The sequence below is a fragment of the Rhinatrema bivittatum genome, chromosome 1, assembly GCF_901001135.1.
Source record: "Rhinatrema bivittatum chromosome 1, aRhiBiv1.1, whole genome shotgun sequence".
Classification (NCBI taxonomy): domain Eukaryota; kingdom Metazoa; phylum Chordata; class Amphibia; order Gymnophiona; family Rhinatrematidae; genus Rhinatrema; species Rhinatrema bivittatum.
Window position 1 is genome coordinate 429633858 of NC_042615.1, and position 277584 is coordinate 429911441.

Here is a 277584-nt window from a genome sequence, read left to right on the forward strand (position 1 = left end):
CTAATACATAAATCCATCCATCACCAACTCCATCTCAGCCTTGAAATACCCTTCAAACTTCATTCCTCCAATAGGCCAATTAGAGATAATCATAAAGGTACTTTGAACTACCCCCCAACTAAAGCCTCACGCCTTTCCTCGACCAAAGACCGAGCTTTTTCAATAGCAGGTCCATCTATTTGGAACAACATTCCTTCAAGCCTCCGACTAGAACCCTGTCTCATTACATTCAGAAAAAAACTTAAGACGTGGCTATTCCTCCAAGCCTTCGATGATCCTCCAGACAACCCTTAGTCTTCTTTATCCACACTTGGACGTAGAAGATTAAAGTCTGACAACCATTCAAACGAAGAACTCTGGCACTTACTGATTAAAGCATCTTGCTTTAATCCAAATTCCTTTTGGACTATGCTTCTTTAATTATTTTTTGGCATTTAACTTCCTTCCAGCTTTTAAGCTTCCCAAGTTTTTACTCCTTGTTAAATGTAACTTTATCTTATTCTCTTCTCTTGTTAATTACTTTTATTTATTGCTTCTGTTATACCCTTGTTTTATGTAAACCGATCCGATATGGTTTATTTACTATGAAGGTCGGTATAAAAAAGTGTTAAATAAATAAATAAAATAAATAAATAAGTGCCAGCACACTCAAATCAACAAGTCTGTTCCCCTTCTAGACACAAAACAAGTGTAGGACAGAGCAGTATCCCAAATTGTGCATTATAACGTGAAGATCCTGGGATGTTCATTCATAATGATAAACTGGAAACATTATCTTTTGTATCTCTTAACCACGATACCATCCAGATAGATTAGATTATTCAATCCACTGTTGCTCCCAACAGTTCCCACTCCGGGTCAGCGCTCACATCATTGCCTCTACCTGCTTGACAAATGCTCCAGTTTCGGAAACTGAGGAGAACCATTTGATCTTTCTGCTGTAATGGACACGTAGCCAAGCTGGATACGAGAGCATTCTCTGCACCTTTAATACATGGAGAGAAGAGCACAGTGGCAAGAATTCTCTCTGTGTGTCGTTGTGCACATCTAAGAGCTGTTGCTCCATGTCGGATACCCTTTTTCCAAAGTTCTCAATAGTCTGGTTAAATTCATTCTTCCTATTTCCCATAAAGTTTATCAAATTTGAAATCCAATGCTTGCTTGACCAGTGCCATCAAGTCTGCTGTACTTACTGTGGTTTGGCTGAGTCAAATTGAGAGGTGAAGGGACTTTTGCAGCCACCATATTAAGATCCAGTTGGTGAGATTTTTTCTTATATTTTCTGGCGTCCCTGGTACTCATAGCCTTAGACAGATCAGATAAACAGTGTTGGCAACTTCAGATTGCCCATCATTGGGTCAGTTGGTTGGAAAAACGTATAGGTAGGGATGGATTAGGTAGAATAGTTCCTGGAGCCTATTAGACTCACATTCTGCCTAGCCCACAGCATTACATGATCTCTTCATGCGTTAATCTTTTTGTGAATGTTGTACCAGAAAGGTCATTCTTACTAAACGCGCCATTTAATCATGTAAAATCATATGATCCTAGGTAAATATTATTACAGCTAAAGAATCTGAGGCTAATTTTTCAGTCAGTACTGATCTCAGTGATGCATGCCACAGCCAGCTGGAGAAAAGAGACACTGCCTCCCTTACAAAAGCTTTAAAGCATGTAACTTATGAGTTAAATATAGCAGCAGTTTACAGTCCTTCAGAAAAACAACAGTCCTTCATACCCCCCCCCCCCAAAAAAAAAACCCAGTCCTGATCCAACACAACTGAAATATGGTGGAAGAAAATTTTGTGACTCAACCACTGCAATTCCCTGTTGTTCAAATGCACCAGTTTTGTCAAACTATAAGAGAAAAAAGTTTTGCATCAAATACAAACTTACCATTTTCAGATTATATGGACTTTACACATCTCTTCTTTATATAACAAATAATTTGAATAAATGCCAGCCATCAGAGCACTCCTTTCCTACAATCCTCTAAAAGATCTTTTCAAGTCCAGATGCCACAACACAAATGTTTCTGTAAGTAGGAATTATTTTGCAGGGGTGTACTAGTTTCCACTTAACTTAATACTTTTCAGGAGCAGCAGAATGCCTTTTTGGTTGGGGGGGGAAGGTAACCAAACTCTGCTCTCAGTTCCACCGCCAATTTCTTGCTTTACATGTACATTTAGTCATTCTTTCTTCACATTCTTTGCATATATCATAGAGTATGATTATTCATGCTAAAACAGCATCACTAAAAGAAGTGTCAGTACTAAGTGACCATTCTGTATTATGTATGAGGATAGAGAAGATCATCAAGAACCAAGAGATATAATCAGAGACCAAGAAAGTGTAGATATAAAGATAAAGAAAGAGTCCTATTTTTTTGGCATCACCTCAACCACCCTTGATTTCCTCCTACAGCCACCTAACCATCCCCTCCCCAGCCAGTCTCCAGCCTTGTCCCCCCTCCCTCCTTCTCACCAGCCAGCCTCAGACTCCCTCCCTCCCCCTCCCTCCCCCTGCCCAACCAGTCTCCAGCATTGGACCCTTCCTCCCTGCCCATCTCCCAGCACAAACATGCAGAGGAATGGGTCATTGCCCGGGTGTCCCATCCTGTACCAACACCTATGATACATTTCATATCTTCACAAGTGGTTTCCTGTGTCAGTCACAAGTCTTATTATTAGCAGTGGTTTGTAGGGATGTGAATCGTTTTAGGACGATTAAAATTATCGTCCGATAATTTTAATATCGTCTTAAACCGTTATGGAACACAATACAATACAGATTCTAACGATTTATCGTTATAAATCGTTAGAATCGTGAGCCGGCACACTAAAACCCCCTAAAACCCACCCCCGACCCTTTAAATTAAATCCCCCACCCTCCCGAACCCCCCCCCACATAACTTAAATAACCTGCGGGTCCAGCGGCGGTCCGGAACGGCAGCGGTCCGGAACGGGCTCCTGCTCCTGCATCTTGTTGTCTTCGGCCGGCGCCATTTTCCAAAATGGCGCCGAAAAATGGCGGCGGCCATAGACGAAAAAGATTGGACGGCAGGAGGTCCTTCCGGACCCCCGCTGGACTTTTGGCAAGTCTCGTGGGGGTCAGGAGGCCCCCCACAAGCTGGCCAAAAGTTCCTGGAGGTCCAGCGGGGGTCAGGGAGCGATTTCCCCGCCGCGAATCGTTTTCGTACGGAAAATGGCGCCGGCAGGAGATCGACTGCAGGAGGTCGTTCAGCGAGGGTTCTGGCGCCTCGCTGAACGACCTCCTGCAGTCGATCTCCTGCCGGCGCCATTTTCCGTACGAAAACGATTCGCGGCGGGAAATCGCTCCCTGACCCCCGCTGGACCTCCAGGAACTTTTGGCCAGCTTGTGGGGGGCCTCCTGACCCCCACGAGACTTGCCAAAAGTCCAGCGGGGGTCCGGAAGGACCTCCTGCCGTCCAATCTTTTTCGTCTATGGCCGCCGCCATTTTTCGGCGCCATTTTGGAAAATGGCGCCGGCCGAAGACGACAAGATGCAGGAGCAGGAGCCCGTTCCGGACCGCTGCCGTTCCGGACCGCCGCTGGACCCGCAGGTTATTTAAGTTATTTGGGGGTGGGGGATTTAATTTAAAGGGTTGGGGGTGGGTTTTAGGGGGTTTTAATGTGCCGGTTTTTTCGATTTTTTCGATTTTTTCGATTTTTTTAACGATTTTTTCACGATTTTTCACGATATTTTACCCCCCCAAACGGCAACAATACGATTCCCTCCCCCTCCTAGCCGAAATCGATCGTTAAGACGATCGAGGACACGATTCACATCCCTAGGTTTGTAATGAAAGTGCATGCTGTTGACACTTCCTATATAGGAGTGCTCCTGCAGGTACATTTGGCTTGCTAAATTGTTCCCTTTGCAATCATTGTGACAACTTGGGGGCACAGAAACACTCAATACAATGAGAGGCACTGACAACAGCTTGAATTAATTTATCTCCAAAAATAAAGTAGAGCTGGAAAGCTATATAAAGTCAACACAATAGAGACACAAAAATCCCACTGTCCAAGTTGCTTGGGAAAAAGCTTGAAAAATGAAATAAGGCATCCTTTTTCATTCTTGTCCTTCAGTAAAAACAAAAGGCACTCTGGTTGAAGGTAACTATGAAACTAGAACACGCTGTATGATCTGACCAGTCTCAGAAATATTATGTTTTTGGTAAACCAATATTCACTGTTATTTTTGTATATAATGGGAATTTCTGAATTTTTACCACTTTATATGAGAGTGAATTTATACCATCAGAGTTCATCATCCATTTGGTGCGTACATTTTTGACAAACCTGTGAACATAAGAAAAAAAATTACACATTTCTCTCTTTCATGGAGGAACTTCTTAACTTTTCAATAAAGGGTTACACTGTATTCTAACCCAGCATCGACAACTGAATATGTAAATTAAGCTACAGAGTATCTTAAGGAGGTTCTCTTACCTCTGTGGATTGGGTTCATTTTTTACATCTCTGTTATGGCGAATCATACGGTATTTTCCTATTATTGCATCTGGGCGAGATAAGGACATATGCCTAGAAATTATCCTGTGAAAATGAACGAATTTAACTTTTTATTAGTGCTAACAAAGTATTATAATTTCTTTATTCAGTGTTATATACTGCCTCCCCCAAAAATAATGCTCAAAGTGGTTTAGAAAAGCAGTAAAACAAATCTAAAAATCAAAATATTAAATAATACAATGAGGAAAAACCAAAAAACTAACTAAAACATATCATACAATTCAGCAAAACATATAGACTAAATCAAAGAGTAAACGACCTTACAGTAATTGCTACTTATTAAAAAAAAAGCCATTTTTAAAAATCTAACTTTAATTTTCTTTCTAAAGGCTAGATAATTATCCTCCTAATGAAAACCTTCTGCTTTCAAACTTAATTTAGACAAAAGAAATTTCTTAAACAAAAGACCCCACCAGCACCTTCCAAACCTGTAAGAACTAAAAAGGTTAGCTTGTGGTAACACTTCCAGGAAAAAGTAATAAGACAACTTAGTGATAATGATAAATGCTTGAGCACTAGGCATGTGCATTTGTTGCTTCATTCGTTTTGGTGGTACATGTGTATCTGATGAATGGATAGTAGGCACGCCAAAACAAATGGTGTGCACATATGTAGTCGGCATTTACATACATGCACACCATTCATTTTAGCATGCTTTCTATCCATTCATTAGAAACGCATATACCGCCAAATCAAATGAAACGAATGGAGCACGTGAATGCATATTCTATGTACCAAATCTTTCATTTGGTCATAAAAAACTTTCAGCCCTTAAGTCGTGATTTTCAAGTATTCAGAAGTGGAATAATTCAGGATCATATTCAGCAGAATAAGACTTATAAAAATTCCATTTTCAGATAGGGACAATTTCCTGGCAGCAGGCATCATCATGAGAAACTGCCCTTCTTGCTAGTAAATATCCCACCTGGAGAGGATTATTACTGATGTAGATCTAAAGGTAAAGTTAGGAAATCTCTAGTCTTAGAAAGGAAGATTTAAAATATTGCAAATCCAGCTGATGTAATATACGTGTTATGCTCAGGCTTGTGAACCCTTGGGCCGACGGGAGGATAGTATCCCTTGTGGAAGATCCGTAGGTTCTCTCGTCGGGTGGCGAGGCAGAGCAGAAGAGGAGACCAGCTGACCCTCGGCACTGGAGACTGAAGTGACTGCGGAAGCAGATGAAGAGACGAGAAGAGGAGCTGTGGCTTCACCCCTGGATGTCTGCGGTCCCCCCAGGAGGAGCCCTTAGGGACCCAGACCGCTGGGACTTAGGTGGCCTTAGAGAGGTCAAGGTATCGGTGCAAGGGCTGACTGGAGCTTCACCCTGGAAGTCCATAGTCCCCCCAGGAGGAGCCCGTAGGGACCCGGACCGCTGGGACTTAGAGACGGTAGTCCAGAAGAAGTCCAAGGTCAAGTGCCAGAGGATCGTCACTTACCAGTCCGAGGTCAGGGATCACCACTTGCCAGTCCGAAGTCGCACACCAGAGAATCACCGCATGCCAATCCGAAGTCACACACCAGAGAATCACCGTAAGCCAATCTGAAGTCAGGAACCGGGAACACCAAGACGTAACAGGAACAAGGATCCAAAGTTCAAGGAACTCACCGAAGCAAGAAGACTAGACAGTGCTGGAGGATGTTACCAAGTCAAGGAATGGTCAGAGGAAGTCTCCTTTTATACTTCCTCTGGCCCTGTGGATAGGAATCAGCTGAGACCACTTAAAGGGACAAGGTCCCTTTAAATCTAGTGAGGAGGCGCGGCCTCGTGCCGAAGATGGCGGCGGCCATCTTGGATCCCGGACCGTGGAGGAAAGCAGCAGCTGCCGCGTAGAAGGAGCAGAGAGGGTTCCAGACCCAGCGGCTAGCCCCGAGGCCTGCGCCCGGACGCAGGGCAGTCTGCCCTGACGCTGCCGCCGGCGACCCGGTCATGAGGACGAGGTAGGGGACCGTGCTCGCGGACGGCCGCAAGCACGGGACACAACAATACGTAAGCAATGCAGTAAATGCTATGAAAGAAACTAGCAACAAAACTAGAATCATGTGAAGAGGACTGCTATCTGCTGATTTTCATTAAGAATATGACTGCATTCTGCTATCGAAACTGTGATTTTGGAAACCATGTCCCTTTAAAATAAAAATTAGTCTTCCGTTTTATTTTTCCAATTAGGTTCTTGAGAGATCATATGAGTCATCAAAGATGACTATCATATATGCACATTTGCCTTCCTAAACTGTACCCAGTTTCATAGACTGACTTTTTCCAGTTCATTTTATTTTTCATTTAATTCGGCAAAATGTTTATTGTACACCACATAGAAATTTGGATCTGTGGTACATACATGTTATATATATAAATATATAAATAAATAAATAAATACACAGTATTAATAGGCTATTTTGCTTAAACTTAATACTGGAAACTAACAAAGTGCTGAACCAATGTCCTTCACTCTGTGAGTCAAGTCTTAAAAAGACACATTGAAATGATAGATTGTTTAAACTCCAAATTTTAAGTATTAACCTTATCACATTCTATGGATGTTATACACCAACAAAAACATCAAATGCAACAGAGTAATAGCTTTTAACACCAGAAATAACAGAGAGAGAGAGAGCGAGAACTTCTGTAGAGGCTAACATGTAAGTTTACTATTTATCCCACAATAAAGCTTTCTCTCATACCAATATAAACAAACTAAATGATGCCATCATAATAGACATTACCAGTACAGATACCTACATTGTCTTATAAATAATCATCTGGCATAATTTTGAGCATTTCTTTTGAAACTTTTTTTGTTGCATATAAAAACATATCTTTGTTGGTGTCCGTACCAGCAGTATCTATTATGATGGCATTATTCAGTTTGTTTATATTGGTATGAGGGAAATCTTTATTTATTTATTTATTTCGTGATTTTTTTATATACCGCGGCACGTTAATAACATCACCTCGGTTTACAATAAACAATAAATCAGCAACAAGCTTTACAGTCAATAAGAATTCAGGTGTACATAAAAAATATCAATTAAGTTATTGTGGAGTATTGTTTCTTAGTTCCACTTGCTTTTCATGCTAGCACCTAGTGAACGAGTTTACTATTTATACCACTGTAAGAGGGGGCACTATTAACTCCGGGTGAGGTTTAGGGGATGGGGTAGATTTTGGGGGGCAGTTTTACATACACAGTCAGAGGTATAAACAGGAAAATTGATATCAGTGAGGATTTTCTCTTATTTGGAGAGATGAAAAGTAAAAGAGGAGTTGATTTGTACAATGTACTCTCTACCTAGATTCACACACAACCAAAAGACCTACCTAAGAAACACTAAAGGGAAGAAAATAGATTGGGGGACTCGTTGATTGATTTCTTGGATTCAAAAGGATCCAAGGGAAGCAGGAGGCTGAAGATCTCTGACTGGTGAGCTCCAAAGAAAAGATGAGGCTGAAGGAGCCCCTGCACTGGATGCATGTTAGGGATGTGCAGAAGGAAAAAATGTGTTGCAATTCAGAATTCATTTCACCGGGACCCAAATCCATTGCATTCATTTCATAGGGGGGAAAACCAATTCGTTGATTAGTTTTATTTGTTTTCCCGATTTCCCATTAAAGTCAATGGGGGAAGTATTTGCAGAACTGGAGTTTTCTTATCAATTCTGATGAAACTTCTGGGGAGCAATCATCAGAATGAGAAAAGAACTCCAAGGTACTTAGACTGTGGCAAAATGGCACCAAAGTGGCATGAATAGCCTAAGGCACTGTAAAGGGGCAAAGGGGTAGCAGGAGTGGCAAGAGTGTTTTAACAGAGGTGCAAAGCAGCAGCGAGAGTGTCAAAAACACACCACAGCTTCAAAAGAGAGCACCGATAACAGATGCATGAACCCTCGAAGGCAGCATGACAGGCAAAGCGGCAAGACAAGTGGCAACAACATCCTACAGCACAATGGGGAAACATAGCAAGCAGAAAGACTAGCACCAACACACTGAGGAACCATGATAGTGGCAAGAACACCACAAGGAGTTGAGTGAGTCATTTGGTATATGGCAGCAAGGCAGAGAGGCAGAATGTTGATATGGGAAAGACAGGTTGGCAGAGCGGAGGTAGTCTGGTCCCTGTGGTTTTGATAGGGCCAAGACAGGCTGGCAGAGCTGAGGTAATCAGGTCAAGCCCTTGTAGGGACATAAGGCCTGGATGGACAGACACAGCATTAGAAGTCAAACACTTGAAGAGACATAAAGCCTGGACAGGCACAGCGTTAATGGTCAAGCCCTTGTAAATACCCAGAAACTATTAACTGTATGCACTTCAGCTGATGACAAAGGAACAGGAAGAGCTCTCAGAAATAAGAAAACCGCTACTCAAATCTACAATATCAACCTATGTTGTCTTTGTAGTTTACACAGTGCCTCTGTAAACTATGGAAACACAGAGGATGAACTAGAGTGCAACTACCACCAGTTTTCTATAGTACTAGAAACATTACTGTTAGCACCTAAGAAAGATTTCGGGAACAAGGCCCATATTATGAAGGTCAGGAAAACTATTAGGCAAGCTCCAAACATCTGAAGTCAACTTTTTATGTTATTACATTCCCTTTTAGGGACATAAGGCCTGGACGGAAAGGCACAGCATTTGAGGTCAAACACTTGTAGGGACGTACGGCATGGACAGTGGATGGACAGGCACAGCGTTTGAGGTCAGGCCCTTGTAGGGACATACGGCCTGGACAGTGGACAGACTGGCACAGCATTTCAGGTCAGGTACATGTGCTGCAGTGCTGATATTATCTGGAGCATAGGAGGCAGTTGGAGCTGCTGCAAGGCTTTCAATTGCTTTTATTCATCTTGCCATTCACAGGGAAAATCTGGAAACCCAAGCAAAGGCATGTTCATTTTCAAAAATACTAGCATTTCCATCAACTCTGGTGCCAGCCTTGAGGGCTCATGATATCCCCTGTCATTGAAATACACGTTCACTGGGCATGGACATGACAGATATCGCTGAGCCACTTTGGCTAGGTGTGGCCAGACAGTGGACTTGTGTGCCCAATATGCCAATGGATCTGTCTGCATGTCCTCTGTGGGCTCTGAGAGATACCGTGTCACTGACAGGTGTGCTGGTGTCTCCCTTGCATGAGGTGGGCTGAGAGTTACTCATGCCAGCTGCTTTCTCTCTCGCCCATCACCCAACAGATTCATCTTTATGAGCAACATGTCTTTGGCGTACTGAAGTGGAGGAGGAGGAGGTAGTAGCTGTCGCTGACAGAGTGCTGCTCCTGCTTGGGCTAGCACTACTCTCTGAAGTGCCTGCTGTTTCCTCCTCTGCTTCATGCCTAATCTGTCTCTGCCTATGGAGCTCCTGTTCACAGACTTTTACTAACAGCAGGTCCTTCACAAATGAGAGACAACTGGACTGTAGGGCGAGTTTCCCTTTCACACGGGGATCACAGACTGTGGCGAGCATGTATGTGTGGTCTTCTGTTAAAGCTCTTAATCTCTCTTGCACATGCTTCTGCAAAAAGTCCAGACAATGCAGCACTTCTGCTGTCATTCCCTCTTCCTGTTTAAAGCCCTCCAAATTTTCTTCCAGAAAATTAATTATAGGGATGATGTCAGCCAAGGTGGCACTTCTGGAACTCCAAAACTACAGGGTCAGAAACAGGTGGTGGCGATGCATCATCTTTAGATTTCACTTTTTTCCGGATGGAACTGCCTGCCCCTCTAGAGATTTTAGATTGGAACAGATCCCTTTTTAAGTCTAATGGGGGACTGTCACTTCATTTTGAGGTGCCTCCTCTCCCAGTCCCAATCACTCGACCACGTCTAGCTTTCCCTGGCATTATGGATTTAATGTCAGTGCCTACTAGGGAATTCAATTAAAAGAATTCTTTCCAAAAGAGGTCCACTGGGGATTTGCCTTCAGAGACCACCGCTATCCCAATATGCGTGAGTCTGCAAAACTACCCAGTACCCATTGTTACTGATGCCCAGTGCGCTGCCTTCTTGGATTAAAAGAGCACAGAGAGACAGTGAGTTCAATAAAAAAAACCCAACTGCAGTTTATTTATTTAATTCTTTTCAATACCAGTATTAGTGGTTATATCATACTGGTTTACATCCGAACTGAAAGTAGGAAGTACATAAAACAGGGACAGGGGATGGGACTACAAGAACAGGATAGAAGGGTAGCCGGAAGCTGGCAAACAAGAAATCAAAATAAAGAAATAACATGTTAAACAATGTAACATAACTTAACAAATGAGTTCAAATAACGTACTGATGCAGCAAGTTAAAAATTTGTAACCTATCATTAAAATCATCCATTGTACCTGAAGACTGGAGGGTGGCCAATGTAACCCAAATATTTAAAAAAGGCTCCAGGGGCGATCCAGGTAACTATAGACCAGTGAGCCTGACTTCAGTGCCGGGGAAAATAGTGGAAACTATTCTCAAGAACAAAATTGTAAAGAATATAGAAAGACATGATTTAATGGAACATAGTCAACATGGATTTACCCAAGGGAAGTCTTGCCTAACAAATCTGCTTCATTTTTTTGAAGGGGTTAATAAACATGTGGATAAAGGTGAACCGATAGATGTAGTGTATTTGGATTTTCAGAAGGTGTTTGACAAAGTCCCTCATGAGAGGCTTCTACGAAAACTAAAAAGTCATGGGATAGGAGGCGATGTCCTTTCGTGGATTACAAGCTGGTTAAAAGACAGGAAACAGAGAGTAGGATTAAATGGTCAATTTCTCAGTGGAAAAGGGTAAACAGTGGAGTGCCTCAGGGATCTGTACTTGGACCGGTGCTTTTCAATATATATATAAATGATCTGGAAAGGAATACGACGAGTGAGGTTATCAAATTTGCAGATGATACAAAATTATTCAGAGTAGTTAAATCACAAGCAGACAGTGATACATTGCAGGAGGACCTTGCAAGACTTGAAGATTGGGCATCCAAATGGCAGATGAAATTTAATGTGGACAAGTGCAAGGTGTTGCATATAGGGAAAAATAACCGTTGCTGTAGTTACACGATGTTAGATTCCATATTAGGAGCTACCACCCAGGAAAAAGATCTAGGCATCATAGTGGATAATACTTTAAAATCGTCAGCTCAGTGTGCTGCAGCAGTCAAAAAAGCAAATAGAATGTTAGGAATTTTTAGGAAGGGAAATTTTAATAGAATGGAAAATGTCATAATGCCTCTATATCGCTCCATGGTGAGACCACACCTTGAATACTGTATACAATTCTGGTCGCCGCATCTCAAAAAAGATATAGTTGCGATGGAGAAGGTACAGAGAAGGGCAACCAAAATGATAAAGGGGATGGAACAGCTTCCCTATGAGGAAAGGCTGAAGAGATTAGTGCTGTTCAGCTTGGAGAAGAGACGGCTGAGGGGGGATATGATAGAGGTCTTTAAGATCATGAGAGGTCAGGAACGAGTAGATGTGACTCGGTTTTTTTCACTTTCGAATAATAGAAGGACTAGGGGGCATTCCATGAAGTTAGCAAGTAGCACATTTAAGACTAATCGGAGAAAATTCTTTTTCACTCAACGCACAATAAAGCTCTGGAATTTGTTGCCAGAGGATGTGGTTAGTGCAGTTAGTGTAGCTGGGTTCAAAAAAGGTTTGGATACGTTTTTCGAGGAGAAGTCCATTAATGGCTATTAATCAATTTTACTTAGGGAATAGCCACTGCTATTAATTGCATCAGTACTCCAACATGAACATGTAAGGGAATAATTGCTTGGTGGTAATCTTGTACGGAGGTGGTCCTGTGAGGGTAACCGATTTGCAGTTATCCTCTCGTGGACCTCCGTCTATTATTCTTTTATTAATTTGACCGACATCTTTTTTTATTTTTTTGGAATTTTCAATTAAAAATCCCTTCTCCCCTGCTGCTTTTCCGCCCCACTGGTATTTTATTTCATACTTATCAGGACGTCACCTCTGAAATGTCTCATGGGTATGGAGCTGCTTGTCCGACACGGGCCATGTTTCGGCACGGCCATGTTTCGGCACCTCCATACAAGATTACCACCAATAATAATAGACGGAGGTCCACGAGAGGATAACTGCAAATCGGTTACCCTCACAGGACCACCTCCGTACAAGATTACCACCAAGCAATTATTCCCTTACATGTTCATGTTGGAGTATTTTTGAAAAGGGAAAGAGGTTGGTTAGTGACTATTAATTGCATCAGTAGCATGGGATCTTCTTAGTGTTTGGGTAATTGCCAGGTTCTTGTGGCCTGGGTTTGGCCTCTGTTGGAAACAGGATGCAGGGCTTGATGGACCCTTGGTCTGACCCAGCATGGCAATTTCTTATGTTCTCATGTTCTTAATGTTACGATCCCGGGTCGGCCCCGGGACCGTTGTTCACCTCGGCGCCGAGCCCGGACCGTGCGCACCTCTCCCCGGGCCGTACAGGCCTCCGACACGGCTCCTCTGCCTCCTCGCACCAGCCGGCGTTCTCCCGCGGCTGGCCCCGCCCCCTAGCCACGCGCGCGCTAGGCCCCGAGATTTAAAGCGGCCAGCGTGGGAGAGTTCCCTGCCTCCTCCTGATGACGTCAGACGCGCTGGGGCTATTTAGCCCTGCAGCCTGGACCGTCCCCTGCCTTGCAACGAGGTTCCACAGGGCTTCCTGTTCCCAAGTTGCTGCGTTCCTGCTCCGGACTGCTTCCTGCCTTCGACTGCTTCCTGCTGACCCGGTTTGGTTCCTGACTCTTCTTCTGCCTTATCCTCTGGCTACGACGTCATCCTCTGACTCCTGGTTTGACCTGTCTCCGTCCTCGACTCCGCACTTGCCTTCTCCCTGGTTCTGGTTGCCTTCCATCTCCTGGTTCTGACTCAGCCCGCTTCACGACTCTGCCTTGCCTCTTCCTTGGATTCGACTCACTTGGACTACGGGACTCTGCCTTGGATCTCCGTTGTTCTTCTGTTCCTGCTCGGCTGGCCCCGAAGACTCTCCTAAGTCCCAGCGGCCGGGCCCCTACGGGTGCCTCCTGGGGGGGGCTCCGGCTTCCAGGGTGAATCTCCAAAAGTCCCAGCAGCCGGACTCCTACGAGCTCCTCTCGGGGGAGTACCGGCTTCCAGGGCGAAGATCTCCGAACTACCGGGCCAACGCCGTCTTCTCTCCATTCCTCTTCTGAGCCCTTGGTCGCATAGGGCTCCTCCGTGGTTCTTCATCCCTCCGTCCACGACTCCGGTTAACCGCCTTCCGGTCGGGCCATCAGCTGTGACCCTTCTCAGCGTTCCATCTTTGGTCCTGACCGGCCCAAGGGTCCACGAAGCTAACACTTAAGACACAGGTGATCTAATCTGGGTAAGCCGTTTTGAAAAGCCAGGTCTTTAATTTATTTTTGAATTTGATGGTGCAAGGCTCAAGTCAGAGGTTTGTGGGTAGTGAGTTCCAGCGGGTGGGACCGGCAATGGAGAAGGCTCGGTCCCTCGTGGAGGTGAGGTGTGCCTTCTTGAGGGATGGGATAAGGAGAGTTCCTGTATTGTTTGCTCTGGTTGGGCGGTCTGAGAGTGTGAGATGGAACGGCTCATCAAGCCAGTTGGAGTTGTGTCTGTAGATGGATTTGTGAATAATAGTAAGGGTTTTATAGAGGATACTCAAAGGGATCGGGAGCCAATGCAAGTCTTTAAGGATAGGGATAATGTGGTCAAATTTACGGGTATTTATGATAGTTCTCGCGACCTAATTCTGGAGCATTTGAAGCGGTTTTATGGTGGAATAGGGGAGGCCTAGGAGTAGGGAGTTGCAGTAGTCCATCTTGGATGAGAGGGTGGCTTGAATAACGGTGTGGAAATCATAGGTATGGAGTAAAGGTTTATTTTTTTCAGGACATTAAGTTTATAGAAACCTTCCTTGAGGATAGAATTGATATATTTTTTCAGGTTCAATTGTTGGTCAATCAGGACATCAAGATCTCTTACGAAGGGCTGAGAGGAGATGGAGCTATAAGCTGGGTCGCTTGCAAGGGAGGGTTTGGGGATATAGTGTTGGGAGATGAAGTTATGCCAGTTAACAAAAAAGCCTGGCTTGGCACAGCAGCAAAATCGATGAAATATCTGTTTCAATGGAAATTCTATCAAACTAGCTAGAAATTGAATATATCTCTCACCCACAACACCCAAATGCTGCTTGCAACCTACCCCAGGGGGTAAAATAAGAAGCAAAATGCCACTGCTAGTGCTAGCAGCTTCTCTCAGTGGCACTGGCAGAGAGACTGTCTCAGATCAATTTAAAAAAGTGCGGTAAAAAAAAACCAAGGCTAGTTGGCACTGCAGCCAAATCGAACAAATATCTTTTTCTATGGAAATAGCTAGCAATTGAATACAGATTTGATACACTCAGACCAGCTCTGAGTTCAGCCACCTCTCAGACCACCTCCCCAGACCATCCCTGCCAAGAAAGTGCGTGGCACGCTGCGTGCTTCACATACAAATAGTGCTGCATCATCAGGAACAACGTCACAGAGCACTGAGTGAGAGCGGCGATTGGCTGCATTACAAAAAATGCTTAGCTCTGATAGGTTGCATTCTGGTCTCCTTGCCAACCTGTCTTACCCACTCTATGACAGGGCTGTGAGCTCACTTATGACTCACAGGAAAGGGCTGGTTTTTGCTATCTTCTATTTCAAATGGCCGCTAAGAAATCACTGCGAGCCAAAAGAATGAAACTAATGATATGTTTGTATTCGTAGGGGATTGCGATCCGTTTCGCGAACCCATGAATACAATGGATAGGGATGTAAGAACATAAGAACATAAGAAATTGCCATGCTGGGTCAGACCAAGGGTCCATCAAGCCCAGCATCCTGTTTCCAACAGAGGCCAAACCAGGCCACAAGAACCTGGCAATTACCCAAACACCTAGAAGATCCCATGCTACTGATGCAATTAATAGCAGTGACTATTCCCTAAGTAAACTTGATTAATAGCAGTTAATGGACTTCTCTTCCAAGAACTTATCCAAACCTTTTTTGAACCCAGCTACACTAACTGCACTAACCACATCCTCTGGCAACAAATTCCAGAGATTTATTGTGCGTTGAGTGAAAAAGAATTTTCTCCGATTAGTCTTAAATGTGCTACTTGCTAACTTCATGGAATGCCCCCTAGTCCTTCTATTATTCGAAAGTGTAAATAACCGAGTCACATCTACTCGTTCAAGACCTCTCATGATCTTAAAGACCTCTATGATATCCCCCCTCAGCCGTCTCTTCTCCAAGCTGAACAGCCCTAACCTCTTCAGCCTTTCCTCATAGGGGAGCTGTTCCATCCCCTTTATCATTTTGGTTGCCCTTCTCTGTACCTTCTCCATTGCAACTATATCTTTTTTGAGATACGGCGACCAGAATTGTACACAGTATTCAAGGTGTGGTCTCACCATGGAGCGATATAGAGGCATTATGACATTTTCCGTTTTATTAACCATTCCCTTCCTAATAATTCCTAACATTTTATTTGCTTTTTTGACTGCTGCAGCACACTGAGCTGACGATTTCAATGTATTATCTACTATGACGCCTAGATCTCTTTCTTGGGTGGTAGCCCCTAATATGGAACCTAACATCGTGTAACTACAGCTAGGGTTATTTTTCCCTATATGCAACACCTTGCACTTGTCCACATTAAATTTCATCTGCCATTTGGATGCCCAATCTTCCAGTCTTGCAAGGTCCTCCTGTAATGTATCACAGTCTGCTTGTGATTTAACTACTCTGAATAATTTTGTATCATCTGCAAATTTGATAACGTCACTCATCGTATTCCTTTCCAGATCATTGATATATATATTGAAAAGCACCGGTCCAAGTACAGATCCCTGAGGCACTCCACTGTTTACCCTTTTCCACTGAGAAAATTGACCATTTATTCCTACTCTCTGTTTCCTGTCTTTTAACCAGTTTGTAATCCACGAAAGGACATCGCCTCCTATCCCATGACTTTTTAGTTTTCGTAGAAGCCTCTCATGAGGGACTTTGTCAAACGCCTTCTGAAAATCCAAATACACTACATCTACCGGTTCACCTTTATCCACATGTTTATTAACCCCTTCAAAAAAATGAAGCAGGTTTGTTAGGCAAGACTTCCCTTGGGTAAATCCATGTTGACTGTGTCCCATTAAATCATGTCTTTCTATATGCTCTACAATTTTGATCTTGAGGATAGTTTCCACTATTTTTCCCGGCACTGAAGTTAGGCTCACTGGTCTATAGTTACCCGGATCACCCCTGGAGCCTTTTTTAAATATTGGGGTTACATTGGCCACCCTCCAGTCTTCAGGTACAATGGATGATTTTAATGATAGGTTACAAATTTTAACTAATAGGTCAGAAATTTCATTTTTGAGTTCCTTTAGTACCCTGGGATGCATACCATCCGGTCCAGGTGACTTGCTACTCTTTAGTTTGTCAATCTGGCCTACTACATCTTCCAGGTTGACAGTGATTTCGTTCAGTTCGTCTGACTCATCACCCCTGAAAACCAACTCCGGAACTGGTATACGTTGCAGATTGCCAATATGTTGCAAACGAATACACATCCCTAATGCATGTCATCATGGCATGCTCTCCCTGCCCAGCAGGGCATAGTCAAAGTTCTAGGCAGGCTAAGAGAGAATTTGAAATGAAGTTGGCCATAGAGGCAAAAACTCATAATAAAAACGTTTTAAAAATGTTCGAAGAAAGAAACCCATGAGGGAATCGGTTAGACTGTTAGATGACTGAGGGATTAAAGGGGCTTTTAGGAAAGATAAGGTCATTGCAGAAAGACTAAATGAATTATTTGCTTCTGTGTTTACCAATGAGGATGTTAGGGAGATCTAGAGATGGTTTTCAAGGGTCATGAGTCAGATGAACTGAACCAAGTCACTGTGACTCTGGAATATGTAGTAGGCCAATTGACAAACTATAGAGTAGCAAATCACCTGGTCAAGTCCTCAGTCTGCTTTGATCTTCAAGGAGACAGCTATAACTACAGTTTCTTGGGGAGAGCCAAGGAATAAGTTTAATTTATCCTTAATTTAGAGGGCTTTTTGGTTATATTTTTCTGTTTTTTTGTGTAGTGCTAGCCTTATCTCTATATTTTCCTAGATATTGATATTGCTGCATTAAATTGCTGTGTGTTTGTTTTAGCAAAAAAAAAAAAAAAAAAAAGAACAACCCAAAAAAGGGAATGGGCTATTCAGCTTTGAACAGGTAACTCAGAGTGCATTGCAGGGGGCAATCAAGTCCTCAGTCTGCTTTGAACTTCAAGGAGACAGCTATAACTACAGATTCTAGGGGAGAGCTAAGGAAAAAGCTTAACTTAGCTAGGCAATCTGGGGGAGGGTCTGTTAAAAATTAATAGCAGATACAGTATCCAGTGAACAGCCCTGGCCAAGGGTTAACTGTTTAACTTCCTCCCACTTTGGCCCTCTACCCACCCACCCCTGGGTTTTTTTTTTCTGATATACTCTGCCTAAATACATAATTGGCAACAAGATAAATTGGAAATTTGCTAATTCCTTAGGTGTTTTCCATCAAATAAATATTCCAAAATGAGGACTATCCAATGTGACTATTGTGGAGCCTTTATTCTGAGGGAAATCATCTGGAAACTTAGGGCTTACCCCATTTGTTCAGAACTCTCTTCCTTGAAAAAGGAGCTGGCTGAAGTTAAAGCTGAATTAGCTGCAATAAAGTGTTACCCACTTTACAGTATTCAGGAATTAATTCCCCATTACCACAGAAAAACCATAAGTCAAAGAAAAAGTGGGCTCAGGTAGGATAAGACCTGAGACCCACAGACACCCATTCTTTACAACTGTGCAGCCCACATGTCTACCCCCCCCCCCCCCCCCCCATTCACACAGGGCATTAAGGAACCCAAAAAACAATGGGATTACAGTGGGCTCTGGTAGAGTAAGACCTGTGATGTGGAAACACACGCTGTTTCATGTGACACAAGTACAAAACGCCTTCTCGGTATTAGGTAATGAAGAAGCTCTTGTGAAAGAGATTGAAGTGGTATCTGAAAAGAAAGAAGAAACCCAATGCATACAGAAATTCCATAATACAATCAGTAACCAAAGAAAAAAGCTCATTGTGCTGTCATCAGAGGCATTCATTTAGGAACACGTTTTGAGGGAAATACTACAGTTAAAAGCCTCCCAGGATCATCGGCTGGCAGAAATGCTATTCAGATAGTCAAAGCGATCAAAGAAGAAAGCAAAGACTCTAAAGTTGATATTATCATCCATCTGAGAACCAACGACCTTGCTAGAAACAGCATCCAAGTGGTATAGAGAGATTTCCAGTCTCTAGCAAAGCAGATTAGTCACATGGCGACAACCATTGTCTTTTCAGAAGTGTTACTTGTTCATGGAAAGGGGAAGGAAAGGCTAAGCCATATTGATAAATTCAATGTATGGCTCAAATCCTGGTGTAAGGAACAAAGTTTTGGATATATTGGGGGCTGGGGCCATATATGGAACAGTAAAAAGCTCTTTGTCAAAGATGGTTTACATCTGTCTGTATACACAACCCTAGAATTGTGGTTCAACTGGTCAATATAAATTTAACACAATCATATAGCCAACCTCAATTTTTTGTGTGTAGGCCCCTTACTCCAAGGGTCTGTAATTAACCACAGACTCTAATATGGTATAGGGTCACCTTACTTTTAATTTAAACAACTTTTGTGTTTTGTTTTTTTTAAATTTTTTTATCGGTTTAATAAAATTAATGTCCCAAACGTGCTGATGAAACTCCAAATTTTTTACGCCAACTTTGGCTCTCAGTTTGCTATATTTCAAAAATTCAGATACAAGAAGAACTTGAATACTCATCCATTAAGAGTCCCAATCCCGACACGATCGTGTTTCGGACAAAGTCCTGCCTCAGGGGATTCACTTCTGTATCAACATAGCAACCGTCCAAGACCATCCTCTTTCGTTCAGCACTTCACATGTCTGGCTTCTGTTTTCTTTTTAATTGTCCGCGTTCTATCTCAAGACACGCTCACGCTCTGAGGCAGGAAAAAGGATCCTAAGAGATAAATTCAAATCCTATGTCATAAGGCATTTAAACTAGATGCAGGGGTAGCAGAAGGAAATTAGAATGTCACCCCCCAAATAGAAATTCAAAGGTAAAGGGTGAAGTGGATAATGAAAGTCAGCTAAATAAGTCACAAAAGGAGTCCAAAAAAAGCAGTAACCTAAACAAGAAAAGCTGGAAAGCTATGAGCACAAATGCTCATAGTTTGGGCAATAAAATCCCAGATCTGTAAGCCCTAGTGGTGGAGGAGGACTTGGACACTGTTGCTGTCATGGAGACATGGTTCACGGAATCTCATGATTGGGATATGGCCATACCACGCTATAACTTGTTAAGGAAGGACAGAGAGGACAGAAAAGGGGGAGGAGTGGCTCTTTATATCAAAAACAATTTCTAAGCTTCTGAGCTGTAAGGAAGATGGGTCAAAGAAGAAACATTATGGGCCACCCTAAAACAAGATGATGGGGCATCCATTTTTATTGGAGTGGTTCACAGGCCTCCAGATCAAATGGAAGAACGTGACACCTGGAGGAAGAGCTAGAAGGCTGGGAGAAAATGAGAAATGTGGAACAACAGTGGGCCAAACTAAAAGGAGCAATTACCAAGGCAACTAATCTATATGTTAGAAAAGTAAAGAAAAGTAAGAGAAAAATGAAACCTATCTGGTTCTCAAAGGAGGTGGCTGATAAAATAAAAGCTAAAAGAACAGCATTTAAGAAATATAAAGGATCCCAAAGGGAGGATCACAAGGAAGAATATCTGGTGGAACTGAGGGAGATGAAGAAAGTAATCAAGAAAGCAAAAAGTCAAGCGGAAGAAAGGATTGCTAAAGAGTAAAGCAAGGTGACAAAACATTTTTCAGATACATCAGAGAAAGGAGAAAAGTCCAAAGTGGTATAGTGAAATTGAAAGTTGAAAAGGATCAATGTGTGGAGAGAGACGAAGAAATGGCAGAAATATTAAACGAATACTTCAGTTCGGTGTTCACTAAAGAGGACCCTGGAGAAGGACCGTCGCTAGTTAGCCAATTGCGGTCTCTCTGCCCTAACAGCATGATAAATTCGGGCATGGAAACAATAAGTTGCTGACAGCTTCATGTGAAATAATGCATGGACAACTTTCCAGATAAGTTAACATTTAATTTATGAACTGTAATGAACTGTAATGAAAAGGAAAATTGATGATAATTTTAATCTCACGGGTGAAGTATTCACGGAGCACACAAAAAATAATTTAAAAAATTTTTTGGGACTGACCGATGATTAAACGTAAGGCAGAGTGATAAAAAAAGCTGTATAGCAGTACACAGTGATGCCTATTATGATGGTCAATTAGTAAGCGTCAATATATTGATCTGATGACTGGGAAATTAGTGGTTGGTTTTTGAGTATTTAGTTGACTCACAAATTCCATAAGTATTGCCGTGCTGTGCTTTTTTGAGTTGTTAATATCAGGACGTAAAACATCAGGAAGCCTGGACTAGGAACCTCAAGACATGAAGACATGGAACATCAGGAAGCCACGAACACAGGAAGCAGACAAGACATGGAGCTCCAACGAAGAATGAAGACCTGACAGAGCGCTGGAAGACGAGACTTCCAGGAGCAAGTAAGTCCAGTGCAAGGCAAGGCAGAAGTGTTGGAGAAGCCCTTTTATAGGGCTGAGACAGGAAACAGTCATCAGGTCGGGCCCAGTGCATATCCGGTTTTGGGCCCTTTAAATCTTGTGAAGAGACGCGGCCCACGCCTTAGGAACAGGAAGCAGGAAGTTGTACAGGACCATGGCCAGCAGCCATGCTGCTGCTAATGCCGAAGAGCAGGGCGGGGCCGAGGAACAGACCCAGCATTGTCGGCAGCTCTCAAGCCGCAGAGAGCAGCCTGAGGAGTGGCTCCAGCCGCAAGAAAGACCGGGGACTGCGGCCTCCAGGCCACGGGGCAGGCAGAGAGAAGATAAGAGGCTGCCCAGAGGGCAGAATCACAACACTAGGTAAAAAATAGCTAGGATGATCAGGTAGAATTGGTCCTTAATGTCCCTTGTATCATATCTTAACTTGGAAGGAAATTAGATTTGCATGTAACATGAGTTTGCAAGAAAAAACAGTGTCCGTCCATATTATTGACTAGGGAAGAGCAACAAAAAATGATTATGGGAAATAAAGTAATGGGAAATTATAAGTGTGGACATTGCTCCTGTTGTGAGAATATGATTGTGACCAAAGTGTGTGTGAATCCAGGAGACAGAAGAAGAAGACAGTATGATCTGAAATATTTTTAAAACTGTGCTAGTATTCATGTCTATCTTTTGATATATCTATGTCAAAAAGTGTATGTCAGGAAGACTACGAGAGCCTTGTATACATGCCTAGTAGAACATTGGAGTTGTATGCACCTTAAGAATATCATGGCAACTATTGTTCCTCACTAACTACAGTACCAGCAAGATTTTAAGGCAATAAAGTGACTAGTTATAGATCATGTTCTCCCACATCCATGAAGATGAGTATGTCTATTGAGCCAGAAAAAAATAAAGAAGCATTTTTTGGCTTTAAACCATGGAACTGATGGGTCTAAATGCAAATATAGACTGGAACTTATTCCTTTGAAATTTTGTCTTTCATATTTGAGTTGATACATGTTTATTGAATAAGAACATTTGACTATAATCAGCACACAATACATCAATAGCATTTAAAAACACATGGGCTCTTTTCTGGTTTTTATTGCACTGTGTTTTAAAATATAGGAGTAAGTGCTGGGTCACTATTTAAGCTCTAAAAATAGCTACATGGTAATAAGTAAATTATTTGGGTATCTTTCATTTTAAACTGCTCAGAAAATTCTATATATTAATGTCTTAAGTTCTCCAGGATTGTAGTAATAGATTTTGGGGTAGATTGTCAAACCTACACGCGGGCGTAAATGTGCGCGTGCTACCCGGTGCACACACATGGATGCCCGCTTTTATAACATGCGTGCGCAGGCATGCACATGTTATAAAATTGGGGGTTGGCGCATGTAAGGGGATGCACACTAGTGCATCTTGCGCGCGCCAACGCCCATGGCCTTCCCCTGTTCCCTTCCCCCTAATCTAACCTTCCCACCCCTTCCCCTAACCTTTCCACCCCCTAGCCCTATTCTAACTCCCCCGATCTCTATTTTACCGTTTGCGCCTGCCCAGAGGCTCTGCCCCTGGACTAACCTGCCCCACACCTGCCCTGCCCTGCCTTTTTTAAAGCCCCGGGACTTAGATGCGTACCAGGGCTTTATGTGCGTTGCTGGGCCTTTAGAAAATAGGCCCAGCGCGCATAACCCCTCTACCAGCATAAAGCTTTTAAAATTCGGCCCTTTGTGCTACCATCTGAAGTAATGATAGCTGTTTGTCATCTCTAACTCATTAGCTTGTTGACAAAATTTACAAACCTTTCAGCGAAACATGTGCATGATGATGATCTTGATACAAAACATGAGAAAGATGTACAGGAAAAGCACAATATATAAGGACAGTGTGATTGATAGCTATTACAAAACTAAAATCGCCATTTGATGGGACCTCACCATTATTTCATGGAGATAAGATAAGAACATAAGAACATTATTATTATTATTATTATTATTATTAATAATAATAATAAAGATGGGATCACATGATGTGGTGTAGCTGAACAGACGTGTGCTTGTTCAGCTCCGGGCACCATCCAACCAACTAAATTGAAATTAGCTCTCAATGGATGAGAAAAAGCCTCTCTACCAAGTAGTCAATAAGGTACATGTCTATTGACAAATACATGCTAAAATCGCAAATGAATATGCACTTGAGAGGGGGTAAAAAAGAGAAGGAAAAAAGCAAGGAAGGCTCTGAGAAAATGGCGCTGCAGGCCGGCCACAATACTCCGTCACTCTTAACAAGTGAGTCTCCTAGCTCACCATCGAAAGATATCCCGGAAGATCTCACGACCCAAGTTACAGAGACTGTAGTGAAAGCTTTGGACTCTCGTTTCACAGAATTAGCATCTCAATTCCAAGAACTTAAAAATACTATTGCTGATCTTCCCCCGTGAATGGAACAAGTAGAGATGCGGATTGCCACGTTGGAGGAAGAAAACTCTTCCCTGGTCAAGAAAATTTCTGCCCTTGCAAAAGCAGCCCTGGATAGCGCTGACAAATTAGAGGATTTAGAAAATAGAGCACGATGTAACAACATCCGTATTATGGGATTACCAGAATCTATTGAAGAGCAAAATCTAGGGACCATGCTGGAAAAATGGCTACCAGAAGTTCTAACACTCCCCGACATGGAGGGGAAGTTATGTATTGAGTGAGCTCACCAGTTAGGCAGATGGCAGGATGAAGAGCAGAGACCTCATCTAGTCATAGCCCGTTTGATGAACTGGTCTCAGAAGCAGAAAATACTGCAAGCCTTTCGAACACATAAAGATATCACTTACCAAACAGTGCCGGTACGGATGTTTAATGATTTCTCGGCGCAACTTTCTCAGAAACGGAGAGCGTTCAGCCCGCTTTGTACTGAACTCTATCGTCAAAACATAAAATTCCAACTCCTATACCCGGCCAAACTCAGAATCTGGCATGCAGGGAAAATCCATTCCTTTACTAACTTTACAGAGGCAAAATCTTTTATGGCGGGGCTAAAGGGTGAGTGAGTTCAAATTACCAACCTTTTTTTAAAATTTTTTTATGGCTCCTGAACATATTTGTATACTCTGCTGTCAGTTGCAAATCTCATATTAGTCGGCGTACCGACACGTATTTATGTTAAAATTCAGAGTTTGTTTGTTTAGAGTTCTCCACAAACCAATGTTATCAAAATTTGTTACTTCCCATCTTGAGGTGGATTATAAAGTTTTTTCTAATTTCAATGGAAATGTAATGACGTTAGCAAATTGCAGCGGACACCACAGCCTGAAAGTGACGTCATATGCGGGGTTAGTGCGGACACCAGGACACATGTCTGGCAAGCCACGGGTGGAGGACTGGATCTACTACACCACGGAAAAATAGATGGATCGCTGTGCTCAAAACTAAAGATTGACTGCTTTTGGACTCTCCAATACCTTTCTGAAATTAAGGGTGAGTGTATTTTACATACTAACCTGTCGTTACGTACAACCACTACCAGGCTATTCCGTATGCTGCCGCTAGCTGGAAATCCTCTATTTCAAGTTCACTGGAGATAGACTGTGTTTATTTTATCCCTGCAGGTTGGCAGGTGTGAAGCTGATCACACAGATTCTTAAAAAAAATGTATTCTCTTGCCCAATGGAGGATTTTAAGCTCTTTAATTGGCAACGTTATGACATCTCAGAGGGGCAACACAACAGTACATAATGCCAGGTTGCGGCAATGGGCTCGGGGGTATATGACTTCAAATGAATCTTCTCGAATACTTATAAGCAGTGAACAAATTTACTGGTTTTGAGAGAGATGAGAGGACGCACCAAAACTCTGCTTGATAAATTTGTGCTTCTATGGTACCCTTCGGGACTAAACAATACCTGCATACCTCATGGAGTATTGGTCAGAAACTTCCTAACGGACTATAAGCTCTGGACTAAACAGACTGAGCACTATACGTAGTCATGAAACTTGGGTTGGATGGTGCCTCGGCACATCTTTTGGTAATTCTCAACAACCTCTTTGATTGTTTTGAGAGGTATTTTGTTAATGTAAGTTGGAGGTAATAGAAGGGGAGGGAAGGGAGAGGGAGGAGGGGAGAATTTTCACTCTAGCTCCCTTAGCATTTTCTTCAATTAGAATATCTATTTTCTTGGTCACAATTTCACTCTTGTGTTGTCTCAAATGTAGAGGGGTGCAAGGGACCCAAAGGCTGGGGAGCCTAAGCTGGGGGGCTCCTGGGCCAGGTATACGGAGATATTAACTAAACATCACAAAAACAGTGGGCACATGATTCCCTCTACAGTAAGATTGGCTAGTTTGAATGTAAATGGATTGGGAAACCCTATTAAAAGAGAAAAAGTACTTCAACATTTAAGGTGAACTAAAGTATATATCGCATGCATACAGGAGACTCATTTAACGGCTGTTGAATGTAAAAAACTATGTCGAGACTGGGTAGGACAAGTATACTACACACCAGCCAATGGAAAGAAGACAGGGGTGGCGACCCTAATTCACAAGTCCCTGAACTTTCAATTAACTTCAGAGATAGTTGATCCTGAAGGCAGATATTTCATCATTGTTGGAAGGATCAACAGTAGAGAGGTCACATTGTGCAACATTTATGGCCCAAATGTGCCATCACCAAATTTTTTCCATCAGTTAATTGGTCAACTCATGCAATACTCTCAGGGGTGGCTCATTATTGCTGGTGATTTTAATACAATTATGGACCCGTCCTTGGAAAAATCCACCAAAACACCCACTCGTCTACTGACTTCTCCTCTTATTTATTTAGCTAAGTTTTGTAAAAATTCAACTTTCTGATTTTTGGTGGAATTTACATCCCGAGGAAAAAGATTATACTCACGTCTCTAAGGCCCATAAAACTTTATCGCGCATTGATTACATTCTTGGGTCCCAAACTATATTCCCATTTGTTAAGGAGGCACACATTGGACATGCTAGTGTTTCTGATCATGTGATCATTTGGGTGGATATTCAGTTTGGGGGGCAGAATACACAAATGAAATGGTGGCGTTTCCCCTCATACATGAGAAATAACTCTGAATTTCAACGATTCTTACAAGATAAGTGGTCTCTCTTTAGTGAAGCTAATGCCCAACATATTGACAACCCTTCTCTTTTTTGGGAAACAAGTAAGGTGGTAATGTGAGGGGAGATAATTTCCTACCTACGTTCTAGAAATAAGCAGATGAATTCCAAAATTTTACAATTAGAAACTGAGCTAAGTCAGATCAAACAACAAATGATCTGTGGCCCATCCCCTTCCAATATGATGAGATATCATGCTACACTTGGAGAACTACAAACATATTTGCAGCAAAGGGCTATGAAATGTTTCCAATTTGTGGAACATAATTTTTTCAGACATGGGAATAAGACGGGAAAACTCCTAGCAAATTTGATAAGAGAAAAAAGAAGTAGAACGTACACAGAAAAACTTAAAACGCCACAAGGCACTTGGGCCACCAAAGAAGCAGAAATTGGGGAGATACTGCGTTCATTCTACACACATTTATATACTGAGGTTCGCATAGGGGGACATCTAGAAGAAGAAAAATTTTTCCAAAACTTGCGACTACCACAACTATCCACGCAACAATTAGAAATGTTAAATGAGCCCATTACTCCTAATGAGTTACTTAAGGTCATTAAGGCTAATAAAATGGGTAAAGCCCCTGGACCAGATGGACTGTCCTATGACTACTTTAAAATTTTACATCTGCAGATCGCTGGTCCTTTATGTAATTTTTCCCAAATCGGTTTAACCAAGGATGGGTTCCCATCTGATGTTGTAGCTCAGGACTGGGAAGTGGACCCTTGGGCCGGCCCGGTGGAGCAGCCGCTCCAACAAGGAGATGAAGGCTGGGAGGCGGCACACAGCTGGACGGACGAGCTGGAATTCACCCTGGAGATCCGAGATCCCCTCAGGAGGAGCCTGTAGGGATCCGGACCGCTGTGACTTAGGAGCGTGGCAATGGAGGCATCTGAACAGTCAGGTAGTCGAGGCAGGCAGCAGACACGGAGAGTCAAGGCAAGCCGGAGTCAGGAACCGGGAATCAGTTGAAGAAGCAGGAACAGGGACCGCAGGAGCGGATCAGGAACCACAGGAGCGGATCAGGAACCACAGGAACAAGAGCAGGAACAGCAACTAGCACTCCGGTAGGGAGAGACCTCGTTGCAAGGCAAGGTATCAGTGGCAGACGCCGGCTTAAGTATCCTGCCGGTGTCTGACGTCAGTGGGGGGGGGCAGTCCAGCACTTCCGGGTGCTGGACCTTTAAAACCCCGGGCTTCGCGCGCGCGCGTTGCCTAGCGGGGGCGGAGTTTGGATCGGGCCTCGGCGGTGTCTCCCTTGTGGAGACGCTGCTGCCATGCGGCCAGGCAGGCCTCAGCATTCGCGGATCCCGGCGCGGTCTGGACGGCCAGGAAAAAGGTAAAGACCCGGTCGCTAGCCTAGCGACCGGGACTGCAACATCTGACTTCAACAAGTCATATATATCGGTTTTGCCCAAACTGGGTAAGGATATGTCACAGGCGGCCTCGTACCAACCAATTTCATTATTAAATTGCAATCTTAAATTGTTGGCTAATGTGCTGGCCAATCGCATTAGCATAGTACTCCCTGCTTTAATCTCATCCAATCAAGTAGGCTTTGTAAAGGGCAGATCAGCTAACTCCCACATAGTGAATTTAACAGCAGCTATGGCTTACTGTACATCGCATCAGCTAGCCTCACTGGTGATGAGTTTTGACTCGGAAAAGGCCTTTGATTGGGTAGCCTGGCCTTATTTATTTTCAGTTTTGAACCGTTATGGTTTCACAGGTAACATGCTCCAATATATTTCACTTCTTTATACAAATCCTACTTCACATCTACTTGTTAATGGCTCCATTTCCAATCCATTCACCCCTCAAAGGGGAGTTAGACAAGAGTGTCCCATGTCACCTTTGTTATATGTCCTCTCACTGGATCCACTTCTGTGAACCATAGCGGAGGATGGTGCAGTTAGAGGATTAGAAGTAAACAATACTTCCTTTAAAATAGCCACATTTGCTGACGATTTACTCATTTTCCTAACGGATCTACCTCAATCCTTCCCATGGATATTAAATCACCAGGCTGAGTTTGGAGCCTTTTCTGGGTTAAAAATTAATAGAGAAAAATCCGAGGCTATGTCCATCTTTGGGCATTTATAGCAAAACTGGGGTTCTGAGTTTTCTCTTAGATGGTCTGAAAACACCTTAAATATTTAGGGTCCTGATACGACCTGACATAACTAAGATTTACCACTGTAACATTCAACCTATGCTGAAAAATCTTAAAGAACGTCTGAATTGTTGGTCCCACCTACCCCTTTCACTTACTGGAAAGATACACCTTTTCAAAATGAATGAATTACCTAGGTGGCTATATTTATTACAAATGCTACCATGTGGCTACAAAAATCAGACCATCAGGAGATTTTAACAGCATTCCGTAAATTTATATGGCAAGGCTGGAAGGCTAGAATAGTACTCAGATATTTAAATGAACCAGTTCATAAAAGGGGCCTAGCTTGTCCAGACTTTAGGAAATATAACCTGATATGTATGCTGTGTCATTTTAAAGACTGGTTTACGGGAACATCTCATCATTCCTCCCAACCCCATCTGCAAGCGTGGTTTCAAGGGTTCGCTCTTACAGCCCTAATACAGTTGCCTAAGAGTATGCTCCTGTCTAAAGTTAAACATTTTAGATACCGGACGAAAAGCATGGGCGTGCTTACAAAATTATGGGGGTGTTAGACATGGGGTGTCTCCACTGATATCAATTCGGAGTAACCCGCAATTTGAACCTGGATTACATAATCCTATATTTCGAAACTGGGAGGATAATGTCTTAAAATATGTAGGGTAAATTACTAATACTTCTCAAAACCATATCCATAGTTTCATAGAAACGCAAACTAAATATGAGCTGCACAATGCGGACTTTTATGCTTACTTACAAATTTGACATTATATAAGCTCGTTAGATATGCACAAATATCCAAATGACAATTTTAATTTTCTAGAAACTATTCTATTAGGTCCATCTTTGGGGAAGATGAAATGTTCTCATTTTGCAAAAATATTATTGAGGCACAATCCAATAGATCTCTCGTCGGCTATATTAAGGAAATGGGAGAAATGCCCCACTTTGGACATATCAGCCTTAGATATAAAAAATTATCTGACAAAAATACCTAAAATATCCGAAAATTCCAATTTACAAGAATTCCAATTTAAATTTATTTGGCAATATTACTACTCCAAGAACACAACCGCCCAAATGAAGCTTTGTCCATCACCATTCTGTTTGAAATGCGAGAACTCGGAAGGTGATTATTTACATTGCTTCTTGTCCTGCTCAAAAGTTCACTGTTTTTGGTTGGCAGTTAGGGCCCTGTGCTCTACACTGGTGGGGCAAGACTTATCTGACGACCCACACCTATGGTTATTTGGGAAAATAAACCTTGATCAGTTGAGGCTCAAAAAAGGTCAATGTCGGTTTATAGATATTGCAGCATTATTGGCAAAACAGACAATATTAGTCGTTTGGCTTTCAACAGAGGCACCAATACACCAATGTTGGCTAAATAAGATGCTTAAACTTGCTATCTTTGACTTCATTTCCGCAAAAAAAGAATCAGACACTAAAAAGGCAAGGATAAAGGAGATCTGGGAGCCCTTTCTCGCGACACAGTCCGATGAAATCAGGAAGAGAATATTTGATTCCTCCTCTGCATGCTAGATAAATTTAGTCCAATAGGGGATTTCATCGGTTAGCCTTCATGGCTGGAAGAGATCCAAACAGATACCCATCACCAAGCAAATAACTTGTTCACAGAAAATGTATAAATAACAACCACCTGACATGAGAGGGGGAGGGCTGGGAGGGGGGGGGAGATGGTCAAAGTACATTTTCTTAGAGTTTTACTTATTACTGTTTAAGCAGTAAGCACCCCATAGATGCAGAGACAATTGATCTTTAAATGAATGCTCACTACTTGTGGGGTGTTGTTCGGTTGACATCTGTTGAAATCAGTTGCGATATGTTCAGTCGACATATGTTGAAATATGTTACAATATGTTGAAAATGTTACTTTTGACACTTGGAACTATTGGGCCAGATTTTATAACATGCGTGCTGGCGTAGATTTGTTCGCGCAACCCGACGCAAACAAAACTACGCCCAGTGGCGCACATGTTATAAAATCCAGGGTCGGCGTGCGCAAGGGGGTGCACAATTGTGCAACTTGCGTGCGCCGAGCCAATTTGTCTTCCTCCATTCCCTCCAAGGCCGCTCCGAAATCCATGCCTCCATGCCTTTGGAATGTGAGCATAGGGAACTCGACACCATTGGGAGAAAAATCTTCCAAGGCATCATGCTAGGCACCCGCATTGCGGCTTACCAACTTTACATGACTCAATATAACCGCAATCTCTGTAAGAGTCCAGGATTTTGCGGAGGGCCTTCCCCAGCGGCAACAGGAAGCGCTTGCCACCATTACCTCGCTGGGTCTGGAAGCAGGGAAACACAAGGTGTACTTCACCTACGATGTTTTTAAAACTGCAGCCCGCTTTGCCACCATGGGCATCAGCTCCAGACAGATGGCTTGGCTCAGGATCTTGGACCTCCAGCTGGAGGTCCAGGATAGGCTCGCTTATCTTTCCTGTACAGGTGAGAAGCTGTTCAGGGAAAAGGTCCGGGTTATAATGGCACAGCTGAAGAACCATCATAATACCCTCCAGCAGCTGACCGCTAGTCCCTCAGAAGGTCCATCCTCAGCCAGGAAATCCTCCAGGCAAGGCTCTCGCAAGCCTTTCTACCAGCAGAGGAAGCATTACCCTCCAGCTGCTCAAACTCGCATGCCCCGGACCAGTGCAAGGATTTGCTCCCACCAGCAGCGAGCCCCCAGACCCCAACAAGTGCCCCAGAAAACCCCAGGCATGGGCTTTTGACTGGTAGTGAGGGAGCTTAAGTCAGCTGGCAGCTCCCCTGGTACCCGATCTTCCAGTTGGCGACAGGCTCCTCAGCTTCGCCTGGCACTGGGAAGGGATCAAGTTGAACTGCTGGGTCCTCTCCATCGTCCACCAGGAGTATCATCGGTGCTTCAGCCAGCTCCCAGAGACCTTTTCCACATGTCCATCATGGGGTTCATCTGCCCATTTGGTTGTTTTTCAGAAACAACTCTCTGCCCCCTCACAGCGGGTGCAGTGGAACCGGTCCCTCACAAACAACAGGGCCAAGGGTTCTATTCAAGGTATTTCTTCATCCCGAAAAGGAGTGGCAGCTTGCGCCCTCTTTTCAACCTCAGGCGAGAATAGATTTCTCGTAAGAGAAAGTTTCAAGATGGTCTCTCTGGGCATGGTGATCCCCCTCCTCCGAAGAGGAGACTGGCTTTGCTCCCTCGATCTGAAAGAGGCATACGCACACCTTACAATTGTCCCCAATCACAGGAAGTACCTCCGCTTCCTGGTGGGAACTGCACATTTTCAGTACAGAGTGCTACCCTTTGGCCTGGCATCAGCCCCCCGCATCTTTACCAAATGCTTGGTGTTGGTGGCTGCCTACCTCAGGTATTGCTTGGTCCATGTGTTCCCATATCTGGACAACTGGCCGGTCAGGAGCGACTCCCGCTCTGGAGCTGTACAAGCCCTGGCCCTGATGGTTCAGACCCTGCAGACAGTGGGATTCATTATCAACTTCCCAAGGCGCACCTCTGGCTGTCCCTGCAGCTAGATTTCATAGGCACCAGATTGGACACAACACAAGCAAAAGCTTTCTTGCTCAGGGACCAAGCGATTGCCCTTGCCTTGCTGGCTACCCTCATCCACAACAGTAGGAGGGTGCCGACCTGTCTCCTGCTCCATCTACTGGGCCACATGGCGGCCTCTGTCCATGTGTCTCCCTTAGCATGCGGAGCCCTCAGTGGGCCTTGCAGTCCCAGTGGCATCTCAAGATCTGGAGGCTCTGATTATGGGCATAGACCCTCTCAGGCTATCTCTGTCCTAGTGGGATGCCCTCCCCAATCTAGAACGCAGACTTCCTTCCCAGCCCGCACCACCACAAATGACCTTCACCACTGATACTTCTCCTCAGGGGTGGGAAGCCCACATGAACAGCCTACACATTCAAGGCCTTTTGGACCACTACCGAAGCACATTGCCAGATAAACGTTTTGGAGCTTCGGGCAATATGGTACACCTTGTGGGCATTTCAGGATCAACTGTCATCCAAGGAAATTCTGATCCGGACGGACAACCAGGTCGTGATTTGGTACATCAACAAGCAGGGTGGCACGGGGTCGTTTCTTCTCTGCCAAGAGGCAGTGCATGTCTGGAACTGGGCCCTCTCACAAGGGATGTACCTGCGGGCAACCTATCTACTAGGTCACCTCAAAATGCTTGTGGACTATCTCAGCCAGTCCTTCCAGCCGCATGAGTAGTCCCTCAACCCAGCGGTGGCAGACAGCCTCTTCCTCCACTCAGATACACTGTATGTGGACCTGTTTGCATCCTTCTCAACCACAAGGAGAGCAGGTTCTGCTCCCTAGTAGCGGGGAACGGCCATCCAGCCTGTGATGCCTTATCCCTTTACTGAGGCAAGGTATGTATATCCGCCTTTCCCGCTCCTCTCAAAGGTCCTACTGAAGCTTCAGGACGATAGGGGAACCATGATTCTTGTGGCACCCTCCTGGCCCCAGCAGGTTTGGTTCCCACTCCTCCAGGACCTGTCAGTGCATGCCCCCATTCCACTGGGAACAGTGCCCGACCTCATATCACAGAACAAGGGCACCCTGTGCCACCCAAACCTCTGGGCACTGGCCCTCATAGTTTGGATGTTGAGTGCATGATCCTCCAGCCCTTACAGCTCTCGGACTGTGTTTCCCGGGTCTTGATTGAATCCCAGAAACCTTCGACCAGGAAGTCCTACACCTTGAACTGGAAATGTTTTTCCATCTGGTGTGGGGGGCATGTATTGGACCCTTTTTCATGCTCTCTCCCCCAGCTGCTGGACTACCTGTGGCACTTGTCTGAATCTGGGCTCCACACCAGTTCCGTCAGGGAACAACTCAGCGCTGTCAGCGCATACCACCAGGGTGTTGCTGGTATGCCCGTGTCGGTTCAGCCCCTCGTTGGCCGTTTCATGTGGGGTCTCCTCCAACTGAAGCCTCCTCTTCAACCACCACCAGTTTCCTGGGACCTCAATGCTGTCTTCGCAAGACTGATGCGGCCTCCTTTGAGCCTCAACAATCCTGTGCTCTGAAGTTCCTCACCTGGGAAGTCATATTCCTGGTGGCGATCACTTCCGCTCACAGGGTCAGTGAGCTTCAGGCCCTGGTTACGTACGCACCATACACAAAGTTCTTCCATGACCATGTGATCCTGTTTACACATCCTAAGTTCCTGCCCAAGGTGATGACTAATTTTCATATCAATCTGTAGATTGTTTTACCCACCTTCTTTCCGAGACCATATTTATTTATTTATTTATTTATTTAGAATTTTTATATACCGACATTCTTGATAAAAATATCAAATCAAATCGGTTTCCATTGAAACAGAACAGTCGCAGCTATGGCGTTACATTGAAAAAGTCGTCAAAACATTAAATAATAGGTGAATATAGAAAAAAATAATTATAGATAAGCAATTATAAATAAAAACAGTTGATTATAAATAAACAGGTCATCAAAAAACGAATGACAAATATAATGGGGCGGCATAAACAGTGGAAAAAAAGCGATACATAAAGTAAGGTGTCTAATATATATTGCTATGAGGTCTAACATTAGAATGATATTCCCACCCTGGAGAACATGCACTCCACACCCTAGACTGCAAATAGGCACTAGCCTTCTACCTCGATTGTACAGCTAGTCACAGACAGTCCACCCAGCTTTCATGTCATTTGGGTGCAGCAGTGGGTAAGTAAACCCTTTCGAACTGGCTGGTGGATTGCATAGCCTTCTGCTACGCACAAGCAGACCTTCAGCTAGCCAGCAGAGTAAAAGCTCACTCTGTGCGGGCCATGGCAGCATCGGTGGCCCACTTGCGGGCAGTCCCCGTCGCAGACATCTGTCGGGCTGCAACCTGGAGCTGCCTCCACACGTTTGCAGCTCATTACTGCCTTGACAGGGATAGCCGTCAGGGCAGTGCCTTTGATCAGTCTGTCCTGTGCAACCTGTTCCAGACCTGAACCCAACCCTCTCTGTTCGTGCAGCTTGTGGGACCAGACTGCCCCTATTTTTCCCACAGCACTGCAGCTGTGTTGTGCCCATTGGCACCTTGTTCGGCCACTGTTGGTCTTTCTGGTTGAATGGGGCAGTCTAGAGCTCTGTACTCACCCATATGTGAGGACTACCATCCTGCTTGTCCTAGGAGAAAGCACAGTTGCTTACCTGTAACAGGTGTTCTCCTAGAACAGCAGAATGTTAGACCTCAGGAATCCCGCCCGCCTCCCCATGATATTGGGCTCACCTTCGGTTTATTGTTTTATTTTTTCTCCCGTCTGCTTTTGCTATGTTACGAGACTGAAGGGGGACCTCGCATGGAAGCATGGATAGTAGCAGGCTGGGCATGCTCAATCTGCTGGCCAAAGTTTCTGGCCAAAGTTTCTAGAAACTTTGACATAAGTTTTCTGTAATGGGTTCCATCAGATGATGTCACCCACATGTGAGGACTAACATCCTGCTGTCCTAGAACACCAGTTATAAATAAGCAACTGCACTGTTTTTAAGATCAGTAATTTAAGTTTTGTCAGAATGCCATCTTGTTCACCTGTGTTTCTGAAGTCTTTTCTCCTTTTAAAAAATATTTTAAAATATTATTTAAGAGTACTATTTAAAGGGCTAAGAAGATACTCTTCATGTATAGTTTATTCTTGTGAAGATTTCTTGCATTTTTCGGTTGAATTGCCTCACTTGCCTTTTTGTATTTGGTAAATCCTAGTTATCATGAGGTAATTTCTAGGTGTCAAAGCAACATGATGACTGGAATTTGTTCAGCCAATCTTAAGTGGTCTTTATGGTGTCAAGACTACCACAATATACACTTAAAGACACATCGCTTTTACCTAGAGAAAATGCTGCAGGTGAAACTCTAAGTAGGACAAAAGCAGAGAACCAAAAATGGAACTTTTGGCTCCCTGTTATGAAGGAGTATTAAACCAGAAAAGATAACTTGTCAGATCAAACCAAAATGCTGACATAATATTTATGTATGCAAGAAATTTGATGGTACATGTTGACAGGCAGCCAGAAAAATCACTGGCAGTCCTTTTTACTTTTCGCTGACAGCTATTAAGACTAAATTTTATTAAATTATTTCCAAATTCTGAGTTAGCAAATTTCTATATGTTTAACAAAAATAGCAAATACTATGAAGCAACTACCTCTCCTGAATTAAACACAAACCAAGGAGAGAGCAGATTCTACTCGCTTACCAAATCTAAACAACAGATCCCAATAAACTTGATTGTCCAACAATTAAATTCCCGGCAAATGACAATATCATAAAGATTGTTGCTCTAATGTTGTAATCTGCAGCCTCTCACCGCGCAATGGGTCGCAGGCTGGTATCAGCTTACAGAGCTTGATTTAATATAATCATTTATTGTCATTTGTCCACCCCCCAAATTACCTTTATTCAATAACCAATCCTATAAACCTATTATTAATCACTCCAAATATAAACTTTATCTGAACGAAGGCGTTCTTTAAGAATCAAATTCATCACAAATTGGAATACTTAGCCATAAGTTTTCATCGAGCAGCTACATTGCTTTGCTTTTCAATTTCAACATCCCAACATGTTTCGACTGAAATATCAGTCTTCTTCAGGGGAGTTGTAATATCTCGAATCAGGCCAACATATTCACTATATCCTAAAAATTAAAAAAATCATGAATTAAAAACACTCAAAGCAGACCACACAGCCACAATTCTAAGCTGAATCAATAACTAGAATGGACCGTCATTCTTTGTAACAACATATGGAAATGTACTCCACTTACCCGGACCAGATTTGCAGGTCTCTCTAGAGAATCAAAAAATGGCGCCTCAGCGTCCTAGTTGGTCTCTACAGTCGTACTCACTCTGAATTTAAACACATCCCATCCATTCTGACCACCGGAAATCCGGATCCTCTATCCCCAATAAACTACATTACCCATGCTTCTATGCTCTTAAACCACCGTAGTTCCTTTAAAAAACTGACCAGTCGATGTCTTTATTTAATCCTTCTGGGTCGACTGTATTGAAATAATAGATCCATTTTTGCTCTCTTTGGAGCAAATAACCATCAAAGTCCCCTCCACGACTCTTAGGCAAAGGTTTTTCTATTGCAGCAAATGTTAAATCAGCAAACGTATGAAAATGTGAGAGGCAGTGCTGTACTACCGGCGCTTCTACCTTACCACGTGTAATGGCACTCCTGTGTTCAATCATGCGGGTCTTTAAAGAACGTATGGTTTTGCCAATATATAAACGAGGACACGGGCACCATAACCCGTAAATTACACCTTTGGACTCGCAGTTAGTGAGAGAACGCAAATGAAATTTACCATTTGCAAAAAACGGTAAAACACTGCCTGCAAAAGATTGGGTACATACAGTGCAGTTCCCACAAGGGAAATGTCCTTTGATACCGAGATCTCTGTTCTCTCCATCAGCTTTTTCATCTGCGAAATCAGAATGTACAATCATGTCCCTCAGGTTTCTACCTCGCTTAAAGGCAAACCTAGGTGGTTCATTGAACCCTTCATGTAGATGTAAAATGTGCCAGAATTTTTTTATGATGTTCTGAACTTTAAAGACATGTGGGGAAAAGGGCAATACACATACCAGCCTGTTGTCATCTCTTTGAACGTTCTTAGGCAAAAACAATAGATCTCTGTTGATCCAGCGTGCTCGTGTATAAGCGAGGCAAGGTATGTATATCCGCCTTTCCCGCTCCTCTCAAAGGTCCTACTGAAGCTTCAGGACGATAGGGGAACCATGATTCTTGTGGCACCCTCCTGGCCCCAGCAGGTTTGGTTCCCACTCCTCCAGGACCTGTCAGTGCATGCCCCCATTCCACTGGGAACAGTGCCCGACCTCATATCACAGAACAAGGGCACCCTGTGCCACCCAAACCTCTGGGCACTGGCCCTCATAGTTTGGATGTTGAGTGCATGATCCTCTAGCCCTTACAGCTCTCGGACTGTGTTTCCCGGGTCTTGATTGAATCCCAGAAACCTTCGACCAGGAAGTCCTACACCTTGAACTGGAAATGTTTTTCCATCTGGTGTGGGGGGCATGTATTGGACCCTTTTTCATGCTCTCTCCCCCAGCTGCTGGACTACCTGTGGCACTTGTCTGAATCTGGGCTCCACACCAGTTCCGTCAGGGAACAACTCAGCGCTGTCAGCGCATACCACCAGGGTGTTGCTGGTATGCCCGTGTCGGTTCAGCCCCTCGTTGGCCGTTTCATGTGGGGTCTCCTCGTATATAAGCGAGCACATTTTACATCTACATGAAGGGTTCAATGAACCACCTAGGTTTGCCTTTAAGCGAGGTAGAAACCTGAGGGACATGATTGTACATTCTGATTTCGCAGATGAAAAAGCTGATGGAGAGAACAGAGATCTCGGTATCAAAGGACATTTCCCTTGTGGGAACTGCACTGTATGTACCCAATCTTTTGCAGGCAGTGTTTTACCGTTTTTTGCAAATGGTAAATTTCATTTGCTTTCTCTCACTAACTGCGAGTCCAAAGGTGTAATTTACGGGTTATGGTGCCCGTGTCCTCGTTTATATATTGGCAAAACCATACGTTCTTTAAAGACCCGCATGATTGAACACAGGAGTGCCATTACACGTGGTAAGGTAGAAGCGCCGGTAGTACAGCACTGCCTCTCACATTTTCATACGTTTGCTGATTTAACATTTGCTGCAATAGAAAAACCTTTGCCTAAGAGTCGTGGAGGGGACTTTGATGGTTATTTGCTCCAAAGAGAGCAAAAATGGATCTATTATTTCAATACAGTCGACCCAGAAGGATTAAATAAAGACATCGACTGGTCAGTTTTTTAAAGGAACTACGGTGGTTTAAGAGCATAGAAACATGGGTAATGTAGTTTATTGGGGATAGAGGATCCGGATTTCCGGTGGTCAGAATGGATGGGATGTGTTTAAATTCAGAGTGAGTACGACTGTAGAGACCAACTAGGACGCTGAGGCGCCATTTTTTGATTCTCTAGAGAGACCTGCAAATCTGGTCCGGGTAAGTGGAGTACATTTCCATATGTTGTTACAAAGAATGACGGTCCATTCTAGTTATTGATTCAGCTTAGAATTGTGGCTGTGTGGTCTGCTTTGAGTGTTTTTAATTCATGATTTTTTTAATTTTTAGGATATAGTGAATATGTTGGCCTGATTCGAGATATTACAACTCCCCTGAAGAAGACTGATATTTCAGTCGAAACATGTTGGGATGTTGAAATTGAAAAGCAAAGCAATGTAGCTGCTCGATGAAAACTTATGGCTAAGTATTCCAATTTGTGATGAATTTGATTCTTAAAGAACGCCTTCGTTCAGATAAAGTTTATATTTGGAGTGATTAATAATAGGTTTATAGGATTGGTTATTGAATAAAGGTAATTTGGGGGGTGGACAAATGACAATAAATGATTATATTAAATCAAGCTCTGTAAGCTGATACCAGCCTGCGACCCATTGCGCGGTGAGAGGCTGCAGATTACAACATTAGAGCAACAATCTTTATGATATTGTCATTTGCCGGGAATTTAATTGTTGGACAATCAAGTTTATTGGGATCTGTTGTTTAGATTTGGTAAGCGAGTAGAATCTCCTCTCTCCTTGGTTTGTGTTTAACAAAAATAGCATACATAGATTCTTCCACATTTAAACCTGGAAAAATAAAAGCCCTGTTATTGAGCTTGTCCTAGAACCAAGAAATAATAAAAATAAAAAATCCATTGACTTAATTAAAATGAAAAACAAATTAGGGCTCAGCTGCTATAAATTGGCAGCTCAGGAAGGAGTAGTATCCTTACTTGCTGCCAGGACAATCTATGAAAAAGTGAAGAACTGATCTTTCTATCTGAACACCTTAAACAAGAATTAAAACAAAGTAACATGTTTGCAGGTTTACCTCTTATAGATGTCATCATCTTCGCCTCCCCATCCCCAGTAATTATTTGAAAAGCCATTGATTTCTTGGAACTGGTCTTTGCTTAATGCAATCACACCTCCAAAAGACTGCTTGTATGGTAACCTGGATATTCATATATATATATAAAAGAACAAAATAAAATCAAAACATAAACACATAAGAACTGAACACTTGAAAGTTCTGGAGAAAAAGATTTAGAGAATACCAAAGTCAATTATTCTTTGATCAAGGACATGGTCTTGAAGCAATGATGATCAACAATAAACATTTCAGATTTCTTTTATTACTCACCCAGCTGTTTCCTCTTGCTCCTTTGGGTTTCCAGCTCGGTCGGAACCAGGGCTGGGATCTGGTACCAGAAGTCTTCACTTCCAACTATCTGGGGAATTTGTCTCCTATTTTATTTCCTCCTCCAAACTTTAGTCCAGTCATTGCAGCAACAGTCCTTCTGCAATCCTGGACTCTAAACCCAGCCATTAGGTGTCCCCACTGCCCAATGACCATAACCCCTTCCATCCCAAAGGCTGTGACCATTTCCTTCATAGCATCTTTAGGCCTGGCAGACACAGGAAACTGAATCCAAGTTCCTCTGCATGACAAGGCAAAGCACCGTCACTGAACTACCAGGCTGAATCCAAAGCACTGGGCCAGCCTCAAAGATCAGCAAATAAAATGTTGCTTACCTGTCACAGGTGTTCTCCAAGGACAGCAGGATGTAAGTCAGGGCTTCCTAAACCTGTCCTGGGAACCCACAGTGAGCCGAGTTTTCAGAATATCCGCAATGAATATGCATGATATAAAACTGGATATAATCGAGACTCAGTATATGAAAATTTATCTCATGCATATTCATTGCGGATATTCTGAAAACCTGACTGGCTGTGGGGTCCCCAGGACAGGTTTGGGAAGCCATGATGTAAGTCCTCATATGTAGGTGACATCATCTGATAGTTCTTGGTATGAGAGAGGGAGCAATTGTAATTCTTAGTGGAGCACAGGACTTGGTGAGAGAGGTAACGGTGGTGGGGCCGCTTGGCAATAGTGATCATAATATGATCAAATTTGATTTAATGACTGGAAGAGGAACAGTGTGCAAATCCACAGCTCTCGTGCTAAACTTTCAAAAGGGAAACTTTGATAAAATGAGAAAAATTGTTAGAAAAAAACGGAAAGGAGCAGCTACAAAAGTAAAAAATGTCCAAGAGGCATGGTCACTGTTAAAATATACCATCCTAGAAGCACAGTCCAGATGTATTCCGCACATTAAGAAAGGTGGAAAGAAGGCAAAACGATTACCAGCATGGTTAAAAGGGGAGGTGAAAGAAGCTATTTTAGCCAAAAGATCTTCATTCAAAAATTGGAAGAAGGATCCAACAGAAGAAAATAGGATAAAGCATAAACGTTGGCAAGTTAAATGTAAAACATTGATAAGACAGGCTAAGAGAGAATTTGAAAAGAAGTTGGCTGTAGAAGCAAAAACTCACAGTAAAAACTTTTAAAAATATATCCAAAGCAGAAAGCCTGTGAGGGAGTCAGTTGGACCGCTAGATGATCGAGGGGTTAAAGGGGCACTTAGAGAAGATAAGGCCATCGCGGAAAGATTAAATGATTTTTTTGCTTCGATGTTTACTGAAGAGGATGTTGGGGAGGTACCCGTAATGGAGAAGGTTTTCATGGGTAATGATTCAGATGGACTGAATCAAATCACGGTGAACCTAGAAGATGTGGTAGGCCTGATTGACAAACTGAAGAGTAGTAAATCACCCGGACCGGATGGTATACACCCCAGAGTTCTGAAGGAACTAAAAAATGAAATTTCAGACCTATTAGTAAAAATTTCTAACTTATCATTAAAATCATCCATTTTACCTGAAGACTGGAGGATAGCAAATGTAACCCCAATATTTAAAAAGGGCTCCAGGGGTGATCCGGGAAACTACAGACCGGTTAGCCTGACTTCAGTGCCAGGAAAAATAGTGGAAAGTGTTCTAAACATCAAAATCACAGAACATATAGAAAGACATGGTTTAATGGAACAAAGTCAGCATGGCTTTACCCAGGCAAGTCTTGCCTCACAAATCTGCTTCACTTTTTTGAAGGAGTTAATAAACATGTGGATAAAGGTGAACCGGTAGATATAGTATACTTGGATTTTCAGAAGGCGTTTGACAAAGTTCCTCATGAGAGGCTTCTAGGAAAAGTAAAAAGTCATGGGATAGGTGGCGATGTCCTTTCGTGGATTGCAAACTGGCTAAAAGACAGGAAACAGAGAGTAGGATTAAATGGACAATTTTCTCAGTAGAAGGGAGTGGACAGTGGAGTGCCTCAGGGATCTGTATTGGGACCCTTACTTTTCAATATATTTATAAATGATCTGGAAAGAAATACGACGAGTGAGATAATCAAATTTGCAGATGACACAAAATTGTTCAGATAGTTAAATCACAAGCAGATTGTGATAAATTGCAGGAAGACCTTGTGAGACTGGAAAATTGGGCATCCAAATGGCAGATGAAATTTAATGTGGATAAGTGCAAGGTGATGCATATAGGGAAAAATAACCCATGCTATAATTACACAATGTTGGGTTCCATATTGGGTGCTACAACCCAAGAAAGAGATCTAGGTGTCATAGTGGATAACACATTGAAATCGTCGGTTCAGTGTGCTGCGGCAGTCAAAAAAGCAAACAGAATGTTGGGAATTATTAGAAAGGGAATGGTGAATAAAATGGAAAATGTCATAATGCCTCTGTATCACTCCATGGTGAGACCGCACCTTGAATACTGTGTACAATTCTGGTCGTTGCAGCTCAAAAAAGATATAATTGCGATGGAGAAGGTACAGAGAAGGGCTACCAAAATGATAAGGGGAATGGAACAACTTCCCTACGAGGAAAGACTAAAGAGGTTAGGACTTTTCAGCTTGGAGAAGAGACGACTGAGGGGGGATATGATAGAGGTGTTTAAAATCATGAGAGGTCGAGAACGGGTAGATGTGAATCAGTTATTTACTCTTTTGGATAGTAGAAAGACTAGGGGGCACTCCATGAAGTTAGCATGGGGCACATTTAAAACTAATCGGAGAAAGTTCTTTTTTACTCAACGCACAATTAAACTCTGGAATTTGTTACCAGAGGATGTGGTCAGTGCAGTTAGTATAGCTGTGTTTAAAAAAGGATTGGATACGTTCTTGGAGGAGAAGTCCATTACCTGCTATTAAGTTCACTTAGGGGTGGATTTTCAGAGCCCTGCTCGCCTAAATCCGCCCAAAACCGGGTGGATTTAGGCGAGCAGGGCCCTGCGCGCCGGTGAGCCTATTTTACATAGGCCTACCGGCGCGCGCAGAGCCCCGGGACTCGCGTAAGTCCCGGGGTTCTCCGAGGGGGGCGTGTCGGGGGCGTGTCGGGGGCGGGCCCGGTCGTCGCGGCGTTTCGGGGGCGTGTCGGCAGTGTTTTGGGGGCGGGTACGGGGGCGTGGCTACGGCCCGGGGCGGTCCGGGGGCGTGGCCGCGCCCTCCGTACCCGCCCCCAGGTCGCGGCCCGGCGCGCAGGAGGCCCGCTCGCGCGCGGGGATTTACTTCTCCCTCCGGGAGGCGTAAATTCCCGGAGAAAGGTAAGGGGGGGGGTGTAGACAGGGCCGGGCGGGTGGGTTAGGTAGAGGAAGGGAGGGGAAGGTGAGGGGAGGGCGTTAGAGGATTCCCTCCAAGGCCGCTCCGATTTCGGAGCGGCCTTGGAGGGAACGGGGGTAGGCTGCGCGGCTCGGCGCGCGCCGGCTATACAAAATCGATAGCCTTGCGCGCGCTGATCCAGGTTTTTAGCAGATACGCGCGGCTCCGCGCGTATCTACTAAAATCCAGCGTACTTTTGTTTGCGCCTGGAGCGCAAACAAAAGTAGGCCTATTCGCGGAGTCTGAAAATCCACCCCATAGAGAATAGCCACTGACATTAGCAGTGATAACATGGAATAGACTTAGTTTTTGGGTACTTGCCAGGTTCATATGGCCTGGATTGGCCACTGTTGGAAACAGGATGCTGGGCTTGATGGACCCTTGGTCTGACCCAGTATGGCATTTTCTTATGTTCTCATGTTCTTAGAAGCTTTTGCCATGCTCAACTGAACATGAGCAGCAAGACCTGAATCACCATGCCATACAAGGCCCACTCAGTTCTTAACATAGCTGCTAGGGATGTGCAGGAGCAAAAATGTTTCATTTCATCTCAAAATTCATTTCATAGAGACCCCAATTCATTTTTGTAGTTTCCAAACAAAAAAACCCCCCAAACATTTTTTTCATTGGATTTGTTTTTCATTTGCCACTAAAGTCAATGGGGGAAGCATTGCAGCCTATATTGGGCTCCAGAACTGGGGTTTTATAATCAGTTGTATTAGAACTTGTGGGAAGAAATTATCAGAAGGGGGATAGAACTCCAAGGTAACTAGAAAGTCTGTGGAAAGTGGCACTAAAAATGGCATGAATGGCTTGAGGCTCAATAAATTGGCAAGAGGTCTCCAAGTCACTGTGAGAGGAGCAAAAAAGCAACAAAAGTTGGAAAGACACCCCAAGGCTCCAAAAGAGGGCAGCAGCAACAGTGTCCTGAATCCTTGATGGCACCTTGACTGGTTATCTAATAAAATGACTTTTAATTCCATGTATCCAAGTGGACTAACTGGCAACCTCAATTCTTTGTGTAAGGTGGATATTAAGTGACAAGGGCCTGGAGCTCAGGGACCACTAACAAAAATATGATCTTCCAGGTTAGGTACTTCAGCTCACAGCAGTGCAGAGGCTCAAAGGGAGCTTTCGCAGCTGAGTCAGTTCTACATTGAGGTTTCATAACACAGCAGGAGGCCTGATGGAAGGCTTCAACTGAAGGCAGCCCCGCATAAATCAAACAAAAGCTTGCACAGAGATGGGTTTATCTACCAAGTGGTGTTGATAAATGCCAGTTTACACAGACCAGTATTCAAGCAGTTTTTGTGTGAAAAGAGAAAGGGTCTCTCTAGTGCTTTTTCCTCACACCAGTAGGCAAACCACCTCCATTTTAACCTGTAAGATTTCCTCCTCGAATCCTTTCTAGAAATCAGAAGAATGTGAGATACATCCTCAAATAGGTTAAGGGAATGCAATACTATCCTCGCAACATCCTTGTTATGCACCCCGCCCGCGGGTCCCCCCGCGAGCAGGCACCTTGCCTTTTGCTGCTTGCTGCTCCCGATGCGGCCGGACACTGCCGAAGTCGAGCCGAGCCGCGGACTCTGTTACCTTTCGTGGCCCAGAGGCCACCCATCCTGTTCTGCCTTGCCGTGGCCGGAGCCGCTGACTTCTTTGCCTTCATCGTGGCACGGAGCCGCCGCCGACGTCCTGTTCACCTCCGGGGCTGGAGGCCGCAAGCCCCGAGCTGGCTGGAGCCGCTGCTGTCATCGGGACCTGTTTCCTAGGCCCAGCCCTGCTTCTGCACACTGACGTCGGTGCAGTGCTGCTGTCCACGGTCCTGCACAGTCCTACTTCTTCCTCCTAGGCGCGCAGCCGCGCCTCTCTTCCAGATTTAAAGGGCCCACGGCCGGATATGCCCTGGGCCCCTCCTTCAGACTGTTTCCTGTGCCAGCCCTATTTAAAGGCTGTTCCTGCAATTCCTCTTTGCCTTGCATTGCAGTTACTTCAGCCCTGGAGGTACCTGCCTGCCAGCGCTCCGACAGGTCCCTTGTCTTCTTCGTGGAGCTCCTCGTCTCGTCTTCTCCTTGTCATGTCTTCGTTGCCTGAGGTCCCTGTCCAGGTGTCCTGGTGTCTCGTCATTTGATGTCCTGCTTCCTGATGTTCCAGGTCCCTTGGTGTTCTTCGCCTGTGCTCTGGAGCCTTCTGTTCTGCCGGCCTTGGATCTCCGGGTGACGCCTCTCTGTCTTGGGTGTTGCCGGCAGTGGACTTGTGTCATGTGCTCCTGAACCGTCCTGTCCTGCCAGACTTTGTGGTGCTCTGGATGACATCGGCTCCATCATCAAAGTCCCACCTCTACTGGATCCTCTCCTGCGCTTGTCCCACTCTCCGTGTGGTCCGTGACCAGCCTCCTCGGGCTGTGTAGGGCACGCAGTGGGACAGGGTGGTCCACGACCAGCCCATTGGGTCCGCCCCTGAAGGTGGGCTGTGTAGGGCGCCCTGAGAGACAGTGCCAATGTCTACCTTCCCAGCTTCTCGTCTCGTCTGAACTTTGTCAAGTTCCTCGTCAGTGATGCCGTCGCATCAGCCTTGGTGTTAATGATGCCATCGCATCAGCCTTGGTGTCAGTGATGCCGTCGCATCAGCCTTGGTGTCATGTCTTTGCATCAGCCTTGGTGTCATGTCTTCACCTTACTCATAGTTATGTCTTTGTGTCAAGGCCTCCGTCTGCCCTCATCCTCAGGCCGGCCTGCTGCTCCATGCTGATCCAAGCGGCAGGTCCGAAAGGGCTTGTAATGGTCGGAGGACCGTTCACCTTCCAACATCTTCTTGTTGGCCTTGAGAGCTTGCAGGCCCGGCAGAGGGTAAGACCTGTCTCTGCCTTGCTGGGACACGCCGCCAACCCTCGGTTCGGTCCTGGATCCGTCTGGGGTCGGGCTGAGGCCCAAGGGCACATGAAATACCCATGTCACATAACAATCCTGGCTGTGAGGACTAGGGAACTGATACTAGGATGCTGCAGCATTCCCCAATTATGAGTGATAAGAGAAGGGGAATTCCCCATCCTGAATGGACTCCTGATCAATATCTCCTGTTGGAGTGGAAACCAAATCTATCTCAGCTAATAGGGAGCTATGAGAATCATGGTCCCCCTGCTAATTCTAAAACTAAGGGTTCTGGACACCAAAGGAAGTGGAGACTGAGAATACAGAAGACCCTGTGCCCAATCTAAAGAAAAGGCATCTGAGGCTAGTTTGTCTTCTGTCCTTTTTCTGGAGCAGATGTTTGGGACCTTTCTGTTCTGAAGAGATGCAAAGAGATCTACCAAAGTTGTACCTTACTCTTGGAATATCTAGTTCACTACTCCCCTGTCCAGGTACCGTTTATGAGATTCTAGGATCTGACAGTCTGTCTGCCAGAATATTCTCTTTGCCAACTAGTACATGATCCTTAGGATCATTCCTTGAGAAATGGCCCAATCTCACATATGGAGGGTATCTTGATCAGGTGGTTCAAACCTGATGCTCCCTGCTTGTTCCTGTAGAACAATGCTACCTGATTGTCTGAATGAGGAAAATTCTGTCAACCATCTGACCCCTAAAAGCCCTTAGAGTATACCATACTATTTATCTGGTTAAAGTTTTGCCAAGCAAAACATGAGCTGACCATTCCAAATTGGATGCATCTGTGGTTAGGACAATTTACCCAGGAGGATTTTGAAGGTGATTTTTTTGGCCAAATTTTACTGGATTAGCCACCAGGCCAGGTACAAACTTAGGGCCCCATTCACTAAGCCTTGGTAAATAAAAGCAAATTTACCATTACAATTGCATGGTATTAGCTAATGTGTACTATAGCATCCAGAAAGACTAGGGAAGTGTGTTTATGAAAATATTGCACAAAGCAGTATTTTATTGCTTTGCGCAATATTTTCTTGCTGTATAAAAGCCAAATTCCTGTTCCTGCTCCTTTGAGGATTGGATAGGCCTGAAGGAGAGAGGAGTGAGAGGTAAAAGGTTTTTTAGAGAGAAGGCTTTAGATGTTGATTACCTGAGTGCTTTGTCTTGTCTTTTTTTGCTTTCCTAGTGTCATGCCCAAAAATCCTCTTAGATATGAAGCAGTGAATGGTAAATTGGGCAGTCATGGCTGGGGAAACAGCCAGTAGGATAAATGAGCCAAACACTGGCTGTTTCCTTATATACAATTTATTTACAGAGCAAAATCAAAAACAGAAAGAAACTGCTCACCTTGCAGTGTTGGTAACAAATAAAGTCAAACTTAACTGGTTTCAGCATACTTTGGCTTCCTGCTGGGGCCTGTTTAACCCTTCACCCAGTATTCCTTGTGGGTCTGGATTTTAAGCAAGACCAGGTGAGACAGCTGTGTCTGGTCCCTTAAGGTAGTCTGAGGGAGTTTCCTATAGACTCTGGGTTACCTGGGCTGGTGGCTCATGTTACATAGCTGAATTGTCCTCTATTTTTTCTCTGCTGCAATTCACTTAAATGGTAGCATGGTCTTTAACCTCCGTCTCTCTTGGGAGGTGGGTTTCAATTATATCACTATGAAATTGCACTGATTAGACTTGTAAAACTATTCAAGGCTGCAAAAATGGTAAAAAGTATATAAAAGGTCAAAAACTATATTAAGAGGCAGGTTTGAATTTTGTTTCTGCCTTCTGGACTCAATTTACAAGAAATCACATGTTTTACAAGAATCATATCTTATTAACATATATGAGATAAAATTATAATTCCAATTAATTAAGAAATTGTTATGCAAACAAAAAATGAATTCATTGGTTTATAGATTAGAGGTGGTGGCCTATTTAACTTCTTGGATATCCCAATTTCTGAGATTTTCTCTATTAATTGCCAGAGTTAAGCATTTCATTCCAGCTCAGAACAGATGGGCAGTGTCCTCTAACAGAGTGTGGGTGGTAGAGCATTCTCTTCAGATATAAGAATGGAATCTTGCACATCTTCAGGAATCTGCAGAATTTGAACTGGAGGCCAATAAGAAGTGAAAGGTACCAGAGAGCAAATGGGATTTGGAGGTATAGCCTTTGTTTCATTAATTTTATTGATATAAGGGATCTAGTATTTAGTGAAGGTAAAGGTATCATATCCTCTCTGCGCCCGTTAAATTCTTCTGTAAGCTGGCATATAGCTGTGTTGGAATCATTGACACAAAAAACATCTGAAAACATGGCTGTTCCAGAAAGCCTACCAACTAGCGACCTAACTCCTCCCCTCCCACCCTCTCCTCTGTCCTCCCTTACCCCACAAGAAAGCCTCACCTTATATAATAAATAAGACATAAAAAAAAAAAACAAAAAAAAAAAACCCACCACGTATAAAGTTCTCCTCAATTGTTACTATGTACATATACTGTCCCTTTGTTCCACTATGTTTCACTGTTAAACTGTTAACCTATGTTTCATTGTTAAACTGTTAACCTATGTTTCATTGTTAAACTGTTCCTACGCATGTTTTAATGTTACAATGCAAAAATGGTACGACTTCCGTCATGCTATTATCCTGTTATAATGTGAACCGATGTGATGTACCCCAACGAATGTCGGTATATAAAAGCAAATAAATAAATAAATGATTTGGTGGTATATGTGTTGAGGATTAATGTGATTCACAATCCGAGGCTTTAAGCATCAAGTATACTGAAGATTTTTAAGAACATAAGAAAATGCCATACTGGGTCAGACCAAGGGTCCATCAAGCCCAGCATCCTGTTTCCAACAGTGGCCAATCCAGGCCATAAGAACCTGGCAATTACCCAAAAACTAAGTCTATTCCATGTTACCATTTTGTGTCAATGGTGCCGATGTATTGTGAATCAGCAGTAACAATAACAAATATTACAACAGAAAAGGATCAAATGGTCCATCCAGTCTGCCCAGCAACCTTCTCAGGGTAGTAATTGCCACTCTGTACAGGTTATTCCCATGCTTCTCTTAAGGGGAGTAACTGCTGTTCCATGCAGTTATCCCCTTTGTCTTATGATAACCCATAAAAATTGCAGCTTGCAATATTTTTTACTGGGTGATGAGCTTTCTTAAAAATTCACACAGTGCTGCTTAATGTGCTTTACTTATGGACTTGGCTGTAGAAGCAGTCCTATGCTTGTTCCCTTATGTCTACATATCAGTATCCCAGATCATAGAAGTCGGGCCCTTGGTTGTTGTCTGAATCCAATTCCTCTTTCCCCTTTTGCCATCTAAGCGGGGAGCAATATTGCAGTTGTATTAAAAACATCAAGACATATTTGTTAAGGGTGGTAATCTCCATACCTTCTGCTAAGCACAGTAACCAACACACCAGCCACTTACCATCTGTCTGGTATGCTTTTCTTCATTTCCATCCACTAGCCATCTAAGAAGGGAGCAATGTTGCAATTGTATTAAAAACATCAAGGCTTTTTGGTTAAGGGTAGTAATCTCCATGTCTTCTGCTAAGGGTAGTAACTGTTGCACCCTCAAGACATCCCCCTGCACGCTTTTCTCATTTCCATTCTCTAGCATTTAGAGATCCTCAGTATTTATCCCATTTCCCTTTGAATTCTTTGACTGTTTTCATCTTCACCACCTCCTCCAGAAGGGCATCCTAGGCATCCACCACCTTCTCCAAGAAGAAATATTTCCTGAAGTTGGCTTTGAGTCTTTTCATTTCATGACCGCCTAATTCTATTGTTTTCTTTCAAACAGAAAAGAGTTGAAGCTCATGCATCATTAAACTGTTTAGGTATCTAAAGGTCTGAATGATCTCCCCTGCACCTCCTCTCTTCCAGGTATACAAATTCAGATCCTTCAGCCTCTCCTCATAAGTCTTCTGATACAGACCAAATATAATTTTGGTCGCCCTTCTCTGAACCGCCTCCATCCTGTCTCTTCCTTTTTGAGATATAGGCTCCAGAACTGAACACAGTGCTCCAGGTGAGGTCTCACCAAGGACCCGTTCAAGGGCTTTATCACCTCCTGTTTCTTATTGGTTATTCCTCTGGCTTTTGCTATTGCCCTGTCGCATTTCTTGAACATTTTCAGATCACCAGACACTATCACACAAAGATTCCTTTCTTGGTCCGTGCACATCAGCCTTTCACCCTCCCCCCCCCCCCCCATCATATATAAACTCTTGCAGATTACCGCACCCCAGATACATAAGAACATGCCATACTGGGTCACACCAAGGGTCCATCAAGCCCAGCATCCTGTCTCCAACAGTGGCCAATCCAGGCCATAAGAACCTGGCAAGTACACAAAAACTAAGTCTGTTCCATGTTACTGCTGCTAGTAATAGCAGTGGCTATTTTCTAAGTCAACTTAATTAATAGCAAGTAATGGGCTTCTCCTCCAAGAACTTATCCAATCCTTTTTTAAACACAGCTACACTAACTGCACTAACCACGTCCTCTGGCAACAAATTCCAGAGTTTAATTGTGCGTTGAGTGAAAAAGAACTTTCTCCGATTAGTTTTAAATATGCCACAAGCTAACTTCATGGAGTGCCCCCTAGTCTTTCTATTATCCGAAAGAGTAAATAACTGATTCACATTTACCCATTCTAGACCTCTCATGATTTTAAACACCTCTATCATATCACCCCTCAGCCATCTCTTCTCCAAGATGAAAAGTCCTAACCTCTTTAGTCTTTCCTCATAGGGGAGCTGTTCCATTCTCTTTATCATTTTGGTTGCCCTTCTCTGTACCTTCTCCATTGCAACTATATCTTTTTTGAGATGCAGCGACCAGAGTTGTACACAGTATTCAAGGTGCGATCTCACCATGGAGCGATACAGAGGCATTATGACATTTTCTGTTTTATTCACCATTCCCTTTCTAATAATTCCCAACATTCTGTTTGCTTTTTTGACTATCGCAGCACACTGAACTGACAATTTCAATGTGTTATCCACTATGACACCTAGATCTCTTTCTTGGGTGGTAGCTCCTAATAAGGAACCTAACACTGTGTAACTATAGCATGGGTTTGTTGGATGGGTTTCATCAAGTTGTGGCTTTTTGAGGATCGGCTTGATGATGGCGCATTTTAGATTATCTGGGAAAGTGCCTTGATCGAGGGATAGGTTGACTATGCTTGCTATTGGTTTGGCTATGTGGTTAAGTATTTGCTTAAGGAATTTAATAGGAATTGGGTCGATGGGATGAGCAGCAGGCTTGATGTTCTGTATGATTGCCTCAATTTCAGTTGATGTGACGTTTTCAAAGTGTGTCCATTTGACATTGTTTGTGCTTGAGTCTGTTGTGATTTCATTGTTTGCGTTGGGGTTCTTTGCGATTAGGTTTGATATTTTGCTGTTAAAGAATTGGGCTAGCTCTTTGCAGGTGTTTGTCTGATTGGCAGATCTGGGTGAGTTTTGAATTGGTTGGGTGAGGTTATTGACATATGCAAATAGGGTTCTGGGGTTAAATTGGTAGTTATGTATTTTCACGGCGTAGAAGTCACATTTGGCTTTATCAATGTTGGTCTTGTTTATATGATGTATGGTCCTGAAACTGTCTTTCAGCTGGGGGTGGGGTTTCGTCTCCATTTCTTTTCGGCTTGTCTTAAAAGGTGTTTGATATTCTTCAGTTCGGGGGTGTACCATGGTGCTTTTTGTTTGTAAGATAGTTTGAGTTCTTTTTTGATGAGTGGGCATTTGATTTTGGCGACTTCTGTGTTGATGTTGAGCCATGAGTCTATGGCGGAATTTGTGTCAGTTGTGTTTAGGACTTTCAGGGAGTCTGGGAGTATTTCAATTAGTTCTTTGCTGTGCATGCTTTATTGAACTTGATGAATTTATTCAGCTTCTTTGGTTCCAGGATGGGGTTTTCAAGGTGTAACTTGGTTTGTATTACCCTTTGTGGTTTGACCAGGGAGTTGCAGTTGCTGTTGGTGGTGTGTTGTTTGGAATTTTTTTATTGGTGAAGACTGGGTATTTTATTGATGAATTTTTTTATTGGTCAAGTGTGTGTTCTGCTTTGTGGGTGGGGGTTTCTATTATTTATTTGTAGCTGACTGCATTCATGGAGTCAATGAGGAGTTGGCAGGTGGCTGTGGGAGGGGTTCTGTCCATGTGTATGTTGAAGTCGCCGAGTACTATTGCAGGGATGTCCATATTGATATTATTTGCAATGTTTTCTATTAGTGGGGATAGACTGTGTTTAAGGAGTCCTGGTGGTGCGTAGATGAGGAGGATTTGGAGGTTCTTTGATTTAAAGAGACCTATTTCAAATGGGGGAGGAAAGCTGATGGGGTGGATTTTGAATTTGAGTTTCTTTGATGCCATGAATAGCAGGCCGCCTCCTTTTTTTTTTTTGGTCTGGGATGGGAGAATATATTGTAGATTTTTTTGGGAAGTTGATTGATGAGTACTGTGTCAGAGCTTACTAGATACCCACCCCGACTTTTTCTGTATCAATGGTATCTTTTTTGCGATAGATTGTGCATTGATTAAAGTCAGTGTTAGGATGGTTAGGGCTGTGAGGTGTGGGAGGGTGTGGGTTGGGATGGCGGTTAGGGAACGTGGCCTGGTAGGGTTGTGTTTTTCAATTCTTGTGTTGCTCCTGTTGTAGGGGAGGATTGGGATGTTGTAAATCGAACCCATGTTTGGGGTTTTCACTTGCTTTTACTTTTTGTTTGGGTGTGATTGAATTACTCATGGATGATTGCAGGTGTGACAAGTTTCGATTGATGGGTGGACAAGGATGGATTGTAATCATCAATTGTCCGGTTGCGGAGGGTGGTGGCTGGGTGGAAGAGGCCACGTGAAGGGGCATGCGAATGGGGCCTGCCCCTTTGGACACGTTTCTTTGGCACGTGACGCCCGATGCGCAGGCTCCTGGAGTGAGGGAGGATTTAAGTAGCTCACTCAGCGCTTCCTCTGATGTCGGCTGGGGTGGGCCTTGGTGTCAGGGTTGGGTCTAGCGTTCAGGTAGGCCTCAGGTGGTCGCAGTAGTAGGTCGCGGTTGGAGTGGGCTGAAATCGCTGACCCCGGTGGGTCTTGGAGGCGTGGGTGGCTGGAAGCGATCCCGCTCAGCTTAGAGATGTCGCCTGGCGTATTAGGCAGGATGTGGGTAAGGAGAGGCAGCACAATGGTGTCAGCACAGAAGATGCAATGTGCATTAATTTGGAGGGCTGTCATGTCGCCAGACATGGTATAGTAGTCTGCATGCCAGATTGGAGAGTGTGCCGGTCCGATGGGGCCTTTAAACGAGCTGTCCCACGACGTTTCTCTGATGTTCTAGGTGCAGCTCAAAGGGGCACACTAAGGGGTAGGCTCCTTAGTCACGCGGCACCTACGGCTCACTGGTGGGCTTTTAAAATTATGTCCCTCGTCGCATCTGGTGATGTTGTGGGTCCATGGACGGCAGCTTCAGCGGTCGGCAGTCGAAAGAGGGACGATAGGCTCAATCGCAGGCTTGGGGGGGGCTCGCGGGCCTCGGGTCGGTGCCTCGTGGTTGCAGTTAGGAGCAGAGCCAGTCGGGGGCCTTTGGTGGGCTTCGGGCGTTGTTCTTGGCCGAAGACCTCACTCATCGTATTTCTTTCCAGATCATTTATAAATATATTGAAAAGTATGGGTCCCAATACAGACCCCTGAGGCACTCCACTGTCCACTCCTTTCCACTGAGAAAATTGTTCATTTAATCCTACTCTCTGTTTCCTGTCTTTTAGCCAGTTTGTAATCCACAAAAGGACATCACCACCTATCCTGTGACTTTTTACTTTTCCTAGAAGCCTCTCATGAAGAACTTTGTCAAACGCCTTCTGAAAATCCAAATACTCTACATCTACTGGTTCACCTTTATCTACATGTTTATTAACTCCTTCAAAAAAGTGAAGCAGATTTATACTTCTTGGCATTGAATCCTATCTGCCAAATCTTTGATCATTCTTCAAGCTTTCTTAATTAACTTTTCATTCTCTCTACTTCTTCAGGCATGTCCACTCTGCTGCAGATCTTAGTATCATCCGCAAATAGACAGACATTATCTTCTATCTGTTCTGCAATGTCGTTCACAAAGATATTGAACAGAATAGGTCCCAACACCGATCCACAAGGCACTCCACTTAACACTAATCTCTCTTCAGAGTAGGTTCCATTTATCATAATACGGTGTCTCCTATTAACTAGTTTGTAATCCATGCCACCACTTTGGAGATCACTCCCAAACTTTTCATTTTATTCACAAACCTCCTGTGTGGGACTGTACAAAAAGCTTTGAGAAATCCAAGTAGATTATATCGAGTGCTCTTCCTCGATCCAAAACAATCAGATTTGTCTGACAGAACTTTCCCCCAGCTAATCCATGTTGCCTCGTTTCCTGCAACGAACTGGATTGTAGATAGTTCACTATGCTTTCCTTCAGTAGTCTACATTAGATTTCCCACACCGAGGTAAAGCTAACTCACCTGTAGTTTCCAGCCTTCTCTCTGTTACCACTTTTGTGAAGCGTGTCCACTACTGCTCTTCTCCAATCCCATGGCACCACTCCCGTTTCCAGGGATTTATTGAACAGGTCCTTGAGTGGACCTGCCAACCCATCTCTGAGCTCCCTCAGTTTCTTGGGATGTATCTCATCCAGCCCCATGGTCTTGTCCACTTTCAGTTTCTGCTCTTCCCATACATTCTTTTCTGTAAATGGAGTTTTGTCTATCCTATTTCTATCTACGGTCTTGTCAACCAGCAACAGTCCTTCTCCAGGGTCTTCTTAATGAACACTGAACTGAAGCATTTAATCTTTCTGCCATTTCTTCATTTCTCTCCACACATTGCTCCTCATCACCTTTCAGTTTCATTATACCACTTCTGGCCTCCCTTCTTTCTCTGATATATCTGAAAAATGTTTTGTCACCTCGCTTTACCTCTTTGGAAATCCTTTCGTCTGCTAGACCTTTTGCTTTCCTTGTTTCTTTCTTCGTGTTCCTCAGTTTTAATAGATAATTTTTCCAGTGTTCCATTTTTGGGATCGTTTATACTTCTTTAATACTGTACTTTTTGCCTTTATTTTTCAGCTACCTCCTTAGAGAACCAGATTGGTATCTTTTTCTTCTTACTCTTGTTTACTTTTCTAACATTTAGATTTGTTGCCTTTGCAATAACTTATTTTAATTTGGTCCATTGTTGTTCCACCTCACCCATTTCCTCCCAGTCCTCCAGGTACGGCCCCATTTTGACAAAGCCCATATTTGAGAAATTCAAAACTCGGGTCTTCATGTGCTTTCTCTGTATCTTATTTGCAAAATTGAACCATACTGATGATCACTGGTGCTCAGGGGAGCCTCTACCCAAACATTAGAGACATTATCATCATTAGTGAGCACTAGATCGAGTATCACACTGTCTCTCATGGGTTCCATTTCCATTTGGTTGAGTAGAGCTCCATGAAGGACATACACTATCTCTCTACTTCTTGTAGTTTCTATAGAAGGGATATTTCAATCCATATCCAGCAGAATAAAATCTCCAATGAGCAAATGAGCAAAACTTCTCCCTTCTTTCCCACATTTTGAATGTCTTTGATGAGTTCTCAGGCCAGTTCTTCTGTTTGAGTCTGTGGCTTGGAGATCACATCAGTAAAAGTGGAAGCACCTTCTTTTTTTTTTGACAATCCATAATGTTTATTCTCAACCCCTTATCCCTTGCAATTCAGTTCTTGGATATTCTTTTTGACATAAAGAGCTACTTCTCCCCCTTTCTGTCCTCTGTCTTTTCTTAACAAGTTATAGCCTGGGATGGCTGTATCTCAGTCAAAAGAATCAGTGAACCATGCCTCCATAACAGCAACAATGTCCAAGTCCACCTCCACCATTATGGCCTACAAGTCTGGGATATTGTTGTCCAGACTACGAGCATTTGTAATCATAGCTTTCCAGCTGCTTTTCATAGTCACCTTTACTGCTTTTTTGAACTAATAGATTTTGTTAGTTTCTCTTCCCTCTTCCTGTTTTGCTTGAGGGTGACATGACAAATTCATTGGCCACCTCTTGCCACCTGTTGGATTCGTGGACCCTTGAGCTGGCCCACCATGGAGGTTGTAGCCGGGAGGCGGTACAAGCCAGGAGACCAGCCGAATCTTTACCACTGGAAGCCTGAGATCCCCCTGGAGAAGCCCATGAGGACCCGAGCTGCTTGGACTTAGGCGAGGCCTCCTGGACGGAGCGGTCCGGACGAAAAAGAACAGAAGGAAAAAACCAACAGCAGGCAGCTGACAGCAGAAGGTGAAGATGAACCAAAGTCGAGGCAGGCAGCGAGCGGGGAGCCAGGACACTAGCCGAAGTCAAAAGCCAGTGGACGAGCTGAAGTCAGAAGCCAGTGGATGAGCTAAAGTCAGAAGGAAGAGCAAGGCAGGAACAGCAACTAGCACACTCCAAGGAGTCAACCTCGTTGCAAGGCCAGGAGTGTAGCTAGTTGCAGGGTTTTAAACCTGAGGGCGTCTGACGTCATCCTCGGGGCTGGGCCACATTTCCCGCGCTGGCCCCTTTAAATACTGAGCCCCTGCCCGCGCGTGCGTGCTATGGGGGCGGGGCCAGCTGCAGCGCATTGGCAGCATCTCCCTCGAGGAGGGACGCCGCGGGCAGGAGACAGGTAGGCCAGCGTCTCCGACCAGCCCCAAGGTAGAAGGAGAGACTGGGGTATGGCCCGGGCCCATAACACCACCTCCGCTCCCTATTTTAAATTCCTGATAATGTATTATCTGAATTTTTCACTTAGCATCCTCCTTCCTGCAGAGTAGCACTTCTTCTTTGTCCAAGCATAATGCTTACTCATCCCAATGGATTTGACTTGTCCCACTGACAGTGGAGATACTTTTGAGGAACTCCTGCTCAATACAATTTCCGGAGAGTCAGATGAGGCTGTGCCCTAAAATAAGAGGAACAACTATGGCTTCTAAGAGACTTACACAATTTCTCCATTTTCCAGGCCCTGAATTTCAGTAACAATTAGCCTGGTCCAGTCAGAGTTCATGCCTATTAGTAATGGACATTTTCCTGCCACAAAAACAGTTCTTGATTCTACTGACTGTGGATTTTTTTCTTTCCAGACATTGTGAGGAAAACATATGTTTCTAATTTTAATTCCTCTTTATTTATTTATTTTTTTGGTAGCACTGAAAATTACTGCTTGGGGACTGCTGAGGAGGCAGGACAATTTTAAAATGGAAAAATATTAAGTATTTTGTTATGGAGTCTCAGTTTAGTGGACCCTTGGGCCGACCTGCTGAAGACTGGGAAAGGTGGTCAATGTCTTTAGTATGTGGCAGGCTGGGAGGCAGATGTTCAGGCAGGACGTAGAGGTGCTCTTCACCCTGGAAGCTGGTACTTCCCCCGGGAGGAGCCCGTAGGAGCCCAACTGCTGGGACTTAGGCGGCTTCACCCTTGGAAGCCGGAGACCCCCCGGAGGAGCCCGTAGGGGCCCGGCCGCTGGGACTTAGGCGAGTAGTTGGTCAGGACTGGAAACTGGAACCAGACTAGGACAGTAGATCAGTACTGTAACGGGGCTCGGGTTCTGGAACCAGGCAGGAACTGTAGCAGGACTTGGGTACTGGGACCAGGCAGGAACTGTAGTAGGACTTGGGTACTGGGACCAGGCAGGAACTGTAGTAGGACTCGGGTACTGGAACCAGGCAGAAACTGTAGCAGGGCTCGGGTACTGGAACCAGGCAGAAACTGTAGCAGGACTTGGGTACTGGAACAAGGCAGGAACTGTAGCAGGCAAGCAGGAACCAAGCAAGTACTGTAGCATGCAAGCAGGAACCAAGCAGGTGCCGTAGCAGGCAAGCGGGAACCAAGCAGGTACTGTAGCAGGGAAGCAGGAACGAAGCAGGTACTGTAGCAGGTAAGCAGGAACAGAGCGAATAGCAAGGCAGCTCACTCCGGGACACAATGCAACAGGGAACCGGGAGGTAAACCCGTTGGAAGGCAAAGACTGAATGTCCGTGGCCGGCTTATCAAGGCCGCGGTGTCTGATGTCAGGAACTGGGCGGAGTCACCGTTGGCGGGAAACGGTCTAGAAAAGCGTCCAAGTGGCGTGCACGCGCCTAGAAGCAGGGCATCCATGGGAAGCTTCCTGGCGGTGTGGCCCCCACGAGGATGCCACCGAACAGGGCGCAAACCAGGCCTCCAGAAGCGGGAGTAGGTCCAGGAGCACGGAGGTAAGGGTCTGGTCGTGGTGCTCGCAGCCAGAACCGCAACAGTGCCTCCCCTCTTACGCCCCCTCTTAGCCAGTCCGGGTTTACTTGGGTGGTCCAGATGGAACTGCCGTAATAAGTCCTTGTCGAGGATGTTACGGGCCGGTTCCCAAGAATTATCCTCAGGTCCGCAACCCTCCCAGGCAAGCAAGAACTCCCAGTGGCGTTGATGGAACTGGACATCCAAGACCTCATGTACTTCATACGTGACCTCGTCCGGTATTGAAGGGTCTGATGGTTCAGGAGCCCGGGAGTGGTATCTGGATAGAGCAAGAGGCTTCAGCAAAGACACATGGAACACGTCATGTATGCGCATGGAGGAGGGTAGGCGTAATCGGTATGAGACTGCTCCTACTCGTTCGGCAATTCGAAAAGGCCCACAGAATCTAGGAGCTAGCTTTCGAGATGGAATACGTAGCTGTAGATTTTTGGTACTAAGCCAGACGCGGTCTCCTGGGAGGAAGATGGGTGCTGGCTAATGATGCCTATCCGCCCATTTCTTGGTAGACTGGGTGGCTTTACGGATCTTTCCCTGGATAGACGTCCACAAGGAAAGAAGCTGGCGGGCAGAAAGTTGCACTGCCGGGAGTGCACTAGGTTCAGGTAAAGGCAAGAGCGGTCAAAGTTGCTTCCCATAGACGACAAGGAAAGGCGAACTTCCAGTAGCAGCATGCGTGTGATTATTATATGAGAACTCCGCCCACGGGAGTAGCTTGGCCCAATTATCTTGTCATTCATTCACGAACGAACGAAGAAAAGTCTTCAAGGTTCGGTCAGTTCATTCCGTTTGCCCATTACTTTGAGGATGGAACGCAGATGAAAGACTAAGTTGCACATTGAAGCGTTTGCAAAGTGCTTTCCAATATTGAGCAGTAAACTGTGGTCCCCGATCGGAGACTATATCCTGCAGGAGATCGTGAAGTCTAAAGATATGCTGAGCGAAGAGGTTTGCTAGGTCAGGTGCAGATGGCAACTTTGGCAAGGGAACAAAGTGCGCCATCTTGGAGAATCGGTCTACGGTCACCCAAATGACCAAATTACCTCCTGAGATGGGGAGGTCCACGACAAAGTCGGTGGAGATGTGTGTACAAGGCTCCACCGGGATGGGCAATGGTTGCAACAGCCCCCTGGGCGTCCCAATGAGCGGCTTTTGAACGGCGCAGGTATGGCACGAGCCCATAAAAGCTTGGACGTCCTGTCTCACCGTCGGCCACCAGTAGAATCGGTTTAACAAGTCTAAGGTCCCTTTACAGCCAGCATGGCCCCCAGTAAGGGAGTCATGGGCCCAAGCGAGAACTGCTCTCCGGGAGCGACATGGAACGACGGTCTTCCCTTGGGAGGACACCAAGGCTGCGGCAAGACTCACCTTCACAGGATCCAAAATACACTGAGGCATGTCAGGAGTCTCCTCGACCTCAGAGGAGTGCGAGAGCTCATCGGCTCAAACATTCTTAGAGCCGGGTCAATAGTGTAAGGTAGTCGAACCGATCAAAAAACAGCGACCACTGTGGTTGCCTTGGGTTCAGGCGTTGGGCTTACTTCAAGAATGCTAAGTCTTTGTGATCGGTGTAAATCGTAACCAGATGGTTGGCTCCCTCCAACCACTGTCTCCATTCCTCCAGGGCAAGTTTCACGGCTAGCAACTCTTTGTCACCAACACAGTAGTTGCTCTCTGCCGGGGAGAATTTCTTCGAGAAATATGAGCAGGGTAACAATTGTCCAGAATCAGAGTACCGGCTCAGCATGACTCCCACAGCCACATTGGAGGCATCGACTTCCACCACAAAGGGCTGGCTGGGATCCGGATGATGAAGGCAGGTGTCTAACAAGAACGCTTCCTTAAGGGCCTCGAAGGCTTGGCAGGCGGGAACAGGCCAATCCACCGTGTTGGCCCCCTTTCGGGTGAGGGCAGTCAACGGGGCCACAATACGGGAGTAGTTAGGGATAAAGTAACTGTAGAAATTGGAGAAGCCGAGGAAGCATTGCAACGCTTCAAGACCCTTCGGCCGGGGCCAATTCTTAATGGCCGCCACTTTCTCAGGATCCATTTGAAAGCCTGTTGCAGAGACTATGTAGCCCAGAAACGGCAGGGACGTCTTCTCAAAACTACATTTTTCCAGTTTCATGTACAGACCATGCTCCCTAAGTATTTGGAGCACTTGACGGACATGCTGATGGTGTAGAGGCAGATCCTGGGAGTAGACTAGCACATCGTCGAGATAAACGATTACACAGGTGTTCAGAAGGTCCCGTAACACCTCATTCATAAGGTGCTGGAACACCGCCGGAGCATTACATAAGTCCAACTTTGTGAAAATCTTCGCTCCCTGGAGCCTATCGAGGAGCTCCGGGATTAATGGAGGTGGGTAATGGTCTCATTTAGAATTGGAATTTATGCCTCGATAGTCTATACACGGTCTCAGTGAGCCGTCCTTCTTGCTGACAAAAAAGAAGCCTGCCCCTGCAGGCGACTTGGATGGGCGAATGAACCCCTTGGCTAAACTCTCTGAAATATACTCGGACATGGCCCGGGTTTCAGGTAATGACAAGGGATACACCCTTCCTCGGGGGAGCATAGTACCAGGTAACAGGTCTACAGCGCAGTCATACAGACGATGCTGCGGAAGGATCTCCGCCTTGGTCTTGGAAAATACGTCCGTAAAGTCCTCGTAGGGTACAGGAGGACCTAAGGCAGAGTGCATCAACGGAAGTGCAGGAGTCTTAGGAGCTTTCATACAATTAGCTAGGCAGAAAGGGCTCCATTTGACAATCTGTAAAGTATCCCACTGAATCGTGGGCGGGTGCTTCTGAAACCATGGCAACCCTAGCACCACAGGGTGGATAGCCTTATCCAACACCAGGAAGGCTATCTCCTCTGAATGGATCGCCCCGGTGCGGACAGTAATGGGTGCTGTGGACATCAGGACAGATCCAGGAAGGAGCGTCCCCTGGATAGAGGTAATTCGTATCGGGACCTCCTGTCTATGCGTAGGGTTTCGCAACTGGGAGACCAAGTCCTGCAGGATGAAATTACCTCCAGCTCCAGAATCTGGAACGCCATCGTCTCAATGGACCCTCCAGGGTATTCCAGGGTAACAGGCACGGTACATTGAGGAGCTGTAGCACAGCCTAGGAGGAGCTCCTCCCGACCTCCTAGGCTTTGGCGTTTTCCGCACGCTCCTGGCAGTGTGCCAAGAAGTGGCCCTTCTGACCACAATATAAACACAACTTCAAAGAACGGCGACGTAGCCTCTCTTCAGTAGAGAGCGGGGCCCATCCCAGCTGCATGGGTTCGCAGTTGGGGGCATCTGGATGAGAAGTCTTAGGAGAAGGCACCGGTCTCGCCGGCCCAACAGCAGGACTGTGGCGAGGGGAGCGCTGTTTCCTTTGCCCGTTGTTGTAGGAGGCAGTCAATGTGGGCAGCCATCTCTATCAAGGCGTTGAGGTCCTCCGGCAAATCTCGAGCAGCAATCCCATCCTTTATGCGTCCGGAGAGACCCTCGAAGAAGATGGCCTTAAGACTACCATCCTGCCAACCAACTTCTTGGGCTAAAGTCCGGAATTCCATAGCATAATCTGCCAAGGAGAAAGCCCCCTGACGAAGTTGCAGCAGATCAGAGGTAGCCGTGGCTACTCGGGTGGGCTCATCTAAGGCCTGTCGGAAGTTCGAGATGAACTGTTGTAAGTTCGTTAGCGAGGAATCATTTTCCCAAAAGGGAGAAGCCCATATTAAGGCTTTCCCATCAAGCAGGGACAGGATATACACCACTTTCACCGCATCCAAAGGGAACTGTCGGGGCAACAGAGAGAACCGTATAAAACATTGGTTCAAAAAGCCGCAGCAGGTCCTGAAATCACCAGCGTAATGAGAGGGTGCCGGCAGCTGAGTCACTGAAGAGTCTTGGCCCTCGGGTTCTGGTTCTGGGGCAGACAAGGCCCTGGCATCCAATCGGGCCAACAACTCCCCTACTGAACCAATAAGGACCTCGAGGTACTGTTGTTGATACTGCAGCTGCTGGGCCAACCTGGCAGGTCCAAGGGGACAGGCGCATCTGCCGAGTTCATGGCCCTGCAATCTGTTATGGAGTCTCAGTTTAGGGGACCCTTGGGCCGACCTGCTGAAGACTGGGAAAGGTGGTCAATGTCTCTAGTATGTGGCAGGCCGGGAGGCAGATGTTCAGGCAGGACGTAGAGGTGCTCGTCACCCTGGAAGCTGGTACTCCTCCGGGAGGAGCCCGTAGGAGCCCGACCGCTGGGACTTAGGCAGGTAGTTGCTCAGGACTGGAAACTGGAACCAGACTAGGACAGTAGATCAGTACTGTAACGGGGCTCGGGTTCTGGAACCAGGCAGGAACTGTAGCAGGACTCGGGTACTAGAACCAGGCAGGAACTGTAGCAGGCAAGCAGGAACCAAGCAGGTATTGTAGCAGGCAAGCCGGAACCAAGCAGGTACTGTAGCAGGCAAGCAGGAACCAAGCAGGAACGAAGCGAATAGCAAGGCAGCTCACTCTGGGGCACAACGCAGCAGGGAACCGGGAGGTAAACCCGTTGCAAGGCAAAGACTGAATGTCCGCGGCCGGCTTATCAAGGCCGTGGTGTCTGTCGCAGTGCTCGCGGCCAGAACTGCAACAGTTTCTTCACATTTTCAAGCTGTAATGAGAACACAATGTCAAGGCATATCATGAAATCAACATTCAGTTCAACAGATAAACTACTACTGCTTCAGAATGAAAGGAAAGTTTGAGCTTCAAGATTGAAACCTGCTACCAGAAGTATCCTGCAGCACAGAAATTATGTACATCCCCAACATATGTGGCTGATAGTATCACCAATCACAAAATTGTTTGGTGTGACGTCAGAAGTATCCATGATAAAATATCTGCACACATTTTTTTAAAATGAGAGAATAGCATTCCAATTTAGAATTTAAGATCCACTGCTGCTCACAAAATGCAAGTTTATATTGGCATTCTTGTTCTCGTACTGATAATTGAGCTTGGTCAATGACCCACCACTTCAATTCTGTAAATGTATGTGAGAACGCAATACAATGTTGAACCAATGGGGCATTCTGTTTACAGGTTGTCTAACAACTTTTGTGTTCTTTCAGACATGTTCTAATCATATGCTTTCTTCTCCCTATGTACAGGAGCTTACATGGACATTGGATCACATAAATCACATTCTTAGACGTACAATCGATGGAACTGTATATATTGAATGGGACACCAGATCTGGGATCTTCCCATTTTGAAGTGGAAATTGTATTGTTGCACATAGTGCAATTACCACAAGAGTGATGTCCTTTTTCCTTCTCACTTGAGTCCATAATATCATTGAATAACATTGATTGGACCCCCATATCAATGGATATTGCTGTAAGCCCAATACTTTTCCAATGCTGATGCAGTATGTTGACCACTCCCTTGGATAAATGTGAGTGTTTAAGTATATATACTAGCTGATCCTCTGATCTTTTTTGATTATTCAATAAAAGCCAATCCCTCTGGCATTACGTGCTCTTTTATATGCCGGTTTGATTACTCGTATGGGATATCCACATTGCATCAGTGTTGTGCATAATTTGTGGGCATGAAAAATAAATTGTTCTTTTTCTGAGCATGATCTACTTAACCATATAAACTGACAGACTGGTAAAATTAAAGAAGTTAGATGAAAACTATCAAATCTCAAGAGTTGATTGCGATCCATGGTTTTTGTTTTTTTTTGTAGTTGGTAGCCTCCAGCTTGTGATATTTTTGTAAATCAAAATGTCCAAAAAAGGTATCTGTTCTGTCTGGTACTCCATTGTAAATTGGAGATTATGATCCAGTGAATTCAATCATTTAATAAAGAACTGGAGATCTGATAAAGTGGATGTCCACAAGAAGAAAATATCATCGATATACCTCAAATATAATTGAATATGCTGAAACCGAATTGCCTGATATAGATATCATTCCTCAAATATGCTCACATAAAGATTAGCTACACTGGAAGCCATTGTGGCTCCCAGCGCAATGCCATGTTTTTGAAGATAGAAATTCTCTTGGAGTAGAAAATAGTTCCACATCAGATCAATCTTTGCTAAAAGAGTGATGACAAAAAGTCATTATCCTCTATTGTTTTGGTCTATATTCTAATACCAATTCTACAATCTTCAAAGCCTCCAATTTCGGAATGTTTGTGTAAAGAGATTGGATATCTAAAGTGACTAGTAACATTATTTCTGGATTGAATTGAATAGTCAGTTTTAGAAAGCATATGTTTGGTGTTACGAGTACCCTCTCACCTTCTTGTACAGACTCCAGCTCCTGGTTCCTCTTCATTGGTGGCAGTGGGCCGCCAGCTCTGACCTCGGGTTCCTCCGGTGCCTCCAGCTCTGCCATGGTCCCCAGTGTTGTCAGCCAATATGTTCCTGCTCGTTGGGCCTATCTGCGTGGCCCGCGGAGAGACGCCACCATCGGCGCCGAACCGCTCCCTAGGCGCGCACGCATTGCTGATTCTTTTAAAGGGCCCGCAGCAGGAACCTGGCCACGGCCCCGGATACTGACGTCTTCAGCATATATAAGCTCAGGCTTCACTCCATAGCGTTGCCTTTGCAACAAGTCTCCTCGTACTCTGAGTACTAGTTGCTGATAGAGAATCATCTCTACATTGTGTACCTGTTTCCTGTGGTTCCCGGTTCCAGACTTCCTTGTTCCTGCTCTGTCTATGTGTTGGACTGACTCTCTGGATTTTGACTTGGCTTTGTTTGACTACTCTTCAGCTTACCTCCAACCCCGGACCTTTGCTACGTTTGACTACTCTTCAGCCTATCTCCAACCCAGGACCTTTGCTACGTTTGACAACTCTACAGCCTATTTCCAAGCCTGGACCTTTGCTACGTTTGACTACTCTTCAGCCCATCTCCAACCCCGGACCTTTGCTACGTTTGACTACTCTACAGCCTATTTCCAATCCCAGATCTTTGCTACGTTTGACTACTCTACAGCCTTTCTCCAACTCTGGTCCTTTGCTACATTTGATCACGCCTGTCTTCTCTGTGCCCTGACCCTTGCCTTGATTGACTATGCCTGCCTTCTCCATGCTCTGACCATTGCCTTGATCGACTACGCTACAAATTACTCCAAGTCCAGAGTTCTTCATTACTTGCCACGACCTCCGCTTGTCGCCAGCCTTGACTCTATCCTGTCAGTGAGGCCTCCTCCAGCCTGGACGTGGACTTACAAGGCTTCAGCCTTTCTTTGCTCAGGTGCCTCCAGTTACCTCCTGATCCATTGATGCCTGAGTTCCCGTACCGAACCCAGTTCAGGGTAGGACTACGCCACCTATCGACTGCTGTATCTGGGCTGAATCACCTTACTTCATGAATCAACCTCGAGGCCCACCTAAGTCCTGCTGGCCCTGGCACCCAAAGGCTCAATCCGCAAGGAACGAGCGCTGGTATAGGTGAAGCTCCAACAGCCTCTATCTTCAGCCCACTCCACCTGCCGACTGTGGGGACCCGTAGGTCGTTACCTATGGGTTGCGTCAACCCTACCTCGGCCCAAGGATCCACTTCTGATGCAACATTTGGTATCTCTATAATAAGACTTGGATTGTTATACTTCCTGTATAAGGAACAGATCAACAAAAACAGATAGCGGTTCTAACACTGAATGTAGAGCAGCAACTATAGGCTGTCTCGGTGGATGGTCTAATCTTTTATGTATCTTCAGGATGGTATACAGAACCAGTATTTTTGGCTCCTTTTGAATTAAAAATCTCTTTTCTCTTCATGTGAGAAATCCCAATTCCATTGCATTTTCAACCTCTTTCTCAATTAAATGGATAATCATGATGGTGGGATCACAATCTAGAAGCGTATAATATCTAGAATCCGATAGTTGTTGTTGTATCTCATCTATATATTGGGTTCGATGTTGAATCACTATTGCTCCCCCTTTGTCAGCCGGCTTAATAATCAGTTCCTTATCTTTCTTTAATTGATTTAAAGCCTCACGTTCTGAAGATTTTATATTATTGAAACTGTGGTACATTTCTTTCAATCTTAACCAGATCTTTGTTGAGTTGAATGCTGATTTTGCAGTATGCCTTGACATTATGCTTTCTTTTCAGCTTGAAAATGTGAAGAAATTATAAAAAGAAATGACGCAGATCAAAACGCGTGTTGGGTGATTGTTAATGGATGGACTAATATACCAAGATCAGAGGATCTACACAAGCAAATATTAATAATAAGATAAGTGATTCTGAGAAATAATTTATAAACATTTTTACCTGCATCAAAAATTACAAAGAGTGATATATGTGGGACCGATGATTAAATATAAAGCAATGAAGGTATTTTTTGCTTATAGTGCTTATTATGATGGTCCTTTTTTTCTAAACAAAAATATATATGTTTCTATAAGTATCTTTCCTTTTCATTTAGAGTGGTTGGAAACATCCCTATACATGAAACTTTCTCTGAAGGTGATGATTCTGAGCAACTAAAACAAATCTCTGTTATAATGTAGGATGTAATAGATCAAACTGATAAACCAAGTACCCTAATGTTGGTACCCATAATGGTCTATGAAAATCTAAAACTTGAAAAACATAGCAAACCCTATCCAGTGAAACTAAGAGGAGGAATCAGAGAGCCAGGAAACCATTATGTGGAAAACATTGAAAACGTTGAAAAATGTCTCATCTCAAGAGGTAATCTGAAACCAAAGAGCTCCATGGAATACGGAGTCCGTGTGAAATGGGCTGTGCTACATATGCTCAATCAAGCATGTTAAAAGCTTCTGGAAGTTTTTATATAATCTTCCTGCACTGGAATCTGTCAGATGACTTCACCCTCATGTGAAGACTTCACATCCAACTTGTCCTCTGAGAAATGTCATCATCAGGACTGAATGGTGTCTTCTCTAGAGATCTGAAAGAACTCAAACATTAAATTACAAACTTGTTACTAGTAATGTGAAACCACAAAGCCTGAAGGCTGGAGGGTGGCCAAAGAAACACTGATTTTCAAGCAGGGCTCCAGGGGTGATCCTTTTCCCTCTAGGAACTTCTCTAAACATCTTTTAAATTCCACTATGCTAGTTGTCTTGACCACAATCCTCTGGCAACAGATTCCACATCTTGATTATGCACAGAGTGAAAAATTACTTATAATTTGTTTTAAATCTGCTGGTTGTTCATTTCATGGCGTGTCCCCTTGTTTTAGGTTATTTACCTATTCTTGCCCACTCATGATTTTATAACTTCTATTATGTCTCATCTCAGCCATTTCTTTTCCAAACTGAAGAGGCCTACCCTGTGTAGTCTCTCATCATTCTGTCTCTTTTATCATTTCTATTACCCTCCTCTGCACATTTGAGAATTCCACTATGTCTTTTTTGAGATGAAATGACCATAACTGTGCACAATATTCAAGGTGCGGTTACACCATGGCTCAATACAGAGGAAGTATGATATTTTCAATTATATTTTCCATTCCTTTTTGGATCATTCTTAACATTCTATTTGCTTTTTTGATCTCTACTGTACACTAAGCCAAGGAATTCAACATATTGTCCACTAGGGATGTGCAGAGCAAAAGTTTAAGTTCATATGTCCATATGTCCAAAGGGGGTCCCATTTGCGGTCAATATGGACATAAACAGAATTCAATGAGTTGAGTATATGTCCATATGTGCAAATAAAAATTTAAACCCCTCACCCTCCTTAATCCCCCCCCCAAGACTTACCACAACTCCCTAGTGGTCCAGCGGGGTCAGGACGCCATTTCTGACCAACTTTGCAAGGAGCACGTGACGTCGGCGTCACGTCGGAGTGACGCGGCGTCACGTGATTCCCCGCGGGTTCACGCCGGAACGCTCGTTCGGCCCAAAAGGAACTTTTGGCCAGCTTGGGGGGGGCCTCCTGACACCCCCAAGCTGGCCAAAAGTTCCTTTTGGGCCGAACGAGGGTGCCGGAGGGAACTCGCGGGGAATCACGTGACGCCGCGTCACTGCGACGTGGCGCCGACGTCACGTGATTCCCCGCGGGGTCGCTTCCGGGATCCTCGTTCGGCCCAAAAGGAACTTTTGGCCAGCTTGGGGGTGTAAGGAGGCCCCCCCAAGCTGGCCAAAAGTTCCTTTTGGGCCGAACGAGGATCCCGGAAGCGACCCCGCGGGGAATCACGTGACGTCTGCGTGACGCGGCGTCACGTGATTCCCCGTGAGTTCCCTCCGGCACCCTCGTTCGGCCCAAAAGGAACTTTTGGCCAGCTTGGGGGGGCCTCCTGACCCCCCCCAAGCTGGCCAAAAGTTCCTTTTGGGCCGAACGAGCGTTCCGGCGCGAACCCGCGGGGAATCACGTGACGCCGCGTCACTCAGACGTGGCGCCGACGTTACTTGCTCCTCGGAAAGGCTTTCAGAAATGGCGTCCTCACTCCTCGCTGGATCACCAGGGAGTTGTGGTAAGTCTTTGGGGGGGGATTAAGGAAGGTGAGGGGTTTAAATTTTTATTTTGGATCAACAATCGCGATTTCCAACTTATTCAACATAGCTATGTTGAATAAGTTGGAAATCCGATCGTTTATGTCTTATCACTTTTTTAAGTTAAAAAAAAAAAAAAAGTAGCGTTTTACATTTATGTTCAATACGAATGCACACCCCTATTGTCCACAAGGACTCCAAGATCCTTTTCCTATGTGGTGAACCCCAACACAGAACCCAGCATTGTACACCTGCAGTTGGGATTATTTTTACCTTTGTGTGTCACTTTGACCTTTTCCATATTATATTTCATCTGCTATTCAGTTACACAGTCTCTTAGTCTCACAAGATCCCTCTGCATTATCTTAGAATCCGCTGCTATTTGAACAACTGGAATTTAATGTCACCTGGAAATATGATCACCTCACGTGTCGTTCCCTTTTCCAGATCATTTATGAATTTGTTAAAGAGCACAGGTCTGTGGTATTCCATTAATGACCTTTGTCCATTTGGAGAACTGACCAGTTAGTCCTTTCTGCTGTTTACTGTCTTTCAACCAGTCACCAGTCTGCAATAGGACGCTGCATCCTATTCCATGACCTCTTAATTTCCTGAGGCTTTGTCAAATGCCTTCTAAAAATCCAAATTCACTCTAAAGAAACATTCTAGTATAACCAATAAAAATGCTTGAATTGACAAAATTAACATAAACTAGAAGAAAAATTTAAAAAACCAAGTTGTCTCCTCAAGAGCCACTGTGAAGTGGGCAAAAGTATGAAGGGAAGCTCCAAGACAGGAAGGAAAAATTGGATAGTCCTTATAGCTGCAATAGCAGCCGTGGGATAAGATCAACCTTCAATGGGTGGCATATTCTTAGGGGAACAATTATACTTGGTCAGCTATTCAGCGGCTTTGTCCTAAGAACATTAACCTATAGGACTAGGAAGTATCCCACTCATTCTTTTCTGATCGTACTTGTCCAGTTTTAGAATTTCATAGGCAAAAAGTCTTTTAACTTTTTTTTTTTTTCACAAATATAAGGGTTCAGATTTGGAAATAGGTGGTGATTAGGACAAAGAGAAAAGGTTACAGAGAATTTCCAGTACAGGAATGTTATAGACAAATTAGAGTACATTTTTGGTAAACAAACAAACAAACAAAAAAAAGAAATGTATCTACTCCCTTTTTGAGGAGAACAAAAATGACTTATATAAGTATTAAAACTAGTTGGCTATGAGCGTGCAGCACTGGGTATGAACTATTGTTTCTTTATTGAACTTTAAGTTTAGCTCAGTCAATATCTATGCCCACATTTTACTTATACACCCTTGGGCTACTGCTATATGCTAGCATATCACTAAAGATATTTTTGATTATATTAATCTCTTACTTAAATCCAAATTTGTCCGTGGACACAGCGATATGTCTTGGCTGGAGATAGCACTTGTAGATATTTCTATCATCCATAGGAATGAGGTCCACATCACTGAACACAAAGCAGTCATAGTCATAGTCTTTCAAAGCCTCTGCGAAGCCCACATTCATAAGTTTAGCACGGTTGAATGTTTCTTCTCCATCCTGCTTTGAAAAAGTTGAAAAACTTATTAAGTAAATATAAAAAAAACCCAATAGAATTAAACAAAAAACCCTGTAGCATTAGATAGCACTTTCAATAAAATGACACACTAACAGGTCGATGCAATACTCTTGCCACTAATTAAATGTGCACTGATTCTAAGTGCAGTTTTAACTCCAAGATTATTATTTTTTAACTCCTGATGCAGTAAGCTAATGATTCACTAATGCATCGTGAGTTAAAAAAACACATAAAATCTGTTAAATGTGCATTTGGAACAGGTTAAATCCACATTTTAACTAGGGAAGGGGGTGGAGGCATCCCTGACAGGCTATCCGGGTAAGTGGCAGCAACCACCTCTGCCACTTAGCTGGATAAATACTAATTTATCTATCTGGCAGCAGGGAGCAGCCACCAGATAGGCGCATAAATCATACAGCTATCTGCTACTGCTTAACTGGATACGAACTTTATCTGGCTTAGTAGCAGTGAACTGCAGCAGTTAGTCGTATAAGTATTGATTTATGCGTCTATCTGGCGGCTCCTTCCCACTGCCACATAAACTGATAAGTCAGTTATCATCCGGGTAAGTGGTGGCGGCTACCGGCACTTACCCAGAGTGATTTTGACTATTTTTTAAAATTTTTAAAAATCTTTTTAACTTTTTTTGATAGAGATGGAAATTTAACTCTAGCTTGAACTAGGGGTTAAGTTTCCAGAGCTAAAAAAGGCGCGCTGGCCAGATGCAGTCTCTCTGCATCGGGGGTAATGCTCAATGCCCTCATTTGGATGGGATTTCCATGCGAAGGCACTAAGCAAGTCTCCCATTTGGAAACATGTACGGGCAGATTTTAAAAGCCCTGCTCGTGTAAATCCGCCCGGATTTACGCGAGCAGGGCCCTCGCGCGCCGGCGCGCCTATTTTGCATAGGTCACCAGCGCGCGCAGAGCCCCGGGACGCGCGTAAGTCCCGGGGTTTTTTGAAGGGGGCGTGTCGGGGGCGGGGCCGAGTGATGCGGTGTTTCGGGGGCGGGACTGGGGGCGTGGCGCCGGCCCAGGGGCATGGTCGAGGCCTCCGGACCAGCCCCCGGGTCGGAGGACGGCGCGTAGATTTACGTCTGCTTCTCGCAGGCGTAAATCTAGAGACAAAGGTAAGGGGGGGGTTTAGATAGGGCTGGGGGGGGGTGGGTTAGGTAGGGGAAGGGAGGGGAAGGCGAAAGAAAGTTACCTCCGAGGCCGCTCCGATTTCGGAGCGGCCTCGGAGGGAACGGAGGCAGGCTGTGCGGCTCGGCGCGCTCAGGCTGCCCAAAATCGGCAGCCTTGCGCGCGCCGATCCAGGATTTTAGAGGATACGCGCGGCTATGCGCGTATCTTATAAAATCCAGCGTACTTTTTTAAAAAATCTACCCCGCATATTCTGCACACCAAATTCCTTGTGGGCTGAAGTTCAGGCAGCCTTTCTGCATTGGTCTTTGTACTGCTCTGTGCTTCCTGACCATATTAAGAACAGTGACTTGGATGAAGTTTGCCAATTAAATTCTACCTCCTCCCCAGCTCAACTTTTATATCCCATCACCATGCAATAATTAGCAAGTTGATATTACATGCAAGAAACAGCATAGGTTAAGCATCAATTACTCTCACTGTGTAAAAGAGGAGAGGGTAGGGAAAACTTGTGATTAAGCAATTTTGAATCAGGATCACAGCTACATAAAGATTTTATTTATTTATTTATTTAGAACTTTTCTATACCGACTTTCCAATAACAGAATTACTGATCAATTCGGTTTACATTTTGAACAATAACAGTGACAAGAGAATGTCTTACAAAAAACAGGTAGAAATAACTTGGAGATAAATATATGGATAAAGATGAGAGAATTATTGAACTGAAGTAATAAAACTTTTAAGAAATGTTAAGTATTCAGAGAAAAATGTTCATAGAAAATAGAAATCAAAAGAGAGAAAACAAATTCAAACATTTGGCTTGATGTGTTCTTGATGTATACAGAATGTTTGTCAATAAAAGAATAAAGATATCCCAGTTGTTCCTTTTCAGGAAGATAATTCCCCATAATTGGGAATATAGACTGGTTAAAGTGTCTGAGTTGTTACTTAACATTTCTTCCTTTTACATTACATTACGACTAATACAAAAGAGTTTTTTGTTTAGAATTTATTACAATCCCTTTTCTTTTCATTTAAATAAAAAGCCTCACATTTTCACTATTCTTATTTTCCTTGGCTGGAATTCATCACTACACAAAGCATTATCAGATAGTGTGAGAAGCTCCCTTTCCCTTTTCTAAAGCTGCTAGATCACAGGGCATGTCTCCTGCTGCAATTATAGAATTATCTGGAAAGTTAGGTCATAATTGTCTTTGCCACTGAAGGGTGCACACACCTTGCCTGTCATGTCTTGCCCACAACTTTGAGGGAGGTTCAAACAATTTTCTAAGAGAACAGCATCTTCCTTGCTAAGCTAAAATACTGACATGCACATACAATAAGGTGTGTGAAGTTGTTTCATTTGTTTAAAAATACTATAAGAACTTTATTGTTTTATAACAAACTCCTTTCAAAGGAGTCTCTTCGTTATAATGAACAGTAGTCTTAGCCACTCAAAGTAATTCTTATACTAAACCAAGCCTCTTCCATTACTAATCTCAATAACTGTCTTACTGCAGTAACCCAATGGCTCAGAAATCACAAACAAACTAAATCCCTCCAAATAAGAACTCCATTTGTTAACCCACCGAGGACATCCCCTGCTGTCTCTAGCTTCTGTAAGGAACCTCCTTCAAGTCTACAGAATCAGAATGGAGCCTTATTGTTCAACTCGACCAAAATATCACAAAAGAATCCACATCTCAAAAGTGGTAAGACTCTCCTTTATGTATCCATGACATATTCACCAATTAAGCAACTACCATGATCACCAAAATCCAGCTACTGTGATTCATGCTGAAATTAATATTGTAACTGTTATGGAGTCTCAATTTAGTGGACCCTTGGGCCGACCTGCAGGAGACTGGGAAAGGTGTTCAATGTCTCTATTATGTGGCAGGCCGGGAGGCAGATGTTCAGGCAGGACGTAGAGGTGATCTTCACCCTGGAAGCTGGTGCTCCTCCGGGAGAAGCCCGTAGGAGCCCAACAGCTGGGACTTAGGCGACTTCACCCTTGGAAGCCGAAGCCCCCCCCCGAGAGGAGCCCGTAGGGCCCCGGCCGCTGGGACTTAGGTGGGTTTACGATCAGGACTGAGAACTGGAACCAGACTAAAACAGTAGACAGGAACTGTAACAAGACTTGGGTACTGGAACCAGACAGGAACTGTAGCAAGGCAGTAGACAGGAACTGTAGCAGGACTCGAGTACTGGAACCAGGCAGGAACTGTAGCAGGACTCCGGTACTGGAACCCGGCAGGAACTGTAGCAGGCAAGCAGGAACCAGGCAGGTACTGTAGCAGGTAAGCAGGAACCAGGCAGGTACTGTAGCAGGCAAGCAGGAACGGAGCGAGTACCAAGGCAACTCACTCCGGGGCCTGCAACAACAGGGAACCAGGAGGAAAACCCATTGCAAGGCAAAGACTGAGTGGCCGCAGCCGGCTTATCAAGGCCACGGCATCTGACGTCAGGAATTGGGCGGAGTCACCACTGGCGGAAAACGGCCTAGAAAAGCACCCAAGTGGCGCACGCGCGCGCCTAGCAACAGGGCGTCCATGGGAGGCCTCCCGGTGGCGCGACCCCCGTGGGGATGCCGCTGAACAGGCCGCAAACCAGGCCTCCAGGAGCGGGAACAGGTCCAGGAGCACGGAGGTAAGGGTCTGGTCGTGGCGCTCGCGGCCAGAACCGCAACAGTACCTCCCCTCTTACGCCCCCTCTTAGCCGGTCCGGGTTTACTTGGGTGGTCCAGATGGAACTGCCGTAACAAGTCCTTGTCAAGGATGTTATGGGCCGGTTCCCAAGAATTGTCCTCGGGACCGCAACCCTCCCAGGCAAGCAAGTACTCCCAGCGTCGTTGATGGAACCGGACATCCAAGATCTCATGTACTTGATACGTAACTTCGTCCGGTACTGAAGGATCCGATGGTTCAGGAGCCTGGGAGTGATATCTGGACAAAACAAGAGGCTTCAGCAATGACACATGGAACACATCATGTATGCGCATGGTGGAAGGCAGGCGTAGTCAATATGAGACTGCTCCCATTCGTTCGGCAACTCGAAACGGCCCACAGAATCGTGGAGCTAATCTTCGAGAGAGAATTCGTAGCTGTAGATTCTTAATGCTAAGCCAGACGCGGTCTCCTGGGAGGAAGATAGGCGCTGGCTGACGATGCTTATCCACCCATTTCTTGGCGGACTGGGCGGCTTTACGGATCTTTCTTTGGATGGAAGTCCATAAGGAAAGAAGCTGGCGGGCTGAAAGTTGCACTGCCGGGAGTGCACTAGGTTCAGGCGAAGGCAAGGGCGGTCGAATTTGCTTCCCATAGACAGCGAGGAAAGGCGAACTTCCAGTAGCAGCATGCGTGTGATTATTATACGAGAACTCCGCCCATGGGAGTAACTGGGTCCAATTATCTTGTCGTTCATTCATGAACGAACAGAGAAAAGTCTTTAAGGTTCGGTTAGTCCGTTCCGTTTGCCCATTACTCTGGGGATGGAACGCAGATGAAAGACTAAGTTGCACTCTGAAGCGTTTGCAAAGTGCTTTCCAATATCGAGCTGTAAACTGTGGTCCTTGACCAGAGACTATATCCTGCGGAAGGCCGTGAAGTCTAAAGATATGCTGAATGAAGAGATTGGCTAGGTCAGGTGCAGAAGGCAACTTTGGGAAGGGGACAAAGTGCGCCATCTTGGAGAATTGGTCTACGGTCACCCAAATGACCGAATTACCTCCTGAGACGGGAAGGCCTTGGACACACATCTCCACATTGGTGGAGATGTGTGTCCAAGGCTCCACCGGAATGGGTAATGGTTGCAACAGACCCCTGGGCTTTCCGATGAGCGGCTTTTGAATTGCGCAGGTAGGGCAAGAGCCCACAAAGGCTTGGACATCCTGTCTCACCGTCGGCCACCAGTAGAATCGGTTGAGGGAGTCAAGGGCCCAAGTGAGGACTGCTCTCCGGGAGCGACGTGGAATGACGGTCTTTCCTTGGGAGGACACCAAAGTTGCTGCGAGGCTCACTTTCGCGGGATCCAAAATATACTGGGGAATGTCAGGAGTCTCTTCAACCTCAGAGGAGTGCGAGAGCACGTTGGCTCGAACATTCTTCGAGTCGGGTCGGTAGCATAGAGTAAAGTCGAACCGATCAAAAAACAGCGACCATCGGAATTGTCTGGGGTTCAGGCGTTGGGCTTGCTTCAAGAAAACTAAGTTTTTGTGGTCGGTGTAAATCGTAACTGGATGGGTGGCTCCCTCCAACCACTGTCTCCATTCCTCCAGGGCAAGTTTCACGGCTAGCAACTCCTTATCACCAACACAGTAATTGCTCTCTGCCGGGGAGAATTTCTTTGAGAAATAAGAACAGGGTAACAATTGTCCAGAATCAGAGTACTGGCTCAACACGGCCCCCACGGCCACATTGGAGGCATCGACTTCCACCACAAATGGCCGGCTGGGGTCCAGATGGCAAAGGTAGGTATGCAACAAGAACGCTTCCTTAAGGGCCTCGAAGCCTTGGCAGGCGGGAACAGGCCAATCCACCGCGTTGGCCCCCTTTTGGGTGAGGGCCATCAACGGGGCCACAATATGGGAATAGTTAGGAATAAAGTGACGGTAGAAATTGGAAAAGCCGAGGAAGCGTTGCAACGCCTTAAGGCCCCTCGGCTGGGGCCAATTCTTAATGGCCGCTACTTTCCCAGGATCCATTTGAAAGCCTGTTGCAGATATTATGTAGCCCAGGAACGGCAGGGACGTCTTCTCGAAACTACATTTTTTAAGTTTCACATACAGGCCATGCTCCCTAAGTATTTGGAGCACTTGACAGACATGCTGACGGTGTGAAGGCAGGTCCTGGGAGTAGACAAGCACATCTTCGAAATAGACGATTACGCAGGTGTTCAGAAGGTCCCATAACACCTCATTCATAAGGTGCTGGAACACTGCCGGGGCATTACATAAGCCGAAAGGCATCACCAGATATTCGTAATGCCCATCTGGTATTAAAAGCGGTTTTCCACTCGTCTCCGGGACGAATTCTGACTAAGTTGTATGCACCCCATAAGTCCAACTTTGTGAAAATCTTCACTCTCTGGAGCCTATCGAGGAGCTCCGGAATTAGCGGGAGCGGGTAACGATCCCGCTTGGTAATGGAATTTAGGCCTCGATAGTCTATGCACGGTCTCAGCGAGCCATTCTTCTTGCTGACAAAGAAGAAGCCAGCCCCTGCAGGCGACTTGGACGGGTGAATAAACCCCTTGGCCAGGTTCTCTGAGATATACTCGAACATGGCCCGGGTTTCAGGTGATAAGGGATATACCCTTCCTCGGGGTGGGGTGGGGGGGCATGGTTCCCGGTAACAGGTCTATAGAGCAGTCATACGGGTGGTGCTGCGGAAGGATCTCCGCCTTGGTCTTGGAAAAAACATCCATAAAGTCCTCATAAGGTGCAGGAGGACCTAGGGCGGAGTGCATCAACAGGAGTGTGTGAGCCCTAGGCACTTTCATACAGTTAGCTAGGCAGAAAGGGCTCCACTTGACAATCTGTAGAGTATCCCACTGAATCATGGGCGAGTGCTTCTGCAACCATGGCAACCCTAGCACCACAGGGTGGACAGCCTTATCCAATACTAAGAAGGCTATCTCCTCCGAATGGATCGCCCCGGTGTGGACAGTAATGGGTGCCGTGGACATCAGGACAGGTCCTGGAAGGAGAGTTCCCTAGATGGAGGTAATTCGTAATGGACCTCCCGTCTATGCGTAGGGATTCGCAACTGGGAGACTAAGTCCTGCAGGATAAAATTACCTCTGGTTCCAGAATCCAGGAACGCAATCATCTCAATGGACCCTCCAGGGTATTCCAGGGTAACAGGCATGGTACATTGACGACCTGTAGCACAGCCTAGGAGGAGCTCCTCCCGACCTCCTAGGCTTTTGGCATTTTCCGCACGCTCCTGGCAGTGTGCCAAGAAGTGGCCCTTCTGGCCACAATACAAGCACAACTTCAATGAATGGCGACGTTGCCTCTCTTCAACAGAGAGCAGGGCCCGTCCCAGCTGCATAGGTTCGCAGGTGGAAGCATCTGGATGAGGAGTCTTAAGAGAAGACGCGGATCTCGCTGATCCAGAAGCAGGACTCTGGCGAGAGAAGTGCTGCTCCTTGGCCCGTTGTTGTAGGCGGCGGTCAATGCGGGCAGCCATCTCTATCAAGGCATTGAGGTCCTCCGGTAGATCTCGGGGTGCAGTCTCATCCTTTATGCGTCCGGAGAGGCCTTCCAAGAAGATGGCCTTAAGACTACCATCCTGCCAACCTACTTCTTGGGCTAAAGTCCGGAATTCCATAGCATAATCTGCCAAGGAACGAGCCCCCTGACGGAATTGCAGCAGGTCAGATGTAGCCATAGCTACTCGGGCGGGCTCATTAAAGGCCTGTCGGAAGTTCGAGATGAACTGTTGGAAGTTCATTAGCAAGGGATCATTGTTTTCCCAAAGGGGAGAAGCCCATATTAAGGCTTTCCCATCAAGCAGGGACAGGATATACGCCACTTTTACCGCATCCGAGGGAAACTGCCGAGGCAACAGAGAGAACCGCACGAAACATTGGTTCAGAAAGGTCCTTAAATCTCCAGCGAAGCGAGAGGGTGCCATTAGCTGGGTCACAGAGGAGCTGTGTCCCTCGGGGATCCCGCCAGCAGGAGGCAAGGACTCCAGGCAAGAGGACAGCCGTTCCACCTTGGCTGCCAGAGTATCAATGCAATTCTGGTGCTGTAGCACCTGCCGGGCCATGCCAGGCAGGTCCGAGGGAACAGGCGCATCCGCCGAGTCCATGGGCTTGCAATCTGTTATGGAGTCTCAATTTACTGGACATTTGGGCCGACCTGCAGGAGTCTGGGAAAGGTGTTCAATGTCTCTATTATGTGGCAGGCCGGGAGGCAGATGTTCAGGCAGGACGTAGTTGTGATCTTCACCCTGGAAGTTGGTGCTCCCCCGGGAGAAGCCTGTAGGAGCCTAACCACTGGGACTTAGGCGACTTCACCCTTGGAAGCCGAAGCCCCCCCCCCCCCCCCCCCCCCGGGAGGAGCCAGTAGGGGCCCAGCCGCTGGGACTTAGGTGGGTTGACGATCAGGACTGAGAACTGGAACCAGACTAAAACAGTAGACAGGAACTGTAGCAAGACTCGGGTACTAGAACCAGACAGGAACTGTAGCAAGACAGTAGACAGGAACTGTAGCAGGACTCGGGTACTGGAACCAGGCAGGAACTGTAGCAGGACTCGGGTACTGGAACCAGGCAGGAACTGTGGCAGGCAAGCAGGAAGCAAGCAGGTACTGTGGCAGGCAAGCAGGAACCAGGCAAGCACTGTAGCAGGCAAGCAGGAACCAGGCAGGTAGTGTAGCAGGTAAGCAGGAACCAGGCAGGTACTGTAGCAGGCAAGCAGGAACGGAGCGAGTACCAAGGTAACTCACTCCGGGGCTCTCAGCAACAGGGAACCAGGAGGAGAACCCGTTGCAAGGCAAAGACTGAGTGTCCGCGGCCGGCTTATCAAGGCCGCTGTGTCTGATGTCAAGAATTGGGCGGAGTCACCACTGGCAGGAATCGGCCTAGAAAAGCGCCCAAGTGGCACGCGCACCTAGCAATAGGGCATCCACGGGAGGCCTCCGGGCGGTGCAACCCCCGCGGGGACGCTGAACAAGCCAGGAACCAGGCCTCCAGGAGTGGGAACAGGTCCAGGAGCACGGAGGTAAGGGTCTGGTCGCGGCGCTCGCGGCCAGAACCACAACAGTAACTCTTTACTGAATGGCATCTCTCAGTACAGTATGAAACACCTCTATCTATTGTAAAATACAATGGTAGGAATTTTGTAGAAGTCAAAACAATGAACCACATAAGACCTATTTTACATAAACTGCACAGACTCCCAGTAGAAACCAGGATAAAATTCAAAATCCTTTGCTTCATCTTTAAACATGTGAATAAATATGCCCCAAAGTATCTCTCCCTTCTTCTTTCCTCCTACACCAACAAAAGTTTGGGGAAGAGATGAAATAGTGGGGTATATTCTTTAGTGCGTGTGCCTGAAATAAAAAGGTAGCATAAGATAGATAATTGTTTAACGTTTGTGTGTACCAACAATAAAAAGCTAGCATAAGGTAGATAATTCTAATGTCTGTCATTCCCTCTCTCTCACCCCAAGCTCATTCTTTGATTTACAGGCAAGAGATATTTTCCCATTAAAAATCAAACATAGGATAGCCCCCGGCCCTTATTAACAGTTTAATTATCCCCTTACAGGTCACTACCAGATTAACAGTGAGTACACAACATAAATTTAAGGGACTCTAATTTCCTCATCCCTATTCCTTTAGCAACCTAAACTTAACTAAGATCACAACAATATTAAGATGAAGGCAGTAGTCAAGCAGCAAGATGGGGGCCTTCTAGTCTTTTGCACTGGGTGTCACATGTATGATTTTTTACCAGCTGGTAAGAGGTTGAATGTGTGCACCCAGTGCAGAGGGTTCCTGACTCTCAGAGAACAAGTCCATTCTCTGACCGCTAGAGTGGCAGACCTAGAAGAGCCAATTCCAGTCTGGCAACCCTGGCACTGCCTTGGAGGAGGAAGGTCACCTAATCGGACAGCATTACCCTGGTGTAACAGGAAGTGATCCTGTAGCAAGCACCTGTTCTCCAAGGGATATATTATCCTTTTGCACCATAGATATGTCTCCCAGGTCTAGTGCCCAGGAGGGAAAGGTTAAGTCGGCCATCATAGCTGGTTATTCAGTTATTAGGAATGTAGATAGCTGATGGCTGGTGGACATGAGGATTGCTTGATAACTTGCTTTCCTGGTGGATCTCACATGTCACCTAGATAGGAGCTTAGTGCTGGGGAGGAACCGGTTGTTGTGGTACTTGTGGGCACCAACGACATAGGATGGTGTGGGACGGAGGTTCTGGAAGCCAAATTTAGTCTTTTAGATAGAAAGTTGAAATCCAGAACCTTCAGGGTAGCATTCTCTGAAATCCTCCATGTTCCATGTTAGAGGCAGGCATAGCTCCAAGGTCTCAATGTGTGGATGAGACAATGGTGCAGAGAAGAGGGATTCAGTTTTGTAAGGAACTGGGCAACATTATGGGGATTGGGGAGACTCTTTTGAAAGGACACGGTCCACCTTAACCAGGGTGGAAACAGGCTGCAGGCCCTAACCTTTAAAAAGAAGATAGAGCAGCTTTTAAACAAGAATAAGAGAGAAAAGCCGTCATTCGATAAGCAGTGCATGGTTTGGATGAAGGAATCTTCTAAAGATACTAATGAAACAGGAGAAATAGGGTATCACAGCAGAGAGATTCCAATATAAGCAAAATTAGCCCATGTGCCTATAAGTAAAGATCCACCTGAATTAAGATTCCAAATTATCCCTGTCAACTGATAAGCAGGTTGTTAATACAAACCTAAAAACATACTTAGCAATGTATGTATGTATGCCAATGTCAGAAATCTAAAAAGTAAGATGGGAGAGTTAGATTGTATAGCACTGAATGAATTTTTTTACATAATTGGCATCTCAAAGACCTGGTGGAAGGAGGATAACCAATGGGACAGTATATACCAGAGTACAAATTATATCACAGTGATAGAGTGGATCAACTTGGAGGGGGGGGGGGGCGGGCATGTTATACTTGGGATGGCATAGTGTCCAACAGGTTAAAGATCTTGAAGGACACTAAATGCACAGTAGAATCTTTATGGGTAGAAATCCCATGTGTATTGGGGAAGAGTATGGTGATAGGGGTATCTATGTCCATCTGGCCAAAATGATCAAGATGGTTGATGAAATGATATGAGAAATTAGGAAAACTAATATATTTGGCAGCACAGTAATATAGGAGATTTCAATCACTCCAATATTGACTGGGTATATGTAACATCAGGACATGCTAGATAGATAAAGTTCCTGGATGGAATAAATGACTGCTTCATGGAGCAATTTGTTCAGGAACCAACAAGAGAGGGAAATATTTTGGATCTAATTCTGTTGTGAAGATAGCTATAGAGAGGTGTTGTAGACACCTCCTCCTGGAGTAGTGTAAGGCAGCAAGGCTGGAGGCTATGCATGGGCAGTCTGGTGAGGCTGGAATGGAGCTCTGGAGTGAGATGCTGGCTCTTATGGAGCTCGGAAGCAGAGTGCAGGTAACCACAGGAACAGACTGGTACTGAGTGCTGGTAAGCATGGACTGGAACAGCAGCAACAGACTAGATCTGGGTTCAGGTAAGATGGAGTGAATGCAGGTATATGTGAAACTGGAATGCTGGAATAGATAGGATCTGAGTGCAGGTAAGCATGGACTGGAACAGCAGGAACAGACTAGATCTGGGTGGGTAAGAGTGGAGTGGATGCAGGTATATGTGGAACTGGAACACTGGAACAGGCAGGGACTGAATGCAAGCAAGCGTGGAAGTGGAACTTTGGAAGCAGGGACTAGGGCAAGACAGAACAAACCAGAACAAGGACTACACAGAACATGGAACATAGAGTACCTGAAGGCAACGTAGGCAAGAAAGGCCCGAGGTGACAAGACAGCGAGAGGCCTAGAAGCAGGGAGAGACCTGGGAGTCTCGGGGCTAGGCCAAAAGTCAGGAAACAGAGAGGCCTAGTATAATAGAAGAGACCTGGGAGTTTCAGAGCTAGGACAGAGGTCAGGAAACAGGGAGACTAAGGGCAGGCCACTGGGCAAGGAAGGGTCAGAAGGCCTGCGGGCCACAGAGCAAGGCTTGGAACAGAAGACCGGATAGCCACAAGGCAAGCTGGGAACAGAAAGCCCAGCATCCAGGAGATAGAGAAAAGCAAGGCTGGAGTCAGAAGGCCTGGAGGCTACCAGACAAGGCTAGGAATTGCTTGAGAAAGCTGCAAGACAGAGAGGGCTAGATCAGGGAGCCAAGAAGGATTTGATGCCGAAGCATTGAAGCAAGGGAGAGACAGACTTAAGTAGGGATGGAGTCTGGGAGGAGAGAAGGGATTGGTCAGCCAGGGGAATGAGCTTGTGGAGGTCCCCTGCTGGCATGGAGGTTGAAGCACAGACTGAGGACAGGAGCCAGAGAACAGTTCTGAGCCGGGCTTAGTGGGGTCCTCTGGTGGAGGGGAGGCCGCGAAGCGTCCAGAAACGCAACAAATTCTTATGGAACACAAGATTTGGTATGAGAAGTAACGGTAGTGAGGACACTTGGCAAAAGTGACCATAACATGATAAAATTTAACTCAATGACTAGTAGAGGGACAATAAGTATATCTATAGCTCTAGCACTAAACTTTCAAAAGGGAGAATTTGATAAAAGAGAAAAATAGAACAAAACTGAAAGGAGCAGCTACAAAGATTAAGAGTGTACTGTACAACAGGCATGGATGTTGTTTAAAAATACCATTTTAGAAGCACAGTCCAGATGTATTCCATGTATCAAGAAAGGTAGAAGGAAGGCCAAACAATTACTGGCATGGTTAAAAGGTGAAATGAGAGAGGCTATTTGATCCAAAAGAAATTCCTTCAATAATTGGCAGAAAGATCCCTCTAAAGAAAATAAGAAAAAGCATAAGCATTGTCAAGTTAAATGTTAAACATTGATAAGACAGGCTAAGAGAGAATTTGAAAAAAAATTGGCCATAGAGGCAAAAATTCATAATAAAAACTTTAAAAAATATATCTGAAGTAAGAAGTCTGTGAGGGAATCGGTTGGACCATTAGATGATCAAGGGTAAAAAGAGGCATTAAGGGAAAATAAGGCCATTGTGGAAAGACTAAATGAATTCTTTGCTTTGGTGGTTACTAATGAAGATGTTGGAGTGACACTGTTATGCTCAGGCTTATGAACCCTTGGGCCAACGGGAGGATGGTATACCTTGGAGGAAGAGCTGTAGGTTCTCCCGTCGGGTAGCGAGGCAGGAACAGAAGATGTGACCAGCTGACCCTTGGCACTGTAGACAGGCGCAACTGTGAAGGCAGGCGAAGAGTCGTGATGTCGACGAACGGAGGGGTGTCTTTGCCACTGGAAGTCCGCGATCCCCCCAGGAGGAGCCCGTAGGGACCCGGACCGCTGGGACTTAGGTGGACCTTTGAGAGATCAAGGAACAGATGTACGGTGCATGGGCTGACTGGAGCTTCACCCTGGAAGCCCGCGGTCCCCCCGGGAGGAGCCCGTAGGGACCCGGGCCACTGGGACTTAGGTGGGCCCTTGGAGACGATGGTCAGGGAGAAGTCCAAGGTCAAGTGCCAGAGGGTCGCCACTTACCAGTCCAAGGTCACACGCCAAGGGTTCACCACTTGCCAGTCCGAAGTCAATACCAGGAATCACCGCTAGCTGATCCGAAGTCAGGAACCAGGAATACCAAGACGAAGCAGGAACAAGGAATCAAGACACTGGAACTCACCGAAGCAAGCAGACCTGACGAACAACCAAGTTGCCAAGTCAAGGAATGGTCAGAGGAAGTCTCCTTTTATACTTCCTCTGGCCCTGTGGATAGGAATCAGCTGTGAGCGATTAAAGAGACGAGGTCCCTTTAAATCTGGTGAGGAGGCGCGGCCTCGCGTCTAAGATGGCGGTGGCCATCTTGGGTCCCAGACCGCGGAGGAAAGCAGCAGCTGCCACGAGGGAGGAGCAGGGCCGGCTCCAGACCCGGCGGCTAGCCCAGAGGCTCGCACCGACACGCGGGGGCACCGGGCCCAAATGCAGGGCAGTCTGCCCCGATGCTGCCGCTGCCATTCCGGTCAAGCAGACAAGGTAGGGGGCCGAGCCCGCGGACGGCCGCAGGCGCGGAACACAACAGTACCCCCCTCTTTAGGGTGCCTTCCTGGAGGCCTGGGCTTAGCCAGATGGTCTCTGTGAAATTGCTCAAGCAAGCCCCGGTCCAGGATGTTGGCAAACGGCTCCCAGGTGTTTTCCTCAGGGCCGAACCCCTCCCATGCTAGCAGGTACTCCCATTTCTTCCCATGCTTTCTTATGTCCAAGACCTCGCAGACTTGATATGTAAGGTCATCCTCGGAGGCAATAGGTTGGGGAGTCAGAGGCATGCTGGAGGGCCATGATAACACCAAGAGCTTCAAGAGGGACACATGGAATGTGTTGTGTATCTTGAGGGAAGGCGGCAGACGAAGCTGGTACGAAACGGCACCAGCCTGACGAATGATAGAAAAAGGTCCAATAAAACGTGGGGCCAGTCGCATTGATGGCAGTTTCAGGCGGATGAACTGAGTACTTAGCCATACCTTTTGGCCTGGCCTGAACGGAGGATAAGGCCTTCTTCGCTGAACTGCAAACTTTTTAGCGGTTTGACTGGCTTGGACCAGTGCATGTCGTGTGGAGGTCCACATGCGGTGTAACTCGTCTGCTGAGAGTTGGGCTACCGGGGACGTAACTGAGATGGGAACTAGCAGCGGCGGCCGTGGCTGCTTCCCATATACTATCTGAAACGGCGGGGACCCGGTAGCCATGGAGAGGTGGGAGTTAAGCGCAAACTCTGCCCAGGGCAGCAGGCTGGCCCAATCATCCCGTTTTTCGTTGACGTAGAGTCGGAGGAATTGTTTCAGCGTCTGGTTTGTCCTCTCCGCAAGACCATTAGACTGGGGATGGTATGCCGACGTATAGTCTAAGGTAACGTCAAACTTTTGGCAGAGGGCTCTCCAAAACTTGGCAGTAAATTGAGGCCCTCTATCAGAAAGGATTCTTTTAGGTAGGCCATGCAGCCGAAAGATGTGCTGAACGAACAGCTGGGCCAGCTGGGGAGCAGCGGCAACCCTGGGAGTGGCACGAAGTGCGCCATTTTACTAAAGCGGTCGACGACCACCCATATTACCCTGTTGCTACTGGATAGTGGCAGGTCAACCATGAAATCGGTTGCCACATGGGTCCATGGTTCAGAAGGCGCAGGTAATTGCTGCAGTAAACCTGGGGTCGAACCGGAGATCCTCTTGTGGCGAGCGCAGGACTGACAGGACTCCACTTACGCCCGGACATCTGTTAACCTTTGGCCACCAGTAGTACCGGTGCAGGATCTGTAACGTGCGGGACTGTCCTGGGTGACCGGAACAGCAGGAATCGTGAGCCCAGGCCAGGACCTGTTTCCGCAAGTGAGGCAGAACCAGAGTTTTCCTGGGAGGGATGGTCGTGGTAGCAGATAGGAGGATCCGAGATGGCTCGATGATGTACTGTGGTTCATTGGAACCCTCCGTGGATTCAAATACCCGTGAAAGGGCATCGGCCTTGATATTGTTCTCTGCCGGTCTGTAACGAAGAACAAAGTTAAACCGGGTAAAAAACAGAGCCCAGGGGGGGCGCTGTTCTGCCTGCGACGGAGTCGGCCGTGTAGTCCCGGGCTCTCCCTCCCAGATCGCATATTTTTCATTAAAATTGGCCTGCAACGCCGCGATTTCTCTCGGGCTGATACTTACTGCCTTCTGAACTCACCACGATGGCGACGAAACGGAAGACTGCTGATTTAAAGCAGTTTTCCTTCTCAAAAGTGCCGGCGGAGCACGCGGACGTCCCTGCCGACGGGCCTGTGCAGGCCGCATCGGAGAGCCCCGAGGAGCATTTTGATGACGCTTGCAATGCTGCGGACCGCGCGGAACTCGAGGACCCTGCGCTTGTTACCAAGCTCCGAGATGAAATCAGAGGCTGGTTTGTGGAGTTTAGAGCTGACTTGAAATCTCACAAAAAGGAACTCTTGGCATCCATTTCTGATTTGAGGGAGGACTTCGCGGTGCTGGGGAATCGCGTCGATGAGGTGGAACTCCGCACTGAAAATCATTCTGACGCCATTCATACCCTGCACCAGCAACAAACCCGCATGGATACTGCTATTACTACGTTGGAAGATAAAATGGAAGACTTGGAGAATCGCACCAGGAGGTGCAATATTCGTATCAGAGGGGTGCCGGAGACACCAGCCTATACCAACGCTGCTGAGGTGGCTATAAGGCTTTGTAGATTTTTACTCCTGGGAGGTACCGTTCCGGATGGAGATCTTACTGAGCCTACCTTGGACATTAAGCTTGAGAGGGCACACAGGGCACTTGGTGCCAGAGCTGATGGTAAGCCGCGGGATATAGTGCTATGCTTCCACAGTTTCGCACAAAAAACTGCTGTCTTGGATGCTGCAAAGAAGCAGGCTTCCTGGATGTGGGAAGGTCACTCAATCCACATATATCAGGATTTAGCGTCCACTACGCTTAGAAAACGGTTTGAGCTGCGGGAAATCACTGCTTTTCTCCGTAAGGAAAACATCAGGTATAGGTGGACCTTTCCTTTTGGGTTACAGTTTTTAATAAAAGGTACCACATACCGTGTCAAGACACAGAGCGAGGCTGTGACAGCGTTGGAAAAATCGGGCTTTAGCATAAATGTCATCCCTGCTAAACCTCCACCGAAAGCCCAGCGCTTGATGGATCCCCCCCGATGGCAGAGAGTGGGCAAAGGGGGCAAAAGGCTCCGAAGACAGCAAGAGGACTCGCAAGCGGTCCTCTCGGATCAAGGTTGATTATCTGAGGAGTCTGCACGGATTCACTATTGCCAATTGAACCCTTACCAAGGGTTTTGTTTCACACTTCCATTCGCTATGTGCTTTTATTCTGTTGACTGATGTGAGAGTTCCTTTTCTCTGTTTATGTCATTACAATATAGTTGCGGGTTGTTTATCATCTTCTTGATATTTGTTGCACTGATCTGGGGGGGGGGGGGGGGGCACTGTGGTTCGCCTGTTTTTGTTTGCAGGGAGATCTCCCCTGATCATGACAATGACCATCCTGTTTGATGGATGGATGGAGGGTGGGGGAGGGGGTGGGGTGGAGAAAGGGGGGATGTTCTCTTCTGTTTCTATATCTATGTTATGTTTTCTCATGGTATTTACTTACTGGATTTGGTGGAATGTAGGTTTCATTGCGATGATGGCTTTCTCTGCCTATACTCATGGCTGGAGTAATTAAAGTTCTTTCCATTAATGTTAAGGGTCTCAACCACCATCATAAGCGCGCGTTGTTGGAGCGGGAACTCGTCTCTAACGGTGCCTCTATAGGGCTTATTCAAGAAACTCATTTAAAGAAAAAACATGAACGCCTGTTGGCATTTAAACAATTCCCTCATAAGTTCCTGGCAGCCAGCACTAAGGACTTTAAATATGTAGGGGTGGGTATACTCTTATCCAGGGATTTTACATACGAGGTTCTTACCTTTCTGGCCGATCCCCATGGGCGCTATGTCCTACTTAAACTACGCATAGGTGAGGAGGTCTGGACACTGGTTTCTATCTATGCCCCGAACACGGGACAAGGTCCCTTTTTCAAACTGTTAAACAACTTGCTATTACAGCACGCTGCTGGCTTTCTATTGCTGGGAGGGGATTTTAATGTTACCCTTCACCCTCCTCTTGATAATTCTGCTCAAGTGTCCCATGCTTCTAAGAATGCTAGGTCCTCTTTGACCTCCCTGATGTCTGGATGGGATCTACATGATGTTTGGCGTCGGAGGTTTCCAGCTTCCCACTCATACACCTACTACTCTTCTGTTCACTGTTCCTATTCTCGGATTGATTTTTTTCTAGTGGACTCCCAGATGCAGAATAGGGTGGTGGAAGCCGGGATAGATCCAATTACATGGTCTGATCACGCACCTGTCATTATATCCATTAGGGCCCTAACATCTTACTTGGGGAAAAGATTCTGGAGATTGAATGAATCTTTGTTAGCTGATAAGGATTTTTTGAATAGCTTGGAGAATGGCCTGAAGTCTTATTTTCAGCTTAATGCTTCCCAGGATTGCTCTACTCCTGTGGTGTGGGAATGCTCCAAGGCGGTAGCCAGGGGATTGCTTATTTCACAAGCTACCTACTGTAAAAAGCACAAGGGGGAACAGAGAGCTATTCTCCACGCTGCTATTTCCAGCCTTTCCAGTCAGCATCAGGCTACTCCCTGTCCTAAAGTTTACCAACAGTTAGAAAAAGCTAGGGCGGAGCTGCATACCTTAGATGCGGACACTACGGCTTTAGCCTTGGAGATTACCAAACAACAGTTTTACGAGGAAGGCGATAAGGCGGGTCGTCTTTTGGCTAGACGACTTAAGAAAGTCCTAGCCCAAAATAATATTGCTCAAATTAAAGGAGCTAGCGGGAAGGTTTTTACAACCTCTGATGACATTCGCCAATGCTTCACTGAGTTTTACTCAAATTTATATGGGAGGGATGGTACCATAACGGATGCGGACATTGATAATTATTTGTCACAGATAGTACTGCCCACTCTGACGGCGGACCAACAAACCAGATTGGATGCTCCTATAACTGCTATGGAGGTTCAATATGCTATCAAAATGTTGAAAGCGGGGAAGGCGCCGGGCCTTGACGGCCTTACGGGGGCTTACTATAAAAAATTAGTGAACGTCCTCTCAGGACCCTTGACTGAAATGTTTAACTCCCTGAGGGGACCTGTGGGGTTAGCGGCCCATGCTAATGTCGCCGGTATCACCATCTTAGCCAAGCCTGGCCGAGATCCCGAGATTTGTGGCTCCTACCGTCCTATATCTTTGATAAACCTCGACCTCAAGATTCTAGCGAGAGTGCTGGCTGACCGCCTAAAATCTATTCTGCCGGGCTTGATTCATAGTGATCAGGTTGGCTTTGTCCCCTCCAGGATGGCTAGTGATAATATTCGGAAGGTCATTGATATCATTGATTGGGTGCAGAGCGAGCAAATCCCCGCAGTACTGTTGGCTATTGACGCTGAAAAGGCCTTTGATCTTGTTCATTGGCCTTTTCTCTTCCAGGTTCTACACAAAATGGGGTTTGGTATGTATTTCCAGCATTGGGTGCAGGCCCTGTATGATTCCCCGAAGGCTCGGGTGAAGGTGAATGGGGGTTACAGCTCCTGTTTTGATATCCAGAGAGGAACTAGACAGGGCTGCCCCCTCTCACCTATGCTCTTTGCCATTTTTCTGGAGCCCTTTGCATCTAAAGTACGTCAATCTCCTGGAGTCTCTGGAGTGGCACTTAAAGGCATACATTGTAAATTGTCGCTTTTTGCTGATGATGTTCTTTTTACTTTGACCAATCCTTATGATTCTCTAACATCGGTAGTGGGAGAGCTTGAGGCCTTTCATAAGGTGGCAGGGTTTAGCGTTAATCATGACAAGTCTGAACTGTTAAATCTTACCCTGCCCTCACTAGAAGTGGATCGTATTTCTGCGGCCTTTCCTTTCCGCTGGGCAAAACACACTATCAAATATTTAGGGGTACAGATAGGGGCTAAATTATCGCAGCTTTTTGAATATAACTATACCCCCTTATGGCGAAAAATTGATCGTGATTTGCAGAGCTGGGGGCGGGAATTTTTCTCATGGATGGGTCGCATAGCGATTTTGAAAATGAATGTCCTCCCTCGATTATTATATCTGTTTTCCACCTTGCCCATATTAGTCCCAAAAGCAATACTTAAGATATGGCAAAGGAAATTTTTTGATTACATTTGGAGACGGAGGCCACCCAGGATTTCGAGGGCTGTTCTTTTTCTTCCCCGTCAGCGTGGGGGAAGGGGAGTCCCGAACCTATCATGGTATCACGGTGCTGCGCACATGCGGGCGATTCTTGATGCCTACCGCACAGGTGACTTAAAGCAATGGGTGCGTTTAGAGCAGACCATGATTGGAGTAATGCCATTACAAGCTTTATTCTGGCAACCCAAAAATACCTGGCGGTCTCTTGATTTTATGCCTATGGCTCTACGGGCCACTCTCGCCAACTGGGGTCAATGGAAGGTTGCCATGGTGGGCTCCTTCTCCTATCATCAATCCTCCCACCTTTTTCATAATACTAGCTTTCCCACCGGTCTCTCTACCCGCTTATTCCACAAATGGACAATTCAGGGTGCAATCACTGTTTGTCATTTTTGGAAAGAGGGTAAGTTAATGTCCTCTCAGGACCTTCAAGCTAGATTTGGAGGGGATCTCTGTGACTTTTTGGGGCTGGCTCAGGTTAGACATTTCTTGCACCATCTATCCCTTACTCAGGCGGTTCGCCCCACTAACTCTTTGTTTGAGATCTATTGCACACACGCTGATAAGGTTACGGGGGTTATTTCCAAACTGTATACTCTTTTGAATGCGCAATCTCCCTACCCCTTTTCTCATATTCGGGCGTGGGAGAGAGATCTTGGGGATGTATTGACTGAAGACAATTGGGATATTGTGTTTCAACAAACTGCTAAAAGTTCCATTTCTGCTGCCATACAGGAGCATTGCTATAAGTTATTGTATAGATGGCACTTGACACCAGTTCGAATGCATGCTATGTATTCTCATGTTTCTGATCAATGTTGGAGGAATTGCGGGCAGGCAGGTACTTATCTTCACATTTGGTGGACTTGCCCTTTGGTAATTCCTTTTTGGGACACTGTTCACCAGTGGCTAAGGTCTGTTTCTGGAATGGACGTTCCTCTGCATCCGCCCAACGTGCTCCTTCTTCTTCCTATTGAGGAGCTGCCTAAGCCTCTGCAGTCCTTCCTATCACAAGTTTTTATTGCAGCCCGTTGTGAGCTTGCCAAGGCCTGGAAGTCGCCTCACTTACCATCTCTGCCTGCTGTACTTCATAGACTTTATTCTTGCTACCGGATGGCTCATCTTACTGCTATCCGCCGTGACCGGATGGCTGCACACCAGCGTTTATGGGCTCCCTTTATACAGTGGCTCAACACTCAATCTAAGCCAAGGGGGATCTGAGACTATTTTTTTTTTCTTTCCATTTATATTATCCCTCATCCCCTTTTTGTGAGTCTTATTGCTCGATACTGACTTGATTCTAATTTGGACAGGTAAATCATTCACATGAGACTTTTTTGTTTTTCAAGTGCTTTATTACTCACCCTAAATCTCGCATTTAGATTTGGAGCTTTATACCATCACTGTACTGCTTTGAACATCTAACCTACTTTCCACATTATTCTTCCCATATTATTCTTACCATGATGTTTTAGTTCTATGATGTATATGACTGACGAAGAGACGGGAGGGGGAGGGGGGATAACGTGGGGTTTATTTTATAATAATCCAATTGACATATTTGTTTCGCTGGTATACTGCTGTATTGTTCATTATGTCAATAAAACTTTATATTTAAAAAAAAAAAAAAAAACAGAGCCCAACGCGCCTGCCGTGGGTTGAGCCGCTGCGCTCGGTGCAGGTATTCGAGATTCTTATGGTCTGTGTAGACCGTGAATTGGTGCTGTGCCCTCTCTAGCCACGGGCGCCATTCTTCAAGGGCGACCTTGATCGCCAAGAGCTCCTTGTCACCTATGGCGTAGTTTCGCTCCGCCGGGGAGAACTGGCGAGAGAGGAAGGCACACGGGCGTAGTTTATGGCTTTCAGAAGTCTGGCTCAGAATGGCGCCTACACCTTCTGAGGAGGCGTCTACTTCAATGATGAATGGCCGCCATGGGTCCGGGTGCCGAAGGCACGGTTGTTGCAGGAACGCCTCCTTGAGGCAATGAAAGGCGGTCTCCGCTCCCAGAGGCCACTTCTTGGGATCTGCGCCCTTCCGGGTCAGGGCGGTCATCGGGGCCACTATGGACGCATAGTGTGGGATGAATGACCGGTAATAATTTGCGAAACCCAAGAATCACTGGAGTGCCTTTAATCCGGACAGCTGGGGCCATTCGCGAATGGCTTTCAACTTCTGGGGGCCCATACGGAACCCTTCACTGGATATGATGTATCCCAGAAAGGGAAGGGACTCCTTTTCAAAGAGGCACTTTTCCAGTTTCGCATATAACTGATGTTCTCGGAGGCGTTGCAGTGCTTGGATGATGTGCTGACGGTGAGCGGACAGGGTGTCTGAGAATATCAGAATGTCGTCCAAGTATACGACAACGCTTTGATACAGGAGGTCGCGGAGTATCTCATTCATGGTGTTCTGGAACACCGCGGGAGCATTACAGAGCCTGAACGGCATCATTAGATACTCATAGTGGCCGTCTCGAGTATTGAAGGCCGACTTCCATTCATCACCTTGTTTGATACGGATCAAGTTGTAGACCTCTCAGAGATCCAACTTAGTGAAGATCTTTGCACCTTGCAGCCGGTCAAATAGCTCGGAGATGAGGGGCAAGGGTTAACGGTCCTTGACTGTTATAGCGTTCAAGCCCCGATAGTCAATGCAGGGGCGAAGGCTACCGTCCTTCTTAGCGACAAAGAAGAACCCAGCCCCTGCTGGAGACTTTGATTTTTGGATAAAACCTCTCTCCAAGTTTTCCTCAATGTACTCTTTCATGGTCAGCATCTCGGCTGGCGAGAGAGCATAGGTGCATCCTCGGGGAGGCTCAGTACCTGGGAGGAGATTGATAGCACAATCAAAGGATCGATGAGGTGGAAGTATCTCGGCCCGTTGTTTCAAAAAAACATCTGCGTACGAGGCGTAGGGAGCCAGCAGGCCTGGAAGGCTGGTGGAGGCGATAGGGCAGGAAACTGGAATCACAGATTGGAGGCAATTGCTGTGGCAATTCGGCCCCAAGCGAGACAGCTGTAAGGTCTTCCAGTCAAACTGAGGCTTGTGCTCCTGGAGCCAGGGAAGACCTAGGAAGTCCGGATGAATGGACGTCCTAGGTCACCTGTGTGTGTCACCTGTTCTGGAAGGGGCTTCCCTTGGATCGAAGCGATGACCATGGGAACCGGGAGACGAACTTGTGGAATCTTTAAGTGTTCCACCAGGCCTTTCATTATAAAATTGCTGCCGGCGCTGGAGTCCACTAGGGCTAGCGTGTGGAACTCCTCATCCACCAATGTTAACACCACTGGCAGCGTTAATGGAGGTGCGGGTGAAGTGCGGCCCAGGAAGAGACCTCCTTCAGGTCCTAGGCCCGAGAGTTTTCCGGTTGTGCTGGGCAGGCGGCTATTCGATGGCCTGCTGCGCCGCAATAAAAGCAGAGCCCTTCCTTCGTGCGCCACCGACGCTCTTGAGGAGACACTCTCCCACGACCCAACTCCATGGGCTCCTCGGCGGATGCCCGAAGGACTTCAGATGCACTCTTGGAAGGAGGTGAGGGCCTTCTCGCTGCCTTAACTACCAGAAGGCGAAACCTCATCTGACGATCCACTTGATTGGCCAATTCTATCATGCCATTGAGGTCGTCTGGGAGTTCCTTCGCCGTTAGCTCATTCTGAAGGTGCGAGGCTAACCCTTCCAAGAAGATTCCGTGCAGGCAATCTTTTCTCCAATTCAGCTCTGTGGCCAGGGTATGGAATTCCGTTGCGTACTCGGCCACTGTCCGAGTACCCTGTCGCAATCGGAGCAATTCTTGAGACTACAGTGGGTTTGTGGATGGGTTCATCAAAAATCTTCCGGAAAGCAGACAGAAACTGACTCAAGTTTTCGAAGACAGGGTCCCTTCTCTCCCACAGATGAGAGACCCAGATCAGAGGCTTGCCATCGAGCAGGGACATAATGTAGCTGGTTTTGACCAGGTCACTGGGAAACTGCGCAGGCAGCAAGGAAAAACGGACCTGGCACTGGCTGAGGAATCCTCGACACAACTTCGCATCTCCGGCGTATCGAGAGGGCGCCGGGAGTTGAGTGGGAGTTACTTGCCCAGGTCGCCCCTGGAGGCCTGGACGGTGTGTGGCTGAGTAGGGTGGCTTCCTTGAGCCCCAGGCGGAGACGGAAGCGTAGGGTTCATGGGCCCTAATGCCTCGAGGCGTTGGGTCAGACCCTGGACTGCAGAGATCAGGGCATCGAGGATCTGTTGCTGGTCCTTCAGGCCTGGGCCATTCCGGGATGGCCTGGCGGGCAGATACCTCCGTCGGGTCCATGGTCTTGGCAATCTGTTATGCTCAGGCTTGTGAACCCTTGGGCCGACAAGACGATGGTATACCTTGCGGAGGACCCTTGGCACTGTAGACAGGCTCAACTGTGAAGGCAGGTGAAGAGTTGTGACATCGATGAACGGAGGGGTGTCTTCGTCACTGGAAGTCCGCGGTCCCCCCAGGAGGAGCCCGTAGGGACCCGGACCGCTGGGACTTAGGTGGACCTTTGAGAGGTCAAGGAACAGACGTACAGTGCAAGGGCTGACTGGAGCTTCACCCCTGGAAGCCCACGGTCCCCCGGGAGGAGCCCATAGGGACCCAGGCCGCTGGGACTTAGGTGGGCCCTTAGAGGCGATGGTCAGGGAGAAGTCCAAGGTCAAGTGCCAGAGCGTCACCGCTTACCAGTCCGAGGTCACACGCCGAGGGATCACCACTTGCCAGTCCGAAGTCACACACCAGAGAATCACCGCTTGCCAGTCCGAAGTCAATACCAGGAATCACCGCTAGCCGATCCGGTCAATACCAGGAATCACCACTAGCTGATCCGAAGTCAACACCAGGAATCACCGCTAGCCAATCCGAAGTCAGGAACCAGGAATACCAAGACGAAGCAGGAACAAGGAATCAAGACCCTGGAACTCACCGAAGCAAGCAGACCTGATGAACAACGAAGTTGCCAAGTCAAGGAATGGTCAGAGGAAGTCTCCTTTTATACTTCCTCTGGCCCTGTGGATAGGAATCAGTTGTGAGCAATTAAAGGGACGAGGTCCCTTTAAATCTGGTGAGGAGGCACGGCCTCGTGCCTAAGATGGTGGCGGCCATCTTGGGTCCCGGACCGCAGAGGAAAGCAGCAGCTGCCACGAGGGAGGAGCAGGGATGGCTCCAGACCCGGCGGCTAGCCCAGAGGCCCGCGCTGATGCGTGGGGGCACCGGGCCCGAACGCAGGGCAGTCTGCCCCGACGCTGCCGCCTGTGGTCCGGTCTAGCAGACAAGGTAGGGGGCCGTGCCCATGAACAGCCGCGGGCGCGGAACACAACAGACACATTCCGGTAATGGTTTTCATGGGTGATGATTCAGATGAACTGAGCCAAATCATGATAACCCTGGAAGATTTAGTAGGCCAGACTGACATAAGAAGAGTATCAAATTTGCTGGATCAGATGGTATAAATCCCAGGTTTCTGAAAGAACTAAAAAATGAAATTTCAGATGTATTACTAGTAATTTGTAACCTATCATAAAAATCATCCATTGTACCTGAATATTGGAGGCTTACCAATGTGACCCCAATATTAAAAAAGGGCTCCAGGGGTGATCAGGGAAACTACTAACTGGTGAGCCTGACTTCAATGCTGGGAAGAATCATGGAAAATATTCTAAAGATCAAAATCACAGAATATATACATAGACATGTTTTGATAGATTTACCCAAGGGAAGTCTTGCCTCGCAAATCTGTTACATTATTTTAAAGGGATTAATACACATTTGGATAAAGGTGAGCCAGAACATGTAATGTATTTGGATTTTCAGAAGGTGTTTAATAAAGTCCCTCATGAGAAACAACTAAGAAAATTAAAAAGTCATAGGATAGGAGGCAACGGCCTTTTATGGGCTAGAAATGGCTTAAAAGCCAGGAAACAGAGAGTAGGAAATGTTTTCTCAGTGCTGAAAGGTAAACAGTGGAGTGTCTCAGGAATTTGTACTTGGATTTGATCTGGAAAGGGGAATGATGAATGAGGTGATCAAATTTGCAGATGAGCAAACAATTATTGAAAGTTGTTAAATCATAAGCGGATTGTAATAAATTGCAAAGGACCTTGTGATACTAGAAGATTGGGCATCCAAATAGAAAATTAAATTTAATATGGACAAATGCAAAGTGATGCACATAGGGAAAAATAACCCACACTATAATTACACAATGTTAAGTTACATATTCGAAGTTACCACCCAGGAAAATGATCTGGGCGATATAGTGGACAATACATTGAAATTGTCAGCTCAGTGTGGTGTTGCATTAGTCAAAAAAGCAAATAGAATGTTACAAATTAATGGGAAAGGAATGGAGAATAAAATGGAGAATGTCATAATGCCTCTGTATTGCTTCATGTTGAGAAAGTAACTTGAGTACTGTGTGCAATTCTGGTCACCACATCTCAAAAAAGATATAGTTGCACTAGAAAAGGTACAGAGAAGGGCGACCAACATGATAAAGAGGATGAAATGGCTCCCCTATGAGGAAAGGCTAAAGATGTTAGGGCTGATTAGACTGGAGAAGAGATGGCTGAGGGGGGATATGAGAAAGGTTTATAAAATCATGAGAGGACTACAATGGGTAAATGTGAATCGGTTTCAGATAATACAAGGACTAGGGGGCATTCCACGAAGTTAGCAAGTAGTACATTTAAAACAAGTTCGAGAAAATTATTTTTCATTCAATGCACAATTAAGCTCTGGAAATCATTACCAGAAGATTTGATAAAGGCAGTTAGCATTGCTTGGTTTAAGAAAGGTTCAGAAAGTTCCTGGATGAGAGGTCCATAAACTGCTATTAACCAACCTGACTTAAGGAATAGCCACTGCTTATTATCAGCATTAGTAGCTTTGGATCCTTTTAATATTTAGGTACTTGTATCCTGGATTGACCACTGTTGGAAACAGAATGCTGGGGCTAATGGATCCTTAGTCTGACCTAGTATGGCAACTTCTTATGTACTTACCAGAGAAATCCTATCCCTCCAAAAGCCCCTTCTCTCCTCACTCCTGACATTTGTGTAACTGGCCTGCACAAGACTACAGGCTTTCAGCTGCTATGCACCAAAAATCTAGAACAAGGTACCACTACCCTTCAACTCAAATTGTGCTGCCTCAGTTTCTGGAAAAAAGAAACCCAAAAGGCTTGGTTGTTCATCCAGGCCTTCCCCAAGAATGAGGGATGATAATTTTCAAACTGATGTGCTGGCACACATTTGTGCATGTGAGTCGGCCTGCACCCAGGGACGTGGCCATTTTATAACTTGTGCACATATATGCGCACATGTTATAAAATAGCCTGGCTGTGCGCCTAATTTTAAATGGGCACATGCATGGGAGCGTAAATCCCGCTTCTAACATGTAAATCGGAGGATTCTAAAAGGGGCATGCACCCATGCCATTCCCAGTTTACTGTTTCATCCACCAGTTTGCCCAGTTAACAGATAGGTCCTCCAACTCCCCCCCCCCCACACACACATTTTGATAGCCTGCACTCTCCCCAGTTAACCCAGACTCTTTAAACCCCTCAGAAATGCTTTGACCCTTTTATTTTATAACTTACATGTCATCTATAGCAGAAGTAAAGTTACACGGCAGGGGACCTCAGCGTTTACCAGGGGGCGTAATTATTTACACGCAGATCTCTTGGCCAAGCCCTGAAGCTTTTTGAAGCCCCTTTTTGAAGCTTTAGAGATGTGCGCACAGTGGCATTTACGCATGTATATGGGTGCTTTTTAAAATACAGTTGGTGTACACAAGCCTGATTCCTTCTTGCATCCCCTAACTGATGCACATGCTGGGCTTTTAAAATTTACCTTTATGTGAACAAGAAATAGCCACAGCTATGATTCCTGAAGACTGGAAGGTCCAATGTGATACCAGTTTTTAAATTGAGCTCCAAGTGTAATCTGGCAAACTATAGATAATTGAGCTAGATGTCAGTGCTGGGCAAAATGATAGAAGCCATTCTTAAAAACAAAATCACTGGCCATATAGACAGACATGGTTTTATTGGAAACAGTCAACATGTTTTTAAGAAGAGGAAATCTTGCCTTACCAATCTCTTTTTTTTTAAGGTATAAATAAACATGTAAAGGTGAGTCGATTGATATATTGTATTTGTATTTTAAGAAGGCAGTTGACAAAGACCCCCATGAGAGATTCCTTAGGAAATGAAAAAGTCATGGGATAGGAGGCGATGTTCCATTGTGGACTGGTAACTGGTTAAAAGCCAGAAATAGAGGGAAGTACTAACTGGTCAGTTTTCCAAATGGAGAAAGGTTGTTAGTGGAGTACCACAGGGATCTGTACTGGGACCTGTACTGTTTAACATTCATAAATGATCTGGAAAAGGGAACAAGTGAGGTGATCAAGTTTGCAAATGTCGCAAAATTATTCTAATCTACTAAAACAACAGCGGACTACGAGGAGCTGCAGAAGGACCTTGTGAGATTAGGAGACTGGGCAACAGAGTGGTATATGAAATTTAATCTGGAAAATTGCAAAGTGATGTACATAGGAAAAAATAATCCTAACTATAGATACACGATGCTGGGTTTTGAATTGGGAGACACTTCCCAGGAAAAGGACCTTGGAATCTTTGTGGACAATACATTGAAGTCCTTCGATCAGTGCATGGTGGCAATCAAGAAAGCAAATAGAATGTTAGGAATGGATGAAGGAAAAGAAATGGAAAATAAAATGGAAAATATCATGTTGTAATCACATCTTGAGAATTGTGTGCATTTATGTTTGCCATGTCTCAAGAAAGACATAACAGAGCTAGAAAAGGTGCAGAGGAGGACGACAAAAATGATAAAGGGAATATAACATCTCTCCTATGATGAGAGATTACACGGGATAGGGCTCTTCAGCTTGGAAAAGAGATGGCTGAGAGGGGACAAGATAGAAGCTTATAAAACCATGAGTGGGGTAGAATGGGTAAATAAAGAGCGGTTATTTACCCTTTCAAAAATACTAAAACAAGGGGACATTCCATGAAATTAACAACCAGCAGATTCAAAACAAATTGTAAAAAATACTGGTATCTGTTGTCAGAGGACATGGTCAAGGTTACTATCAGAGTGGCATTAAAACAGGTTTGGAAAAGTTCTTGAAGGAAACGTCCATAAGACATTATTAGCCAGGTAGACTACAGAATAGAGATGTGAATCGTGTCATCGATCATCTTAACGATAGATTTTGGCTGGGGGGGGGGGGAGGGAATCTGATCGTCGCGGTTTTGTTTTGTTTTTAAATCGTTTAAATCGTAAATCGGGGGGGGGGGGGGGGGCGGCGGGAAAACCGGCACACTAAAACAACCCTAAAACCCACCCCGACCCTTTCAAATAAATCCCCCACCCTCCCGAACCCCCCCCAAAATGTTTTAAATTACCTGGGGACCAGTGGGGGGGTCCCGGTGTGATCTTCCACTCTCGGGCCACGGCTGCGTTAATAGAAATGGCGCCGGCGCCATTTTGGTTCCTGTCCCCCGACGTCACGAGCGCAGGAGATCGCTCCCGGACCCCCGCTGGACCCCCAGGGACTTTTGGCCAGCTTGGGGGGGGCCTCCTGACCCCCACAAGACTTGCCAAAAGTCCAGCGGGGGTCCGGGAGCGACCTACTGCACTGGGGCCGTATTGCAAAATGGCGCCGGCCGTATGGCCATATTGCCGTATTGCAAAATGGCGCCGGCCATGGCCGTATGGCTGGCACCATTTCTATTAACGCAGCCGTGGCCCGAGAGTGGAAGATCACACCGGGACCCCCCCACTGGACCCCAGATAATTTAAAACATTTTGGGGGGGGGTCGGGAGGGTGGGGGATTTATTTTAAAGGGTCGGGGTGGGTTTTAGGGTTGTTTTAGTGTGCCGGTTTTCCCGCCCTCCCCCTTCCCCTCCCCCTCCCCCGATTTTTGACGATAAATCAGGGGAATTCCTATTGTATCGCGCCTCTAACGATTTTTAATGATTTAAAATATATCGGACGATATTTTAAATCATCAAAAAACGATTCACATCCCTACTACAGAAAGCTATTGCTATCTTGGTAGTGAACAGGAATCAGATCTACTTTATGGGAGATAAGATACTGGGCTCTATGGAACTTGATCTGACCCAGCATGGCAATTCTTATGTTTTTATGCCTGGACATTGATTCAATAATGACTGCACAGGCCTCTTCAACTAATGCTATTGCTAATATACCTGTTAATCTATTCTAATATGATTGTAATCTGCTTTGTGGTCATTCTTGGAACAAGGTGGAATATCTCATGGTGGAAATAAAATAATTAATAACTATTCTTATAGCAATCAAATTCTGCTAAAGCCTACAACAAATGTTTGGTGCCCAATTAATTGTGTTAATAAAAAGGACTAGAGTGTATCTCACAAAAAATTAAATGCAATTTTTCAGAACCCAGTATCAAGAATATGACTGCCCCTTGCTGAATCTGCCTTGGGGTACAGTGGGGAGACTTTCTGATCGAGCCTACCTAAAAATACTGATGGCAACAGTATAGATTCATCATGAGGTTACATATACACAAGCTTTTATTCAGTTCTTCACAGAACGTCTGTTACCTTTCATTTAAAATCTGCATGCATACATGTACCTTTCCGTAATATGTGGGTTAGTCATTACAATGCCAGCAGCTATACTAAGGTGACAGAATTGGCTGAAGCCTTCAGAATGCTATAAGGAATTTTCTTTAAGAATTTGTAGAGGACAGGTGAATTCCAAGAAGACTGGAAACAAGAAAAATCACCTGGTAACCAGACTGGACAAATGGATATTTTATTTTTATGTATTTATTTACTTTTATATACCGTTGTTCGATTTTACATATCACATCGGTTTACATTTAAACAAAATTTGCAGGAACTTATGCGTTACCTTTGTCAAATACATTAAACATTTAAATATGGGGATTGTTAACAAGGGATATAAAAGAACAGGGGGAATGGCTAACACTACGGGATGCACGAAGGAAAGCACAAAGGGGAGTGTCCCTTCAGCGCGTGACGCCTGGTGTTATCGCGTCATTTAACGTCCGTCACAGTCCTCAGTGACATCAGGGGGGGGGGGGGCGGGTCTCCCAATCAAGGATCACACACCGCTCCTCCCCTCTCAGTTCCAGATGGATTCTTTCACCTTTTTTTTTTTTCTTTCTGTCTTTATCATCACTGTTAGTTATTTCAGGGAGCCCGGTGGTGATGGTGTGTGGCATCCCTGTGCGCAGGCACCCGGTGTTCTGGCGCCGTTTAATGTCCGTCACAGTCCTCAGTGACATCAGAGGATATAATGCTACCTGCTATAGGAAGGGAGAAGGAGGATGAGACCAGCACTTTAGAGAAGCTTTTTGACTCCTATTTCTCCTCAGTGCCAATCCAACTGACTTTTACAGCAGCCTTTTTGGGGATCAATTAAATATCCAAAATTAACAGTAATCAAGGATGCTAGGAAGATTGGTACATTCTGGTGTGAGACTAACAGAATAGATTTAAAGGTAAGTTTTATTTATTTATTTAGATTTTTATATTCCACTTTTTGGCACTTCAAAGCTTTTTTTCAAAGTGCTACTTATCCGAATATCTTTTGAAGATATCCAAATAAGTAGCAAGTTATTTGACCATACAAGGCTGGATAACTTTAGGTTAGTATATTCAGCCAACATAGCTTGGGAGACAGGAGGAGAGGCCATGTTTTCCTGGGATTCCAGATGGGTATTGGTGGCTGACACCTGGACCCTCAGAGATTGATGCAATTCCTGAAACTACATGAAGAATGATCTCTCCAGCCCATGGGAATCTATCAGTGGATTCAAGTCTGCCACCAGAATGTCTTCACTTCGAACATTGTGCATCGACAGAGACTGATGTATCTTGGCCTTCATCCAATTCATCTTACTGAAGTTCCACAATGCTGGAACTGAAGAAGTTGAAACCTTCTGCTGAGAGAAGCATATTGTCTGCTCCCCAGTCCTGCCTGGCACTTTATGTTGAAGGGAATCGATGCCCTCCCAATGTTGATACACCATCAGTGGTCAATGCAGCTTCTGGGTTTCTTGATGTCGACCCCTCTGATCAAGATTTGTAAATCTGGCCCATTGGTATCTGCTAATGCTTTTCAAGGTCAAGGTGGGAATGACGCATTCTAGGGGTCATAATCAAGCAGAGGACAGCCCTAGATGTTGTGGTCAGCCCCCAAAGAACATATCTATCATGGGAGTCCATGATAACTATGATCTTTCACACAGCTAGCACTTGTCAAACTGCTAGATTTCTTCTTTCATGGTTATTGGATGAAAAATCAATACTGTGAAATCAAACAACTTGATGTCTACAGCGCTGCTTCAATGCACCTATGTTGGTGTACCATGTGTCTACTGAAAAAGAAACAACCAAACAACCAAATAACCTACCTAAATTAATAAAGAGAGAAGAAAAAAACTGCAGGGCTCTGCAAAAACTGATTTCGCATATTTAGGAAGCAGACTGTTCCCCAATAAGAGGTAAGAAAAAAAATTGCAACCTGTGGACTCTGCAGAAGAGACAAGACTCAAATATCCCCCAAGTAGATGGATGTATAACATGCTACACATGTCCAGTAGGGCATGCTCAAAGTTTCTTTAAACTTTGGCATACAAAATCCTTGCTGTCTCCATCTGATGTGTCACCCCTTTGTGTTTCCCCTTCATGCGTACCATTGTGTCCACTTTGCTTGAGAGTTCTGTTTAACTTTTATCAGACATCTTGGCCTTTATCATGAATATCTCTACCATTACTGGATATGTCCATTATAGCCCCAGTCCACTAAGACATCTGGAGAATCTACAACATTCATGGTCAGCCCTTATTTCTGTGCCCCCTCAGCCTGCCAGAATACTGACATTTACTACTGTCTTGTCAATATTATTCATTAATTCTCAATCCATTTCAAAAAAATCATTAGTAATACGTTTCCATGTTTCTATGACTGGTTTTGTCTGAAACTTGGTTCATTGACAGTGATTTACTGAACCAATACAGTCCCTCAGTCTATCAGTATATCTTTCAGCCTTGTAATCAGTGGAGGGATGCAGATCTACTGGTAATATTTAAGAAATCATTAAAAATTGTACCATCCTCACTCAGTATACCCCCATCTTATGAAGTAATGCTATTAACATCAAAAGTGTTCAACATATAGTATGTTTAGTATATTGTTGCCTGGGACTATTAGCTCATAACTGTTCTCCCCTTTTTGAATTACTCAACTGTACTTGGAGAATTCAATCTCCATGTGGATCAAGTAGCATAATCTTCCGCCTAAACATCTCTTGGGTCCATGCCTACAATAGAGTGGGAACAGATTATCAACCAACCCACCTGTAGAGCAGACATACCTTAGATATGTTATTCCTTAATTTGCTGATATTATTTTTGAATCTGGCAATTTAACAATTTCTAAGGTTCCTTTGTCAGATCACTTTTTAATAAATATCACTATTTGCTTGGTTTCACCGTCTTTTGAGTTAACAACTGATATGCCCTCTGTTTATAAATGAAGTCATATTGATTCAGAACTTTTCAAAGAAAAGCTTGTACTGCTAATGTCAAATTTTCCAGATTTAACACTTGAAGCAATAATTAATACTTGGCACAATGCAGTTCAAGGTGTAGCTGATGAGCCTGCTCCTATAAAATTGAGAACATCACAACAAAGGGCTTCTGCTCCTTGGGATGCTTATTCAGTAAACTTAGTGAACAAATCCTTTATAAATTTGAAGCCAGATGATGAAATCGTACCACCACTGAAAACCTTGAGACCTATTGGTTTACATTATTATGTACTTTAAATCCTATAGCCATCCCTCCACACTATGGGGCAGATTTTCAAAGCCTAAGTGTGTAAATCCAGGCAGTTTTACGCGCATGGGGGGGGGGGGGGGTAGGGGGGGGGTTACGCGTGCCGGGGCCTATTTTCAAAAGGCCCGGCGGCGTGCGCAAAGCCCCGGGACGCGCGTATGTCCTGGGGCTCGAAAAGGGGCGGGGCGGGGCCAGAGCCTGCAGGCACAGCGGGATCGCGGGCCGGCCACAACAATATTCAACACTTATCTGGCTATCTAGCGGGCCACTGAATATCCACTGGAAGGCATTGGGCAGTGCTACTTAGCCAGATATGTTATCTGGCAAAGTAGCAATATTCAGCCTTAGCCAGATAACTTATTCGGCTAAGTAAGACCTGCCAATAAGTAGGTTTAACATAGCTGGATATAACTTATCCGGCTAAGTCCCATCTTGAATGCAGCTATTCAGTAGCATAGCCGTGCTGCTAAATATCCCTTATAACTTAGCCAGATAAATCATATCCAGCTAAGTTACATATCAGGGCAGCTTTGAATATTGGGCCCACTAATCTTTGTTCCTTTTTCTCCACTATTAATCCTACTTCCTTAAATAGTAATATCTCATAATTAATGCTGGGAGATCCCTAATCCCTACCTGCCAAATCCTTCCCCCTTTATATAGTCCACTCTCTAGACCCCACTAATAAGAAAATCCCAAACCTTTAAGGGAACATATCCACTTTCCCCCAAAAGCACATTAAACAAATTTACATCATGACTCATTCTCTCAAAATGCCATCCAATGGTCATTTCATGGTACTACATAACTATTTAATCCATATTTTTATGTCAGAACATGTTAAAGGTAGGATCTTCCCCACCCAAATGGTTTTGTACATTTCAACCCAGAAGAAAAAAGGGATCCTAGGGGATAGCCACACTTGTATTGAAAGTTTTTTCCTTATGGCACAAAAATTACAGTCAGAAGAATAATCTTGAACAACTCTGAGGGTATGAATAGCATATTTGATATCTCTCTATATTATATGTATTTATTTATTTATTAACTTTTATTACCGACATTCGTGAAGCACATCATGCCGGTTTACAATGAACTCAGGTGGGAGATACAGTATAACAATATGACAATAAAACAGTATGATATTACTAACGCAAGAGCAAAAACAAAAACAACAAAATACAACAAAATAACAATAAATGAAACCAAGGAATAGAGATTTGAGGGAGGGTAGGGGAGGGAGGGTAGGCTGAGGGGCAGGGCGAGGGGGGGGAGGGAGGGGGAAGGGATAGGAGGTGGGTGGGAAAAGGGGGGGGGGAAGGGGGGAGAGGTAAAGTTAACAGAGGTAAAGGGAGAGAATAAAGCAGAAAAGAGGGGATACTATGTACAGATGACTAATGTACTGGAATCACTTAACTAAATAGAATTAGGAACAATTGAAACAGGTGGGTATTTACTGGGATAAGTTTCTTCAAAGGTATGCTAGGGGTCTGGTAGAGGGCAAAGGGACAAACGGGGGGGTAGGGTGGTGGCTGGGTGTCGAGGTTAGAGGGAGGTGACCAGGGGAGGAGGGGAGGGGATCAGGGGAGAAATTAAGTTTGGTTTGTGTCAGGGTAGGCCTGTCGGAAAAGCCATGTCTTGACTCCTTTCTTAAAGTTGTGAAAGGATGTCTCTTGGCGTAGGAAGGTGGGGAGGGAGTTCCAGAGGGTAGGGCCAGCGACGGAGAAGGCTCTCCCTCTGCTGTGAGTTGAATGTGCTGCTTTGAGGGTTGGGATGAGGAGAGTGCTTGTATGGGTTGTTCTTGTGGGACGGTTGGAGGAGCGGTAACGAGGCATTTCATCGAGCCAGGTGTGGTTGTGTTTATGTAGGGAGTTTTGAAGGATGGTGAGGGTTTTGTATTGTGAGCGGAAGGAGATGGGCAACCAATGTAGGTCTTTTAGTATGGGGGTGATGTGGTCCCTTTTACGCGTACCGGTGATGATTCTAGCCATGGAGTTTTGTAGAATCTGGAGGGGTTTGATGGTGGTGTTGGGGAGTCCTAGTAGCAGGGAGTTGCAATAGTCTAATTTCGTGAGCATAGTGGTCTGTACGACTGTGCGGAAATCATGGGTGTGGAGGAGGGGTTTGAGTTTTTTTAGGATGTTAAGTTTATAGAAACCCCCCTTAAGAAGAGCTTTGATGTGGGGTTTAAAACTTAGGTGCTGATCTATGAAGACGCCCAGGTCTCTTACAAACTGGGCCTGAGGGAGGGTTGTAGTTGTATTTTGAGGAGTGTTCTGTCACATGGGGAGAGGTGAAGCGTTCTGGTTGATTGGAGATGATGAGTAGTTCTGTTTTTGAGGATTAGAGCTAGATGGAGATCAGATAAAAATGTGCTTATGGTGGCGAGGCTAGATTCCTCAGCGTTGCAAGGGTCGCTTGTGGACCCTTGAAACGGATGAGAATCTGTACGTCATCTGCATAAAGGAAGAAATTCAGGCCTAGGTCGGAGAGGAGGTGGCATAGGGGTAGGAGGTAAATATTAAAGAGGGTGGAGGATAGGGATGAGCCTTGGGGTACACCTTGTGTGATAGGTATGCGTGAGGATTCGTGTTTGTCGATTTTTACTAGGTATTCCCTGTGAGTGAGGTAGGAGGAGAGCCATGAGAGGGCTGTGCCGGCGATGCCTATTTCTGCTAGGCGGGTCATTAGTATTTGATGGTTGACTGTATCGTAGGCAGCTGAGATATCTAATAGGGCGAGTAGGTACGAGTTTCCATGATCCATACCCTTAAGCATGGTGTCAGTCATGGCCAGTGTAAGGTTTCGGTACTTCGGGCTTTTCGAAAGCCAAACTGTTGAGTGTGGAGGACATTGTGGTCTTCTAAAAAGTCCGTCAGTTGTTTGTTAATAACCCTCTCTAGGACTTTGGATAAGAACGGAAGATTGGAAATCGGTCGGTAATTGGCAGGGTCTGAGGGGTCAAGTGTAGGTTTCTTTAGGAGGGGCTTGACTATGGCCAGTTTGAGTGGGTTTGGGACACTGCCTGCGGTAACGGAGCAGTTGATTAGGTCCTTAATAGGTTTGGTGATGGCGGGGGTAATAGAGAGGAGGGTTTTTGAGGGAATGGTGTCTGAGGGGTGTGTGGCGGGTTTCATCTTTTGAAGGATGGCTTCTACTTCTATGTTAGTGGTGAGGTCAAATGCACTAAGGGTGATCTTTTTGTCATTGGGGATAGGGGCGAGGGGGGTGGTGTTGGCACTAGGGGCTCTGGGTAATTATTTCAGCACACCTGCACATGTGTAGGGATCAGCAAATAGTGTGGGAGGGCGGGACTCAGAAGGAAAAAAAATTGGTGTGCAGGAGAAACCATAGAGGCTGTTGAACGGGAGGTAAACGCATGCATAATAATTAGCGAGGGCCCAGCAGAAATGGCAGACCAGAAGCAGGCAAAGAAAACTTTCAAACTCCTACCAGGGCTTTACAAGATCCTTCCAGTAAGTGATAATATGAAATAGGTGAGCAGCAGGCAGAGAAGGAGTCTGCAAACCAACCTTGTGAAATGTGATTCTCAAGCAGCTACTCAGGTGGCCAATCAAGAGAGTAAATGGAGGAAGAAGGGGGGTGGGGAGTGGAGGCAGCAGACAAGTGCAGAGAGCTTGTGCTGGAGGAAGAAGAAAGGGTCAGGAAAGAGAGTAAGAAAGATTAGAAAATGGGGGTGTACAATAAGAAAAGTGACCATACTCCTGGACTTCACCCCTCCACACCCCAAAGTCCTCTCCACAGCCCCAATGTAGGCAAACCACATAGACCTCTGTCCCCACCCAAAACCACTCATCCCCTTACACCACTGACATCATCCACTTGCCACAAAAACATCCCTGAGACACCTCCCCACAAAGCCACACCCACATGCAACCTCCTCACAGCAATTCACACCACTGGAAAGCCACTCAACTCTCATCCCACTGCACCCCACTGACACCCACCCACAACACAGTCCATACCTCCACCCCTATACAACCACCCACACCACTGCAAACCCTGTCACAACAATCTGCTCCCCACAAACCTACTTCCCCACTCTTACAGTTTATCCCCTCACACCATCGCACATATCCCCATCCATACACTAACAACTACAGTCACTTACACCATACATATCATCCCCTTACACAGCCGATCACCCCTTCATATCACTAATCAACACCTCAGACCACACATCATCCCCACACCTCCATCTGCACATCCTGTTGTGACACTCAACCCCTTGCACACTTATTCACCCCTAGCCACTCACTCCCTCACAGCACCATCACCACCATCCACAATGCACCTCACACCTCCAAACTACCAGGTACACCACTGCAAACCCAGTTGCAACATGCTACCCCCCCTCCCCCCCGCCCTGCAGATCTACTTCCCCACCCTGGCAACTCACCCTCCCTCACACCACAAAAACATGATCACACACATCCCTACTCACACCACTAACTATAGTCACCAACATCACGCACACCTATGGAAATCCTGTCACAACACCCTTGCTTTACACATGCACTCACACCACCTGCTCAACTCCTCAGACCACTCACACCACCACTATATATTACCCATTCATGCCCCCTATCCTCCATCTGCACATTCCTGCAAATCCAGTTGCAACACTCAGCCCCCAATCAGCCACTCACCTCCCCTCATAGTACCACACACTACAAAATATATCTTCTCACACACAACTCTCAGTCACATCACTGCAAACCATGTAATACTGATCTTTCACAGATTGACTCACCTCCTCCCAGCAACAGCACATACCATCCATGGGTTCACAGTTGATCTGGATTTCAGCGTGATGTCTTGGAACCCGGAGTGGTGGGGTTGAATACGATGGGCACAGTCACATTGGGATCTGGGCATGGATGGACTGTGTTGGGACTTAGAGTATAATTGGTTGATTTATATGGGGCAATGTAGTGTGTGTGACTGTTGTAGGGCTGGTTGGGTGTATGCTTTTTGCTAGTGGACAGACTCCTAAAATATGCATTGGGTTGTTTTTTTAGGGAAATACACATTGAAATGTGGAGGTTGGTATTTGAGCTGGGGGATTTCACTTTCTCCGTATAGTTGTGGTTTTGCTAAGCTTAATTGTACAATTAGAGATCATAGGTGACTTGTGATTTTGTACCTTCAATATAAATGGTTTGCATTCTCCCATTAAAAAGAGGAAAATGCTTTCTGATCTTCACATGCATAAAATCTCAGTAGTGTTTATTCAAGAAACTCACTTGGAAGACCAAGAGCATAAGAAACCCCAACATGAATGGGTAGCATATAGTTATTTCTCCTCCTTCTTTTCAAGACAACAAGGCTACCATGATCAACAAAAATGTACAATTTGAATGCAAAAAAATTCTAAAGGATGTGAATGGGAGATATATTATAGTTGTGGGTGTGTTACAGGCGGTAAAGGTTATTCTTGCCAATATTTATGCCCCAAATTCTTACTCCCACAGTTTTTTCTTGGTCAAAGTGTCACAATGGGAGGGTTATTCCATCATTCTTGGAGATGATTTCAACTTTGCAGATAATCCATATATAGATTGTAAACCATCTAAAACTCCCCCTAAAAATTAGGCAGAACTGGGAGAAGGCTATCTATGTCATGAGTTGCAGTTAATTGACTCATGGAGGACTTTACATTTGGAGGATAAAGAATTTATTTTCTTTTCCAATATAGACAATGTCTAAACATGTATAGATTATTTGATGATTACTGAAACCTTATTTAGTGAACTCTTTCATAGTTATATCAGTGATGTGCCTTTTTTGTTTTTATCAAAATCATTTTTATTAGCGAGGAGCGGCAGAATAACAACCTCATAATACTCAAGAATAAACTGAGCATCAAAGTCAAGACCAGCAAAGAATATCCAAAGCTACTGGACATTAGTACTCAAGAGTCCTTAAGTTAGACACCTCTTTTCCATTATTGTTCCCCCTGCCCACACACCCTATATCCCATTCACTCTCATTGTCATACATTGCATTCAACTCAACCGTACTCAGACAACTGCTTTCCCCCCCACCCTCCCTAGGAGAGGTCCACCAAAATAAGTACATGGCATATGTGGACCCGGGACACATGATTAAGAAGATACACCCTAACATAACAGTTTGTCCCTCCAAGTGGAATATGTGATGTCAGATACAACAAGTACACTCTGAGCCCCTGAATAGGAACTATTCATTGCCAAGACACTTGATATCCCGCTGCCAGGAGGGCAGACTGAACATCTTGAGGCAGTAAATTAAAACAAGTGGCCCAGCATCTTTGGTATGACTCATCGAGTTAATGTGGGTTAGCAAGAAAGGTGAGGCATTCCACTTGTATAGATAAAGCAAGTCGGTGATACCATGTCCATTGTCCATAGCATGGGTTTTATAGCAGGTGTAATCCAATCAGCCAGTATTGTGCGGCAGGCGAGCAGGAGGGCAGTATGTCCGAATTTGTTCAGAGAAAGGCGATACGTAGAGGTGGAGCCCTGCAGACCAGATAGAAGAAGCTTTCCAGTATGAACTAGGGACGAATCCGTGCACTGTGCGATAACCCTGAGCACTCCATTCCAAAACTCCAGAAGACCGGGACATGTGAACAATCGGTGGGCTAGGGTGCCAAGTGCCTGACAACATTGAATGCAGAGAAGAGACTCCGTTCTACCCATCCAAAACCTACGGACATCATCACAGATGACATGGTGAAGGATTTTAAATTGTAGCTCTTGAAGCGAGATATCCGGCAAACTTTTAGGCATCATTTGAAAACAGGAGAGCAGATATTCACTGAAAAGGTCCGCACCCCAAGCCTCAGTCCAATACTGCGCCATGGAAGTAATATGTGGCTGAGAGCAGTAGCCCTTACACAGGGCACCCCATCCTTTAATAGAATTGTGCATGAGAGACGTGTCAAACATTGTTTGGGCAAATACAGATTCCAACTGATAAGTCTCCGCAGTCCAGTGGAGAGAGTAAAGGTAATGATGCGCCTGCTGATACGCAAAAAAATGTTTGGAAGGCAAATGATAGTCTTGTGTTAAGGATTTAAAGTCCCTCACCTTTGGAGAGTCTCTTGCATAGAGATGGAAAATAAATTGCAGCCCTCTCTGAAGCCAATCATTGAAGATAGCCACATTCTCAAGTCCTGGGAGAAACTGGTGGTTGCCCATGAGTGGCATCAAAAGAGAGAACATGCCAGGAATGTTCCCCTGCATTTGCAGCCAGCACCAGGCCTGACGACAGGGAAGGATTAAACTCCGAGGTATATCCAGGGTACGAAAATCAGCATTTGTAGTTTGTATCAAAAAGAGAGGAGACCACGGTGAAACCATACTTAACATTAGGCCATCATCACAATAAGAATATCTGTCCAGCAGCCATTCGCCAACGAATCTAAGTTGGCAAGCAGCATTATAGAGCCTAAAATCAGGAAGACCCAGTCCCCCCCTAGCTCGCGAATATGTATGAATATGATATCCCGAGCGGGCCTTTTTCCCTGCCCACAAAAATTTCTGGAAAGAGGATTGCAACCATCGTACATCTTTACTCTTTAGGCAGCAAGGCAACATGTGTAATTTGTACAACAGCTTGGGTATAAGAACCATTTTTAATAGAGCGCATCTACCAAAGAGGGTAAGAGGCAGGGACCTCCATTGTTTAAGCTGGGAATAAATGTTTGCTATTGTACTCTTAATATTAAGATCATAGAGCTCCATAGGATTCCGCGGGATCCACACCCCTAAATACTTAATTTTATTCGGAGTCCACTTAAAGGGGAATCCACTCACTCAATTTTGGGGTATGCAAGGATCTAGTGCTAAAGCCTCAGACTTAGTAAAATTAATCATAAGCCCAGCTATTGCCTTGAACTGGGTAAAACAGCTAATAATAATTGAGACACTGTCTTTGGGCTTCCCGATAAAGAGCAAGATGTCGTCAGCAAACATCGCTATCTTCATCAGATGCCTCCCCATATGGAGCCCATAGAATGCGTCATCTCGCCTCAATTTAATAGCCAAAGGCTCTAATGCCAGCACGAACAGAAGAGGGGACGAGGGGCAGCCCTGCCTCACACCACAGTGAATAGAGAAAGGCTCTGAAAGTGCGCCATTGATAAGCAACCGAGCACTGGGGTTAGCATACAAAGCCTGTAACCAGGTGAGAAAGTCGCCCTCAATACCATAGGCTTGCAGGCTCCAAAATAGGTAATCCCATGAAAGGGAATCAAAAGCCTTTTTCGGCGTCAAGACTTAATACCAAGGCATCAACTCTCTGTAAAAAACTGAGAAGGCCAATCAACCTGAGAACATTTTTAACTCCTTGTCTCTCCCCTTGATAAAACTTGTTTGGTCCGAGTGAATCAGGAGGGGGAGTAAGGAACTGAGTCTAGCAGCTAAGATAGCCGCCAAAATCTTTAGGACACAGTTAATAAGGGATATGTGCCGATAAGATCCCACTTCTTGGTGATCTTTTCCAGGCTTGGGAAGTAAAATAATTGTTGACTGATTTTCAGAGGGGTTAAGATGGTGGCCCTTGACATGACTATTGTAGTAAGGCTGCAAAACAGGCAACAGGGGAAACTTTAAAATTTTATAGAATATGGGACCTAACCAATTGGGGCCCCCTGCTTTCCCTCACCACAAACCATGAATTACTGCATGAATTTTTGAGTCCGTAATGGGGCCATTTAAAGACTTCAGTTGGCCTGGAGTCAATTGAGGCCAGGAAAGGGTACAGAAAAACACCGCTGAGATTTCAGGATCACTGGGCTTCGATCTATAAAGACCGCTATAGTATTCATGAAACCGGGACGCAATACTTTCTGTTGTGGTTTGGTATGTCCCGTTAACGTCCCTAATACTAGTGATCAATTATTTGGGGCCCCGAGTCTTAACCAAATTGGTTAAATGTTTGCTGGGTCTATTGCCATATTGGTAGAGCTGGTATCTATAATATCTCATTAATTTGGATGCTTGCTGGTAAAGAAGGGTATTTAAAGCATCCCGAATGCCCTCCACCTCTTGCTTGCTCTGTGCCGACATTATTTGTATACAGCGGAGCTGGGCCTGGTTTAGTTCAGCCATTAAGCGGAGAATATCTTTGTTACGTTTTTTATTTTGAGAAGCAACATATGCGATAACGTGACCTCTCATCATCACTTTCCCGGCCTCTTCCCATTTCATCTGTAAATATATGGTAAATGTGCAGTCGAGTATCAGCCCTGGGGACATACGCCAAGAGAAGAGGGGTTTAGGGACTGACCCAAGAGTAACACTGGCCGACACAGAGGCATGATCAGACAAAGCAATTGTACCTATGGTGGCTGTCGTAATTCTGGGAAATAGGAACTCAGAGACCAATAAATAATCAAGGCGCGAGTAGCATCCATGGGAGTGAGAGTAAAAGGTGTAATCCTGCTCCCCTGGGTGGAGGGCCCTCCATATGTCTAACAAACGGAGCTCTTGGCATAAAACTACTTCTAGCTGCAAAAAAAGGCCTAGGTCTGTCGCTTCAAACCACGAACACCTACTACAACATAGAAGCTGCCTTCTTCCAATCTATTCACCTTCAAATTTGTCTGATATACGCCCCATCCGGAACCATAGAATCCAATCCCTCTCCTATCATTGAACTTATAACTAAACACATCAACGCAGCCAAACCAGCGATAATATTAGGTGATTTTAACCTACATGTAGATGCTCCCCAACGATCTCATACTCTCTTCACTTAACTACCTAGGTTTCATACAAATCGTGAACAGTCCTACTCACAAAGCCGGCCATACCTTAGACCTTATCTTCATCAACAATGGTATCTCTCTCACCTCCAACCCAACAATTACTCCGGTCCCTTGGTCAGACCACCGACTCATCAACTCTAATCTTATGGTGAAAGAACATCCTCCTCTCTCTTTCCCTAAAACCACCATACATTTCAGAAAACCTTGCTTCTCTGACCTCATCAAATCTCACCTTGAAAATGAATTACCTCAACTCAACCTGTCGGATGTAGACACGGCGACCACATCATGGATCAATATCTCCACAAAGGTCGCAGAACAAACTTGTCCAAGTTCCACTAAAGTACTACGCAACCCTCCTCTTAACAGAAAACCTTGGTTCACCCCTGAACTAAAGGTACTAAAACAAAATCTTAGAAAGAAAGAAAACATCTGGAGAAAAACATCATCCTCAGCAACACAAATGGCATACAAAACTCTCCTTTCTGCTTACAGAACTGCATCCTCAAAATGAAGAAAGATTTCTTCTCTAAAAAAATTCATCACTTTTTCTTCGATTCAAAAGCCCTATTCTCATATGTCTCTACTCTTAGCAAACCATCCCCCCACTTCATCCCAGTTGATGCAGCACTCGACAAAGCAATAGAACTTTCAATCTATTTTAAGAAAAAAATCTCAGACCTAACCGCTACTCTCTCTGATCCTCCTATTGCTCATCCTCCCCTCACCATCACACCTCCTCCACAACTAAACTTTTCACTAGAAACATTTGAACCTACATCAACGATGGAAATTGAAAACATCATTAAAAAGCTGAAACCAGCAATGCACCCTATTGACCCAATTCCGACCAATCTTCTTTTCAACATCCCAAACTCCATCTCTAAACCTATCTTGGATATCATTAACCTCTCTTTAGCCCAAGGTCGAGTGCCAGACCAACTAAAGTTTGCTATTCTCAAACCCATATTAAAAAAACTGAATTTGTCCCCCTCGGACCCAGCTAATTTCTGTCCAATAGCCAACCTTCCCATGATCGCTAAAATCATAGAAAAAGTGGTAAACAAACAGCTATCGGAGTACCTTGAGGATCATCATATCCTTTTCCCATCACAACATGGATTTAGGAAGGCGTTCAGCACAGAAACTCTACTGCTATCACTCGCAGACAACATCCTTATCAACATGGAAAGAGATCAAAAGCACTTACTAGTACTACTTGATCTATCCTCAGCATTTGGCACGGTCAACCATTCAACTCTACTGGAACGACTAGCAGAAATAGGCATCAAGGGATTAGCCTTCAGCTGGTTCAAGTCATTCCTTTCCAATAGGTACTATAAAGTCAAGATTAACAACAAAATATCTCCTACCGTCAGCTCCAACATGGGTGTTCCACAGGGATCCTCCCTCTCACCCACACTATTTAACATTTATTTACTCCCACTTTGCCACCTGCTTACGAAGCTAAATCTCTCACATTACCTTTATGCAGATGACGTTCAAATAATTATTCCTATCACCGATTCCTTACAAAATACTATAAATCACTTGAACAACTGTCTGCAAACAATCAACCACCTACTCGCCTCTCTCAACCTTGTGTTAAATTCCAACAAGACAGAAATCCTCATTATCTCTCAAGATGACCCGACCTCTTCCCAACCAACCTTCACCACGATTAAACCTTCTCAATTTGTCAGAGACCTGGGGGTCATCCTCGACAACCAGTTCAACCTTAGGAAGTTCATGAACACCACCACTTAAGATTGCTTTTTCAGACTTCAAGTACTCAGAAATCTCAAGCTACTTCTGCAATTCAAAGATTTCAGACTAGTACTTCAAGCAATCATCTTGACAAAACTGGACTACTGCAACTCTCTGCTACTAGGTCTTCCAGCCATCGTTTTAAAACCGCTTCAGATGGTGCAGAACTCTGCAGCTAGGCTCCTCACCAATACCAAAAAGAGGGAACACATCTCCCCCAGTCTTCAGAACTTACACTGGCTTCCAGTCAAATTCAGGATCTTATTCAAGGTACTCTCGATTATCCATAAAGTTATCCACAACCTCACTGTCCTCAATACCTCCACTCTGCTAAAACTGCATACCTCCTCTAGACCTATTAGGAGTGCCTACCAAGACACCCTATTCGCTCCCCAAGCTAAAACCTCAATCAGAAAATGCGCCATCTCGACAGCTGGCCCACACCACTGGAACGCGCTACCCCACGACCTTAGACGAGAATCCTGCCCAGCTGTCTTCAAAAGAGACTAAAAACATGGCTATTTAGCCAAGCCTTTCAGGACATTTAACTCACCTTCCATGCAACTTTACTTTCTGCTAACTTCCAACCCGGATACCATTTACTGCTCCCAGCTAGAGGGCGGGAGCCTACAAATCTGTACAAGTTTCGCTGCTTACCGACTTTGGGCTTGTTTCCAGCTTCTGCCCAACCCTTCTGCCGCGCGGGCTTAGTCCCGCCCTACCTCCCACGTCATCGGAGGCGTCGGCTTAAGGGCTGCAGCGAGACGCCGGAGCGTCATTTTGAACTTCCAACCCGGATACCATTTACTGCTCCCAGCTAGAGGGCGGGAGCCTACAAATCTGTACAAGTTTCGCTGCTTACCGACTTTGGGCTTGTTTCCAGCTTCTGCCCAACCCTTCTGCCGTGCGGGCTTAGTCCCGCCCTACCTCCCACGTCATCGGAGGCGTTGGCTTAAGGGCTGCAGCGAGACGCCGGAGCGTCATTTTGAACTTCCAACCCGGATACCATTTACTGCTCCCAGCTAGAGGGCGGGAGCCTACAAATCTGTACAAGTTTCGCTGCTTACCGACTTTGGGCTTGTTTCCAGCTTCTGCCCAACCCTTCTGCCGCGCGGGCTTAGTCCCGCCCTACCTCCCACGTCATCGGAGGCGTCGGCTTAAGGGCTGCAGCGAGACGCCGGAGCGTCATTTTGAACTTCCAACCCGGATACCATTTACTGCTCCCAGCTAGAGGGCGGGAGCCTACAAATCTGTACAAGTTTCGCTGCTTACCGACTTTGGGCTTGTTTCCAGCTTCTGCCCAACCCTTCTGCCGCGCGGGCTTAGTCCCGCCCTACCTCCCACGTCATCGGAAGCGTCAGCTTAAGGGCCCCAGCGAAACGCCGGAGGCGCTCGCACCGGAGCGTCGCGCGCCGAAGGGGCGCGCCCCTTTGTCGCACCCCTTCGTGCGAAACTGAGTGCTAACTGAGAGCTAACACGTATCTTCATTTCTCTTACAGCTTCAAATCCATTAAATATGAACATCCCAACCATAATTGGACAAGGAAGACATGGACCTCTTCAACGTAAGCACACAAGCCCTAGACAACGGCAAGTAACACCCATAATGGCTCAGCATACAACATCAAATTTTTGTACTATTACCTTTGCAACTCTATCAATACTGCTAATTAATATTCAATCTATACGAAAAAAAACCCCAATAATTTATGATTTAATTACCACTACAGCTGCTGATATCATTCTTTTTACGGAAACAAGGCTCTATGAACATGATACTGTCACTTTAAATAATTTATGTCCCACTGGTTACATTCCTATATCCCAACCCCGCTCAGATCGTAGAGGCGGTGGTCTACTTGCAATAATTAAAACATCTCTTACCCCAAGTAAAAAATCTATTACCCCCAAAGAATCAAGAATTGAAATGCTATTAGTTACAACATCCCTGTTAAATATCTGCCTCATCTATAGTCCACCTGGTATTATCCTTAATCAATCATCATCATTACTTGAATCCATAGTCACCTTACCTTGTGATTTAACAAATACCATTATTGCTGGAGACTTTAATTTACATTTCAACAAAATGCAACAAAATCATATCATATCTAACTTCTCTGATGCTCTTCAAGGTCTTGGCTTTATTCCACTCATAACAAGTCCCACACACAGACAAGGAAATACCTTAGATCAATTATATTATAACCAATCACACATAGAATTCTCCTCCGATATCACTGCAGTACCTTGGTCAGATCATTATCTCATCAAAGCTATAGGTAAAATAAAAAATCCTCAAAACATTCAATCTCACTCATCTCAAAACAACCCTACTGCCTTACGTAGAAAGAAAGTAAACAATGATCTTTTCATTAACACATTAATACCATTAATCAATCAAAATTCAGACTCTGACATAACTGATTTAGTAAATGACTGGAACAACTCTATCATCGAAACACTAAACCAAATTGCACCACTAAAACCGCAAAAATTAATAAGAAAAAAACCAACCTTATGGTACAACGATTCCTTAAAGAACACCAAACGTAAACTTCGCTACCTTGAGCGAAGATGGTATAAAAACCCAATACCTGCACGAAAACAAGAATACTATGCACTTCTACAAAAATACAAAAAAGAAATAATACAGACCAAAAAATCTTTCTACTCCACCAAAATAAAACAAGCAAACGGTAATCCAAAAACTCTTTTTACAATAGTAAAAAACTTAACAACAATACAATCTAACATACCATCCAATACTTCCGATGACTTTTGTAACAACATTGCTTCATTCTTTAAAAAGAAAACTGATGACATTTCACACGAATTCAATCTGTTACCAATTCCAAAAAATAACACCCCCCAACTCACTTGTGTCTTTTCCGAATTTTCATCTATAAATGATAACACTATAATAAAAATACTTACCAAATCCAAACCATCAAATAGTCCATTTAATCCATGCTCTGGCCATCTACTCAAAGATTTAAAAGATCCTCTTGCACCAATCATTACAAATATAGTAAATGCTTCTTTACAACAAGGTATATTCCCAGATTCCTTAAAACAAACTGCTATTATACCCATTCCAAAAAAGAAAAACCATGACCCAGCCGATGTTACTAATTACCGCCCTATCGCTATATTACCATCTTTAGCAAAAATTATAGAATCAGTAGTTCTACATCAAATATCAGACTACATCGAAGAAAATAATATTTTACATACTAACCAACACGGTTTTAGAAAAGGACACAGTACTGAATCCTTACTCATATCATCCTTTGACACCATAATCCGTGGATTTGATTCCAACACAAATTACTTACTGGTTTTAATTGATATTTCTGCCGCATTTGATACAATAAATCACGACTGTTGCGGTCCCGGTCGCTAGGCTAGCGACCGGGTCCTTACCTTTCTGCTGCCTCTCCCGGTCTCGCCGCGTTCCGTTGCTCTTGGGGCCTGCAGGGCCGCATGGCAGCGTCTCTCTCCACGTGGAGACGCTGCCGAGGGACGACTCAGACTCCTCCCACTGCCAGGCAACGCGCGCGCGCGAGCAGGGGGCTCTTAAAGGTCCAGCACCCGGAAGTGCTGAACCGCCCCGTTCCTGACGTCAGACGCTGGCCGGCTATTTAAACCAGCGTCTGACTTCCTTGCTTTGCCTTTGCAACGAGGTCACTCTACTGTGTGCTTAGTTGCTTCCCAGCGTTGCTTTCAGCCTTGGTTCCTGCTTGTTCCAGCCGTGCCTTGCTTCCAGCCCTGGTTCCTGCTTGTTCCAGCCGTGCCTTGCTTCCAGCTCCGGTTCCAGCTTGTTCCAGCCGTGCCTTGCTTCCAGCCCTGGTTCCTGCTTGTTCTAGCCGTGCCTCGCTTCCAGCTCCGGTTCCAGCTTGTCCCAGCCGTGCCTTGCTTCCAGGTCAGGTTCTGTTTGGTCCTGCTGTGCCTTGGCTCCAGCTCTGGGCTCTACTTGCTGTCTACATATCCTGACTCCAGCTCCGGTTCCTGATTCTCCTTGTCTTCAGCCAGCCACGAACCTTGGTCTTCTTCACGATTCTCCTTTGTCTTCAGCCAGCCACGAACCTTGGTCTTCTTCACGATTCTCCTTGGTCTTCAGCCAGCCACGAACCTTGGTCTTCTTCACGATTCTCCTTTGTCTTCTGCCAGCCTCGAACCTTGGTCTTCTTCACGATTCTCCTTTGTCTTCAGCCAGCCACAGACCTTGGACTCATTCACGATTCTCCTAAGTCCCAGCGACTCGGACCCCTACGGGCTCCTCCTGGGGGGGTCTTGGGTTTCCAGGGTGAAGACGCCATCAGTCCGCTCCAGCTGAGTGCCGCCTCCCGGCTTATTAACTCCTGTGGACGCTGTCCACCTCAGCCGGCCCAAGGGTCCACTATTGACTTTACTCATAACATAACAGTTTGCAAAGGCCATGGACTCGGCGGACTCCGCTCCTATGCAGGCCATCCCTGGCATGGCCCAAAGAATCCAGCAGCAACAGCAATGTCTGGAGGTCTTGGCTGCTACGGTGGATCGCCTAGCCAGTCGCTTGGACGCCAATCCTCCTCCGGTGGCACAACCCCCGCCTCCACCGGCGGTTCTAGCTCCCGCGCAGACTCAGCTTCCAGCGCCTACTCGATACTCCGGGGATGCCAGATCGTGCAGGGCGTTTTTGAATCAGTGTTTCATCCGCTTCACTTTGCTACCAGGGCAGTTCCCGTCTGATGCCGTCAAGGTAGCATATATTTTGTCTCTGCTCGATGGGAGAGCTATGCTATGGGCCTCTCCCATGTGGGAGAAACAGGACGCCATGCTGCACAATTTACAGGATTTCGTGACTCACTTCAAACAGACTTTTGACGAGCCAGCTCGTGCTACCACCGCTACCACTGAAATTCTACAGCTACGACAAGGATCCCGTTCTCTGGCGGAGTACGCTATTGAATTTCGTACTCTGGCGATGGAACTCGGCTGGCAGGATGACTGTTTGCGGGGTATTTTCTTGGAAGGCCTTGCAGGCCGTATCAAGGACGAGCTGATGGCTCGCGACCTGCCCTTCACTCTGAACGGGGTGATAGACTTGGCCGGGAGGATTGACCGGCGATTGCAGCAACGAGCTAAGGAGGGTCGAGTTCCTCGTCGGCCTGTCTCTTTGGCACCCTCCTTCTCCAGGTCTCTGACTTTATCTCACAAGACATCATCAGCCTCCCACAGCCCCTCTGAGGAACCTATGCAGCTTGGTCGGGCGCCCCTAACCGAGGAGGAGAAGACACGTCGCCGCACTCAAGGCCTGTGCTTATACTGCGGCACTAAGGGTCATTTCCTGGGTCAGTGTCCTGCGAGACCGGGAAAAGCTCAAGTCTAGGGAGAGATGAGGAGGTTCCCCTAGGCTATGTTAATGCTACTCCTCAATGTACAGTTCCTATAACGTTGGAGTATCCAGGTGGCTCCTTTCAGACTCTAGCTTTCATTGATTCCGGAGCCGGAGGGAACTTTATCTGGAGAGAACTGGTACACCAATTAGGACTACCTACTAAGCGCCGGATACCTCCATTACGGGTTACCTCTATCCAGGGAACCCCTCTACCTGGATCCATTTCTGAAACTACGATGCCTCTCACTTTACGGACGGGAGTGCTTCACACTGAGACAATCTCCTTTTTGCTACTTGATAAATCGGTGCACCCTGTGGTCCTGGGACTCCCTTGGTTGCAACAACATGCTCCGGTGATCCATTGGGACTCTCTCCAAATTGCGCAATGGAGTCCTTCCTGTTTCCAGAATTGCCTGGATCCCGTTCCTAGACCGGAGATATTACTCTCTCACTCTGCCCTGGACCTTCCTTTGCCGTACCAGAATTACGCTGACGTGTTCTCCAAACAAAAGGCTGAACTGCTTCCATGCCATCGGCCCTTCGACTGTGCCATTGATTTACTACCTGGTTCCACTCCTCCGCGGGGTAGGGTATACCCTCTTTCTCTGCCAGAAACCCATGCAATGTCAGACTACATTACGGAGAATCTTGCCAAAGGGTTCATTCGTCCTTCGCACTCCCCTGCAGGAGCAGGATTCTTTTTTGTGTCCAAAAAAGATGGCTCCCTCCGGCCGTGCATAGACTATCGAGGTCTGAACTCCATCACTAAGAAAGATCGCTATCCCTTGCCTCTGATCCCAGAACTGCTCGATAGACTTCAGGGGGCCAAGATCTTTACAAAATTGGATTTACGTGGAGCATACAATTTGGTTCGTATTCGTCCCGGTGACGAGTGGAAGACAGCGTTCAACACGCGAGATGGACATTACGAATACTTAGTAATGCCTTTCGGCTTATGTAATGCCCCTGCTGTCTTCCAGAATCTGATGAATGAGGTACTCCGGGAGATGCTTCATTCCTTCGTCATAGTGTACCTTGATGACGTCCTGATCTATTCCCAAGATCTTTCTTCCCATCGCCAACACGTCAAACAAGTCTTACAGGCTCTAAGGGACAATCATCTATACGCTAAATTTGAAAAATGTCAGTTTGAGCGCGAGTCGCTTCCGTTCTTGGGATATATTGTTTCCTCGTCCGGTTTCCAGATGGACCCAGAGAAGGTGGCGGCCATTGTCAATTGGCCTCGCCCGTCTGGCCTGAAGGCGCTACAACGATTCCTTGGATTTGCCAATTTTTACAGGCATTTTATACCACATTACTCCCAGAAGGTAGCTCCTCTCACGGCGCTTACTCGCAAAGGGGTTAACGCTCACGATTGGTCCACTACCGCCTCGGCTGCCTTTGAAGACTTAAAACAAGCATTCCTAGCCGCTTCCTGCCTACGACACCCAGATCCACAACGACCCTTCATCTTGGAGGTCGATGCCTCGAATCTGGCTGTTGGAGCGGTGCTCAGTCAACACGATACTTCGGGCAAATTGATGCCATGTTCTTACTTCTCTAAAAAGTTTTCGCCTGCTGAATGTAACTATGGCATCGGAGACAAGGAACTCCTAGCCATTAAGTTAGCCTTCGAGGAGTGGAGGCAATGGCTGGAGGGGGCTAATCATCCGGTGACAGTGTACACTGACCACAAAAATTTATTGTACTTGGCCCGAGCTCAACGACTAAACTCGCGGCAAGCAAGATGGTCACTCTTCTTCAGTCGTTTCAATTTCATCCTCAAGTTTCGACCAGCGGAGAAGAACGTTCGAGCCAATGCTCTATCTCGTACCTGTCAGCCGGAGGAAGAGGACGACTCTCCACGAACCATCCTGGATCCTGCCTGTGTTCAACTAACTACTACTTCCATTTGTTCCTCAAGTAAGACTACGGTTCCTAAAAGGCTTCGGAGGGAAGTCCTGTCTTGGGGCCACGACTCCTTGACCGGGGGGCACGCTGGTAGACTAAGAACTTTGGATCTTATAAATCGTTTCTATTGGTGGCCAGGTCTTCGACGTGATGTTTCCCTTTACGTGAGTTCTTGCCCCACTTGCGCTCTGCAGAAACCGCTTAATGGCCCCCCGAGAGGGTTACTACAACCGTTACCTATACCCACGGAACCCTGGACACATATTGCCACTTACTTTATGGTGGAACTCCCGCCTTCGCAAGGCAAGACTGTGGTATGGGTCACGGTGGACCGCTTCTCTAAAATGGCTCACTTTGTGCCTTTACCCAAATTACCTTCCGCCACTGAACTGGCTTCTCTGTTCACACACCATGTATTCCGTATTCATGGTCTGCCTCAGGACATTGTTTCAGACAGAGGTCCTCAATTCACAGCCAGGTATTGGAAAGCCTTATGCAAAAAATTTAAGATCCAGTTGAGTTTCTCTTCCGCTTTTCACCCGCAAAGTAATGGGCAAACTGAACGCATGAATCGTTCTTTAAAGTTGTTCCTACGAGCGTTCATTAACCACAAACAAGATAATTGGGTGGAGCTTTTGCCTTGGGCTGAATTCGCCTATAATAATCAGATACATACGGCGACGGGGAAATCCCCTTTTCAAATTGTGTACGGTAAACAGCTCAAACCACCGTTACCTCTACCTGTACCAACCTCCTCACCCGCTGCTCAATTGTCCGCGGACCAATTGAGTAAATTGTGGTCCTCAACTCAACACCGTCTTCAGAAGGTCGCACGCACTGCTAAACGCTACTATGATCGACACCGAAAACCTGCATTCACCTTCCTCCCAGGCGATCGAGTGTGGCTTAGTACAAAGAACATTCATTTGAGGCAACCTTCCAAGAAACTCTCTCCCAAGTTCTGTGGTCCCTTCCGCGTATGTGGGGGAGGAGTTTGGCTTTCCAGGCAGCTGGCAAGCCACGTCATGGAAAGAAAAACTCCATTGCCATCTCTAACTGGTTTTTCCTTAACACCTACTCTTAGTATAAAGAAAATGTTTGACCGCAGCATATGAACAGCCCCCAGCTAACAGGAAGTCAGCAGGAAACATCTAGTGCAAGCTTTTCTGCAGCCCCAGAATAGCTCATGACCTACTTGCTTTTCACACCTAGATAGTTTAATACAAATGCCCATGACCAGCTAATGACCTCCCCCCTCCCTGCCTGAAGACTGACCGCTTGCACCTACTGCCCACTTGCACCCACGTAGTAAAAGGTCAGCATAAACACTGATGGTGGAAAACATTGTAGCAGGAAAATATGTGACGTATGTATCATATGAAATGCTATGTGATCATTTTATAATAAAAGAGCAGGCTTCCCAAAAGCCTGGGAGAGCACGCTTCACCCTGAAGACCGTCTGAGGTGTTTTCATTGCGACACGCGTAGCAGAAAGAGTAGGGTTGGTCTCTTACCGTCTACGACTCCCAACCACTTTACGCATTCATGATGTCTTTCACGTCTCTCTCTTAAAACCAGTAATTCTTTCCAGATTCCACCCCAGGCCTCTGGACGACGCTTCTACCACCACGGATGGGGATCCTACGTTTCAGGTATGAGAGGTCCTGGATGCTCGTTTCACCAACAGACGTTGGGAGTATTTGCTGGCCTGGGAAGTTTGTGGAGACGAAGACAATACGTGGGAGCCTGCCCGCAACATCTTGGACAAGACTCTCCTACAGCAATATCATCTGGACCATCCTGACAGGCCTAGTCCTCTGAAGAGGGGGCGTAAAAGGGGGGGTACTGTTGCGGTCCCGGTCGCTAGGCTAGCGACCGGGTCCTTACCTTTCTGCTGCCTCTCCCGGTCTCGCCGCGTTCCGTTGCTCTTGGGGCCTGCAGGGCCGCATGGCAGCGTCTCTCTCCACGTGGAGACGCTGCCGAGGGACGACTCAGACTCCTCCCACTGCCAGGCAACGCGCGCGCGCGAGCAGGGGGCTCTTAAAGGTCCAGCACCCGGAAGTGCTGAACCGCCCCGTTCCTGACGTCAGACGCTGGCCGGCTATTTAAACCAGCGTCTGACTTCCTTGCTTTGCCTTTGCAACAAGGTCACTCTACTGTGTGCTTAGTTGCTTCCCAGCGTTGCTTTCAGCCTTGGTTCCTGCTTGTTCCAGCCGTGCCTTGCTTCCAGCCCTGGTTCCTGCTTGTTCCAGCCGTGCCTTGCTTCCAGCTCCGGTTCCAGCTTGTTCCAGCCGTGCCTTGCTTCCAGCCCTGGTTCCTGCTTGTTCTAGCCGTGCCTCGCTTCCAGCTCCGGTTCCAGCTTGTCCCAGCCGTGCCTTGCTTCCAGGTCAGGTTCTGTTTGGTCCTGCTGTGCCTTGGCTCCAGCTCTGGGCTCTACTTGCTGTCTACATATCCTGACTCCAGCTCCGGTTCCTGATTCTCCTTGTCTTCAGCCAGCCACGAACCTTGGTCTTCTTCACGATTCTCCTTTGTCTTCAGCCAGCCACGAACCTTGGTCTTCTTCACGATTCTCCTTGGTCTTCAGCCAGCCACGAACCTTGGTCTTCTTCACGATTCTCCTTTGTCTTCTGCCAGCCTCGAACCTTGGTCTTCTTCACGATTCTCCTTTGTCTTCAGCCAGCCACAGACCTTGGACTCATTCACGATTCTCCTAAGTCCCAGCGACTCGGACCCCTACGGGCTCCTCCTGGGGGGGTCTTGGGTTTCCAGGGTGAAGACGCCATCAGTCCGCTCCAGCTGAGTGCCGCCTCCCGGCTTATTAACTCCTGTGGACGCTGTCCACCTCAGCCGGCCCAAGGGTCCACTATTGACTTTACTCATAACATAACAACGACATCCTTATTACCAATCTAATTCAAATAGGCATTTCCGGTCTTCCCTTAAAATGGTTCACGTCATTCATATCCAATCGCCAACAAAAAATCATGACAAACAATCAATCATCACAATGGTACACCACTTCTACAGGAGTACCCCAAGGATCAGCTTTATCAGCTCTTCTATTCAATATATACTTGATACCTCTGTGTAAACTTCTTGACGGCCTAAACTTAAATTTTAAAATTTACGCTGATGACATTCAGTTTATCTTACCTTTCACTGACTCCTGGTCTAAAACCTTCTCATTATTGCACTTATATCTGTCTACAATAAAAATCTGGCTCTCTCATAACCGGCTAAAGTTAAACACAAACAAAACAGAGTTAATCTATCTATCCACTGTTCCAGACTCAATTCACAAACCTCCAACAACATTTATCTTTGAAAACCAAACCATTCCCATAAAAACACATGCAAAAAATCTAGGGGTTATCCTAGACTCCAAACTATCGTTGACAAACAATATATCTGAAATAGTAAAAAAATCCTTCTACAAAATTTACATGCTCAAGCAATTAAAACCATTACTTTTACCAAATGATTTCCGCCTGATTACACAAACCCTTATCTTGTCTTCACTGGATTATTGCAATGCGCTTTACCTTGGTTTACCCCAGTCAACTATTCATTCTCTCCAATTAATTCAAAATGCAACTGCTCGTATGTTATATAATATCCGTCGAAACGAACATATCTCTCCAATTTTACAACAATTACATTGGCTTCCAGTATCATACCGCATAACATACAAAATCCTATCTACCATACACAATTTGATTTACAACAATGACTCAATCTGGCTATGTTCATTACTGCGAATTTACAAACCCTCCAGACAACTACGCTCTTTCGACAAATGTTTATTGGAAATTCCTAATGTAAAATCTGTAAGTCTATCTCTAATCCGTAAACGCGCTTTTTCAGTTGCAGGTCCAACAATATGGAACGCTTTGCCTGACTATATCCGACTGACCTCTAACCGTAGAGAATTTAAAAAATCACTGAAAACTTACCTATTTACCCAAGCTTTTCATCTACAATAGTTTGTATAAATTCATGACCCCCAACTAACCTTTTAACAATTGTCTGTATTTTAATTTGTGTATGTTTTTATCTATGTGTAAACCGCCTAGACGGATATATATCTATCCATTGAGCGGTATATAAAAACTTTTAAATAAAATAAATAAATAGATGAGTATTTCAAGTCCTCTTGTTTTGGATGAGCTTAGTATCTGACATGTTTAAATAATTTCCCTTGAACTTACAAGGCTATGCTTAGACCAGAGTGTTACATTTTTTTCCTGTTAAATTTTTTGATTTTCTAACTTAGGGCCTCATTTTCCAAGCACTTTACCGCGTGCGATAAATTCGCAAATCGCGTTAACAGCTGTTAACGCGATTGCAAATTAGTCATTTGGTATTCAGGGGGCGGAGCATATGTAAAGCGGGAACCTGTGTATCGTGTGCGGCGAAACAGCCGCAGTGTTAGCGCGGCTGCTATCGCGGCTAATAACTACAACTCCAACCTCGCGTTATGGACTGCGTTACAGGCCTGAAAAGGATTACCGCCGTCCCAGACAGCCTCCTGGAGAGAGAGAGAGAGAGAGAGAGAGAGAGAGAGAGAGAGAGAGAGAGAGAGAGAGAGAGAGAGAGAGAGAGAGAGAGAGAGAGAGAGAGAGAGAGAGAGAGAGAGAGAGACTTACTATAGTGCCTATGCCCTACATAGGTATTTTAACCCCTATAGGAGGGCCACCTACTAACTCGGGGTGGGGATTAGGTATGAGCGTCGGGGGTTGGGGGCCACTTTCGCATTCCACATGAGACCTACGGACTGAACAGTGGTCTCTAGTGCAGATTTGCTGGCCGTCGGAGTGAGGGACGCTCACTCCAAGCGGAGATTTGGCCAACATTCTCTCCACCTAGCATGTTGTTGCCCAGGTAGTGTGTCCATCAAGCTAGGTAGAGAGAACGTTGCCCAAACCACTTCTTGGAGTGAGCGTCCTCACTCCGACAGCCAGCAAATCTGCACTAGAGACCACTGTTCTGTCCGTAGGTCTCATGTGGAATGCGAAAGTGGCCCCCAACCCCCGACGCTCATACCTAATCCCCACCCCGAGTTAGTAGGTGGCCCTCCTATAGGGGTTAAAATACCTATGTAGGGCATAGGCACTATAGTAAGGCGCTCTCTCTCTCTCTCTCTCTCTCTCTCTCTCTCTCTCTCTCTCTCTCTCTCTCTCTCTCTCTCTCTCTCTCTCTCTCTCTCTCTCTCTCTCTCTCTCTCTCTCTCTGAAACAGGCTGTCTAATGTTTTCGCAAAAACATCGCCGCACACGATGTTTCCCCACTGCACGAAAGAAGCCTCATTTGCATTGGTAACGCCCCCTAATGCGTTACCAATGCGATATTGGAAAATAAGGCCCTTAGTTCTCTGTACCGCTTCATGGCGAAATTGAAGTTAAATGTAAACCAGTATGATTTGTATCTCTACAAGAATGTCGGTATAGAAAAAATAAAAACATAAATAAATAAATAAAACATTTACACCCTGTCGATGTCTGTTGCAGTTCACTGGTCTCGGGGGTTTGCAATCCTCTTGCCTGTTAGCTATTGTATTAAAGTCCCCTCCTAATAGCAATGCATAATCTGAAACTCAGTAAGAATATCTAGCAATCGAGTGAAGAACTCATAGTTATAAACATTGGGTGCATAAATATTACAAAACACTACTTTCTGTTGATTACACATCCCTTTTACATTAACATATCTGCCCTCCCTGTCATGCCACACTCTCTCAGATTGAAAGGTTAACTGTTTGTGTAATAAGATAGCCAAACCTCTCTTCCTGGAGGAGTGGGAAGAAAAAAACCATTGCCCCACCCATTCTCTCTGCAATTTAGCATGCTCTTTTGCCGATAGGTGGGTCTCCTGAAGAAACACCACTTGGGACCCATCCGCTTAAAGGCCATCAATAATTTTTTCTTCTTAAGAGGAGAGTGTATGCCATCCACATTTAGAGACGTAAATGTTATCGTAGCCATAGAGCAGGGCCCATCAGGATTTAGCCTCTATGAGGCATCGTGTAAAGGGTGTCAGTCTCTCAAATTCCTTGGCCCTCCAGCCTAGGCCTCCGGGATCATATGGCACAAACACTACAGCGAACTGTACAGCATCCAGTGTCAACCTGTCCAAAACAAAGAAGGTTATGACCTCCCCTAGCGACCCACCCTTTCCACTCTCCACCCCCACATCCATACACACACATACTCCATACACACCACACATACCATATGTACCAAGCACACCATACACTCGCCCAAACAGTTCACTGCGACATTTCACACTGCTCTAGGAGGCCTGAGATGGCAGCACCCCCTGCACCAGTCAGGGGCGCACCACCATCCCCCTCCATCCCCCCCTCTCCACCCCAATAATACTGAACAGAATATACCCTCAACTTGCAAGTTATGTTAACAATACCAACATAAGTGAGAAAATCTGTTTAACAGAAACAGGTAGACCATTATTTCGGACACCGGCTCCAAACAAACATGGAATCCGCAAGAAGAACAGCCAGGAGGATCCCGCCTGCAGACAATAATAATTCGATCATGCCCTGAGTCCTGGCCCCGACCTATAAAATGGCCACATGGCTCCTGATCGACATGTCCCTCAGGTGTGAACGGATTTAGTGGAATACAACCAGGCCAGAAGCACTTAGAAAGAGAAAGAACATTGGTGTGGCTGTGATCATAACCTCGTTAGGCCAAAGGCGCAGAACCACAGCCTCAGTTCTGTCTCCAGTATACCGCTCTCCTTTTGCGACAAAAACAGGGTCAGTCAACAACTTTTCAGCGACACCATGAATTTGGGTCCCTCAAATTGCTCATGCTGCAAATCAGAATAATGTTAAAGATTCGCCTCCGGAGGCAAGCTAGCCAGGAACTTGGATGCCTCTTCATGGGAAGTAAAAAAGATGGTTCTATTATTGTGCTGGATACGGAGCTTAGCTGAATACATTACTGCAAATGGTGGGAGCCATGGCTTTTCGCTGGGAGGCCACCATTGCCGAGAAATCATTAAAAAGTAACAGATATTCTAGTGCAGGCTGCTTCCGGTATTCCCTCATCAGTTGAACTTTGTGTAGCCAGTTCATTATGCGAGCCATAACCAGTCGTGGACGGGTGCCCCCTTCATGTGTAGGGCCCATCCGGTGCGCCCATTCGCATCGCAACTGTCCCAGCAGGGAGGGGAGGCCTAGAGCATTAGGGAGCCATTCCTGGCAGGACTCTGGCAGGCCCACTACCTTAAGGTTATTGCGGCAGTTTCTATTTTCCTGATCATCCACCTTCTCCACCAGAGCGGCCTGCTGTGCTGTAAAGAGTTGCACTTGCCTTTCTGCCTGTGCTAAGCGGTCATCTTGGTCCCCCACGCGGTGTTCGACTGCATCCAAGCACTTAGTCTGCCCCTCCATCACAGTCTTTATATCTTCCATCGCAGCCTGTAGTTTAATAAGCCGTTTGTCTAAGGCACCCAAGACTCATGAGGATATTTGCAGGAGCACGTCCTCCGAAATAGAGGACAAGTGTTTCACACTGTCAGCATCAGATGCCATTTTGGATATGAGGCCCTTTGTTCTGCGCTGGTCCGGGCACTGCGATGGCGCATCCCATGAACCACGACCTCAAAACATGGCAGTCTTACTCTGGATGGCTTCCCGCTGCTGCCTCAACTATTTGAAGCGGGGTAGGGGAAGATCCCCACGGATGGCAAGGGATGAAAAGGAGGTGGATCACGGAGCTCTCAGTTTATGTTCCCGTGCGGGGTAACGTCATCCCCGGACATCCCAGTGATGTGCCTTTTTATGTTCATTCAATTGTGGTTACTACCTTTGTATTAGCATCTGGAGGGAATAGTTAGAGATACCAGTCAATGCATCCATGCTTATTCTCTGACATTTTTGCCTCTTTTTCTTAGGGCTCATTGGAAGGAATATATTTTTATTTATTTATTTTGGCATTTTATATATAAAATTTAATTTCACTGTTGATACTGACCCAGTCCTGTACTGGTATGCAGCTAAAGCAGGGTTGAAGGGTCATATTTTGGTCTATCAGGCCAGCAAAAGAACAGAACAAAATCTTAAGTTTTTAGATTTGACCAAAAAGATAGCTACGTTAAAATGCATTCTTGAACAACACAAACAATGAGCAGGAACCTTAAATATAAATATCACAAAAAGCACAGGTTCCACAAAATTGTATCAAACTAATATTAAATGATATCAAAATTAACTATCGAAATGAACACATCATCATATATAATTAAAGTGCCAAGATTCAATCTACTGTCTCTTGCCTTGCAATGGGCTGCAAACGATGTCAGACAAATGGCACAACATGCTCTCACTCATCTGCTGGTCCACTGTTAGCAGTTAATGATTCTGAGGATTCATTTCTGTTTACTGTGCCTAGATATAATAAAATTGCTATTGATCTATGCATGTTAAGATGTTGCTCCCCATTCCTCATTTAACTAGATTAGCAGCGCATTGGAGGGAAGACTTGAAGGAGGTCATTAGTGAAGGTATTATGTTACAAGCCTTTGCAATGCTATATATATATGCCTCTTACTTGCTGCCATGAGAGAAATACAATTTAAATTGCTCCATAGATTCTATATTATTAGGCTTTTAGCATACAAAATGAAATGTTGACCTTCAGAGCTATGTTTAAAGTGTAACTATCAAGAGGGTGGATTGAGTCATATATTTACAAGATGTCACAAGTTAAAAGCCTTCTGGGGACAAATTTTTGTCATTCTTGAAAAGGGGATGTCTGTGGAATGGTTGAGCTCTTTTATTTATTTAAAATTTGTTCTTAAAGATCTTCGCTAACCAGCTGGAGGGAAAAAGTTTTGTGAGGTTGTATTTTTGTTGGCCAAAAAGGCAATTCTAGCTACGTGGAAGAATGATGAAATTCTGACACTCCACAGTTGGAAACTTCTAATGAAACAAACTGCTACATTGGAAATTATGCAGAAAAAAATCCAACACCATGAAGCACTGGTTTCTCAAAAAAGCTATTTTTCTTTATGGAAAAATGTGGATAAAATTTTAAATGTGAGTCTACTAGAAATGTCGGGGAACCACTTTTGTATATGGGAGATGATTATATGTTAACATAATGCTCTAATTCCCTATGCAGTACATATTTTTGCTGGAATTCTTTCTGAGGTTACAAAATTTAGGAGGAATTCTGTCCCATTTTATTTTACACTAGCTGTACCCGGCCACGCGTTGCTGTGGTTCAATCTGGTAAAATGGGAAAGAAAGAAAAGAGAAAGCGCACGTTTCTAATATGTTTAATTTCACAATGCTTGTGGGTATACAATATTTTTTGTTGTTCTATTGTCTGTGCAGATATAGAGATTGTCTGGTTTGCCGACTCTAGAACACACAACATATAATTGTCTATGTGAGAAGCAATCCGTGTCTAGATTTAAACCGCATAATTCTAGAAATGAAAAAGAATGAAACAAGAAAAAAAAAAACTATACTCAGTAAATGAACGGTATGTTAAACAACACAGCTCAATTCCAATGCAATGTCACACGAAATAATTAAATCAAAATGAAAATAAATCGAAATCTATGAAAATTCAATTTAACAATGCAATCGGAAACATTGAAATGGAATCGTAAAATATTTAGTACAAGCCATTAAGCCCGTTAAAATGGGCGAGATTTTTGCCCCCTCTTCTCCTACATCTTTGCTCTGCTCCACTCCTCCCCACCAGCACCATGAAGGGCCAGAAGCGGCGGCGGTGGTAGGAGCTGCAGCGGTGGCCGAGGGGGATCTCGCGAGGCGTAATGGTCCTGCCATCCCAACTCCCTCCCCCCTTCCCCGGTGGTAGAGGGACAGGCTCAGACCCCTTTCACTCTATCCTTACAGGCCCCAACTCCTTTGTTCTCCCATTCCCTCTACACTCAACCCCTTCCACTCTAACCTATAAGTGGAGAGCTGGGGGGGGGGGGGGGGTAGAGAATCTCTCGCTCATACAGCCCCTACATAGGCTTCCTCTTTCTCTCTCTCTTGCACATACACTCTCCCTCTGTCCCTCACACACTCACGCCCAATCCCTCTCACACACATACACAATCCCTCACATACTCTCCCTTTCTCACTGGCACTCACACTCGCCTTCAGCACACATTAACACACTTCTCTCTCACACAGTAAAAACGGGTGATATTTTTGTCCCCTCTCCACCTAAGTCTTTGCTCTGCACTCGCAAGAGCTTGCAAAGTTCCCATGCTTGTTGTGTCTGGGAGAGTGAGGAAAACACTCCGTTCCTCCCCCCCCCCCCCCTTGCAAAGGGCAGGTGGCAGGCACTGCATCAGATTTGGGACACGATGCCTAGCTTACTTTGCTCTTTTTGGGAAACCTGTGCCTTTAAGAAATCCGATCGGGGCTTGAGAGGGAGGAGGGAGCAGGGCTCTAGCTTTCACTTTCGTGACGGTGCTTTGCTGGGAGTGGGGGTGGAGTGATGCCCATGTAAACTCTTCTCGTGGTGGCTGAGAAGCACGGGCGGCTCGACAGCACTGCCTTCCCCCTCCCCCCCCCCCCCCGCAGTTGGGGGATATTTACTTGACTTCTCCTTATCTGCGGGACTCAGGGGGCGGGTGAGGAGGGTGAGCTGTTCTCTGTTCAGCTCTTTACGCTTTGGCTGCTGCAGGCTGTAGCTGCTTGTGATCTCTTCACAGCCGCTTTCTACTGCATTTGCTCTGCTCCGGCCATCCCAACTCCCTCCTCCCCTTCCCTGGCGGTGGACAGACTGGCTCGGCGACTCTTCTACCCTTTCTTCCTCCTGTGTGTAACTGTCCGGAAGTCCCTACACCCTCCCCCCTTCCCCAGCGGCGGAGTAATGGGCTGAGCCGTTTCTCGGAGCGGTGACTCGTCTGCCCTTTCCTCCTCCCCTCTGTGACATCCAGCATGTAGTGCAGAGCTCTATGGTCCGCACATGCGCGGTAGAGCTGCTCTCTATTGCACATTTGCGGCTCGTCGGTCAAGTCTCATTTATCTACTTGATAGCGTGTGTTGCTTTTACGTCCAACAGATGGCGCTGTTTTTCCCAAAAAGCATGTTTTTACCTGTCACAGGTGTGACATCTATATGATATAGGTATATAAATACATGCGCATATTGGAATGCAACATTGTGTCAAAATGTCAAAGCAATCGGTGAAGAACTTTCTGAGATTTAAGATTTTGAACAAACGAACATTTACATTTTTATTTATATAGATGATGGATCAATGTGTGTGATTGGTGAGATGTGTATGAGGAGGGCTACATTTTTCATAAGAACATAAGAACATGCCTATACTAGGTCAGACCAAGGGTCCATCAAGCCCAGTATCCTGTTTCCAAGAGTGGCCAATCCAGGACATAAGAACCTGGCAAGCACCCAAAAACTAAGTCTTTTCCATGCTACTGTTGCTTGTAATAGCAGTGGCTATTTTCTAATTCAACTTAATTAATAGCAAGTAATGGACTTCTTCTCCAAGAACTTATCCAATCCTTTTTTAAACACAGCTACACTAACTGCACTAACCACATCCTCTGGCAACAAATTCCAGAGTTTAATTGTGCGTTGAGTGAAAAAGAACTTTCTCCGATTAGTTTTAAATGTGCCCCATGCTAACTTCATGGAGTGCCCCCTAGTCTTTCTATTATCCGAATGAGTAAATAACTGATTCACATCTACCTGTTCTAGACCTCTCATGATTTTAAATACCTCTATCATATCCCCCCTCAGCCGTCTCTTCTCCATGCTGAAAAGTCTTAACCTCTTTAGTCTTTCCTCATAGGGGAACTGTTCCATTCCCTTTATCATTTAAGAATTACTGTAAAAAATTAAGGGTCACTGGAAATGGTGGCATAATAGTCCATGAATGAGGTTATAAGAATATATTGTTTACAATTTTGTTTATGCTTTTGTTAATCTGCAAGGCTAGTTAGACTGTTTTCAGTGGCTCAATAAAGAGAATTAGAAAAAAGAAATGCTTACTGGTTAATTCATTATCACAGAGTTTCACTGTGCACACATTCAACTGTAAAAGCACTATAAAAGATTAGGTGCATGCATTTCATTATAGATATATATATATATATATATACCACCTGGTTGATGACATAGACACCATAATCAAGCTGTTGCCGTTGAAGAATTGGGTGCAGATAATATAGCCAGTACTTGAGGTGCACATCACGGTTCCTGAATGGTATAATAACTGCTACCTTTTGTAGAGCTAGACAGTCCTCAGGAGTATGACGCCCTCCAACCCTTACTGCAGGATTATCCTTTTTAATTTGTTCCAGATCCACATGTTTGGAGAATTCAACATTCATTGAGCCAACTGAAAATATACAAAACAAATTTGAATATGAATGTGAGATAAGATCACCCTTTAAAAGCAAGAAAATATCTGCCTGAATACTGCTAGTTCTGCAAGAAATGGTAAAAGATGGCCTGGATTCGTGGTTTAAGCTTCAGAGCAGGGAAGTATTAATCTTTTGATGAGAGGTCTGCCACTGGATTTGGTGAACCTGTGAAAAACCCTGCTGGCTCATTGAGATTCTCCTAAAAGAAGGGATATCCCGGCAACCCTCAGGGTAAATGCTATGTACTGCCATGTGGAAGGTCCCTGCTTAGCATGTTCAGCTCCCTGGGTAAACCGGGGTTAGGGAGGCTCTGTGGGCTGTATTGATAGTCTCTGGGGGCAGGGTTGGGAGAGAGCCATTGTAAATGTTTAAGGTTGCTACCTAGAGATCCATATTCAGAGACATTTAGTCACCCGGCTAAATGCTGACATGAATATTTTGGGCACTTATCCAGCTAAACTTTAGCTGGATATCTCATTATCCAGCTACAATTTAGCCAGATACCATAGGGGCATTCTGGGTATGTTTCTAGGAGGACTTTAGTTAGCTGGCTAAGTTATCCAGCTAACTCTGGTCATTTTTTAGAGCAGTCCTAAAGTTAGCCAGAATAGCTTAGCCGGCTCTCTTTAAGAGAGCCGTCTAATATTCAACAATTTGGCTGCACCACTGAATATTCCTCCAAAGTTAGCTGGATACATTTATCTGGCTAACTTTGAAATCTGAATACAAAAAGACGTATTTGCCAAAAATAATTTATAATCTTAAAGGCCCTTTAAATTCGCTCTTACCTCCGTTGGATCCGGGCCCGACCACGCGGCTACCTGTGCCGTCCCTGCCGCCCTCCGACCGCACGAACGCCGCGAAGGCCCGCCCCCCACCAGCAGCCAGCCAACCACAAGGGGCCCTGAGGCTCCTTAAAGCCAGCTGCAGCTCCGGGATCCCCCTCTTCACCGGCGATCCTCTGCAACCACGACGACCGGACCGAGCGAAGGCCTGCGCGATCGGCGCCACGGACCCACCGGGGTAAGGCCCTTTAAATTCGCTCTTACCTCCGTTGGATCCGGGCCCGACCACGCGGCTACCTGTGCCGTCCCTGCCGCCCTCCGACCGCACGAACGCCGCGAAGGCCCGCCCCCCACCAGCAGCCAGCCAACCACAAGGGGCCCTGAGGCTCCTTAAAGCCAGCTGCAGCTCCGGGATCCCCCTCTTCACCGGCGATCCTCTGCAACCACAACGACCGGACCGAGCGAAGGCCTGCGCGATCGGCGCCACGGACCCACCGGGGTAAGGCCCTTTAAATTCGCTCTTACCTCCGTTGGATCCGGGCCCGACCACGCGGCTACCTGTGCCGTCCCTGCCGCCCTCCGACCGCACGAACGCCGCGAAGGCCCGCCCCCCCACCAGCAGCCAGCCAACCACAAGGGGCCCTGAGGCTCCTTAAAGCCAGCTGCAGCTCCGGGATCCCCCTCTTCACCGGCGATCCTCTGCAACCACGACGACCGGACCGAGCGAAGGCCTGCGTGATCGGCGCCACGGACCCACCAGGGTAAGGCCCTTTAAATTCGCTCTTACCTCCGTTGGATCCGGGCCCGACCACGCGGCTACCTGTGCCGTCCCTGCCGCCCTCCGACCGCACGAACGCCGCGAAGGCCCGCCCCCCACCAGCAGCCAGCCAACCACAAGGGGCCCTGAGGCTCCTTAAAGCCAGCTGCAACTCCGGTGCCGCGCGCCGTGCGTCGCGCGCCGAAGGAGCGCGACAAAGGGGCCCGCCCCTTTGTGCGCCCCTTCGTGCAGCCCATTCGGACTGCCCTGAAGGACCACGAATCTTGATCCAGACCACCCTCGCTCTCTCAGCAGACCCACTGGACCCGAAGCCCAACTGCCAACCCTCAGCCAAGACCAACCTGGCCTCAGGAACGCCGGAGTGAGTAGGCACCCCCACAGATCCTTTCATCCCCTTGCCCCTACCACGGGACTACTCCCCACCCTAACATCTTAATACGCCCCAAGCCGTATTAACTGCATATTACCTACATGGTCTTGCATTGTTACCTGCATAACCTGCATTGTCTTACCTACATAGCCTTACCATGTCTAAGAACTGCACATTATCTGCATTGTTTTGTATTGTCTAATCAGTACTAACTGTATATTACCTTCATTGTCTAACCTGCAATACCTGCTTTGTTTAACCTGCATGGTGTACTATCGACATTACTCGCACTACTGCACCAGCACTGTACCCTTTCCCTCAGCCAAACTCTCCCTATACCTTAAACCCCGCCCTGTATTGCCCTCCACGCTCTCACTACGGACGCCACCCTGTTTTTATTCTCTGTTAGTCCCCACCACCCAAGTCCCCTCACTTTTCTAGAACCATGTGCCTACTCCCCATCCCAACACGGCACTGCCCACTACTACGCAAACCCCCAACACCCCCCCACCCACCCATACTTCGCAAATCCCTCATACCAATTATGACCCCACCTTTCTCACAACTCCTAGGTTTAACAACAATAGCCATTACTCTCTTCAATGCCCAATCCATACAAAAAAAGGAACTATACTAAATGATCTGCTTACAGACGACAACCCCGACCTTTGTGCCATTACCGAATCCTGGTTAAAAAATACCGACCAGGTTTTCCTAAACCAGCTCCCCACAAAGTCATACGACCTCCTCTCCATACCAAGGCCGAAAAAGAAAGGAGGTGGTCTACTCTTGGCAGCCAAGAAAAGACTCAACCTCAAACTCCAAACCACTCAACCACCACCCAAAATTGAAATTGCACTTTTTTCATCCAGATCCCTACAAATCTGCCTAGTCTACGCCCCCCCCAGGCCTAATTGAAAAAGATCCCTCACCCATCACTGAATACTTCACCGTCAACCTCAAAACAAACCTTCCTACCATTATTCTAGGGGATTTCAACCTCCATGTAGATACCCGCCCCACCACCCCCGCCTGCGAGACTCTACTGGACACCCTCAAAGCCCTAGATTTCAACCAAATCATCGCCGAACCCACACACAAAGCAGGCCACACACTCGATCTAATATTTGTGAATTCTAAAATAACCATAGCCACTCCACCCGTAGTCACCCCAGTACCATGGTCCGACCATTTCCTCATTAATGCAACCCTTGAAACCAAACCCCTCACACCTTCCACACAAAAACACCATAAAACCATCGCCTTCCGTAAACACTGTAGTACGGAAGAGCTCACCCTAGCTTTCAACAAAATAGCTAACAACATCGATCTCACCAATCCAGACACCGCACAACACTCCTGGAACAATCTCACTACAACCATAGCCAATAAATTATGCCCCATTATTCACAAAGAAATACCCTTTACACAACAGGAGAAAAGGAAACCTTGGTTCTCCGCCAAGCTAAAAACCTTGAAACAAGAGCTAAGAGCCAAAGAACGCGCCTGGCGCAAACAACCATCGGCTTCACTTAAAGCCACATATAACAACACTTTACACGCATACCGTCATGCAATTACCCAAGCCAAGCGTGATTTCCACGCGGCAAAGATCCACGACTACCAATTTAATGCAAACGCCTTATTCACATATGTCTCAGAACTCACCAACCCCAATACACCAACACTCAACGATACTGTCTCCAACAAAAAATGCGAAGAACTAGCCCTATACTTCAAGAATAAAATCGACAATATTCTACTCCGCTTCCCAGACAACACTACCCCCCCCCCCCCCCATCCCCAATGACAAAAAGATCACCCTTAAAACATTTGACCTCACCACCAACATAGAAGTAGAAGCAATACTAAAAAAGATGAAACCATCCACACACTCTTCAGACACCATCCCTTCAAAAACCCTCCTCTCCATCATCCCCGCCATCACCAAACATATTAAGGACTTTATCAACTGCTCTATTACTGCAGGCAGTGTCCCAGACCCACTCAAACTGGCTATAGTCAAGCCCCTTCTAAAGAAACCCACCCTCGACCCCACAGACCCAGCCAATTACCGTCCAATCTCCAATCTCCCTTTCTTATCAAAAGTACTAGAGAGGGCTATTAACAAACAACTAACGGAGTTTTTAGAAGACCACAATGTCCTCCACACTCAACAGTTCGGTTTCCGTAAAGACCGAAGCACCGAAACCTTACTACTAGCCATGACAGACACCATACTTAAAGGTATGGACCACGGAAACTCGTACCTACTCGCCCTACTAGACATCTCAGCTGCCTACGATACTGTCAACCATCAGATACTAATGACCCGCCTAACAGAAATAGGTATCACCGACACAGCCCTCTCATGGCTCTCCTCCTACCTCACACACAGAGAGTATCTAGTAAAAATCGACAAGCACGAATCCTCACACATACCTATCACGCAGGGCGTACCCCAGGGATCATCCTTATCCTCCACCCTGTTTAATATTTATCTCATACCCCTATGCCACCTTCTCTCCAAACTGGGCCTGAAATTCTTCCTGTATGCAGATGACGTACAGATTCTCATCCCGTTTCAGGGATCCATAAAAGAACCTCTGCAACGCTGGGAATCCTGCCTTGCCACCATAAGCGCCTCACTATCCGAACTCCATCTAGCTCTAAACTCGTCAAAAACAGAATTACTCGTCATTTCTAAGCAGCCTGAATGTTTCACTCTCCCCATGCGACAGAACACTCCCCAAAATACAACCACAGCCACCCCTCAGACCCAGGTTGTAAGAGATCTGGGCGTCTACATAGACCAACACCTAAGTTTCAAACCCCACATCAAAAACCTATTAAAGGGGGGTTTCTATAAACTTAACATCTTAAAAAAACTCAAACCCCTCCTCCACACCCACGATTTCCGCACAGTCGTACAGACCACAATGCTCACAAAACTAGACTATTGCAATTCCCTATTGCTAGGACTCCCCGCCACCACCATCAAACCCCTCCAAATTCTGCAAAACTCCATGGCTAGAATCATAACAGGCACACAAAAAAGGGAACACATCACCCCCATACTAAAAGACCTACATTGGTTACCCATCTCCTTCCGCTCACAATACAAAACCCTCACCATCCTTCACAATTCCCTACACAAACATAATCACACCTGGCTCGACGAAATGCCTCGTTACCGGTCATCCGACCGACCCACAAGAACAACCCATGCAGGTACTCTACACACCCCATCCCTAAAGGCAGCACATTCTACTCACACCAGAGAGAGAGCCTTCTCCATCGCTGTCCCCACCCTCTGGAACTCCCTCCCCACCCTCCTACGCCAAGAGACATCCCTGCAAATTTTCAAGAAAGGAGTCAAAACATGGCTATTCCGACAGGCCTATCCCGACACAAACCAAACTTAATTTCTCCCCAGCCCCCCCTGTTCGAATTTCCCCCTCCCCATCCTAAGTTTCCCCCCGCCCCTCCCATGGATACCCTAGAAGAAACAACATTCCCCTACGGCTTAATTTAATTTATTTTTTTGATCATGATCGGTTAATGTGTACTTTTGTAAGAAATAGTATGTTGCTCCAAGATTACATTGTTATGGTTTTACTTTATTTTATTCTTTATACATCGTTTTGTTTTAATGTTTTATTGTATCGCCCATCTGAGTTCTTTGTAAACCGGCATGATGTGCTGCACGAATGTCGGTAAATAAAAGTTAATAAATAAATAAATAAATAAATAAATAAAGGACCTTCATACAAACTCCTCACTTTGATATCTTTTAGAGCCTTACGTTGTGCTCTATCGATAAATCAAAGGGGTATTCTTTTAATCATTGGTCCAAATTTTTAACAATTTTTTTGAAACATTTTTGCAAAAATTTTTAAGTATTTAAAAAAGTGCACTACTTCCCCGTTTTTTTGAAGTTTTTCGAAGTTAAATCATGCCCAACTGCTGCTTCAGGGGCTGGAGTCAGCATGTATTCAGTCCAAAATATTCCTTCTTTTCAGTCCCGCTTTACTCTTATTAGCTGAAGGGACTAATCAATTCTCCCATTTGGCAGGTGAAAATACTACATGGAGAATTGACATTCTATCTAAAAACAAAGACAAGGTCAGTTTACATTCCATCTAAGATTATAGAAACATATCTAGAACTAGAACAAGGAAAAGGCCTATTTATTACGCACCCCGTCCGCGCCCGGCCCGCACACAGGCCTGCTCAACTTCATGGTTCCACGGCAGGTCCCGGGTCGGTCTCCCTAGCGGCAGCTGCTAGCGCTTCCAGGCCCTGGCGTCCCGCGGCGACGGTCGCCAGGCCTTCCATGGTGCATCGGCCTCACGCTGGAGCTCGGCATCCTCGGCTGTGTTGGCCATGCCCCTGCGCACGCGCGGACCGCCCGGCCTCTTGTAGGGCCAAAGGCAGGTCCTAGCTCGGCGGTGTGCCTTGATTGATTCCTGGATATAAGGAAGTCTGTGCTTGTACTTCCTTGCCTTGGCAATCGGGTCGGCGTTATGCTAGACTGTCGCTGCGTCTGAATCTTGTTCCAGTCTCGTTCTAAGTCTCGTTCCAAGTCTCATTCCAGGATCATTCTGCCTTGTTCCTGCTTCCTAGTACTCTAGCGTTCTTCTGTTCCTGTTCGTCTGTCTGTTCCCCCAGATAGACTGTCTTATTGGTACTGACCTCGGCTTGCTCCTTGACCTGCCTCCCTGCCTGCTGCCTGCCTCCTGACTCCAGTCTGTTCCTCGACCTGCCTGCCTGCTGCCTGCCTCCTGACCTCGGCCTGCTGCCTGCCTTCTGACCTCGGCCTGCCTGTGACCTCATCTGACCTCCAGTACCTGACCTCTGCTTTGCTGACTACTTCAAGGACTGACTCCTGGACTCTGACCTCTGCCTGCCTGACCACGTCTCCAGATTCTGGCTCTGTTCCTAGCCTTGTCATCACCTACACTCTTCTGGTCCTCCTCGTTCCATCTGATAGACCGTGGACTTTCTGTAAGAGACTGAAACCAGGCCAGCTTTCTGTTTAGTACCAAGTAAACCATTTGGGAAAGCTTCCCAAGAGAGAGACCTTTCACACAATGTCGAGTTCATGCATTTGGTTTGTCATCTAGCCAGCTCCACCATCAAGAGGGACTCCTTCATTTTTTTGATTGTTTTTTCTTCACACAATTTTGTGTTGTAACTGGTGACATTCCTCCCCACCTTTTTGAGTACTCAGGGGTAAAGACAATTTTTAAAGCTGTGTACTTCACTATTTTTTGCCTCAAACTTTCTCTATTAGTGTTCTTTATTTTTTTTACTGTCCATATGAGTATCTTGGTTGCCCGCACTAACAGGTCATACTTAGTGTTATTTTTGCATTGCTTGATTTAAAATAAGAAAACTGCAAGTTTATATTATACTTCACTTCTGTAGTTTTCCTATTTAATGTTCTGGTTTGATTTACTGTCTACTTACATATAATTATTGTTTTGTTCTGGTGTAATGATTTTATCTAGTCTGTGATGGCACAAGTGAGAAGTTTGAAAAGGGCACAGAATTGTGGTATCTTGGTGACTAGGATCCTGTCTCATCCCCCACTCTGGCTATGAACCCAAAGATAAATCATATTAGTAAATATAATTTCTCATGTGGTACTCCCCACCCCAAGCCTAGAGGTAATTCATAGTCTGGAGCAAGGGGGGGGGGGGGGGGTCCACATCCATTTAAGGATGCCATTGCTAAAATTTCACCAAGATTTGTGGGCCCAATCCCTGTTATGCAACTTTCAGGACCAGTGGCTTATAAACTGAAGTTACTCCTGTCTTTATGGGTCCATGATGTATTCCACATATCTCTTCTGAAGCCAGTAAAACCATTAGAGCCCTCCAGGCTGTCCCTCTGGCCTACTGAAGAAGATACTTAGTATGAGGACCAGGAGATCTTGGATTCCCAAAGGATGAGAAATCAAATTAAATATTTAATCTCCTGCAAAACCTTTGGGCCTGAGGAAAGTTCTTGGGACCCAGCCTCCAATTTGCAAGCCTCTTGATTACTCTAAGATTTCCACGAGATTCCACCAAGCCCAGAAGTGTAGGGAGGGGCTTTGGAGGAGGTATATTGTCACAGTCAGCGGCTTGCAAGATGGCCCCTCAAGCCACCTCTTTCACTTCTAACTTAAAAACAGCTCTTCAATGGCCAGGACGCTGCCTCCTGTGACCAGTGCTGCTTTGCGCGTTTCATGCATTGACCTGTGGCTGTACGCTGACATCTTCCAGCTCCTCTGGGCCCTCCCCTTAGGCATGCACCTATCTTTAAATGGCCTTTGGCAGGAAAGGCACCGCGGCACCCAGAGATGACACGACCCATGATCCCTGTCATTGCAATAGGTCTCCTGCATTTCTGCAGTATGTATTGCTCCTGCTTTCCTGGTTCCTGATTGTTCCTGTATTCCTGGTTCCTTTTTGTTCCTGCCTTGTTTCCTCATCCAGCCTTGCCTCATCCAGCCCTGCCTTATCCAGCCTTGTCTCATCCAGCCTTGCTTCATCTAAACTTCCTCATCCAGCCTTGCCTTGTCTAGCCTCGTCTCCACATTCCAATGTTTTCTGTGTGTCTTTGTTCCTCTCTGGCCTGATCTTCTGGTAATTACCTCTTGCCTTGGACACGACCACACTTGCCTATCTCCTGCACCTGACCCTCGCCTTGAATCTGACCATGTTTACCAGAATCCAAAGGCTCAACCTGAGGGGAAGATGGCTGGTATAGGTAAAGCTGCAGCCTGTTCTACTACAGGGCACATTCGCCAGCTGTCGGCATAGACCTTGTAGGTTTGCCTTCGAGCGTGTGTCCACTATGCCACAGCAATAAGAGCTTATTCTCATGCCACTCATCACACTGGGCATGAAGATGCCACAGGAGCTGAAGGAGGGAAAGCAAACATAGAGGAACATCTAGGAGAGCAGCTTGTTTCTCAGGGTGCTGTATATGATCTGGACATATATATATATACAGTATATATATGAAGTAACCCATCTTGACAGGCCTCCAACCAATTGCATGAATGTAAGGGCGACTCCCTAGATATATATATATATATATATATATATATATATATATATATATATATATATAAAACCACAAAATTGGCAATGCCTACCTTGCTAGTGCTTGATATAAACCACAAAAAACCCCTAACCAAAGGGGGAAAAAGGAAAAAGCACCTATAGATACTTATAGGATTTAATACCACAATTTTTTAGAGTGAAAAATTCATATTTATTGAAAACATCTTTTTATAAAAATGATTTGTAAATATATAATATTAAATCCTCACCTAAAAATGTACTATATAGAATGAGCAGTACATGAGCCCACAAACCCCAATACAACTCTGAATACTGGCTATTCGCTAACTTTCACTAGCTGAAATAACCCCACAACTAATCTCTGTATATCAACTGATTTAAACACAGTATGACAATACATATAAAGCACCTTTCCATCTATAAATACATAGGGGCGGATTTTCAGAGCCCTGCTCGCGTAAATCCGCCCAAAACCGGGCGGATTTACGCGAGCAGGGCCCTGCGCGCCGGTGAGCCTATTTTACATAGGCTCACTGGCGCGCGCAGAACCCCGGGACTCGCGTAAGTCCCGGGGTTTTCGGAGTGGGCGTGTCGGGAGGCATGTCGGGGGGCGGGGCCGGAGCGCGCGGTGTTGCGGGGGCGTGTCGGCAGCGTTTTGGGGGCGGGTACGGGGGCGTGGCTACGGCCCGGGGGCGTGGCCGCGCCATCCGTACCCGCCCCCAGGTCGCAGCCCGGCGCGCAGGAGGCCCGCTGGCGCGCGGGGATTTACGCCTCCCTCCGGGAGGCGTAAATCCCCCGACAAAGGTAGGATGGGGGTTTTAGACAGGGCCGGGCGGGTGGGTTAGGGAGGGAAGGGGGGGGAAGGTGAGGGGAGGGCAAAGGAAAGTTCCCTTCTAGGCCGCTCCGATTTCGGAGCGGCCTAGGAGGGAACGGGGGTAGGCTGCGCGGCTCGGCGCGCGCAGGCTATACGAAATCGATAGCCTTGCGCGCGCCGATCCAGGATTTTAGCCAATACACGCGACTACGCGCGTATCTACTAAAATCCAGCGTACTTTTGTTTGCGCCTGGAGCGCAAACAAAAGTAGGCTGTTCGCGCTCGTCTGAAAATCTACCCCATAGTGTAAAATTTACATTTCATGGATTGTTAATCTCTAATATTCCAACATGATAATGAATTTTGAAAAAAGAGAAAAAGAAAGTTGTTATGCCTGACCATAAGATATCAATTTCTAATGACACAAAATGTGATTACAATGGCATAACTCATCACAGATTGATCTCTATCTCTGTATTGAATGATGGTAAGTACACTTGTTTCGCTTATCCCAACAAGGCCTCGTTTCGCCTATATGGCTTCTTCAGGGGAACTTTAATTTTTATGCGATACCATCAATTACACCCAGACCGTTCCGATCCCAGTGTAGAAATTAATCTAGTAAAAACACATTTAAAAATCACTAAATAGTATTAACTTGCACAGTCCAATGTTAACTGTGCTCACAAATTTACATCCAACTATACTAGCTTCATTATTGAATTAACCCAATGCCTCCAACCGCCTCGCTAGCCACTTAAACCCTACCAAACCCCACTTATTTGTTAAAAAAACATATAAAATTCATATACCTTTATAAATATATAATTGTATATTTCAAATTCTCTTCATGTTTAAAAAGCTGTTATTACACAAAAACTTTTTTTTACCTCTATTTCTTCCCTCCTAAATGTGGAACAGGAAAGAGAAAACAATGGGTTCATATTATGCCTAAGGCTCAACCAACTTTTATATCACCATAATTATGGATAATTAGAACCCGTTGGTTATCATTTCATTTAACATTTTATAAAAAGAAACCAATTACCCCACCACTAAATTTTCAAGCTAATTTCACCTTTATTTAGTTACAAACACAGCAGGCTTACATACAGCAGCGCTCTCCAAGCAAAAAAACGTTTGCACAAACTTACTTATGTTCCACTTCCCTTCAGCTTTTAAATATCCGTTACATCCGCATCCATTCGACCTCCTACAATACAATTTAAATATCAAACATACTACCTCAACCTGTTATTACCCCTGTCGTACACTTAGGATATTTATACTTACAACTACTCATCTTAGAACCAAGAGCTAAGAGAAACAGATAAGTATGAGAGAAAAAATGTGTGAAGCTTGCTGGGCAGACTGGATGGGCCGTTTGGTCTTCTTCTGCCGTCATTTCTATGTTTCTATGTTTCTATAGAGTAGTTAAGAAAAACTCCAATAATCTAGGGCGCCAGCCTCAAAGTAACTTGAGAAAGAATCGATAGCCTTGCTCCATAACGACACTCTAAAAAAAAAATTTTATGTGGAAAAACCATTCTCTTAATAAAAAATATCTATAATATTTAGCATTACTCACTACTACATCAAAGCACCAACCACTCTATCAAAAAAACATACACAGTACCTGAAATTACTCTATGCCTACCAAGCGATTTCAAACTTGCAATTCCGTATCAAAGTTATACCGGCCGAACAGCTTCAAACTTCTACTTCCATATTGAGGCTACGTAACGTGGCGTGACTACGCAATAAGGAGTCCCTCCCTCTAATACACCTGATCAACTATATAGGCCAATAGGAGCAGGAATTATATGCCGGTATGCCCATCCTCATATTGCAAGGCATTGGACCTGTCCTTCATTCATATAAATGCTTCACATTTGATCATGGTATTGAGACCGTTTGGAATCAAAGTATACCAAAAGTAAATAAATATTTGCTCTGTTTGCCGTAAGTTCTGAGAGATGGCACCACCTCGCCGAGATTGAAATTGCTGAATGACAAAGAATTTCAATTGATCAACAGTATGATTTTGTTCTAACCAATGTTTTACAAGGGGGGCTTCCTGCTTATGAGTGCAGATGCAACTTCTATGTTGTATAATGCGCGTCCTAATTCTTAACTTAGTATGGCCAATGTATAATTTTGATCACGGACATATAATCACATAAATAACTTTGGCTGTACCACAGTCAAAGTGTCCTTTCAATATATTATGAATTGGTAGTACCGGATGTTGAAAGGATTGTGTGACTAAAACATGTTTACACACTGAGCAACCAGTGCATGTGTATTGCCCCATTCTGTTGTTAAGCTTACTTCCTTTTGAAGTTGTATTAGGGTTTGTAGGTTCATGTATTGCACATTCTATATAGTACATTTTTAGGTGAGGATTTAATATTGTATATTTACAAATCATTTTTATAAAAAGATGTTTTCAATAAATATGAATTTTTCACTCTAAAAAATTGTGGTATTAAATCCTATGAATATATATAGGTGCTTTTTCCTTTTCCCCCCTTTGGTTAGGGGCTTTTTGTGGTATATATATATATATATATATATATATATATATATATATATATATATATATACACATTGGAAGGAGGGCATTAATATATATATATATAGTCATTGGAAGGAACACATTAATTAAAACTAATGCAGTAGTATATAACTTTTAAAAGGGAAACCTTGATAGAATGAGGAAATTATATAAAAGGCACAGTTGCCAAGGTTAAAACTCAACATGAGGCACGGACAGAGATTGTTTAAAAATACCCTCTTGGAAGCCCAGATGAAAGTTATTCCATGCATTAAAAGATCAAAGGAAGAACAAACTTCCAGCATGGTTTAGAGGTGAGGTCAAAGGCAATAAAAACCTTACATTAACACGGTTAGTTAGGGGGCCTCCCAAGATGGGTTACTTCCTCTTTCTCTCCCTCTCTTTTCTGTTATATATATATATATAGGTCTAAAGCAGCTCTCTCTCTCATCCATTCTAGGACACAATCATATATGGCATCTAGAGAAACTTTACGCTTCAATATATCTTGATGAGACCATGACCCAATCAATACAAGCATAATTGAAATCTCCCATTATTATTGTGTTACCAATTTTATTTGCCTTTCTAATTTCTGCTTGTATTTCACAATCTGTTTCTGCATCTTGGCCAGGAAGATGGTAATATACACCCACTGTTATACTCTTACCCATCACACATGGAATTTCTATCCATAATGATTCCACTGTGCATTTGTCACAGTCTGGCAGGCTGGAATCAGGGATCACCCCGCAGAAGTGTCAAGGACTGCAAGACAGAACTAGAGATGGTCTTCTGCCTAATCAGTTCCCTCTCCCACAGGTTGAGCCCATGGATTCTAGGGGATGGTAGGCTATTCCTTCTAGTGAATATCATGGCTGGTGCTGGATTCAAGCACAGGCTGGGAGCTGGCTTCAGGCAGGGTGAAGGCAAGACTGGTTCTGAGGGCAGGCAGGAGCTGGATGCAGGAGGGACTGAAGGTAAGATTGGCTCTGAGGGCAGGAAGGAGCAGGATACAGACAGGCTAAAGGCATGGATTAGAACCAAGGGTAAAGCTGGGGCTGGAGACCATGCCTGGAATTGGAGACAATGCTGGGACAAGACAGGCAAACAAGGACTTGAAGAGAGGGCAAGGCCTGGTCTGAGAACAGGGACTGGGCTGCATAGGACACAGACTGGACTGGGCACGACTAGGGCTGGACAAGGACAGGACAGGACAAGGACCAGAGTAGACAAAGACTAGACAAGTAACAATAACCAAAAAGGCCCAAACAGGGCACAAGTCTGGGCTAGGTGAATTAGAAAGCTGCAAGGCAGGACAGGTAGGCCCAGAAGACCACTGAGCAATGCAGGAGGGCCTAGAAGACTGCAAAGCTAGGCAAGGAGGCCTGGAAGGCCACAAAGCAAGGCAGGAAGCCAAGATAGACCACAGAAAAAGGCAGGAGGCCATGGTAAGCCACAGAGCAAGGCAAGAGGCCAAAATAAGCCAAAAGGCAAGACTGGAAAGCAAAGGAAGGATGGATAGGTCAAGGAGCAGAGGTGACAACATGAAGAGGCACCAAAGAATGGGTTAAGTAGGGCTGGAACTGCCATGGTCATGTGATCAGCGAGGAGGTGGCTAGAGGAGATGTGAACGAGGCTTGCTGATGATCTCTGCTGATGGGGAGGCTGCATAACAGGTGGTACAGGGACAGCATTTTTTTCTTGCAAGCCTTTTATCCTGTTCTACTATATGCCATCCTTTACAAATAATGCCACACCCCATCAATTTGATCCTCCCTTGCGGTATCAATATAATTTATACCCTTGTATCAGTATCCCATTGGTTATCCTTCTACCACATCTCTGAGATGCCTTTTAGGTCTATATTTTATACACCACCATACATTCTAACTCTCCAATATTAGTTTTCTAACTTCTTGCATTCACATACAGACATTTTATAGTATGTTTCTTATTTATATTTCTAGATTTATTTGTCTCTATAATCTGATTATTAGCATATGATACAGAAGTCATCTGGGTGTTCTTTATTTAAATCCTTCCGAGCTATTTCAGACTGTACCACAGTTTCTCTCTTGATATCCTAAATTCCTTGGTTTTTTCAGTACCCTTGGAAGATAACGCTCTCCAACCCATGCACTTTTGAGCAACTTATCAGCTTTTCTTTGTGATCGAGTTTAAATGCTGCAGCAGCAGCAGCCAGGTTTCACCTTGGTTAAGGGTAAGAGGGTCCCTTTTCCCCAGGAAGTTTCCCAGTTCCTAACAAATCTAAAGCCCTCTTCCCTGCATCATCAAATCAACCAGAAATTGAGGCACCAGAGAGTAGCTTGCCCACATAATCCTGTGCGTGGAACAGGAAGTATTTCTGAGGAATCTATCATGGAGAGTTTGGATTTCAAATCTATTATCTAAAAGCCTAAATACACCCTCCAAAACCTCCCTTCTGCACCTTTCCTATGTGATTGATACTCATATGTTCCATGACAGCTGGCTCTTCTCTAAAATTTTATTTGGGTGGCATGTGAGCTCCACCACCTTCAAAACAGGTAGACAAGTTACCAAGTCATGACCACCAGTCACGCAGCTGTCTACATGCCAACTTCAATGGCAGTCCAAACCGTTCCCTCCTGTGCCCATGTCCCTGGAGACACATCATTGGTGTGAGAGGACAAGGCATCAACTGGTAAGTAGGTCCTAGTTATAGGATCACTTCCTGCCATACCAAGGTGAGCATTTGCTCCTCCACATAAGCACAAGCACTGCCACATCGGAGCTACGACTAGGATCACTCTAATATGTCCCTGTAGGTTTTCTTTTTTTTAAATTTTTTATTTAAGAATATTATTTATACAATATTTTCAAGAATTACAACTTGAATTTGCAAGCAGAATAATTATTCAACAAGATAAAAGAAAATAACAATACATATCTAAACTTATACAATACTGCTGCATATCAAGTCCCCTACTTGGGGGTCCAATTATAATCTCAGGAAAAAATTACATCTATACATAGGATATGGCGTCTGAACAGGAGGTATTTATACATACTTCATCGAATAAAGCCACCAACTAATTAACGCTTATCCACATCTACGGGGCAAGAGGTGGTTACAAGCATTTCTTTATTTTCCATGAAATGTTTTAATTGAGAGGGAATATAAAAAGGTCTTCTCTATATGACTGCAACTCTGGCCTCCAGAGTTTGGATTTGTTCTCCAAAAGCCATGAGATGTTTGCACTCAGTGCACAAACAGGCAGAAAATCATACATGTGGCACTGTGCAAAAAAACTGAATAGCCCCCAGCTCATTGCTGGCATTTGTTTGCATCTTAATTTTGTTGAGTTGCTAAAGTTTTTTTTAACGCTGTTTAAGTCCAAAATACACACATATTTTCACTTTCACGTGCACATAAAAGCAAGTAAAAAAAGAGCAGGCTAGGGGAGTTCCTGGGCGGGGCCTACAGTTACGTGCAAAAGTTGCTTTTCTAAAACACATTTGCCTGCATACATTTTCCAAATTACTTCCGTATTTTGCACCTGCTAATTATCTGGTGTAAGTGATATTAAACGTTTCTCCATTCTAAAATCTCGAATACAATTGCTAGCTTGAGAGTTGTGAATCAACCGAATGTAGAGATAGTTAGTATTAGTATTCCTAATATAAAATGAGCAGAATTTGCATATATATCTGAATCTTCTTTGAAAGTAGTGCTAGCCACAATTAATTTAGACCCTTACTCTTTTTTACTAGTTAAAATATTTGCATCGTTTGAAAAACATTTGTTGAGGATTATTAACCTCTCTTTGTCTTCTAGAGAGCAGTGGCATAACCATGTGGACTCAGGCCCAAGCCAACCATGGCTGTCTGACACCGGAAGAGGCCTGTTGGAGTAAGACTGTCAAGAGATCCCATCCCCATTACAGTGAAGAAGTGGGTCTCAGAAGCAAGGTTGTCGCGGGATACCATCCCTGCAGAAGCGAAGAACAGAGCCGGAACTTCAAGGCCATTGCAGGATTCCATCCCTATGGCAGCAAAGAAGAGGGCTGGAGCTGCAAAGCCGTCATGGGATCCCATCCCCATGGCAGCAGAAGTAGGGGTTTGGCTGTGCCTACAGAAGAGGCCCTGTGTGTGGGGGTGAGAATGGGAGCCTGAGAACGTGTGTGTGTGGGTAAGAAAGGGAACGTATGTGTGCATGTGTGAGTGAGAATGGGAGCCTGGGTATATGTATATGTATGAGTGAGAAAGGGAGCCTGGATGTGTGTGTGTGTGGATGAGAATGAGAGCTTGAGCCTATGTGTATGTGGGTGAGAATAGGAGCTTCAGTGTGTGTGATTGAGAATGGAAGCCAGAGAGTGCATATGGGTAAAAATGGGAGCCTGAGTCTGTGTGTGTGAATAAGAATGGGAGCCTGAGGTGGTGTGCCTGGGGGTGAGAATGGGAACCTGGGTGTGTGTGTGTGTATGTGTGTGTGTGTGTGTTGGGGGGTGAGAATGGGAGCCCAGACATGTGTATGTGTGTGTGTGTGTGAATGGGAACCTGTGTGTGTGTGCGCTAGAATGGGAGCCCGGGCGTGTATGTGTGTGTGAGAATGGGAGCTCAGGCATGTGCGAGTGGGAGGGGTGGGTGAGAATGGGAGCTTTGGCGTGTGTGTGTGTGGGTGGGGGGAAGAATGGGAGCCTGGGTGTGCATCTCTATATATATATAAGAATGGAAGCCTGGGTGTGTTACTGTATATTTATTTTATTTTATTCTTTTCTCTACCGACCTTCATGGTCATAACCATATCAGATCGGTTTACATAGAACAAGGGGGTATAACTTTAACAAATCATTTAACAACAAGGAGCAAAAAAGTTACAATCAACGGGGTGGAATAACTTGGAGGCTAGAATAGCCGGAAAATAGGATAGGGGGCAGAGGTTAACAAAGAACAATTGAGAATTAGGAGATTAAACGTATTAGATACTTATTAGTAGGTTCCTGGTTGCATGATTAGCGAGGTATGGCTAAAGGCCATTTGTATGTTTCTGAGGGTTACGGGAAGGCTTGACAGAATAGCCAAGTCTTGAGTTTTTTCCTGAATGTTAGATGGCAGGGCTCCAAACCCAGGCTCCCAATCTTAAATATAAGAATGGGAGCCTGGGTTTGTGTGTGAGAGAGTGTTTGTAGGAGATCATGTGAAAGAGTGAGTGTGTGTGTGTGTGTGTGTGTGTGTGTGTGTGTGTGTGTGTGTGTGTGTGTGTCCCAGTCCTTGGAGGCGCACCTAACCAGACATATTTTCAGGATATCTACAATGAATATTTGCATACACTAGTTTCTCTCTAGCAGTCCAGCTTGTTTGGTTACTCCAGTAGATGGTTTGTATTAATGTTCAAGGACCTGGTGTAGTATTTGCATTTCTGCTTTTTCATGAGGTTGCTGTTGTTTGAGCTCTGAGAGACAGTGCTATGATTGTATGGTTTGGCAAGATTCTACACCTCTTTTATTACAGGGGGTTTGTGTTACTTCACAAAATGTTTAGCTGCGGAGGGATATTTCTTTGCTGAAGTGACAACAGAATCTGAATATTTTTTTTCCATGTTGGTTGCAATGTGAATTGTCCTAGCTCTGCTCTGTATCTGTTTTGTTGATTAATGCTGTTTTATTGTAGTTATGATGATCTCTGACTTTCTGCAAAGAGGATTCACGAAAGAATACAATGATTTTTGTTTATTACATGACTGGATCTGATGTTTGTCTCTTTTGCTTTTTACATGATATCCTTGTGCATTTATAAACTGCAATAAATATAAACAATTAATACGGATTAATATGGAATTTTTTATGCTGGTAAGTGCTTGAAATAATTGAGGTCAAATATTTTAAAGTTCATACATGAGGATAACGACTGTTGCAGACTACTTAGAAACTCATTATAGAGTGCATGCTAAGGCAATTATCAATAGGAGTACAAATGGCTGTGACCTGTATGCCTACAGCCCACCCATGTTAACCTTGAACCCACCCAAAAAATCAGTTCTGGCTACGCCACTGCTGGAGAGGTGCCTGTAGCATTAAAAAAGCTGTATTTAAAATCATTTTTGAAGGATTCAGCAATGTCATCAAATGTATTACCTAATTTCCGTCCTATTTCCAACTTATGATCAACTGCAAATGTTTTAGAAAGATGTGTAATGCAACAGTTGGATGTATTTTTAGATGATAATTGTATCTTGGATGAAAGGCAATTTGGTTTCCATAAGGACAGAGGGACTGAAATGCTTTGCAGTTTAGAGTCAGATTATAAGAAGAGTGGAGTTTTAGTACAATTAGATATAACATCCACCTTTGATACCAAATCCCATTCAAATGTATATGAAAGGTTGTCAGAGATTGGTATTGGTGGCACCATTATAAAAGGATTTGCATCATTCCTTCAGGTTCAATTTGCATCATTGATGCAGGTTCAAATAGGTAATAATTCCAATTTCTATGTTAATGAATGAAAGGTCCCTCAAGGATCTGCTTTATCAGTAGCTCTTTTTAATATTGTGATGCAATCTTTAAGGACAATGTTATTGTCTTTGAACATATTTTGTTATTTATGCCAATGACGTGCAATATTATTTGCCTAGTGATAAACCAGGTCAATTTTTGGATGGTGCTTTTAATCATTGTTTTAAAGTTATAAGTCATTGGTTTAAAGAGAATAATTTTCTTCTTGATTTTGAGAAAATGTCAGTTCTTTGGTTAGGATCTTTGCCCTTACCCATTGTTCCTCAGTTACCTGCTGTAATTACGTTGGTATAAGAAGCATGGAATTTGGATCCTATATTAGATTCCAAGCTCTTACTTTTAGCTCATATTCAGAAAGTTGCTAAGACTGCTTTTTTAAAATTACGATTGCTGAGGCCATTAAAACAATTTCTTCCTGTTGCTGTATTTAGATTGGTAGTACAGGCTCTTGTATTTTCTCATTTCGATTATTGTACTTCTTTGTGTGGTGGATTGCCCCTAATATTTACTGTATGCCTTACAACTCATCCAAAACACTGCAGTGAGGATGATTTTTGATCTACTATGTGTGGTTAGTCTTTCTCCATTTATGAAGAAACTTCATTGGTTACCAGTTGCTCAACAGGTAAAATTTGAATTATTAATTTTAATTCATAAATCATTGTAGTCTGACTGTTTTTGCTTGAGGAATAAGGTTATGATTTATGTTTCCAATTAATCAGTATGTCCAGCTTCTGAGTACCTGTTGACCATTCCTTCTCTTGCTTTTGTCAAATTAATTGGAACAAGAACTAAAACGTTTTCTGTTTTAGATCCACAGCTATGGAATTCTATTCCTGGGGAAAATCCATGAACTGTCAAACTATTTTGAAAGTTGCTAAAGGCTTTTTTGTTTTTAGAGGCCTTTGATAATTGACTTATTGGGGCATGTTTCTTTATTTCTTTGTTTCAAATTTTTTACTAGCATTTCAAGACCAAGAATCTTTGTATTGGTAGACAAGTTCAAAATTGGTGACCCAGGGTACCCGCATCCTCCCATGCTTTAGATATTTATCCAAGTCCACAATACTCAAATGGTATCCTTGCTTAGATGATATATAAAAGTGGTGTAAAAATTTAAATGAGTTTCTCTTAAATTTGTGTTTAGATCTACTCCCAATTCCTGTTTCCATCTTTGTTCAGATATTCTGGTCCTAAAACACCTATTAATTTAATTTAATTTAAAAATTTTTATATACCGCATAAATGGATATGATATATCCGTCTAGGCGGTTTACAAATGTTCAAAACACATACATAATTCTAAAACAACGCAAACACTTTATACAAACAATGTTACAAATAGTATGCATATACAAGTGATTTAGATGTTATTGTAAATGAAAAGCTTGAATGAATGAATTTTTAGTAATTTTTTGAATTCTTTACGATTAGAAGTCAAACGGATACAGTCTGGTAAAGAATTCCACAATATTGGACCAGCAACTGAGAAAACTCGTTTACGGGTTAATGATAGACTAACAGATTTCACAGAAGGAACTTCCAACATGCATTTGTCAATGGAACGTAATTGTCAAGAAGGTTTGTAAATTCTTAACAAGGAACATAGCCAGATCGAATCAGTGTTGTATAGTAAATTGTGTATAGTAGATAGAATTTTATAACTTATACGGTGTGATATATGAAGCCAGTGTAATTGCTGTAAAATAGGAGTGATATGTTCATTTCGGGGGACATTATATAGTAAGCGAGCAGTTGCATTTTGAACTAACTGTAATGGGTGGATTGTTGATTGAGGCAAACCAAGATATAGTGCATTACAGTAATCTAAAGAAGACAGAATTAGTGTTTGTGTAATCATGCAAAAATCATTTGGAAGGTGTACTGGTTTTAATTTCTTTAACATTTGGATTTTGAAGAAGGATTTTTTTTACTGTTTCTGATATGTTATTTGTCATTGCTAATTTGGAGTCAAGAATTACTCCTAGGTTTTTTGCATGTGGTTTTATGGGGATGATTTGATTCTCAATGGTAAAAACTGAAGGAGGTTTTTGGATTGAATCTGGTATGGTAGATAGATAAATTAACTCTGTTTTGTTTGTATTTAGTTTTAATCTGTTATGAGAGAGCCAAGTTTTTATTGTAGAAAGATATAAGTTTAGTAAAGAAAAAGTTTTGGACCAAGAATCGGTAAAAGGTATTGTAAACTGAATATCATTAGCATATATTTTAAAATTCAAATTGAGACTGTCTAACAGACAGCATAGGGGCAATAAATACAAATTGAATAGAAGGGCCGAGAGGGCTGATCCTTGAGGTAACTCCTGTTGAAGTGGAGTACCAGTCTGAATGATGTTTATTTATCATAACCTTTTGTTGACGATTTGTTATAAAGGAGAGAAACCATTGTAAAGGAGGACCAGAGATACCAATTTGAGACAAATTGGTAATGAGGATGTTATGATTTATTGTATCAAATGCAGCAGATATATCAATTAATACAAGTAAGTAGTTTGTGTTAGAATCAAAACCTCGAACTGTAGTATCAAAAGAGGATATGAGTAGTGATTCGGTGCTATGTGTTACGGGCGCATCCACCACGCCGCTGATGGGCCGAGGGTTTGGAGGCCCTCGGGTACTATCGTAGGCGCGAGGAGCACGGCCGCCTCTAGAGCAGGTGGTGTGAGCCCTTGGGCCACGGCAAGACTCAAGGAGGAGCCCCAAGCCACACTGTGGGAGGTGAGCCGGTGCAGGCATGGCGAGCCAGGCGGGTACTGAAGCAGGGGTTAAGGAGCGGAGTCTGACCCTCAGCCGGACCTGCACGCCCATGGCAACCAGCAACGCAATGTTGGTTGATGAACGGTCCTCCGACTGTTCCAAGCCCTTTCGGACCTGCCGCTGGGTAACGGCATAGGGCGGCAGGCCGGACAAAGGACGAGGGCAGACAGAGTCCTTAGTACACGGTAGACATCTTAGATGAGGGCTGGTGCAGACATCATAGACGAGGGCTGGTGTAGAGACATCATAGACGAGGGCTGGTGCAGAGACATCATAGACGAGGGCTGGGAGGAAGACATGGGCACTGTCCCTCAGGGCGCCCTACTCAGCCCACCAGCGGGACTGAGTCGCGGACCACCCCGTCCCATACGCGCCCTACACAGCCTAGGAAGGCTGGTCGCGGACCACACTGAGAGCGGGAGAGTGCAGGGAAGAAGAAGCAGTGGATTACTGCACTCCAGGCAGCAAAGGCAGGTTTGCTGCACTCCTGGCAGCTCAAGACAGATTTGCTGCACTCCTGGCAGCTCAAGGCAGGTTTGCTGCACTCCTGGCAGCTCAAGGCAGGAACATCTGGGACTGGATCAGGAACAGACATCAGGCAACATCAGGAACAGACATCAAGGCAACTTCAGAGACAGGACAGGGAGCCATCAAAGCACAGACGACCACGGAGGACCTGGATCAGCAGACAGGACACAGCAATGTGCAAAGCCAATCCGAAGGCCAGTAGGAAGTGAAGTGAAAGTCCTTTTATACTGCAGGATGCAGGCAACTCCCTGGGAGGAGTTTTCCTGGACCGCCCCTTGCTGGCCCTATAACTAAGACGGAGAGCTGCGGGCCGGCCCCTAGGGAGAAGGGCTTGGCCGAACAGGAAGTCCAAACAGCCAAGCAAGCCACAGGCAGGCCTCAGGAACATCTAGGCCTCCCAGGCCCTGGAGCAAATCCTGGATGGAACACAGGCAAGGCCCTGGCTTCGAAGCGGCCTCCAGTGGAAGGAGAAGGTGAGATACCTCCAGAGTGCAGCAATAGGGGGGATCAATACAGCTATGGCCCTTTCGAAATCCATGTTGATTATTGTGTAAAATGTTATTTTCTTCAATATAGTCAGATATATGGTGTAATACCTACCTCTGTACATATGTTCCTGATTTATGGTTCCCAGTTACATTTAATTGAGTTTATGAAAGTTCTCTTTAATAGTTTTCCTGTATACTTGTGTTAATGTATTCTGCCTTGAGGCGACTGTTTTAATGTATTTCCACCCTGGAGGCGACTGTTCAGTTCCTTGTAAACCGGTGCGATATGTATTCTTTACAGGAACATCGGTATATAAAAATTAAAAATAAATAAATAAATAATAATACTACTGATTCTATAATCTTTGCTAAAGAGGGTAGTAAGGCAATGGGGTGGTAATTAGTTACATCTGAGGGGTCGTGGTTTTTCTTTTTTGGAATCGGATTAATTCTGCATGGACATACTGATATGATTATTGCATTACTGGATGAATATTTGCTGAAATGATTCAGCTGATATTTTTTTTTTGTAATGGGATGTACAAATTCCTTAATGATAAGGGTAACTACACAAGCCTTGCATCTTCCAAACTTGTAGTGCCCCAATATCTTGCCTGTATATTTGTGCTTGTCTGTTGTCATTTAAAAAAGCTGGATATACATTATCTTGCAGGGTTCTTGCCTCTAGTATATGCAATCTGTAGCTCTTTATCTGTGAAATGAGAATGTACTAGTAAATGCTGAAAATATTTTTTCAAAATTTGACGTATGGCACCTAAGCTAAATGTATATTACATTACATATGTACCAACGTTATCAGATGATTGCTTGCCTCATTCCTCCTCATTTAATAAATGTACCTGCAGAGTGTACAAAGTTCTTTTATAAGATTTTTTGATAACAGCCAGAGGGTAGCCATATTCTGCAAAATCAATGCTATCCTTTTGCACTGAATCTTGAATTCTGAGATGGTAGAACAAACTTTTTTAACACGCACAAACTGAAAGAATGATAAATTGTCCTTTAAAGACCTCCGATGAAAACTTTCATAATGAAGATAAGTATTTCTATCCATTGGTTTAACATGTAAGGTAGTGGTCAATGTTGGGAAGCGCTAGGGAGCGGTTCCACTTTCAAGGAGAGTATGTGTTCTTGGGTCATGGCTCGACCCCTGAGGAACTCCAAAGAAGTGTTGAGGCAGGCAAGGTGTGCCTGAGCATGGGCAGGACAGGAACAGGGCTGGACTGAAGACAAGCAATGGAATCCAGAACAGGAACAGGGCTGGACTGAAGATAAGTGAGGGAATCCGGAACAGGAACAAAGCTGGACCTGGCCTCCGCTGGACCTACACGCACCAATGTGACCTAGCAACGCAATGCTGGTCACAAGAGTAGCCCTCCAGCCACTCAAAAGCCCTTTTGGACCCGCCGCTTGGGAACGAGTGCATAAGGCCAGACGGAGGCTGAGGGCAGGAACACGAAGTCTCAGGGGAAGACTCAGGATACTCAGATGAAGACTTGGATATTCAGATGAAGACTTGGATACTCAGATGACTCAGACGAAGACTGGGATACTCAGGAAAGTCAGATAAGGATTCAGGTTATTTAGGAGTCAAGCAAGGATTCAGTTTAATCCGAAGTTTCAAGCAAGGATTCAGGAATCAGGTGAAAGTAGTGGGTGAGAACTGCACCACAGTGTGCCCTACACAGCCGCCCATGGCTGGTTGCGGACCATGCTGAATGCGAAGCAGACTCCAGATGAGGTAATGGAAGTTGAGACTGGAAATATGACGAAGATTCAGTAGAGGCCCGCATTGGGGCGCGCCCTACACAGCTGCCTAAGGCTGGTCACGGACCACGCTGAAGCGGAGCAGGTTCTGGCAGAGTCTTAGGCATGGACAGAAGCAGGCACAAGGGGACTTTGTAGACAGGGAACAAGATACTCGGAAGCAAGGCATTAAAAACAGAAGTCTCCCGGAGGCTTGTGCTGCAGACAAGAGGAAGGCCTAGTACCACCCTCCCCGGGGCTGGTCATGGACCATAACATGGCATGCCAGGAAAGGTGGGCACAAGGAACATTGGGAACTGGTTGCAGAAGTGAAGACAAGGGCATCAGGACTAAGAAATCAGGACCATGGAACATCTAAAACGTCAGGAACATCAGGATGCGGAACATCAGGACTTTCAGGAATGGAACCACAGAACAACAGGACATCTGGAACATCAGGACATGGAACATCAGAATTTTCAAGAACGGAACCAGAGACAAAGACAAAGGAGTTCCAACAAGAAACACAGGACCTTGAAGAAGCAATGGACCTCAGAAGCCTTCTGGATCAGTGGACTGGAACATCCAGGAGCAGACTGGCTCCTTGCGAAGGCCCTGAGGGACAGATGAGGAGCCCTTTTATAGGGCTGAAGCAGAGCAGGTAGATGACATCATCAGCGAGGGCCACAGGGCTTTTCCCACCGCTGGCCCTTTAAATGCAGGAGGGAAGCGCGCGCCTGCGTCTATACTGAAGCAGGAAGCAGGTGAAGACATCAGCATACAGACCGCATGGAAGGCCCGACAAGGGACGGCTCCCTACCACTTGGGAGATGGACACAGGGAGCGGCAGAGGCGGCTTCCCTGCTGCTCAGACAGAGGACCCCGGCAGCAGAACAGCTGTGATGGAGCAGGAGCGGCAGCGGCAGCTTCGGCCGCGAAGGAAAGCTCCCAATGATGGCACCAGGACCACGGGGGAGCCAGGACACAGTGGCACGGCCTGCCGCGAGGGAACGATGTCAGTGGCCCAGCTGGCCGCGGGAGGTAGGTAGGGGACTACCCGTGGCTCGTGGGCAGGATCACAACAGTCAAATGATGCTCCTCGTAAAATTGAACTGAAACATCCAAAAACGAGATTTGAGTATAACTGTATACCATGGAAAATTGAATGTTTTCATTGCAGGTATTAAGCCACTGATGGAAGCATTTTAAATCAGTGATGGAGCCACTCCAAAAGACAAAGATGTCATCTCTATATCTATTCCACATTATCTTTACCTTTAAGCACAGTATTTTGATATAGGGATTGGACAAACACATTGTTCATAACTATCAATGTGTATTTTTGACATCCAATGGGATTAAAGCATGCAAATACCAGCCTCTGCTTTCTGTCCTACCATTTCATTTAAGCAGAGGTAGTAGACAAACGTGTCAAATTTAAATGGTGTTATATGAGCTGTTGAACTTTAAGATATGATTGATATTTATGTGTTCAGCTTGGTTTTAAGAAATCAAAAATGTTGTTTTGAATTTTTCTTTTAAGATCCTAGGTTCAAATCATAACGCTACTTCGCAAATGGGAATCTAAAATCACTCCCTGATGCAGCCTGTCTTTGGCAAATCACTGACCATCATTGCAGATATATGCAGTTTTTTATATGCATGGATATACATTGTACTATACAGCCAGAGCACGGAGACATTTAGGGTCTATAAGCAAAGTTGATTTTTGGCACTTTTCACTTTATTGGTAGACATTTGTTAGTCACATTTGAATGGAGGGTTTTTTTGACTCATGATTAAGAAGCCCAACCACTGAGACAATATATTGCCCTGTTGGTTTTTGAAGTCTTTTTCCTTCACATAACAAATCATTAAAATAAGACGAGAAAGTGGAAGCATTTAAATGTTTTGCACCAATATGTAATTCTTGAACTTCCTTTTTTATTGTGGGTGAGTACTTTTTTGATATTTCATATATAGTAGGTACCTTTGGCTTTTGATTTTTTTGTAAATGCAGATATGCCACTTCAGTAAAAAATATTCCCCAAAAATATTTGGGGCTACTCAGTGGGGTTTGAACGGTTGGGGCTAATAGGTTAAAAGGGAGGAAGGTTAATTAGGGCAGTTAGGAAATCAGGATCCTTTACCTGAGCGAATTGGGAGTGGACTGGGAAAACTGGTAATTGTGTCGGCACACGTATCTAATTAAAATCCCCCTATTTACAAGGTAGAGCTCGCACTTGCGCACACAAGTGCACATCCATACAAAATTATGTGTACATGTACCTCATACAGCTGATTTTATATCATATGCTCATATATTATAAAATGGCCATGTCCTTTCGCGCAAGCCGCCATACGCACGTACATGTACACCTGTATGGCTGTTTAAAGTTACCCTCATATTGTATATGGGTGTGTGCAAAATTATGCCAGTATTTTATAAACTGCACACATCCATGTACACAGATTATAAAATGCAAATATTTAATATAGAAAAATTGGGACGGAAACTTTTTCACCGCCACGCAGGTGCACATGTGCGCCCATTTGTTGGCTCGTGCCCAAGGACATGGCCATTTTATAACATATGCGCATATATGTGCATATATTAAAAAATAGTCTGCTCGCGCACACATGTGCATGCAATTTTAAGTAGACACGTGCCTATGTGTGCAAATGCAACTTCTACTGCGTAACTGGAGGGATTATAAAAAGACACGTGCACTGATGCCATTACCAGTTTTCCCAGTCTGTTCCCAATTCACCCAGGTAAGGAATAGGACTTCCAAACCCCCCTTGTTTACTAACCTCCCTTCTCCCCTGTTAGCCCCAACCTTTAAAACCCCACTGATCTGCCTAGCAATTTTTGTCATTCATAGCAAAAATAAAATTATGCAGCAGGGGACCCCAGCATGCACCTGTGCTGTTAAATATTTACGATCTAATTTCAAATAAAAATCCAGGAACACCCATGCCCTACCCAGTCCATGCCCCGCCTATTTTTGAGCTTTTCATTTGTACGCACAGCAAGTACGCGCGTATCCATGCGGCTTTTAAAATCCACTCAGTGCGCGCTGGCCTGACTTGTGTGCGTATCTCTTGATTTTAGCATGCACCAGACTTTTAGAATTCATCTATATATGCGTATTTTCTGTGTGCAGAATGTACACGTTTAAGTCAAATTATGTGCACGTACATTTGTGAATGTTCACATGTACTTTTTTTCATGTGCACGCAAACGTCTGGTTCTTCCGGGGCGGGCTCATTCTAAGATGGCCCTCCTGGCACATCAGCCAAATTTCACCACTAGGGACGTGTCACAACTGTCATTGCTGGGGGAGAGGAATGAAAATGTGCTTTTTCCAAGCCCGAGGGGGTCCATTGGAATAATAAACAGCTGTGATGGGCCTGGAAGGATCTCCAGGCTAACTACAACAAAGGAGCAAACTACCCTTAAGGAATAATATTGTGGTAACTAAGAAGTTGTATCAGGGTTAAGGGGTGGGGAAGTGTTGGCTATGGGTTGGTGGTTGTGGGGGGTTTTATGGATGGGTGTGTGGGGCAACAGGGAGTGGAGTGGTTGTGAGGGCATGTGGGGGCAATTGGGGCTGTGAGTAGGAGTGGGTTAGAGGGCAGTGGGAGGTGGGGGTATTATGGGGAAATTGGTGGGGCTATTGTGTGTTGTGAATGTTTCTTGAGATCATTTAATCAGCTATAAGTTATTACGATTTCCTAATTACATCACCGTTCCCTGTATTGCCATACCACTCTAAAAAAACCCTGTCTTCAGCTTCCAGAAACACTCATGCACAGTTATTTCGTCTTTGCTATTCTCTAGGTCATGGGCAGCACTGTCATGAAGTAGGTCTTGTTATACACTCACTGGCATAGTATTGATCTCAAGAGGGTGTTACATCCTACTCCTCATACTCTCAACAGGCAAACAATATATCCCATTCAACAAACACTCATAGACTAGTGGCTATATCCTGGTCCTTTAGTCTTGATATCTAGATCTTACCTGAACACAAACCACCCAGACACTGACCTCACCTCAGAGCCCCAATCACTGCCTAGCCACCATGTTTTCAAAGACAGCTTTACAGAAGCTTCTGTATCTCTGAGAACCTATCTATGGACTTGACACCTACTATTTGACATGGGTGTCCCACTTCTAGGTGCACTTGTCATCACTTCCACTAATGCATTGCACTCTAATTACTTGTATGACCATGAATATCACACCCGGGAGCATATGAGACGAAGGCTTGACATGCACTTTTTGCTCTCTTCACAGAGAACAGAGACCTGTCAGAGAAAGAGGAGGAAGAAGACAACGGCGACAAGTCCCTGGCTCTTCCTGCTGGAGCAGCAGTAGCTACCACCATCACCACCAGTGGTGGACCCTGTGGTGGCATAGCAATCACTCCGCTGAAGTGGAGGCCCCGGGTCTATTCCCCAGAAATCCCTTTCCCCTTCATTGAAAGGCACCCTCCCTCTTTAGCCCTGGGATTTCAGAATGCAGGGCCTAATGCAGCTCAGCCATTACAGGGTGAAGCCAGTGGGAACGTCCATGGAGACTTTCACCCCTATTCTCAGCAGTGCCTTTTGGCCTGGACTCTAAATGCCATTAGAGAGCTGTGGAGAGGATGAGGGAGGAACTCTGCTCCCTGTGGGCCAACTTTAGGAGGATAGTGGAGGTTTCGGAGCGGCTTGCCTATGCCCAAGAGAGCAACATAGCAGCTCTTGAGCTGATGCAATTAGGCTGCCCCCCCCCCCCCCACACACACACCAGCACCCTAAGCCTCTCAGGACTGAGTCTTCTGTGGTTACAGGGCCTTTTTGTTGTTTGTAAATAGTTCAGTCCCAAGCTTTCCCTACTCCTTTCCCCATGTTTACAACTGTGTCAAAATGTTATAAAATTTTAAAGTTTTATAAAAGTTAATAGGACCATATTCAAATGCCATTGAGATGGATAACAAAGTTATCCATCTCAATGGCAAGATTTGGGATATTCGGCCCCTTATCCGGCTAAAATCCATAAGTCCACTCAAGTCATTTTGAAAATGACTGTCCCAGTTACCCTCCCAGTATAGCTCAATCTGTCTCAGGTACACTCACTACCAGTCCCCTACCCAGTGTAGCCCAGTCTGTCTCAATTACCCCTCAGTATGTGCCAGTCTATTCCAGGCTGACTCACACCCCCTAGCCTGCTGCCTTGTCCTCTCACCTGGAAAAGTCAGCCCGCCAAACACCAAGTCGAAAAACATTCTGAAAGTTTGAACTTGGCACGTAAATGAGCATGCACAGTGTTTATGACATGCACGCACTCATGCAAACTATGTCCCGACATGCCCCAACACATCCAATTTTATGTGCATACTTTTGCTCATAAAAGTGCATGTACGCATGTATGTGACCCATTTATAAACTATGCAATATGCATTTTTTAAAACACATAACCTCTTTAAAATTCACCCTAAGTATATTGAGCCAGGCAGTCACCATTAGGTAGGAAACCGTATGGCTCAACATACTCAATAGAAAAGAAAAAAAAGATCTAAACCAGAAAGGGCAGTGGTAAGAAATGTTTTATAGGATATCTGAAGTAAATATAGAAGCAGCAAAAGAGAATGTGCAGGGCAAAATCTAAAGCAATTAATTTAAACCCCAAAAAAGTAGGACTCAAGAGAAATGCATGAAAAATGAATAATGGAAAAAATCTGGGATATCACATGTAGTGAACATCTGAAAGATGTGTTTTAACTTCTAACAGCTACAAATGAAATTTGACCTGGGCAGGAGGCAGGGGCAGAAAATCTAATAGAAACCTTGGGTCAAACTTAAAAAAAAAAAAGCATAAAACACCCAACCCTATCTTTGATTGGACACAATTTATTGTAATAGTGTTTTCCCCAGGATTAAAGGGAATCAACTTTCAATTGTGGCAGAATGTCTTTGGTGTGATCAAATATCTTATCTAGGATACTGCCACTTTTTCACAAATCTCTTCACCTTTCTTTTTTTTTTTTTTGTTTAAATACCTATTGTTTTTTGTTCTTCTTGTGGAGGTATTTAAACAGTTATACATGTTCCTGCTGTTTCAGTTAGAAGGTCCTAGTGCTACAAGTACAGTCATCCTTACTGGGAAACCCACTACCACCTCATGGTTTGGGACAGAACCTAAGGGCCCATATAACTCTGACCAGGGGTTACATTCAGAGAAAGGAGCCAGTTCCCCTTCTCAAACATCTTCCTATACACTCCAAGAATGCTCCCAACACCACACAGGCACAGCCTCGCAGAGCCTCAAACTAATTTCTGGGGACAGCCAACAAGAGAGTGTAATCTGCACTCGGGTCTGGATGAGCTTCCCTCAGTGTTTGTGTTCACAAGAAGCAGCAACAGCAGCAGCGACTTTGCAACTCCTGCCCCAAACAAACATGAAAAGAAAATAATGCTTTTTTTTTTTTCAGCCTAAATGACTGACCATCCTTCCAAATGCAGCACATTTGAGCAAACTGAGTAAATCATATAAAGAAAAAAAAAAAATCCAAGCTCTAACGGGAATGGAGCAGAAGTAAAAGCCAATGGAAGGTGCTGCTTCGCCTGTGTGGTGATCGATTGGACACCGCGTTCCCACAGGCATTAATGTTGCTCATTGTGGAGAGTGAGGAAAGAGCCGGGGGGGGGGGGGGGGGGGGGGGGGGGGGGGGGGAAGGGTGGGGAGAGGGGAGAGACAGACGGTCCTTACCCAGCAATGGGGAGGTCTCTGGGCACTCGTACAGCTCGGCCACCATAGAAGTGTTGCCGTTTATCCAGCTGTGCTGTCTTTGCTGCTTTTTAGTGTAGTACTGAAAGATGTCCATCTTCCTGACTGCCAGGTAGTAGTAGACCAGGATCAGGACAAGGTGAACAGTATAGAAAAGCACCAGCAGCCTGCAGGCTTTTGGCAGCGAGACAACTGGCAGCATGCTCCTTTATCTTCTCCCCTCTGACTCCTGCCTGTAAAAGTACTTCAAAAGGAGGTAAATATCTCAGAAAGTGACCAACGTGAAGTCCCAGAGTCAGAGAAGCACGAGTAACACAGCAGAAGGCTTCAGTTCAGCTCCCAGCAGCCGCAGGAGGAGGTTTCGAGGCCGGTCCTTTCTTTGTCTGCTTTTATAATGTTTTCTTGGTAGCAGCCGCTGCCAACCTCAGGGAACAAAGCTTCAAGACCAGTCAAGAGCACAAATGCATGAACCAAAACAAACCCCAAAACTGGAGGACAGACAATGGCACAGCCAAGTCCAGGATTCAAAGGTGATGGCATCTGACATCTGCACTCCAAGATTTGTTTTCAAGAGAAAAGAGAAAAATAATGTAAAAGCAGAATACCAGAGTTCAGAACTGAATCTGCTTTGACAGCTCTGCTAAAGAAAATCAGATTAACCTAGGTAAAGGAAAGGATGTCCTTGTTATATTTTTGGATATGAGCTCGGCTTTTGACACTAAACATCGTCAGCTTCTTGTCAGGTGCCTCAAAGACATAAGCATCCTAGGTATGTCCCCTAACCGGTTTAGTTAATTTCTTAGCAATAAATCTTCCAAGTCAATTGGAATACCACGCTCTCAATGTCACATCATTCAGCATTCTGTGTCCCGCAGGTCTCTGTTTTATCTCCTACTTGATTTAACTTGTACCTGGCACCTTTGACCATGCTGATCCAAAGTTTGGGTTTCAGTTGCTCCTTTTACATGGATGACATCCAGATTGTGGCCAGTTTAGATCTCAAATGCCCTGAATCCTTGACCAAGTCTGAGGAGTGTCTAACAGAGGTTGTCAAGTGGCTCCTTTACCTCCAAACCCAAGGTGAACCCTGATGAGGTCTGAAACAATGTGGGTAGGGAGAATGAGCAGCAACACTGGACTTCCTGCCCCTCCAAGATGGCTGGGACCTCAGTACCTGTCAAAAAGGTGGCTATGGCATTAGGTATCAAGTTAGATTCGGGACATAATTTTTCTCCTCAAATTTGTACCTTAGTTCAACATTCTTATTATTTTCTTTGTTTTATTAGATGCCTTTGACTTTTCCTCGAGCTGCAGGATATGAAAACACTGACTCATTCATTAGGAGTAAGCAGACTTGATTACTGTAGCGCCTCATACCAAGGCTTATCTTCTAGGCTTGTGAATAAGTTACAGATAGTCCAAAATACTGTCACAAAGTAGATTTTTGGGACGAGAGAGCTTGATCAAGCACCCACTTTGTTACAGGATCTCCACTGGTTACCAATTACCTGTCTGATAAGATTTAAGATTCTATGCCTTACCTTCAGAGCTTTACGCAGGGGCATTGCCTCATTTCTTTCAATTCTACTCATCCTTTATCAGCTTGGATGTACTTTATGTTCTTCTCAGCATGAATTAAATAGGTTATCTTCTCCCAAAGAAATGTTTAGAATAGATTAGGGGGTGGGGCTGGGGGGTGGAGGCTAGTTTCTCATTTCTGGCACTCTGCCTATGGAATACTCTGCCACTAGCCACTTGCCTTAAAAAAGGATTATCCTAAATTTAGGAAGTCTACTAAGAAATGGTTATTTACTCAAGCATACAAGGAAAACAAAGTATACTGTATGTATAGTAAAACTGGATTTAATTGCTCCATACCTAATAGTTAAGACTTTACAGATAAACAGACTGTCAGTGTTTAACTTACTATTCATAATTTACTTTGAAAAATTATTAATTTAGTTTTTTATCCTCTTAGATTTCTAAGTGCTTGTTTTTAAGCTTTGGTTATGTGTTTACCTTTTATCATTTGCAATGTTTTATTTCTGTTATTTGATTATTGTACCTCACTTTGATTTACCAATATGAGAAAAGTGATTAAGAGAGGCAAGTAAACTAAACTATAAATAAAGAGTGAACAATTTGTGCCCAGAGGTCTTAAGTCAACAAATGTCCAGCACCGAGCATTCTGCATGGTTGCCATTAGTAACTATGGTGCCTGTGTGCCACGCTAGCTCCATGCCATTACTGGGGGAGGGGGGGGGGGGAAATGGGGGAAGTTAGCTGGCAGGGGTCAGGGGGGGGGGGAACACTTCCATCCATCCTCTGGGTTTTCCCCCATCCTGTCAGGAACATGATCCCATTGGATCAGGGTTCAATGTGGTGAGAGCCAAGGTAGAGGATAAGGGGGTGGTCAGTAGCTAGCCCGGCCCTTTATTTCCTCTGCTCAGGCCATGTGTGGTAAGTAAAGCAGTTCCCCTCTTTGCCTTGCTGAGCTCAGAGCCTCCCTACTCCCACCCAGCTGCCTCATCTCCTCTCCGGAGAATTCTCTCTACTTCTACAGTGCAAGCGCTTGGGCCCCCTGTGGCAGTTATGGCTGCTAACCCCAAGGATCGGGTGGGGCCTGGGAGTTGCAGCTTAAGGGGCAGCAGGCATGCACAGGCGAGTCTTGGGAGAAATGGCCATGGTTCTCCTCTCCATGTGAAAGGACTGGGGGCTTTGTGGTACTCTTGTAGGCTCTGTCTGTCTTGCTGTCACCCAAACCTGATTTGGGCTGTGTTTAACGGGCAGGAGAATGTTGAGGCAAAGCGGAGGATCCTGTGGTGGCAAAGTTGCTAGCGTGAGGAGAACAGGGAGCAGGCTTTGGGAGCAGAGAGTAGCTTTAGTGACTCCCACCTGCCTGCTGCATCCCCAGTGCTTATTTGTTGCTGTGCTATTTATATTTAAAGCAGCAACTTTCTCCTCCTCGTGACATGGTAGGCCCAATGTTCTGGGCTGGAAGCCTCCCTCCTTTCACTTCCAGAGGTGAGCGTGCAGAGAGCTACACGTATTTGTTGACTATTCATGTGACATGATTAGCCTGTAGTACAGGCTGTTTTACTTTGCTTTGTTTAAAATAACTTGCTGGATCCTGGGGCAGTAGGAGAGCTGCAAGATAAGGCAGCACCAGGGAGGTGCACCTCTTATTTCAAACAGAGAACTCACAGAACATCCTAATTGGGGAGTGGTTATCTGCCTGTGGAGTTGAGGGGGGGGGGGGGGTCTGCAGAAAGGGCTGGTTCTTAGGGTTTCTTTCCATGAGTCACAGTTAACCATGAGGTTAGGAAATCTGTCCTGCTTCCACTTTTCCTGGAAAAGAGGAGGGGGGAGGGGGGGGTCATAACCAGGCTTGATCCCTTCAAAGCAAAGGGACTGGAGTGAGCTGCTGCCTCCCAGGAGCCCTATGACAGCTCAGCTATTGTTTGCGAGAGAGATCCTCCCACCCCCCTTTCTTGTGAAATTCAGACATTATGGAAGATGTAGTAGCCTATAGCCCTTGCAGCATTTAGCTGTGTAGGTCTCAGCTTGTTCCCCCTGCCCCACCCTGCAGGACGATTTGTGCTGCCTTCCTGCCCTCCAATCCTGCCCTCTTTTCCCATGCCTTAAGCTCTGTCAAAGTGACAACACCTGTAATAGACAGGGGCATGGAGCATGTCCCTTAGCAAGGTTTTGCAGCAGTTTAAAAAAAAAAAAATCATTAATGCTTGCCATTTCTAAATTGTAGATGGAAGTGGGATTGAGCTCTGTACTCTGCGAGAATAAGAACATATGGGTGCTATGATGGGTCGAGTCCAGAGTCCCTCTCTGATAGTAGCCATAAGTACATAAGATTTGCCATACTGGGTCAGACCAAAGGTCCATCAAGCCCACTATCCTGTTTTCAAAAGTGGCCAATCCAGGTCACAAGTACCTAGCAAGATCCCAAGGGGTAGATAGATTCCAAGCTGCTTATCCCAAGAATAAGACATGGATTTCTGTAAATTCACCTTAATAATGGTTTATGGACCTTTTCCTCCAGGTACTTGTCCAGACCTTTTAAAAACACAGTTATATTAATAGCTTTCACCACATTCTCTGCCAACGAATTCCAGAGATTAATTATTCATTGAGTAACAAAACATTTTCTCTTATTATCTTTAAATATGTCCCCCTAGGGGGTGGAGCCAAGATGGCGACTGACTAAGAGGACGGAGAAGGTCTCGCTATTGCCTGGGATTTAATTTCCCGTGTTTTTCTGGATTTCTTAAATTCTACATGCCACACACAAAACGCAAGGCTAGGCTTCGTGAAAGCCTGGTGGTTGCTGAAAGTTTGGACTCTAAACAGCCCTTGATAGAGACATTATTTGTATCGACACCGAACGAGCCGGGAGCGAGGGCCGCGGTGGAAGGTAGACGAGGAGCGAACTCTCCCCCTCAGGCCGAAGAGATTTCGCTGAGTCCCGGCGCGCCAGAGACACTGTCCCCACCCCAGCAGGACACAGCAGCTAGTGAGACCGAGGCGCCAGCCCTCCTAGTTAGCTCCCCTGGGTCATAGATGCAAGCGAAGGCGCAAAAAGGAAGTTTCCTGGTGAGGAGATTCTTGGATCCCCAGTTGGAGCATATTTGCCCACGCTGACGGAGAACACCAGCCTCTCTGCTTCAATGCTGGGCTATAATTGGGACACTGTGACTGAGGCCACGAGAAAGGGTGAGCTAACATCAGAACTAGGAACTTTTCTTGTTAAACCGGCAAAAATTACAATTGAATCAATCTGGGAAGCATTAGTTTCGATTGAAACCGCCATTGTCAATTTATCTAGATCCTTTTTGGACGTGAGTAAACGTACTGTGAATAATGAAGACAGGATTAATACTCAAGATAAGAAAATACAAGTAATGGAAGAGAAATTAAAGGTGGTTGAAAGAATCCAGCAAAATTCGATGCAACTGGAAAGCATTCAAAATAAAAAGATTGAAAATATAGAAAACTCATTGTGGAGCCTAAATATAAGAGTGTTACATTTTCCTATTATTCCTCGGATCTCTGCTATAGATCTTTTTAAGAGCTATTTGACGGAGAAATTAAAAATTCCAACTGACGCTGTGCCTTAATAACAAAGGTGTATTATTACCCCAGCAGGTGAAGGAGGGCCAAGTATCTGTGGAAAGTCAACCGTTAAATATTACAGATCTGTTGGAATTAACACAGGAAGAGGTCACCAAATGAGGAGTACTTTTAGTGACTTTTGCATTTACTAGTGAGAGGAATAATACATTCAGGATGTTTTTTTGTAATAGATCAGAGTTATATTACGGTCAAAAAGTGTGGATGTACCCAGATATCACCAGGGCTACACAAGATAGAAGAAATACATTTCTTAATTTAAGATCTGAAGCTTTGTTAATATGCTCTAAATTTACCTTGCGTTATCCTTAAATGCTATGTGAAATATCAAGGTTCTAACTATCGGGCCGATACAGTAAGGTGCGGTAGAAAGAGGTGTGTTAGTGCCGGGCGCACCCGCGTTTGCCGCACGCACAGTTTGAAACACATACCGCTCGATACTGTATTTAAATGGCATGCAAATGCAAGCGGCGTCCAACGCGCATCCATGAAGCGCAATCCATTTTACTGTATAGGCGCTATACAGCGCCTATACAGTATCCTGGGTGCGCTGTCATTTGAAATGACAGGTACCAGGAAGTGGATCCCAACTTTAAGCAAAAGAAAATCTAAAAACCTAAAATCCAACTTGCCAGGAAAGCCACTCTTCAGATTGCGAATAATCCCATCCCCCAGCCCCCGCTCACCTGCCCTGGTCGCATCCATGGGTGCTGGTCTCCGGGGCAGCCCCAGTCCTCTCTCCCCTCCTCCCGAAGCAAAAGAAAACCTAAAAAGTTAAAATGCAATAAAAATAAAATTATTAAAAAAAATAGTCTCCTAGACTTTGTACTCTTTAAAAGAATAAACAACCAATTAACGTGTACTCATTCTACTGTACTCATTGGGGTACATTTTTTTAAAAAAGCGCGAGTGCATACTTTTGTTCGCGCACCAGGCGCAAACAAAAGTACGCTGGATTTCAATAGATATGCGCATAGCTGCGTGTATCTTTTAAAATCCGGGGTCAGCGCGCGCAAGGGGGTGCACATTTGTGCACCTTGCACGCGCCGAGCCCTGCGCGCACTGCCCGTTCCCTCCACCTTCCCCACCTTCCCCTCCCTTCCCCTACCTAACCCACCCCCTGCCCTATCTAAAACCCCCTACCTTTCTTGCAAAAGTTACGCCTGCCCGAAGGAGGCGTAACTCGCGTGCAGGTGGCCCGCTGGCACACCATCATCCGACCCGGGGGCTGGTCTGGAGGCCTCAGCCACGCCCCCCGGAACGCCCCCTGAAACGCCCTGAACATTGCATCACCCCCGACACGCCGCCCTAGCAAAGCCCCGGGACTTACGCGCGTCCCGGGACTTGTGCGCGCCGCCGAGCCTATGCAAAATAGTCTCAGCGCGCACAGGGTTTTTTTTTAAGGGTTACGCGCGTAACCTATGTGCATAACCCTTTTAAAATCCGCCCCATTGTTTTTTAGACCTCTATCATATCTCCCCTCAGCAGTCTCTTTTCCAAGCTGAAGACTTCTAATATCTTTAGCCTTTCTTTATAGGGGAATTGTTCCATCCATTCAGGCCCTGTGCTACAGGCTGTGTAAACCATGCAATTACAAAAGGGGGCACACCTGGGAGGGAACTTTCCTTCGGCCTCCTCCCACCTTCCCCTACTTAACCCACCCCCCAGCCCTATCTACACCCCCCTACCTTTATCGCAAAAGTTAAGCTTGCCCTGGCCAGCCGCGATTCCCCGGCCTGGGAGCAATTTCAGAGGCTGTGGCCATGCCCCCGAAATGCCCCGGGCTGGAAGCATGCCCGCGGCTATGCCCCCGGAACACCCCCGAATGACACGCTGCTGCGACACCTCCCCCACGACACACCCCGACACCACCCCCAGGAAAGCCCCGGGACTTATGCGCGTCCCGGGGCTTGCGCGATCTGCCGAGTCTATGCAAAATAGGCTCGGCGCATGCAGGAGGGTTTTGAAAGGGTTACGCACATAACTTATGCGTGTAACTCTTTTAAAATCTACCCCTTTATGTCTGGGAGGGTATAGAGTCCAAAAGGATAAAGATCATACAAGACACTAAATGCTCAGTAGAATCTATAAGGGTAGAAATCCCATGTGTGTGGGTAAGAGTATAGTGATAGGAGTATACTACCTTCCACCTGGACAAAATGGTCAGACAGATAATGAAATGCTAAGAGAAATCAGGGAAGTTAACCAATTTGGCAGTGCAATAATAATGGGAGATTTCAATTTACCACAAACAAACAAAGTGGAAACCAAAAAAGTATTTCAGTCTTAGCCTTAGAAGGTGTCAGCAAGCCTGACATTGTGTAACTTCAAAAGAAATCAACCGGTCTTATAATCATTCACCTTCAAAAAATCTTTTTAATTCAAAAAACTTTTTTGTATTATTTTATATTAATGTAAAAATTATCCTCTGTCCTCAGAGCCTATCAAAAAGACTCTTTAGTGTTATTGACAAACAGCCCTACACGCCCTGTGTTTCACAGCACAGCTTCCTAAGGGGCATGCGAATATCCTTAAACATAGAGTCTTAACCTAAAAACAACAATAGTACCATTATAAGGCGGACTGGGTGACTGACATGGAGTCAGGCTTGTGATTTAAAATATAAGCAGACAATCCTAGTTTCTTTGTGTTGCCTGTCACACATGTTGCAGTAAGGCTAGGAGTGTTCCTGAAGGAGGCTTATCTCCATATTCCAAGGATCCTTAGTACCCATGAAACAGGCAGCAGGGTTGATTCTAGAGAGATTCCGAATGGTGAAAAGTGTTATATCTGTTTCATGGAGTTATGTCAGAAGGTGGGGGAAGGGTCTGAAGACTAGTGACAGTGGTATGTGAGGGGTTAAATGTCTAGGAAATTGGTGGCAGGTGGTATGAAGTGTGAGTCTGTGAGGGTGTCATGATTGCAAGGGTTAGAACCAAGAAGCAATGGGGGAGAGGGGGCAGAAGACACTGGGGAAGTACCTGAAGAATGGTGGCAGTAATGGGATGGCATAGAAAGAGAACCAAGTAAATAGTGGTGGCGAGATCAAGGACAGATTGCAGCAGTAATGGGAGGCAGTTACTAGCTTACAGTGCTTTCTGAAGAACAGTGCAGCTCAGCTCTGAACACTGTCACTGAGATGTATGTCCTGGAATACTTCCTAGGAAAAGTAGAGAAGATGGATGTGAGCATGATGATCCTGCTGCTTAGAAGCTAACTTTAAAAAAAGTCACTTATAAAAAAATCCAATTGTTTGCACATTCTAGTAAGGTCAGGAGCACAATTTGTAAAATTCATGTAAACCTCTTTAACAGGATTCATAGAAATGGAAAAAAGTTGTTCTAATATGTTGAAAGCAGCTTAAGTGGCATGTTGTGAATAGTGGAAGAATGTGAAAGTAAAAATAAAATACAAATCAATAAAATATATATTGTATTATAAAATCACATATATACCATTTAAAATTATACAAGTAAGCATAGGAACATAAACACTCACACATACTGAAATTGTTTTTATTCACAGTTCTCTTTTTTATTTTTTCCCCAAACTGTTTCATGTTTAACTTTAGATAGCAAGGGGGAAGAGTACCAGCAGCAGCATCCTGGCAATTTATTTATTTAACTCTTTTATATACTGACATTCATTTACACATCACATCGGTTTACATTATAACGACTGAACTAAGGAAGGAAGTTACATCATAACAAATCAGGTAACTAGGAGATAACAAAAGTGGAACACTCTGATGTCAGAGAGGAGAGAGGATATGCAGGAACAAAATGGTACAAAGTCAGAAAGGAAAACAAGTAAATATAACTATTGGATACTGACGCCTCTCCTCTGGTCGAATTAACCACCTCCCTTATCAAGTTGGACACCCCAGCTATAATTTTAGGAGATTTTAACCTGCACGTTGACAACTCCACACTATCACCCAACTGCGAAGCCTTACTCACAGCACTCTCCGCTCTAGGTTTCACTCAACTAGTCAATAAACCCACACACAAAGCTGGACACACGTTAGATCTTATTTTCGTTAACACTGCTATCAACCCTGTAATGCACCCTAGTTGCACGAAGGTCCCGTGGTCAGATCACTCCCTCATAACAACATCATTTGAGGAGTCACGTGACGCTGTGCAGGGGAGTGGATGTAGTCTGCCCTTGCTGGTGCCCCGCTGTGCCATCCAGTCCCATCTGCGACTTTTAAAAAAATGTTTTTCTAAGGACCCAAGTGTGAAGGATACCTGCTGTGTTGCGCTCGGAGCATTTATTAGTAGTGATGTCTACTAGAACTGCCAGAAAAGAGAAAGAGAGAGAAAAAGAGAGACCGCGGCCTGCAGACCCGCAATCCGAGGATGAAGGTGGGCCTGCCGAATCGTTTATGTCGGCGAATTGGACTGAATTGAGAACTGCGTTCGTAGAGGCATTGGAGCCTGAATTTAAAAAGCTTTCACACCAATTGTCGGATTTAACCTCCTCTATTGCTGGCTATGAGGCCCGATTCACTGAAGTGGAGCAGCGCGTTTCGGGGACTGAAGATGGCCTCCAGACCACGAGGGCCGAAGTGGCTAAGCTACAAGAGGCAATAGCGAAACACACTGACCGTTTAGAAAACTTGGAGAATCGCTCTCGCAGGTCGAATCTCCGTTTCGTTGGCCTGCCGGAGACTCTAGAGGAACGAGAAATGCCGCGGCGTTTGGAAACATGGCTGACACAGGAACTTGGTCTGGCAGGGGCGCGAGGTCCGTTGCGAATTGAGCGTGCTCACAGATTAGGCCAACGCAGAGCACAGCAAGATCGACCGCGCGTTACGATTGTTAAAATTTTAAATTTTGCCCACAAAGAAGCTATTCTGCAGGCGGTACGGGGTGGGAAATCTCTCACCTTTGAGGGCACGAAGATTCTTGTATTCCAGGACTTTTCAGCGGCTTTGTCGGCGAAATGACGCGCACTCTCACCATTCTGCACTCAACTGTATAACCTGGGGCAGCGTGCGGTCCTTGTATACCCTGCTAAAGTTCGGGTTTCCTCACCGGAGGGGCCCCGCTGGTTCTCCGAGGCAGGAGAGCTCCGTGAATATCTTACCAAGTTGGATCGGGCTGCAGACCACAGCTGAAGCTCTTTTGTTCAGAGGAAGCGGGCAAGGGAAGCATAGCTCTGTTGGTTTTTTGAGCTGGAGTGCCCTTGTTTGCGATGCAGGTTGACCCGGTCAATTAATTAAATATGCAGATTTATAACGAGTCAGCAGGTTGCTGCAATCGGAATCTTACTGACACTGTTGGCTTTCAATTGCTTGTAACCCCTGTAGTTAGTGGGGTTTTCTGGGTTGTTGTAGAGGGATTAGTTAGCAAGGTTGGGAAGTCTATTCTTTGATTGAGGGCAACTGTTCGGTGAATGGACTAATGATTTCTCAAAGGTATTATACCTGAGTTAAGGAAAGAAAACAAAAAATAAATCAATAAATAAATAAATAAATAAATAAAGAATAAAGAAGAAAAAAAAAAAAAAAAGAAAAAAGGGGTTTGGGTCAGTGTTGCATTTATGATTCCTTATCTTTCCGACCCATACCCCAGGCAGCACATCTGCTACCTAATCTTCAGTGCCCAGCTTTTGTGACAGTCGGGGGATAGTGAATGGAATGTGCTGATGAAGTGTTGGGTTTGTTCCTTGTTGGGGGTCATGTTTCTTTTTTTATTTTTTATGGAATTACACTGGACTTACAGGGGGAATATGTGGTGGGGCTGGATGGGGGAGGGGGGAGACCTAAGTGTCGTAAGTGACTCACTAGGAAAGGGTGACTTGATGGGGTTATGGGTAATGGGGTTAGGAGTAGGGGTTGGGAGGGAGCGAGGGGGGGGGTGGCGGGGGGTTGCAGATAGATTTTAAGGACCAGTTGAGCAAGGGGGGGCAGGGTAGGGGACTAGGGGGGAATGGGAGGGGCAAAGGGCTACTTTTTGGTACTATGTCTGACCTACATGTTGAGGAAGGTCCATGGACAGGGAGGTGGTCCATGCTGGGACGGCCATCTTCCTCCTTAAGAGTACAATACACTGTTCAGTTCATGCTGAATATAGTTATGGATGGCTAATCGGAATCTGGTCTTGATGTCCTGGAACGTATGTGGTGTTAACTCACCAATAAAACGGGCCAAGATTTTACAGGCTCTAAGGAGGAGGTCCGCAGATGTGGCTTTCCTCCAAGAAACACATCTGACAGATGTGGAACATGCTAAGCTGTGTCAAAGTTGGGTGGGAAGGGTACATTTTGCGTCGGCTGACTCTAAGTCAGCAGGGGTGGCCATCCTAATTCGTAAGAACCTCCAATTTACGGTTGAGAAAGAGATTAAAGACCCTAGTGGTCGGTATCTGATCCTAGAAGCAGAGCTTAATCACATCCCCATAGTGTTATGCTGTGTTTATGCTCCCAATACACATCAGTCACAATTCTTTCAGTCTCTACAGCGAATATTGCTTCCTTACATTGACCGAGCTTTGGTGGTGGGTGGTGATTTTAATGCGCTGAGAGACCCAAAATGGGATAGGATATCGAGCACCCCAGCCCGGGGAACACCCAGTGCAGGACTCCGCACTTTAGAAAATACTTTACATCTCATTGACTCTTGGAGAACTCTTCACCCTTTTGAGAAAGATTTCACACATGTAGCTAGGGCGCATGCGACCCAGTCGCGCATAGACTATTTCCTGGTTAGCTCACACTTCTTTTCTAAAGTTGCTGACGCGGCCATTGGGGATGTTGTCCTCTCAGACCATGCGCCTATTAGATTGGAATTAATTACAGCAGACACAGCCCCCATTACAAGGCCTTGGAGATATCCATACTTTCTAGCTGAGGATAACTCATTTCAGGAGTATTTGAGGGAGAGATGGGAAGTATATGCTAGATTAAATGCACAACACATTAACGATCCTATTCTGTTTTGGCAAACAGCCAAGGCAGTGCTACGCGGCGACATAATCTCTTACCTGGCTTTTCGGAGGAAATCGTTAGATAAAAGGCTCCTGTCTCTTAGTGCGCAGCTCCAGAAGGCTAAACATAATCTAGTAAGGCGGCCATCCCCACAGCAAAGAAACACTTTTGTGGTCTTGCAGACAGCAGTAAACTCTCTTCTCCATCAAAGGGCAAAGAAAAGTGTGCTATATTATCAATTGCAGCTCTACAGATTTGGTAACAAACCGGGGAAGATGATGGCTAATTTGGTGAAATCGGCGAGGTGCTCACGCTATATCCCAGCCTTAAAGTCAAAGGGTGGCTCAGTAGTTAATACCACCTCGGAAATTTTAGCCGCCTTTCATACATATTACTCATCGATTTATAAGTCGGAGGGATGGAGTTCTAACGCCTGGGACGATTTTTTGGAGCGCATTGATCTTCCCTCTATCACAGTAGAGCAGCAGCGTAGATTAAATGAGCCCATTAAACCAATAGAGGTGTGCATGGCGATTGTTAGAGCCAAGAAATTGAAAGCACCTGGCCCGGATGGATATGGCTCGGAATTCTATAAATGTTTAATAGAGCCTATGACTGAATTTCTCCCCTTGGTGTATAGTGCCTTGATTGAGCAGGGCTCTTTCCCTTTCTTAGGCAATAAAGCACATATCACTCTTATTCCGAAACCTGGCAGGGATCCGTTGCTACCAGAGTCGTATCGCCCCATTTCTCTACTAAATACAGATCACAAAATTTTGGCTAAAATTCTAGCGGAGCGTCTGGGAGATGTCTTGCCTAATTTAGTCAAGCCAGGACAAGTGGGTTTTGTAAAGCGGCGTTATGCTCTCACTAACATTAGAAGGGTAGTTGCGGCAATGACAATATGTCAGCACTCTGAGACCCCTTATCTTATGGCTAGCTTGGATGCTGAAAAAGCGTTTGATCGGGTAGAGTGGGGTTATATGTTTCGGTTGCTCCCTTTGATGGGGTTTGATGGATTCTTTTTACAAGCCATACAGCTTTTATACCAGGACCCGGTTGCCTTGCTGTTGGTGAATGGGGTGCTGTCTGATCCCTTCCCGGTGTTGCGTGGTACCCAGCAGGGATGCCCACTTTCACCCTTGCTCTTCTTGCTCACGATGGAACCATTACTGCTAGCTATCCAGGCACAATCGAATATCCGGGGAGTGCAGTTTCATTCGGGAACCCAGAAGGAGATTTTCAAGTATGCCGCTTTTGCGGACGATGTCCTAGTATTTCTTACAGCTCCGCAGCGTTCGCTGCCAGTTATCTTGGATCTATTCCAGGAATTTGGTTCCTTTTCGGGGTTGCGCATTAACTGGGACAAATCAGAGGCGCTGGCGTTTCCTTCGACGCTCCGGGAGGAATGGAGGGGCCCTTTTCCTTTGAAATGGGCAGGTACATCGGTTAAGTATTTGGGGATACAGTTGTCATCTGAATTGGCAGCCATTTATTCGCTCAATATAGGGAGCTTAATGACGCGCACGCGGAAAAAGTTGACGCAGTGGCGAGAGCTACCCTTATCCTTGGGGGGACGAATTAATTTATTTAAGTTGATTCTTTTACCCCAGTGGTTATATGTCCTGCAGAACTTCCCACTCTCTCTCAAACGCAGTGACTTGAAGGCCATTGACACGCTTATTCAGGCTTTCCTTTGGAGGGGTAGGAAGGCGCGAATTCCCTTGGCGTGGCTCAAATTAAAATGGGGCCTTGGGGGGATGGGAGTCCCTGATCTGTTCCGCTATAATATAGCAGCTAATCTCAGAATAGTCCGGGATTGGTTGATGGGAGAATCAAAATTTATCAGCTATATTGCAGAAAGCACGCTGGTTGCGCCCTTCGATCTTAAATTTGTGCTTATGTGTGTGCGGCAGGCCCTCCCTAGTGCTTTGTTGCAAAATCAACTTATAAGCCCGATATGGGAAGCGTGGAAATTTTTGACTGCACACTTACATATTCCTACCCAGTGTGGATGTCTGTTGCCCTTCAGGGGAAACCCAGATTTTACACCGGGTGATCAGTCCCAGGGATTTCGAGAGTGGCAATCCAAAGGTATAGTTCAAGTAGGGCATATGTTGGACCTAACGGGCAGATTGCTCACATTTGAGGAACTCAGAGACCTCTACCAGTTAACAAGTAGTCAACTATTTAGTTATTTGCAAGCCCGACATTACATACTGACCCTGCCATCCTCTACTAAAATGCCAGAACATGTTCAAGCCCTTAACGGATTCTTTCAGTTTGACGGTAATAGAGGGACCTCCCTTTCCTGGTTTTACCAGAAGTTGATTAAGGGTTATGCTTCTGATACATTGCATATTTCGGTGGAACGATGGGGGCGAGACGGGGATTTCAGTGTGCCGGTAGCAGCTTTTACTGCTTGCATGAAAAATGTGACTAAAGTTACTGGCAACATGTACTATCGGGAAATGCAGTTCAAATTTCTGCGTAGAGCATATATCACCTCCCACCTCGCGTTCCGGGCCAAAATGAGTTCAACAGCAAATTGTCCGAGATGCAATTCTGCCCTAGGGACCATGTCTCATGTTTTCTGGTCCTGTCCCTTTATTCAAACTTATTGGGGTAAGATTGTGTGTTATTTGCGGCAACTTTTGCATATTGATCTACCACTTTCTCTTTACATGCTTTTATTTGACTGCATTCCTCGACCGCTTGTCCAAGGTATAGGTACCCGTTTGTTTTTAAAGAAAGCTGCTGCTGTGGGGAAGAAAGTCATATTGCTTAATTGGCGGGAGCTGGAGCCTCCTTCTTTTTGGACCTGGCGGATCCACCTCCATCGTATGATGCAAATGGATAATTTGGAGTCTACCGTCTGTCCACAACGTCGACGACAGTTCTTGCGGACTTGGGATGCTTATTTACAGGCGTTGCCGCATCGTTCCACCGGCTGACCGTAGTTTTTGGCTGACGGACCTGTAAGCTAATGGAAACTTGTGGAGTGTAAATGGACATTTGATATAATAGTAGCCTTGGGAAGATGATGGGGGGCTGGGGGAAGGGAGTGGGGATGGGTTGGGAGGGAGGGAGGGAGGGAGAAGTTATGTGACTATAAAATGAGCTAAATTGGACTCCTCAATGTATTTGCCCTTGGGGCTGTGGAAGTGTCCACACAGCCCGGTGGTATGTTGTCTGTTTGTTTTCACTGTTGCTCAATAAAAAATTGTTTGAACATAACAACATCATTCTCAATAAAAGATATCAGCCCATCTCGCACACCCTCTCCCTGCTTCACATACAGGAAAACATGCTCCTTAGAAGATCTCAGCAATCACTTATCATTATATCTCCCCCAGGTAGACTTCTCCAATCCGAACTCAGCTCTTCGATCCTGGAACAACATTACTGAATCCATAGCTAACAAGCTGTGCCCTCTTACTACAAAAAAACCTCATCCCAATTCCTCCAAAAGACAGTCTTGGTTTACCGCAGAGCTAAGAAAGTTAAAACTTCTGCTAAGACAAAAGGAGGCCAAATGGCGTAAAAACCCATGCAACATCACTCTATCTAGCTACAAATCGACTCTTCATCAATATAAATCCAACACTTTAAGATCCAAGAGGAACTATTACGCATCCAAGATCCACAACCTGGTCTTTGACGCTAAAGCCCTCTTTAGCTATGTCTCCAACCTCACACAAATAAACCCTTCAGAGATTGCTCAGAACCAAGCAAAATCTAAAGCTGAAGAACTAGCACTATTTTTCAGCAACAAAATCAGCAGGCTTCTAACTCAGCTCCCCTCAAACAACGTCTCACCATTAACCCCACTTCAGACCTCCTTCAATAATACTTGCTTAGAAGAACTTGATCTCACTTCCTCCATCGAGATCCAAGGTATTCTACGGAAAATGAAACCATCCTCTCACCCCTCGGATCACATCCCCACTAAACTTCTACTATCAATTCCTGACTCCATCTCTAAATCACTGACAGACATCATAAATTGCTCAATAACACAAGGATCCTACCCAGATGACCTCAAACTGGCCTCTCTTAAACCCCTCCTCAAGAAACCAAATCTAGATCCCAATGACCCAAACAACTACCGACCGATCGCCAACCTCCCCTTCATAGCCAAGATTATGGAGAAATTGGTGAACACCTGACTCTCAAACTACATTGAAGATAACAACCTCCTATTCCCATCACAATACGGATTCCGCAAAACACTAAGCACGGAGTCCCTCCTCATCTCCATGACAGATTACCTCATTCTAGGCCTTGACAAAGGACAAGCCTTCCTACTGATCTTACTGGACCTTTCGTCAGCTTTTGACACCGTAAATCATTCCCTACTCATCAACCAGCTGGCTTCCATAGGCATCTCAGGCACAGCTCTCACGTGGTTCACATCCTTTCTCAGCAATAGAGGATATAAGGTCAAGATCCAGAATAAAGAATCCTCACACCACCCCTCGTCAGTAGGAGTTCCTCAGGGGTCCTCCCTGTCTCCTACTCTATTTAACATCTACCTCCTACCGTTATGCCAACTTCTCACCGACCTCAATCTAAAACATTTCCTTTACGCAGATGATATCCAGGTCCTGATCCCCATTAAGGATTCCTTTGCAAAAACACTGAATCACTGGGAAACATGCCTCCAAAAAATCAAACTCCTTCTCACCAGCCTCAATCTGGTACTAAATTCCAGCAAAACTGAACTCCTGCTCATCGCCCCAGAAAACAGCACCATCACCCCTACTCAGCAAGCCACGCCAACAATCAAACAAGTGAGAGACCTAGGAGTCCTAATTGACAATCGCCTGAACCTCAAAGCCACCATCAATAAAACTACCAAAGATTGCTTCTACCAACTACAAGTGCTGAAAAGAATAAGACCTCTTTTCCACGCCCAAGATTTCAGAACGATTGTACAAGCAATCATTTTCTCAAAATTAGACTATTGTAACACCATCCTACTTGGTCTTCCTTCCTCTCACACCAAACCGCTTCAGATGGTGCAAAATGCAGCTGCTCGAATACTGACAAATACTAGGAGAAGGGATCACATAACCCCTATCCTAAAGGACCTTCACTGGTTACCCATCCACTTCAGAATAATATACAAGGCCATACTTACCACATACAAAAACATCCATCAACTGGCTCCTATCGACCTTCAGATCCCTCTCCGACTACATAAATCTTCAAGACCGACAAGAGATGCATACAAGGGATCGCTTCAGGTACCGCCTTCCAAATCTACCAGACACATCACGCTAAGAGATCGGGCCTTCTCCACAGCCAGTCCACCCTTATGGAACTCCATCCCCCCAGATCTTAGACTGGAACCCTGCCTCTCAACCTTCAAGAAAAGACTAAAGACCTGGCTTTTCACACAAGAATTCTCGGACTCCACCTGATTCAACACCACAACCTCAACCTCCATTGTCATTTATACTATTGTTAACTATCTCTACTATCGTTAGCCATTATTAATTAATAACTGTCCTTTCTCTTCCTCTTCACCAAGTTCTAGCCACCCTGTTACATGTAACTGCCTTTTCCGCACCAATGTTCTAGTTTATGTTTATTATGCACTCCCGTTTTATGTGAACCAGCATGATGTGACTGCTGTCTCGAATGCCGGTATATAAAAATCCGAAATAAATAAATAAAATAAATAATGCTGAATAGGGAGGATTAATTCTATCAATAATACTGGGGTGGTATACTGGGGGCAAGTGGGGGTAGTGTGAGTGAGTGATAGAGAATAGTATGAGAGTTATTGGTAGGCTTGTTTGAAGAACCAGGTTTTCAGGTTTTTTTTAAAGTTAATAGTGTTGGATCCAAATCTTAGGTCTAGGGGCATAGCGTTCCATATGGAGGGACTGGCAATGGAGAAAGCACGTACTCGTGTTGAGGATAGATTGGTGAGTTTTGGGGCGGCTGTTGGTAGAGTGCCATTATTTGCTGATCTTGTGGATCTTTGGGGGTGGGGGAGGGGGGAGGTTAAAGTGGAAGGATGTGTTGAACCAGTTTATGTTTTGGTTGTATAATGATTTGTGAATTAGAGTGAGACCTTTGAATTGTATTCTGAGGTGTATGGGAAGCCAGTGTAGGTTTTTTAGTATGGGGGAGATGTGATCATTTCTTCTGGAGTTTGTGAGGATTCTGGCGGCGGCATTTTGGAGCATTTGAAGGGGCTTAAGGGACGTAGTTGGGAGTCCTAAAAACAATGAGTTGCACTAACTTGGATAGGATAAGGGCCTGAAGAACTGTTCTAAAGTCGTTTTGATGCTATATCTTACGTTACTCAGAAACATAGAGTATGATGGTAGATGAGTGTTGCGCTGGGACAAGTGGGGTGTGCCCTTGGACCTCGGCGAACCGGGAGAGGAGCTCCGAGGAAGCACCGAGGCAGGTGAGACGGAGCCTCGTCTGGGCGGAGCCCAGGCCCCTGCTGACCTGCACGGCCTCCGAGAGGCCAACCACGCAAGGTTGGTCTCTGAGTAGTCCTCCAACCATTCCAAGCCCTTTCGGACCTGCCGCTGGGTAATGGCAGAAGCGGCAGGCCGGACAGGAGGCAGAGGAGGACAAAGGCCATAGGCACTGGACAGACTCAGGTGCTGACAAAGACGAAGACTCAGGTGCTGATGAAGACAAAGACTCAAGAACTGGAGGCAAGGCAAGGCATGCTAAAATCTGGTAATTAAAAGTCCGGAACTTCCAAGAGAGCGCAGGGCCTTCTGCCGCTTGCAGACACTCAGCGAAGAGCAGCACAGAAGCACAGGACAGACGACGGCCCCTCAGGAAGTCCAGAACAGGAAGACGGACATTTGGACATCAGAGATGGAGGATGTCAAGACAGGCGGATGGAGATAACCGGCCAAAACTCATAGCAGCAATGTCCTAGTCTGAGCCTCAGGAACCCGGCATGATTGACGTACCTGACAGGTCATTTGAAGGAAGACGAAACTTCCGACCTGGCATGGAAGACACATCAGAAGGTCATCCCAAAGTTGGACTGAGGACAGGCCACTAGGAGGTAAATCTGGAACCAGGAAAATCATCGTGATCTGACGAGGGACGTGGATAATCTTCGGCCACAACGGATGGAACTGTCCCACCGAGTGCCCTACACACCCCAGCTGGGATGGTTGCGGACCACTCGGACCACTGCACACCCTACACAACCCAGCCAGGCTGGTCGTGGACCACGCAGGGACGGAACAAGTGGAGCCTCAGAGACATCTGGAAGCATGGCGGACGACAGGAACTTCTGAACACATCAGGAACAGCAGAGACAACAACAGAAACCAGGAACATGGATGCAGGAACATCTGGACACATCAGGAATGGAGTAGACGTCAGCAGAGACCAGGAACATAGATGACGAAGGATCCCATGAAGACAAGAAGATGCCAGGAAAGAGCAAGAAGAGAGGAGCTCTAAAGAGGACTAGCCCCGTGCCAAGGCAAGGCTGGAATGAAAGCAGAGCCCTTTTATAGGTCTAAAGGAGAACTCCCAGGCTGACATCATCAGGAGGGGCCAGGGAAACTGGCCCTTTAGGTCTTGCAGAGAGGCACAGCCTCGCGCCTAGGGACAGGATCCTGGAGAGTGGTGTCCATGCCGCGAAGAGGAGCAGGAACGGCACTAGGCCACAAAACCAGGCCCGGCGTCTGCAACACCCTGCCGCCACAGAGGAAGGTTTCTCAGTGGCCTCTGAGCCGCGAGGGAGGAACTGAGGGCGGCTCCCTGCCGCTGGGCAGGAATGCTGGCAGCTCCCCGGGTCTCTCGGTAGGAGGCTGAGGGGCAGTTCCAAGCCACACTGGAAGGTCCGAGGACGGCTCCTGCTGCACAGGCACGACAGTGACCTCCGGGCCACAAGGTAAGCGCCTGCTCGCGGCACAGCCCGCGAGCAGGAGCGCAACAATGAGGACCTGTAAGGCCCATCCAGTCTGTTCAATTGATCTCTGGCTTTCCCCTCACTTTTTCTTAATCTGGGATCCTCTGTGCTAATCCTATGCTTTCTTGAATTACATTACTGTGTCTTCACTACCTCCACTGGAAGGCCACCCATAAATCCACAATCCATTTTATAGTGAAATATTTTCTGATGTTGCTCCTGAACCTGTTTGTAGAGCTATGACCTTTTTATTAATCTAGAGCAGGGGTCGGGAACCTTTTTGGTTGAGAGAGCCATGAACGCCACATATTTTAAAATGTAATTCCGTGAGAGCCATACAAGACCTACCAAATTAATTTACTACAACCCCCTACTCTCCTGATGCCCCCCCAAGTCCTGCCAAATTAATTTACTACAACCCTCCTGACCCCCCCCCCCCCAAGACCTGCCAAAAGTCCCTGGTGGTCCAGCGGGGGTCCAGGGCTCGCAGACAAATCTTTAATAAAAAAGTAAAAATCTAACAAAAACCCCCACCCTCCTGACGCCCCCCAAGACCTCCAAAATTAATTTACTACAATCCCCCACCCTCCTGACCCCCCCAAGACCTGCCAAAAGTCCCTGGTGGTCCAGCGGGGATCCAGGGCTCGCAGACAAATCTTTAATAAAAAAGTAAAAATCTTAACAAAACCCCCCACCCTCCTGACGCCCCCAAGACCTCCAAAATTAATTTACTACAACCCCCACCCTCCTGACCCCTCCCCCCCCAAGACCTGCCAAAAGTCCCTGGTGGTCCAGCGGGGGTCCAGGAGCGGTCCGGGATCGATCTCCTGGACTTGGGCTGTCGGCTGCCAGTAGTCAAAATGGCGCCGACAGCCCTTTGCCCTCACTATGTCACTGGGGTCGATCAATGGCGGCGGTAGCCCCTTGCCATTTTAACTACTGGCAGCCGACAGCCCAAGTTCAGGAGATCGCTCCCGGACCGCTCCTGGACCCCCGCTGGACCTCCAGGGGCTTTTGGCAGGTCTTTGGGGGGGGGGGGGGGGGGGGGTCAGGAGGGTGGGGGATTGTAGTAAATTAATTTTGGAGGTCTTGGGGGCATCAGAAGGGTGGGGGTTTTGTTAAGATTTTTACTTTTTTTATTAAAGATTTGTCTAGAGCATTCTTTCTTCTAAAAAAAATGTTGCTACTTGTGCATTTATACAGTTGAGTTACTTGAATATCTCTATCATATCCTCCTGCTCTCCTCTAGGGGTATAAATGTTTAAATCCATAAGTTTTATCTGATATGGTTTTTAGTGTAGATTCTGCACTATTTTTGTAGCCTTTCTATGAGCTGCTTCCATTCTCTCTATATCCTGATATGGCTTCCAGTTTGGACACACTATTTCTGGGAAGGTATTGTCAATCACCTGCGCAGAGGCATCATTACCTAAAGGAATGTTGGAAAGGATTATATAAAAGGGATCAATATCTGCACAAAAACAATCCAAAACAGGGATGTAAACTCACCACATTTGGCATCTAGGAACAACATATGAATATCTTGAATGGGTTTGAAAATCAGAAACATTATGATAGTATTTTTGAAGAACAAAGCTTCCACAAAATATCTCCACTGCTTTCTATAAGGACACTGAAGTTACAGAATATTGACCAGGACTCCGCTTCAAAAGCATCTCCTCACCATTACAGCATTGAAGTGTTAACGCACATGGACCTTTGGCCCAAGGTGGAGTTGGCGCAACCTGTGGGATGAACCCCGCAGGTCCCCACCGTCGGGGGGGGTGAGGCCGGTCGGGAAGCAGAGGAGAATGAACGCTTCACCAGGTACCCTGGTACCCCCCAGGCTTCGGAACAAAGTCTTCCATTGGGCCCATGACTCACGTATTTCAGGACATCCTGGTCAACCGTGGACTCTGGCGCTCCTTCTACCATGAAAAAGGACGTCCGATCTTATGTTGAGTCCTGCCACACTTGTGCCCGTCACAAGAACCCCACTGGTCGACCATGGGGCTTACTCCACCCGCTGCCTGCCCCTAGCAAACCATGGACCCATGTCTCGACTGATTTTATCATCGACCTCCCTCCGTCTAAGGGTAACACCACCATATGGCTGATAGTGTACCGATTTTCTAAAATGGCACATTTCGTCACCCTGCCTGCTTTCCATCCACTCCTCAGCTAGCTCAGCTTTTTGTTCACCAAGTCTTCTGGCTTCATGGCCTTCCCAGGTATATCCTCTCTGACCGAAGGTCTCAGTCTACTCCCAAGCTTTGGAAGTCTTTGTGCAGAAAGTTCAATATCATCCTCAAATTCTCCACTGCCTATCATCCCCAGACCAACGGCCTGGCTGAAAGAACAAATCAAACCTTCAAGCAGTTCCTGAGGTCATACGTGAACACCAAGCTAGACGACTGGGCCGAAATGCTTCCTTGGGCGGAGTTCCATCTGTCTTCCGCCACCGGGTCATCCCTGTTTCAGCTAGTCTATGGCAAGCAACCGCTCCTGCCTCTACCTTTGCCCATCGCAATGCTCTCACCCTTGGCTCAGTTAACTGCGAAGGAATTATACCAACTTTGGACCCTCACTCAACAACTACTGCTCAAGGCGGATCAGACTGCTAAAAAATACTCCGATGCCCATCGTAGGCCTAGCCCACAATTCAAGCCAGGTGAGAAAGTGTAAGAGCATAAGAACATAAGAAATTGCCATGCTGGGTCAGACCAAGGGTCCATCAAGCCCAGCATCCTGTTTCCAACAGAGGCCAAAACCAGGCCACAAGAACCTGGCAATTACCCCAAACACTAAGAAGATCCCATGCTACTGATGCAATTAATAGCAGTGGCTATTCCCTAAGTAAAATTGATTAATAGCCATTAATGGACTTCTCCTCCAAGAACTTAGCCAAACCTTTTTTGAACCCAGCTACACTAACTGCACTAACCACATCTTCTGGCAACAAATTCCAGAGCTTTATTGTGCGTTAAGTGAAAACATGGAAAAAGAGAAGCTCAACATGAAGTGCCCCGGTCCGGACTGTGAGAGGGTTGGTGGTCCTGGTTACCCGACCAGGCAAGGGATCCCCCCTGGGTAGAGGAGAGCACCAGGGGGACTAGCGAACGGTTGTCAGGGATGTGGAGATGTTCCACAAGTTGTTTCATAAGGAAATTGCCTCCAGCTCCAGAGTCAACTAGGGCTAAAGTGTAGAAATTCTGGTTGCCCACATGAGGGATATGGGTAAGGTGAGTGGAGGAGAAGGAGAAGTGAGGCCTAGAAAGAGTCCTCCTACAGAACCTAGGCTCGGGAGTTTCCCAGTCGTATTGGACAGGTGGCTAGGAGATGACCTGCTTCCCCACAATAGAGACAGAGACCGAACTGCCTTCATCAAAGGCATTCTTTAGTCGAGAGTTTCCAGTGACCCATTTGCATGGGCTCTTCACCAGACGCCTCGGGGGCAGTGGAGGCCTCAGTGGGCAAAGGTGAATGCCGGGGACATCTCTGAGATGAGGTATGCCTCTTGGGGAACTGGACTTTGCGGGAACGTTCCCGAAGGCACCAGTCATACCTCTGGGTATACCCCTTCTCAGACCTTATCTCTTCCTCCTGCACCCCCCGCTTCGCGGGCTGTGCCTTTTCTACTTTTACTGGCAATTCCCTATTGATTAACATTTTATGGACTTCTCTCCCAGGAACGTATCCAAACCTTTTTTTAAAGTCAGCTACACTAGTTGCCTTAATTATATCCTCTGGTATTGAATTCCTGATGAGTGAAAAATAATTTTCTATGATTTGTTTTAAATATGCTACTTGATAACTTCATGGAATGCCCCCTAGACCTTCTATTATCTGATAGAATAAATAACCTTTTCATATTTACCCATTCAAGTCCTTTCATGATTTTGTAAAACTCTATCATATACCCCCTCCAAGCTGAACAGCCCTAACCTTTTTAGCCTTTCCTCATATGGAGCCTTTCCATGCCCTTTATCATTTTGGTCTCCCTTCACTATACTTTCTCCAATGCAACTATATCTTTTTTGAGATGCGTCGACCAAAACTGCATATATTATTTCAGGTTCTTAAAATAATATTTTTAAGGACCATCTCTCTCCCAAAGTCCTACCAATAGTTGATGAGATTTTCTTGCTCTTCCATAGTCACGATATATGGTAATTTCGGAAAAGGACGTTTTCCTCACCAAGCAAAAAACTTCTTGCAATCAGTCAAATACTTGAGAGAATAGCCAGGTCTTTAGATCACACCAGAAGACTAGAGAGTCTTAGTCGGTAACTTTCAAAGGGGCATGTAGATGCACATTGACGTGTGTACATCGGAGTGCGCCCAGGGATGAGACAATTTTAAAACTTATATGCACATGTTATACAAATACACTGGGTGCACACACATGTGCACCAAATTTTAAGGGGTGCTGGCCTAACCACAAAATCGGGTTTCTACCACATAAGTCAGGGTATTTTATAACTGGTGCACATCCACACCATTGTCAGTTTCTCCAGTTTATCCACCAGTTCACCCAGTTCTCCAAACTCCTCTGGTTTATTAGCTTGTACTCCCTCCAGTTACCCCAGACCCTTTAAACCTCTTTGAAATGGCTTTTTTTTAAAAACTTACACCTCCTCCATAGCAGAAGTAAACTTGTGCAGCAGTGAATCTGGATGTGTGGATATTTACCCACACAGCTAATAGACATGCTCCGCTCAGTCCATGCGCACACCATGCCCTTTTTTGAAATTGAGTGAGATGTGCATGCTACAGGAGATACATGCGCATCTGGGTGGCTTTTAAAATGTGGTCAGCGCACGCAAGCCCAACTTGTGAGCACATCCCCCTCATTGATGGACATGCTGAGCTTTTAAAATTCACCTTTTACTGTAGTTGCACTTGCTTAAGCAGTGCACTCTAAATAACTGAATTTGCAAGCAGGCATGTTCCTTTCCTAGCTGATAGTCTGCCTTCCTTTACTGGAAGGATAATTAGACCAGTTTCCTCTTGCTGACTTAAGGCTACACCCTGGGTTGTACCTAATTAGATCTTCCTTTAAACAACCTGAGTTGTGACTCTGGAGTGCGTAAAATCCTAGACACAAAGATTTAAACACCTTGTAATAAACTTGCAACCAGTACAGCTGGTCTCAGTAGAAATGGTCTCAGTAAGTATTTAGATCCAGTAAGCAATCATGCAGCCATTTTCTGGATGCGCTGTTGTTTCCAGATAGTCTTTTTTTTTTTTGTGAGTTCCCCAATAAAGACTGTCTTAACAATTTAAGGAAACGATAAACTCTTGAATCTGAATTAAAAATGGCTAAGTTGCCAGATCATCTGGAGATGCAAATTTAATCTGTGCTCTCCCATGGCAGTGGCTTTCATGCTGTTGGTGGCTTAAATGTATTTTTTAAAGGGGTTTCAGATGCTATTTTGTGTTAAGTCACTAGGTTAAAGTCTCACAGGAGAAGCAGGCCAATGTCCTCCTTCCTACTGAGTATTTAATAAGAAAGAGGTCTGAAATCTACAGGTCTCCTCACCCTGGGGTAGAGAGGGAAGGCAAGGTTAAAAGGAATAAATCGATTTGAATGTATTTTGGCAGCATATATAAAATGAGATTAGCATTAAAATATTACAATTTACAATACATTTAAACTAGTGTCTGGTTTTTCTTATAAAACTGGCTCTGTAAAAGGAATAACAAGTGCACTCTCAGAAAAGTATGTTTTTTTCTTATCGTTCTAACTGGATTGGTAATTTAATTACATTTTATTTGTAGAAAGTGTTTCTTTTTCGTTTTTATTTTGTACAGGTGTAATGTCTGTCTAGGTGATGATTCAGATGTAAGTCTGGTTTTTTAGGACTAGTATAGTTGTTTTAATATACCTCTCTTTCTGTATGTCTTGCCTCTTTCTTCTAGCTTCATCTAGCGAGCCAGACTTTTTTCCCCTGTGTAATGGGTGTGCACTCACATTAGCTTTGCCTATTTAGTATGTGAAGCTTGACTACATTGTCTTCTTTATTGCTTTAATTTGCTGTTTCTCCTCCATCCTCCATCCTTCCTCTTTTTTCTTCTGTTGCCTCAAGCTATCCTATTCTTTAACTAAATGAAAGGAAGAAAAACTATTTTTCATTCACATATCTTCTGAAAACACTGAGCTGTTTATTGCACTAAGCTACGCAGTAATTTGACAATGTAGGGACACAGGAGATGTAATGTGACCTGCTCCCCTGAGGTCTATATTCAAGTTTTAAGTAAATTCAAGAATACAAAAATTATTCAAATGATATCACTACCTAGCAAGGGATGAGTTGATTAACAAAGGCTTATTTGAAGGGTACTCAGTATTGGCTCTGTATTGTGAAAAAGAATTACTGAAAACTACCAAAATACTGACACAAAACAGTATAAATTGAGAACTTCATAAATGAGCTTAAAGCCGATTAATTTTTGGCAATACTGAGCTCTTTAGTTATAATCATTGGTCTCTGAAAAAGTGTCCTGATGAAAAATAGTGTCCAGTGAGATCCTTAGTGCACTTTAAACATATAACCATAAACATTTTAATAATGCAACATTAAAGATTCAGTCAAAATTTTTTTTCACTCAACACACAATTAAATTCTGGAACTTGTTTGTGTTTAAAATAGAACTGGATACGTTCTTGGAGGAGAAGTCCATTACCTGCTATTAATTAAGTTGACTTGGAAAATAGCCACTGCTATTACTAGCAACAGTAGCATGAAATAGACTTAGTTTTTGGGTACTTGCCAGGTTCTTATGGCCTGGATTGGCCACTGTTGGATACAGAATGCTGGGCTTGATGGACCCTTAGTCTGACCCAGTATGGCATGTTCTTATGTTCTTAAAATTAAGCTACTTATTGCACTGTCCTGGCTTCTGATGACTGTTCCTAACATAGGTCCCAGGTTTCGTTGATACTGCCTCAGGGGAATAACTTGAGTCTGGTTAGCGTGCGAATTTGCTTGCCAGCCAAACTCAAATTATTCCCCTGAGGCAGTATCTATGAAACATTGGACCTATGTCAGGAGCAGTCATTCAAAGCCAGGACAGTGCAATAAGCAGTTCAATTTGTGACTGAATCTTTAATATTGCATTATTAATAAGTTTATGGTGCTTGAGGCTAAGCAAGCAGAGGAACTCAGTGAAGTCGTCACCCTGTGGTGGTGTTTGGGGAAAAGCAGGCAGAGGAAATCAGTGGAGTCATGACTCTGCGGTGGTGTTTTGGGAAAGGCAAGCAGTGGCGTCATGACCCTGCAGTGGTGCTTGGGGCTAAGAAGGCAGAATAACTCGGTAGAGTATGACCCTGTGGTGGTACTGGAGGCTAAGCAGGCAGAGGAACTCAGTGGCATCATCACCCTGCTGTGGTGTATGGGAAAATTCAGGCAGAGGATCTCAGTATCCTATGGAGGTACTTGGGGAAAGGCAAGCTGAAGCAGGATGTGTCAGACCCCCAGTAGTTGTGGTAGGGGTATAGCAGTGGAAGGCTGATTCTGAATGTACTGTGTCCTGCCCCTTTAGTGGTGTTAGAAGCATGACAGTAGAAGATAGGGAAGTGCATTCATTTTAAACGAATGTGCAAAACATGATGACCAAGGGCAATTATTTTTCATTCGGGGGCTCCGAAACAAATCCAGGGCACCCCAAATGAAACAAGTCTTATTTGTTGCATTTGTTTAAAAAGAATGCATCAGGCCTAGGCCCATGGCTAGGGCCTCACTTAGGACATAGGCTAAGTTCAAAGCAGGGGCTGTGGCCTGTGCCTGAGCATGATGCTGACATATCAACTTAGGCCTAGGCCCGAAGTTGTGGTCTCGCCATGGGCATAAGGACAAGGCCCAAAGCAAAGGTTGAGGCCTAAGCCCAAGGATGATGCTGGGGTCTCCGTCTAGGCCTGGGCCAATGTCAGGGCCTCAGCCAAGATCCGAGCCCCTGAAAAAATCATTTACCCGGCACATTGGGTATCCGAAGAAGCTACTAGGCTGGGTCCCAACACCTGGAACTCAGCATAGGCCAAGGTCCTGGCCCAGGTCTGATGCCACAGCATGGCCTGGAGGCTGGATCCTGATGCCTGGGTCTTGCCTAGGCCAGAGTCTGTGCCCAGACCCGATACTGCAGCCTGGCCCAGAGGCTGAGTCCTGAAGCCAGGCCTTTGGTCATGACTTAGACCCTGAGGCCAGATCCTGATGCATGGGCCTTGGTCTTGGATCTAGGCCCAATGCTGCTGCCCTGCCCAAAGGCCAGGTCCCAACACCAAGGCTTCTGTCGGACCTAGGCCCAATACATGCTGGGTCCTGATGTCTGGTTTCTGACACAGGAGTCTTGGCCTGGATCCAGGCCCAACACCAGGGCCTTGCCTGGATCCCAGGTCCCAACTCCTTGGTCTTGGCTTAGAGTTAGGCCTAGGCCTCGCAATTCTGATTATAGTATCCTATTTTTTCTTCTTTCTTTGTAAACTGATGTTGTCTGCTGGGGAGAATGCACCGGAGTTAATTAACTCTGGCTTGATCCTATCAGATGGCATCAATTTACAAAGAAAAAGAAAGAAGAGGACACTTTCATCGGAGGCATGGACTCCAGGCCTGGACCTGGCTCTAGGCCAAGGCCCAGGTATCAGGACTCAGCCTCAAGACCAGACTCTAGTGTTGGTCCTTGGTCTCAGCCAAGGTCCCGGTATTGGCAACCAGCCTCCAGACTGGGCTTGGACCTGGGCCCTAGCCTAGGATGAGGTCCAGATGTCAGGACCTGAACTTTGGGCTGGGATCTGGTGTCAGGCCTGGATCCAGGTCAAGGCCCCAGCTTACATGCTGAGCCATGGCATCAGGCCTGAGCCCATTCTCCAGCCTAAGCCAAGTCCCAGGCATCAGAACTCAGGCATAGGATTTGTCAGGCCTCAGTGTTGTTGGAGACAAGGCAGGAGGCAGCAGGATGTGTCATGCCCCAGAGCTGAGCCATGGCATCAGGCCTGAGCCCATTCTCCAGCCTAAGCCAAGGCCCAGGCATCAGAACCCAGCCTCCAGGCCTGACCATGGCATTGGAACTGGGCCTGGGTTCTGGCCTAGGCCCAGGCTGAACTCTCAGCCTTGTGGAATGCCAAGGCCGAGGTCATGGCAACCTACCTCAGCCTTGGCCTACACAAGGCCGAGGCTTTGACCTGGACCTAGGTCTTGCAGACAGATTCCTACAGGACCGGGTAAGTGGGGGCAGGGGGATCCTGGCCTGGAATTTTTCCTAGTGGGAGGGATGGGTGCTGTGGACAGTAGGCCTTGAGAGGCCTCAGGGGTTTTTTTTGTTTGTTTTTGGGTTTGTTGTTTTTTTATATTTGATTAATTTTTTTTTACACAAATGAAACGGATCAAACATTCAATGAACTAAAATTCATGGGAAAAGAACTCCCGATAATGAACAAAAAACCCCAAATTTTCTATCCCTGCACACTCCTAGTAGAAGGCTGCTGCTGGATGTACTGTGTCATACGCTTGTAGTGGTGTTAGGTAGGGGTGTGCATTCGTTCCCTACGAATTGGTAATCCGCAACGTATAGGGCCATATTCGTTGTATTCGTGTGGAAGCGAAACGTATCACGATTCCCTACAAATACAAAGAATCTTCGCCGAATTATTCGGCCGCCTAAAGGAGCCAATTTAAACAAACCCTACACCCTCCTGACCACCCCCAAGACTTCCCAAAACGCCCTGGTGGTCCAGCAGGGGGTCCGGGAGCCATCTCCTGCACTCATACCCTCGGCTGCCAGTATTCAAAATGGTGCCCATAGCTTTTGACCTACTATGTCATAGGGGCTACCGGTGCCATTGGTCAGTCCCTGTCACATGGTAGGAGCAATGGATGGCCGGTGCCTTCCATTGCTCCTACCATCTTGGCTATTGGCGCTCCTACCATCTTGTCTATCGGCATCACATGGTAGGAGCACAAGATGGAACACAAGATGGAGTAGGTCAAAGGCTATCGGCGCCATTTTGAATACCGGCAGCTGAGGGTGTGAGTGCAGGAGATGGCTCCCGGACCCCCCGCTGGACTACCAGGAAGTTTTGGTAAGTCTTGGGGGGGTCAGGAGGGTGGGGGGTTGTAATTAATTTAATTTTAGCCAGGAAACAAATAAGAATTAATATATAAACATATCGGGGCCCCCCTTGCCGAATGCAACGTATCTGCCCCCGACGAATACGAATCCCGAATGCAACGTATGGCGTCCCTCTGCACATCCCTAGTGTTAGGAGCATGACAGTGAAAGAATGATACTGGATGGACTGACAGATCCCTGTGTTGTAGGTTTTGGGGTATGGCAGTGGAAGGCTGCTGCTGGATCTGCTTTCCATGTCCCCTGTGTTTCTGGGGACATGGAAAGAGTAAGTAGACTGAGTCAGTCCTCAGTTTTGTTGGGAGCATGGCAGCAAACAGCAGGATTTGTCAGGCTTCCAATGTTGTTGATGGGGACACTGCAGGAGGCAGCAAGATGCATCCGGTCCCATTGTTGTTATTGAGGACATGGCAAGAGTATGTAGGCTGAATCAGGCCCCAGTGTTACTGTTAGGGACATGGAAGGAAACAGCAGTATTTATCAGGTCTCGGTGTTGTTGGGAACATGATAAGAGGCAGCAGGATGTGTCAGGCCCCATGTTCTATAAGCAAGCCTTTCCAAAAGAAACAGTGAGGTAGAGAGGGAGAGAGTGAACGAAAATACAGAAAAGCGCAGCTAAGAATAAATGACATTACAATATTATAAATACATAATACAGTTAAGAAGTAGACCGAAATAAAAGTATCTCAAATAACTTTCCTGGACTAATCCACCACTACCCAAAAATTTGATTTTATTAATGATATTGTAACCGTTCTTAACTGGCACTTGTTAAGAATGTACGATAAACTACCTATATATACCTTATTTTGTGCCTATTTGTAAACCGTTGCGATGGTACATGACTTAGCGACGGTATAGAAAAGTTTTTAAATAAATAAATAAATGTTGTTTGGGACAAAGCAGGAGGCAGCAAGAATTGTCAGGCCCCAGTGTTGTTTTTGGGGACATGGCAGGAGAATGTAGCAGAATCAGGCCCCAGTGTTGCTGATGGGGGACATGGAAAGAGTCAGCAGGATTTGTCAGGCCTCAGTGTTGTTGGAGACAAGGCAGGAGGCAGCAGGATGTGTCATGCCCCAGAGTTATTGTTGCTGGGGACATGGCAGGAGAAAGTAGGCTGAATCATGCCTCAGTACATTTGTTGGGGACATGGCAGGAGGCAGCAGGATGTGTCAGGCCCCAGTGTTATTGTTGGAAGAAATGGCAGGAGGCAGTAGGATTTATCCAGCCCCAGTGTTGTTTATGGGGACATGATAGGAGGCAGCAGGATTTAACAGGCCCCAGTGTTGTTGGGGACATGCAGAAGGCAACAGGATGTGTTAGCCCCAGTGTTTTATTTGGAGACATGGCAGGAGGAAATAAGCTGAGTCAAGCTTCAATGTTGTTGTTAGGGACATGGCAGGAGGAAGTAAGCTAGTCAGGCTCCAGTGTCATTGTTGGGAACATGGCATGAAGAAGTAGGCTAAGTCAGGCACCATTGTTGTCATTGATGACATGGTAGTAGGCAGCAGAATTTGTCAAGACTTGGTGTTATTAGTGGGGGACATGACAGGAGGGAGCAGACTGAATCTGGCCCCAGTTTTATTGTTGGTGACATGGCAGGGAGAAACAGGATTAGTCAGGCCCCAATGTTGTTTTTGGGGACATAGCAGGAGGAAGCAGAATTGGTCAGGTTCCAGGCTTGTTGTTGGGGATTTGATAAGAGGCAGCAGGATTGATCAGGCCCCAATGTTGTTGTTGGAGATGTGACAAGAGGCAGCAGGATTGGTTAGGCTCCAATGGTGGTATATAGCACAAGGCAGACTGATGGTGTCAGTGCATAATGGCCACAGTGGTGGTATATAGGGAAAGACAGGCAGATGTTGTCAGTTCATGGTAACCTCAGTGGTGTTTTTGGAGAAATGCTAGGAGGAAGTGGGATATGTGTGGCCCAGCTTGTGGTATTGGGGGACACAGCAGGACTCAGCATTTAATGTGTTCTGGCCCTCAAACTGGTATTTTGCGTCTGGGAGCCAGCAGCAGTGTGTTAGTGGGAGTATAGTCCAACTGGTTGTGTTGTATTTGCAGCCTATTTTTGGCTGCAGAATTGGGGTTTTCTTATCAATTCTGATGAAACTTCTGGGAAGCAATCATCAGAACCAGAAAAGAGCTCCAAGGTACTTAGACTGTGGCAAAGTGGCACCAAAGTGGCATGAATAGCCTAAGGCACTGTAAAGGGGCAAAGGGGTACCAGAAGTGGCCAGAATGCTTTAACAGAGGTGCAAACCAGCAGCGAAAGTGTAAAAAACACACCACTGCTTCATAAGAGAGCACCAATAATAGTTGCATGAACCCTCGAAAGCAGCATGACAGGCAAAGTGGCAAGACAAGTGGCATCAACATCCTACAGCACAATGAAGGGGAAACATAGCAAGCAGAGTGTCAGAAAAAAACACAAGGCGCCGATAAAGAGACAGCAGAAGACTAGCATCAACATACTGAGGAACAATGATAGTGGCAAGAACACCACAAGGAGTAGAGTGAGTCATCTGGTGTATGGGAGCAAGGCAGAGTGGCAGAAAGTTGTTAGGGGCAAGACAGGCTGGCAGAGCTAAGGTAGAAGAGTCGGGCCGACGGTCCCAGCACGTTGGAAGGGGTCCAGTGAAGCAGCGGGGCCGGCGAAGCCACGTCGGGGTGCTCACGGCGGGCGGTGAGTGCAACACTTAGGCTCTCCCCAGCAGAATGATGCCCTCACTCCGGCTGGAACCTGCTACGTGAACCACCCGGATTCCCTCTTCATCCGAAGTCAGAGCCTTGCCTTCTTGCCTAGTGTCTTTGCCCGACTATGTCTCCAAGTACCATTGCCTGTCTTTGTTCTCTGTCCATCCTGTCGCATCTGCTATTTCCAGGTGGCAGGTCTGAAAGGGCTATCGAGTGGCCAAAGAGCTACCCCAGAGACCAACATTGCGTTGTTGGGTCTCTTCTGATGCATTCACGTTCGGCAGAGGTCGGAGTTCCCGGTCTTCAGTCTGTTTGCCCGAGCTTGGACATGACTTGCCTGCCTCGGCACTTCCTCGGAGCCCCTCTGCAGTCGCATCATGGTCCAAGGGCACACTACCTCTCCAGGCACTCCCATAACATGCAGCTACTTAGAGTAGCTTGTGTTGCTTCCTTGCTGTTTCATTTTTCATCTCAGACTGTTCCAGTCTTCATCTCAGCCTATTCCACTCTTCATCCCAGCCTGTTCCAGTCTTCATGTCAGCATGTTCCAATCATCATCTCAGCCTGTTCCAGTCTTCGTTGCCCCACTTGTTCCAATCCTTACCTGCCTCAGCTCTATCCATCCCTCTTCACCTTCCTCAGATGGATACCTGGTTTGACCTTTGCCTGGGCTGATCGCTGCCTGCCCCTAACCTTTGCCTGGACTCTAGATATGCCTGACCGTTGGCTGTCCCTGACCTTTGCCTGGACTCTGGATATGCCTGACCGCTGCCTGATCTTTGCCTGGACCCCTGTTTTATCTGACCGCCGCCTGCCTATGACAGTAGCCTGTATTGGATCTCCTATCCTATCATCAGCAGAGTCCTGTGCCTAAATCCTGCTGGCCCCGGCACCCAAAGGCTGAACCCAAGGGTAACGTGGGCTGGTATAGGTGAAGGTCCTGACCAGTTTGTGCTTCACCTGGGTCCACCTGCCGACGGTGAGAACATGCAGGGCTCCTCCCTGCAGGTAAAGCCAATCTCATCTCGGCCCAAGGATCCACAGACAGAACAGTTTTCTGAGGCCATGGTCTTGGCGGACTTCACTTCAGTCCATCCCCGGCATAGTGCGCAAGTTACAAGACCAACAGGAGCTTTGGAGCTCTTGGCTGCAGTGATGGACCGGCTCACCACTCGCTTGGTTGTCCTGACCATGCTGGCTGCCCCGTACAACTGTCTCTCTCTGTGCCCAGTTGACTGGCTCCCCAATTGCCAGCTCCTGCCCGGTATGCCGGGGATACAAATCAGTATCAGGGATATCTCAGTCAGTGCAGGATGCACGTCCAACTAAGTCTACGCTATTCCCTGATGACCAATCCAAGACTATGTATATCCTCTCGTTACTAGATAGAATCGCATTGGCTTGGGCTTCCCTTCTTTAGGAAAGAGGGGATCCTAACTTAAGAACATAAGAACGTAAGAAATTGCCATACTGGGTCAGACCAAGGGTCCATCAAGCCCAGCATCCTGTTTCCAACAGTGACCAATCCAGGCTATAAGTACCTGGCAAGTACCCAAAAACTAAGTATATCCCATGCTACTGGTGCTAGTAATAGTAGGGGTTATTTTGTAAGTCAACTTGATTAATAGCAGGTAATGGACTTCTCCTCCAAGAACTTATCCAGATCTTTTTTAAACCCAGCTACACTAACTGCACTAACCACATCCCCTGGCAACAAATTCGAGTTTAATTGTGCATTGAGTGAAAAAGAATGTTCTCTGATTAGTTTTAAATGTGCCACATGCTAACTTCATGAAGTGCCCCCTAGTCTTTCTATTATCCGAAAGAGTAAATAACTGATACACATTTACCTGTTCAAGACCTTTCATGATCTTAAAGACCTCTATCATATCTCTCCTCAGCCATCTCTTCTCCAAGCTGAACAGCCCTATCCTCGAGCAGTTCCTAGAACAATTTTGCACTGTCTGAGGAGCCAGGTCAAGCAGCAGCAATGGACTCTGACCTACTCCACCTTCGCCAAAACTCCTGGACCTTATGTGAGTATGCTGTTGATTTCAGGATATTAGCTTCTGAATTAAACTGGAGGGAAGACAGCCTAGTTGCCATCTTTCTAGACGGACTCTCTGGGAGAATCAAGAAAGCTTGCTGCCTGATAGCTCTCCACCTTATTAGAGACCAGTGGTGTGTTGTGACATTTATAGCAGGGGATTCAATCTTACCCCCCACCCCCACCCCAACTCTATCTATGATAATGCATCACTGCAAATATTATACCAGGCCCTAAAAACCAATACACCTCCTATTAGGAAAATAGAACATTTGACTGCCTAAAAATATCTGTTAAATAAAAATAAATGTATCTAAAAATATTGTACAAAAGATTTTAAAACTACATAGATCCCTTCTTCAGATGATTTCAGATCGGAAAGGTCTTACATTGTCTCAATAGCTCACATACAGTATTTTTGAATAATACATAAACACAATTCAATAAAAGTTATCACAACCTCGCAAGACTACAATTTATCCCAAGAAAATAATCTGGCATATCAAAACAAAACTCTCAGGACTCAGTTTCCACTATACCCAGGAAAGCATAGCACTGCAAATATTAACAGGCAAATATAACAGGCCCGATAAAACCAATACATCTCCTATTGAAAACAGAACAAGACAGACTGCTATACACCCCTTCTCAGAAACTACTCACTAGCAGAATCCTTCCCCTTGGTCACATTGGAAGACCAACCAATAATAAAATGGAAAAACATAAAACATTAATCGTAATAGTAAAATCTATATAAATAAAAATGTAAATGTTCGTTTGTTCAAAATCTTAAATCTCCGAATGTTTTTCAACAATTGCTTTGAAATTTTGACAGAACGTTGCATTCGAATACACGCGTGTTTTTATATACCTATATTATATAGATGTCACACCTGTGACAGGTAAAAACATGCTTTTTTGGAAAAACAGTGCCATCTGTTGGACGTACAAGCAACACACGCTATCTACAATATAAATGGGCTCTGACCCACGGCCCCCAAATGCGCAGTAGAGAGCAGTTCTACTGCACATGTGTGGACCATTGAGCTCTGCGCTACATGCTGGGTGTCACAGAGGGGAGGAGGAAAGGGCAGACGAGTCGCCGCTCCGAGAAACGGCTCAGCCCGTTCCTCCCCCACTGGAGAAGGGGGGAGGGAGTAGGTACTGCTGGACAGTTACACACAGGAGGAGGAAAGGGTAGAAGAGTCGCCGAGCCAGTCCGTCCACCGCCGGGGAAGGGGGGGAGGGAGTTGGGATGGCCGGGGCAGAGCAAATGCAGTAGAAAGCGGCTGTGAAGACATCACAAGCAGCTGCAGCAGCCAAAGCACAAAGAGCTGAACAGAGAACAGCTCGCCCTCCTCCCCCGTCCCCTGAGTCCCGCAGATAAGGAGAAGCCAAGTAAATATCCCGCAACTGCGGGGGGGGGGGGGGGGGGGGTGGGGGGGAAGGCAGTGCTGTCAGCCTGCCCGTGGGTCTCAGCCACCACGGGAAGAGTTTACATGGGCATCGCTCCGCCTCCACTCCCAGCAAAGCACCGTGATGAAAGTGAAAGCCAGAGCCCTGCTCCCCCCTCCTTCTCAAGCCCCCGATTGGATTTCTTAAAGGCACAGGTCTGTCATAAAGAGCAAAGTAAGCTAGGCAATGTGTCCCAAATCTGTTGCAGTGCCTGCCGCCTGCCCTTTGCAAGGGGGGGGAGGGGACGGATGGAGTATTTTCCTCTCTCTCCCAGATACAACTGGCTTGGGAACTTTGCAAGCTCTTGCGAGTGCAGAGCAAAGACTTAGGTGGGGAGGGGACAAACATCCTGCCGTTTTAACTGTGTGAGAGAGAAGTGTGGTAATGGGTGCTGAAGTCAAGTGTGAGTGCCAGAGAGAGAGGGAGACTATGTGAGGGGTGTGTGAGAGGGATTGGGCGTGCATGTGTGAGGGACAGAGGGAGAGTGTATGTGCAAGAGAGAGAGAGAGAAGAAGCCTATGTAGGGGGCTGTATGAGCGAGAGATTTCCTCCCCCCCCCCCCAGCTCTCCACTTATAGGTTACAGTGGAAGGGGTTCAGTGTAGAGGGGAATGGGAGAGCAAAGGAGTTGGGGCCTATAAGTACAGAGTGAAAGGGGTCTGAGCCTGTCCCTCTGCCACCGGGGAAGGGGGGAGGGAGTTGAGATGGCAGGACCATTACTAGGGATGTGAATCGTTTTTGAACGATTAAAATTATCGTCAGATAATTTTAAAATCGTTAGAGTGCACGATACAATTCAAATGCCCTCGATTTATCGTCATAAATCATCCTAAATCATTAAATAGGGCACAGGAATTATTTGGGGGAGGGCGGGAAAACCGGCACACCAAAACAACCCCTAAACCCACCCCGACCCTTTAAAACCAATTCCTTACCCTCCCCCACCCTCCCGAACCCCCCCCAAAATGTTAAATTACCTGGTGGTCCAGTGGGGGGGGTCCCGGCGTGATCTCCCGCTCTCGGGCCATCGGCGCCATTTTGGCTGCCACTAATTAAAATGGCGCCGATGGCCCGATAAAAAAAAAAACCCACCCGAACCTTTAAATCGACCCCCCCCAAAAAACCTTTTAAAATTACCTGGTGGTCCAAGGGGGCCTCGGGGAGCGATTTCCCGTTCCCAGGCATCAGCTGCGCTAAAAAAAAATGGCGCCGATGCCCCTTTGCCCTTACCATGTGACAGGGTATCCGTGCCATTGGCCGGCCCCTGTCACATGGTAGGAGCACTGGATGGCTGGCGCCATCTTTAAAGATGGCGCCGCCATCTTTACTCATCAGCCCCTATTATACTATACTCTATAATGGGGCCCCCTACCTGCTCTGCTCGATCCTTCTTTTTATTTGCTTCTTCTGAGGTGCAGCCTGCAGGCAGCCACAGGCTATTTCTATTGGCAACACCGACATGCAGCTGAAAAAAAATAATTTAAAAAAAAAAGGTCCAGGGCTGGGGATACACTGAATCTCCTAAAACCCTGATCACATGGCACTGTTAGAGGCTGTCATTGCTCTAATTGGCAAGATTGATCAATGGTTGCAGCAGAGAAGTAACGGTGGTGGGGCTGCTTGGCAATAGTGATCATAATATGATCAAATTTGAATTAATGACTGGAAGGGGGGACAGTAAGCAAATCCACGGCTCTCATGCTAAACTTTCAAAAGGGAAACTTTGATAAAAAGAGAAAAAAAGTTAGAAAAAAACTGAAAGATAAAAAGTGTACAAGAGGCAAGTCATTGTTAAAAAATACCATCCTAGAAGCGCAGTCCAGATGTATTCCACACATTAAGAAAGGTGGAAAGAAGGCAAAACCATTACCGGCATGGTTAAAAGGGGAGGTGAAAGAAGCTATTTTAGCCAAAAGATCTTCATTCAAAAATTGGAAGAAGGATCCAACAGAAGAAAATAGGATAATGCATAAACGTTGGCAAGTTAAATATAAGACACTAGCGGTACCCGGCCACGCGTTGCAGTGGCAGAGTCAGGTTCTTTACTCTCCCTCCCCCTTCCCCTTGCTCATTTACCTCAGTCACTCATCCTCCTCCCCCTTGGTCACTCACCCCCCCCCTTCCCTCCCCTGACACTCAACTCCCCCCTCATTCTCCCTCCCCTCACTGTCACCTCCCCCGGCCTACTGCCTACCCTTCAGATCAGAAAACCTTTGTCTTTCTATTTCTGTGGGAACCCCTCCAACCCCCAATCCCAACCCTTTAAATCAAATAATAATCCCCCACCCTCCTGCCCCCTCCCAAGACCTGGGAAATTAAAAATATTGGTGCTACATGTGGTCTGCCCTGAACATCTGTGCACGTTATGTAGCCAAATAGGGGAGTGCCTAACCAAATTTGCACTTCCAAATTTGTTTTGTGGTCTGGGGAGGGCTATTTTGGTGCATTCCTGAGATCGTGCAAGTTTAGTGTATGTATTTGTGTGTGAACCTCCCCCTTCCCCCAAAAAACAACCCTATGAGAAAAGTTCTCTTAAACTAACCACCCCACACTCCCCTGCCCCCCCAGAGTTGCTGAATGAATGAAACCTGCCCCCCTTGTGACCCCTCCCCAAGATGTTCGCAATAAATTCATTACCACCCCCCACCCTCCAGACCCCCCGAGACCTGATAAAAATGTCAGTTGGTGGAGCGGGCGTTCAGGAGCGGTCTGGGAGCGATGTATTGGCATTGGTCCGTCGGCTGCGAGCACTGAAACGGGTTCCGATGGCCCTTTGCCCTTACTATGTCAGTGGCATGGAGCAATGGCAGCGGTAGGTCCTCTGACATAGTAAGGGCAAAGGCCCACCAGCTGCCAGTCCTGAAAATGGTGCCGAGGGGCCCTCGCCCTTACTATGTCACATGGGCTACTGCCGCCATTGGTGTCCCCGAGTGGCATAGTAAGGGAAAGGGCCATCAGCGCCATGTTGATTGCTGGCAGCCGACGGCCATAGTGCAGGAGATGTGTCCCGGACCAGTCCTGGCCCCCCGCTGGAGCCTCCCGGACTTCTGTCAGGTTTTGTGTGTGTTGTGAGGGCCTGGGAAGTAAATTTGGCATGTGTGTGGGGGGTGTGAGGAGGGTGGTGGGTGTATTTTATCTATAAAGGAAATAGTTATCTTCCGGCGAAAAAAGTGCGCGAATGTGTTAAAATGGAAGTGAAACGTGAACCTGGACTGGCGAAATGATTAGTGTAGCGTGGGTTAGTGTAAGCTGTAAAAGATGGCACTTACGTCCAGCAGATGTCGCTGTTTTCTGGAAAAAATGTTTAAACCTTCTGGAAAAATTTTTTAAACCTATTTTACCTGTCACAGGTATGACATATCTGTAATGTAAGTACAGAAGAACCTTCCTGTATGCGAAATGAAGGATGTGTCCAAATTTGAAAGCAATCGGTTCAGTGGTTTCTGAGATTAGCGATTTTGCCAAACTATTTAACATTTTTATTTATATAGATTGATAAGACAGGCTAAGAGAGAATTTGAAAAGAAGTTGGCTGTAGAGGCAAAAACTCACAGTAAAAACTTTTTTAAAATATATTCAATGCAGAAAGCCTGTGAGGGAGTCAGTTGGACCGTTAGATGATCAAGGGGTTAAAGGGGCACTTAGAGAAGATAAGGCCATCGTGGAAAGATTAAATGATTTCTTTGCTTCGGTGTTTACTGAAGAGGATGTTGGGGAGGTACCCGTACCGGAGAAGGTTTTCATGGGTAATGATTCAGATGGACTGAACCAAATCATGGTGAACCTAGAAGATGTGGTAGGCCTGATTGACAAACTGAAGAGTAGTAAATCACCTGGACCAGATGGTATATACCCCAGAATTCTGAAGGAACTAAAAAATGAAATTTCAGACCTATTAGTAATAATTTGTAACCTATCATTAAAATCATCCATTGTACCTGAAGACTGGAGGATAGCAAATGTAACCCCAATATTTAAAAAGGGCTCCAGGGGTGATGCGGGAAACTACAGACCGGTTAGCCTGACTTCAGTGCCAGGAAAAATAGTGGAAAGTGTTCTAAATATCAAAATCACAGAACATATAGAAAGACATGGTTTAATGGAACAAAGTCAGCTTGGCTTTACCCAGGGTAAGTCTTGTCTTACAAATCTGCTTTACTTTTTTTGAAGGAGTTAATAAACATGTGGATAAAGGTGAACCGGTAGATGTAGTATACTTGGATTTTCAGAAGACGTTTGACAAAGTTCTTCATGAGAGGCTTCTAGGAAAAGTAAAAAGTCATGGGATAGGTGGCGATATCCTTTCATGGATTACAAACTTGCTAAAAGACAGGAAGCAGAGAGTAGGATTAAATGGACAATTTTCTCAGTGGAAGGGAGTGGGCAGTGGAGTGCTTCAGGGATCTGTATTGGGACACTTACTTTTCAATATATTTATAAATGATCTGGAAAGAAATACGATGAGTGCGGTAATCAAATTTGCAGATGATACAAAATTGTTCAGAGTATTTAAATCATAAGCAGATTGTGATAAATTGCAGGAAGACCGTGTGAGACTGGAAAATTGGGCATCGAAATGGCAGATGAAATTTAATATGGATAAGTGCGAGATGATGCATATAGGGAAAAATAACCCATGCTATAGTTACATAATGTTATGTTTCATATTAGGAGCTACCACCCAAGAAAGAGATCTAGGTGTCATAGTGGATAACACATTGAAATCGTCGGTTCAGTGTGCTGTGGCAGTCAAAAAAGCAAACAGAATGTTGGGAATTATTAGAAAGGGAATGGTGAATAAAACGGAAAATGTCATAATTCCTCTGTATCGCTCCATGGTGAGACTGCACCTTGAATACTGTGTACAATTCTGGTTGCCGCATCTCAAAAAAGATATAGTTCCGATGGAGAAGATACAGAGAAGGGCGACCAAAATGATAAGGGGAATGGAACAACTCCCCTATGAGGAAAGACTAAAGAGGTTAGGACTTTTCAGCTTGGAGAAGAGACGGATGAGGGGGAATAGGATAGAGGTGTTTAAAATCATGAGAGGTCTAGAAAAGGTAGATGTGAATCGGTTATTTACTCTTTCAAATAATAGAAAGACTAGGGGGAACTCCATGAAGTTAGCATGTGGCACATTTAAAACTAATCGGAGAAAGTTCTTTTTCACTCAACGCACAATTAAACTCTGGAATTTGTTGCCAGAGGATGTGGTTAGTGCAGTTAATGTAACTGTGTTTAAAAAAGGATTGGATAAGTTCTTGGAGAAGTCTATTACCTGCTATTAATTAAGTTGACTTAGAAAATAGCCACTGCTATTACTAGCAACAGTAACATGGAATAGACAATATTTAGATACTTGCCAGTTTCTTATGGCCTGGATTGCCACTGTTGGAAACAGGATGCTGGGCTTGATGAACCCTTTGTCTGACCCAGTATGGCATGTTCTTATGTTTTTAGAGGGCTCAAGAGACCCATCTGGCATGGAGAAATATTCTTCTGGTATCCCTTCTCCAATGCCCATTCTCACCCATGGCTGTCACACCCTTGGTCTCTCTTCCTCCTCCTCCTGAAGAACAGAAACAGTCAGGCCATTGCCACTCAGCCCCAGAAGAAAGGGCCTCTGTATCTGTTGCACAGTCTGAGGCTACCTTCTGGCCCAATGTCCACAGATGCCATGAAACTTAAATGCCTAGTGCCCTTGGGGGGGATTACCCTAGGCCTTACTGTTCCAGCTACTCAACTCCTTCTACCAGTCACCCTGGAACTGAGAAGCGGCTGTCCTCAGCAAACAGAACCCTGAAGGGGTACTCCGTCCATGTTCCATATTTTCCAAGAAGTTCTCCCCAGTCAAACGCAACTACAGCATCGATGATCGTGAGCTTATGGCAGTCAAGTTGGCTCTAGAAGAATGGCGTCTTCTTTTGGAGGGGGCTTCGCATTGTATCATTATATACACATTTCAAAGGAACCTTGAGCATCAATATCAAGCTCAACAATTCAATGCCAGACAAGCCCATTGGTTCCTATTCTTTGCCTGTTTTGATTGTGAGTTGTGATATCACCTGTTCATTAGGAATCAACAGGCAGACACCTTTTCCAGCTTTTTCCAGAACCTCCGAGTCACATCATCAGTCCCACTAAGATACTTATGGCTACTGCAGCACCTGTCCCTCCAGGAAAGATGGCAATGCCTTCTAGATTACACAAGCATGTGTTGAGATAGGCCCAGGACTCCCATGAAGCAGGATACCCTGGTCGGGCATGAACCCTTGAACTGCTTCAATGACATTATTGATGGCCAAAGATGAAGCAAGATGTCAAGGCCTATGTCAACTCATGCCCCACCTGCACACAGCAAAATATTTTGCATGGTTGACCCTGGGGGCTGTTACAGCCATTGCCAGCCTCCAAGGAACCCTGGACCCACTTGACCACAGACTTTATTGTGGACCTCCCTATCTCTAACGGCACCACCATAATGTGGGAGGTGATAGATCATTTCTCCAAGATGGCACACTCTATCCCATTACCAGGCCTTCTTTTCACTTCCTAACTGGCACACCTGTTTACTCTCCATGACTTTCACTTAAATGACTTACAGAAGCATATCCTATCAGATAGAGGGGTTCAGTTCACTAAGCGGTACTAGCGCTTGCTCTGCCGGCCCTGGCATCCAAAGGCTCAACCAGAGGTGAATGTGGACTGGTATAGGTGAAGGTCCTGACCGGTTTCTGCTTCGGCTGTGTCCTTCTGCCAACAGTAAGAACCTGTAGGACTCCTCCCTATGAATAGAGTCAATCTTGCCTCGACCCAAGAGTCCACAGACACAACAGCTTTACTCTGATACGATCACTTACATTGTCATTCTGTTTTCCTTGCCAAGAGATCCTGGTTATTCTCTGAACTCACACATGAGTCATAGGCAAGGGCTGGTTGCTGTAGAGATTCCCACATGACCAGCCTCAGACAGCTCCTATAGAATAAAGTGGGCTGCATTCAAAATAATAGATACTCAAAAAAAGGTCCAGTAAATGCTAAACACTTGTGATATCAACAATTAACATTAAAGTCTAGCTCAAATTCAAAGAGATTGTGTGTGGTCGAACCGGGGAAACCTCATACTGTGCCAATACTAGGCTAAATGAAAATGCCTATATGGCTACTTGTTTTGAAACTCTACCTCCAACAATGTGGTTGTTAGAATGCATGTATAATCATTGGTAACCCCAGAAAGACAAGATGCTTAGTCGATTACTCCATTTGGCTATCTTGACAATCCAGTGCAAGTCCACTGTTGTGGGAGTCTATGATGGTATACAAAAAAGCAGAATGTTATACCAATCACAACTCACAGTTATGACGCCAAGGTGCTGTATACGAAACTTCATGCGGTAAGTGTCACGAATAAGATTTCTTCCTCAGGGAATCACTCTTAAGCATGGAATGTACTTATGTGTCTCGGCTGTAATAACACACTCGATAAATAATGGCAAATATGCTCCTTCATTCGAGTGCTGTACGTGCGCTGATGGCGGAATGCTGGCTTTTTGCGGTCAGAGTGCTTCTTCCTTTTTGCGCGATTGCAATCTGTTTATTTGCGATCTGCTCCTTGCGCTGCTGTGGCACTGACCTGCCTGTGGCACTGTGGCACAGGATGAGGTTTCCCCAGTTCGACCACACACAATCTCTTTGAATTTGAGCTAGACTTTATTGTTTCAAAATAATAGAGCCATTATTCTCTATGAGAACAGAAACAAATGACATTTCATTCAAGGAAAATTCCCCATTTGTTTTTGGGGGCCCACGAATGAAATGAAAGAAGCATATTCACCATTAAATTAATATGAGTGGTAAAGTTCTACTACAATGCCAGCATCTATACTAACACTTTGAAATTGATGGCTAATTGTATCAAATCTCTTCAATATCGTGTTTCAGAAAGTACACATGAAAGTTATTTCAAGCTTTTATAACTGCAATCCTGAAACTTCACACCCTGTACTAGCTTTTTCTAAGAATCATTCTGGTTTCTAAAACTTTAATGATTTCTTTTCAAGAATTGCCTAGGCTTTTACAAGCATATTCTTGGGCTGACTATTATGTACTGACAACAATCCTGAAGCTTCACACCCTGTACTAGCTTTTTCTAAGAATCATTCTCGTTTCTAAAACTTTAATGATTTCTTTCCAGGAACTGCCTAAGTTTTTGCAAGCATCTTTGTGGGCTGACCATCGTGTTACTGACAAGCTCTTCACAGTATATTTAGGTTTGATATAAGAAAGAAAAATGCCCCATTAATCTGTTGATGATTTAAAGAAAGTATAAATGTGCTACAAAATATTTTAAAAAAATGCAGCAGAATTTTGGCAGCTCTTGGCAGCACAAGTTCCTACAAGATTCAGCAAATGAGCTGATCATAGCACAAATACAGCAAATTAATTAATTTGTTCTGTCCTAACCTGAAGGCCAATGTATATTCCAGACATATTGCTGGCATTGTCATAGGATTATCCTCTATAATTAGCAAGATCAGTATTACATTTGTGTAATTTCTTTAGGAATACAGCAAATAGTTCATGAGATTTGTGGTCTGAATTTTCTAAGAAAGATAAAAAGTGTTCTACGGTAGTTCCATCTTCTACAACATATCTGATGATAAATGCAAGCTGATCTCCATTTGATATGTCTGATGTAGAATCAACGCTAATTGAAAAATACTTGGCTGTTAATATTTGATGTATTATTTCCTGTGTCATTCTTCTTGACCTAACACCAATAAACTCATTTCAAATAGTAGATGATAGACACGAAGTATTATCATTACCTTTATTGCCATAGTGAGATAGATCAAATTTTGCTATTAATTCCAATGCCAACAACATCGCACCTCTCAACCTAACATTTCCAATTCAACTACACACATCCGTGAAACCAACCAGAAGCGCCTATCAGAACAGACTAATCTCACAATTGGCGAAATCCGTTCTGAGGAAACGTGCATTATCCACAGCGGGCCCTTCACTTTGGAACTCGCTCCCTCCAGACCTTCGTCTGGAACCATGCCACTCTACATTTAAAAAGAACCTTAAGACTTGGCTGTTCAAACAAGCTTTCCCCTAGAGCCAAGAACACGAAGAAAAGTAACCTACTTAGATTAATTTTTGCAATGTTAAAACTTGTTTACTTAATTTGTTCAATGTAAAAACTCCTGTTTTATTCTTATTCTGTTCTATGTAAACCGCTAAATGTAGCGACAGTTACTGTTCCTTGTGAACCGGGGTGATATGTATATTATACAGGAACCTCCGGTATATAAATCATTTAAATAAATAAATAAATAAATAAATAATTACTATTATTTGAAGATCCAAACATTTCATTATTGCCTTTAAAAAGTAGCCCTCAGGAAGCCAATGAATGAACTACTACAACTCTGTACAACACGTTGTGCCTGTAATTGGTTTCCTTTTCAAGCTGTTCAATCAGCTTATTGTCAACCCGACTTAAATAATTACCTCTGTTCTTCAAATTCATTACACATGTCTTGTGACCTTGTGAATTTTCATATTCCAGAATTCTTTTTGTTCTATTCTTCCCAGTCATGAAAACATTATTTTGCAAAAAATGATTCACCTTCGAACAAACTACATGGCGCACAAAATATGGCACTTTAATAACAGAATATATCAGCCATGGCCATTTTTCTTTAATTAGCAACTCTTAGTGAGAAGGAGAGCAACTCTTAGTGAGAAGGAGAGCCATTGTGGTCAGTGAAGAGGCTGGAAGGTTTTTCTCCTTGTGCTACTGGAATTTGCATTGTGATTTTGCATTTTGGATAAGTACTCTGCTTATTACTTTCAAGTTTTGTGGAAAGCTTCTGTGAATAATTCCTGCCTGTGTTTCATTTCTTGTTAGTAAGATATATTCTTGAAGTTAATTTGCTGTTTGGTTGCTCTGCCATAACGTAAAAAAAAAAAAACCAAACAAAAAAAAACCCCACAGAAAAGCAGTCCAGCTTTTAATCTGTAAAATCTCTCTCTTTTTGGAGTTAGCTGGCATAAATAATCTGGTCAAATTTTTATATTGGGGCATAAAGTCTGTTTTAAAGCAATTGATCAAAGGACAGATACACTTCCAGAAGTGACCTCATCTAACTGGATTGGGTGTGTCTCAGACCTTGGGGGAGGTAAAGTTAGTGAGAAGGAGAGCCATTGTGGTCAGTGAAGAGGCTGGAGTATATATTTGGTCTGGTTCTTTGCTAATTCGTTTGCTTTTAGATTCAGCATACCTGCATTTCTCTTATTGTAGAGCTATCTTTATAATCTGTTTAACATTGGCACATAAGTACTGAGAGATCATTTAATAGAGGACTATTATTGCTCCAGGAAGTGCCCTGCTTTACCCAGCTTGTCCCAGATTAAACTGTTTGACTCCCTCTCACCCTACCCCTCTACCCACCCACCCCTGGGGCTTGTTTTCTAATAAAGACTGCCTAACTTAACATTAGCAGCAAGATAAATTAGTACATTGATAGGTCAAGGAAATACAAATCAAATATTACCAAAATGAGGACTATCCAATGTAACTGCTGTGGAGCCTGTATTCTCAGGGAAAGCATCTGGAAACTTAGAGCTTGCCCAATTTGTGCACAACTCTCTACATTGAAAAAGGAGCTGACTGAGGTTAAAGCTCAATTAGCTTCAATTACAAGTATTACACCCACATTGCATTACTCAGAAATTAATTCCCCAATATCACAGAAAAACCAAGAGTCAAGAAAAGGAGATTCATTAGGCTCAGGTAGGCCCCACAGTCACCCATTCTTGACAGATGGGCAGCCAACAGGTACACCCCCCCACTCAAACAGGTCATTAAGAAATTCTTTAAAATCCAGGATTACAGTGGGCTCTGGTAGAATTAGACCTGTGATAAGGAGACACACAATGTACCAGATGCAAAAAGAACAAAAAGCCTTCTCTATATTAAAAACTAATGAAGTTCTTGAGAAAAACATTGACGTGTTACCAGAAATGAGAAAAAAAACACAATGCATGCAGAATTTCAAGTTCCATAACCAAAAGAAAAATCTAATTCAGATAGATAACTCTGTCAACAGTGGCACAACCGCAAAAGGAATGAGTGAAGTGAATAACAAATCTCAACCAAAGTCTCATAAGGAGTCCAGGAAAAGCAATAACCTTAAAGAGAGTACCTGGAAGGCTATGACCACAAATGCTCATAGTTTGGGAAATAAAATCCCAGATCTACAGGCCCTAATGACAGAGGCAGAATTGGACATTGTTGCTATCACAGAGACATGGTTCACAGAATCTCATGAATGGGATACAACAATACCAGGCTATAACTTGTTAAGGAAGGACAGAGTGGATAGAAAAGGGGGAGGTGTGGCTCTTTATGTCAGAAACAACATCCAAGCATCTGAGCTGCAAGGAAGTTGGGGCAAGGAAGAAGCACTATGGGTTGACCTAAAAAAAGATGACGGACCATCCATTTATATTGGAGTGGTTTACAGGCCTCCAAACCAAAAGGAAGAGCTGGACAGAGATCTGGTTGAAGACATCCATAAGATAGGTAAGAAGGGAGAAGTGGTGATCGTGGGTGACTTTAATATGCCAGATGTAGACTGGAAAATCCCATCTGCAGAATCTAAAAATAGCAGAGCGATAGTGGATGCCATGCAAGTATCTTTGTTCAAACAAATGGTGTTGGAACCCACGAGAGAAGGAGCTATTCTAGACTTAGTGCTCACTAATGGAGATAATGTCTCCGATGTCCAGGTGGGCACCCACCTCAGCACCAGTGATCATCAAACGATATGGTTTAATATCACTAAAAGAATAGGGAAAAGAACCACAAAGACCCGAGTTTTACAGTTCAAAAACACAGACTTTGAGGAAATGGGGAAGTACCTGGAGGAAGAACTAAAAGGATGGGAGAATGAAAGAGATGTGGATCAGCAGTGGACCAATCTAAAAGGAGCAATCACCAAGGCAACTGCTCTATATGTTAGAAATGTAAAGAAAAGCAAAAGAAAATTGAAACCTATCTGGTTCTCAAAGGAGGTGGCTGACAAAATTAAAGCTAAAAGAACAGCATACAAGAAATATAAAAGTTCCCAAAGGGAGGAACACAAAGAAGAATATTTGTATCAACTGAGGGAGACAAAGAAATTAATCAAGTTGGCAAAAAGTCAAGCGGAAGAGAGGATTGCCAAGGAGATAAAAAATGGTGACAAAACATTTTTCAGATACATCAGCGAAAAGAGAAAGGTCCAAAGTGGTATAGTGAAATTGAAAGGTGGTAATGATCAATGTATGGAGAGAGATGAAGAAATGGCAGAAATATTAAACGAATACTTCAGCTCTGTGTTCACTAAAGAAGACCCTGGAGAAGGACCATCTTTACACAACAAGAAACTGGAGGGAAGAGGAATAGATGAAAATCCTTTTACAGAAGAGAATGTATGGGAACAGCTAAAGAACCTGAAAGTGGACAAAGCCATGGGGCCTGATGGGATTCATCCAAGGATACTGAGGGAGCTCAGAGATGTTCTGGCGGGTCCGCTGTGTGACCTGTTCAATAGATCCCTAGAAACAGGAGTGGTACCAAGAGATTGGAGAAGAGCGGTGGTGGTCCCGCTTCACAAGAGTGGGAACAGGGAGGAGGCTGGCAACTACAGACCGGTCAGCCTCACTTCGGTGGTGGGAAAAGTAATGGAGTCACTGTTGAAAGAGAGAATAGTGAACTATCTACAGTCAGGAGAATTAATGGACCAGAGGCAACATGGATTCACCAGGGGAAGATCCTGTCAGACAAATCTGATTGACTTTTTTGACTGGGTAACCAAGGAATTGGATCAAGGAAGAGCGCTCGATGTCATCTACTTGGATTTCAGCAAAGCTTTTGATACGGTTCCGCACAGGAGACTGGTGAATAAAACGAGAAGCTTGGGAGTGAGTGCCGAGGTGGTGACCTGGATTGCAAATTGGTTGACGGACAGAAGACAATGTGTGATGGTAAATGGAACTCTCTCTGAAGAGAGAGCGGTTTTAAGCGGTGTACCACAAGGATCGGTTTTGGGACCGGTCCTGTTCAATATCTTTGTGAGCGACATTGCGGACGGGATAGAAGGTAAGGTTTGTCTTTTTGCGGATGACACTAAGATCTGCAACAGAGTGGACACGCCGGAAGGAGTGGAGAGAATGAGATGGGATCTAAGGAAACTGGAAGAGTGGTCAAAGATATGGCAGCTGAGATTCAATGCCAAGAAGTGCAAAGTCATGCATATGGGGAGTGGAAATCCAAATGAACTGTATTCGATGGGGGGGGGAAAGGCTGATGTGCACGGAGCAGGAGAGGGACCTTGGGGTGATGGTGTCTAATGATCTGAAGTCGGCGAAACAATGCGACAAGGCGATAGCTAAAGCCAGAAGAATGCTGGGCTGCATAGAGAGAGGAATATCGAGTAAGAAAAGGGAAGTGATTATTCCCTTGTACAGGTCCTTGGTGAGGCCTCACCTGGAGTACTGTGTTCAGTTCTGGAGACCGTACCTTCAAAAAGACAAAGACAAGATGGAGGCGGTACAGAGAAGGGCGACCAGGAAGGTGGAGGATCTTCATCGGATGACGTATGAGGAGAGATTGAAGAATCTAAATATGTACACCCTGGAGGAAAGGAGGAGCAGAGGTGATATGATACAGACTTTCAGATACTTGAAAGGTGTTAATGATCAAAAGACAACGACAAACCTTTTCCGAAGGAAAAAAATCAGCAGAACCAGGGGTCACGATTTGAAGCTCCAGGGAGGAAGATTCAGAACCAATGTCAGGAAGTATTTCTTCACGGAGAGGGTGGTGGATGCCTGGAATGCCCTTCCGGAGGATGTGGTGAAGACCAGAACTGTGAAGGACTTCAAAGGGGCATGGGATAAACACTGTGGATCCATAAAGTCAAGAGGCTGCCAATGAAGAGTGGGTGACTCGCCAGAATGACGGCTACTGCCTGGAGTCAATACCCTTATTAAATAAACATACACAGGCTTACTGTGACTCCAAAATCGCTCTAAGCTTCAACAGCAAGAGGAAATGTGGAAAAAAGGATTCACACTCACAAAGAGGGGGAGTAGCTGGCTTGTTACGGCAGTTACTACCCCAAATCAAATAAGCCTGATACTTCACTTTCAATGCATATACAGCATAGTTCTCTGATTCAACGGCAGGGGAGAAGAAAAACTGATACTTCACACATCCAGAAAAGAGGGTTCGCACTCGCAAAGCAGGGAGTAGCTGGCTTGTTACGGCGGTTACTACCCCAAACCAAATGTGCCTGATACTTCACTTTCGATGCATATCCAGCATAGCTCTCTGCTTCAACGGCATGGGAGAAGAAAATCAACCAATAAGGGCTGTATAACAGTCTGGGTAAAACAAATAAACATGGGTGCAGATTGCTTATTGCGGCGGCTTCTACCCCTAACTAATCAAGCTAGATATTTCACTTGGATGCAGCTCCATCACTGCTCTCTACATTAAAGGTGGGGGTGGAAGGGAAATAGAACCAAGAGCTAAGAGAAACAGATAAGTATGAGAGAGAAAATTTGCGGGGCAGACTAGATGGGCCATTTGGTCTCCTTCTGCCGTCATTTCTATGTTTCTATGTTTCTATGTTTCTTTTTCAAAAAGACTTTTTCTTAAAAACCTAGCAGTAATTGAGTACTGTCTTTTTGATAAAATTTGCATCAAAATTCTGTTCAGTGCCATTTTTTGCAATGGTCTCTGACATTAATTTATTTCCTAGAATACAGGTTTACTGTTTACAGTTATAGAAGTAACTGTTGCGCGTCCCCTCCAGGTGGGTGCCGCAACCAGGCCTGCTCACCTCGAACTGCCCTCCACAAGCGCTGGCCTGGCTGCTGCCGCTAACCCCCGGCGTCCCCGTTGCTCACCATGGCCTTCTTCAGCGTCCTCATCTCTACAGGCATCGCAACGGAGTTCCCGTCAGGACTCCACGTCTTTGGCCGACTTAGCCCCTCCCCTAGGTGTGCATGTGGCTGACGTTCATTCTTTTAAAGGGACAAGCACGGGAAACCCAAGGGAGGTGCGTTCAGATGACATCACCAGAGCCCTCTATATAAGGCAGGGCTCAGACTCCTGATCCCTGCCTTGGCAATAGAGTCGACACCGTTGGTGTACTAGTTTGCCTCCTTGTGTTCCAGTGTTCTCTTGTTCCAGTGTCTCCTTGTTCCAGCGTCTCCTTGTTTAAGCATCTCCGTGTTCCAGTGTCTCTCCATTCCCAGTGGCTCCGTGTGTTCCTGTATCCTTCTCAGGTAGTACCTCTTTGGACTGACCCCTGGTACTGACCTCTGCCTGCCTGACCATTCTCCTGTCTGTTACCCGTAACTGACCACTGCCTACCTGACCATTCTCTTGCCTGCCGCCTGGAATTGACCACTGCCTGCCTGACCATTCTCTTGTCTGCCACCTGGAACCGACCCTCGCTTTCCTTGACTACGCTCGGACTAACTCTGGTATTGACCCCTGCTTTGGCTGACTTCTCCTGGACTGATACTCTGGCTCTGACCCTTCCGCTTCACTCAGACACTCTCTTCTGACCTACTGTGACTATCAGAGCAACTTGCTTGGAAACAACCGCGGCCTCCTGTTTACTAGACCCACAGGCGCTGCCTGTCTCGCCCACCCTGAACTGTTACCTCCCTATGGGCTCCGGAGCTTCCAGTTTGGATCTAGTCCATCCACTCTGCATCAGCCGAGCACCTATGTTGTGGTGGGCACACCCCTCCGCTACCTCTCCGGGAGACCACCAGAGGCCTACCTAAGTCCAGGCGGTCCAGGTACCCAAGGCCTCAACCTGTAGAAACCCTGGATTGTTATTGATGAAGCTCCATTTAGCCTCTGTCTCCTCGTGTGCTCCGCCTCCTGGTGGCAGGCACTCTCTGGGTCCTACCAAAGGACCGTACAAATCCTGCACCAGGCCAAGGGTCCACTTCCAGCGCAACAGGTTGCCAAGGCCATGGCGGAGTCTCCTTCCTTGCAGGCCATCCCTGATCTGGTCACTCATGTCCGAGAGCAACAACAGATCATGGAAGCGTTGGCTTCTTCTGTGGAGAAAATACGTTCTCAATTGGAGGAATCTGTCATGGCCAACCCAGGGTCTCTTGCCCACACTTTGCCCTCACGGGCACTGCTGGCACTCCCAGCTCCACCCTGTTTTAATGGGGATCTGCGCCTTTGTCGAGGCTTCATAAATAAATGCTATATGCAGTTTTCAGTACAACCCTCGCTGTTTCCTGATGAAGCAACTAAGATCACATTCATCCTCTCGCGCCTTGAGGGGAAGGCCCTGGCATGGGCTTCCCCATTCTGGGAGCGTTCTGATGCCATCCTTCACCAGCTCTTTCAGTTCATCTCAGTCTTCCGATGTATCTTCGAGAACCCAGGCTGACAGGCAGTCGCTGGCCACCACCTATTCCACCTCCGTCAAGGCTCGCACTTGCTTGCTGAATATACAGTGGAGTTTAGAAGACTAGTAGCTACTGAGTTAGATTGCAAGAAGATTGCTTGTGGGCACTTTACCTCGAGGGACTGTCTCCTGCCCTTAAAGATGAACTGGCTGCCCGCGAGATCCCCGTATCTCTGGAAGATCTGATCTCCTTAGTCGGTAGAATTGACTACCGTCTCCAACAATGACATCAGCAGGTAAGGGTCCTCCGTCCTCCTGCCCTACTATCATCCCAAACAGTGAGTCCTCAGTTGAAGGCCTTACTGGTGGCTCCTCAGTCACCCGAGAAGCCCATGCAAATCAATCATGGCCGCTTGACTCCAGAGGAACATCTCTGACGCAGAAAAGCAGGTCTTTGCTTATAAGAACATAAGAACATGCCATATTGGGTCATACCAAGGGTCCATCAAGCCCAGCCAATCCAGGCCAATCCAGGCCATAAGAACCTGGCAAGTACCTAAAAACTAAGTCTATTCCATGTTACCATTGCTAGTAATAGCAGTGGCTATTTTCTAAGTCAACTCAATTAATAGCAAGTAACGGACTTCTCCTCCAAGAACTTATCCAAACCATTTTTAAACACTGCTATACTAACTGCACTAACTACATCCTCTGGCAACAAATTCCAGAGTTTAATTTTGCATTTAGTGAAAAAGAACTTTCTCCGATTCGTTTTAAATGTGCCACACGGTGACTTCATGGAGTACCCCCTAGTAGGGATATGCAGAAGGATATCATATGTTGCATTCAGGATTTGTATTTGTCGGGGGGCAGATACGTTGCATTCGGCAAGGGGGGCCCCCGATACATACATGCGTTAATTCTTATTCATTTCCCGGCTAAAATTGAATTAAGTACAACCCTCCACCCTCCTGACCCCTTCAAGACTTACCAGAACTCCCTGGTGGTCCAGCAAGGGGTTCGGGAGCCATCTCCTGCACGCACACCCTCGGCTGGCGGTATTCAAAATGGCGCCGAAAGCCTTTGACTTTCTATGTCACAGGGGCTACCGGTGCCATTGGTCAGCCCCTGTCACATGGTAGGACCAATGGATGGCTGGCGCCAACTTGTGCTCCTACCATGTGACAGGGGCTTACCAATGGCACCGGTAGCCCCTGTGACATAGTGAGGGCAAAGGCTATCGGCGCCATTTTGATTACTGGCAGCAGACGACCCAAGTGCAGGAGATCGCTCCCGGACCCCCACTGGACTACCAGGGACTTTTGGCAAGTCTTGGGAGACCCTCATGACCCCCACAAGATTTGCCAAAAGTCCCTGGTGGTCCAGCAGGGGCCCGGGAGCGATCTCCTGCACTCGGGCCATCGGCTGCCAGTATTCAAAATGGCGCCGATAGCCTTTGCCCTCTCTATGTCACAGGGGCCGACATGTCACATGGTAGGAGCACAAGATGGCGCCAGCTATCCATTGCTCTACCATGTGACAGGGTCTGACCAATGGCACCGGTAGCCCCTGTGACATAGTAGGTCAAAGGCTATCGGCACCATTTTGAATACCGGCAGCCGAGGGTGTGAGTGCAGAAGATGCCTCCCAGACCCCCCGCTGGACCACCAGGGAGTTTTGGTACGTCTTGGGGGGGTTAGGAGGGTGGGGGGGGGGTTGTTTAAATTGGCTCCTTTAGATGGCCGAATAATTCGGCGAAGATTCGTTGTATTCGTAGGGAGTCGCGATACGTTTCGCTTCCCCATGAATACAACGAATATGGCCCTATACATTGCGGATTACAAATCCGTAGGAAACTAATGCACATCCCTACCCCCTAATGTTTCTATTATCCAAAAGAGTAAATAACCGATTCACATCTACCCGTTCTAGACCTCTCATGATTTTAAACATCTCTGTCATAACCCCCCTCAGCCGTCTCTTCTCCAAGCTGAAAAGTCCTAACCTCTTTAGTCTTTCCTCATAGGGGAGCTGTTCCATTCCCCTTATCATTTTGGTAGCCCTTCTCTGTACCTTCTCCATCGCAATTATATCTTTTTTGAGATTCGGCGACCAGAATTGTACACAGTATTCAAGGTACGGTCTCACCATGGAGAGATACAGAGGCATTATGACATTTTCCATTTTATTCACCATTCCCTTTCTAATAATTCCCAATATTCTGTTTGCTTTTTTGACTGCTGCAGCACACTGAACCGACGATTTCAATGTGTTATCCACTACGACGTCTCGATTTCTTTCTTGGGTTGTAGCACCTAATATGGAACCTAACATTGTGTAAATATAGCATGGGTTATTTTTCCCTATATGCATCACCTTGCACGTATCCACATTAAATTTCATCTGCCATTTTGATGCCCAATTTTCCAGTCTCACAAGTTCTTCCTGTAATTTATCACAATCTGCTTGTGATTTAACTACTCTGAACAATTTTGTATCATCTGCAAATTTGATTACCTCACTCATCGTATTTCTTTCCAGATCATTTATAAATATATTGAAAAGTAAGGGTCCCAATACAGATCCCTGAGGCACTCCACTGCCCATTCCCTTCCACTGAGAAAATTGTCCATTTAATCCTACTCTCTGTTTCCTGTCTTTTAGCGTGGGTGGTCCACGGGCAGGGTGGGAGCATGGCCAGAGGCCTCCATAGGGCCTCTAGGGGGGGATTCCGCGCCGGCACTTGGCTGGCGTGTGCAACCTACACCTGCCCAGAGGCAGGCGCAACTTGCATAACAAAGGTATGGGGAGGGTTTAGGTAGGGCTGGGGGGTGGGTTAGGTAAGGGACGGGAGGGGAGGGGAGGGGAAGGTGGGGGGGGGGGGCAGAAGGAAAATTCCCTCTGAGGCCGCTCCGACTTTGGAGGAAACAGGGAAAGCCATCGGGGTGTCCCTAGGGCTTGGCGCGCACAAGGTGTACAAGTGTAGATTTGTGCGCTCCAGGTTGCATGCACAAATCTATGCCCATTCATAAATATTAAAATCCGGCCCTAAGACAATTAATTTCTACCTGGCGGCGATTTTATAACTTCGGTTATATACGCATACATGTGAGAACGATTTAATATTGAAATGCGCATAGGCATGCAAGTGCTGCCTCAACGGCGTAAGTGGAGGAATTTTGGTAGCTATGCTCACTTACACATTAGCCCTTGCTCCCAGCTCACCTCAATAAAGGAGAGGACTTCCTAATCCACCTAGCTAACTTGCCTCACCTTTACCCTATTACCTTTGACCCTTAAACCCCTGCTGACTAGCGTATTTTTTTTGTTACATGACTTACACGCCATCCAGCAGAAGTAAAGTTATGCGGTGGAGGATCCCGGCATGCACTTGTGCGCGTAACTACTTATGCACTGGATTCATGCTACAGACCCGGCTCACCCATGTCCCGCCCCTTTTTGGCAAAAAGATTTTTGTGCACTTAATGTGAGAGACACTCGTAGCGGGGCCTTTTAAAATCCACGCAGTGCACATGGGTCTGAGTCACACACTTATCTCCCAATTTTAGTGCTTGCAAGGCTTTTAAAATCGACCAGTTAGGATACAGTCCAAGGAGCAATGCCTACAGCAGAGGTATCTTAAAGAAAATGCATACCCTGGTTAAATATTCATGCAGAAAAGTAGCTTAAGTCAAACAAATTCTGTGGAAAAAGTAAAAGATGAAATTATAACAAAAATGTTTAAGGGTACAGTTTGTGAGAAGTAAATGGAACATGATATAAATATGCAAACCTTGTTGAAGAAATATGTTTACATAGGATAGTGTTCTTATAGCTTAACAGCAATGGGGAGTCAAATATGGCTGAAAGATAAAGGTTCACATATGAAATGTGTGCGATAAAAGGAATCAATGAATACACTTGAGAGCTGGACCAGAAGTATGATGTAAGAGGTCTAAAGAATAATTAGATCTAAAGAAAACTTTAAACTAAAGAAAAGAATAAATCTAAAGAAAAGCAGACTACTCGATTTCTCTGTTTAAACCAAAAGGGATTAAAGAATTCACTTCATAAATCCAGCATTGCTTGCGGCGAACAAGGAGTCCAGAAATGCCACCACCATAAGAGGAGGTCCAATTTGAATTTCTGATGCAAGATCAGTATTTGAATTTTCTGGTTTTTAACAGGCAGGTTGTCTTACCTATGTATAAAAAATGACATGGGCTGAAAACAATGGGTGGAAGTTTCCAAAATTGGTTGTGTTAGCCTTTCTTTTAGAAAACATCATTACAGTTCCTCATTAACCAGATGCAGAAAAAAAGTAATACAGTATTTCATGCTCAAAAACACATCAATAATAAAATAAAAGCCTTGAAAGTCAGTTTTGCTATCATGGTGCATAGTGCAAAATGAATGTACTCTTTGATTTCATTTCACAAGTAACGCAGGAACAATGTAGTGATGATTTTCCATTTTTCAAATTGTTTCAAATCCTTTACGCGCCTTGCTTTGGGAGGAGGGGAAAGAGGACTGGCAATCCCGAGCGTAGGAGAACCGTCCACTTCCTGGAACCTGTCATTTCAAATGTCATTTGAAATGACATTTGAAATCACAGTTACCTGCGTGTCCATGAATCGTTAGGCTAGCGCACCCAGGATACTATATAGCACTCTATACAGTAAAATGGGTTGCGCGGGCCTAACGCTTCATGGACGCTTCTTGGACGCAGCTTGCATTTGCAAGCTATTTACATACAGTATCGAGCGGTAGGTGAGCCGGATTGTGTGTGCGGCAACCGCGGGTGTGCCCGGCACTAACGCAGCTCTTCCTACCACTCCTTACTGTATCGGCCTGTCTGTTAGCAAATATTGAGACCTTAATTATCCGTCGCAGGTGATGTCATCTTCGGGGGACGCCCCCAAGGTTCGCGCCAATGCCGGTACTTCAATCGAGGCTGCGCCGCGCGCGCGCCCCTAGGCCTCCAGGGAACATGGCGATTACAGCTTCGAGCCAGTTCGGGAACGCCCAAAGGTCCTTGGCAAATGGACGCTGTGGCAGCCAATCTTCCTGCGGATGGAGAGGGAGGCGCCACAAAGGTAAGGAGGGTGGAGAGAGGGCATCGGGCACCAAAGGACACAACAATGTGCCCTACAAATTTTTGCCGTAACTGCAAAATTTAAGATCCGGAATAACACCAGCGTTGGGCGAACCATATTTTCCTTAAATGGCCCTAGCCTATGTGCACGCTTGACTAAAATAGGCTCTGTCTGCAAAGACAGGCCCAAATTTTCAGGGATCGAAACCTGAAACCACTGAATCAAATCTGCGCCTTTCACTGATTCTGGAAATCCAATCACTCATATTATTTCTTCTGCAGCAGTTTTCTTGGTCTTCAATTCCATCCTGCAAGTTCTTTTTTTCTTTTTGTAACACAGCAATTTTATGTTTCCATATTTTCTGATGCTATCTCACACGCAGCAATCCAGTAGTCTAATTTGGTAAGCAGATTGGCTTGTTTATTAAAACCTTTGTGAATTTCATCTAGAGAAGATTGAAGTCTGCTTAATCTGTCTTCTAGTGCTGTAGAGACTCCCTTGGATATATCCTTGATCATCTCTTTCTACTTGTTGCTTAGCGCCATTTCTGTCTCATTCGCCATTTTATGTTCAGGCACCTTACCCTTTTCTCTGGTAGGCCTCGGCATTTTTGGTGTGATAAACCAGTCAACACTCAATATTTAATTTTTAATATCGACAGATTTAAAGTATTCCTTTAGATGAATAAAAATTTAAAAACTGAAATTTCAGCTGGAGTCTTGATAATTGTAGTTGATTAGCAACTCATCGGAGTGTTCCCAACTTCTCGGCTCCTCATCAAAACTAGAAGTCAAATTCCAATTTTAAGTGTATAATCAGGCCCAAAGTGTATAAAAACATAGAAACATAGAAATGATGGCAGAAGAAGACCAAACGGCCATCCAGTCTGCCCAGCAAGCTTTTGCACTTGTTTTTTTTTTCTCATACTTATCTGTTACTCTTGGCCCTTAGTAACCTTTTGGTTCTATTTCCCTTCCACCCCCACCATTAATGTAGAGAGCAGTGTTGGAACTGCATCTAAGTGAAATATCTAGCTTAATTGGTTAGGGGTAGTAACTGCCGCAATAAGCAAGCTACTCCCACGCTTTTTTGTTTACCCAGCCTGTGCAATTCAGTCCTTGTTGGTTGTCAGAATATAAATCCACTTTTTTTCATTCTCCCTGCCATTGAAGCAGTGAACTGCGCTGCATATGTATTTCAAGTGAACTGATTCGGGGTAGTAACTGCCATAACAAGCCAGCTACACCCACACTTGTTTGCCCAGACTATGTAATTCAGTCCTTGTTGGTTGTTGTCTGAATATAAATCTTGTCTTCATTCCCCCCTGCCATTGGAGCAGAGAGCTACACTGGATGTGCATTGAAAGTGAAATATCAGGCTTATTTGGTTTGGGGTAGTAACCCCCGTAACAAGCAATCTACCCCCTCCCCCCCCCCCAGACACTTTTTTGTGATTGCAAATCCTTTTTTCCACATTTCCTCTTGCCATTGAAGCCATGCAGAACCAAAATAAAGCCAGTATTAAAAGATTAGTAAGTACAACTGTGCACAGGATGGAAAAATTATGACAGGATCATGTCCATTCAACCTCCGCTTGTGCTGTGCTTCTTTCAGTGTTACAACCAGCTTTTTATACACATGGGGCAGATATTCAGAATTAGGCCTTCACTTCAGTTATGGCGACCCAGTACTCTTGCAGCAGCAGCAGCAGTAACTCTAGCATATCAATCCCCTTTTTCCCCTACATCCCAGCCTAGCAGCATTCATCTTCTTTTACCATTCTCTCCATTTACCCTTTCATCTTTTTTTTAGCTATCAGGTAGAGTTAAAGCACTGCTTTAAGAACATAAGAACATGTCATATTGGGTCAGACCAAGGGTCTATCAAGCCCAGCATCCTGTCTCCAACAGTGGCCAATCCAGGATATAAGAACCTGGCAAGTTCCCAAAAACTAAGTCTATCCCATGTTACTGTTGCTAGTAATAGCAGTGGCTATTTTCTAAGTCAGCTTAATTAATAGCAGGTAATGGGCTTCTCCTCCAAGATCTTATCCAATCCTTTTTTAAGCCCAGCTACACTAACTGCACTAACCACATCCCCTGGCAACAAATTCCAGAGTTTAATTGTGCTTTGAGTGAAAAAGAACTTTCACTGGTTTTAATTGTGCCACATGCTAACTTCATGGAGTGTCCCCTAGTCCCCTAGTCCTTCTATTATCCGAAAGAGTAAATAACCGATGCACATTTACCTGTTCTAGACCTCTCATGATTTTAAACACTTCTATCATATCCCCCCTCAGCCGTCTCTTCTCCAAGCTGAAAAGTCCTAACCACTTTAGTCTTTCCTCATAGGGGAGCTGTTCCATCCCCTTTATCATTTTGGTCGCCCTTCTCTGAACCTTCTCCATCGCAACTATATCCTTTTTGAAATGCAGCGACCAGAATTGTACACAGTATTCAAGATGTGGTCTCACCATGGAGCAATACAGAGGCATTATGACACTTTCCGTTTTATTTACCATTCCCTTTCTAATAATTCCCAACATTCTGTTTGCTTTTTTGACTACCACAGTACACTGAACCGACGATTTCAATGTGTTATCCACTATCATTCCTAGATCTCTTTCTTGGGTGGTAGCTCCTAATATGGAACCTAACATTGTGTAACTATAGCATGGGTTATTTTTCCCTATATGCATCACCTTGCACTTATCCATATTAAATTTCATCTGCAATTTTGCCAGTTTCACCAGGTCTTCCTGCAATTTATCACAATCTGCTTGTGATTTAACTACTCTGAATAATTTTGTATCATCTGCAAATTTGATTTCCCCACTTGTCGTATTTCTTTCCAGATCATTTATAAATATATTGAAAAGTAAGGGTCCCAATATAGATCCCTGAGGCACTCCACTGCCCACTCCCTTGCACTAAGAAAATTGTCCATTTAATCCTACTGTTTCCTGTCTTTTAGCCAGTTTGTAATCCACGAAAGGACATCGCCACCTATTCCATGAATTTCTACTTTTCCTAGAAGCCTCTCATGAGGAACTTTGTGAAACGCCTTCTGAAAATCCAAATACACTACATCTGCGGGTTCACCTTTATCCACATGTTTATTAACTCCTTCAAAAAAGTGAAGCAGATTTGTGAGGCAAGACTTGCCTTGGGTAAAGCCATGCTAACTTTGTTCCATTAAACCATGTCCTTTTATATGTTCTGTGATTTTGATATTTAGAACACTTTCTACTATTTTTCCTGGCACTGAATTCAGGCTAACCGGTCTGTAGTGTCCCGGATCACCCCTGGAACCCTTTTTAAATATTGGGGTTACATTAGCCACCCTCCAGTCCTCAGGTACAATGGATGATTTTAATGATAAGTTACAAATTTTTACTAATAGATCTGAATTTCAGGCTAAGTCTAAAAAGCACTACTTATCCGGCTGACAGGGTGATACATCAAGCCACGTTAGGGTTCAAACGCGCATTAAAGTGCATTTATCGTGCGATAATACCTGATATTTTGCATTTCCCCACTCAGATACCCTCCCCTATTACAATGATCTTTGCATGCAATTTGCATGCATGAATAATTCAAATGCATGCAAAGGAGGCCATCATTTTCAATTTTATCGCGGCCAACCAAGAAGGTGGTCAGCCACGATACAATAACAATACCTCATTGAAATGCATTAGATGTGTGGCAGGAGGCCTGGGGCCCTAACTTGAGTCCCGAGGATTAGAACATAAGAACATGTCATACTGGGTCAGACCAAAGGTCCATCAAGCCTAGCATCTTGTTTCCAACAGTGGCCAATCCAGGCCATAAGAACCTGGCAAGTACCCAAAAACTAAGTCTATTCCATGTTACCGTTGCTAGTAATAGCAGTGGTTATTATCTAAGTCAACTTAATTAATAGCAGGTAATGGACTTCTCCTCCAAGAACTTAGCCAATCCTTTTTTAAACACAGCTATACTAACTGCACTAACCACATCTTCTGGCAACAAATTCCAGAGTTTAATTGTGCGTTGAGTGAAAAAGAACTTTCTCCGATTAGTTTTAAATGTGCCACATGCTAACTTCATGGAGTGCCCCCTAGTCTTTCCATTATCCAAAAGAGTAAAAAACCGATTCACATCTACTCGGTCTAGACCTCTCATGATTTTAAACACCTCTATCATATCCCCCTCTCAGCCGTCTCTTCTCCAAGCTGAAATGTCCTACCCTCTTTAGTCTTTCCTCGTAGGGGAGCTGTTCCATTCCCCTTATCATTTTGGTCACCCTTCTCTGCCGCATGTTTAAAGCAGCAGAACAAAATTAAAAAGTTGCAGCAAACAGAGAGCTTGAGCAGGGATCAGTGCTGACCGCCATCGCGAAGCATCGACTCCCCCAAAATCAAAAAAATAAAAGACTTTAGGCATATGGTGACATCCCCCCACCCCCAAGTCCATCATGAAGCCCCTCCCAGTCCTTCCCCCCTCATTCCCCCAAGACCAACATCCCCCACCCCCCAAAAAAGGAGATCTTCTACCCTTGAACCCCCTGAACTTGTTAAGGGATCCTACATAGGGGCTGGGAGCACCCTTGTACACGACCTGGTCAGCGCCTTTTTGAGGCAAGGTCAGGGCAGTGCCATGACCGGACCAGGTGCAAGGGTGCACTCGGCCCATACATGGGGTACCTTCACAAGTTCAGGGGGCTCGAGGGTGAGTGGAGGGGTTGGGGACCTGCTTCTTTTTTTTTGGGGGGGGGGGGGGTGCAGAGGCTTGATGTTGGTCAGGAGTGATGGGCTTGATTTTGGTCTTGGGTGGCAGAGGATGGGAAGGGAGGGCTGGAGCCTCAAATTACTGGAAGAGGCTTCATGATGGGGGAGGGTTTGTGCTTCTAAAGTTTTTAATTTTTTAGATTTTGAGGGAGTCAGGGCTGCCTCAACCAGCAGCACTAGGTTGAGACGGGGTCACCACTGACCCCCACTCAACCTCCCCATTTGGTGCATCTTTAATTTTTGGGCCAGTGGCCCTTTAAGGAGATGGCAGTCCCCTGAGATTGGGGCCACTATCTCATTACAGGGCCACTCACCGTGTTCTTCTGTGCCGAAATGTTTGGCCATGACACAAAAGAACACACCAAACAGCTGCAATGCTTTTTCAGGGGAGGGGCACCACTATTGATGTTACAATTTCCCATGATAGGAGAATCCCTCCTAAGATAAAACATCATAGCTGAGTGAATCTAGGAATCAGTAAGGTAGCCAGATAAATCTAAGGCTGATCTGAATATAAGTAATGTTTTTCAGACTTATCCAGCTAAGTAGTGGCAAAGCTGGACAAATTGGAATTTATCCGGCTACAGTCAATATCAATTCACACACAGTTTTTTACATATGCGTGAAAATTGCTGGTTGGGTATATTTCCATGCATTTTTTTTTTGCAAAATCATTTTTATTGCAAAGACAAGCATTTCCACAAGCACTACAAAATAAGCAAGAAAAGCAATATCAACAAGAGAACAAACAGTATAGTAGTTATGCTGCTCTCCTTTTAAGTAACAGTATCCATCCCTGTAAGCAACCAAACCCCAGACCAATCCCCAGGCACAATCAAACTACACACACCAAGCACACCTCACACCTCACACCAAGCACACCTCACACAACCCATTCAGACGACCACCTCTCCTTCCAGACACAGTCTCACCCCCCCCCCCCCCCGATCCCTGCCCAGAAGCCCCATATTACCTATTGGGGGAGAAAAACCCCTGGGCACTAGCAAACCCATGAGAGAAAAAGGTTAGCGGGGAAATAATGCAGCAAAGTCCACTCAGGGGTTATTCGCCCCGGAAGGATTGGAATACCAAGTAGCAATGTATCCTGCTGTGAGCAATTGAGTTTATAGATCCAAGGAGAGATGAGAATAATAATGACCCCAGCAATCTGCATAGTGTTTATCCATGGGCTTAGGAGATCTGGAAAAATCCATTTGTTCCAGCAGAATCATGTTCATCATGTGATGGTGCCAAGCCACAAGTGAAGGTGTAATCGCAGGCTCAATCCACTCAGCAAGGATAGTACGGCAGGCTAGTAGGAAAGCAATCCTACCAAACCGATCATGAGCCCCAGTACATTTCACAGAGAGCGCCTGCGGTCCAGCCAATAGAAGCACAGCAGACAACCGTAGAGGCGTCTGAATACATTTAGTGACGCAGGCCATTATTTGAGTCCAGAAAATCTCCAGGGATGAGCAAAGAATCAACCGATGCAACATGGTGCCTTCTGTTGAGGAGCATTTAATACATAGTGGAGAGGAGAGGCGACCCATTCGAAAACGGCGCACATCGTCACAAATAGTATGATGGATAATCCGAAACTGCAGATCACGCAACCCGCAGTCCTTCAGCCGCTTGTGAAGAGAGGTGAAACAGAAAGTAAGAAAGGGAACCGTGACATCCCTTGCACAAAACGGCGTCCAGTAGTTAGCCAGAATATCAAGATGTGCACACTTACCAAAGGGGGAGCATGTGTAACTTGTATAGCAATTTGGGAACATCATCATTTTAATTAAAGCACAACGCCCTGAAAAAGTAAGGAGAAGAGACTGCCAAGCCTGCAACTGTCACCCCAAGGTAGCCAGGGTTTCACATATATTACACTCAAAGAGCTTATCCTACTCTCTTGGGATCCATACCCCTAAATATTTTAGTTTCCCAGGTGCCCACTGAAAGGGGAAGGAGCCAGGCCATGTCAGAGGGAGCTGTGAATGTAGGGCCAATGCTTCTGACTTGGAAAAATTGATACGAAGGCCCGCTATATCCTGGAACTGTGTGAAAAGAGAGAGTATAACTGGCACACTCTGACGGGGCCGAACTACGAATAGCAAAATATCATCCGCAAACATAACAAGTTTGACGGGATGTCCACTCAAACTGATTCCCCAAAATCCTTTATCCCATCGTAGCTTTTCAGCTAGTGGCTCAATTGCTAGTACAAATAACAAGGGGGAAAGTGGACACCCTTGCCATACATAGCTAATGTAACCCCAATATTTAAAAAGGGCTCCAGGGGCGATCCAGGAAACTACAGACCAGTTAGCCTGACTTCAGTGCCAGGAAAAATAGTGGAAAGTGTTCTAAACATCAAAATCACAGAACATATAGAAAGACATGGTTTAATGGAACAAAGTCAGCATGGCTTTACCCAGGGCAAGTCTTGCCTCACAAATCTGCTTCACTTTTTTGAAGGAGTTACTAAACATGTGGATAAAGGTGAACTGGTAGATGTAGTATACTTGGATTTTCAGAAGGCGTTTGACAAAGTTCCTCATGAGAGGCTTCTAGGAAAAGTAAAAAGTCATGGGATAGGTGGCGATGTTCTTTCGTGGATTGCAAACTGGCTAAAAGACAGGAAATAGAAAGTAGGATTAAATGGACAATTTTCTCAGTGGAAGGGTGTGGGCAGTGGAGTGCCTCAGGGATCTGTATTGGGACCCTTTCTTTTCAATCTATATAAATAAAAATGTAAAATAGTTTGGACTTAATCGATAATCTCAGAAACTACTGCACCAATTGCTTTCAAATTTGGACACAACCTTGCTTTCACTTTCGGCAAGGTTCTTCTCTATTTAGATTACATAGATGTCACACGGTTACAGATAAAAACATGTTTTTACATGTGTGTGGGGAAAACAGTGACATCTGTTGGACAGACATGCAATACACGCTATCTACCTTGGGAAATGAAGCTGCTGTACTGCGCATGCGCGGGCGGGAGCGCACGTCGGGCACAGCGGGACCCACATGGCGCTGGGAGGAGCAGCAGCGGCGGACCGGTGGCGATATCGGGCGTGGTGGTGTCGGCCGGCCGAACTTCGACACCTGGGTGGAGCTGCGGCGGTGATCTGGTACGGCTCATGTGCACGACAGGGAGGGATCCTCGCTGACCTCTCGTCTTCGGGAGCGGGCCGCGCAGAACCGCACAAGAGGGAGAGGGACGGGGGGGGGGGGCGATCAGCTGGGAGGGCATTGCGAGCGGGAGGGGATCAGAGTCAGGGAAGGAGATTCAGAGAGGGTGTGCTGTCACTGACGAAAGGGTAGGGAGTAGGCGGGGAGAGGTGACAGTGAGGGGAGGGAGAATGAAGGGGGCGCTGAGTGTCAGGGGAGAGACACAGAGGGGACAGGTGAGGGGTGAGAGTTGGAGTGGGGACAGGGGAGTGAAGGGGGGGTTAGTGACCAAAGGGGGAGGGGTGAGTGTGAGGGGAGAGAGTTGGAGTGGGGACAGGGGAGGAAAGGGGGGGTGAGTGACCAAGGTGGAGGACGATGTGTGACTGAGGTATATGAGCAAGGGGAAGGGGGAGGGGGGGGGGGGAAAGAACCTGACTCTGCCACTGCAACGTGTGGCGGGCCACCGCTAGTATATTTATAAATGAACTGGAAAGAAATACGACGAGTGAGAAAATCAAATTTGCAGTTGATACAAAATTGTTCAGAGTAGTTAAATCACAAGCAGATTGTGGTAAATTGCAGGAAGACCTTGTGAGACTGGAAAATTGGGCATCAAAATGGCAGATGAAATTTAATGTGGATAAGTGCAAAGTGATGCATATAGGGAAAAATAACCCATGCTATAGTTACACAATGTTAGGGTCCATATTAGATGCTACAACCCAAGAAAGAGATCTAGGCATCATAGTGGATAACACATTAAAATCATCGGGTCAGTGTGCTGCAGCAGTCAAAAAAGCAAACAGAATGTTGGGAATTATTAGAAAGGGAATGGTGAATAAAACGGAAAATGTCATAATGCCTCTGTATTGCTCCATGGTGAGACCGCACCTTGAATACTGAGTACAATTCTGGTCGCCGCATCTCAAAAAAGATATAATTGCGATGGAGAAGGTACAGAGAAGGGCGACCAAAATGATAAGGGGAATGGAACAGCTCCCCTATGAGGAAAGACTAAAGAGGTTAGGACTTTTCAGCTTGGAGAAGAGACGGCTGAGGGGGGATATGATAGAGGTGTTTAAAATCATGAGAGGTCTAGAACGGGTAGATGTGAATCGGTTATTTACTCTTTCGGATATTAGAAAGACTAGGGGGCACTCCATGAAGTTAGCATGTGGCACATTTAAAACTAATCGGAGAAAGTTCTTTTTTACTCAACGCACAATTAAACTCTGGAATTTGTTGCCAGAGGATGTGGTTAGTGCAGTTAGTATAGCTGTGTTTAAAAAAGGATTGGATGAGTTCTTGGGGGAGAAGTCCATTGCCTGCTATTAATTAAGTTGACTTAGAAAATAGCCACTGCTATTACTAGCAACATGGAATAGATTTAGTTTTTGGGTGCTTGCCAGGTTCTTATGGCCTGGATTGGCCACTGTTGGAAACAGGATGCTGGGCTTGATGGACCCTTGGTCTGACCCAGTATGGCATGTTCTTATGTTCTTAGGAACCAAGTTACTTTGTATTTTCTGTTCTTTTTTTATTTTATTTTCTGTTTATTGATTTATTCAAATTATACAAAGAATATCCTCTTTGCAGAGAAACAAAGAAACAAACTTGTGCAATAATACAGTAATTACTGTTTAACACAGATAAGAAGAAAAACATTTCTCTTATTTGACCTCAAATATAGACTAACTGGGGGCTTATGCCAGAATTATGAGGAGATTAAACAAAAGAAGATTATCCACAAGTATAAGCTTAGAGTTTTGGCTATTCCTATTTTCTCTATGACTCATTGGTAGTAGAATCCTGGACTATGGATTTGGTAACACTTTTTTCTTATTATCCAGTAGTGCCTTCAATTGCTCGGGAACAAAAAACACATAGGTAACATTATCCATTTTTAGTATACAATGGCACGGATATCTAAGCATAAATACAGCTCCCATGGAGCAAGCTTCTTGCCTCATGGCAAGGAACCCTCTCCTCCTATCCTGGGTAACTTTGGCCAGATCGGGGAACACTTGTACAACCTTACCCATGAACTCCACTCTCATATTTTGAAAATAATTTCTCATGATTAAACTGAGGTCCTGTGAGTATATAAAAGACACTAGGAGGGTTGCCCTCTCTATTATCTCAGACGTAGAAGTCTCTGGAAAGGCTATTAGATTTGCCATATCGATCGTAGGTGCCACTTCTTCTTCTCTTACTCTTGCGTGTGGTAGAAAATATACTTTGCTAAAAACAGGTATATTTTCAGGTGCAATTTTTAATATCTCAGTCATATATTTCTTTAGAGTTATCCTTGGTTGCTCGCCCAGAACCTTAGGAAAGTTAATAAACCTAAGGTTCAAGTTCCTGGTCTTATTTTCCAATTGTTCCATTTTCCTATTCAGGATGACTCGATCTTGCACTAATACCACCTGGATATCTTGAAACTTCTTAGTTTGTTTCTCCAACTGCTGGATCCTCTGTATTTGATTTACGCTCCTTGAGTTAAAGTCTTGGGTAACGGTTTCTAATCGTAAAGAAACACGTTTTTGCTGTAGGGAAACTGTTTGTAGTGCTACCCCCATCTGTTCCATCAGTCCCCATAAGGAGTCCATGGTTACTACCAAAGGTTTAGGAAACATGGTTTTTGCAGCTTCAGACTCCAGAACTTCACCAGTCAAGGCATTTAAAGAAAACTTAGCCTTAGGAATGAGGCTTGCCGCCTGCAAATCAACCAAGTTTTCCCCTTCCAGGCCTTGCACATTTCTCCCACTTCCCACGGTGGCACCCACAACTGCATCGTCTAGTCCCGTCAGGGCCACTTCTGCACTCACCGGACTTGAGATGTTTTGGGGAATCGGCACTGGAGGCATCCAAGAGTCCGGGGGGCTTAAGCTGGTCTCTCCAGAATCGTTTGCGGCTCCTCCCGCGAGCGTCTCAGCGGAGAACTGCTCCCCCTGTCTTGAAAAGCCAGCAGCCAGCTCAGTTATAGTCCCCTGTCCTGGAGGGAGAGAAGGGGCTGTGGGGTATACCCTTACTCTCCCTTTTTGCTTCAGAGGCATTCACAACGAAAGGTAGGAAAAAGTTCAATAGAAACAAGCGAAAAATGGACAGCGTCCAGAGCAGTGCTGCTATTCCGCCGCCATCTTGGCTTCGCCCCCTGTATTTTCTGTTCTAATATCAATGGGAGAGGTTCCTTTACCAAAGAGGAATGTGAGATCATTGGGATCTCTGGAGAGGGATGATGTACAACCATCCAAAGGAGAAGAAGGAGAGAGGGAAGAAAGGAGCTGGGATGGAACCCAATAGGGCTCAAAAATATTTATTGAAGATTTTGGGAGAAGAAGAGTAACAACAATATCAGTCCAACACTGTGAGGAGATCGTGAGCTCAGTGGAGAAAACTACTTGGAGGTGTAGGAGATATGAGACTTTGTTTTTGGACATGTGGCACCCTTAGGGTCAGCCACTAGATGGGCCTAGGTCCCAAAACCTCACCGTAGTACCATTGCTGGTTTCCTGATGCTGCAGCGTTTCGGCAAAACAGTATACCTGCATCCGGGGAATGAAGCCATCAATTTTTAGGTTCAACATTTTTTATTCATTCAAAATGGTGGTGCCATTTCCCTTGATGACGGCATAATATTTGCCGAAATGCTGCAGCGTCGGGAAGCCAGCAATGGTATTATGGCGGAGTCTTGATCTGCAGAAGTTTTCATTTGTAAAGTTTGGATTAACACATGCTCAAAGGGATTTTGTCAAGGGCTTCATGTTGCACACAGAAGAGCGACATTATTTCTAAAGGCTCCTGAAGTTTGTTGGGGTATTGACAGCTGGTCATGGTGGGTGGCGACTCGCTAAAGTTTTTCAAGCCTGGTGGATATATGATTAGCGGCACCGTATATGGACCTTGTGTCTTGCTGAGAACAGTGGTGTCCTTGAAAACTGGACATGTTTATATAAGAAAATTTATGAACTGTTTATATATTAGCGCAGTCAGTTATCCGAGATGCAGGTGTGTTTTACAATAGCTTTGTGTCAGTGGACGTTTTCTGTATTTTTGACAGATTGTTTTCTTGAATGTCTTTGTGGATTGGTTGAGTGTTACACAGAAAAAGCTGTTTTAGTAATTTTGCATATGTTGATTAAGGAATAAGTAGTGTGATATGTTAGAAAGGGTATGGTTTGGAGTTAGAATATGTGATGAGAGTATGGTTGGTATGATTGAATGGTGTTATTTTTAAAAAGGGAGGGTGGCAGTTTGTTTAAATTAAATTAGATTAAATTACATAGTCAGTTGTTTGATCCTCTTAGTAGTGATTGTAATAAATTTGCATATTTACGGATCATGCATATGGTATACAATTGTAATACTATTCTATTTATGGTTTTGTATCAAGGGTGATACCTTTTTTCTCCTCTTTCTCTTTCTCCCAATGTGCAGTAGATATGCATGAGCCATGTTATGGTCCATCTCCTCTCTTCCTTTCCCCTTTCTCATTCTTCCTTCTCTCAGGATGTCTGGAAGTCATCCTCTCCTTGGATTCTTGTGATCTCAACTTCCACTTGCAAGAAGGGGACCTCTTCTATAAGTTAGAAGAAAATCTCAAAACAGCTTAGTTGAGTCCAAAAGGATTTGGAACTCCGAACTCAAATTTTAATAAAATATGTCATGAGAAGGCGGAAAGAAACTCTCATCCAAAATAAAAGACTCCATGGAGCTTAAAATCGCCACATGGGGGAGCTGCAAACCCAACAAACACCATTCTATCTCTTCTCATATCTAAATGGTATTTTCCTATCCAAGAATTACTGGGACCAACAGGATCCCTATACACAGGACAAAGAGTAAGTCTGGAGAATACTGTTACATATCTGAATTACTATCTTTAATGCACTTCTTTATAAGAGAGACCTAGAAGAAAATGCTAAATTAAGAGTAACTACAGTTAATAAGTGAGTTGTAAAGTTGTTCTAATATCTTAATTGCCTAAGATTTAAAGTATATTGCACTTTCTTTTGTTAAACCAATAACAGCTGAACCTGGTTTTAGCATCATTGCCAACTGACTAAATATTTTGTTTAATAATTGTTATACAATAAAGATTTTGTTATTTCAACTAATTCTTTCCTGCAGACAATCTTTTTTTTCTCCCTGCTTCTCCTCCCAACTTCTAGGAGCACTACTGGCCGGATGGGATTTCCCATTCCTTTTAAAATTATCCAGATATGTTCTGAGTTCCAAATCTGAAAACAAATGTTTTTGGATTCATAGGTGTGTAGGCTAGGACCCACAAATGAGGAATCAATTCTAGGAAGCACCAAGAGTGGGACTTGAACCCCCAACCTTCAGATCAAGGTTACTTCACCTTAGGCACTGTGCCACATGCCAAGGTGAGGAAGTATATGCAGGGACTTCTTTATAACAGAGAATCAATCAGGGCGCACCGCGGAGCTAAGATCCGTTCTTGGCCCTAAGAGAGGCCGGGCGGTCCGCGTGCACAACAGCGCCGAAGATGCCGAGCTCCGGCGTAAGGCCTGGTGAGCAGTAGAAGGCCCGGCTACCACCGCTGCAGGACGCCAGGGCCTGGAAGTGCTAGCAGCTGCCGCTAGGGAGGCCGACCCGGGACCTGCTGTGGAACCATGAAGGTGAGCAGGCCTGTGCGCGGGACGGGCGTGGATGGGGTGCGGAACAGTAAGCAGCCTATTCGAATAAACAGGTGCATTCCCTTCCCTTGAATCTGAAAAGTGGCAGACACATCAAAAAGGACATCCTTAGGACCAAAATATACTTCTTGCTCAACTAAGGAAGATAGCTACTTGCAAATTTTCTCCCAGAACCTCTGTATTACTGGACAAAATCAAAAACAATGCCCCAAGGTCTGCCTGGCTTAGTGACATTTCAAGCATATATCTCAGTCTAAAAAACCTACTTTATGTAGCTAGGTAGGCGGTAAGTAAGTATGCTCTCTACAGCAATTGATATTTTAACTTCTAAGACTTGCTTCCTCCATCAGCTCAGTAATGCGCGCAAAGGAGAGGGAAAAAAATAAATTAGCCAGGTCGTTAGGAAACTCATTTTTACATTTAGCCAGAAATTCACCTAGGCCCCAATTTAACTAGAGATTTACGGATATGTGAGGCCCCCACCCAATTTCATACCTCTATTTGAAAAAACTCCTCAGTCTGCTCCACAAAGGCATCCATCAAACTGAAGCCTTTCAATGAAACAATATAGTGTCTTAATTGCAGATATACAAAGAAAAATTGAGGATGAAGATCAAATTGGTTACTCAATTCCTGATAAGATAACATTGTGCCATGTAGATCCATCACTTGAGACATAAAATGCACCCCCCTTGCTGCCCAGTTTACAAAGGCCCCATGCCCAGTATAAAGTCTTTAATTGCCTCTAATCGTCAAATAAACAGATTCCCGTGGATCATGTCCCATCCTGATGCATAAATATGACCATGCCTTCTGCAGAAAGATTAGTAAACGATTTTCTTCTAAGGGGCCATGGCAATTGAGTCAATATGGTGTGTAATATATAACGAAAAGGTGCCTCCATTTCCTGTTCCAAATCAAGAGGGGTAAAATGCATTGTGTTAAATATCCAATCCTTAACATGTCTTAATAAGCACACCATGTTGTATTCCTCAATATTTGGAATACCTACCCCCCTTGTTGCCAGCATTTTTACTAGCAGTATCCTTGCCTGTTTACCCCACCAAAGAAAATGGAAGAGCATAGCACAGGTCAATTTAATAATCCCTTTTTTGCAATACTAAGGGTACCATTTGTAAAATATATAACCACTGCAACCACAAAAGCATTTTAAACAAATTAATTCTGCCTGTCACCGAATCAGGGAGATCTTTCAAGCCAAAAACGTATTTTTCATTGTTCTTAATAGTGGCAACACACTGAGATCATAGAAATATAGAAACATAGAAATGACAGCAGAAGGCGACCAAACGGCCCATCCAGTCTGCCCAGTAAGCTTTGCATTATTTTTTTTTCTCATACTTCTGTTAGTCTTGGCTCTTAGTAACCTTTTGGTTCTATTTCCCTTCCACCCCCATCATTAATGTAGAGAGCAGTGTTGGAACTGCATCTAAGTGAATATCTAGCTTAATTAGTTAGGGGTAGTAACCGCCGCAATAAGCAAGCTACACCCATGCTTATTTGTTTACCCAGACTATGTAGTTCAGTCCTTGTTAGTTGTTGTCTGTATATAGATCCACTTTTCTTCATTCCCCCTGTCATTGAAGCAGAGAGCTATGCTGGATATGCGTGAAGTATCGGTCTTTCTCCCCTGCCGTTGAAGCAGAGAGCTATGCTGGGTATGCGTGAAGTATCGGTCTTTCTCCCCTGCCGTTGAAGCAGAGAGCTATGCTGGGTATGCGTGAAGTATCGGTCTTTCTCCCCTGCCATTGAAGCAGAGAGCTATGCTGGATATGTATTGAAAGTGAAGTATCAGGCTTATTTGGTTTGGGGTAGTAACCGTCATAACAAGCAAGCTACTCCCTGCTTTTTGTGAATGCAAATCTTTTTCCACATTTCCTCTTGCCGTTGAAGCTTAGAGCATTGTTGGAGTCGCATGTTTATTGAATAAGGGTATTATTTCCAGGCAGTAGCCATCATTCCTGCGAGCCACCCACTTTTCATTCACGTCCTGTAGACTTTATGGATCCACAGTGGAATCATATAGCCTGGTAAGGTCATTTGACACCTGGACCCCCACAATAGCGGAAAACATGCCCGGTCCCCTTAAGGGGAAACTCAGTCCCCCACAATGCATGAACCTGGGAATGAGATGCCATGGCCTCTGATTTATCTAAAAGTTTCAGACCAGAAAAAGAGCCAAATACCGAGAACTCCTCCATCAATATAGCTAAGGAATCCATTGGGTTACTGAGGTGCAATATCATATCATCCACAAAAGCCGCTATCTTAAACATCTGATTACCCATCTGAATGCCAGTTATGTTTTTGTTTAACTGAATGGATCTCAAAAGTGGCTCCAAGGATAAAATAAATAAAAGAGGAGAAAGGGGGCATCCTTGGCACATACTGCGTTGCAGAGAAAACTCAGCAGTAGGTAATCCATTGACCAAAATCCAGCTACCGGGTCAGAATATAATAGGTAGATCACATTCAGCCAGGTACCACAAAAACCAAAGTGGTCTAAAACATAGAAAAGATAATCCCAGGCTACATGGTCAAATGCCTTTGAAAGCTAACCAGCAATGGAGGCCAACACCTTCCATGCATTCAGAACAGAGTGTCATCCACGAAAAAATCCCGCCTGATGATTCACCACCAAATCTGGTACAACTATGGCCAGGCGGTCTGCAAAAATCTTAGCCTACAATTTTAGGTCAAAATTCAACAGAGAAATAGGTCTATACGATGCTGGTAATAGGGGGTCCTTATCCTTCTTAGGTAGAAGAGTAATCAATGCTTTATTAGTCTTGTAAAAGAAATGCTGCAATTCAATGAGATGTTCATACATGAGAAGCAAGGGAGGAGATACTCCTTCCAGCAATATTTTTTAAAATTCGCCTCCATAACCATCGGGTCCTGCTGCTTTTGTAGTGAGGGCATTTAATCTAGCGAGTTGTGCTTCAGAGAGCTGAGGGAGTACAATTCTCTGAAGAAATCAGTCCCTTGCTTCTATATCCCCAGGCTGTTTAGTGTAAAGTTGTTGTAAATAGTCCAAGAAAATATTTTGCAATCCCTCCTGAGAATTAACTATATGACCCTTTTTATCTCATGCTGCAGCAACGTACTTAGCCCCTAGGTTACACTTAATTAGAGAAGCCAACAATTTCACAGCCTTATTCCCATGTTGAAAAAGCCGACATTTATTTATTTATTTGTATATATATATATATTTTTTTTTTTGTACCGGTATTAGTGGTTACATGATACCAGTTTACATCCGAACTGAGGTAGAAAATACATCAAACAGGGACAGGGGATGGGACTACAGGAACAGGGGAGAAGGGTAGCCGAAAACTGGCAAACAAGAGATCAGAGCTATAGAAATAACTTGTAAACAATGAAATATAACTTATAGGGATGTGAATCGTTTTCCATATCGTCTTAAGGATAGAAATCGTGTGGCAGGGCAAGAAAATCGTCTTAGGCACGATTTTTTAGTTAAAAAATCGTTAAAAATCGTTTTTTCCGATTAGTGCGCACTAACTCGAGTTAGTGCGCACTAACTCGAGTTAGTGCGCACTAACGGGAGTTAGTGCGCACTAACTGGGAGTTAGTGCGCACTAACTGAAAATGATACAATTTGACACTTTTCAGGTCAGTTAAGGTCAGTTTAGGAATGAATATGTATTCCTATTGGCTGCCCTCTTATTTATTCATGTTACCAAGTTTCCTACTGACAGTATATGGGGGATGGGAAATGGAAACAGTTGGTAGCTTGACAAAACAAGTAATGTGATCAGTCAATGTGACTAGAACTTGTGCCCTAACCCTGATACCAGGGGTATTGTGATCTTCCTGCACACAGTGCCCTATCCCTATTAATACCAGGAGTGTTGTGATCTTCCTGCACACAGTGCCCTATCCCTAATACCAGGGGTGTTGTGATCTTCCTGCACACAGTGCCCTATTCCTGATACTGGGGGTGTTGTGATCTTCCTGCACGCAGTGCCCTATTCCTGATACCGGGGGTGTTGTGATCTTCTTGCACACATCCCGATATCAGGGATAGGGCACTGCATGCAGGAAGATCACAACACTCCTGGTATTAATAGGGATAGGGCACTGCATGCAGGAAGATCACAACACTCCTGGTATTAATAGGGATAGGGCACTGCATGCAGGAAGATCACAACACCCCTGGTATCAGGGATAGGGCACTGTGTGCAGGAAGATCACAATACCCCGGAGGAGTGAGGGTCAGGCAGCTCCCCCCTGTCTGTGAAGCCAGCCTCTCACTAGTAATGCAGGGAGGGAGCTGTCTCAGACTTCACCATCCTCCCCCCCCCCCCTTACCCACACACCATTCACTAGCTGGGACATGGGGGAAGTCAGGAGTGAGGGTCAGGCAGCTCCCCCCTGTCTGTGAAGCCAGCCTCTCACTAGTAATGCAGGGGGGGGGCTGTCTCAGACTTCACCCTCCACCCCCCCCCCCCCCTCACCCACACACCATTCACTAGCTGGGACATGGGGGAAGTCAGGAGTGAGGGACAGGCAGCTCCCCCCTGTCTGTGAAGCCAGCCTCTCACTAGTAATGCAGGGAGGGAGCTGTCTCAGACTTCACCATCCTCCCCCCCCCCCCCCTCACCCACACACCATTCACTAGCTGGGACATGGGGGAAGTCAGGAGTGAGGGTCAGGCAGCTCCCCCCTGTCTGTGAAGCCAGCCTCTCACTAGTAATGCAGGGAGGGAGCTGTCTCAGACTTCACCATCCTCCCCCCCCCCCCTCACCCACACACCATTCACTAGCTGGGACATGGGGGAAGTCAGGAGTGAGGGTCAGGCAGCTCCCCCCTGTCTGCGAAGCCAGCCTCTCACTAGTAATGCAGGGAGGGAGCTGTCTCAGATTTCACCATCCTCCCCCCCCCCCTCACCCACACACCATTCACTAGCTGGGACATGGGGGAAGTCAGGAGTGAGGGTCAGGCAGCTCCCCCCTGTCTGTGAAGCCAGCCTCTCACTAGTAATGCAGGGAGGGAGCTGTCTCAGACTTCACCATCCTCCCCCCCTCCCCTCACCCACACACCATTCACTAGCTGGGACATGGGGGAAGTCAGGAGTGAGGGTCAGGCAGCTCCCCCCTGTCTGTGAAGCCAGCCTCTCACTAGTAATGCAGGGAGGGAGCTGTCTCAGACTTCACCATCCACCCCCCCCCCCTCACCCACACACCATTCACTAGCTGGGACATGGGGGAAGTCAGGAGTGAGGGTCAGGCAGCTCCCCCCTGTCTGTGAAGCCAGCCCCTCACTAGTAATGCAGCGAGGGAGCTGTCTCAGACTTCACCATCCTCCCCCCCCCCTCACCCACACACCATTCACTAGCTGGGACATGGGGGAAGTCAGGAGTGAGGGTCAGGCAGCTCCCCCCTGTCTGTGAAGCCAGCCTCTCACTAGTAATGCAGGGAGGGAGCTGTCTCAGACTTCACCATCCTCCCCCCCCCCTCACCCACACACCATTCACTAGCTGGGACATGGGGGAAGTCAGGAGTGAGGGTCAGGCAGCTCCCCCCTGTCTGTGAAGCCAGCCTCTCACTAGTAATGCAGGGAGGGAGCTGTCTCAGACTTCACCATCCTCCCCCCCCCTCACCCACACACCATTCACTAGCTGGGACATGGGGGAAGTCAGGAGTGAGGGTCAGGCAGCTCCCCCCTGTCTGTGAAGCCAGCCTCTCACTAGTAATGCAGGGAGGGAGCTGTCTCAGACTGGTATCAGGGTTAGGGCACTGTGTGCAGGAAGATCACAACACTCCTGGTATTAATAGGGATAGGGCACTGTAAGAGATGACTGTAGTAGATTGAATAAAGATCTGATGTTTCTGCTCTCCTCACACCAAACAAAAACAACACACAAGCAGAGAAGCCCTTCTTACAAAGCTGAGCTAGTGAGTTAAGTAGGAGGAAAAGTAAACATACTGGTGCCAGTGTGGCTACTTAAAAAATACACTTACCAACAATCAATTACATATATTTGAACTGTGTACAGTTCCAGCCAGGACCACCTTTCTAAAATGCACAGTGATTGGCAAATTCAACATGCACTAGCATTTCAGGTGCCTGCTAACAAAAATAATAAACAAACAAGTTCTAGTCACGTGAGTGCTGATCATTACATTACTTTTTTTGTCAAGCTTCCATTTCACATCCCCCCAACCATATTGGTAACATCAATAGATAAGAGCACAGCCAGCCAATAGGAATACATACATACATATTCATTCCTAAGTGACCTTTACTGACCTGGGAAGTGTGAACACTTTGTTTCATTTTCTGTTGGTGTTCGTTAGTTTCCAGTTCCATTTCCCATCCCCCCAACCATCACCTCAGTGGTAACCTTGGTAACATCAATAGATAAGAGGGCAGACAGCCAATAGGAACACATATTCATTCCTAACTGACCTTCAGTGACCTGGAAAGTGTTTATTTGTATCATTTTCAGTTAGTGCGCACTAAATCGAGTTAGTGCGCACTAACGGGGAGTTAGTGCGCACTAACTCGAGTTAGTGCGCACTAACACGATTTAACGATTTTTAACGATAAATCGTTAGAATTTCTATTGTATCGTGTTCTATAACGATTTAAGACGATATAAACATTATCGGACGATAATTTTAATCGTTGAAAAACGATTCACATCCCTAATAACTTAACAGATAAGTTCAAGTAACGTATTGATGCAGCAAGGGGTTAAGATGCAGGGGATCTAATCTGGGTAAGCCTGTTTGAAAAGCCAGGTCTTTAATTTATTTTTGAATTTGATGGTGCAAGGCTCAAGTCGGAGGTTTGTGGGTAGTGAGTTCCAGCAGGTGGGACCGGCAATGGAGATGGCTCGGTCCCTCGTGGAGGTGAGGTGTGCCTTCTTGAGGGGTGGGATATGGAGAGTTCCTAAATTGGTTGCTCTGGTGGGGTGGTCTGAGAGTGTGCTCTCAAGCCAGTTGGAGTTGTGTCTGTAGATGGATTTGTGAATAATAGTAAGGGTTTTATAGAGGATACGTGAAGGGATCGGGAGCCAATGCAGGTCTTTGAGGATAGGGGTAATATGGTCATATTTACGGGCATTTATGATAATTCTCGCGACTGCATTCTGGAGCATTTGAAGCAGTTTTATGGTGGAATAGGGGAGGCCTAGGAGTAGGGAGTTGCAGTAGTCCATCTTGGATGAGAGGGTGGCTTGAATGACGGTACGGAAATCATGGGTATGGAGTAAAGGTTTTAGTTTTTTCAGGACATTAAGCTTATAGAAACCTTCCTTGAGGATAGAGTTGATATATTTTTTCAGGTTCAATTGCTGGTCAATCAGGACACCAAGGTGTCTATTTATAACAGAACATGGATTTCATCATCTGCTGGTGAATCGATGAATTTAGAGAAGACAAGGATGAAAAATAAGCAGCCATCAACTGCTCTGATCATCGTCTAGTCAACCATGCTCTATCCTTTTGAACCTATTTTCAAGTTGCAGTAATTTAGCATCTAGGGCCCTACGTCTATGAGCTAGAAAGGAAATAATCTCACCCCGATGCATAACTTTTCCCATTTCCCATAAAAAGAGCTGGGTCACCAACATGTGTTTTATTATGTTCCTGATAAGCCAATTTTGAAGTAGAAAACCTTGAACTTTTGATCTTTTACTAAAAATGCTGGGAAATGCCATTGACAGAAAAGCCCTCCCAGTATTATCCCAACATAGATCAACCCACATTAAAGCGCAATCCGAAACCTCTAAAGGCCCAATCACAGCATCAGTCACTTTGGAAAAAAGAGGGGCAGATATTAAAAGATAATCGATACGAAACTGAGAAACATGCGCCCGCAAGACATACATGTAGTCAGGTTCTGTGGGATGCAGAGTATGCCATGCATCTATCAGATCCAGCTCCTTATAGATAAATGGAACCCCCTTATGCAACAACAGCTTGCCCGTGGGCCCAGGGCGAGATCTATCCATCACTGGATCATATACCATGTTAAGATCCCCCCAAGGAACCAAGGGTCCTAAAGAAAAATCCCAGAGAGTTCGCAAAAAAAAAAAAAAAAGACCTAATGAACTCATGATCATATAGATTAGGGGCATATACATTACATAGGTTTTCCCATCAAGGAACCCTGAATAAGCAAATAACGACCACCCAGATCTGTAATGGTCCTCCCACACTGAAAAGACAAGGCTTTACTTACTAAGATTGCATACCAGCTTTATTAGTATTTGAAGAGGCCCAGAAAACATCACCCACCCACCATCTGCACAATTTACTGTGCTCAACATCATTTAAATGCATTTCTTGTAACATAACGATATCTGTGTGATGTTTCAAGATCTTCAACATTTTTTGTCGTTTGATGGGAGACCCCAATCCAGAGACAATTCTAGTATCTCTTCTACTTGTGACAGCATTGCCACCCCATAATAAAATCATACAGCTTTCTTATTATTAAACAAAGAGTACCCCAGCCTAGAGTGTCCCCAGATCCATATCGCACTACCCCAATCCCTAGACAACCATACCAGCAAATTTTGCCATCCACTCATACAAATGATTCCCCATACCTAGAAACAGTGAAACAAATACCTCCAACACCCATCCCAAGTCCAGCCAACCCCCCCCCCCCCCACCAATGCCCCATGACCCTCCCTCCTAACCAGACCCCATCTTGATGCATACACAGCCCCTGAGCCTGCCCCGCACTCCCCCTTTTCCCCCCAGGGACAACACCCCAACAGGAATGAACACACACATGATGCTATAGGACCCTCCTGCCCCATCCCCATCTCATACCTAGACAGCAGTGTAAACAGCCAGAAAAGCTAATATAAAGAGGAGAAAAGGCACAGCACAAGGGAAAGGCATCATATTCAGCCCCTCACTCATCAATAGAACATCAACTGCGCAACTGTCCAATGAAGATGAATTGTCTACTATTTGTTTTAAATCTGTTAGTTGTTAGTTTCATGTAGTATGAATGCTTGTGTTTTAGTATTTTTGAAATGCTAAATAATCATCCTTTATTTTCCCATTCCACCCCACTCATGACTTTATAAACTTCTATCATACCTCTTCTCAGGCGTCTCTTTTCCAAGCTAAAGCACCCTAGCCTATGTAGTCTCTCATCATAAGAGAACAGTTCCATCCCTTTTATCATTTTTATTGCCCTTTACTGCAGTTTATTTTCTAGTCCCACTATTTATTTATAGAGGTTTGATATTCTGCCTTTTACCAATTCATGGTCACAAGGCAGATTACGGCAAAATTAGTCACAATTGAGTTGGATCTTGGTTTACAATATACAATTTGTACAGAATTAAGGCCAGAGGGTGTAGTAACTAGGTACACTGTTTGTGGTAGATTAGCATATGTCAGTACATGTCTAAGGAGATTTTCTCATAGATGGTTTGAATCAGAATGGTGTAAAGTGGTGATGTATCTGTCTGAAGAAGGTGAGAGGCAGATAAATACAGGTTTCTCGTCGATAGCAGGGCTGAATTAGCCATGCTGTTATGGGATCTGTCAATCAGGCCCGGGAGGCGGAGCTTGTCAAAGCAGAGAACAGAGCTTTGCTCTCTGCGGCTGCGCGTGTGTTCCCACACAGGAAAGTAACGGAATCTCCTCAGTCTGTTTTTTCCGCGAGCGGGATCGCACGCGGAGCTGATTTTCTCCTCAGTTTTAAAAAACAGAATTAAAATGTCAAAACCGGGGTTCAAACCCTGTCACTGTGGGAAAAGAATGCTGGTCACGGACGGACACAACCGATGTTATCAATGTCTCGGACCACATCACAGTACAGAGAATTGTGAGTTTTGCTCTAAGATGTCACCTAGAGCATTAAAACAAAGGGCCTATAGGCTTCAGGAACTTTTTGCCTCACGAGATCCGTCGGAGGCTCATTCGTCGCCTGGCCCGCTAACTTCATCGGCTCCATCGAGAAAGAAAACTTTGCCATCTAATCCTAAGTCCTCCACTCTAGGAGGTAAGGGAAAAGCAAAAAATCAAAGGCCAGTGGGTTCTCAAAAATCCCCAGTGCCTATAGAGCCGCAACATACCTCATCGGAGGAGGAACCCTTGGCGCCGAAGACTTCTGTGCCTATGGCGCCGTCTGCGCACACTAACATACCGGCGCCGAGAATGGAGTCTGCGCGCAAACTACAGCTTCCGGCGCGCATGGCGCAGAAGAAACCACCGCGTGGAACAGTTACGCGCATGGCGCCGGAGAAACCTGTGCGTATGGCGCCGGAGAAACCTGCGCGCACGGCGCCGACTACTAAGGAACTTATGCGCACGGCGCCATACATATCGGCGCCAAGAACCCATGTGCGCGCCGCATCAAAAACATATGCGCATAAAACTACAACCGCGCATAAATCTACTTCCGCGCACAGATATACAAGTGCGCATAAGTCGACAGTCGCACATACGCGCATACCCGCGCATAACTCTACATCTGCGCGTAAACATATATACGCGCATAACTCTAACTTAGCGCATAGATTAAAATCTGCGCGTGAAAACCATAATGATTCAAGCAGAAAATTAACAACGAGCTTGAAGGGGAAACGATACCCTTCACACAGCTCTGCTCCAGACACTGAATCCACGGATACTGATACATCATCTGATGACTATCACAAGTATTCAAGTCACTCCCACCGTACTAAATTACCAAAGAGGAGTGCTACATGGGAGATAAGTCCTTCGACTTCTAAATCATCTCGTAAACCTACTACCTGCTCAAAAAGGAAAATAGTACAAATATTTTCCTCTAACACTTCTTCAGATTCGGAAGAGTTAATTCCTTGAGAGTGGATTTCCTTGAAATGTGGTAGGCGAGCATATTGCTGCAATTGCAGAATAGTTGTCAAATCTGAGCCAGATCCTTGCAGGGAAAAACTGTCAAAAGCTATTCCTGGTGAATATTGCAAAGAAAACACCTCCTTTATGTTACACTACAAGCATATGCTTTACCCATATGTTTTTTTTTCAGGCGCGCCCAACTCGCTATGATAGGAAATAAAAGAGATCAATTTTAGATGCTACTAAAGGTAGTAGTCCACAATAGCTAAATTCTGAGTCAATTTGAATCTCTGTCTTCACAATGATAAATACTTTAGATCAGAGCTTCCCAGACTTTAGCACTTGACCCCATTTTAGCACTTGAATTCACATGACCTGAAGATAACCAAAAACATTATCTGAGATGCGGTGTCCCTCCAACATTCATTCCACTCTCACACTCTCCACACTCCAGCTGATTCCCTCTCTCAACCTTCTTCCCCTCCAGAAGACTTTTCTTAACTTCCTCCCCGAGCTGACCCTTCTCTCACACTCCACTTCTCTCACCTCCCCAGTTCATCCACCCCTTTTTGCATCTCCCTGAGCTGATCCTCTCTCACCTTCAAGCCATTCTTATAGTCCCCAACTGATCTTCTGCCATCCCCTCCCTCTCATTCCAACCACTTTCCCTTCCTCTCATCCCCTCTCATGCCTCTATGGCCAACTTCATTTCAAATTCTCTCTTCAACTGTCTTATCAATGTTTTACACTTAACTTGACAATGCTTATGTTTTATCCTATTTTCTTCAGATGGATCCTTCTTCCAATTTTTGAAGGATGATTTTTTGGCTAAAATAGCCTCTTTCACCTCAACATTTCACCTTAACATTCCACCTTTCTTAATGCGTGGATTACATCTGGACTGCACCTCTAGGATTGTATTTTTAAACAATGTCCATGCATGTTGAATACTTTTAACCTTTGCAGCTGCACCTTTGGTTTTTTTCTATTTTCCTCATTTTATCAAAGTTTCCCTTTTGAAAGTTTAGTGTTAGAGCTGTAGATTTACTTATTGTCCCCCTTCCAGTTATTAGTTTAAATTTGATCTTGTTATGATCACTATTGCCAAGTGGCCCCACCACCGTTACCTCTCTCACCAAATCCTGCGTTCCACTAATAATTAAATCTAAAATAGCTCCCTCTCTTGTAGGTTCCTGAACCAATTGCTCCATAAAGCAGTCATTTATTAAATCCAGGAACTTTATGTCTCTAGCAAGTACTGATGTTACATTTACCCTGTCAATACTGGGGTAATTGAAATCTCCCATTATTATTGCATTGACAAATTGGTTAGCTTCCCTGATTTCTCTTAGCATTTCATCATCTGTCTGACCATTTTGTTCAGGTGGATGGTAGTATACTATCACTATACTCTTACCCAACATATATGGGATTTCTACCCATATAGATACTACTGAGCATTTAGTCTCTTGTATGATCTTTATCCCCATGGACTACGTTTGCTTTTAGTGGAATCTCGCTGTTGGGATGCACTAACTCTCCTGTTTCATTAGTATCCTTCAAGGATGCATTTCTCCGAACCATGCACTGCTGAGTGACTGTTGGCTTTCCCCCTTGAACTAGTTTAAAAGTTGCTCTATCTCCTTTTTGAAAGTTAGTGCCAGCAACTTGGTTCCACTCTGTTAAGGTGAAGCCCATCCTTTCGGAAAAATCTCCCCCTTCCCCAAGGTTTCCCCAGTTCCTTACAAAACCCCAAGGTTTCCCCAGTTCCTTACAGTCTTACTGGCTGGAACTGTGTGGGTCGCTGATAGAAGTACCCTAGTAGGGTCAATGATATGGCACAGAGTATCAGGGACATCCTCCAGTGAAAAGGAATGGGAGAGAGCATCCGCACGGGTGTTCTTGTCCGCTGGGCGATACTTCAATAGAAAATCAAATTGGTTAAAAAATAAGGACCATCGTCTCATCTACGCATTGAAACTCTGGAGCTCTGCCTGCCTCTAGGGACATGCACGTGGAACAGGAAGCATTTCAGAGAATGCCACCCTGGACGTTCTGGATTTCAGCTTTCTAACTAAAATCCTAAATTTGGCTTCCAGAACCTCTCTCCCACATTTTCCTATGTCGTTGGTGCCCACATGTACCATGACAGCTGGCTCCTCCCCAGCACTGTCTATAATTCTATCTAGTTCACGCGTGAGGTCTGCCACCTTTGCACCAGGCAGGCAAGTTACCAGGTGGTCCTTACATCCACTAGCCACCCTGCTATCTACATTTCTAATAATTGAATCACCAACTATGATGGCCGGCCTAACCCTTCTCTCCTGGGCAGTAGCCCTGGGAGACTTGTCTTCAGAGCGAGAGAATAATACATCACCTGTAGAGCAGGTCCTTGCTACAGGATCACTTCCTGCTACACCAGTGTGTATTATCTTTTTGTTTAGATGTGAACCCTGGGTAAAGATGAGAGATGCCTCCACCCAGAGGGAGGAGTCCTGTGGGCCTCACCGTCGATGGGTGTGGTCTCAGTGACATAGGACACAGCTGTATGATAGAATTTATTATGAAGGAAGGAAAAGCAAACCCCACAGAGCGGGGACTGCACATAACATTAACATTGTAAGCTTCATATTTGTTGTAAACCGTTATGATGGATTTATGATGATTAATCCGAATGATGGTATATAAAACTCGATAAATAAATAAATAATAAGTACAGTTCTGAGCAATAGGTATGCCCAGGGTATATCACAGATGAGAAGATCCGGTAGTGACCTGCAGAGTGGGATACACCGAGGATGAATGTACTGAAGATGATGATGAACCAGTCTGAGGTTTAGGAACCCAGACGTGGATCTTGTAGTTGGTATGGCAATACCCTGCAGCACAGGGTATACTGGAACAACTTCTACTGAAGAGGAATGGTAGTGGTCCGAGGCACGGGTACACCACAAAGAAGCTTCACTAAAGCTGGTATCGCTGAAGTCTGAAGAAAGGTACTCACAGTGGTAGTTCCAGGAGAGTGACCCGAGAAGCGGGTCAGGTTGTAGTCCAAGGCAGGAAGGCCCTCCTAGGATAGCCAGGATTGCGGAAGGGCCCTTGAGGAGCGGGTACGCAGAGCGTCCACACACCAAGAGCAAGTCTGGAACAGGAAGCCAAGAATGGAGCAGATTCAGCAACGAGGAAACTCCTTGCTAACTCGTAGAAGCAGAGGGCCGGTCAGCTTAAGAACAGCAGCGAGTTGATATCATCGGGAGGGGACGCCCCCGAGGTTCCCGCCATGACGTGTACAAAGGAGGCCCTTGTGTGCATGTGTGTGTCTTAGGTGATTCCCGAGACAAGATTGCGGTCGGCAGCACCCATGCCATCCCAGAGATGCCGGGGAGGTCGGCGTTGGTTAGCAGAGGCCGCTATTCTTCCTAGGATTGACGGTGCAGTGAAAAAGGAGATGAGCATGAGAGGTCGCAGCCGTCTGTGACCGATGGGCGTAACAGTACCCCCCTTCTTAGGGCCCCTCCCCGGGGGTTTTGGTTTCCTAGGATGTGACAAGTGAAATTGTCTGATCAACTCTTTGTAGAGTGTGTTGCTTGCAGGCTCCCAACTATTCTTCTCAGGTCCATATCCTTCCCAGGATATCAGGTACTCCCAGTGTCTTCCATGTTTCCTTACATCAAGTATATCTTTCACCTGATAAGTGATGTCCTCTTCTGCGGTGAGAGGTTGAGGTTGAGGTGTCTTCCTTGAGAATTCCGACAAGATGAGCGGTTTTAGAAGGGAGACGTGGAAGGCGTTGTGGATTCAAAGAAAGGATGGTAACTGCAAGCTGTACTTGACTGGACCCAAGAGGAGGAGTACAGCAAAAGGCCCAATATACCTTGGCGCCAATCCAGCAGAAGGCAGTTTTAGGCAGATAAAGCGGGAACTGAGCCATACCTTGTCTTTGGGTTGTAACTGCGGAGCTGCTCTGTGATGGGTGTCATAGACTTTCTTGGCCTTTTGCCGAGCTTCCTGGAGAAATTCTTTAGTGTGTATTATGGTTGTGAGGTGTTTGGTGGATTCTTAGGTGCTGCAGTGTTGGCCACTTCTATGGGGAGGAGCCCCACGGGGAACTGCAGTACCAGGCTAGACTCAGATGCACAAACACAGATAGTTTTTATTGTACAGCTTGTAGAATTCGCCAGAGGTGGCAGTAGTGAGTAGATTCTTGCAGCAGCAGTCTTGGGTCCTCGGCTGAGGAGACCCATCCCACAATGGTGGTATAGGGATCTCCGATGCAGATCTTCAATGGGGAGCTGTAGGTGAGACAGACTGGTAGATGTTAGATTACTTACACTCTTGTAGCTGTAATGGTGGAGCTCCCAGCAGGTAGAACTAATGGTAGCAGGCACCAAGGTAGACAACTCAGGCCCTCGAGGAGCGAGTACCTGGATACTGGATAGGCAACTGGAAAGAAGCATAGGGCCCCTGAGGAGCGGGTACCCATGTTAGTAAAACCCAGGAGAGTGGAGAGAGCTTCCAGCAGCAGCAAGAAGTGGCAGAGCAGCTTAGACTAGATGAATCCAATCCTTGCTAACTCAAAGTCAGTCAGAAAATGGGCAAACTAAATACCCAGATATTGTGATGTCACTCGAGGGAGACGCCCCCAAGGTTCGCGCCAACGTTGGAATACAGATGTGGGTAGCACACGCACACACCCTAGGAGGCCTTCAGGTGAATCATGGCGGAATGCCTTGCCATAGCCGTTCCAGGGACGCCAGGGAGTGCAGCAAGCAGACACGGCGGTCGCCATTTTACCCAGGCTGGTGGAGAAAGCGAATATTGAGGTGAAGCATGTGGGACGAAGCCGTCTGAGTCCGACGGATGCAACAGTGTGTTCTTGCGCCAAGGCCTAAACAGCAGGAGATGATACTGAAAGAGGCATTGGTAGAGGAGGTAGAGATTGACATCCATAGATGTGTTGAAAAGGGGACAATCCTGTTGAAGCTGACTGATAGGAATTCAGTGCGAATTCGGCCCAGGGGAGCAACTCAGACCAGTCGCTTTGTCAAGAATTGACCTAGGCCCGGAGAAACTGTTTTAGCGTACGATTCGTCCTCTCTGACTGTCCTTTGGCTTGCGGATGGTAAGCTGAAGTAAGATCCAGAGATATGTCAAACGTTTTGCAGAGGAATCTCCAGAATTTCGCTGTAAATTGAACCCCTCGGTCAGAAAGGATGTGCTTTGGCATGCCATGCAGACAGAAGACGTGATGGATGAATAACTTTGCTAATTCTGAAGCTGATGGTAACCCGGGTAATGCTACAAAATGAGCCATTTTAGAAAAATGGTCTACAGTGACCCAGATGGTGTTGTTGCCCTTGGACATGGGTAAATTGACAATAAAGTCCATGGCTATGTGTGTCCATGTTTCGCTAGGAGCAGTCAAAGGCTGGAGAAGACCCCAGGGATGACTGGCCGGTGGTTTTTGTCTTGCGCAGGTAGGCATGTGCATCTTCTTTCATGCACAGCCATCAGTAATATCTTTGTAGAGTGGTCATCGTTCTGGATTGTCCAGGATGACCTGCAAGCAGCGAGTCATGGGCCCATCTGAGGATTTTCTTCCTGAGTGTCCGGGGGACCACAGTCTTACTGGCTGGAACTGTGTGGGTCGCTGATAGAAGTACCCTAGTAGGGTCAATGATATGGCGCAGAGTATCAGGGACATCCTCCAGTGAAAAGGAATGGGAGAGAGCATCCGCACGGGTGTTCTTGTCCGCTGGGCGATACTTCAATAGAAAATCAAATTGGTTAAAAAATAAGGACCAGTGGGCTTGGTGGTTCAAGTGTTGCGCATGACACGAATATTCGAGGTTTTTGAGGTCGGTGTAAACCATTATCTGATGTTGTGCTCCCTCGAGCCATGGGCACCATTCCTCAAACGCCAATTTGATTGCTAGTAGCTCCTTGTATCCTATCCCATAGTTTCGCTCAGCAGGGGAGAAGTGCCGAGAGAAAAAGGAACAGGGATGTAGAGTGTGGGTGTCACTATGTTGACAAAGGACAGCACCAACTCCGATGTCCGAAGCATCCACCTCGACAATGAAAGGTTGTCGGGTATCTGGGTAGCGTAGAGATGGCTCTTGAAGAAATGCTTTTTTGAGTTTCTGGAAGGCGGTGACAGCTTCTGGAGACCACTGAGAGGGATTGGCTCCCTTTTGCATCATGGCTGTAAGAGGCGCGGTCAAGGTAGACTAGTGATGAATGAATGATCTGTAATAGTTAGTAAATCCGAGGAATCTTTGCAGAGCTTTAAGACCAGTAAGTTGTGGCCAGTCCCGAATACTCTTGATTTTTTGCGGGTCCATCTGGAAACCCTGGCTGGAAACCACATAGCCTAAAAAGGGAACGGATTCCTGGTGAAATGAACATTTCTCTAATTTGTCATACAGTTGGTTATCTCTTAGTCTCTATAGAACATAGCGACATCCAATTGATGGCTCTGGAGATTTTGAGAAAAAAACAGTATGTCGTTTAGGTATACTACTACACAGCTGTACAGCATGTTTATTTATTTTATTTATTTATTTGGCATTTTTATATACCGATATTCATGTAACAAGTTACAAATCACCTCGGTTTACATTCAAACAATAAATTTTGCACAAGTCTGCATTACATTGAACAGTGAACGAAACTTGGAATCAATAACTGTGGAAGAAACATTTTGATAACTTGGTTGGAGTATTACAGCTGATGAAGATTCATGCTAGTGAGTTGGATCAACTAACAACGCTGCCTGAATATGAACTTGTATGGTCATTCGAATTGGGTGAAGGCTTCACAGAACAGCCATGTCTTTAATGTTCTGAAGATTTCATTCATCATGTTTTGAAATATGGCCAGGGCATTTCAAAGGCCAATGGGCATGACTAAATATTCAAAATGGCCATCGAGGGTATTAAATGCTGTCTTCCATTCATCGCCCTGGCATATTCAGACCAAATTATATGCCCCTCTGAGGTCCAGCTTTGTGAATATTTTGGCTCCTTGGAGCTTATCAAAAAGTTCAGAGATCAATGGCAATGGATAGTGGTCCTTCATGGTGATCTCATTTAAGCCACGGTAGTCTACACATGGGCAAAGGGATCCATCCTTCTTACCCATGAAAAAGAATCCGGCTCCGGCAGGAGACTTAGAAGGCCGAATGAATCCCTTTGCCAAGTTCTCTTGGATATAGGCAGACATTGCCTTTGTCTCTGACAGAGAAAGTGGGTACACCCTTCCTCTGGGAGGCTCAGAATTGGGCATCAAGTTTATGACGCAGTCAAAGGATCGGTGAGGTGGTAGAGTGTCTTCTGCCTTCTTAGAGAATACATCTTGAAAAGAAGAGTACTGTTGAGGTAGGACCGGAAGGGAGGTGGTAGTGGTCAGGCAAGGCATAGGAGTTACTGCCTCTAAGCATTTTCCATGGCAAGCTTTTCCCCATTGGGATAGTTCTAGGTTACTCCAATCGAATTGGGGTGAATGCATTTGTAACCATGGCAGCCCGAGTACTACCGGATGTATCGCCTTATCCAGGACTAGAAGCGAGATGATCTCCAAATGTAGAGACTACTAGAGACCCTGTGTGGAGACAAATAGGTTGAGTAGAATAAGCGTCCTCACCAGGTAATGACTCACCATGTATAGATGACAATAGCAGTGGTGTAGATTTCCAAACAGTGGGGATTCGTAGGTGCTCTACGAGTTGTCTGAGTATGAAGTTCTCACTGGCACCGGAGTCCACTAGGGCCAATGTGTGGAATTCAAGGGTATCCGAGTTAATGGAGACTGGAAGTGTTAGTGGAGGAGATGGAGAAGTTAGACCTAGGAGGAGTCCTCCGGCGGATCCTAGGTCTGCGAGTTTCCTGGACAGACAGGACAGGAGGGAACAGAGTGGCAAGGTTGTCCGCAGTACATGCAGAGGCTCATTCTCTTTCAGTGACACCTCTCCTTAGCTGATAGGTAGCTGCGGCCTAGTTGCAGGGGTCCTTCCTCCTCAATACTGGGTGCAGGAGTAGTCTGAGTAACAGGCGTTGGACGAGAGCGTGGAACCCCTGGTGGCATCTTTTTAGTACCCTTTACATCTTGTGAACGTTCACGCAGACGACGATCAATTTGTCCCACTAGATCAATGAGAGAGTCCAGAGTATCAAGGAGTTCCCGTGCTGCTAATTCATCTTTGATGTGAGAGTTAACACCTTCCAGAAAGATAGCCCGCAGGCAACCCAGGTCCCAATGTAGCTCCAAGGGTAAGATTTTAAACTCAATAACATAATCAGTCAAAGGTTGGTACCTTGATGAAGATGAAGGAGTGCAGATCCAGCGACAGTCTTGCGAGCGGGGTCGTCGAATACAGAACAAAAGAGCGCAAGGAAGCCTGTCAAATCACTGAGAATTGGATCATTATGCTCCCAGAGGAATGAAGCCCAGGCCAGGGCTTTTCCATCTAAAAGAAACAGTATAGGACTTCCGGTGATGACGTAGCCAGAGACGGAAGCAGGGGGATTGAGCTCCGCGGCCCCGCTCTCCATTAATCGCAATTAATTATACTTTTGCCGCTCGTTCTTGCCCCTCGACCCCCCCGACAGCCACGGGAAGTGCCATCGCCCATACCGTAAGGCCCCGACAGGCGGGGGATGCGCCGGACTGGCACCAGGGGCCGAACGGAGCACCGACCGCACAGACCGCGGGGAGCTAAGATGGCGGACGTGGCGAGCCCAGCTGAGCCCCTCATGGCTGCAATCTCAGAGGACACCTTAAAAAGAATTTCGCAAAGCGTCAAGGAGGTGCTCGATAGCCGGTTAATCAAATTACAGACTTCCATTGAAGATATTAAAACGGCAGTCGAAGGGCACTCTAAACGCCTCGACGCGGCGGAATTTACTCTGTCTGATCTGGGAGATAGATTGGCCGGCTCGGAGTGCCACGTGGAGGAGCTGCAAGGCAGACAAAAGGAACTGCTTGTAAAGATGGAGGAAAAAGAAGACCGGGGCAGAAGGAACAATTTAAAAATCATTGGTTTACCCGAGGCTGTAAAGGAAGATGAGCTCCAATCCCTGGTGGAGAACTGGCTCCCCAAACAGGTGGGCTTAGAGCTACTAGGGGGAGGCCTACAATGTGAGAGGGTGCACCGCGTGGGCCCGCTGCACGAAGGGCAGGGCCGGCCGCGGCCCGTTATGGCCCGGATACTCAATTGGAGTCATAAAACCCAGCTCCTAAGGGCCTATAGGCAGCGGGAGAACCTGGAACATTCAGGAAGTCGGCTGCTGCTCTTTAATGATTTCTCCGCGGGCACGGCGGCGCAAAGGAAGATTCTGGCCCCCGCCTGCACGGAGCTCCACCAGCGGGGCATACGGTTTGCCTTATTATATCCGGCGAAGCTGAGAGTGCACTACAACAACCAAACCCGGTTTATTACCACCAAAGAAGAGGTGGATAGATTTATTGCCTCCCTGCCACCAGTAGTTGCAGAATGAAAAGCGCCGGCATAATAGATGGAGCTGCTGAGGATTTGCACTAACTCTGTTGGTAGAGGCTCATAGTAACTGATTCTGTGAAAAAAAAAACTACCACTTATACTGAAACAGGCAAATTCTTATACGTCTGCTAACCAGCCTTACAATGCTAGAAGTTTAGTTCTTCGAGTTACTTTTGGTTTCTTTCCCCAGCACATGGATCAATTTGGCTTCCACACCAGGGACTTGCTGGGACTTTATCACCAACAGGGTATTGACTCAGACGTGGTTGATGGGCTGGTATGGTATACTGGCTGTTGGTTGGGATAGAGGGGGGAGAGCGGGGCTGGGGGTATGGGACCCCCGATGGAGAAGGAGCGGTGGGGGACCCCTACGCCTGGGAGTTAGTGGAAGACAGTACGCAGCTTGAGTGTGGCAGTGATAGTATGAATGGGTGTGAGTGTGTTAAGGGGGGAGGGGCTTACTGGGAGGGGATTGAACGGCACATAGGGTTGTGTGTTTACTACATGGTGTGGCTATGTTTTGCATATCTCTTCTGTTTTTATTCCCCGTGGCTAAGGCTGGGAGGCTGCAGGGTATTACTAGGGAATGTCTATTGGAGCCCTACGGGGCAGGGACGCTTTACCGACAGAAAGTAGTATTTTGCAACGTATACGCTCCCAATGTGTATGCACCGGGGTATTTTGCGAGTCTAATACGTCTGCTCACGGATTTTCCGGATCATAGTCTGCTAGTGGGTGGGGATTTTAATGTGGTGGCAAATAAGAGCGTAGATGTAAAGCCTCCCAAGCTGCAGTTAGGGGCATTAACCTATTATGCCGAGAGTTACAGCTTCTGGATGCGTGGCGGGTGCTTCATCCTCAAGATAGGGATTTTACTTTTTATTCCCTTCCGCATAATACATATTCTAGACTTGATGACCTGTTGCTCTCAGAGCGTTGTTTCCCCCAGTTGGTGGAGGCTACAATTGAACTGATTGTACTGACTGACCATGCCCCGATTTCCCTTACCCTGAGTTGGGGGCGTAGTCCTCATTTACCGTTCTCCTGGCGCATGCGCCCAGACCTTTATCTTGATGACAATTTAAAAAAAATATTTGCAGGAATGTTGGGCGGATTATGTCTCATAACCAAACACCGGAGGTTGGCCCAGAGACGGTGTGGGCAGCTGGGAAAGCGGTGATGCGGGGGGTTATAATTGCTTATGTGGCCAAACAGAACAGGCAAAGGAACACTGAAATCCTCCGGCTTACCGACCACTTAAAAACGGCCCAGCTTCTACATATGGGAACTCTGACCCCTGAGGATAAGGCCTCCCTGGACATGGCCCGTAAGGCCCTTAATACTCTTTTGCATTTGCGTGCATCTAAGTCCCTTCGGTATTACCGGTACCAACTATATAAGTATGGTAACAGAACTAGCAAACTAATGTCTCACTTAATCCGGCCGAGGGGGATCAGAACGGCCATTTCTGGGATCCAGGATGGACTGGGGGTACATAGGACGAGTCAGGAGGCGATTGCGGCCCGTTTTTTAGAGTACTATACATTGTTGTATGGTGAGAAACCCATGAGTACGGAAGGTGCGGAGGCTTTTTTTAGGGGGCAGTCCTGGCCTACATTGCAGCAGGATGACCTTGCCACCTTGAACCGCCCTATTACTACTCAAGAAATTTATTCTGTAATCCAGGGCCTTAAGCTGGGCAAAGCAGCAGGTCAGGATGGGTTTGGGTCCGAGTATTACAAAATTCTAAAATTCCCTATACTGACCCCATTACAAGCTTACTATAATAGTATACTCGAGGGCCCCCCTCCCTGATATTTCCAATAGATCGGTCATTGTGGTTCTTCCTAAACCGGGGAAGGATCTTTTGGAGATGGGTTCTTATCGACCCATCTCCCTACTCAATGTCGATATTAAGATTCTCTCCTCTGTTCTCGCTGCCCGCCTTCAGGGCTTACTCCCCACATTGATACATGCCGATCAAACTGGATTTGTGAGGGGTCGCCAGGGAGTGAAGAATGTTCGTCGTCTTATCACTGCCCTTAGTTACCAGCCACGAGAAGAGGCCCTGATATTGAGTCTGGACGCCGAGAAGGCCTTCGATTCTATATCGTGGGAATATTTGTTTTGGACCTTGGACAAATATGGCTTCACGGGCTCTTACCTAAGATGGTTGCGCGTATTGTACCAAAATCCGAGTGCTACCATTTTACTGAACGGGCTGCCCACAGAGAATTTTCCCATACGCTGCGGGGTACGGCAGGGTTGCCCTCTGTCTCCCTTACTGTTTGTTTTGGCGATAGAGCCTATGGCCAGTCGACTGCGGGGGGAGAAGGCGTTTTGTGGGCTTAGCGTGGGCGGTCATCCCATGAAGTTGGCGCTTTTTGCCGAAGACATTTTACTATTTGTGGGGCGGCCGCGCGAGAGTGTGCCGACAATTGTCCAACTGTTTACTCAGTTTACACCAGTGGCAGGCCTAAGTATCAATTACATGAAGTCGGAGGCACTAGCCCTTAATGAGCATCTACCAAACACATGGGGGGGTCCCTTTCCCTTTCACTGGGCCAAGTCAGGAATTAAATATTTGGGAGTGCAGGTCCCGCGGGACTTAAAAAAACTCTATGCTTTAAATATCACTCCATGTATTGATAAACTACAAGCGCAGTTAGTCATATGGACCTCTCTCCCGTTATCCATTTTGGACGATGTGCCTTGGTTAAAATGGTACTAGTGCCCAAACTACTCTATCTGCTCCACATGATACCTTGCTGGCTACGAGGGGTGGACATCAGACGCTTGCGCTCCAATATACAAAAATTTCTGTGGAAAGGGAAGCGGGCGAGATTGAATTATTCAGCCTTGGAGCTGCCGGCAGAACAGGGAGGGCTCAATATGCCAGATTTTCACCTGTACAATGTAGCGTGTCAGTTGAGGTTTGTGGGAGAATGGCTCACGGGAACTTACCACTTATGCGCGCCTGGCATGCTATCGAGTATGTCAGCGCCCAATTCACCACTGAGCCTCATTCAATCTCGAGCTCTGGTACGGAGTGCCTCCCCGTACCCTGTAATCCTATTGTCTCCCTGTATTCGAGCTTGGAGATGGTGGCGAGGGTTGACTGCACGACCTGGTGTTCGGTCCCTACTTCTTCCTTTTGTACAAAATCTGGAATTCTTACCGGGACAAGATAGTAAGGCAATATTTCAGTCTTGGGCGAATAAGGGTATATTGTTTGTATATCATTTGTTTGATGCTACTTCAGGACACTTGCTGGACTTTGCAACCTTACAATGTACGTATTGTATCCCATCTAAGCAGTTCTACGCCTTTCTTCAGGCAAGACACTACATTCGCTCTTGTGCATGGACTCCTGCGGATCTAGTAGTGGAACTCAAATTTGCCAACACTTTCTTTGATAATGCCTACCTAGCTAACACTATTACCGGTTGGAAAAACTTGGGACAGAAACTTAAAAGCATGGATAGAGCATCGCATTTGGCGGGCCGTTGGACTGCTGCTCTCAACTCTCAAATTACTGGCGCTCAGTTACTTGACGTATTTGCACATTTACGTAAAACACTCCTAGATATTGGCGTACGGGAAATACAGTTTAAAATTCTGCACTGGTTATACTGTGATGATGTTCGCCGGCCTCAGATGTGGCTGACCCCCACGCCGCTGTGTATCAAATGCGGATTGCAGCCCGGAACCTTGCCTCACAGATTATTTGACTGCATATCGCTCCAAGCTTTCTGGGCAGCCATAACGAAGGTACTTAGCACTTGCCTGGGAGTTGATACTGGACTCACGGGACGGGTGCTTCTGTGCAGCACCCTCCCCAATTCTTTGTTGGATAGAAGATCCAAGGTTAAATTTGAAAGGGTGGCCGTCATGCTGGCGTGTCGTACCATCCTGGCAGACTGGATCGAACCGGACATCGCACCAACCTTCCTCGCCTGGGCTCGACGCATGGCTAAAATGGCACAACTAGAACGGATGGACTTCTTACTGGGCCACCGGAAACCGGATAAGACATACTGTGCTTGTTGGGATGCCTGTGTTTCAGCACTACCCAAAGACGTGCAAGAAGACTTAAGATCCCATGGATACACAGCTGATTGGGCCGTTCAAGGGGGGGAGGGGGGGTTTCATAGTCTGTAGTGTGTGTGTAAATGAATGTGGAGTGGATGATGAGACTCGAGACAGGGGATGGGGGTGGGGGTGAGGGTTGAGATATCTAATGGGTTATAAAAGTTTAATGGTGTATCAGGTAGTAATACAACTGCCAAAGTTCCTGTTTAAAACGTTCCTATGTTTATTGTCACAATGTTTATGTCGCTCAGGAGGTTCTGGGCGAGATTGGTTGTTACTTGCCTGCTATTACCAATAAAAATACTATTCTGATAAAAAAAAAAAAAAGAAACAGTATATATGTAGTTTTGGACATTATGTCTGGAAAGTAGGTAGGCTGTAGTGAAAAGTGCATACAGCACTGAATCAGAAAGCCCCTACATAGCAGGGGATCACCTGTAAAACGAGTGGGTGCTGGCAAGGGCATGGAGAGTCATGCAGACATCATAGGGGAAGAGGAAGTGGCCTTCTCAGTCGACAATGTAGAGTTCAGCCAAGAGTTTAGCTGATTGAAGGCATTAGCCAAAGTTTCTAGTATCCTTTGTTGTTTGGCAAGACGTTGGGCCAGGCCAGGGATGGCCTGAATGGCTGAGTCCTGAGCCGGGTCCATGGAGTTAGCAATCTGTTATGTTTTTGTATAGATGTGTTATGGCCGCCAGCCGCGGCAAACCGCGACCGGGGCCGGCCACTCACCGGCGCGATGGGCTGAACCGCCGACGTTGAGGCCAGCGTTGGTGGGCTTTTCCTGCGGCAGCAGCTGCTGCCTCCAACATGGTCGCGGCGTCCTCTCCGTGTGGCTAGCCCCGCCCCCTGGAGTTCCCTAGGGCTGCGGGCGCGGCAGTAGCCTGGATTTAAAGGAGCCTCTACAGGAAATAGGTTGGGTTCCTTCCTGTAGGCTCCATTGTCAGGGAACTATTTAAGGCAAGGTCTGTGCCTTCAGACCTTGCCTTGGCTCCTTGGCTCCTGTGGTCTTGTGCCTGTACTCCGTTCCTGTGATTGATCTCCCGTGCTTGACTCCTGGACTGGCTGCTGTTCTTCCCTAGTACCTGATCCTGGACTGGCTTCTGACTTTGTTTGGTTCCTGATCCCTGGACTGGCTGCAGAGTATCCTTTGGTTCCTGATCCCTGGACTGGCTGCGGAGTTTCTCTGGTTCTTGATCCCTGGACTGGCTATGGAGTATCTGGTGGTTCCTGATCCCTGGACTGGCTGAGGAGTATCCTTTGGTTCTTGATTCCTGGACTGGCTGCGAAGTATCATTGGGTTCTTGTTCTTCTGGCCAGCTCAGCCTGGCCAGCTCAGCCTTTGAATCGTACGACCTGCTGGAGGCATCAGCTATCTGGACCACATGACCTGCAGGAGGCGCCTGCTTCCAGATTGCTCTCGTCCGCCTCTCGAGATCTTCTCAGTTGGCCTCGTCTTCCGATGATAGAACATTGACGTCGGAGCAAGGGTCCACCTCCCAAGTCATAACAAGATGTGAACTCTGGGTCAAGATGAGAGATGTCTCCACTCACAGGGAGGAGCCCTTTGGGCCTCACCATTGATGGGCATGGTCTCAGTGTCGTAGGACACGGCTGTATGATAGACTTTATTATGAAGGAAGGAAAAGCAAACCCCACAGAGCGGGGACTGCAAATAAGTACAGTTCTGAGCAATAGATATGCCGAGGGTGATACCACAGATGAGAAGATCCGGTAGTGGCCCACAGAGCGTGGTACGCCAGGAAGTCCCTTCAGTTGAGTAGATATTAGGTCAGAAGTGCAGATCCAGTAGCGGGGTACGCCGAGGATGACTGTACTGAAGCTTCAGTAAAGCTTGTATCGCTGAAGTCTGTAAAAAGGTGTTGCGACCATCAGTGCTAGACGGCTTCGCCCCGTTTGCCTCACCTTGTTTATGGCTCCTCCCACTTCCCTTGGGAAATGGCTACCTCCGTGTCTACAAGCCGCCCTCTCTGGTGTCCCCGGATTGGCTATGGAGCTGCCTCCTGCCATGCTTCTCCCAAGGACCTACTAGGGTGCACGCATGCGCCACCCATGTCTTTATTCCAGCATTGGAGCTAACCTCGGGGGCATTCCCCTCTACTGACGTCACGCCATCTGGGTATATAGCCTGTACTATGTTGCTAGCTCGTTGAGTTAGCAAAGGATTGGCTTCGGCAGGTCTAAGCTACTCTACCGCTTCCGTGCTGCTCTCTGCCCTTCGGGGTAATTACTAACCTGGGTACCCACTCCTCGGGGGCCCTCTGCTTTATTTCAAGTGCCTTACAGGGATCAGGTACTCGCTTCTCGAGGGCCTGCTCTCCCTGCCTCGGTGCCTGTACCATCTACTTCAACCTGGTGGAATCGCATACCTACAGCAACCATCTACTGAGTAATCTACTCTCAGTCTATCTCATCCATAGTACTGCCTTGCTGGGAAACCTACACTGGAATTCCCCTATACCAACGGGGTGAGAAGGGTCCCTTCTGCCGAAGGTCCTGAGACTGCTACATCCAGACTACCTCACTACTGTCACCTCTGGTGGTATACTTCAAGCTCCAACCAATCAAAGGTAAGAGCTGCGCTGTCGTCAGTGCCTAGGAGGGGAGAAGAACAAAAGAAACTTAAAATAGAAAAAAAAAAGCCCTTAAAAGCAGGGCTACCTACCGTGGCACTGCGCCCCTTCGTGCACTCCTAAATGCTGCTCAGTAGAAATCTTACTCCCTCCAAACCCTAGCCTCTTCCAAATTGAAGTCTCTTCCAGCATTCATCCAGCATTCATCCAGACCCTTTGAGCATTCATCCAGCCCCTTCAAGCATTCATCCAGACTCTTCGAGCATTCATCCAGCCTCCTTCAGCATTCATCCAGCCCCTTTCCAGCATTCATCCAGCCCCTTCGAGCATTCATCCAGCTTCCTCCAGCATTCATCCAGACTCTTCGAGCATTCATCCAGCCTCCTCCAGCATTCATCCAGACTCTTCTAGCATTCATCCCCCTTCTCTTCTTCATAACAAGATCAAAATGACACCGGGATTCCCAATCCCCATTCTTCACCACAGTCTCATCAACACAGGAAAAGCACCCATGCAATCTCGACTACGCAACACCAAGACTCTCATTCCAATTATGATCTCACCACTTACTCAATTACTAGGCCTCGCACTATTTTCCTTAACTGTTTTCAATGCACAATCCCTCACTAAGAAATCACTGATCCACAACAACTATCTCCTAGACTCAAAGCCTGACATCTGCGCCATAACAGAAACCTGGTTTAAACCAACAGATATAGCACTGATAAATCAACTCTCCACACATCTTTGCGACTTCTTTTCACTTCCCCGACAAAAGAAAAAAGGCAGAGGCATTCTCTTAGCAGCCAAAAAAGAGCTGAGATTCACCCAACTCCCAGCCAAGTCTGATTCCAAACTAAAATTAGGCCTATTCAAAACCAACCAACTCCAAATCCTCCTTGTTTACACTCCGCCAGGACTTCTTGACTCAGACGCCTCTCCCATCGAAGAAATCATTGCAAAACAAATGAATCTGGACTCCCCAGCTATGATCCTAGGAGATTTCAACCTCCATGTCGATAACTCCACACTCACAACCAACTGTGATGCCTTTCTCACCTCCCTTTCAGCTATGGGCTTCAAGCAGATTATCAACAAGCCCACCCACAAAGCTGGCCACACCCTGGACCTTATTTCTGGTCCCCTGGTCAGACCACTCCTTAATCTCCGCCACCTTCACAATGACAGAAACCCCCAATACCCACCCCCTTCAACCCTCGTTTCTCTATAGGAGATCATGCTCTTCCGTTGTCCTCAGCAATCACCTGGCCAAAGAACTTCCTCACATAGACCTCTCAAACCCCAACTCATCTCTACTATCCTGGAGCAACATCACAGAGACAGTAGCAAATAAATTATGTCCACTATCAACTAAAAGAATCAATCCCACCTCTCAAAGGAGACAACTGTGGTTCACCAATGAACTCCGAAAACTTAAACAAAGCCTCAGTCAGAAAGAAAACAAATGGCACAAAACCCCATGTCCCAGCACACTATCCACTTACAAATCTGCCCTCTACCTCTACAGGAAATCCACCTTACGGTCAAAAAAGGATTTCTACACTCTAAGGATTCACGACCTCGTTTTCGACGCTAAAGCACTATTCTCCTACGTATCCAAACTAACACAAACTAGCGCACCATCTATTCCTAATGACCAAGCACAATCCAAAGCCAATGAACTGGCATTCTTCTTCCAAAGCAAAACCTCCAACCTCTTAACTCTCCTGCCCCCTTGCCATACCTCTTCTACTAGCTCCTACCATCTCCCAAATAAAGGAATCTCTCTTGAATCTTTTGAACCCACTACCGCCCTGGAGATTCAAACTCTATTAAAGAAAATGAAACCTTCTACCCATCCGTACGACCAAATCCCAACAAAACTACTCCTGCTAGTACCTGACACCATTTCCAAACCTCTGGCTGATATCATAAACTGCTCGTTATCACAAGGAATCTTCCCAGATGCCCTAAAACTCGCCTCTCTTAAACCTCTTCTAAAAAAAACTGAACTTGGACCGAAAGGAACCCAATAACTACCGCCCTATCTCAAATCTACCTTTTGTAGCCAAGATTATAGAAAAACTAGTCAACTCTCAACTTTCAGATTATCTCGAAGATCACAAAAATCTGCACCCAACCCAATACGGATTCCGTAAGGCACTAAGCACCAAAACCCTACTCAACTCTCTAACTGATCACCTCATCATAGGTTTGGACAAAGGACAATACTTTTTACTAATTCTCCTTGATCTGTCGGTGGCTTTCGACACCGTAAACCACTCCATCCTCCTCAACCGACTATCTGACATTGGAATTACAGGAACTGCCTTTATTTGGTTCATATCTTTCCTCAGTAACAGAGGCTATAAAGTCAGAATCAACAATAAAGAGTCCCCTCACTTCAATTCATCACTAGGAGTTCCTCAGGGTTCCTCCCTGTCCCCCACTCTCTTCAACATTTACCTCTTTCCCCTGTGCCAGCTGCTAACTAACCTTAAACTAAACCACTTCCTATACGCCGACGACGTGCAAATCTTGATCCCCATTACAGAATCCATTACAAAAACACTCAAGCACTGGGAAAATTGTCTCCGAGAGATCAACCTCCTCCTCTCTAACCTAAACCTGATACTCAATTCAGCTAAGACTGAACTCCTCCTCATTTCCCCGGACGACAGTGATACTCCTCAAAGGTCACTCACCAATACCTTTGTCACCCAAGCAAGAGACCTGAGAGTATTAATCGACAACCGTCTGAATTTAAAAACATTCGTCAACCACACAACCAAGGACTGCTTCTATAAACTGCAGGTACTAAAAAGAATTAAACCACTTCTTCACTTTCAAGACTTCAGAACTGTCCTCCAAGCCGTAATATTCTCCAAGATAGACTACTGCAACTCCATTTTGCTAGGTCTCCCCACCTCCTCCATCAAACCTCTTCAGATGCTCCAAAACGCGGTGGCCAGAATCCTGACAAACTCCTGCAGAAGAGACCACATCTCTCTTGTTCTCAAAAATCTACACTGGCTACCAATACGTTTCAGAATTCTACTCAAGTCCCTCACCATTATCCACAAAACCATCCACAACCAAGCCCCTCTCAACCTTCAATTCCCACTCAGACTACACACCTCATCCAGACCTATCAGAGAAGCCTATAGAGAGGATCCCTGCACGCCCCCTCAACCAAATCCACACACCATCTAGCATCCAGAGAACGGGCCTTCTCTACAGCGGGACCAACCATATGGAATGCTATTCCCCCCAAACTCAGACAAGAACCCTGCCTGGTGACTTTTAGAAAAAGGCTTAAGACTTGGTTATTTAAACAAGCCTTTCCAGAAACTCACCGAATCAACATAGCAATCATTACTGTACATTCAGCACAATGTAAATAATTGCTCTTCTTGCCATTGAGTTACTTATGCTTTGTTCTTCCTCTTCCCCCAGTTCCAGCACCCCTGTTTTATTGTAACTTCTGCTTCTCTTCGCTTTGTTAATATCTAAGGTTATTGTACCCCCGTTCCATGTAAACCGACATGATATGATTGTATCATGAATAGAAAATAGAATAGGTATAGAAAAGCACCAAATAAAATAAAATAAATAAATAAGCTGTATAAATAAAGAACTACCTCTGTGTTTGTGTGTCCTGAGTCTAGCCCAGTACTGTGGCTCCCCACGGGGCTCCTCCCCATGGGCGTGGTCATCTGCCACAGTACCCAAGAATCCACCCAAACACCGTTTAACCATAATAGATTGCTAACTCCATGGATTTGGATCAGTTCACCGCATTGCAGGCCATTCCAGGCCTGGCCCAGCGAATCTCTGAGCAGCAGAATGCGCTAGAGAGTTTGACTGCTGCATTCAACTTGCTGCACACACAGATGAACTTATCCACCACCACAGGTAAAGAAGCTACACTGCCAGAAGTGACGGTCAAGACTATTGCACCTCTATCTGCTCCTACACGATTCTCAGGGGAAGTCTTGAGATGTAGAAGTTTTATTAACCAGTGTTGCATGCACTTTTCCCTGCAACCTAGCCATTTCCCCACAGCTTATGCCAAGACCACCTATATCTTGTCTTATCTACACGGAAGAGCACTGACTTGGGCTTCTTCACTGTGGGAGCATGAGGATCCTATTCTACATGACATTGAAGGATTCCTCGAGCTGTTCAAATCAGTTTTTGATGACCCTGCCCGGTATACCACTGCAGGATCCTCATTGGTTCACCTAAAGCAAGGTAATAAACCTTTGGCTGACTTCGCTATAGAATTCAAGACACTGGCGTCTGAAATACATTGGGACCCGAAATGCCTGAGGACCCTCTTCTTTGAAGGACTGAACTCTCATCTGAAGGACAAGCTCACTGCTCGTGAAATGCCTGAGACTTTGGCTGAACTAGTGAAGTTGGCAACAAGGATTGATCGCTGACTTCGTGACAAGGTTCAAGAGACCAAGGCTCCCAGAAGACCCTTTCAGGGTGAAGTTCGAGTTAAGTCCACACTCAGGCCTGTTCCCTTGGGTCCAGTTGCTGGCGAAGAAGAACCAATGCAATTAGGCCGCAGCCTTCTGACATCAAAAGAGAGAAGAACACGGAAGAAATTGGGGCTGTGCATGTATTGTGGACAAGCTGGCCATGCAGTCCAAACATGCCCTATATGTCCGGGAAACTGGCAGACCTAAGTCCTGCGGGAGGACTTTTCTTAGGTCATACTGCACCCTCTCCTCCGCTCTCTCTTCCTGTATCCTTGATCTGCGGACCTTTAGAGTATCAGACTCTTGCCCCAAGTGGACTCAGGGGCAGGAGGTAATTTCATTCTACAACGATTAATGGAGCACTTGCGGATTCCCACAACCACGATGACGTCTCCGCTGCTCCTCTCTTCAATTCATGGAGAGCCCTTGCCAAGCGAAGTAACCCAGCTCACTGAACCAGTTATCTACAGACCGGTGCTCTCCATTCTGAAACAATCTCCTTCTTTGTTTTAGAGAAGGCTATGCACCCTATAGTACTGGGGCTACCGTGGCTGCAGCAGTATATGCCTCAATTCAATTGGGCTACTCTGGAGCTTTCACGTTGGGGTCCAGACAGCCATGGAAAATGCCTGATGGAGGTCGCACCGATAACCTACATGCCAACTACCCCAGTGATGACGGGGTTGCCGCCTCAATATGCATTATTTCAAGATGTCTTTTCTAAAGAAGCTGCAGACGTACTACCGCCTCACAGATCCTATGACTGCACTATTAATCGGAAGCCTAACACTGAACCACCCAAGGGACGGGTTTACCCTCTCTCCGTGGCAGAGAATAAAGCCATATCCGAATATATTCAGGAAACCTCCAAAAAGGCTTCAAAAGACCCTCCAAGTCTCCCGCTGGCGCAGGCTTCTTCTTTGTGGGGAATAAGGATGGAACATTGAGTCCATGTATAGATTACAGGGGTCTCAATGAGATAACTGTGAATGATTGTTACCCCTTACCTCTTATCTCAGAGCTATTTGACAGACTACAGGGAGCCAAGATATTCTCCAAGCTTGATCTTAAAGGAGCCTACAACTTACTTCACATTCACTCTGGTGATGAATGGAAAACGGCCTTCAACAACCGGGACAGTCACTTTGAATATTTAGTGATGCCTTTTGGCCTGTGCAATGCCCCGGCTGTCTTCCAAAATTTAATGAACGACATTTTCAGGGATCTCCTCTATAAATGTGTCGTTATATACTTAGATGACTTCTTGATATTTTCCCAAGACATGACCACTCATCTGGAGGATGTCAAAAGAGTGCTGGAAAGACTCTGTGATAATCATCTATATGCCAAGTTGTCTAAGTGCGAATTTCACAAGGAATCAGTGCCTTTCTTGGGCTACATTGTTTCCAACCAAGGTTTCCAGATGGATCCACAGAAGCTGGAGAGCATTAAGAATTGGGCACAACCCACTGGTCTAAAGGCTCTCAGATGTTTCTTAGGTTTCACCAACTATTACAGAACATTCAAGAACTACTTCTCACTCACTGTTCCGCTAACAGCTATGACAAAGGAGGTTGCCAATGTTGCTAATTGGTCTCCGGAGGCAATAACTGCATTCCAGAAGTTAAAAGATGCCTTTTTGAGCAAGCCGTGTCTCCGACACCCGGATCCCACTAAGCCCTTCATCACTGAGGTCGATGCCTCAGATGTCGGGGTAGGGTCCGTGCTAAGCCAGGCCGGTGATTCCAAGGCCTTACATCCATGCTCATTCTTCTCCCACCACTTCTCACCAGCATAGAAAAATTACGGAATAAGAGATAAGGAGCTCCTGGCTATAAAGATGGCATTTGAGGAGTGACACCCTTGGCTCGAAGGAGCACAACATCAGGTCACAGTCTTTACAGTCCATAAGAATCTGGAGTACCTCCGTCACGCACAGCGCCTAAACCATAGGCAAGTGAGATGGTCTCTGCTTTTTAACAGATTTGACTTTGTGCTGAAATATTGCCCTGGAGATAAGAACATCAGAGCAGATGCCCTATCTCGCTCATTCCTCTCCGAGGACATCCCAGAGGAACTGCAACATATTATCAACCCGAAAAGAGTTATTTTGGCTGCTACTCATTCAGTACCTACAGATAAAACCATCATACCCAAGAATCTCAGAAAAAAGCTGCTAGCATGGGCTCACAACTCCAAACCGCCGCGTCTACAAGCCACCTTCACCGGTGTCCCCGGAACAACTATGGTGCTGCCTCCTAGACCTCCTAGACCTACTAGGGTGCAGGCACGAACGCGACCCATGTCTTTATTCCAGCATTGGCGCGAACCTCAGGGGTGTTCCCCTCTACTGACATCTTACCATCCGGGTATATAGCCTGTACTATGTTGCTAGCTCGTTGAGTTAGCAAAGGATTGGTTTCGTCCGGTCTAAGCTACTCTGCCGCTTCCGTGCTGCCACTGGAAGCTTTCTCTCTGCCCTTCGGGGTAATTGCTAACCTGGGTACCCGCTCCTCCTGGGCCCTCTGCTTTATTTCAGGTGCCTTATAGGGATCAGGTACTTGCTCCTCGAGGGCCTGCTCTCCCTGCCTCGGTGCCTGTACCATCTACTTCAACCTGGTGGAATCGCATACCTACAGCAACCATCTAATGAGTAATCTAACTCTCAGTCTATCTCATCCACAGTACTGCCTTGCTGGGAAACCTACACCAGAATTCCCCTATACCAACAGGGTGAGAAGGGTCCCCTCTGCCGAGGGTCCTGAAGCTGCTACAACCAGACTACCTCACTACTGCCACCTCTGGTGGTATACTTCAAGCTGTATAAATAAAGAATTAACTCTGTGTTTGTGCATCCTGAGTCTAGCCCAGTACTCCTCCCCATGGGTGTGGAAATCTGCCACAGTACCCAAGAATCCACCCAAACACTGCTTAACCATAACAAAAGGTACTCACAGTTGTAGTTCCAGGAGAGTGACCCGAGAAGCGGGTCAGGTCATAGTCCAAGGCAGGAAGGCTCTCCGTGGAGCGGATAGCCAAGATCGCAGAAGGGCCCCCGAGGAGCAGGTACCCAGAACGTCTATTCACCAAGAGCAAATCTGAAACAGGAAGTCCAAGAATGGAGTGGATTCAGCAACAAGGAAATTCCTTGCTAACTTGTAGTAGCAGAGGGCCAGTCAGCTTAAGTACAGCAGTGAGCTGACGTCATTAGGAGGGGATGCCCCCGAGGTTCCTGCCATGATGTGTACAAAGGAGGCCCTTGCATGCACACACATGCCTTAGGTGATTCCAGAGACAAGATGGCGGTTGGCAGCACCCACGCCATCCCAGGGACGCCAGGGAGGTTGGTGTTGGTTAGCAGAGTCCATCATTCTTCCTAGGATTGACGGTGCAGGGAAAAAGGAGGTGAGCATGAGAGATCGTAGCCGTCTGCAACTGACGGGCATAACAGTGTGATGTTCTCCTACTGGGAGACCTTTCTGATCCAAGGCAGCACTGGAGCTGCCATACTGGATTTGGGATTTAGCTACTATGTCCCTGAAGGTCTCATCAATGTACCTCTCTGTCTGCCTCAGCTCCTCCAAGTCTGCTACTCTAGCCTCCAGAGTCGGACTCGTTCCCTGAGAGCCAGGAGCTCTTTGTACCGAGTGCACACATACAATCGGCGGTTAAAATATCATACCTGTGACACTAAATGCAAAAGACTGGAAAGCCCCCCCCCCCCCCCCCCTTGCTGCTGGACTGCTGCCTTCATCTTAGTTTTATTGAGTTCCTAGTTAAGTTTAGGATACTAAGAGAGTTGGAATTACAGTACTTTAAATATACAGGTGAGGGGAGTCCGTGGAGGACAGAGAGAGAGTATCCTACAAAGGGATGATTAAATTTTCAATAAGGGCTGGTACAATAATATGATTTAGATAAGACCCTGATTGATTTCTAATGAGAAAGTGTCTCTTGCCTAAAAATCAAGGATTGAGTGGGTGGGAAAGAAAGACACTAGAATTAACTATTTCTGGCTTACTTATTACCTCAGACACACACAAACTCTAAAGAATATATCCCTCTAGTTCACCTTACACTAAACATTTATAAGTCCAAAGATTTCTCAAAGCTATACGTACCAATCCTCTTTAACCACTATTAAATTGATCTTTACTCAGTTAATTGAAGGGTTTGAGATTCGCGAGCCGTTAGGCACGCTTCCGGTCCTCTTCTACTGCTGGGGCTGTGGAATTCAATCCCTGGATTGCTTGTGGTGACCTCTGGACACCTCTCCTGAGGGATGCTGGGAGCAGAATGCAGATGAGCCTTCCGGATTGCTTGTGGTGACCTCTCGACTCCTCTCCTGAGGGATGCTGGGAGCAGAATGCAGATGAGCCTTCCGGACCTCTTCTAATAGAGTGAATGAGTAATAGCCTGTGCTGAGCGCTATCTCATTCACTCCGTGTCGGACGCGTGTTAAATAAGCGCTAATCCCCCTATTGCATTAGGGGGTGGATTAGCGCCTATTTAACCTGCGTCCGACTGCGGGTTATACAGTGCGCTTGGCTGAGGGCACTGTATTGCATCAGCCCCTTAGTCTCCTCAGCTAATCCCTCTCTTCATTATCCAACCCTCATACCCCTCCTGGATGTCATCCCTCTCTCCAAACATCCCCCTGGCCAGAGTCAGTGGGTCTTGGGCCAAAGATGTATGACAACTGGTGGGAAGAGAGGTCAGGCAACATTTTTCTCTTAGGATCAATAGTGGGCGAGAAAAGAGGAGCAGTGGCAATCTCCCCTGACCCATGCACATTCAGCCCTTCTCTCCCTTATGTCTGGTCCCAAGCAAGTGGCAGCAGGATTACTAATGGAAGTCAGCGTGGGCCCTGGATTAGTAGAAGTTTGTGGGCCCTGAAACAGCTCTGATCACTCCTCTTGCAGGGCTTTCTATTACCATAGAAACTCATGCAAGGGCAGTGCCACGGCAGGGCCTGTGAGCATGTGCTGGCTCACAGGCCCCACACCAACTTCCATTACTAATGTTGCTGACACCTGAAGAGTGCAAACATTTGAGACACTTGTGACCCAGCTGAGGGGGTTCCGCAGTTTTGGTAAGCCTTGCTTTACAGTAGATGAAGAAAATAGGAAAGGGGGGAAGGGGTGCAAGGGAGTAACCCATAAGATGGCTCTGTGAGTCATCAGATAAAAGAGATTTTTTTTCCCCATTTAAAAATGACCCAGAGCTGATTTTTATATGTAGAGAATAAAATTCTGTATCCAAGACTGACAAGAAGGAATTTTATCCCATGGCAAATTCTGTCATGTAAGCAGCAAGAACATTTGGACAGGACACTGTTTCAGATGCCTCTGATGCAGTTGAAACTGATTCCCAAAGCATCTTTCTACATCAGCAATAATGAAGCAATCCAGCACAAATATTCCGATTCTTTTACTTCCTTAAAATGCTGTACACCCAATGTTCTTGTTTGCTTATGCTAGCAGCCTAACAAAGAAGCACATTCTAAAATGACAGCTAATTAATCTCCCATGAAGAGGCAGAAAGCACACAGCCAGATGACAAGGTTCCTGCTTTGAGCAGTTCTTTGAAATACATAAAAGTCAGAGCATTCTGAGTGTCCCTGGCATCTGAGTCCCTGATGGAACAAGTTGTGCTCCTGTCCTAGCATGTTGCTGCTGCCTGTGCCTGAAGAGAAAAGCACATTTCTGACTCCAGTTAACACAGCTGGTCTCTGATTCCACAAACCTGATTCCTGGTTGAAGAATTTAGTGTTGTTGAACATAATAAATGTGCTAAGTGGGAAAATTAAATAGGAGAACAGATCAGCTGAGAATGCCTCTGTAACAAAATCCACAAAATGCCAAGTTATTTCTTTAAACGTTTTCCTTATGGGAAGCATGAACTCTGTCATAGTCTGATGAGCTGTTGGTTTTTGTGATGTTTCTAAAGACAAAAGAGAGGACTGGACATCTAGGAATGGCTATTTTGGCTACAATATAGTTAGGATGGGGCTGAGGCTGAATCTTGTGGCAACAAGTTCACTGTCACCAGATACTATTATATAGAATTCCAATTGCACCAGAAAGAAGTTTATCGCAGCATACAGCCTTCATGTATTGTAGTGCATAAATACCCCAGCATCAACAGCAATAACAGATAAGGCAAGATTTAATAAATTACTAAAAACGTATGTTTCAGAAAGCATTTAATATTAAGCCTTGATATACTGGAGCTGGCTGATTTTGGAACTTTCTGATGAACTGTTAATAATTTCATTTCTCAATATGTATTATGTATATGTACTAGCTAAGCCTGAGCTGTGACGCTCCGTATTTTGTCTTTATGTCCTTGTCTTTTTAATGTAATTTTACAAATGTGCACGTTGTGACCCACCTGGAACTTTGTAGAAGTGAGATCTACATCTTTTAATTAAAATAAATTTGTGAGGAACCCTTGGTCTCCCAGTACCTGGCCATAGATCCCTGCCTGGTAGGTAATAGCTAGGAGGGACAGACCATTCCTTGCAGCACCTTCCCCCTGAGGATGCCTGCAGTGGTTCAGTCCTTGTCCAGAAGGGGACGTTGGAGCCTTAGTGTGTGTGGTCAGTGTAATTTGGGTTTTGCTCCTACATTGTTTTTGGTTGGGAGACTGCCCAGTTCCAGTGCACTCCCTTACCTGGTCGGGGCTATCCCTTTCTGATAGGAAAAAGGACTTCAGTATGAAGATTTTTCAGGATTTTGTTTGTGCCTGGAAGAATCCTGTTCCTGCTGGTGAGGCAACCCCTGTAACTGAAGGTCAGGAGGGAGAAGACCTGGCTATTCCTTTCGAGCCAGTGAGAAGACTTCAGTGACTCCTCACCCAGCAGTGAAGTTTTGGATTTTTGAGAGTAGTGTTTTAGTGAGGTTTTTTGTACTGTTTGACTGGTGGTAAAAGCCCTACTGGTAGCCAGAAAAGGACCTTTTCTCCTAAGAGGTCAAAGCGCAGAAGGAGTCCAGAGGAGAAGAGTTCAAGATCAAATTGGAGACCCCCAATGGGATCTCCACCCCAGGGAACACAGGACACAAACTGGGAACATCTGGGACTCTGTTGGACTGCAGGTACGAGACTGATTTTAGGATTTAGGGGCTGGTACCCTTGTGTTATGATTCCTCCTGTAGCTGTTTATTTAACAGCTTTTTTATACCGACATTAGAATACACATCATATCGGTTTACATCTCAACAGTAGGTAGAAATTACAATGACCAGGAGCGGGGGGGGGGGGGGGGGGACACAACACGACACAACAAAAGCAAGAAGTAGGAGGCTCCCCCCCAGTCTGATCCCTGCACCCTCCCACTCTCTCCTTCCTGCAATAAAAATGTTTAAAAGCGGTCCCTCGGGTCCCGATACCCCTCCCCTGCTTCCCTCCCTCATGTACATTTTTTTTTTTAGAGTCCTTGCATTCTCATCCTCTAACGGGCTTTGCTGCCATATACCAGATGACTCACTTTACTCCTTGTGGTGTTCTTGCCACTCTCATGGTTCCTCAGTGTGTTGGTGCTTGTCTTTCTGCTTGCTATGTTCCCCCTTCATTGTGCTGTAGGATATTGATGCCACTTGTCTTGCAACTTTGCCTGTCATGCTGCCTTCGAGGGTTCATGCTTCTGTTATCAGTGCTCTCTTTTGAAGCTGTGTTGTGTTTTTGACACTCTCGCTGCTGCTTTGCACCTCTGTTAAAGCAATCTTCTTGCTACTCCTGGTATCATTTGCTCCTTTACAGAGCCTTAGGCTATTCATGCCACTTTGGTGCCACTTTGCCACAGTCTAAGTACCTTGGAGCTCTTTTCTCGTTCTGATGATTGTTCCCCAGACATTTCATCAGAATTGATAAGAAAAATCGAGTTCTGTAGCCAAAAATAGGCTGCAGATACTTCCCCCATTGACTTTAATGGGAAATTGGAAAACAAATAAAACTAAACAACGAATTGGTTTTCCCCCCCTATGAAATGAATGCTACGGATTTGGGTCCCGGCGAAACAAATTCCGAATCGCAATGAATTTTTTCCTTCTGCACATCCCTACTATCCATTTTCCAGTGTAAAAAGCAGATTAACAATTGCAACAAACAGCTGGCAGTTGGCTGATGGGCAGCACTAAAATCCGTAGAAGCTCCATGAGGTGGCACATGATAGGCAAAGTTCTCTCTCCC

At 45.4% G+C, this 277584-nt stretch overlaps 1 protein-coding gene across 1 annotated transcript; it reads right to left on the bottom strand.

Moving 5' to 3' along the window:
* Positions 1-4189: 4189 nt before the first annotated feature.
* Positions 4190-166622, bottom strand: LOC115096899 (beta-1,4-galactosyltransferase 1-like). The gene is made up of 6 exons (XM_029612171.1): positions 166403-166622; positions 134938-135173; positions 70205-70392; positions 39464-39586; positions 4476-4580; positions 4190-4325 (listed from the first exon to the last, which is right to left on the bottom strand). Exons 1-6 carry the CDS (start codon positions 166620-166622, stop codon positions 4190-4192), a joined length of 1008 nt encoding a protein of 335 aa, XP_029468031.1.
* Positions 166623-277584: the final 110962 nt, after the last annotated feature.

Bases quoted from the DNA above. Each gene is read 5' to 3' on its own strand.
- LOC115096899 (XM_029612171.1), bottom strand. From the start codon at position 166,622: ATGCTGCCAGTTGTCTCGCTGCCAAAAGCCTGCAGGCTGCTGGTGCTT. The intron at 135,174-166,402 runs GTAAGGACCGTC...GTATATTTTCAG, and splicing joins AGAGACCTCCCCATTGCTGG to TTGGCTCAATGAATGTTGAA. The intron at 39,587-70,204 runs GTAAGAGATTAA...ATGAATATCCAG, and splicing joins ACGGACAAATTTGGATTTAA to GTTACCATACAAGCAGTCTT.